The sequence below is a fragment of the Sorex fumeus genome, unplaced genomic scaffold (genome assembly GCF_029834395.1).
Source record: "Sorex fumeus unplaced genomic scaffold, SorFum_2.1 ptg000045l, whole genome shotgun sequence".
Taxonomy (NCBI): Eukaryota; Metazoa; Chordata; class Mammalia; order Eulipotyphla; family Soricidae; genus Sorex; species Sorex fumeus.
This window is the reverse complement of record NW_026606102.1, coordinates 19,093,572-19,380,010: the sequence shown is the minus strand read 5'-3', so window position 1 is coordinate 19,380,010 and position 286,439 is coordinate 19,093,572. Positions and strand designations below refer to the sequence as shown.

The window sequence follows — 286,439 nt, the reverse complement described above, 5'->3', positions numbered from 1 at the left end:
AGGGCTGAGGAAGCCCATTCGTCACTTCTGATGGAAATGCCGCCTCCCGGGAGGCTCCTGCCCCCCTGCCCCTCTCCTGCTGGTGACCTCTGGAGCACCTGAGGGAGAGCCGCTTGCCGGGAAGAGGGGTCCACCCGGGAGCTGCTTTCCAAGGAAAACAGGGCCTTGATGGACAGCGTGTTGGGAGGGAGCTGGTCCCACACACCATAAATTGCCAGCAGGACCTCCCCTGGTGGGGGCCCTTGGTCTTTAATTTGAGGTTCTCTTGCCAGGCAAAGCCAGGTCAACACAGCTGCACTTGGTGCGTGGGGTGGGGGGCTTGGATGCCACAAGAGTTTAAAGGGTGGGCACCTGGTTGCCAGGAAAGATCTTGGAGGAGGTAGTTCAGGGGGGAGTGAAGCTCAGGGCATCTCTGGAGCCTTATAACTACACAGTGGGTTCAGAGCCAACATGTTTTTTGTTGTTGTTGTTGTCAATTTTGGTGTGTGTATGTGTGTGTGTCTGTGGTGGGGGCTTGGGAGTGGGGGGAGAGGTTAACTCTAATTTAGATAATAAAATATTAGTTTTCAGAGAGGGAAACTGAGGGAAAGGGCCACACCAAATAATGGACAGAGTTGAATCTGACTTCAAACTCTAACTCTCTTGCTCTCATACCTCTTCAGATTGTCAGAGAGGATTCTGGGAGTGTGATTCATGATTCAGGTGTGTCTTCTAAAGCAAGACCCCAAGAGTAAGCAACTTTCTCCTCCTTCCCCCCGAGCCAAATGGCCCTGCTCTTCTAGGTGTTGGGAATCACAAAGGGAAAACTTCACATTTCCCATCTTCAGAAGCTCACAGTGTGAGGGTGACAGCCAGGCTGTAAGGTATGTCCGCGTGTATGTAAAGCAGTCAAAGGGAAATGGGCTGCTCTTGAGGAAAGTCGGGGATATTGGAGGAGCTCTTTGGGAGGGGTTCAGGGAGGAAAGTTACCTATGTACCACGAGTCCTGCAAGGAAGGGGGTTGTAGGCCAAAGGCGTTTTACAGGGATGAAAGCAGGATGTTCCTGAAAGGGGGGAAGTGGTGGGAAGGCCAAGTTTCTAGGAGGGGAAGGGGAGTGAGAAGCAGGAAAGGGCAGAATTGAGGATTGGAGTTGGATGGGATTGGGTGGGGTCAGAGCTGGATTTTATCCTCAAGACAAGTGCAGTACAAGAAAGGGAGCATGGCGCTGTGGGGTCAGGCTACATTTTTCAGATGAGGACCATGTGGAAGGGCCATCAGGAGGCTAGTTAGAAGGAGTCAGTGACTGGTCTCTTGATGAAGGTGCTCACAGACACGTTGACTTTTTCCTACCCGAGATTCTTGATTTTTCAAAAGAGACTCACAAGCATACCTACTTCTTGGTGCTGCCCATATGGTGGAATCTTATGGTGGATCTTCAGACTGCAGGGGTGTGTGTCTCAGTATATGATTCAGGTGTGTCTTCTAAAGCAAGACCCTGAGGGAACCTCAAAGGACTCGGTTAGTGCCCTTCTCACTGAACTGATGTGCGTGAAGCTTGGTTACCACTTGTCACTCTGCCACTTCCAAGATACAGCCCTGGGCATTCCAGGGGAGAACTCAGCCCTGGCATTGACGAACCAAGCTTGTATCTGTCGTAGCGTGCCTTACGCCTTCTAGTCTAGGGGCAAGAAAGCACCCGAGCCATGTTGCATCTACTTGCACCTCCCCACTCATCCCCCAGACACACTCTCCATGGGGCTTTCCCAAGTCCTCCCAACTTGAGAAAGTCACAGAATTTGCGCTATTCCTCTGCCCAGCTTGGGTCCACGTAGACTCCTGTGTCAGCTTAGGCTGCATAACAAAATTCTGTAGAACTTTCTCCCAGAATTGTATCATTGTATTTTGCCACAGAAGTTTACCACTGAACTTTACTTTTGAACTTCACTACTGAACTTCACCACTAAATTTCACCAAGAAACTTTACCACTGAGATTCAGCACATAACATTACCAAAAAACTTCGCCATTGTGTTTTATCACAGTACTTTACCGCTGAACTATACCTTTGAGCTTTACCACTGAACTTTATGAAACTTTACCATGGGACTTCACCATTGAACTTCACCACAGAACATTACCACAGAATTCACCGTTGTATTTTGCCACAGAACTTTACTTTTGAACTTCACCATGGAATTTCACCATTGAGCTTCACCACAAAACTTTACCACAGAACTTTACCACTGAATCTTTTGCTCTTACCATTCTGCATCCAGGAAGTCAGAGGTCAAGGTTGTCAAGGATGTTTCCCTTTGTGGTCTCTCATTTCAACTGCATTGGTATTCTTATCCCTGTGTTTTATATGTGGTCTGTGGCATCTGGGTCCTAATTGCTTCTTATAAGGACACCAGTCACTGGTTGTATGGGATGAGGTCTGTCTTGAGGACCTCATTTTTATTGAACCATGCCTTTAAGGATACCCGACCTCTACCTGTCACCTTCAGAGACACCAGATACTGTATTATGTGTCTTTGGCAGGGTGTTAGAGCATCAACACAAATTCCCAGGGGTACAACATAGTCCCTAATGCCTAACCTCTAAAAAAGGGCTCTGGACACATTGAAAGGGCTGAAGCCTGGAAAGGGAAACATGGGGTGGGGCCCATAAACCAGGCTGGTGGGAAAGGATCTGTGGAGCTCAGGTTGGCCACCCTCACTGGGCTGAAGGCCCATGGCAGGGGCCCAGCCCCACAGACTCAGCAAGTATGTTGGGTGGACATATGGGTGAGTGAATGGGAGAGTGTGGTGCTCACTCAGTGAAAGATAACCTGCTTTTGTGTGGGAAAATCAAGCAATAAAACGCCTATACTTGATTGCCTGGGTGATTGGGCAGGCCGTGGGTAACCTGGTAGGTACTCAGAGCCTGAGCCCGAGAGAAAACAGGCGGGAAAGCAAGCGGGAAGTGCTGAGGGCTGTCCTCAGTGCAGTCCTGATGTCTGCTGTGAGACTTTAGCTAAGTGCCATAACCTTTCTGAGACAGTTTCTTCACTGGTAAAAAGAGACCTGTAATGGCTGCTACCTCACAGACTTCTTCATGCTATGCCTGGCATGTAATTAGTATGCTAGAAATGTGTGCTAGCTGATGTTGCTATGACCGCTGGTTCTCCTGAAAAGCCAGCACACCCAGTCCATGAGGGTTCTTGGCTCTACTAACCACCCACCCTGTCGCTGTCCACTTCTCTATGGGTCTGCAGCGTACCCAGGTCCCACCTCCCTCACTTGGGACCAGCTCATCTGATCTCACTGGCCATCTCTTTACCCATCCCTTCAGCTTCCACTCTGGCCCTGAGGGAAACTCCCTAAAAGGCAAATTCCACTGCATGACATTGAGCTCACAGTCCTCAATTCTACTCGTAGTGAGTGGCTTTCAAAGTGTGGACTACTTCTGGGGCCCCAGTATCCCAGACACCCTCAGACTTCTGGGCCCCTGCATGCTATTCCCTCCAGCCTTTCACACGTTTTCTGTCTGGGCGGCTCTTACCTTACTGCATAAATAAGCTTAAGGGCCAGGTCTTTCTGTGACTGCAGTCAGCATCAGCACACCCCGAGCAAGGGTCCTAGGAAGAAGCTCAGTGGTACGGAGGTGCGGAGAGCACTTGACCCGGAGAACCCTTTCTCTCTTTCTCTTATTGGGCAGTACAGCAGGAAGATGGCCCCAAAGTTTGGTGCTGCTGCTGCCTGTGTAGTTTGTCTTGCTTGCTGAGTGCCCCTGATCTCTACAGAGGTCTGTCTCCCTGGTTCTCAGGACATACTCCAAATGACTGAATATAGGCCTGGCCCTGAGAGGTAGACACTGTTCTTAGTTTTGTAGACAAGTTCAAATAGGCTAAGCCATCTACCCTAGTTTCCATAACCGTAGTTTTCTCTGCTTGGTATTCCCTCCCTTCCAGTGTCTTTCTGGCTTGTTCTTCTGAGCCAGCCTATATCTCACTGCTTACAGGAAGTCATCCAGTCTTTTCTCTTCTAGGTTTCCCCAGTCCTGCTTCTCTTACCACACTGTAGTCTCTTACCAATCTCTTGTTGGATTATGAACTTAGACTCTGGGAATGTCCTAGAGGCATTCTGAAAACCACCAAATATCTCTAAGTTTATGTGCCAGCACCATTCTAGAGGTCCAGTTTCATGATGTACAAAAGAAATGTCACATCATCTAATAGATGTGACCCATGACCATTTGTGCTGAGGTCAGGATCTAGACATGGAGCTCCAGGACAAGCCCACAGAAGTGAATCCTGGAGTTGAGGGCATCTGGCTGGGTCCACACATGCAATAGAAGATAGAAAGGTCTCTGAAGGGGAGAAATTGGCCTGGACCCCATGCAGATCTTTCTGTGATCCAAGAATCCACCTGGATAAGCCTGCCAGCCCTGGGAAGTCCCAAGCATCAGAGAAGATCTTAGAATAATTTGAGGAAGGAACTCTGAATTGGAGCGATGTCTGAGGAGTGGGGGGAAAACCCTGCTAGATCAGGAGGAGGTAGCTCTACCCTATCTGTCCACCCTGTTCCCACTGGGTAGCTCAACCAAGGTGTCTTCCATATGGCTTAGGGCAGTTACACACAACCCCAACATAGGAGGAGCCTGTAGAGATGCTGAAGCGGAGGATGCCCGGACAGAACAGTCTTGGAGTCAAGGGAGACCAGTCGTGTCAATTTTATGCTCACTTGCCCATATCTAGAATGAGCTCTTCAGTGTTGTGCCCCATATTTGAAGTGGGGCGAGGCTGACGTTGGACAATATTTTGCTACTAAAGGGACCACCACATGGAGAGAAAGGCAAAATGAACACCTGGAGATACCAGAGAACCGAGTCAGGCTGGGGGAGGCAAATGGGAAGATTCCATAGAGAGTTTAGAAAATCTATTCTTATAATCCCAGCTCATCAGGAATGCATACAGAGACCAGGAAGATAGCAAGGCCTCTGGACCTAGAGATGTGCAGGCAGAGAGTGGGTGGATCCCCTGGGGTGGGGGGGTTGGGGAGAAGCTATCTGCTCTCAGAGTGGCTTAGCAGCGCACGCCCACCCCACTCTGATGATAAGCTTCCAAAATGAAATCTTTGAGATGGTCTTGTGGTGGGTCTTTGGGGATGAATGGAGTAGAGAGGTGGGTCCCCAGGACCCGGGCATGTGTCATCTTGGAAGGAGATCTTCAGGGTTAAGGATGCTGACCCCTGAGAGGGGACCAGTGAGTCTTCTGTAATGATGCTTTCAGCATGCTCTCTGTTGTGGAGGCCCTAGAAACAGGGCTGGAGGGACATAATTTTTTAATCAATTTGAGCTGCCACAGGCAGTGATTGAGTGGCACAGATGTGTGATTCCTGTTAAGGGGCATAGTACGAGAGCTCCAACTGGAAGCTCAGTGGCACGGAGGTGCGGAGAGCACTTGGCCTGGAGAACCCTTTCTCTCTTTCCCTTATTGGGCTAATACCGCAGAGAGGGAGATTCCAGGCAGCAATATTTGAAGTGCCTGGCTTCAGCTCTGAATAGGCTAGATTGCTGTGTGACTTTTGAAAAATCCCCACACCTCTCCAAACTGTCACTTTATTAACATGAAAAATCAAATTATAATAGGGCTTTAAACCAAATCAATAAATAAGGACTCCAGGGGCCTGGGACTCCTTTTATCAGGAGAGAACAGGAAGCCTTCACTCTTTCTCTGCCCCTCCCCCCTCCATTGACCTCGACCTTCCACCCCACAGACCTCGCTCAGCTCCCAGTCACCCGAAGAACTTTTGTATTTACCGCTTAGCACTTGCTGTACGGGTCTGTGACCTTCTTTAGAAACTTTTTCTTTACGAGTTTATTTTGGCTTGTGTCAAGCATTCATAAAATTCCTAGGGAACTGGAGGTTTAAAAGTCGGGCTTGTAAAAGGAGTCCGTGGGAGGGGGCGGGTAGGGGCTGGGAGGGACAGAAGAGCCCATAGCCTGGGAAGCTGCAGGGAACAGGAGGGGAAACCTTCCACTCTCCAGGCAGGGCTGGACTCCCGTGAGCTCTGCACGGGCTGGGTTAGGAGCAGGGAGTAGAGGAGGAGAGAGGGGAGTGGGGTGCATGCTGGGCGGTAAGAGTCAGAGGCCTGGCCTGGAGGCTGAGTCTATTCCTGGGTCAGCCGCACAGGCCGATTCTGATAAGGGTCCTCTGGCTGTCTCGGGTTTTCCTTGTCATTCATCTCTCCTTTGACTGGGCTGCTCCTCAGCAGGTTGGAGGCACTGGTAAATGACTCAGAAAGCACGGGGCATATGAAACAAATTAGGTCTCTGTTACAGCCACCCAGAGGCGGGTGATGGATGGGGGCCTGCGTTCACGGCAGAGCTAATTGGCAACACACAGAGACATCCAAGAAAGTATATTATTTTGCCAGACTTTGGAGTCATTGGGATTTTTTATTGTAGAACATTATACAGCCAGAGATAAAAAGCACAGTGAAAGTTTTAAATCTAATAAAAGCATTTGACTGCAGAGTAAAAATAACATACACAGAGAAGTTTGATTTGGATTCAGGTTTTATTAATGTTCTTTCATTGCAAAATGTTTCCAATTAAAAAACAATTCCAAGAACGCCACATTAATAAACTGCTTGTCCTTCGGAAGGCCAGAGATTTTGAAATGCAGTGGTGGACAATATACATACGTGGTGCAATCAGGAGGTTATCACAACAGCATCTAACCCATTCCAAAGTGGGGTTTGCATGGCTCAGACCTGCGGAGAGGTTAAAAACCTCCTAACTAGCTTGAAGAATAGTGCCTGACACTTATTCAGCATCCTTTGATCCAAGGACCACCGCCACCCCAAGTCCCCACCCAACACCAACTGGGGTCACATATACAGACACTAGCAGGAATCGGCCAACTGGAGCCGCCTGCATCTCCGTTTCACCAGTTTGTAAGAAGGAACTGTGCATGCTGTGATGTTGAGAATTTTGGGATCCCTACAGGGGAACCAAAGTGAAGTCCCCAAACACGTCTTTCTTCTTGCTTTAGGAACATGCAACTAAATCTTTGTTGCTTAGCACAGAGCTGTTCTGTCCCAGCAGGAACCGGGCCTGTTCATAAAATGGGGGCTGGAAGTCAGAGGATTATTAACAGGTGATTTTTGAGGGATCTTCATATTTGCACAGTGAATAACAAATGAATCGTTTCCTTGGTGAATTCTGACAAGTTGTTTTCAGAATAACTAGTCATTTTTAATTCAAATACCCATGTAATGTTGTGCTGTTGGTTTCTGTCCGGGCTCTGAGTCCTAACGCTGCTAAGGAAATGGAGTGGAACTCGCCTTGTTTAGCTGACTTTCCGTTTGGCTCCCGTGGCCTGGCGAGCATGGGTCAGTTGGGGGAATTAATATCTCCTTAGGAGACCTCTCTTTCATAGCTTCGTTCCTGGGGCCCCGGGACTGCTGGCCATAAGCCGAAAGATAAGCATCCTCTCTCCCAAAGGCGAGAAGTGGGGTCTTTGTTCCCAGAGTAGCACTGGGGGAGATTTGGAGACTTGCAAGTCAAATGCTTTCCTGACACCCCCAGTCCAGTCTTGAACCCTACCTTCCAGCCCACGCCCCTGAGCCAGTGCCTCACAGAGCTGGGCAGAATTCCTTGGAGTTTCTGGTCCCGACAAACGGCAGGGGCAGCTTCCAGCTTCAGTCAACTTGACCACGGCAGAGAGAAATGGACTCAATCTTTAGTGGCTTTTGTCTGTGAACCTATTTTTGAGTGCCTTTTCACACTGTGAGTGCCCCTGCTGACTTCTGGGATCCTGGAGAGAGAAACGCAGTGTCAGGGCTGGTGTTCTGAGAGAAGTCAGCCCTGTCTCCATCCATAGTATCATCCCAGAATGTGTCGAATCCGTTCATCTGCCCCCCGCACCCCTGCACCTGGATTGGCCTGGGCTAGAGGGTGACCACTGCCCCGGGGCTCTCTCTCCTTTCCACCTTCCCAGGCCCTGGATGGCCTTTGAGTAAACAGATAGTCCAGCGAGGTATGTGATCAATTAGCTTTGCTGAAAAGACAATCATTTTGTTATTCCAAGCTGATGAGAAGGTCTCTTCGGCCTGCTCTCCCAGCCTCCACATGCCAATCAGCCCGTGTCACCGATATAATTTTCCACATAAACACAACCTTTGTGCAACATGTACTCTTGTAAATAGATGTAATTCCCAAACCAAATAACGGTACTTGGAGGGAAATGGATATTATGCATGCAAAAAAGGAAAGCCTGGCGATTTTTACACTTTGCAGGCAACAAAAAGATTACCCCTAATTGCGAGCGGGGGAGGGGATGCAGCAGGCCAGCCAGCGGGGTGGTGGTGGCTGGGAAGCAGGGCCGGCTTCCAGGCGGGGTTCCCCTCCTTCCGCACATGTGTGTGAGAGCAGACCACCAGGAACTGCTTAACCCGGGATTTGTCCTGTTTAGGGAACGGGGAGAAGGTGGTGATGATTGTTGATATCGTAAAGGAAACAGCGAGTGACTTAATTATAAGGTTTGGTCTCCCTGGCCAGGAGAGACCCCCCTCCAAACCCAAAACTGTACACATCCTGTCTTGGAAGCATCCCCCTGCGTCCCAGGCTGGGAAGGGCCACCGTGGCCCCAGGAACCGCGCTGCTTTGTGCCTTTCTCAATGTTCTGCCCCTTAACTTGCTCAGAAATTAGCGCTTGAAAGCAACGGAAATTCCCGGGGAAGCCGGGAGGGAGAACAGCCACAGAACCCACTGTGTAATCCTGGCCAGGTTCTGGGCACCGCTGCCTCCTAGGCTCCCTGAATGCCAAGGAAATGAAAGCTGGGGCACCCCCTCCCATGTCTCTGATTTCCCCTGGCCTCTGGAGCTAGAAGGGAAAGGCCCAGTGGCATGACAATGGGAGCCTGTGAGGGCCCAGGCCCACAGCCAGCAGGGGCCTGTGGAGTGTGGGAAGGGGAGTGAGCGGGATTGCTGAGCTGACACTGGGGGTGGGGGTGCAGGGTAGGCCAAGGTCTTCAGCCAACATCACGCCATTCCATAGGAGCCCTTCAATGCCTCTGGCTGAACGTGGTGCCTTAGGCTGGAGACAGTCACAGAGGAATGGCTTCCAGTGGGCAGTATTTCCATCTTCATCAAAGATGCTTCTATCAGCAGGTGAACAATGACTTGGTAGCCTCAGGGAGGCCCTGTTCCTTCAGAGAATGCTCTGGGTCTTAATTTCATCCAAGTTCTGAAGAGCAAGGACGTGTTAAGAGGGATGCCGGCTACTAGGAGAGGGAGAGAGAACACGGGCCTCAAAGAGGAAGGAAAGGGCGCAGGGAGCCCGGGGCTCCCTTCCATTTTTCATCTGCAGGCCTGGCAGGGGAGGGGTGGGTGGCCCCCTAACACTTCAGCTACAAAAGCTTTTTCTTCCTGACCCCCACCCTGCTCCCTCCCCCAAGCCCACAAAGCTTGGCCTAAGAACCCTTATCCCCTTGCTTGATCCCAGGCTCCTGGAGGCCATCTGAAACTCATTAGCTGCTTGAAATGATTGTCATGGGAGCCATGGATGGAGCACAAGAAAGGGAGAGGGAGACTTTTAAAGGACAGCAATCGGACCCAAACACTGGCAGATGTTTGCAAACCTGGCTGTGGGAGGGGATTCCCTGAGGCTGGGGGACGATTCCTCCTGCCCCTTCCCTGTCCCCAACTGAAGGCCCCCCCCACCAAGCCTTTGTCTCTCAGCCACAGATGTGTTGGTTTCCTTCCTAGAGAAGGGAAGGTCCCTGGCCCTGGGACTCACTTCAGCCTGATTCCAAGGACAGCGGGACACTCACCCAACTCTGCCAGTTGTAACTCCATTCCTGAACTTTGTAGAGGATGGGACTTTTATTTGTAATAATGAAATCATAACATCAAAGAAACACTGGCTTGAGTGTCCAATTTAAAAACCATTGGAGGCTCTTAGAGTTAAAGACATTTCAATTAATTTTTTTTTTTTTTTTGCTTTTTGGGTCATACCTGGCAATGCACAGGGTTACTCCTGGCTTTGCACTCAGAAATTACTCCTGGCAGTGCTCCCGGGACCATATGGGATGCTGGGAATAGAACCCAGGTTGGCTACATGCAAGGCAAACACCCTACCCACTATATTATCACTCCAGCCTCAATTTAAATTTTTTAACTTTTTTTAAATTAAAAAATTATTGGCACTGTAGGATCTTTAGAGCCCAGGATATTAAAATAATGGACTGTTAGGATTCTTTGGGGAAAAAGATTTAGAGAATGACAGAAATGTTTTAGAGTCTTAGTAGTAAGACAGTAGAATTAGGGAATTTTACAACTATGGCAGCAGAATTTTGAGTCGCTAGTGTTGCAAAGTAAAAGAAACGTAGAAGAATAACTGTATGGAACTCCAGAACTGTGGTCTCCTCGAATCATAGAACGAGAGACTGGAGGAATGTAAGAATATTAAATTAAGGGAACATTGAATGATATAATCTTAGAATCACAGAAAATAAGCACCACGGAATGGCAGAATTAGAGAACCATAGACTTCTACAATCATAGCAGGTTATAATTATAGTCTCATTGGATTATAGACTCTTAGAATCACAGAACATTAGAATCAGAGAGTGTCTGTTTTGTTAGAGAGTATAGGATCTATGAATTACAGAATTTTGGAATTATAGGCTTTTAGACACAGCCTTGAAGCATTTCAGAGGCAAGAAGGGATTGAGAGGTCATTTGAGCTCATTCCTGGCCCAGCCTAAGCACAATCTTTACTTAAGCCTAGACACGCACACACACACATACACACACACACACACACTCATATACACAAACTTACTCTTTCACACAGATTTGTACTCACACACAAACACAAACCTACTATTTCACACACTCTCACAATCCATATTATACACTCTCACACTCATATACACACTAAATCTCACACACACATTCACTCTCACACATATACATTCACTGTCACAGTCACGCACACATTGATCTCAGTCTCACACTTGCTCTCACACACACTCTCAGAGTCACACACACTCACTCACACACACATTCATACACATTCACACTCGCATACTCACACACATTCACTATGAAACACACTCTCATAATCACACACATTCGCTCTCACTCATGCTATCCACCCCTACACATACAGACCCACACATGCACTCACACCCTGCTCCTTGGAAACCCCGTGTTGGTGTCTAGACAACACCTTCCTCTTTGATCGTTCCCTCTCTCTCCTAGGGCTGCTGACCTTCACATCTGCCCTTTGCTCTGCCTCTTTTCATCACAAATTCCTACCACCCTCTGGTTTCGAGAGACCGTTTGCTTTTCTTTCTTGCAAGTCATCTCATGTCTTAATTCCTCATGCCCGTGCCTTGCAGGACAAGACCGTTTCGATGAATAACACATCGGTGAAATGAAAACCTCTTTGCCAAGGGGCTGACTCAGTGTCACTAGATGTGTGTCTGGGGCCCTGTCCCAGAAACAGCAGCAAACAGGCCTGAGAGGCATCCACATCCATGCCATCCATTGCTTCTGGAAGGAGGTGGCACCCCGTGCCCAGGCCAGGCTGCCGGCATGTCTAGGTGAGAGGAGATTGGAAGCTATAAACCATTCCGTGCTTATTTATTTTATGATCCTCCTGGGCTGGGGTTTACACAAATTGAACAACATGTGGATTAGATAATTTGCTGGGAATTAATAGCCCCTGATGGTTATCAGCCTTGGGGGTGGCGGTGACAGAAGCCTGGGTGATGAGGAAGGTTTGGTCACCAGTGGATGATGTCATTATGTTTTCATTGAGGTTCAGAAAGACAAAGAGGCTCATCACCCCCACATGCCGCCAAGGGGACTTGCCTAGTGCAGAGGGGTGGTCAGGTATCAGCTCAAGAGTAACACTCGGGATTCTATTACAACGTTTAAGAAAAAAACAAAAGCAAAAGGGCCAGCCTGAGTCAGCTGGGTACTTAAGAAAATGTTCACTTCCCAGGGAATCCATCTGACACTCTGTAAAAGGACTGGCCAAACACAAACAATTTAAAAATGGAAACTCCCACTTTTTACTCAAGCACTGTAAAGATGCTCTATGCCATGGCCACTTAATTCTGAGACTCTTCTCCGACAGCTCAGGCAGAGAGCACGGCTGGCCGGCTGGCAATAGGTCCCAGGAAGGGTCCCAGACTCCTGGGAGAGGGGCTCAGGTTGGAAGTGGGAGGAAGCGTTAGCTTCCTGGAGAGGAGACTTCATAAGCAATTCCTTCTGCAGACGATAAAGCTTTTCTTGAAAACGGTTTGAGCTTCAAAACTATAAAGCTCCCGAGCCAGATGAAGTGCCCGACTGGTTCTAGCAAAACCATTTCAGTGGAGCTGAGATTTGAGATTCTGCCGAAAGCAAAATGCCTAGGTGAGGAGCAGAGCTCGCCGTAGGCTAGCTTGCCGTGTGCTGTGCGGCGGCTAGCCTCGGTGGGCCCACCTCCTCCCAGAGCCCTTGAAAGCCCACCTACAGATAGGAAGTTGGATTAAATAATCTAAAAGGGGGAGCAAAAATATTAGAAACAGGAAAAGAACAATTTGGCTTTGTTTCCTTTGTATGAGTTGAATTTCAAATTAGTCAGGCCCATGTTTCTATTTATTTTTGAGGCGGTTCCACTAAGAATTGCTGTTTTTATGGCTCTGGCTTTTGCCTTCAGATGCCAAACAACGACAGAACCATGACCTCAAACTTCCTAGACTACTGAGTGTAGCTCTTGTCCACAGTGTGGTACTTTGGGTGCACAACAGTGACAAATGCCACCGTCTTGGCAATGCCGAAAGAGAGTAAGAGCGGGTGGGGAGAAGGCAAACTGGATTTTTATTTCCTGACTTCGCTCCCATCTATAAAACGGGGAAGACATAGAGGCAGAGGAAAAGCTAGTATCATTTTTTGTGCATCCAGCCATGGCAGAGTTTCTGTGTCCCCAGCCCTGATTCTAAGCCTGGATGCCTGATATGCTGGGCTAGGCTCCACCCACACCCCTGCCAGCCTCCTCCCCAGCCTAGCAAGGGGTGGGGCTCAAGGAAACAAGAACCCATACAAAGACCACAGTGGCACCCCCCAATCTTTGCCTGCCCCTCTCTGTGAATTTGTGAGTCTTGGGGGTGGGCAGGCAGGTGAAGGGGGAAGAGGGGTGAGAACCCCCTTGTTCTGTCTGTATTGCAAGTGCACCAGCCATTCGGCAGTGACAGGGAATAGCTAAGGAGGACAATGAAGGGCTATTCTGGCATCTCCTGGTCCCCTATCACAGACACTGCACAGACCACTCACACAGCCAGGCAGGAGGGCTTCTGGCATTGAAGGCGGCGGGCAGCTGCAGTGGTGACCTGCTGCTCCAGCAGGCTCCTCCCTTGCTCACTTGAAACCCAATTGGAACAGGTCCACACTATGTCCCCTCAAGCTGGACCAGGGCATGGGGAGAGTGGAAGGGCTGCGATGAGGCCAGCCACTGTGGTCAGGCTCAGGGGTGAGGTTGCTGCTGCCGCTTGGAGCCCAGCCCCAGGCCAAGTCGTTACACAGCTTCCTGAGCACTGTATCAAGGAACCACTGAGCCTGCCACCAACAGTGACTCTGTCTGTCTACATGGTCCATTACCTGACAAGCAACAGTGAAGGTGGAAACGCTGCAAACTGGGTCCTGGTCCAACTGTCCCCCACTCTCCTTCCTTCCCAGGTGTCCAGCCTGCTTTCGGTGAGGGGCATTCTGGATTCTTCGAGTGAGTCAGAGGTGTGAGGGCATTTACCTGTGGCTCCACCTCCTTTCTGGGTCCATTTGTTTTCACTGCATTTAAAAAAATTGAATTCTAACCCAACTGGCTGGGGGAAATTTCCACCTCTCAACTTCTACACAATGGTTCTCAGCTAGGTAGGGAGGCAGAGAAGGCTCCATAGTATCTCTCCCTCTTAGGGCATGTAAAGAAGAAAGGAGAAAAGGGTCAGAACCTGGGATGGCAAAAGCGGGAGGCACATACCGTGCGTGCAGGGGCCCCAGGTTCTACCGCTGGCACACCACAGTCCTCCAAGAACCAACCGGTGTGCTTCCTGCCCCCAACCCCAACAACAGCAACAATGGGGGCCTAGGGAGGGTGGAGAAGAGCAGCAGCCAGAGGAGGGGTTGTATGAAGAGTCGGAGCACTGAGGCATGCAGATCGTGGAGAGGACATGGAGATGGTGGTTTGGGATCCCCATCTAGGGTCCATGCCCTTTGTACTCTGCCCAGGTAGAGGTGGAGCCACTGAGGAAGTGAGTTTGCCCAGGGAGGGTGCTCTGGGATAGAGCCCGGGTCTCTTGCCCCTGTCAGAAACCCACACTGCTGGGGCGGGGTGGGGGTGACCAATCATGCAGTGCCCCCTTTCCATAGGGGCCGGGAGGAAGCTCAGACAGAGTCTAGGTGCCCAACTGGACCCTTCCCTTGCTTTTCCTGGGCCGTAGTCCTTCCTTCTGGGTCTGGTCGCACTCTCCTTAGCTGCTGGCCCACTGCGGTGCCTTCTGGTGGTCAGGACAGGCGGGGGGAGGGTGCCAGGGGCAAGCACAAAGGGCTGCTGGCTCTGTGTTTGGTGAATAAACCTGGGAGTCAGGTTCGGCCTGTCACTCTGCAGCCTTTCAGCCAGCGAGAGGCCAGGTGGACTGGAGGGAGTCCCCCACGGGTGGGTAACATGAAAAAATCAGAGACTGGGCGTTGCCCCCGCCCCCCAATACCTGACAGCCACTAGACACAGCCTTTGCAGATCTTAGAACATCACATGTCTGACAGGTTACAGAGTGACCTGCAGGAAAAATAAACCATTCCTCCCATCCGTAGCAGCTGGACAGCCTTGGGGCCTTCCCCCCAGGCACACAGAAACCCCCCCAAAAGGTCCAGTGTTTCCTTTCCACTCCTGGAGGGAAGCGGCTGAGTGTTGGGTGGACAACTGGTGGGCCAGGGGACTCTGTCCACCCGCCCGTTCCTCTGGGCTCAGCCCCAGCTCCCCGAACCTCAGCTGCACATCTGGCAAACAGGAGGAAAAGCACCTTCCTTTGTGTTTGTTTTGTAGGAAAGGACGGGGACAGGAACACAGGCAGGACTCGGCTCACCGTCACTGTCTCTCTCCTCCTTCCAGCTGCCATTCCCCGCAGCTCCAATTCCCTCGGAGACCCTTTCCTCTCTGTGTCAAGGGGCAGGGAGGCTGCACCCACAGAACCGAGGGAAAAGGAGCCAGAAGTTTCAGCTCAACCCCCAGAATTCCCATTAGTTCCCTGCACCCTTCTATTTGTAGTGTCCACCTTCCCTGAATGGCCCTCGGGTAGCTCATCCTGCCCTGGGGGTGGGAGGTCACTCCAGTGTGGGGGTGCCGTGAGAAGCCCAGGACCACACAATCTGGGATCCCACAGTGTTGTGCAATGGTGTGGAAACAGCACAACAGCCTGAGACCTGGGTCCTTGGAACAAGACCCGCTTTGGGACCTGCTCCGGCCACACACAGTCCTGGTTCCGACAGGAACATGGTGGGCTGAGGAGAAAGGGTGGTGATGGCAGTCTGCAGGCCCCCAGAGGAGCATCCCCAACGGCCTCATCCAAAGACAGACTTTCCACCCAGGTCGACTTTTGCAGATGCTTGAGGCTCAGGTGGCTGCTGGCACCCAGCAAGTTGGGAACCCCTTCTCAGAACCCCTCGTTCTCCCACTGACCTTTGCAGAGCTGAGAGGAGGCTGAGCAGAACTCAACAGGAATGGTGGTGGGGGGCAGGGGAGGGAAGGAGGAGGAGGGGAGTCCCAGCAGGTGTCTCGCAGAAGCAGGGGGCTCTGGGATAGGCACAAAAGGGCCCTGGTCCTGGGGGTGCGGACAGGGCAAGGGGAGAATATCTCTGGCATCCGGCACCCCTGGGCTTCAGTTCTGGCTTAGCCGCCTCTGTGTGTGACCTTGGGTTAGTCTCCTAATCTTTGTAAAGTCCCGATTTCCTCTGATGGAATTGGCAGTAATTCCTACTTCAAAGAATTGTTTGGGAGTCTAAATGAGATAATGCCTATAAAACTTTCAGCACTGTGTGAAAACACGTGGGCTCCCCCTGCTGTAGCCCAGAATTTAAACTGTCAGGCCCAAATTGGTGGGGGTTTAAGACCCTCTACGAGAAGGTTAAAGCTCTAGGAGCTTGAGACTGATCGAACTGGCCACTGCTCTTTAGCACTGAGTAGGGCTGTGGGGCTTTACCAATATGTGCCCACTGATTTTCAGTCGCCTGATGGCAGAGGGACTGTAATCAGCCCCTGCAATTTTTAGATGAAGACAGAGAAGATATTAAGAAACTTGCCCACTGGGCTAGTACAGCGGGTAGGGCATTGGCCTTTCATGTAGCCAATCGGGGTTTGATCCTCAGCACCCCATAGGGTCCCCTGAACCCTGCTAGGAGTGATTGCTGAGCACTGAGCCAGGAGTAAACCCCGAGACCTCCAGGTTTGGCCCCTAAACAAACAAAAAACCAAAACAACAACAACAACAAAAATTTCCCACTAGTTACCCAGCTCTGCAGCTGAGATGGCTCCTGGGTACCTAGTCCCAGGCCTGAGAGTCCAGCGATGTCTTTTGGGGCAATAATCACAACATTTGGGATGAGAAGCATCTAGGCAAGTGGTTGGCACCTTTTCCTGTACAGGGTCAGAGAGTAGATATTTCAGACTTTGCAGGCCACTTTGTCACTGTATATAGTCGATGGAACATTGCACGAGCCTGGCTGTGTCCTAATGAAACTTTATTTGCAAAAACAGGAGGCAGGTGGCTGGGACCTGCAGGCTCCAGCTTATGGACCCCTGTTCTCAGAAGCAGCTCACGCGCCGTGCGCTTGGTGGAGCAGCTGCGTGGGGGCCCCTTCGGTTCCCGCTTTGGAGAGGGTGGGGGTGGGTGGACAAGCTAGGATAGCTCCCCGGGGTATGGGTGCCTTGGAGTGCGACTCCCCCTTTCCATCCTGGAGAGGCTGTTGAAAAGGCTCCTCTCTCCAGCCCTGGGGCCTCATCACTCAGGGCTGCAAAACAATGTTAATTTCCCCCCAGCGGGAAGCAGCCGAGCGAGCCAGGTCTCATTTTACTACATGAATATTTATGGCATGTCCCCTAATTAAGCCCAGAAATAAAAATCTAGCTGGCTCGCGGGGGCCACGCAAGACTGCAAGGCCGTGTCAGAGACCAGCCTCTCGTGAGGGTGGCAAGGAGTTGTCAACGAAGCATTTGTGTCCAGGGCCACTTGGCTGGGGCCAGTGTCTGGATGAACCTTTCCTGGAAGGCCGAGCACTCTTGTGCAGTCACAGCAGGTGCAAGGGGGACACCTGGGCCACCTCTCTGCTGGGGGAATTCGCCCCCAAGGTGCAGAGATGGCACAGAGGTTAGGGGAGGCGAGTCCTGGCATATGTGGCAGGTGACTCGGGCATCAGGTTTCCAAGGTCACTGCAGTGACCGCATCTCAGAGTGGAGTCCACAGGGAGTGGCTTTACTCCCAATTCTGATGCCAACTCGAATAGCCTGAGGTGGCCCAGCCGTTCTTCCAGCCGCAGTTTCCTCACCCTGATGAAGAGGAAGAACCCCCAGGGTCCTCCGCTCCGGGGCTGCTACTGGGCCTCAGGGGAGCAAAAGAGAAAGCGTCTGGGGAGCAGGTCACCCAAGGTCTGAGGGCCCGCTGTCCCCAGCCTCTCCCTCAGAGAGTAGGAAAGTCAGTGCTGCTCAGTCGAGGAACCTTGAGGGGTTCCGGAAACCATCGATCTTGGGCAGTGCCGTCTGCTGAGAACCCGGGCTCTCGTGTTTTCTGAGGAGCTCATAAACCAAGCAAACACCATAAAGCTCCTGCCCGGCCGGCGCCCTGCGGTCAGGGGCAGGCCCGCAGCGGAGACTGAGGCTCTGGGACCTGACTGGCGGGTCACTCCCCTTCCTGGACTTGCCCTTGGTCTCCCTCCTCTGTCCTCTTTCCAGTGTGGAAAGAAGCCCCTTGTCCAGTTCTGCCCCCTTCACCCCGGCTGCTGGGGGCAGGAGGCACCTTCCTGAGGCGGGCCCAGGTGTGTCATAGCTCACCTTGTAAAGTCCAAAGTCAACAAACCTGCAGGAGGGAAGACCTCCAGGAGGAAGCAGAGAAGTGATGGAGGGGGGTCAGGGTCAGCTACGGGGTCCTTTGCCTCTCCCCTGAACCCCTCACCTGCTGACCCCTGGAGCCCCAGGACTTCCGGAGCCCCACCTCCAGGCCCCCTGTGTTCAGAGCTGGGCTCAGTGAGGCGCCTGTTTCCCACCCTCTGGCTGTGGAAGTGTGGGGAGGCTGGGCAGGCGGCACAGGCCTGTTGGCAGGGACGGTGGACTGAGAGACCTGAGCCTGGGGTTGCCTTGGCTGTGCCTGGCGCCGGGCCACACACTGGGTCCAGCTGAAGCACAGGCTGTCACCTTCCCTCTGACCCCAGGATCCATGAGGGGTCGGGACCTTCTTTCAAGGACAGGTCTCACTCCAGCAGCACCTGATCCCTCTGACATCCAGGCCACCACCTGCACTTGTTAAGTGCTCCTGGGGGGAACTTCCCTTCTCTCGCTTATTTCCTCCTCTGTGAAATGGGTATCACTTTCCCCCTGACCTGTTTCTCCTGCTCCTTACAGAGGTCAAGGGAGAGGATTCTTCAGAGAATTCTTTGCTTGTGGGCAGGACATGAAGGACTCAGCACTGGGATGATGAACACTGTTTTTGTTGCATTTGCTACCCCTCCTGGCTGGTCAAGGAGAATCTGGTGTCTTCAAACACTTGAGACTCAGGTACAAAGTCTGTTTGGTCAAAGGGACCAAAAGTGGGTCCCAGCAGGGCCCAGAAGCTTCAGAAGGGTCTGCAGAGAAAGATATCTGGGCACCACTGGTCCTTGTTGGGGTCAGGCTTGGGGGCCAGAGTGCTTGGGGGCATTAAATGCTGTGGGGAGATGAATGACAGAATAAAGGGATGGAGAGTGATGAGGAATCAGTTATGAAGAAGCCAAGCCAGGTCTCGGGGATAATGGTCAGGCCCAGAAACCAGGGTGGCTTGAAGTCAGCCCCTCACACCTTGCTGGGAACAGAGACATCTCCCTGCGTGGGGGACTCTCTGGACCAGGAGGGTAGAACCAGGTGCATCCTGAGGTTGTGAGTGTCTCTGTACCCCCAAACCTGAGTGCCAGTCTTGGAAGGGAGGAAAGTATAAATGCCAGGACCTGCACATGGCAGGAACTCTGGGCTTTTCCATCACACCCACCATCTCCGACGGCCCCTCCACAGTGCAGGGTGAGACCCCAGAGGAGGAGGAGTTGCCGGGATTTCAGGGCTTTGGGTTGCCTCCAGGAGTGTTTGTAGGAACAAACAAGGCCCCGCGGCATCTCTAACCTTAAGCCCTGCTTCGTGTCTCACCTCCTCTCTCCTTTGGGCCTCCGTTTGCTCCCCATCTTCCTCTGTGTTCTTGGCCTGGGGTGGGCAGCCGCCTGCTCTGAGCCTTTGCACATCCTGTACCCAGGGTCTGGCCCGGGCCCCAAGACACCTGCAGGGCCGCCTTCCACAACCTCAAATCTGTTCTCTAAAGTTCTCTAGAGCCTCCTGGGGCCCCACATCTGTACTGCCCTTTCCCACGCTTCCTTCTCATCAGGTCCCTTCCCAGATGTCAGGGGTGGAGGAGCTCCAAGCTTCTCCTTCCCAGCCTAAGAGCGCCTTCCTCAAAATCAAATGGTTTGCAGGCCCAGATGCAGAAGCAGTGCCACCTGGGTCACAGTGAAGGCCAGCTGATCCACAGTAAGTCCTTCGAGCAACACTGGGCTCTCTGTCCTTGTCCCCACAGGGTCACCAACCCATAGCAAGATTGGGTGACGCTACAGGCAGACAATGGCACCTAGGATGCCGCGAGTCCTAGGTGACCAATACCTGTGGCTCTTTCTGTGCCCTGAAGACATCGCTTCCCACGTGTTTGTGGATCAAGTTGGCTCAGAGAAACCCCCCACAGCCTGGAGCCTGGAGGACTTACACTGCCAGAGCAGCAAGTTGCTGCTTTGAAGGAAGGTGCCCAGCACAGCCTGAAGTTACACCCAAGGGGCCTTCCCAAGTCGGCTTGGAAGTGAAGGAGTGAATTCATAGCACTTCTGACACATTTTCTTTGGAGGACGCCTTTTTATTTTTATTTTTTGGTATGTTTTTATTTCACACAGTCCTAGCGGGTGCCAAGTGGTGCTGAGAGGGGCCCTGGTTTTCATCCCAACACCTATTTCTAGGTGGGGGCAGGGTGGGCGTCAGCCCCAAGTGTTATTTTGAAACCTATTCTGAAGATTCTGCTGCTCCGTTTCTAGGCCACAGGCAGAGAGGACAGGCCATTTCCCAAGAGGCAGTGTGGCCCTCTAGAGCCAGAGCATGTGCATGTAGAAATGCTGCTTAGGGCTCTCAGAGATGGCCAAGTGGCCAGTCTCCCACCCAGGGGCCTCTCACGGACAGAGCTCTGGGTGCAATCCCCAGAGCAGTGCATCCAGGAAGCAGATCCAGATGAGGTGCCCCATATAGTGAAGGCCACACCATGACGCCCCTCTGAGCACAGCAACTGTCCCCCTCTGAGCCAGGCTGGGAAAGGAAATCTTGGCACTTCCCAGCAGGCTGAACTACATTTTTCTTCTGCGGGAGCCAGCCAGGGTGCTGGGCCAGAGCTGAGTGTGACATGTCTGTGGGACTGTTCCAGGCTTCTCTGTGACTCAGGGTAGATATAGATTCCAGAATATTCTCAGAATGGCTCTGGAGGGGGACGAGGGGCTGCAAAGAAAGGCAGTCCAGGTCCCAGATTCACCCTAGGCCCTGTTTACCTGTAACTGAGAACTGTTGGGGCCACATGTGCTCTTCAACACGGACAAGGTCTATTAAAAACTTGGAGCGATACAAAGCCAGGAAATGAGTGACTGTATGCTGAAGATAGAGTCGTGTTGCCCACTCTGTGCTGGGCCCAGCCTGCCTTGTAAGAAGCGGGCACTAAACCAGCTTATAGCCCTGCCTGGCCATGATAGTTATTGGGAACAAAAGTCGAGATTTATTTTTGCTGAGCCTTGGCTGCAGAAGGCTTAGGACAAAGCTGTACCCAAGTCTGGAGACTGAATTATCAGCAGTGACTGAGTCAGGCAGGACACTGGCCAGCTCCTTGTCTCCTGACTCTGGTGCTGGTCTCTAGTCATCTCACAAGCCAAGCACAAGAGTCCAGAGATCTGAGCTCTCCCCGGCTCCCACCCCGACTCTGCATCAGCAGCTGTGCCTAGCAGCGGACTCGGTCCACCTCCCCCCCCTGCTCCTCTCCGGGTGGTCCTGGACACAGCCAGGAGGTTTCTTCTCAGGGGTATCCTGGGTAGGTGCATGGCCCCCACAGGACTCTCTCTTTAGGAGACTATCAGTAGTTTTTACTGAATTGTGGATCAATAATTGCAAATGTGCGCAAGTAAAGTCCTGAGTTCATCTAGGATCCAGCTCCCGGGGCTGCTGGAATAAACACCATAGATGTAGCCTGGACTAACGACGTGAATTTTCCTCAGGGCTATGAGTCCCTGGATCAAGCACCAGCAGAAGTGGTTCATCATATTGACCCTTTCCTGGCTTTTAGACACCTTTTTGTCAAAAGAGGAGGGGAGGAGAGGGAAGGAGAGAGGGGAACACAGGAGAGGCGAGTTGAGGGAGGAGGAGAGGAGAGGAGGAGAGGAGGAAAGGAGAGGAGAGAAGAGGAAGAGAGAACAGGAGGGGGGAGGAGGGGAAGGGAAGGGGAGGAAAGGAGAGGAGGGGAGAAAATGGGGGGATAGAAGAAGAAGGAGAGGGGAGGAGGGGAAGGTGAAGAGAGAGAAGAGAGGGAAGGGGAGGGGAGGAGAGCAGAGGAGGAGGGGGCAGGAGAGGGAGAACGAAGAGGAAGTGAGGGGGAGGGGAGGAGAGGAGGGCAAGGAGGAGGGGCAGGGGAGGAGAGAAAAAAGAGGAGGAGGAGGAGGAGGGCAGAGTAGGGGAGAGGGATAGAAAAGGAGGATCTCCTTCCACACTCTGGTCTCCCTCTTAAGGGTGGGGTCACCTGTCAATGGTGGTTAGGCGGCCCTGGGGATCCTCCCAGACTTGCTCAACCCACCAGCTGGAGGCTCAGGGCGAGGGCGTGAGGATGTGGTGTTGCTTGGGGCCTGTGGTTCTGGAAATTACCAGGGCTACCCCAGCAGTGCTCAGGGAACTCCAGGACTACACCAGGGGATTATGGGGGGCTTTCCATGCCAGACTGAACCTGGGTCATGTCCCTAGACCCAGTGCCATCTCCCCTAGCCCTTACTTTCTCTTTATAAGGACACTAAGCCTGTAATGGGAACCTCACTCTCACGAACTCTCCTAAACCTACATACTTCCTCAAGATCCTTCTTCCTAACACATTGGGGCTAGGGCTTTAACGTAAGTAGTGTGGAGTCCGGAAATGTGCACCCCCCCAACAATAGCTGACATCCTATCTGCCTGTGAATCTGTGTGAAGTATCTCACTAAACGTGGATCCGAGAAAGCAGGGTTTTAGAGTCTCCTGTGTGTGCCTCTGTTTCCAGGAGAGCTTTGGACAGGTGAGTCCCAGCTCAGGCTGTAAACAGGAGGAGCTGCATGGTGTGTGCATGCTTGTACACACAGGTGGAAGGCAGGACCTGGAACACAGGAAATAGCTCCACAACCAGCTCCTGTCTCCCCCAGACCCACCACTGCAGCTGCTGAGGGACCTGGCCAGCAGAATCTTGGGGCTTGAGCTCAGGGTCTTTTGATCCCAAGCCCCCGCCATGCTGGCTCATGGGTGCTTATGCAGGAAGAGGAGCCCAGCCCCTGAGCATGTCTTGCCTGGGGAGTTGCTATGGAGGCTATCCTTGATGTCATGGGGGCATTTGTTAGCTCATCTTCATCCAGCATGGGGACCCACTTTCATTTATTCAAATGGATTATTTATCTCATTTGTAGCCTTCCGAGCTCCAGCCCAAATGACATTTGCTTAGCAATTGGCCTATTTGAAAAAGCTGATCTATTAGAACCCAACGCTGCACCATCTTTCTAACTGGGGGTGCAGGGAGACAGGCCCATGGGCGAGGGTGGGAGAGAGGTGGTGGGGGGCATTCTCTGGTCAAGGATCCACAGAAACAGGCAAACACATTATCCACTCCAACACAGGCAATTTTTTCCCCTGGGTGGTTAATTAGCAGGCAGCTGCCCAGACTCTTGACTTGCAGAATTAGAATGCTCGGCACAGAAATCGGTGTTTATGCTTAAAATTTGTCATCTCTCTTCCCCAACTGGGAGAGGAGCGCTGCCACCAGTCCGGAGTCCACAGACTGTGCAGCAGACATTTCCAGGTCCTGGATGGGGTGTGCAGACTTTATCAGAGATACTCAAAGCAGATTCACAGGGATGCGCAGATCTTATCAGAGATGCTCAAAGCAGGTTCACAGCCAGTGTCCACATATTTGTGACCCAAAGACCCACCAGAGGCATCGGCGTTGGCTCTGAGACACCCACACACCCCAACCCAGAGGCAGAAACCCTTACCTTTCTGACACGTATTCCTCTGTGCCTGCACCCAGAACCCCCAGATGTACCTAATGCAAAAAAACACAGAGCTGCAGGCAGGCACACATCACATACCCTGCCCCACCGCTGTGCAGATGGCGGGGGACAACTTCCGGGCTCCAGGAATTGGCAGATGGGAGCGTATAAGGAGTTAGAAGCTACCTGAGAAAATCTGTAGACCTGAGTGAGACACAAGATCGTCAGAACTCCCATCACTGTTTCTGAGCCAGGATCTTCTCTCAGCAAATCCAGAGGGATAGTACCGGGGGTAGGATCCTTGTCTTGCCTGTGGCTGACCACAGTTTGATCCCTGACACCCCATAAAGTCCACCGATCTCTGCCAGGAGTGATCCCTGAGCACAGAGCCAGGAACAAACCCTGAGCACCTCCAGGTGTGGCCAAATCCAAATTCCAACATGAGGCCATAGGAGACTGTGTTATGTGAGATCAGATCAGAAATCACATGCAAAATCAGAATTCTCCAGCAGAATCACCTGGGAGCTCTGTGCCCACCCCCTTACATCAGGCTCCCTTTGAGTCTGATCAGTGATTGGGGGAAGTATGGTGGAAGCCAGGTGGACATAATACAAATATTCTTGTCATTAAAAGTAAAAATTAAATGGAACAGTTGACTATGAAGAACAATTTGGGTCATTGAGAACTATTGTGTTTTGTTTTGTGGCCACATCAAGCAGTGCTCAGGGATTACTCCAACCTCTGTGCTCTAGGATTACTCTTGATGGAACCAGAGATGGACCCTGGATCAGCCTTGTTAAGATATTTTTTTAAGAGACAGATTTTTTGGTTTTGTTATTTCAAGAACATAGAAAACGCTAGAAAACGCATCTTTCCCCTGTTTGGGTTCCTTCTACGTTAGACAGGAGCAGAGACCACAAACCTTTCTATTCAACTCACTGTGTAATCTGGAAGCTCCTACCCTTTCTGCCACAGATAGGGAAACTGAGGCCTAGGTAGAGTAGACATTTACTCATTCATAGAGTCATTAGGAATGTCTGCACACTAATGGGTGGAAAGCACACAGCAGAAGCTCAATAAGTGTTCCTGAAATACATGTGTTTGTTCTAAACACTGCCCTGTTATGATAGCATAAGTCATTGTCTCTAGCAGAGAGGCTAAGAATCCATCTTCCTCCAGTTTGCTATACTGGCTCCTTCCCAGGATGGGGGCAGGGGCAGAGACGCTGAGAGGGGGCTACCCAGTTCCATCATCCCTAATTCTACCCCAGTTAGAGTCAGTCCTTCCACTTCCTTGGGGAGGAGGTGGGGGGGGCATGATGAACTTTTGGGCGATGGTACACTTCCCTGGGCGAGGTGGCTTCAAAAGGTAGCGGCTCCCTGACTCCTGTCACCCCCAGGGGCGGGCCTTGGAGACAGAGTCATCTTCGATTGGCACGGGGCACAGCCGAGCAGCTGCGGGTACCCACTGGGAGCGTTCTTGCCTTTCGAGCCGCTCGCTGGAGAGACTCTTCAGGCCAAGGAAAGCTTTTGTTCCAGCCACTTCTCGGAGCCAGGGCTGCTGGGTGGTCGGGGCAGGAGGGCAGAATGGGGGTGGGGCAGGCCAGGCCCGGTGGGTGCGGAAGGAGTGTTGGGTCAAAGACGGGGTGGGGAGAAAAGGGTGGAATTTGGGGTGGGGTGGTGGAGGGCTGCTGGGGTCAGCACAGGGAGGCTGGGAGGGGCCGGCCGGGCAGGGAGTGCCCGCGATGGCCACAAGAGCCGACAGTCCGAGAACCCAGAGCGCCCACGAAGCTGAGGGCGGGGCAGAAGACCCTCCCTGAGCCCCGGCCGGGCGTCCCAGGTGGCTGGCGGGGCGGGCACCTCCGCTAGGCCTGAGTCCGCTCCACATTGCGTCCGGGGCCCCAGAACATGTGGTGGACTCGCCCCCCCGCAGCCCCCCGACCCGCGCCGAGGGGCTGCCATTTGGAACGCATTTGCAGACACATGGATCGTTTTTAAGTTAATGGTTTTTAATTCACTCTGTTTCCCAGTTGTCGTTTTTTATTGAAAAGGCGGATTCTGCCGGTGTGTGTTCCTCTGCGGGGGCGGGCCGGGAGGGGCTGGAGGCGGGGCGGCTTCTCTGCAGAGACCCGGCGAGAGACAGAGACAAAGGCGGGCGAGACCGCGGCGCGAGCCAATAGGCGCAGGGCACAGGGAAGAAGAGGGACTGGGGCGGGGGCTGCGCCGAGCTGGGGGCTGCTGAGGACGAGCGCCCCGAAAGCGAAGAGAGACGCGCAGCTCTGTCCAGGGGCAGGCTGGCACCCCCCCGGCCTGTGCTGAGAAATTCTGCTCCGGGAAACCCGACGAATCCCCCACCTCCGAGCAGGGCGCGTCCCTCCTGCGCTCTCAGCCCGGCTCTGCATCCGCAAGGCTGAGCCCGCCTCTGGGGTGCGCCGCGGTCCGAGCACGCGGGCGAGGGACCCAGGTCTCCCAGGGGTCCGCAGGGAAGCCCGGGAGTCGAGGCGCCCCGCTCCCCACCCCTGCCGCCCGGCTTGGAGGGCGCCGGCGCAGAACGCGGCACCCAGGCCTGCCGCCCCGCCGGGCGCGCCCGCACCCCAGGCGGCCACCGGGCGTCCCCGGGCAGGCTCAGGCCACAGCTGTCGCAGGGTCGGAACCTCTGAGGACCCGGCCACACAGCTCGATCGATCGATCACACTGCGGCTTGCGAGTCACGGCAAAAATCGGGGGACTCCACCCGCCCCTCTCCCCCACCCCCTACACGCACGAGGGCCGGTGCCAGGGTGGCAGGGGGGAAGGCTGCTGTTTTATGCGAAGCCCGGGGGGCGACGGAGGGCACGGCCGGTGCTTCCTCCTCCGAGGTGGGAGCCGGGCGTGCCCCAGCCTCCAGCCTCCCGCTCGCCTCGCCCCCGCGCCTCATCTCCACCTCCACTGGTTCCAGGAACCTTCCGCAGCGGCGTCACCCAACGCGCGGGTGTAGACACAGCCGCGGGGACGTAGGGACAACCACACGCCAGCGCGTGGTGGTCGTGCACCCCCCCGCCCCCGTCGCCAGGTCCCGGGCGGCTCTCGCCGCGGAGGCGGCTGCTCCCCCACCGCGCGCACCCCGGCGCGGCGCGCGGCGCACGGGCGGGGGCGGGGAGTCGGCGAATTGAAAGCCCGGGATAATTAGAGCTAATTACAATGTGTGCAAATAGACGCGACGGGGCGCGGGCTGGGGCCCAGGAGGCCACCCCTCCCCGGCCTGACCCGGCGGGCGAGCTCGGCAGCGGGCGGCGGGGGCCCGCGTGTGCGGGCGCGGGAACGGGGCGAGCCCTGGGCCCCCAAGCCGTGCCCCGCGCGTCCCCGGCCCTCGCGGTGGCACACGGGGGCTTGCGCTGCGACCGCGGCGCCCGGGGCCCAGCGGCTTGACCACTGCCGGCGGGCGGGGGCAGGACTCCCCTGGCCGGGGCGGGGTCGTCCTGAGCGCTTAGGAGCTTTGGCCTTCTCCTCGCCTGCGGGGCATCGCGTTTCTGCAGAAGCTGCGCTCCCCCCGCGGCTCTCCAGCCTCGGTCACCCGCGGTGGCCGTCCCCAGGACGTGCCCGCCTGCAGCTGCCCCGCGGAAGGGCGCGGGGGCGTCTCTCGTTGAGTCGTGGCGGCCTGGAGCCCTCAAGACCCCAAAACGAAACAAAACGAAAACGCCTCCTCGGCCTGGAGCCTTCGATTGCGAGCCCGCGACACAGGACGCGCGGGTCGCAGGCGCCCGTCGGAGTCCGTGCGCCGGGGGCCGGCGGGGCCGTCCTCGCGGCGAGGGGCGCTCCGCAGCTTGCAGGGCCAGGCCCAGCGGCCCACCTCGGCCCGGGGTCTCAGGGGCGCTCGGAGGAGCGGCTGGGTCGGAGGTTCCGAGGGCCGGGGCGGGGGTGAAGTCACACGGCCACCGCGAGAGGAGCTCAGGCGTGCCGTCGAAGTCACGCCAGGAGGGCGACAGCTGGTCGCCGGCGTCCGCGGGCGCGCCCAGACTGCGGCTGGGCGGCGGAGGCCCTGGCCGCGCTGCGCTCGGAGCCGCGGGGCCGACGTCCAGGCTCGCGGCGGGCCGATGGCGCCCCCGTGCGCCCGCGGCCGGGGGAGCACCGGTCCTGCGGCGGGTCCTGCGGGTTAGGGTGGTGCCGGCCAGGTCCCATCGATGAGCTGGGAGAAGGGTGATAGGAAGTGACACAAGGCTGTGCCCTCGCTGTTGTGCACTTCTCCAGCTGCATCGCGCGGCTCAGGCACGAGTCCAGCGTGCGCTTCCACCTCTGTCCTTTGTCTTCCCGAGTCCACTGAGTCTCGGGAGGTGGGCAGGGCGGGCGTGGTTCTCTCCAACGCAGGCCCAGGCCCTAGCAGGGAGCAGCGCAGCGAGCAGCAGAGCCTCCTCTGATCTGCCTCTGCCTTGCTAGGGTGCGGGTCCCAGCAAGGTGACAGAAAAGAGCTCTGGAGCCACATGTGGGTCATGGTCTCACCTTCCACTGGCTGTGAGAGCTCAGGCGAACCATGAAACTTGGGGGAGGGCTCAGACATGAGTCTGTAGAACTGAATTGCTGGTATGTGTTCTTCAAGGACCGTGTGGGGAGGACTGCACAAGACTGCAGCTTTGAAAAGACTGGTCTCTGCACCGTAGGCAGGGAAGAGGGATGAGGGGGCCCGGGTGGTGGAGAACCACGCCCCTCTAGGCCACGGGTGGCAAGTAGGGCATCTCCAGGTCTGTCTGACAGGGCCGAGATAGAGCAGCTGCACTGCCTGCCTATTGCCCACACCCACAGCGCTGCAATCTAACAACCACGTCCTAGCACTGGGATGGGTTCTGGGAACCTCCCTTCTTTATAGGTGGGGACAAAAAGCCTTGAAGAAGAAGCCACTTTCCTATAGGTGCACAAGATTGATAAATAGGCCTTGAGTCTTTGGGGAAATTGGTGGTGGAGTTGTCTGGGCATGTCCACGCTCAGCAGGGTTATAAGGCCCCCAGGGTCGCAAAGCCTGCAGGCCGGAGAGGCCGTGCTGTGCTGGGAGTAGCCTCAGGGGGCTCCGGGTCTGCTAGGTGGTGGTTGCAGTGGGAGCTGGGCCAGAGCAGTGTCAGGGGCCGGCTGCCTGCCTTAGTTTCTCCATCGGAGGAATGCACGGCGTGTGCCTGCCATTTTCCTGACCTTCCCAAACTGCCAGCAGGATAATATATGGAAATTGCTTTGACCTCCTGAGAAAAGAGGGTCTCCAGGAATAGAAAGTTCAGCCACTAATCCCGTCCCCCCAGACTTCCCACTAATTCCTGCTTCCGATGTCAGCCTGGCAGGTTGAGTTTAGCAAAAGAAAGAACAACTTAGAGAGATGATGGTTTTTCTAATGACCTGGTTCTCCAAACACATCACACACAATACACACACACACACACAGCCTGGCCGTAGGCCCACCCTCCTGGGCAGCCCTGCCTCACCTCACACACGCGTGCCTCTCGTGGAGCAGTCACCGTGGTGGAGAATAATCAGAACTAACATTTGCACAGCGCCCTGCCATTGACAGAGCAGCTCCACCCTGCACTTGTGTTTAATCCTCACCATAGCCAGAGAGCAGGGATCAGTGCTAATATTAACTAGGCTCAGAGAGGTTAAATGACTTGCCCAGGGTCACTCAGAAGAGATTGAAGGTATGCCTCCATTTTCGGTCTTCTGGCTCCAAATGCTGTCCTCTTTCTGCTGTCTTGTGCTTCTACAAGCACCCATGAGTGCTCATTCATTCATCCACTCATTCATTCATTCTCCGTTCCATTCACCCAGCAGATATTGACTGGTTCAGGCAAGGCCAGCCTCTGCTCAGGACTAGCTGCTTTTCTGCATCTAATCCTCAGGACAGATAACTACCTGGACAAGCTCCCATCTCTATTTGATAGTGGAGAAAATGATGGCAGAGGGGGCTGACCACGTGGCAGAGTGGAGCCTGGCCCAGAGCTCATTCTTCTGGGCCCCGGGTTGCTCAATCTCACATATCGCCCACAGAGCCACTTGGGTATTACCACAACCACTTCCCCTCCCAACAGCCCTTCTCCTGAAGTGAGTGACCTACCCAAGCCCCAGGATCAGAATCCCCCGTCTGTCCCTGTCACCCAGGCCTTTCAACAGAACAGACCCAGAAAATCAAGGCTTTTCTCCAAAATGCCATGGGCCCCTCTGGGGACCAAGTCACATTTCCTACTGATTACACAGGCCGGCTGTAGCATTTACAATAGTCACTCCATCCGTCGATATCAGTCTGAGGCTGCCGAAATAACCCTACCCCCACCTGTGCTGTCCTGGGCAGAGAGCAGAGGCAGGAGAGACTAGAGGACAAGCCCTGCCCTCCGCAGAGCTTGGGAGGAAGGGAAGAGCACCCCCCAGGGGTGGCCCCGGGCTTACCTGTCACTGACATTAGTCTCTGATTCTCACACTTCAGTCAGAGCTAGGCTTGACGATGGGTGTGTAGTGATCCCGTGAGGTTCAGATTCTTCTCTTGGGACCCAGCCTCCTGCTGTGTAAAATGGAGACAATGGCCCCTCTGTGCAAAGGATGTTTTGCAGGCAGGAGAGTTTCCCCAAGTAGGAAGCCCCAAGGCCCCTGCCCTGCGTGGAGACACAGTCTAGGTGTCCTGCCCCGCTCTTCTGAAGCACAAGTCCCACTTCCACATGGAGTCATCGGGACCTCTTTTCTCTGACCCCACACTAGGATCTCTGCAAGATAAGGGACAGAGTGAGGTGAGACCAGATCCTCTGAAATGCTAGGCCTGTGCCAGGCTGGATGGGGGATCTGAGTCTATAGCGTCCCTCTTCTTGACACTGAATCTGGGCCGTGAATTGACAACCTGGTGCAGACAACCCAGGGTGGGATCTCAATCACAAAGGCTGCTGACAGGATCTTGTGTCACAAGGGTTGAGTGTGTGTGTGCGTGTGTGTGTGTGTGTGTGTGTGTGTGTGTGTGTGTAAAGTACATGGATTTCAGAGGCTCCAACCGAAGCTTCTTTTCTCTGTTTATTTAGTAACTGTGTATGTGTATCAGAAAAGCACACGGGACATCTACTAAATGCTGGCTCTGTCCTGCTGCTGGGTCTCTGCCCACAGGGCATAGGGGGAAATTGCAAATATTATGCATTCCGCTTTGTAATTCAGGGGGCAGAAGATGATCATGTCAGCAGAAAAATATGATCTGAGCTCTGCTGTGTGATTTTGGGCAAACTACTTGGTCTCTCTGAACACAAGTCCCTCCTGATCTAGTGTCTTCTGCTTCACACCTACACCTTACGTCTGGTGGAATGTGTATCGACCATCACGCAGAGCCGACCAGGCCCTGTTTGTCAGCGTTGCTCTCGGTGTGTGACCGTGTGGGCTTGCCAGCACCCATTTTCCATGGCTCAGGGAGCACAGCGCCTGGGGGAGTCCAGGACTGGTCCCAGGTTCCACAGAACCTGCAGCTTCTCCCCCAGGGATGTGGAAGGAAACCATTTGGCTCTGACATCCTGCCTGGGGTTTGTTTTTAACCCCAGATGATCAATCCTGCAAATTTTTCTGCTTTACGCTTATTTCCCAGGCCTCTTGATCTACCAGGTTTTATCTTATTTCTTTTTAATTTGATTTCTTTTGGAGGGCTCCCAAGCAGTGCGCAGGGAACTCAGGGACCAACTTTCAGTGATACTTAGCCAACTGGGTCTGAAGTTCAGTGCTCTGACTCAGCATTATTTGGACCCAGCAGTGCTGGGGGCCACCAGTGCTGCACCAGATGGTGCTTGGAGGGGCCATAGGATGCCTGGGACCAGACTCTAGTCCTTGCGCAGGTGAGGCTGCATGCCTGACCTCTGAACTACCTCTTCTGTCCTTAGATTTATTATTATTATCATTATTCTTATACTTCATATCTGGTTAAATTTTTAATTGTATCATTTATATTTGGTTTTTGGCCACACCTAACAGTGCTCAGGGCTTGCTCCTGTCTCTGCTCTCAGGAAGCACTCCTAGCAGTGCCCAGGGAACCATATGGGGTGCTGGAAACTGAAACCTAGGAACACATGCTTCCAAGACCGATTCATCATTAGACGGTGATCTAAGGTTTACCAATGCCATGGTCGTATGCGAGGCATTTTATTGAGCAGTGTAACAAATGGACAGGAAGACATGGAATGAGATAACCGGAGGAGTAGTTACAAGCTCAAACGCAGCAAACCCTGTGGCTTGCAAGGCAAATGCCCTACCTGCAGTACTTTATCGCTCTGACCCCTATCGGTTTCATTTTAGAGAGGGAAGAGGAAGTGGAAGCGGAAACTGGAGAAGTTGTAAGTGTGGGACAGGGCAGGCTGGGAGAAGGGAGCACCCGTCCCAGAGCGGGAAGGGAAACCCACGGAAAGTGCCCACAGAGCTGTCCTCTCAGCAGTCTGTCTCTTACCAGTGCCCCTTCAAGGAACCTGCTGCTAGAGCCTGTTCCTCTCCCTCACAGAGGCCCCCAGTACTCATCTCCATCCCTCTCCAGACCTGCAGCTCTGCCTGCACACCCGCATCCACACCCGCATCGCAGAGCTTCCTAGAATATACACAGCCAGGTCAAGCCCTCGCCTGCCTCCTTCTTTCAGAAACTTTCTCCTCTCTGCTGAGGCCAGGGGTGTGGAGACTGCGGACTGGTTTGTTCTTCCCCTGACCCCCATTCTCTGGTCCCCCTTGTCTCCCTCTTTCTAGTGTGTCTTTGCATCTTTTAGAGACAGAGCAATAGCACAGCAGGTTTGCCTTGCGCGTGGCCGACCAGGGTTCAATGACTCTGTCCCTCTCAGAGAGCCCGGCAAGCTACCAAGAGTATCCTGCTCTCAGAGCAATGCCTGGCAAACTCCCCATGGCATATTCAACATGCCAAAAACAATAACAAGTCTCACAACGGAGATGTTACTGGTGCCTGCTATAGAAAATCGATGAACAATGGGAGGATAGTGCTACTTCTACAGTGCAGAGACAGAGAAGTTAAACCATAGGCTTCTTAGACCTTTTCTAATGCCATGATCTCATGCAAGACATTTTATTGAGGAGTGTAACAAATGGACAGGAAGACATGAAGTGGAATAACCAAAAGAGTAGTTGTTGCAAGCTCAAACCCATGCAAAGCTCAAGTGTTCCCTTATATCCCCACCACCCACCTTCCACAAGTATGAATACTTTTCCACTTTGGTGTTGTTGAACTAAGGAATTTTCCCTCTTTTTTCCCCGCAGACAGAATCTGTCTATTCATGTGTTGCGGAATGCACTGAGCTGGTGTGGACATGGAGAAGAGTATGCTTCTGGAGCGAGAGGCGACGGGAAGTTTCCCCACTGGGCCAATGGCTTCCTGATGGCTGCAGGCAGAGCGGCTGCCTTGGTGGTCTGGTGATGTGGCACAACACTGGAACTTGGTCCTGAAAAGGCAGCCTCAAATCCATTTTTCCAGCTCTGCAAACATTTCTGTAAGCCATTAAGTTCTCCTTCATGCATTTATTTCTGCTTTAACTAGCCAGACTGAATTTTGCCTCTCCAGTGACTTAGCATTTCCCAGCCTAACCTAGCCTCAACTAGGTCCAACATGTCCAAACAAATCCACCCCCGAGTATTCCAATCCACTAAGCATCTTTAGTCCAGCTGGACCCCAACTGGAGTAAAGTGAAGCCCCGCTGAACCCAGCACCAACCAACCTCTACTCCTCAGCCCTCTTTCCTCCTCCACCCATCTAAACACAAGCTAGCCCAGCCTATGCTAATCTCCTAATCAAACTCCCTTCTTTCCAACTGAACCTGGGTGATTCCATCCAATTCCTCCCAGCCCAGGCTTCCCTGCCCGAATTTCAGCCTCGCTGGTAATTACAACCTGGCAGCATTCTCTACAAGGACTACACAACATGGCCTGCCACATTCCACACACTTTCACTGCTCTTTGGACAGCCTCTGGGAGAGGGAAAACCTTCTACTGTCCACTCTCAGAATGATCTTGATATTTCTCCCCGGTCAAATGGAGGGGTGAATTGTTGTAGAATGATTGGAGACTAGAGTATTGGGCACAGAGAGCCATTTGGTTCCAGTCTGGCTTTGTAACCAAGCCGTTATCCAGGTGACTTCTGCCAAGTTGTATTGAAGTTGCAACAAAGACAGTAACTTCCATGGTGTGTTAGTTTGTGAGATTAAATAGAACACACATTGGGCTGGAGCAATAGTGCAGTGGGTACGGCTTTTGTCTTGCATGAGGTTGACTGGAGTTACCTCCCTTGCACCTTATATCATTCCCCAAGCCCACCATGAGCAACCCCTGAGCACAGAGTCAGGTGTAAGCCCTGAGCATTGCTGGGTGTGCCCCCGAAATCAATCAATCAATCAATCAGACACGCATTACAAGTGATGATAGGGACACCACTTTATTGTGGTGTTTGCTGGGGCTCATGCTCATTTTTTGGTTGGGGTTCATGCTGTTGTTCATGTCCATGTGTTCATGTTCATGTTCATGCTGGTCACAGTACCTACCAGAGACCACATACTTGTGGTGCTGGGGATCCTGGACAGAAAAGCAGCTGGCACTATGCTTGGCACATGTGGGCCGCATGAGGGATTAGATGCTTGGCCCAATGCTTGCACGACAGGTCCTTTTGAGTCCCTAAGCAATATTCCCTGGTACCCCTATTGCTTTGGCTTGTTTGGGCTATCAGTCTGTTGATATTAATCCTTAGAGATCCTTGAAGAGTAAGTGAACCTTCTGCTTCTCCGTTAGTAGCCCTGACAGTAGGCTGAATATAACACAAGGTCTCCCACTTATACCAAGGACGAGCTCACAATGAGCTCACAATGGGGCACCCACGGGTGGAGAGACACTTTCAGAGATGACTTACTGTATGCCTGGTCTTGGATTAGTGCATCAGAAGCACCAGAAGGAGCCCAAGCCCTGGGAGGAGGGAAAGAAGCAGTGAGAAGAAGATGATGCTGAATAAAAACTAACTGGGTGGGGGAACAGAGGCACTCAGCCTCCTTGTCAGAGTGAGAAAGCAAGCAGTGAGCGCATAACGGCGTCATCCTGCGATGAGTTTAAGCAGGTGTTTGGAACCCAACCATGTCCCCCCATGCCCACATCTGAACTCTATAAGCCATGGAAAAGTTCCTGATGAGCATCTTTTTCTCCTAAGAAGTAGATGTATGTCGGCCAATGCCAAAATCCTGCTGTGTTTACAAAGACTCGCAGTGGTCTGAGTGGTCTCCTGGTCTCTGAGTCAGCTCTTCCTGTCTTCTTTGCCCTTCCCCTATTGTGCCACCATCTCTGTCTCTGTCTGTGCATGTGTGACAGCACCTCCAGGCGGTCAGCAGCGACCTCACGAGGGAACCGGAAGTGGGCTGGGCAAGAGTTTGTCACCATAGAAATCAGAAAAAGGCTTCCTGGCAAGCTTCGTTTGTTGTGTCTGGAGGCAGCCTCCTAGCTTTGGCACACTGGGGATGGAATTCCTGTCCCTTCCTGGACCTCAGTTTCCTCAGCCCAAGTTCAGACTGTCCCAGCTACCCATAAAGACCTTCATCCAGCTGCTCTTGTTAGAAGTACTCTGTAGACATTTCCCTGGTATTACCAGCCCAGTGGCATGAGAGATATAGATTGAGAACTCTGCCGGGACACACCTGTCCTTCATCTCAGGAGTCACCCGGGACAGCTGGGTCACCTTTCACGTCCATATCAGAACTTGGATTTTATGTTTTTAATTTAAATTATTTTTGTGACCAGATTCTGTCTGTCACTGTCCTCCCATTGTTCATCGATTTTTGCTTGAGCGGACCCAGTAACATCTCCATTTTGAGACTTGTTACTGTGTTTGGCGTATTGAATACGTCATGGGGAGCTTGCCAGGCTTTGCCGTGTGGGCGAGATACTCTTGGTAGCTTGCCGGGCTCTCCGAGAGGGGCAGAGGAATCGAACCTGGCTCGTTTAATTTATTTATTTTAAGCCTAAATGTATGTTTAAACATTTATATTAAATAATATTCTTCTCAATGAGGAATTCCCATATTTCCAATAAGATCTCACAGAACATACCTTACAATGAATTTTAGATTTGGCCTCCATTTTCTTATTTTTACTTCAGGGCCATACCTGATGGAACTTGGGGCTTACTCTTGGCTCTGTGCTCAGGGTCATTTCTAGTGGAACTCAGGGGACCTTAAGGGGTGCTGGGGACCAAACCTTGGTTGAACGCACCCTCCCCACTGTTCTATCTCTCAGGTCTGATCGCAGTTTCTGTGTCGATAATCTGGTTGTGAAAGCTGAACCACAAGCTCTGTCTCATGCGAAACTCTGCTGTTCGCCTTTCTCTTTTTGTGCAGGGTCGGGACTCTCTGGCACATGAAAGCAGAGGGATGCTCGATTCTGAGTGGGCTTGATGCAGGCAGACAAGTAGGTAGGGAACGGCCCTCATGGCAGTCGAATTCCCAGGGAGTAGCAAAAGTTCACCAATGGCCCTGAAGCTGCAAAATGTTCACCTCCGAGCACAGGAATTAGGGACTAATAAGTAAGACCTTCGCAGCACCAATAACAGACCTAGAGAAATGGACCCTACTCCAAGAGAAGCCACAGCAGAAACAAAGGCCAGAAAAGGAATTTCAAAGAAGATCATGGAACACTCCAAACTCTTTCCCCTTGGCAATAACCATAGCAATAGATTTCTACCAAGATAGAAGTCCCACCTGGGGCACCTTGGGAAAACTCCTAGAAAGCCACCTTGAACAAAGGAAATATGTACATATGCTGCCTAACCCCATGCGCTGCTTGTGCCCATGTGGCCAAGCACATGTGGTGCCTGAGCACATGTGTCACCCTCATCTCCCCTCTTGAGAGGTATAGTAGGGCTCACTTCGCCTTTGGAGGAGCCCGTGTTCTCACTTGAGCGTGTTTCTCTCACTTTCCCTCTTCCCTTCCTAATACCCTCCAAATACATTGTTTTTTCTTCATCTCCTCCTGAAATTCTTATCTGTGAGACAGGACAAAGTACCTGGCAACCCTGAGTAAGGCCTAGGACTGGCTTTCTTTTCCTTCAAAGAGCAATTCCTCACTCCAGCCTGAGTCTGTGGCTCCCCAAAAGATTGGGTGGTGGGGATCAACTCCCAAGCCAAGACGACCAAGCAGACATCAGGTGTGCTTGATGGTCACCTTGTGGGGCTGGCGCGACTTGAGGTCAGTTCGTGCCCTGGAGGGGCTTATTGCCGACTCAGTCCTAGCCTTCCCAGCTGGTCCCAGAGTGGCAGAGGCAGATGAGGAGAAAGTAACCATCTCTTTGCTCTCTGCCTCATAAGCCACCTGTGGGGGCTCACCGACTTCAGGTTGATGGTCTGATATTTTAACTGCTTCTTCCACACAAATAAAGGTGGCTGGACTGGACCACCGTGATTTCCTGAGCCCAGACCTCCTTTGTTTGTCCAATCTCAAACCTGGGGTTTTATCTGGGTGCCACCACTTCTTTGATGAAGGAACCTAAGTTCTCTGCTCCTCCTGTCCTTCAAAATGGGAATAAAAGCAAGGCTGTAAGAGTTGGTGAGAAAACCCGGGTGAGATGTGTAGGGTAGCGCTGGTCTTACAGACGTGCTAAAGCAACAGGAAATGAACACTTCAGTGTGGTCACAGCACCCTCAGTGGCCTGGCCCACGGGAGAGGCGCAATAAATGTGTCTGCAGGAAGGCAGAGAGGCTGGTGGAAAAGATTGATAATTACAGTTATTGTAACAACAATGATTCTTTCACATGTACTTGCTTCCCTCAGTCTCCCTTGCCTACATTTTACTGACTTTAAGGTAGCTGGTCCCACCTCAAAGTGGTCAATAGCTTCTTGTAAATTGACTTTAAGTAAAATTACATAAAGAAGCCAATTTTACCTAAGTCTTTACGTTTCTTAACCACCTTCCTCCCCCTTTCCTTCATTGCTGAAGCTGTCTTGTTTTGTTTTTGTTTTGAGGCCATATCCAGCAGTGCTCAGGGCTTACTCCTAGTTCTGTGGTCAGGGATCACTTCTGGTGGATCTCGGGGACCCCATGTGGTTCTGGAGACTGAACCAGGCTGAGCACAAGACAAATGCCCTGCCCGCTGTACTATCGCTCCTGCCCTCATTGCTGAGGTTATGGCAGCGATGGGGGAGCCGGGGCTGGGTGGGGTGGAGAGAGTGGCACGCACACCTGGCTGAGGTGGCTGCTGGGTCCACACTCCTCAGTTGTGGGGCTCTCGTGCATTCTGACGTCATGACTCACCCTGCTATTCACCAGGTCGCACTCTCTCACTGCTGCTTTAGCTCCCCAGCTTGAGACCTTGTTTAGTGTAGGCCTTGCACACTCCTGGCTGCGATGTGACGGGGGACTCTCTGGTGGTGCTGAGACTGCAGACCTGCCAACATCGTGTTCATTGCACTTGTCAATGCCAGGGGTTAACCTCTCCATCGGACGCCAGTAAGGCAGGGGCTCGCCTGTGCTGCTGCTTGGGGCCTGTTTCCCTCAGTCTAACTGATAAACAAAGAGTAAATTCCTACAGCAGACTTCTGGTCACAAAGCCATCTCCAAACTCGTAAAGAGGCTCCAATGCTTCAACACCAAACAGTAATTCATTCATCATTCATTAATTCCTTGCCAGCCACCTGCGCCAACTCACAGTTTCATGGGGACTGGGGCCTATCCCAAGGGCTCAGGGTAGAGCAGGGAGGCAGCCCTTCCATGGAGGGGCACGCACACACACCCACAACACTGGCACAGGAGACTGTTCTAGATGCTGCCGTGATTCTGAAAAGGCATTTCTCTGTGAGGGTGCCAATGAGCACAGTGGCGCATCTTTAGGGCTGCAGTGACTAGAAAACTTGCTATATGCCAATCCCACAGAGGTAGACTCATCCTATGAAAGGGGAATGTTGTCTCAATCTACAAGGATCTGCCAACCTCACCCTTTCACCATCAGGTGTTCCCAGGAACACTGGAGGGTCCTCACTCACAAGCTTCCGCTCATGAACGGTCCCTGGGTATTGCAGAGCGCAACTCAGGCCCTCTGGACCAAGCGTGATGCTCACTGCTCAGACTCCCAGAGCCACAAACTTGGAGCTTGTGCCTGAGGGGTGGCTTCCCTTGCAAGCCCCAGCCATAAACCCAGGTGGACAGCACTGGGTTGGAGCTCTGCCCGCCACTTCTGACCTGCGTGGCTGCTTCTGGTTCGGCTTCCCTTACGTGGAATCAAGTGGACAGTCCTCGTGTTGACTGGTGGAGACTGTATGAGGGGAGCTGGTTGCTGGCCCAGGCTACCACAACCCTCTGTCCCTTTCCTTGGGACACTGTCGGATAAGGGTAGGTGAGTGTGTACTGGGCACCTCCCTGAGGTGGCAGGGGCTCTAGTTCTCGAGAACTTGGCTCCTGCAGTGACCATCATCAGCCGCCCTGCTGCCCTCTGTGTTCAGACCAGCTGGAGCTGAGATGTGAGTCTTCGTGTGAGCAAGGCTTCTAGTTGAGGCCTAGAGCTTGTACGTGGGCCCTTGTGTAGGGCTCTGGTCCTCCTCTTGTCCAGAGGAGAGAAACTCTGAGCCCTGGGTAGGAGCTTGCCCACCAGCTGCAGGGTGCGGGCAGGCATCGGGCAGGAGGGAGTGTTGTGCTGGTGGGGCCGTCTGGGCTAGTCCCACACAAATAAACCCAGGCATGGGGCCTGAGCCTGGGGCTCCCTGGGGAAGGCTCCAGAGCAGGATTTGAGTTTCGCTTTTCAGCCCAGCTCAGATGGGGAGTGACAGGGCTGGGGGCTGCCAGAAGGTTCAAAGAGGGTCTGGGGCTCAGAGGTCGTGGTTCAGCTGACAAGTCATTCCTCAGCTGGGGAAAATGTGTTCAAGCTGTTGCCCCTCCTGGTGTGTTCTGACTCCCTCCCCCCCCGCCCCTCCCCCTCCATTGTTGGGGGGACACTCTGGCTCTAGCCCCTCCTCCTACAGGAAGTCTACCCTGAGCACTCTGTCCCCACGGAGCGCTTCAGCCTTGTCCTGCTGTTTCACTGAGCACTTACTCTCTGCCATGTCCTGGTGCTACTGCCGTGAAAGGCCTGTTGCGGGACGGGATCAGGAACAGTGTCAGAGCAGCTGGGGAGAGCTGACGCCAGAGCAGTATCCCTGTGTGAAGTGTGTGAAGCGCTTATTTGGGGTTTGAACTCCCTGAAAACATTCCATTTCCAAGGATGGTAGACTCCCCAGGGGCCAGAGAGAGAGCACAGTGATAAGAAGCTATCCAGAGTTGACCTTGGTTCAGTTCCCAGCACCCTACATGGGAAATACCCCAAACACTGCCATGAGTGGTCCCTGAGGGCAGAGCCAGAAGTGTGGTCGTGTAAAAGGCCACTTGGTGGCCAAGCATGAGGCTACTAATTCAACCCCCAATGCTGACCCACATCCCTGCATGGCGTCCCCGTCGACACCCAGGTGTGGGATTCCAAGTGTGCCAGGAGTGTGGCCAGGCCCCAAGCCTCGGGCACTTGAGCATAGCTGAGTGTGTGACCCAGCTCCCACTCATACCTGCAGAAGCAAGAGTCCCTGCACAGTAGTTAGGATTCACTCAACACCTGTAAGCTTATGGGGACAGCCTGCCCCCTCCCCCCAGCAAGAATCAGCTCATTCAGCTCCGAAGATCCGAGGTGCTCCCTTCACTTCCCAGGGCTCAGCCCGAGTCTGCAAGAGTAGGAACTGGGTCTGGTCTGGACTGGGGGCACGATAGCTGCAGGCACCCCAAACTGGCCCTTTCTGTCTTCGGGCACAGCCAGATCCTGCATTGTCATCCACTTCCAGAATCATTCTTGGTAGATACAGCATCTCGCTGGGCTTCAAATTAATCTGGGCATCCAATCTTTGGCACAGTCTAAAACTCCAAAGTTGAAGCTTCCTAGGAAAGGAGGTGGGGAGGGGGGTGGTTGTGAGAGCTCATTTACAAAAGCTTCTGGAGAGAGTTATTCTCAGGTTGTGGAAGGATGAGATTGGAGACCCATATTCTCACTGCAACATGAGGATGGACAGATACCGTCTCAATAAATCCCCCCAAACTGTTGGCACTCGCCTTGGGCATTTTCAAGATTACAGGGGCAGAGAGTGGGGCATCCTGCCAAGACTGTCCCCGATGCTCTCACACCCTTGTCACTGACTTACTAGCTGGAACCCAGGGAAGGGGCCTGGCGGGCTGATCATGGGACTGCCATTGGGACTCCCAGAGCCAGTCTCTTCTTCAAAATTGCCCTGGGAACAGCAGGGTGGAGCTGGGGGTGGGAGTGTTCTCTTAGACACTCCACTTTCCTGGCTCCTCAAAACTTTTGGCCAGGGCCTCTGGACACAGCTGATATTGGGCAGCTGGCTCTCCATATGGAGCATTACCCTTATGATAAAGTTCTCCCACGTTTCCAAAAGCCCTAAAGGGGGCTGGGATTTTCCACTTCCATGGAGCACACTTTATGGAAGACCTGTAGTCATCTCTCTCTTCACTAACTGAAAGGAGAAGAAAGAGGATTTTCTCTCACAGGATGGAAGGATTAAAAGGTTAAGAGAGGATTCCATGCTGGTTCTACATTTGTAGTGCAAGAGCTGTGCCCCAGGCAGCTGGGTAGTCGGGCACCTGTGGGGACTTTTGCTTTTTAAAAAGTCACTTCTCGGGGCTGGAGAGATAGCGCAGTGGGTAGGGCGTTTGCCTTGCACGTGGCCGACCCGGGTTCGATTCCCAGCATCCCATATGGTCCCCTGAGCACCGCCAGGAGTAACTCCTGAGTGCAGAGCCAGGAGTAACCCATGTGCATCACCAGGTGTGACCCAAAAAGCAAAAATAAATAAATAAATAAATAAATGAAAAGTCACTTCTCTTTTAACCCCGTCCTCCCCTCTCCTGTTGTGCTGTCTGGGGTCACACACTTGGTGGCAGTGTGTGATGGCACACTGGCTGGTGACAGGGACCCCATCCAGTGATGTGGGCCGGCACTGGAGACTGAACTAGCAGCCTCGTGCTCGGTCACTGAGCCACGCCCCATGTCAGTGTGGCCGAGGAATGTGTCTTGTTGGGTTACATTCACTGGCTGATTTTTTTTTTTTTTGCCTGGGAGCACTCAGAAATTGTTCATATAAACAAACGGTCATGGCTTTTTGGCTTTACATGGTTTTGGCTTACAAATGTGCCATGGCACTGCTCTAGATTTGAAAAAGGGGAGACCTACAGGATGTGGCGCTTCTGCTCACCCCATCTCCGCTTCTGCTCAGAGTTGGGGAGGACTTGGGTCTCCCCCTTGCTGGTCTCTGGGGGGTGAGCTCCGAGCTCATACAAACGTGAGCCTTGCACAAGAGGAGAGAGCAAGGGATGCATTTCCCACCAAGGAGACTGGGTCTTGTTCCCTGTGTGGGACACACACTGATGCTGCCACCCAGCACCAGTACCTCCTCCTGTCACCTGTGCTCACTGTGGGGATCTGGTTGCTAATCTGCTCGACAAGTCCAGCAAAACAACACAGTTCCCCACTTGGGCCTCAGCTGGTGAAGCGGCACCCTGGACAGCAGAGCGACCTGGAAGATAGAGCCTGACATTTTCAGTCACCTGTCCCTAGAGTGACCTGCAGGGCCTGAAGGGGGTTTGGAGCCCAGTTCCTCTGCTGGTAGACTTCTGGGCTCTGGGCAAGCGGCCGTCTCACTGTAGACCTAGCTGAGTTATGGGGACCCTGGGGCCACTGTCCCCGCTGTGAGAACTGCCAGGAGAGGCTGGTCTGAGGGAGTTGGCAGAGGCCAGCCCAGGCACCTGGGAATCCCTGGCACCTGGGGAGACCACTCTGGTGACCCTCTTCCGCGGAAACCTGTCATCCTAGCCCTATCAGTGTGCACACACAGGACCCCCCAAAGCCCAGCTCCCCTCAGAAACCTGCCCTGCCCTGCCATCCGGGACGAGGGTCCGCCCTGCTGTTCCAAGGGCAAGTTTGGGGAAGGCTCCGGGAGTTCCAAGGGCAGTGCCAAGCCCCCCGCTGCGGCCCATGTGCCCCTCAGAGGTTCTTGCAAACGCGAGGTTTTGGCGGCGGGTGCAGGCGAGGGCCCAGCGCTGTCCAGGAAGGAGCCCGGAGCCGGCAGGAGGTTCGGGCGAGGCCAGCCTCCTGGTCCCGGTCCTCCGGGGCCGGGGCCGCGGGCCGGGCCATTATGCGGGCGCATGGCCGGCCGCGCCGGGGCGCAGAGCAAACTTAACCTTCATTTGGGAGCGCGCGGCCGGAGCGCGGCGCGGCCATCGATCGGCGCTAATGGCCTCGTCTAAATGCGGAGCCGCTGCCTCCGCCCCGCGGGTCAGCCGCCCCGGCCGGCCGGCACAGCCCCGGCTGTTTCCCTAAGTCAATATTGGCCAGGCCGCCCCCGCCGGGGCACCGGGGCCGGCGCTGCCCGGCCGCCCCTGGCCGGAACCAGAAGCTGCTCCCATCCCGTGCCCACCGGGGAAGGGGGAGCAGGGCGCTGACCTCTAGGCTTGGGTCCAGGTCACCCCCCCGCCCCCCGCCAACACACGCTTGAGCAAGGCCCTTCGTCTCCCAGGACCCCCGGGACGGCACGTTTTGATGCCTGGTCCCCCAGGGTGGTGACAAGTGTCACATCGAGGTGGTGCGGGTCAGGGGCCCAGCGCGGAAACTGACCCCTAATGCAGGGAGGGAGGCGGCTGCTGCCCTCCAGGCCCGTCTTCGCCGCTGCTGCTGCCGCTGCTGGGCATCAAAGGGCCACGCGACCGGAGGACTCGGGAAGGCTCTGCCTCTGGACCGAGAGCAAACGCTGGTCTTGGGAGCCGGGGGTCCTGGGTCCAGGGCGAGCCCCTCCTGGCTGTGACCATAAAGCTGCATCACCTTTCGTCCCCGCGTTGTTCACCTTCGGCTTGATAAGACGAGCTTCGTAGCTGCGATTTCCCCTCCTCGCCTCCGTTCCCACGGAGAAGGGAGCTTTGAGGCTGGGGCGGGGGCTGAGCCGGCGCGGGTGGGTGGCAGCGGCCGCGCTGGAGCTGGTGAGAGGAGCGGTGCCCTGCGCGCCATCTGCCGGCCACGGCGTTGCTGGCCGTCCTGCTCGGGCGTCCGGTGGACAGAGCGGCTCTGACGCGCGAGACGGCGAGACTCTCTGCGTGGGAGAATTTTAGATTTTTGGAGGCATTGCACGCGTGGACTGTTAGAACAGTAATTAAAAGGACCGTTTCTTGAGGGCTTGCTCTGTGCTAGAAACTCCAGTAAGGTTTGGGATAGTCTTTCTTTGAATTCTCCCGAGCGGTGGTCCTAAACGGCCTTCTCATCCCTCTGTGTGAGTGATGAAAGGAGAAATGGGCGCGGTGCAATCTGTCCAGACTCACACTGGGGAAGAGTGTGTTGAAATGTGCAGTCCAGGTGCCCAGCCTTACTACTGGATCCAGATTCAGTCCAAAGGAAACATCCAAGTTTGTCTCAGAGACAAGTAGGATATGAGAACCTTACAATCAGAGAAAATTAAAAATTCTGAACTCATGAAGCACTGAGAAGGGGCCATCTTACACTTGCAGACTCCGGAGTCATGAGCAGCAGAAAGGAGAGAACTTTTAGGGCATCCCTCCTTCTGTACCTGAGGTCAGATGGGGAATGCACCCTCCCATCAGGGTGAGTAAAGGGTGGGGCATCTGGGCTTCTTGTCCCCTAACCCAGCACTCTTTCCTGTGTGCATTTCTCAATCAAGGGTCTCCCAATCCTGGTTTCCTTCTTTTTTTTTTTATAGTGTCTGCAATAAAGCAGTGGACTTTTGCTCCAGAACAGCACATAAAATATCCCATTATGTGCCTCTTAACTTGAGCTTCTGTTTTACATCTTAAGTCTAAAGAGTAAGCCTCATAAAAGGTAATCATCTAAGACCTGTTCAAAGCGAAGCCATAAATTGGCCATTTAACCCAATCAGTCTTTACTGCGCTCCTGCCGGTATCTCACAGAACAAGTGTGTGCCCTGCGGAGAGGATCTGGCAGCCCAAGCAGCAGCCCAGATTGTGAGCGGCTTATCACTCCTTCAAGGAAGAGTACAGAAATACTAGGTCAATCCAAGAAGTGTCAGTGTCCCTGAGGCCCATCCTCTGGCTAGCTGTAAAATGGGGTGGGCCAGTGAGGGTGTGAGAGGAGGGAAAACAGAATGGGGCCTTTATTTTTGCTGTGATATAATTTCACACTGCACTGGACACTGGGCTGTATTCAATGTGTTCAACGACCTGATCAGGCAGGACCCCACTGTCATTTTGAGGTAGATCTATGGGCAAGCAAAGTCACGCGAAGACTCAGAGGTTTATAGTCACACAACCAGTAAATTCCACAACTATGACTTTGGACTCACGTCTGTTTTAAAGCTTTCCAGCTTTCACACGGCCCCCGTGCAGCTGCATGACATTTTATGCTATTCATAACAAGCTGAATAGCTTATGCTATTCGTGACATCTTATGCTATTCATAATATACTCAAAAGAGAGTATGGGGGAGATTGTCTGCCATAGAGGCAGGGGGAGAGGTGGGACGGAGGGGATACAGGGGTTCTTGGTGGTGGAAGATGTGCACTGGTGGAGGGTTGGGTGATCAATCATTGTATGACTGAAACTCAAAGAGGAAAGCTTTGTAACTGTATCTTATGGTGATTAAAAATAATAATCAAATAAAATTAACATTCTGAATAAAAAAAGTAATGTGAAGTTCATGCCCAATTCAACTGGCTTAATCAATGGCTGAATAAATAGCTTTCCAGCCCTCTCCTCAACCCACACACTCTGCTTTTATTTATTTATTTATTTATTTATTTATTTATTTATTTAGTGTAGGAGTACTGCTATTTATTCAGTCACTGATTAGCTGATTGAATTGGGCATGAACTCCACCTTACTTTTTTTTCTTTATAGTTTTATTTATTTATTTATTTATTTATTTATTTTCTGTCTTATATTTATTTATTGAATCACTGTGGGAGAAGTTACTAAGCTTTCAGGTTTAAGTCTCGGTCATACAATGATCGAACACCTCTCCCTTCACCAGTACTCATTTTTCCCCACCAAGAACCCCAATGTACCCCCTTCCCACCCCTCCCAATGCCTGTGAGGCAGATAATTTCCACTTAACTCTTCTGTACATTGATTACATTCATTATTTTGACAAAAGATGCACCATTATTGTTTAGAATTCCCCCCCCCCCAGCAATCAGAATTGCTGAAAAGGCATTGTGAAATACTTTGATTTCTATAGCTGGTTATGAGAATCATATAATGTTGAATAGTGGCCGCGCAATTTTGAATTTCTGCAAAGAGCCAGATAATTACGAGATTGGTTTCTGTGCATCTGGTGTTATGGCTGTGCTGGAGAGCTGCTCGTGGGGGGCAACTCAGGACCTCGGTAGGGCGTGAAGGACGAGCCGGTACTGCCCCCCCTTTCCATGAGACTGCAGTTGTCCCATCACTGCCTGCTCATACCGGGCTTTCCTATAAGCTCTGAGGCAGTGGCCACATTGCTACCGGGGGCAGGGGGAGGGGGAAAGGCAGAAGGGAGCAACACCCTCTCCCTCCCGGGGAGGCATGGCGCCATAGTTTAACGCATGGTCCATTCACTTTTCTGCCACAAGCTGCCGGGCTCTGGATTAAGTCCTTTTGCCTCTGGAGACATGGCCGTGCCAGAGCTCCACTTGTGGGGGGCAACTCATGACCTTGGTAGGGCGTGAAGGACGAGCCAGTACTGCCCCCCTTCCTATGAGACTGAAGTTGCCCCAACACCGCTGGCTCATACCTGGCTTTCTAATAAGCTCTGAGGCAGCAGCCACCTTGCTGCCAGGGGGGAGAAATGCAGAAGGGAGAAACACCCTTTCCCTCACAGGGAGGCATGGCGCCATAGTTTAACGCAAGGTCCATTCAATTTTCTGCCGCAAGCTGCTGGGCTCTGGATTAAGTCCTTTTGCCTCTGGAGCCATGGCCGTGTATGCGGTCCAGATGGATTTCTGCCAAAAGCCGCTGGGTTTCAAGATTTGTTTCTGATTCTCTGGGATCATGGCTATTAATCAGCTTGATCAGGAGCCAGAGAGGCCGTTTGTAGGTGGCGACTCAAAGTCTCGCTGGGATGGGAAGGAAAGGGTCGGTTCCACCCCCATCTGGTGAGGCCCCGCATGGCTTGTTACTGCAGGCCCAAACCTGACTGTCCAGTGGCCTCTGGAGGATGATGATCACCAGGCCGCCAAGGGGAACAGGCCAAGGCACGAAACCTATTCCTACCTGGAGTGGCCCAGCCCCAGTAACCTACTGCAGGAATAGGACGCATTTCTGCCAAAAGCCTTTGGGTTCCGAGATTCGTTTCTGAGTCTCTGGGATCATGGCCATTAAGCAGTTCAATTAGGAACCAGAGAGGCCATGCCTTCAATTATACAGCTGAGCCAGAGGTGGTTTGTGGGTGTGTTTCCCACATACCTAACTTTTGGCCGTTTACTTTCTTGGTAAACTTTGCCCCAAGTTTTTGGGGTCTGGCCAAAGGCACAGCAGCAATTTTGGGGTATCTGAAAGTTTGATGGTGCCATCAGGCTGCTGATGCACTCACCTCACAGGTATAGATTGACCTGCTTGCAGCACCATAACCCCACACTCTGCTTTTAAAGCTTCAAAGCTGGGCCTTGAATGACTGCTATGGTGGAGTAAACAAGGAAGTCAGAGGGTCTGTGCATGTATGGAGCTGGCGTGAAGGAAGAAGTGACACTACTAGAGAGATTTGATGTGCCCCAATTGTCACCCTGGAAATACCCCAAGACCTCAATAAGGAGACCTGGTGAAGTTCTCTAGCCATCCCCACCAACACACATCCCCATGGCTCCAGATTATCCCTCTCGGTCTCACCAAGTATAGATTTACATCATTCAGGAGTTATTTTGAATTTTTGGAAAACATTCCATATTGTCTCTGTAGAAGTTGGCATTTGATTCTTCATTAGGCATGAGAGATTCTTATGATTTTCAGTTAACAGACTGGGTGACTCCCTCCTGTCTTCCTTTTTTAAAATCTTAATCTTCACTTGCTACATCACTAAAATTAATAAATTTAGGTCTTTCCTCAGCAGTGAATAAATCTTTCATGTTTATTGCAATCTGGCATCACCTCCCCAAAGCTGAAACATCACAAATTTCACTTGGTCAGTGTCCATCAGCCATTGCCCTGACATTGTGACATATGTCTAATCTGTGAGCATTAAGACTTCTAGACACCGTTCTTTGTCTTATCATTAGTGGGGTCAGATGTTTCATAGGAGACAGGGTGTAGGTCTTTACATCTTTCCCCTCCTAAAACACACAACTCATCCATCACTATAGGATGTGTGACCAAAGGTCCCCTCTGCTCAGATCTATATGCCTTTGGGGCTGGCTCATCAAATGGGCTAGTCTCATACCTGCTTGTTACCAAGATCATCCAATTAGATTCTCAACACTGTATCTCTCGTTTTTGGTTTATTTAGAATTTCCTGTGGGTTTTTTCTCCTTAAGGTAGTGAGGAACTAATATTGTCCATGGCATATAAAGACAAACATTTACTAGGAACAAAGTCCACATATAAGCATTTTCCATATATAAGAGAAATAATAAAAGCAAAGAGAACCTGTTCTCTTGGAAAACTTGATATTGACTATCTGGTGTGTTGTTGCCTTGTTCGTTCTTGTGTGCGACATACCTCTCTCCCTCCTCGTCTTCCTTCTTTCCTTTTCCCCATTTTAAAAAATCGGATCGCTGTGTATTAAAAAGTTGCAAAGATATTTATGATTGAATTTCAGGTATATATGTTCCAGCACCAATTCCTTTACTAGTCTCCACTACCTACCACCAGTGTCCCCAGTTTCCTTCCTGCCCACTGCCCCCTCACCTGGCCCAGCCTACCTCTGTGGCAGGCACTTTCTCCCTCCCCCATTGTCCTTGTGTTTCCTCCCCTAACTTTTCCCCTTCACCCTGCCCTAGTGCCAACTTCCCTACTTAAGAACAGTTCTCCTGCTCTTCATTTCTATTATAACTGGGCATTTGATATTCTCCTACAAAGTTTCTTTATACCCCGCATATAAGAGAGGTAACTCTGAGTGCATTCCTCCTTCTGCGACTGATTTCACTCAACATGATACTCTCCAGATCCATCCATGTTGCAAGCAATAGCATGACTTTATCCTTTCTTAAGGCTAAATAATATTCCATTATGTATATGTACCAGAGTTTTCTTTATCCAGTCATCAGTCCATGGGCATTTGAGTTGTTTCCTATTTTTGGCTATTGTGTATAGTGCTGCAGTTAACACAGAAGTGCAGATATATTTTCTGACTTTTACTTGTGGGCCCTTGTGCTATTTTCCTAGGACTGGAATTGCTGGGTCCTATGGAAGCTCAATTTCTAGTGTCTTTTTTTTTATGTAGGCCTACTGCAATTTATTCAGCCACTGATTAGCTGATTGAACTGTGCATGAACTCCACCTTACGTTTTTTCCCCACTTTTTATAATTTTATTTATTGGATCACCATGAGAGCAGTTACAAAGCTTTTGGGTTTAAGTCTTGGTCATACAATGAAACACCCGTACTTTCTTTTTTTTTCCTTAAATTTTTATTAGTGAGACACCATGAGGTACAGTTGCAGATTTACAAATTTTTGTGCTTGGGTTTCAGTTATACAATGATCAAATACCCATTCCTCCACCAGTGCCCATTCTCCACCACCACCAGTCCCAGTATCCCTCCCACCTCCCTTCCCCCCATCCCACCCTACCTCTGTGGCAGGGCATTCCCTTTTGTTATCTCTCTCCTTTTGAGTTCTGTGGTTTGCAAAAGAGACATTGAGTGGCAATCTTGTTTGGACTATAGTCTACTCTCATCACGCATTTCCCATCCTAAGAGGAAACTCCCAACACCCTTTATTTGGTGCTCCCTTCTCTGTCTGAGCTGCCTTTGCCCCTAGTGTGTGCAGCTGTCCTCAAAGCCATGGAATAATCCTCCTGGTACTGATACCGGCTATTCTTGGGTGTTAGTTTCCTATTTTGTTACCTTATGTTCCCCAGATGAATGCAATCTTTCTATGTCTATCCCTCTCTTTCTGACTCATTTAGCTTAGCATGATACTTTCCATGTAGTACCACTTGTATGTAAATTTCATGACTTCATCCTTTCTGACAGCTACATAGTATTCCATTGTGTAGATGTACCAAAGCTTCTTTAACCAGTCATCTGTTCTTGGGCACTCAGGTTTTTTCCAGATTCTAGCTATTGTAAACAGTGCTGCAATGAACAGACAACTGCAGATGTCGCTTCGACTATACTTTTTTGCCTCTCCGGGGTATATTCCCAGGAGTGGAATTGCTGGGTCAAATGGGAGCTCAATTTCTAGTTTTTTGAGGATCGTCTATACTGTTTTGCAGAAGGGCTGAACCAGTTGGCATTCCTACCAGCAGTGAAGGAGGGTCCCTTTCTCGCCACATTCGTGCCAGCACCGGTTGTTTTTGTTCTTTTGTAGTAGAGTTTGAAGTTAGGGAGGTTGATTCCTCCCATTCTCTTTTCCCCAAGAATTGCTTTAGCTATTCGTGGGGGCTTATTGTTCCTTATAAATTTCAGGAGTGTTTGCTCCAGTTCTTTGAAGAATGTCATGGGTATCCTAATAGGGATCACATTGAATTTGTACAGTGCTTTGGGAAGTATTGCCATTTTGAAAATGTTAATTCTCCCGATCCATGAACAGGGGATATTTTTCCATTTCCTTGTGTCCTCTTTTATTTCCTGAACCAGCGTTTTGTAGTTTTCTTTGTACAGGTCCTTTACTTCTTTAATTAAGCTAATTCCTAGGTAGTTGAATTTCTGGGGCACAGTTGTGAACGGGATTGATTTCTTCATGTCGTTTTCTTCTCTCTCACTATTTGCATATAGGAAAGCCATGGACTTTTGGGTATTGATTTTATAGTCTGCAACTTTACTATACAGATCTATTGAAACACCCGTACTTTCCCCAGTGCCCATTCTCCACCACCAACAACCCCAGTATACCCCCATCCCACACCCTCCGCCTACCTGTGGGGCAGATTACTCTCTCTCTACTTTGATTACATTCAATATTTTGACACCAGACCCACCATTATTATTTGAGATTTTACCCCAACACTCAGAAATGCTGAAAAGGCAACAGTAGACAATTTGTTTTCTATTGCTGGTTATGAATAACATGTGATGTCGCGTGGCTGCAGTAGTGGTCGCGCAACTTTGAAATTCCGAAATTTTAACACTTAAATCTGGAGGGATTTCTGCCAAAAGCCACTGGGTTTCGAGATTTGTTTCTGAGTCTCTGGGATCATGGCCGTTAAGCAGCTTGATCAGGAGCCAGAGAGGCCATTCATGGGCAATGACTTGGGGTCTCATTGGGGTGGGGAGGACAGGACCAGCTCCACCCCCAACCCATGAGGCCCAACATGTCTTGTCACTGCGGGCCCAAACCTGACTGTCCAATGGCGTCTGGAGGATTATGGCCACCGAGCCGCCAGGGGAAAGCAGGCTGAGGGACAGCACCCTTTCCCCTCTGGGGTGGCCTGGCAACAGTAACCTACTGCGGAGTCTGGACACATTTCTTCCAAAAGCCACTGGGTTTTGAGATTTGTTTCTGAGTCTCTGGGATCATGGCCATTAAGCAGCTGGATCAGGAGCCAGAGAGGCTGTTCATGGGCGATGACTTGCGGTCTCGTTGGGGTGGGGAGGACAGGACCGGCTCCACCCCCATCCTGTGAAGCCCTGCATGTCTCATCCATGCGGGCCCAAACCTGACTGTCCAGTGGCCTCTGGAGGATGGCAACCACCAGGCCGCCAGGGGGAACAGGCCAAGGCACAAAACCTATTCCCACCTGGGTTGGCCCAGCACCAGTAACGTACTGCAGGGACCGGATGCATTTCTGCCAAAAGCCACTGTGTTTTGAGATTTGTTTCTGAGTCTCTGGGATCATGGCCATTAAGCAGTTCAATCAGGAACCAGAGAGGCCATGCCTCCAATTATACAGCTGAGCCAGAGGTGGTTTGTGGGTGTGTTTCCTATGTACCTTACTTTACTTTCTTGATAAACTTTGCCCCAAGTTTTTGGGGTCTGGCCAAAGGCACAGCAGCAATTTTGGGGTATATGGAAGCCTGAAGGCACTATCAGGCTGCTGATGCACTCGCCTCACAGGTACAGATTGACCTGCTGGCGGCACCATACCCCCCCTAGTGTCTTTTTTTTTTAAGGAAAGTCTATATTATCTTCCAAATAGGCTGGACAAATTGACATTCCCACTATCAGTGAATGAGGGTCTTTTATCTCCCACATCCTTGCTGACACCAGTTGTTCATTTTGGTAAGTGTGAGATGTCTCTTTGGTGTGAAATGATAGCTCATTATGGTTTAGATTTGCATTTCTCTGATGATTAGTGATGTAGAGCATTTTTTCATATACTTTTTGTCCATCTGCATTTCTTCTTTGAAGAAGTTCCATTCATCTTTTCTCATTTTTTTGATAGGGTTGGAAATAATGTTGGGAAAACTGGCCAGCCACATGCAACAAAATGAACTCAGATCTCTTTTTAATGCCATGCACAAATGTCGGCAGAGTCTCCTGCCCCCGCACCTGGCTGTCCTTGCCGGGACTCCCTTGGAGGGGAGCGGGTTGAGTTTCCCTCCCCGCCCCGACCAGGGCTCCGGCAGCCTAAGACCTCCAGAACCAGCCACCATCATGCTGAGACCACTCTCCACACGCATGAAGGGACCGCCAGAGAAACAACGGCATGCGGGTCCCAGGGCTGAGATCTCCAAGCCTGCTCGGATTGGGGCTGAGCATCCTCCATCCAGATCCTCGGTATTCCAGTAGGCAGGGGTTACACCCACCAACTGGCCCCCTGGCGCCGTGTAATCCCATCAACGGCCAAGACCCAGAGATTATAAAACCCAGATTCCGGAAGCGTGCGGCCACGTGACATCTTATTATCTCATGCTTACTTTGGACAAACTGGCAGGCTACCAAATGTAACCTGTCCACACGGCAGAGTCTGGAAAACTCCCCATGGCATACCCAATATGCCAAACACCAATAACAATGATGGGTCTCATTCTCCTAACCCTAAAAGAGCCTTGAATCTCTGGGCTAGGACGAAGGAGACGTTACTGGGGCCTGCTCGAGGCAATCGACGAACAACAGGATGGTTGTGATCGTGATCGTCGCACAAAAGTCAAATAAATGGATTAAAAACTTTGATATCAGACGTGGATCCATATGTTACATAGAAGAAAATATAGGCAGAATTCTCCATGACATTGAAGCTAGAGGCATCTTTAATGATGAAATGTCACTGACCGAGCAGAAGCAATGATAAACAAATAAGACTACACTAAACTAAGAAGCTTCTGCACCTCAAAGTCAATGATGACTAGAATACAAAGACAGTCCATGGCCTGGAATAAATTATTTGACCAGCTCTCACTTGACAAAGAGTTAATATCCAAGATACACAAAGTACTGGTAGAACCTACAAGAAAAAAAAAGCACCCAACCCTATCTTTCTTCTTACCTATCTTCAAAGGTGAGTGGATTATAACTTTGCCAGTGGAAGGTGCTTCCAGCCGGCCCCTGTCTTTTTGTCCCCACTCCTTCCCCTCCCTTTGTTGATATTGTAGATTCAATGACAGTAGGCAGTGGGGTTTTGAACACATGTGTACCCACACACCCATTGTGATGCTTTCCTGGAGTCAGACACCTTGGTTGTGGGGCACATTCTGGTTGTGGTACTGACTGGGATCACTGTGGGGATTCACATATGGGTTCCCTGAGGAATGTCCTGATTTAGTTGCAGGGCTGGCACACCCCGGGCTGTGCATCTGAGATTGTACTCTCTGCTGTGGCGTTGGAGCTCCACACAGCATAGCTGCTGGATGGCACTCAGCACAGGTGGACACAGAGGGACAGCACTGGGAACTGAACTCACAGTCCCCCACTTGGAAAGTGGGTGCCTTTAGCAACAAAGCCAACCCGCAGGCCCCGGTCCTTATATTTTCAAAACTGTACCGGTATATGTTAAGGCAGCCTTATTTTACAGTAGCAGAAGATTACCAATCCTTATGTTGTCTTTTCGTCCAGGACATAGTCCCACCTGTACCTGAAGTATACTGACTGTTGAAGCATAGGAAGGTCTGAGGTGAGGATGTGAGTGCTCGGCGTGCAGATGTAGTCTTGGTGCTGTGGCCCTAGCTCTCCCGGGGGCCACATGTGAAGCTGCTGCATGGAGATCACAGTGCCCTGCAGGGCTGGGCTGTTGGTCACTGCCTTTCATAATCCTTTTCTCTCAACCTTTCCTTCATTTCTCAAGAAAAGCAGAAATGATCTAGGGCTCTTGACCGGAAGGTTCAGAGGCAGTGGAGGGGTGCTCAGTAGAGAACATTACTTCTACTATGTGTAGCCCTAACATTGAAATTCATTCTAAGATCACTTGCCTGCCTTCCCTGCCACTCTCCCTGTCTGTCTCTGCAGAGAAGAGACTAGAACATCCTCTGCCTATCCCAGTGCCTAACTGGGGATCTCATCCACCTGAAATTTTGGGTCGAAGCATGGGAAGGTCTGATGGAGTCTTTTCCTTCCTGTTCTATTTTCCTCCTTTCTCCTTATTGGATGACTCTTGTCACTAACAGAATGGCTGGTTGCCTAGATGAGGGACTGGGAATGATTTCTTCCTTATCCATATCCCTAAACATGCAATCTAGTCTTGTTCGTCTAGTGTCCATCTCATCAAAAAGTAACAACTGAGCATCGGTCAGCACATTTCTCATAGCCTGGGTCATTAGCTTCCATGGCCAGTGGGCTACTAGGGTTGTGAGCTATAGCCAGCCCAATCCAGCCCAGCTCATTGCTACCACTGGTCCTGGAGCACCAGGCCTGCACATCTTTCTAGGTGCTCACCCACATGATCTGAAGTAAGAATGCAAATGTACCCAAATACTATCACGTTTAAGTCATACAGAGGAAAGAAGTATTTGTCCCTTAATCTTTATCTTCTAAGAAAAGTTACAAAAACTTAGCACATCCACTTATGACAACTTACGTGACTTAATATCTACTTCAAGTCAGGCATTCTCCAGAAAAGAATTAGAGTATATATGCTTTATAAGTAGTTACTAAATGGTATAAAATCTTGCCAGCTGCATGCTGTGCTTTCCCAGAAAAAGTGGACATTCTGCTCCCAAAGCAGACTTAAGTCTAAACATTTTAAACATTCAGTGCAGATTTTAAACATTCAGTGCAGGGCCAGAGGGATAGTACAATGAGTTAGGTATTTGCCTTGCCTGTGACTGACCTGGTTCAATCACCAGCACCACATACAGTCCCCTTAAGCAATGCCATGCGTGATACCTGAGCACAGAGCCAGGAGTAATCTTTGATAATTAATGGGTGTAACCCCCAAACAACAACAACAACAACAAAACACAAGCAGGGGAGAGGGGAAAAATCCAAAACAACAGCAACAAAACTCCACAAACCCAAAGTGCAATGCACCGCAGGGCCTACACACCACCACCTGCTTGGGTCCTAACACTGAACCACAGGTCCCATTGGCTAGTAACACAAACAGTAGTCCCTTGGCCCCCTGAGCACTGCTTAGGAGCCCCTCACTCTCCCACTTCCCAAAGCGTGCATTATACCTGCAGTCCCAGAAAAGGAACTTGCAGTTCTCACTTCTCCAGCTTTTCGGCAGCTCTGTCCCAGGGCAGCCAGTGTCCCTGGTTTCTAGACCCCCTTTCAGTAATATTTAATGAACAAGCTGCACAGTGCTCTGCATCTCACCATCTCGCCCCAATGATTGTGCCTTATAGAGCATTCCACATCATCTCACTGAAAATTCCTTTATTCTTCCTCACTCCAGAGAATGATTTCCATGACTATTCCCCAGTTGCTTCTGATTCCTAATTATTACGAATGATTCTACAGTGACCCATTTCTGCAGCGACAACACTTTACATGAGGGTTGTTGTTTGTGCAGGATAAACACCTAGAGGTAAAATGGTTAGGACCTAGGGTGAGTGCAGATAGGAACTGGTACTGCAAACTACCGTCTAAGAGGTGAGCCCGTTTACACCCAGCCTCTGCCCCACTCCACACGAGCTTTTGCTTCCCATGTCCGGGTGGCAGAGTACACCCTCCTGAGAAATCTGGGAGGTGAAAACATATCTTAGTGGTGTGTCACATGCATTTCTTTTATAATAACTATAACCTCTCTTGATATGTTTAAGGACTATTTGCAATCACTTCCTCTGGATTGTTGGTTTCTCTGAAATTTTTTATATCCTTTGGAGGATGGATTGTTAAATTGGGTTGTTTATCAATTGATTTTCCAAGTTTAAGGGATTTTCCTTTTTTTTGAACCACGCCTGGCAATGCTTTTGGCTTATTTCTGCCTCTGCACTCAGAAATTACTCCTGGTGGTACTCAGGGGGCCCGTATGGTATGCCAAGAATTGAATCCGGGTGAGCTGTGCGCAAGGCAAATGCCCTACCACTGTACCATCTCTCCGGCCCCTAATATATGTATGTGTATATATATAAAGTAAAGTAAAAAATAAAGGCCCTCCCGTTGATCATTGATTTGCTCGAGCGGGCCCAGTAACGTCTCCATTGGAACTTTGTTGTTACTGTGTCTGGCATATCGAATACATCACGGGTAGCTTGCCAGGCTCTGCCGTGCAGGCGAGATACTCTCAGTAGCTTGCCGGGCTCTCCGAGAGGGGTGGAGGAATCGAACTCGGGTCGGCCATGTTGGCTGCGTGCAAGGCAAACGCCCCACCGCTGTGCTATCGCTCCAGCGCCATATATATAATTTAAATAATTTATATATATATAATTTGCTTTTTGGGTCACACCAGGTGATTCAGAGAGGTTACTCCTGGATATGCACTCAGGAATGACTCCTGGCAGTGCTCAGGGGACCATATGGGATGCTGGGAATTGAGCCCGGGTCGGCTGCGTGTAAGGCAAACGCCCTACCCACTGTGCTATCGCTCCAGCCCCCCTAATATATTTTAAATTACTTTTTTGGGTTATATGAGTTGTAAAAATCTCCCCAGTTCTTTATTTGCCCTTCAGATTATATCATGAACATTTTTATAAGACTGCTAGAATTTGTGGTGTTCGCCCAGATTCTGGGGTCCTTCTAGTGAGTATATCTGCATAGAAACTTTTATAGTTTTGTATAATCAAATTGATCACTACTTCATTTGTTGCTTATTTTTATCTCAGTGTTTTGGGACCATGCCTGGTTTCTGGGGCACACCTTAATCCTGCCTCCATGCCCAGTGCTCAGGGAACCATATGTGATGTCAGGGATGGACCCCTGGTTGATCACATAGAAGGTTAGCGCCTTTCTTCATGTACTATCTCTCTGACCCTCTCAGTTTTATTGTATTTAGAAAGTAAATCCTTGTTCTGAAATTATGAAATCATTGTTATTTTTTGCATCTTATAGTCTTTACTTTTTATATTTTATAAATTCAAGTCTTTTACTTTTTATATTCAAGTGTCTGCCCACTTGACCTTTGTTCTGGTTGATGGGTTTCATATAGTTTTCTCCTTCTATAGAAAACTAGAAGACTGTGGTGAGTGGACAGCAGTGGCATGGCTGAAACGTGACCACTGAGTCACTAAGATGCCACCATAGTGCTCATCCTCAACCCACCAGGAAGAGCTTTATAGACTGTCCAAGAGGATTTTTATCCACATCTATTCCATTTCCCCATTTTTCTTAGACTATTTTTGTAATTGCTGGAAAGATAGTACAATGGTTAGGGCACTTGCCTTTCGTGTGGCTGATCCAAGTGTTCATATATGTGGCTGGCACCCTATATGATCCTTCAAGTATAGCCAGGAATAATTCCTGAGTGCAGTACCAGGAGTAACACCTGAGCATCACAGGGTGTGACCCAAAAAACAAAACCAAAAAAAAGTAAAGTAAAAAGAACATGTGATCTCTCTTTTTCTTTTCCGAACTTATTTTGCTGCCTGTAAAAGAGGGACACCAAGTTCTCAAACACTGATAAAATGTGAGTGCGTACTTTTTGTCAGTTTATTTGTTTTGGGGTCACCTACATCCAGCAGTGCTCAGGGTTTACTCCTTACTCAGTGATCACTCCTGTCTGGGTTCAGGGAGCCATCGAGGTGCTGGGATGGAGCTTGGGCCTGGGTCAGCTGAGTGCAAGACAAGCATCCTATCTGAAGTATTGTTTCTCCATCCCCACACGCACTCTCGCTAGTATCCTTGCACATTTCAGGCACAGGGATGCCCCTTAGCCCATGGAACCAGTCTTCAAGCCAGCAGGTGTTTTTAGACATTTTTCCAGGACAAGTAATGTTGAATTTCGACATGTTTTCCAGTGGGCAGCGCTGCATGAGCATCCTTGGGCATAAAGCTCTGTGCAGGTGATGGAACTCCTGGCACAAGCTTGAAAGCACCCGTTTCAGACTTCCAGAAACAAGCCAGTGCTTGGAGGAGGCACGGAAGCTGAGGATGAAGACACAGCCTGTCCTCAGCAGTGGACAAATTCCTCTGGCAGAGGAACCCTCAAGGCCTTTCTGTATTATCATTGCTCAGGAACCATTTGCTGTATTGTAAGATCAATGGAAATTATAGATACCACTGAATCGAGTGACCGAACTGGAGAAAGGAAGTAAAAGAGCAAGGCTAAACACTAGAGGAGCTTATCCCCCGAACCACACCCCACAGTCTCCCCTCCATGCTGTAGTTTTCTGGGGCTCCACTAGCCATTTAGGAGGTTGGAGGAATGATGGGGTCTAAAATCCAGGAAGACAAGGAGTCAGCATCCAGGATGGTGTCCAGGACTCTGGGCAGAGTCCCCTAAGACAGAACTGGGAACTGGACTTGCAGAACATCCCACAAGAGCTCTCGGAGTGGCCCATCTCACAAACGGACCATAGGTGGCGCTGTGCGCTGTGGCTACTGAAGTTTGGGGCTGAGACCTTGGAAAACTCAGAATTCTAGGAGAGAGAATGCAAGGAGGGTAGACAGGAGAGAGAGAGAGACAGATAGACAGACAGACAGACAGACAGAGAGAAAGACAGAGACATAAAGAGAAAAAACAGAGACAGAGAGAGAGTGACAGTCAGAGACAGACAAAGGAAATCATTTTAGGGTTCACTAATTTGAGGGTTCATTAATTCTCGAGAGAGAGAGAGAGAGAGAGAGAGAGAATCATTTGAGGGTTCATTCATTATTTCCACAAGCAGTTCCGAAGTTCCACTTGGCGCCTGTTGCTGTGGTAGATTAAGCAGCTTTGTGGACAATGCTGTACCACCCGTGAAAGGTGAGAGAGTCACACAGTAACGGGCCCATGTTTGAGTGAATCCTGGCACACCTCAGGTGGCCTGAGGAAGGGAATGAGGAATCCGATGGCACATGATGCAATTGACATTCTGGTTTGGTTCTGGTACTTCCAGTGAGATTAGGAAGCCCGGAGTGAATGAGGGAAAGAGAAGATGGCGCCTCCAGGGTCAAGAGAACAACATGCACAAAGACTGTAGTCAGAGTAGTCAGGGCTTTTTGAGGATGTATAGAGAGAATCAGAGATCAACTAGAGAGGAGAGTAAGTTGGGGTGGAGGAGGGGGCCAAAGAAGGGGACCGAGAAGGTGCTCATGACACCTTACTCACGCCCGAGGTTTGGTCTTTGTTCAAAGAGTGTGGATAGAGGTCAAAGTGCATAATGCAAGGCTCAGAGTCATTAGGGGTCTCAAGTATGGAAATGAATGGAAAGGATTACAGAGGGTGAGTCGGGGTCTATATTCAGCAACCACCTGAGTGGCTTTGGCTGAATAGTGACTGTAGGAAGGGAGGGGATAGAAGAGCACAGGTACTGTGGGCAAAACTGATAAACAGAGTCCAGGGGTAAGATGACCTCCTCACTCTTGCCCTTTCTGATACTCTCCCCCACCCCCGCCGAACACACACACTGCTGGCTTCCAGATTTTGGCACCAGGATGATAGGGACCATAACTTAGAGTGAATCTTAGAAGATGACCCAGTTTGAGAAAGAAGATAATGAGTTTGATATTGGACACGTGCTTTTATTGTTCTGGGGTCTTCCATTGGCAGGGGCCAATAGTGCTCAGCGGAGCTTGGGAGACTCTGTGGTGCCATGAATGGGGCCCAGAGCCCTGTGCTTGTGTGCTGCACTCCAGACCTCTGAGCTCTCCCCAGGCCCAGGTTGAGCATCTTTGTAAGGACAAGTGTGAACTCTTCAGGGTTGCTTCCTCAGGCACTTGAACACTTTCAGAAGAGTTGGGAAGAGAAGCTCAAGGTCTGGTATCAGCCTGCCACCTGTGCTTTCCTGTCTGCTTGCAGAATTGGCGTGTTCTGCTCCGCATTCTCCTTTGGAAAGCAAAGAGGGCAGGTCCCATCTGCGTCCAGGGTCATCCAAAGGTCAGACCCCTTTTGTTCCCGTTCCTGTGAATCAGTGGGTATAAAGACGTGATTCTACAGAACTCTGTTTGCTCAGCTGACCTAGGCTCTCCCCCAGGATGGATCAACTCCATGGACTGGATTTGGGCTATATTTCAGAATGTAGGAGTAAAGCTAGCAATCCAAGCTTCATTTCCAGCCAGCTCCCCCCCCCCCCATCTTTTCATTAAGCTGCTTATTTTCATCTGCAAATTGATGACTTCAGTTGGTTCAGAACGGAAGGGAGGAGTTTGACCTAACATACATCTTAGTGCAGAGGCCAAATAGACTTAAAGCTTGGAGAAGAGGTCTGGGCCAGAGAGCAATGTGAATGAGCTATAAAAAGATCAGAGAAGAGAAAGAGGCTCTTGGAGTCAGCCTCGAGGAGCTGTAGCATTGGTTGAGGATGATCGTGTTGAGCAAACATAGCAGGAAGAACAGACGGGAAGCCAGGAGGAGTCAGTCAGTGAAACCTGCAGAAGAGGGTTTCAAAGCAAACTGTGGCAGTGAGACCAGAGGCAGTGTGCGGGTCACAGGGATTGCTGATGTCAACAGCTCCCTGGAGAATTGTGTGTGAGGTGGACAGATGCCTGTCATTCCTTTTGGTTGCCCAGTCACTGTGCCACCTCTCCATGTTTGGGGTTGCTCCCTGACTCCCTGACTCTGGATCTAACTGAGAAGCAGAGCCTGTCCCTAGCATATATGATGGCGTTTCCGGATACCCCTGCTGGCCATGAGCTGGCATGAGCACAGGAATGCTCTGGAGTCTTGCCGGTCAGAAGAGTCTCTTGAAATTAGGAATCGGGGGAAGGAAGGAGGAAGGCCCTGAAGGGATGTTTTCTGAGAGCAATGGTGACTGAGAGAGAAGGTGCCTAGGAGCATGGCCCAGTGGGGCTGTGATATGAGGTGATCAGGGCTTGTGGAGGCACCAAAGAGAGGCAGTGGTGGGGTGGTTGGAGAAGCAGTTTCAAAATCTCCCCATCGTCCCGGCAATTTTGTAAGGCAACCAAATATTTATCTGCCTACCTGTCACCTCTCCCAATCCCCCCTTCTTAGCTACCTAATTATCTACATAGTTACCTACCTATATATGTAACTTTAAACATTGGTTTTATGGGGGCTGGGGTGCTAGCATAGTGGGTAGGGTGCTTGCCTTGCATGTGACTGACTTCGGTTTGACCCCTGGCATCACATGGTCCCTGAGCCCAGCCAGGACTGATCCCTGAGCTCAGAGCCAGGAACACGTGGCTGGTGTGACTTTAAAAAATTTGCCTTAGTTTAGATCTCATGTTTTTAGTGTTGCTGAATCTGTGTTTTGGAATATAGTTATGCCATTCTCCACATCACCTGTATAACTTAAGCTCCAACCATTGGAACTTTGCAATGTGCCGTCAAGGTGACAGGCAGGATTGGAGGGAGGTTATTTATGGGTGATGGGTCAGGGGGTAGAATATGAAAACAATGGTGGAAGAAGTTGACACTGGTGGTAGGATTGGTGTTGAAATATTATATGCCTAAAACTTAACTACCAATAAGTTTGTAAATTATGGTTCTTTAGTTAAATAGAATTTTAGGAAATAAAGTTTAGAAAACAAATGAAAATGAGTCTGCTGTAGGCACAGTTTATGTACTCAAACTAAACTTGAGGGCTAATATTTTTGCCATTGAGTTGTCCCAAGCAAACCTGGTCTCTGGGCTGAGATCTCTGGAGCTTCTTTGGGATGGTGGTACGCCGAGTCCTAATCCTGCCAAGAGACTCTGCACCCCACTCACACCTGACATCCTCCAGCTTATAAACAGCCCAGCTTCACAGCTCCCCAATTAATCTTGTGAGACACCAAGCTGCTAAATTGTCCCAGTTCCACAGCTCCTGGAGCGTGAAGCCACATACTTAGCCCCAAGATACCAAATTTCGTCATATTGACAGCTTAATAGGAGCACGGTGAATTAGATGGGAAAGTTTTGAGAACACACACAAAGTACAATGAATGAAAATAATAACAAAGAAGCTCAACTAGCACCAAACAGCTCAGTAAATACTCTGATGATGACTTCAGTAACACCAATGTGAGACATATGTTGCAAGCAATACAGAGTAAATAAGGTTGTGCCTGTTAATTGGACATGCTGGTGGGGGTGGATGGGAAACTGGTGGGGGGAAGGTAACCCTGGTCATGGGAAGTTGGAGCATTGAATACCTGAAGCAACTATATTGTGAACAACTTTGTAAAGCATGGTGTTTTATACATTTTAAAAAGATGAACTTGAGGTACAGTTTAATGAGTTGTGACTTTGGAGCTACTTTTTGTTTTGACTTTTTGACTTTTTGGCCCTGGGAGCCATCAGGACTATGGAGGTCAAGCGGTGCCAGGGTCCTTGTGTATGAGAGATGTGTGCCCTGACTCTTGAGGAGTTTCTATCCAAGGAACAGAACATTTCTATCACTGCAAAATGTTCCCTTGGGTGCCTCTGTGACATTTGTTCCTCCCACCCTGGCCCAATAGAACCACTTATTGATTTCTGTCTGTGGATAAGATATACTTGTTCTAGAATCTTATGTAAATTTTTATTGGTATTTTTGTGCCTGGGAGGTCTGAAGGTGGCCAAGGGGCTAAACATACGCAGAAGTCCTGATTCAATCCCCAGCATCACAGGGCACCCTGACCACTGGGTGTGGAGCCCAAACCCATAGCCTCTCCCAAAATTCATTTATTATCCATTTGTTTAGGTTTTTGAGCCGTACTCTGCAGAGCTCAGGACTTACTTCTGGCTCTGTACTCAGAGATCACTCCTGGTAGTGCTCAGGGGACCATATGGAATGCCAGGGATCAAACCTGGGTCATTCACATGCTAGGCAATTACCCTACTCGCTATTCTATAGCTCAGATCCAAAATTCATTTTTGTGTCTGGGTTCTTCAGCCTGGTGCTTTTGGCCTTTGTTCAGGTCAGCCTGTATGAGTAGCTGGGAGTACTGTCTTTTGTGCTCTCCCTAACATGCCACCATGCTCTGCTCAGCTGTGGTGGAGATTTATGCTGTAGCCAGTTTGGGGCTCTGATGAATGAGACTGTTTTGAACACTTGTGTACTCTTTTTGGGGGGGACATATGTTTCAATGTCCTTTTAATCAATTCCATTTTTGCTTAAGTCAGTAAGAGCTGGCTTCTGTTATTTGTCGTTAAGAAATCTGATGGCAGCAGAAAGGGAGAAGGAAAATTAGCTAGCAGATGGAAGAGGGTGTTGGTTTAGAGGGAAGACTTCTTGAAGATGCAAACACTTAAGATTTTTTTAAAAGCAAAAGATTTTAAAGATGCAACACTTACACGGGCTCCAACACTGATACTCAAGAACTGATTGAGAAGGAGCAATGAAGAGGAAAGAAAGTGACTGCAAAGGTTGGGTGGGAGGGTCTGGAACTCTGGTGGCTAGAATGACTTGGATGGGGGGTGGAGCAAGGAGGACTCAGGAGAGGACGGGGGTGGGTGGGCTTTTAGGAATGGCAGTTGGAAGCTGAGGGGGGCTGTCATCTGAGGACAAGGCCACACACCAAGAGTGAAGGAGGAGACAGAACTTGTCATAGTGACTGTGACAGTTGAGGGATGTAAACCAGCCCCAGTGTGGACTCTTTCCTCTGGTGCTGAGGTGCTTTAGAAGCAGCCTGAAGAATGAATTGAGTAAATGGGAGCTTCTCTGAGAAGTTAGGTGGTGGCCAGACTAAAAGTCCTTGGCCTACCCCTGGGATCTAACACAGCACTATGTATGTGGCAAGTCAAATATTTGCTGAACGGATGACTGGTTTGAGAAGGCATGAGAAATTAGAGCTTAGTGTTGGTCTGACACGACCATTTCACTGTAGAGAGGGAAAAGAGATAGAGAGAAGGGATGTGGCCACACTTAGACAGCACACCGAGGGTAGAGATGGGATTTGATCCCATCGCATTGGGGCTATTTCATCTCAAATCCAGTGCTCTCTTTGTGCTGACTGAGGGAAAGAGGGAAAAGCCTTTGTTCCAATCCTCTCTCTGCCACTGGCTCACTCACTGTTGGACTTTGGGAAAGTCTTCAAAATTCTCAAAAGCATGATTTGCTCCACCTTCTAGATGTGTGTACTGAGTCTAGAGTTAAATGAAACTCCAAAGAATACAGTTTTGGGAGAGGCCAAAGAGGGGATTCTTGCATTCCTTTCTTCAGATGTGTGGGCAACAGGTGAGGGAAAATGTTGAACAAAGTCTTCACTCCCTCAAAATATGATCATACAACCACATTCTCTGTAATGTACTTTCAAATTGCATTTATTTACTTTTGGTTTTGTTAAATACACAGAATATAAAATGGATTTTTTTCCTTTTTAAAGTGTCCTCTTCTGTGGCATTAAGTGACTCATATTGGATACAGCCATACACCCTCCGTCTCTAGATCTGTGTCTTGCAAAACATTAGTGTTCACAAAGCAGTAACCCTTTATTCCCCCATGCCAGCCGCTGGCACTCACCAATCTGTTTTGTGTTCCCGTGAATGAAGCTACTTTATGCAGGCAGAATTGGGTATTTGTCCTCTTATAAATGATTAACTTAACATACACAACGTCCTTGAGGTTCACTCATGCTGTAGCCTGGTCCAGGACGTCCTCTCTTTTGAAGGCCTAATAACATTCCATGTGTGTCTGGGCTTCGTTGGAGGATGCTTCAGCTGGGGCAGTTCTCAATGGTGTTGCTTGGATTCAGTGTCTGGATACCCAACAAGCTTCTGGTTTCGGTTTTGGAGGTATATCACTAGAGACGGATAGCTACATACCTACAGGTGCTGGAGCATATAGTAATGTTATTTTTCTTTTTTAAATCACCTTTTTTGAGGAATAGTCACACCATTTTACATAGTGGCTGCATCATTTTTACATGCTCATCAGTAGTAGTGCAGAGTTTCAATTTCTTCACATCCTGGTAACATCTTTGTTTTGTTTTGTTTTGTGGCCACACCTTGTAGGACTCAGGATTTATTCCTGACTCTGCACTCAGGGATCACTCCTGACAGGCTCAGGGACCATATAGCGTGCTGGGGATTGAACCAGGATCAGCCATGTGCAATACAAACACCCTATCTGTTGTACTATTGCTGCAGCCCCAACACTTTTTATTTTCCATTTTTAAAAAAATTATAGCCATCCTAATGCTAATGAAGTTGTAGTCCATTGTGTCTTTCATAATGATTTGCATTTCTTGAATGATTAGTCATGCTAAGCATCATCTTTTCATGAATATCTTCTTTGGAAAATTGTCTTTTCCAGTTTTCAAGTTCTTTGTCTACTTTTAAAAATACAAATCAGGCACTGTGATTTACACAGCTGTTTAGTTTCAGGAATTCCATGTTCCAATTCCAACCTCAAAACCAGTGTCAGCATCCCTCCACCAATGAGCCAAGATTCTCTCCCACCCCCAGCTCACCTCCCTAGTTAATTCATATTTTAAAATGTTAATTTATTAAAGTTGGGGTTACATGCTTACACTGGCATTGATTCTGATAGTTTTGATGTTGCCTCATCTCTAAACTACAGAAACATCCAAGATACGTCACTGATGCCCTTGTGCTGTCACCAGTCAACCACCTCAGACCCCCTTCCTTCTGCCTAATCCAGGGAATTCTCATTTCTATTATCTAGTGTCAAAGTTTTGCCAACTCTTATTATTATTATTATTTGATTTCATTCTCTAGTCATCTTTAAACAAGTTGCTTTGTTATTAAGTTATAGAAGTTCTTTTTCTGTTTTTAATAGTAATGCCTCATTGGATATGATTTGTGAACATCTTCTATTCCCTGGGCTGCCTTTCAGTTAGTTTATTGTGTCCTTTGATGCACAGTTTAATTTTTATGCAATTCAATTTACATTTTTATGTTGCCTTTACTTTTGACATCATATTTATGAACTCATTGCCTAGTCCAATGTTAGGAAATCACTCCTTTATGTTTTCTTTTAAAAGATTTTTTTATGTGTTGTTTGTTTGGGTGGCCACACCTGCCAGTGCTCAGGGCTTGCTTCTGGCTCTGTGCTCAGGGATCACTCCTGGCAGTACTCAGGGGACCATAATGCAGTGCTGGGTATCTACTTGGAGTTGGCAATGTTCAAGGAAAATACCTTAACTGCTCTACTATCTTTCCTGCTCTCTTCTAAGAGTTTTATACTTTAGTTCTATGTTCAGGTTTTTGATTCACTTTGAGTTAGCTTTTGTACATGGTTAGTGTAGGGGTCCAACTTCACTTTTTTTGCAAAAAATAAGAAAATTTCCCAATATCATCATCAATCAAGGTAAATTTGACTTTTTACCTTAGTGTTTGTATGAAAACACAGATGTTGCTGATTTGGCATTTAAATTTTTGTTTTGATTTTGCTCAATGTATAGAGGTGATGTCTGTGAAAACATATTAGCCTGTGAAGTGCTTGAGGTAGTTTTCAACCATACATGGTTTTTTGGTGAGGCCAGAATCCACAGGGTAAATACTTGGCTGTGTGAGCAGGGACAGAGTTGGGAGGGAAGCTAGTTCATTCCAGGTCTCAACTGAGAACCCCCTCCAATGAGTTAATACAAATCTTAACATACAACTGGTGTCTTTAACCCATAAGCATCCCTTGGGGTCATATTTTATGAATTCAGAGCTGCCTCTGAAAGACAGATGCCCTTTTGCAAACTTGGAAGATGCCTGCCAGTGCTTTTGATCTTAGGATCAAGTCGATTTTTGTGAAAACCTTAATGGCTTGAAGGAAGAGCACTGTAGGTAGAAAGGTGCTACCATCTGGGGAAAGAATCAGAGAAGAGAGAGAAGCTGCATGAAGGATAGAGGGTGTAACTGAAGGCTGTGGAGGTCGGAGAGAAGGTAGGGATCTAGTGAGACTGAAGGGGCCAGACTTGAGAAGAAAGAGGGTCTCACATTAGCTGAGACAGGAAGACACTAGATGGAAACAGACCACTTGTTCGTTACGTCTATCTGGGGCAGAGCAGAAAGTTGAGGAAATTCCAATTAAAGTCCCAAAGAAGTGGCCGGCAGAAACTGTCCCTAGAAGTGAGGGCCATGGTGGAAGATGGACTGTTGTGAAATGAGAGGGTTTCCTAGGGACCAGCGTGGAGCAGGGGCGGGTAGGGTCCTGAGTGGATTTGCATCTTCCTCTTGGCCATACTGACTTTTATCTTTGAGAAATGACTAGTCTTCATGTTAAGCTCCTGCTGTGCCTCCTCCTGGAAGTCACCCGATTCCTCTGAATCAGATATTCCGTTTCTCTAGCCTGGAAGGAGTCCCTTTTGAGTATCCAGAAGCTCTTTATTATTTTCTCCTCTTTTAGGACCTTCCACAGAGCTGGTAGGTATCTCTCAGCATTTTATCTCCGGACACAGATATGGGCCTGCTCTGGGCTTTGGGAACTGGCTGGGCAGGTGCCCTTGGAACATTGCCTCTTCGTCCAGGGAGACACTGGCCAAATGACAGGCTCTGGGCATGCCTGTTTTCACTGCTGCTCACCTCCCTGGGGCCCTGTCTCTTCTCTCCTGCCTCACCTTTCCTGGGCCCCCACCCAGGGCAGCCCTGACCTCTTCTAGCTCCTGCCAGTTTCTCTGGGTTTTTCCTTTCTTTTTTTGGTCTGTAGGACACACCAGGCAGTGCTCACAGCTTACTCCTGGCTCTGCATCAAGGGATAACTCTGAGCCACTGCAGGCCAGAGGTGTGAACAGGTGCTCTGTGGCATGAACATGCAAAGTGCTATGTGGCAGGACCAGGCTTCACGCTCTACTCAGTGTCGCTGCAAGTAACCAGGAGGCACAATGGAGGGTTCTCCAGGGGAAAAGAGAACCTGGAAAAGAGAATGTTCTGGGCCTATGTATTTGCTCACAGCATCATAGGGTTTCCTGTCTCTGAACTTCTACCCCAGAGAACAGAGCTGGGCCAGGAACCAGAAGCCATGGTCCTGGCCAGCAACCTTCGTAGTGATGGAGCCCCTGGCAGGCTGGGCCTTAAGCTGAGAGCTCCACTCGTGGTGACTCTGTGCAGGCCAGCACAGGCCTGCCTCTGAGGGCCAGCTTGGGGCGAAGGGTGGTGAGAGCTGGGCAAAAACCTGAGGCCCATAGAGGCAGGGGAGGATGGGAAGGGGGTACTGGGGACATTGGTGGTGGAAAATGTGCACTGGTGGAGGGATGGGTGTTTGATCATTGTGTGACTGAAACTCAAACATGGAAGCTTTGTAACTGTATCTCAGGGTGATTCCATAATGAAAGAAAGAAAGAAAGAAAGAAAGAAAGAAAGAAAGAAAGAAAAGAAAAGAAAACCTGAGGCCCACTAGAGAGGGAGTTTTGAGTACATTCCTGTTGAAGCCTGAGAGTGGAGCCTCGGTGTGGGGGTGAGGGTGGTTTAGGGGCCCCGACTCTGTGCTCTGCTTGTAGCATCACAGTGTGGTCTCCCCCAGAGCCCCAGTCGCAGGCCTCCTTATCAATTATCTTATCTTATCAATCACACCCAGGGACCTAAGTCCCAGGGGCTCAGCAGGCCTTAGAACTAGGACAAGAGTCTGGTAGTATGAAAAGGGGAGAATTTCAGGCCCCAAACAGTTGGGGCTTAACCTCTGGTTAAGGGTAATTGAGAAAAAAAAAGATTTGGCATCTTTGGGCCTAATTTTCAACTTGCAGAGGCCTGAGGAAGATCCCTCAATCTCTCCGAATGCCCAAGCTAGTTCCACAAAATTGTGCTGGCCGGCTGCGCAGACAGTGGATCCCTGCACCTGCATAGGACATAGGAAAACCAGGGCCCACGAGAAGCCCATGGATATTTGATGTTGGCCTTTTCAAGAATCAAATATCCATGAGATTAGCCTGAGTGCCAAGTTTATGGAGCAAGATTTTGCTTTGTGCCAAAGAGAAGCTGTTTACAAGGTCTTGTCTGGAGAGTCTTTGATCAAATGTCTCTCTTGGTAGTGGGGCCTGCGAAGTGTTTTGAGCCCTGAGACCTGAATTCTCATGGTCTATGCAGCCCATATATAGCCACATGATAGTAGGTGTAGAGTTCTAGGAAAGAGGAATAATGTCGACTCTCGTTTGAGAACATCTGAGCCCTCATCCAGAATGAAACTTGCACAAAGCGTAGACTTGAGTAACGTCATCATACTCAGATTTAAGGGTTCTGAGGCACCTTGATGAGTGAATTCAAAGATGGGCCTCTTAAGCGCTTTCCTGACTGTGGGGAAGTATGATTTCCAGGGAAGCCAAGGACAGAAGCTTCGTGAAGGTCTGGTTTGGATTCTTTTCCACCTTGTCCTGCCTGATGTTGTTCGTGTCGCCAAGTCCACTGGCCTAGTTTTCAAATAAAGCCCGCAGAACAGTCCAGTTGGATTCAGTGGTCTATGAAAAGGAAATAACTTTAATATTTTCCCCAGTCACTCCTTTCAACGGTTTCTCTGCTCTCTCTGCATCCCCAGATGACCTCTTGAATACCTTCAACTGCTTTCCACCACCATCAGGTATTAGCAGTCTCCATTTTGTGTATTAAAGACTTTTATCTGGGACAGAGAGATAGCTCAATGGGCTGGCTATGCTTTGTATTCAGGGGCTCCAGGTTCAAGCCCTGGCACCACCAGAAGTGAGCCTTCCCTCCCCGCAGCTGGATGCTGCTTTTGGTTTCTGTAAGGTGGGGAAGATCAATAAAGGAAAAGAGAATCTCCGTGTCCTTTGTGTGACAAATACCTCAAAGTTCATTCTTTCTTTGGCCGGCGGCTCTTTCCAATCCCAAGTCCCCTGAAAAATCCTGCTCTGAGAGCCCCCTCATCACTGCCTATCCTGGGGCCTCAGTCTTACGCCCAGGTTGGCTGGTTGGAGAAGGGTGGGATCTGGGGTGCTGAGCCAGTTCATCACTCAGCCCTGCAGTGCGGTTTTGGCTTCTTCCTTCTGAATTGTTTTTACCTTTAGCTTTGACATCTCAGCAAACATTAGGAAGCGTTCCAAGCAACATCCTGTTACACAAGATGTGAGGTCCTTTGTTTCAAATGCCCAGCTTTCATTCTAGGTACACATAGTGTGCAGTTTCTGGAATTTAACATTGGCTAGATAGCCTTACACATGCAGAACCTCAGTTTCCAGATCTATAAGGCAGGAACAATGACCTTCACTCTCAAGGATATTATAAAGACTGTGCAGCTCTTTCCACACAGCATACAGCAAGTTGTCAAGAAATAGAAGCAACTCTCTGGGAACATGGAGGCATCTCTGCTTCCTCTGACTCAGCAGAGGGTATGAAGGTTCTCCTTCTCCTGCTCTGGCAAGGACGGCTTCCTTCTGCCATAGGCTTGGCCCTTGTGGCTTTCTCACTGATGGTAATGTTTAGTATACATTGAGTATCTGGATCTTCCCTAAGCCTCATAATAATCCCACATGATAGATAATATTATCATTCCCATGTTAACGGGCAACAAAAGGCTTTGAGGCCCAGAGATTCTGAGTATCTTGCGCAGAGTCAGATGATTTGTAAATACTAAAACTAGGATTTCACCCAGCTCCATCCGATTTCAAACCCACTGCAAGATCTTACTGGTCATTTGCTACCCCACCACTCCACCCTTGCCCCCAGCTGCTCTTTATTCTATCTCTTTGCTCCCTCTGCCCAGAACTCTTGAACACAGCTGGCTATCTCTTTGAGCGAAGTTACTTCCTGTTTGGAGTGCACCCTGAAAAAAGATCCCCCAGTCGTCAGTGGGTCGAGGCTTCCTGTGTTCCACAATAACAAATCCCTGTAGCTGCAACTTAGAGGTGATAGTGACCCCACGCACTTCCTGCCTGCTTGTATTTAAGTTACTTTAAAGCAGCAGTTCCCTGAAAAATGGCATCCAGTTAGCACTGATTCAGCATCTACCTGGTGTTTACTGATCTCAAGTCTAGAATCTGTTTTGAAAAATAAGACGTAAACAGATTACCAAGAGTATATGGAAGACACTGAGAAAGGAACCAGGGGCTTAGAACAGCAAGAAGTCAAAGGTGGGAAGAGTCTGATGGCTGAGTGGACAAGGAGTGGCGTCAGTGTCAGCATCCCCAGGAAATTCTGCAACTGGTGCTGGGCCTTGAAGACCAGGTACAATTTGGATCAGTGGAGATGACGGAGACGCGTGTGGGATGTATGCAAGAAAGAGCAAGAAGGGGCAGGGGCCCAGGCTGGAGGCTGCAAAGTCTCTTGTTCAGAAGCCTCTCTTTTACAGCCCAGAGCCTCTTGCAGCCTGCTTGGGAGATTTTTATGACCTGCCTGTCTCTCTGCTTGCAGTCAGCCTGGCCTTCGCTTTGAAATGCAAAGGAGACAAAGCTGAAAGGGAAGCGCTACTTTGGAGGGCTGGGTGGACACAGTGAGCCGCCTCCTGGAGCATAAACCCACAGCAGGCAAAGCACCTCTTGGCCTTGGTCTATGTCCCTGTGAGGCCAGGGCCCCAGTGCTTGACGGGGTGGTGGGTGATTCGTGGGAACTTCTATCATGGGTCTGAGCTGGGTCCCTGTGCGCCCACCAGCAGGTAGCCCCTGAGGTTGGCCTGGCCTGGCCTGGCCTGGAGACTCGCACCCTTTTGACGGACTTTCATGCCTGGTCCAGGTCTGGTCAGCCTGTGTTTGTTTCTTTCCTGCTCTGGCAGGCGGGCCCGGGCTGGCTACGGATGCTGGCTCTGAGGCTCGGCCACTGGCCTGGCCCTACTACCGCCTCTGCATTCTTCAGGAGCCTCCGGAGCCCGCAAAGACCAGGTTTTTTTCCATCTTCTCCAGTGAAAGACTTATAGTCACAGTCATTGATTCTATCCAAAATACAGACTGAACTCCTGAGTCAGGCTCCAGACCCCCCACCTTCAGCCCCTCATCCCCCAAAACCCCCTTCGAGTTAGCTCACGTTCCCTGGCACACACTTTCCCTAACGTGTGTTTGAGCCTTCCTTGCTGTCAGCCACACCCCACCACGGGGTCAGACCCCCTCTCTGTGGGAAGTAAGCTCCCGCTGACCCACCCTGCTCGCACCCCACTCTTCCCTTGTGTTTTCTCTGCCTCCTCCCCCTGAGCCCGTCCTGTGTGGTGCCATGCAGGCTAGGGGCCTGGGCTCTGCCCAATGCTGTTGGAGAGCTGTGAACAAGTTGCTGGGGCTGCTCCCTGGGACCCTGGGGAAGTCCAAATCCCTGGATCAGGCCCCGAACCTGACCTCAGGGGGTCGAGGCAGGTGGGGAAAGGCAGCAGTGAGCAGGGAGCTTTAGAACTGAACCCAAAGCAAATTAACTTTCTACAGAGTGAGCTTTGTGGGGGCTGAAGTAAGAGGTGGGGGCTGTGTTGTGGAAACTGGCTCGTCTGGGTACTGTTATCGCCTGGAAAGTAGAAGCTCGGGTCCTCATTCCCCAGCCAGGCAGAGACATGACTCGTGACTCCTATAGAGTGGGACGCAGCAGGGCCTGTGTGCAGACCTGGGTGCCAGCCTGCTGCTCTTGATGGGTGACGCCGCAGCTCTCGACCCTGGCTGGGAAAACCATGCAGAAATAATCAGGGCACAGATGAGCTTCTGGGGTCTCAGTGGCAACCTTGGGGCTGGGACCCATGCGGGGCCATCTCGGTTCTCAAACACCATGGGTCACAGCAGCGCCCCTGCCTCGCCCCACTCCATCCCAAACCACAAGCGTTTACAGTGCCCCTTTCTTTAGTGAAGGGAAAGTCCTGTATAGCACCCAGGCGTGTGATTAAAAATCGATTTCATGCCTGAAGGGACACGGTTTCTAACGAGTCACTGTGTCATGTGGGGCGCCTGTGCTGCTGCCCACCTCTGGCTCCTCTCCGAGAGACCCCCATTAAGCATGAGCCCGAGACCACAGAGGGGCCCTGGCGCCTCAGACTCACAAGCAGATGGATTCAGGGAGGGGCAGGAACTGCAGAGTTTGGCATGAAACCAAGTCCCTTCTCTTGGATGGATGTGAACGCGGCATGCCTGGGAGATGCAGGAATGAAAGACATGCGCACTTGGACCTTTGCGTCTGCGTAGATGGTTCCAGGCTGGGGTGAGTGCACGGGCTTTTCTCCCCTGTGAATGTTCGTCAAGACAGGCACACCGACAACAGGGGGAAAGTCTCCTTTCATTTATTTATTTTTGTTTTCATGTTTGCTTTTGGTCCACCCCTTGTGATACTCAGGATTTACTCCTCTCTCTGAGCTCAGGGATCACTTTTGGATGGCTCAGGAGACCAAAGAGGATGTCGGGACCAAACTAGGGTCGGATGCATGGAAGGCAAGTTCCTTACCCACTCTACTATCTCTCCAGCTCCAGTCCATTTAGTTTCTAAGGGTGGAAGAAAATGAGAGCCCTGGGGCTCCTGAAGAGGGTAACGTGGTCGGGAGGAAGGTATCCACGTGGCTTCTACAGGAAGGTGGGGTTGAACAATGTCTGGGAGAAGAGGAAGAACAATCTCAGGTGAAAATGCAGAGGCTGTGGAGGGGCCGATGGCAGGAACAGTGGAAGCTACTACTAGAGTCAGGAAATGGGGTGCCTTCAGGGAAGTATGATGCAGGACAGGACACAGGCTACTGAAGAGACTGGCTGGGAGCTAGGACGAAGGACAGGAGTAAGGGAGAAGGGCAGGAAGGGAGAGGTGATGAAAGTACATCTTATATGCCTGAGTTTAGGGAAACTGTCACTGGCACTGCTAAGACTCAGTGCTCGTCTGCTCACCCATCCGCCCCTATGGCTTCCAGGCCCCGGGGAGCGGAGAAGACTGAGCTTCCTAGCTGGGTGCTCAGAGCTCAGCCTGGTATAGATGCTCAACTGTTACTGGTTGAACTAAATAAACTTTTAATCACTTATTCATTTATTTAGTTGGGTTTTGGTCACACAGGGCATTGCCAGAAGTGTGTACTCAGAGGTCTCTACTCAGGGATCACTTCTGGCAGCGGGGAGGGGAAGGGAGGGAAGCCTATCTGGTGCAGGGAATTGAAGCGGGTTGGCTGTGAGGAAGGCAAGAATTATTGCCACTGTATGGTCTCTCCAGCCCCATGAATGAACTTTATTCGTTTTCTTTTTGGGCCACACCTAGCAATGTTCAGGGGTTACTCCTGGCTCTGCACTCAGGAATTACTCCTGGCAGTGCTGGGGGGACCATATGGGATGCCGGGGATCGAACCCAGGTCAGCCACATGCAAAGCAAATGCACTACCCGCTGTATTGTTACTCCAGCCCACGAGTGAACTTTTTTTCCCACTTTCTTTGCAGCTTTACTTTTTTGAATTTTTATTAGAGAAACACCATGAGGTAAAGTTGTAGACTTACAAATTTTTTGTGCTTGGGTTTCAGTTATACAATGACCGAGTACCCATCCCTCCACCAGGACTTTTTAAAGACAAACCTACACATGCTGAGAGACTCATCTCCTGCAGGACCTGGTTGGGGGAGAAGGTTTCTGAGGTGAAGAGGATTCTGGCCCCACACTCCGTATTCAGGTGAGCTGCCCTGAGCTGAGGGCAGAAGAGGCACCTGGGAGTTCGAGTACTGAGACTTGGTTCCTCTTGGTGGTCCCCTCATCTGCTCCAGGAGGTTTCTGGGTGTTAAAGGGAGGGAGTTTCTCTTCGCTTCTACCTTTAAGCCACCTGTTTGGAACCCGGGTCACTGCCCAAGCAGCACTGCCCCCTGGTGGCAGCTTCCAGATGGCAGGAGCACCCTCCCAAGTCCAAACTTCCTTTGGGGACAGCATTGGAGTCTGGCCTTGGGGTGTGGCTTGGGTGGGCCGTCCCAGAGGGGTAGGGGGGCGGAGAATTCTGCATCCCAGTGCTGTCAGGCACTCCCAGTCATGTCTCTGCCTTGCAGGCTCCTCCCCACCCCCCAAGTGAGGGGTCTTCTTGCTGCTGGGCGCAGGCACAGAACTGGGGAGAGGCAGGTACATTTCTCCCTTCATCACATTCATTGCCACTACTGCCACAAAAGACCCCGAGGGTTCAGGTCTACAAACAATGGAGCTCCCCCACCCTCACAGTCTGCTGAGGGGGAAACCGAGGCCGAGCAGGAGGCAAAATGTGGGCATCAGGTGGGGTTGGCAGACACTCTGACACTTGCGTTCCTGTGCTGCCACCAAGAGCAGTGGCAGGGTCCAAAGGGGGTCCAGTAGCCCCCCAGTCACCGATTCGGATGTGTCACTATCTGGAAACTGTTCCGGGGCAGCTTCTGTCCAGAGATCCCTGCATGGAGGAGCAGGTCCCCCGAGGAAGGACGATGGCTCCTCTCCTGCTGGGTTCCAGGACGGCAGGAGCCTCCTTTCCTGAGAGAAGCTGGTGTGTGTGGAGCTGGGGACCCAGGGTCACGGCTGCAGGTGTTCACTCCACACATGGTGAGTGAGGGGACAAAGTCTTCAGAGTCCTGAGCATGGGAAAAGCTCGCTGCTTCGGGTCTTGGATGGGTCCTGCCCTCACCCTCCCAGCTTATGAGCTGGGGTGTGGACACCTCCCTGTCCGGCTCACAGGACACAGCTCAAGGGATGGCGTGGCTGGGCTGAGCCGAAGTTAAGGGCAGAGACTTGGAGTTTGGTGACTTGGCTTTCAATCCTGACTCCAGCACTTGCAGGCTGTGATTGTGACCAGGCTCCTTTAGCATCTCTGTGTCTCAGTTCTGTCATCAGTGAGAGGGTGGTTGTGCGAATCAAGTCTGAATACTTGGGAATGCTCACTGTCTCGTCTGATGCGTGACAAGAAGCCCAACAGCTGCTCCTGTGCAGCCACTCCAACTGCATCGTCACGTCACGTGGAGTGGGTCCCTGGCATGCAGTCCTCAATGCCCATCCTGAAATCTCTCAGCAGGAGCCTCCAGCACCTGCTGACCACTGCCAAGAGTCACCTCTGGAGAGTGCTCAGGCTTCAGAATACTGGAGGAGGATTGGGACAGGCTCCAGTGGGAATGGGCTGTGTGGGATGCATAGGAGTTCAACAGAGCAATGTGTGAGCAGGACGGAGGAGAAAAGGCAGATGTGAAGGAAGGAGGAAGGGAGGAACCCGGAGGCAGGTAGAAACTGGGTGCCTTGCATGCTGGGAGAAGGCTCGGCCCTCTGGCAAGTTCATACTGGAGAAGTGAGCAGGGCCAGAGAGCGCCCAAGACCCTGACCTTTGTCCTGGGAACAGGGGCAACTCGGAGGAGGTTTAGAAGCAGTGGAGGCATGGGGGCATGCTTGCAGTTTTTTTTTCTTTTTTGTTTTTTTGGGTCACACCCGGCGATGCACAGGGGTTCCTCCTGGCTCTGCACTCAGAAATGACTCCTGGTGTTGCTCAGGGGACCATATGGGAATCGAACCCGGGTTGACTGCAAGGCGTATATACACCCTACCCACTGTAATATCGATCCAGCCCGTGCTTATGGTTTCAAACTCACTTAGGCTGCAGAGTGGAGAGTGGGCACTGAGCTGTAGAGACGCTGTGGTTCTGACCAAGGTGAGGCTAGCCTGGACTGGGAGGCACCCGGGCAGGGGAGGGAGAAGGATCAATAAGGAAAATCCCATTGGCCCAGGCAAGTGAGGGAGACAGAGGCAGAGTGTCCTGAGTGGGATCCCTAGGTTCCTGCCCTCCAGCTCAGGGGAGCAACTCCTTCTCTGCAGCAGTGGAACGCCTGTCTGGCTGGGACGGCCGCTTCAGGCCCGGCCACTGAACCCGCCTGCAGCTCCTTTCAACCACCTGCCCCAGCGTTGCACGCAAGCAGTGCCCCCTCTGGTTCCTGTGCCTCTGACTCTATCCCCAGAGGTTCCCTGTGGGAAAGGGCAGGTGGGGGGCGGTGACCAGCACAGAGACACAGTTCTGTTGAATTCATAATGTCTTTATTAATATATTATGCTACAAAAATATTTTTTGGCAAAATAACATTAATAGCATCTTTCTTTGTCTTCCATTATATTCTTAGAGAACTCTTCACGGGCATTCACAGAGATGGGGGAGGGGTGCCAACAGCAACTCGGCCCCGACCCTCAAACCCTCCAGGATCTGCAGCCGTGCCAGACAGAGTGTGCAGGCGGCTAGGGGCCAACGGGGCAGGGGCTCTGGCTGCCCCCTTTCTGGGCTAGTGTCCCTTAGCCAAGAGCCAGCCCCTGTCACCCCCGTCCCCAGGGGCCCGAACACTGACAGCCCCCCTAGAACCACCTTGGACATGGCCCGCTGAAAACCTACTTCCCTAGCAGGGGGGCCTGAGGGAGCTGTAGGCAGCGATGGGTGAGTAGCCCTTTCCTGCCACAGTTCCCAATCCCACTGCAGTGTGCGGGCTGGGCAGTAAAGCCAGCTCTGGGTCTTTGGTGGGGGCACCTCTGACATCACCCCCAGGACAACCCAGGCAGGAAGCCAGGGGCCCATTTCACAGATGAGGAAGGAAAGCTCAGAGGAAGGTGGAACTGCCCGGACTGCCCAGCAAGGTGAAGGGGTACCAAGAGCCTCTCCAGGAAGGAAAAGTCCACATGGGGGCAAGGGACGGGGGGATCCTGAGAGGCCTGGGCTTGACAGCATCCCACGGATTCTTTCCTCTCTTTCCTGGCCTGAGGCCAGGACACTGGGGTCCAGCCCAGCCCTCCCCACTGCCCAGGAGTCACTCTGGCTCCAGACAGCAAGGTACTTGCCCGCTCATGTCAGGCCTGGCTGGGCTGTGAGAGAAGGGTGGGAGGAGGCAGGGGACACAGCTGGACAGATTCCACAACTCTACCGGTTTAGACACCCAGTGCGTGACACTTTTTGGCTGCTTAGAAATTTTGGAGAAAGAACAATGTTCAAGCATTGTAGAGGCAGGAGGGACCCTTGGTGTCTTCTACTCCAGACCTGGCCAAAATTCCAGCTCTCCTGATACGTCTCTAGCCAGCAGCTTCCTGCCTCTGCTCACAACCTCCGCTGCAGGCCAGCTTACCACCTGCAGGCACCTGCCCATTCTCTGCCTGGTTTTGCAAGATGGTTCCACAGAGCAATAGAACTAAAATCTTCCTTCCTTCCTTCCTTCCTTCCTTCCTTCCTTCCTTCCTTCCTTCCTCCCTCCCTCCCTCCCTCCCTCCCTCCCTCCCTTCTTCTGCTTCCCCCCTTTCCACACATCTCTGAGCACAATTTGCATAGATAAGTATGTAAAGATGCATTCCCGTAACCCCAGCTAGGGAGCACTAGGTCCCCTGGGGGACCAAGGAAGCACAGGAGGCTACCTGGAGCAGATGTTATCTGGATTGATGTTCAGAGGATGAAATCCTGGGGGAAAAGATGGGAATTTCTAGACTGGGCATGTGTCAAAGAGCCTGTTCTGGAAAGAGCTGGCCTGATTCAGTATACAACAGGCTCAAAGTGGGAGAGCTGAGAAAGGTGATTCTTACCCCATGTCATGGAAACTCTATCACTGGCCCTGGTTCTCAGCCACGGAATTCCACAGATGCTGCGATCGATCCCCCAGGGAATGGCTTCTGGCCTTCAGGGCATTTTCCACAAACTTTCCTTTGGGAGGAGGATTTGCCTCTTGGGCCTGTTTGCAGAGATACAGGGCTGGAGACTGGGCAGTGCCCCCGGCCAGCTGAGGCAGGAAGTAGACAGCAGAGCTCTGGGGGGAGGAAAGTTACTCACAGCGTCCCAGTATGAAGGCAAGGTCCGCCAGTTCAACTTCTGTGTTTCCTCCACTCTGGACTTGTGGCTCAGGCTGTTGCACCCCACCCCCTGCCACCGGCAGCTGGGCACGTGGTCGCCCCTGACCCGGCTTTACCTGGCTGGCTAACTGGTCCAGAAAGCACTTGAACATTCTGTCTGTGTTCCTGAGAGTTGGGGACCCAGGGCCACCATGAACCACTGCCTAGGCAGGGCAGGTCATTGAGCCTGTTGGCGCTCATCCTGCGTCCTCCTGCTGGCCTCTGGGCCAAATGTGAAAGCCCGATTCTCTAGAACAACAGGAGCGGGGCGGGGGGGGGGGGGGGGAGTATTTTGTGAGGCTAAGCACAAAGCACATGCTGGGAAACATCAGCAGTGCAGGCAGATCACTCCCCAGGGCGTGAGGGGCTGCTGATGGAAGGGGGGCTCTCTGCCCAGGACAGGAGCTATGCGCCTCTTCCGTGCAGATGTGCCACGTGTGTTCGTGCCCTGGGCTCCTGGTGAACCAACACTAGCTCAGTTCTCTGCAACTCTGGCTGACGGGTGGGCCCAGTGGTCGATGCACTCGGGCTGCTCCTGTCCGATTTCCCTGGGCCTTAGCTGCTCCATATGCACTTGAACGCATGGTGGGGAGAGTTAGGATTTCCCCCAGTGAATCCAGGGACAGGATTCCAGGAAGATGAGGGCCTTGGACAAGAATACCATCCCCGTTCCTTCTGGGCATCTAGCATAGGGCTGCTTGTTCTCGCTCGATGATGAGTTCGTTCCTCTAGGCCAGGAAAGGCAGCTAGCTCCAGCCCCAACAGAGCCTGGCATGGTCTGGGCTCCATAATCACACACTGAGTTAATTTACCTCCTTGGCGCAGAGCCTGGCACAGATCTGGGCACGCGGTCAGGTGCCCGGGCTGTTTACCCAAACGCTTCATCTTTAATTAACCTCAAGCTGCATCTCAATACATCTCATGCCACACTCGGCCCCAAACAGAGGGAAATCTGGCCCGTGTGCTTCTAATTCCTTTACACTTATCTCATCCCAATAAGGCTCTATACCAGCTGCCTGATGGCCAGCAGGCCCTCACAGCCCGCTTTCAAGTCAAGCTAAGCCCCTTCCCGCTCGGAAAGAGGAAGTCACTTTTCTGCCAAGGGTAAATGGACGCCAGACTTGACCGGGGTCAAGTTCAGTTTACTGCCTGGTGCCCACAGGGCTGGCTGGACCCTCTGAAGCAGAATTCAGGGCTCTTGCCAGGCCTCAAGCTCAAACCCATCCATCTCGAGTTGAACTAAAGAGAACTCAGCTGCCCGCCGAGATGCCCCTAGGTCTTCTGACCATCAAGTGAACAGCCCAGATTCTACCATCTCAACTCGGAAACAGTCACCATGCTAGGCTCAATGGCACCGGGGTCCAGTCAGTCACCACCAGGCTTGCCAGGGAAACCTAGGAAAGAATGAACTAGGAATTCTGGCACCCCAGGGGGCCAGCAGACTTGACCAGCTGTGCTGCCTTGGAGAAGCACTTTCCCTCTCCAAGGCCTTATTGTTGCCTTTACTGCTATTAACTGTCAAGTGTTGGCTCCTTTCTGCTCAGGCTTTATGATGAGTCACCAGACCTGTACAGGGTTTAGCCGGGGCGGGGGGGGGGGGGGGGGGGGGCGGGGAGGACCAACCTGGTTCTCCACCTGCTCGGCCTGGGCCTTGGGGGTAGAGGAGTTTGTTACTCCAGGTTTCTACTTGGCTGCCACCTCTCTCACTTGCTCCCAGCTCATCCCCTGCTCAAGCCTCTGATTTGGCAGGGGTATAAGAAGTTGAGGGGTGGGACATAGGGCGCCTCCCATTGCCAAGCCCTGTGCTACATAAGCCTCTGGCAAATGGGCTCTCAGCGGGAGAAGCAGCTGTGTCCCCCCTCGGCTGAACAATTTGGCATATGGGGGACAGGTGTGGTCTAAATCATGCTAATAGGGCTGTTTCCTGGCGGGGTGACCCTGGGCCAGTCTCTTTCCCAGGGGCTCTGATTCTTCATCTGTGAAACGGGGACACACTGTGGCAGAGAGGGCAGCTCTGAGGCGACATATCATCAGCAAGGCCCTGACCTGAGCTGGCCCTTCTCCTTCCATTCCCGCCCTGCCCAGCTCACCGGGACCTCAACAGCCTCTTCTGGAAAACAAGATGGACCCTTGGCCAGGACAGACATTCTGACTTGCGTCCAGATTCCTCACCTCCCACCATGACTTTGGGCCACCTCCTTCCTCTTTTTTGGATCCCAGTTCACTCATCTGACATGTGAGATTGGGGAACTCCTTCCCTCCCTCAGCGTTTCCCCCACCCCAGGCATTTGGTTGAAGCCCTTCCTGATTGCTCTGGACACCCAGGGATGCTCAGGGCTTCAGTAGCAGCATTCTCATCCCCAAAGTATCTCCCCAGCCCCAGGATGCACGCAGCGAGGGAAGGACCAGAGCATTCCTATCTCTGGCTCCCATGTCCAGCTTCACGGAAGTGAAGCCTCCCTCTGAGCGCCCCGCCATGGGGAGAAGTCAAACCTGGATTCCAGAAGTTTCTGCTGACCCAGGAGCAAACTCACTCCCAGCCAGTCTATACGAGGCCTTGGACGTCCTGACAACCTGGGTTCATCCCCTGGGGTGGCACTGGGACTCATTTAAGGAGTTAATCACATAGGCCACATGAAAATAGCTTTATCGGTAGAATAAATACATTTTTCTCTTTTAATATGGACATATTTTACAAAAGAGCCCCATAGCACTATGGGAAATAAAGATCCTTCTACAAAAAAGAAGATGTATCTCAGGTACATAAAGCTCTAGTGTTCTAACGGACCCGTCTGGACTGCCGTGAGGTGTCAGGTCCCCCTGGAGGTGGCAGCAGGAGCAGTGGGGGGTGGCTGCAGACCCCCCAGTTTCTCTGGCTTCTCTGCCCACCCGAGGCCTTGGTCACGAGGGCCCGAGAGTGCGCAGCAGAAGGCTGGCGGCGCAGGCGTGGACGAGGCCCAGGGCAGGCTGGGAGCGCTGTGCGGAGCTGTTGGTGGGCCCCCGCCCTTCCTGCTGGGGGAGCTGGTCCGGGAGCTGTAAGGGGGGCTCGGCAGTCTCAGGGCTGTGCGTGGGCTGCAGTGGCAGAGGGGGCAGCGAGCCGGTGGTGCTGGCAGGAGAAAACACAGGAAATTTGGAGTGACCACTCCGGAGCGAGGACACTTGGGGTGACCACTCTGGAGTGAGGACCCTTGGGGTGAGCACTCCGGACTGAAGATACTTGGGGTGAGCACTCCGGAGTGAAGACACTTGAAATGACCACTCTGGAGTGAGGGCACCTGGGGTGAGCACTCCAGAGTGAGGGCGCTTGGGACGTGCACTCTGGAGTGAGAGCGCTTGGGGTGAGCACTCTGTGGTGTCGTCCTGGACCAGGCTTCCCGGTGCCCACAACTTCCTTGTAGCTTGTGTTTCATATCAAGTGAAGGAAACAGACTCAGACCAGGAACCGGGAGCCCAAGTCACATAGGCACATCTGGATTACTGACCCTTAGAAGGAAAAGGACGAGCTCCTGGGGGGAAGAGGGAGGCCTGGGAGTCCCAGGGGTAAGTAGCCCCATCACTGAGGTAGGTGGGTGCATGTTCCAGACCCGGCGGAGGCGCGCAGGATGCTCAGTGGAACACACCAGGCCCTGTCTGCCACTGCATCCATGGGGCACACCCGGGCCCTAGGACAAACCTTCAGATGGGGCCACACACACTCACCCTTTCCTGCCAGACAAGCAAACAGGCTGAGAGAAGCTCAAGTTGGCCAGAGGACATTGGGGGCCAGTCCCTCAGGTCTTCCTTCGCAAAGCCCCAGGAATTTCAGGAACTCTGGCCTCTGTCATGAGCCCGTGAAAAGGAACCCAGCTTGGGCACCACGGACTGGCATTGCTGGTGCAAGAAGGCTGGAGAGAAAGTGGGGCACGAGGGCGACAGAGAGGTCAACCCAAGAGGCCAAGCACAGAGCAGACAACGACAAGCAAAGGCCAGTTCTGGGGCATGGTGAGGGTGGGTATGTGGGTTGGGGGGAGATGGCCAATGACTAGGGAGGAAGGGCAAGACAAGGGCCTGGTCAAGAGAGGGACACAGGTCAAAGAGAGGCCAAAGGAGCACGACGGGGGACACACTCCAGGGTGAAGAAGGGGCTGCCCACCCTCTGCACCCCAAATTCTGTGGCCTGCATGGCTCCTTGCACCCTGGGGCACAGGAGACACAGTGAGGTCAGACAAGCCCTGCCACACTCCAGGGCAAGGAGGGGAGGGGAAGCAGTGGGGTAGGGAACACAGAGGAACCCCACTCAGTGCAGGGCCAGGAAGCAGTGGGAAGAGGGGGTCACACCTGCAGCCAGCCTTGATGCCGGAGGTCTAGCACCTTCAGACTCAAGGGCTCGCTCCGGAGCTCAGGTCTTCGCCAAGAACCCAGTGCACATGAACTTCTAAATCTCACATTAACACCATGTGGGAAAGACCTCTGAAGAAACTGAGGCACAGAGGGGCTCAGATGGGCTCAGACAATCACCTCCCCCATGGCCCAGAGCGTCTCTCTTGCAGCCTGGATCAGCCCCACCCGGGCAGTGGGCTGGAGGGGCCTGGGTCTCCGCGCTCACCACCCCTTCTACTGGTCTGGGACTAGCATTCAAAGACTCTCCCTTACCAGAAAGGGTCCTGCCTCCCTGCCCTGGCCCCTTGCTCCTTTGCTGCTGATCCGGGTGGGCCGTAATCATCCCTCCTTGTCATGGTTCTCTCTCCCTCTGCCCCTCGCCACCCCATCTCCAGAGACTTCCCCTGGAAGCTGTTTTAGGTGGGTGGGAAGACATGGGGAGGGATGTGGAGGGGACAGGTGCCCCTTCTGCCTCCAATGTCCCTCCTGCCCATGAAGTATCGCCACGTGCTTCCCCAGCCCGTCTTTCCCCAGCTTGGATCGGCAGCAGCTGCCCTCCCCGTCCTGCCCGCTCCCTACCCCGCCCCACATAACATCACTGCCTGCTGCTTGCTCACCACACAGCTGTCTCTAAGCTGCCCTTGCCCAGAGGACTCAGACGTGTCCTCCGTGCCCCGGTGCCCCCCAGGAGAGGTGAGGCTCCCGACAAACCATGTCCATGTCCCGCTGATGATGGCTACTTGTCCCAGGTCCCTCTCCGTTAGTGGAGGCAGGGGCAAGTTTCTGCTGCTCACCCTCTGAAGGTGAGACGTGGCACTATTTTTCACAGCAGTTATGCCCATCTTTCCCCACTACTAACAGAGTCCATCTCTAGCACGCGCCCCTGTGCCGCAGACACAGTGCCAGACGCTCAGCTGTGATGGGCGTCAGATTATTATTCCTGTTTCCGAGCCAAGGAAACAGAGCTGGCGGGAGGGCAGGACGTGCTTGGGGCAGTCTGGCCTCTGTATCCCTGGATAGTGGAGGGGGCACAGTGGGAGGAAGCACCAGGAGGAAGACTGGCGCCCTGCTGAGGTCCCCGGCGGGGGGGGGGGTGCCTGCACTCAGTGGGGTCACAGACTCAGCCCTTCTGCTACTCTTTTTTTTTTTTGGCTAATGAAAGGAAAGGCTTCACATCTACAATCACACACACACACACACACACACACACACACACACACACACACACACACACACAACACATACACAACACCAAACGTTCGTGCAAGTTGCTTCCAGCTGCTGTTGGATGCTTTCAGGCCGAGTGCCGGGGAGCCTGGTGGTGCACAGACCCAGGGCAGGAGGCCGGCCTGCCACTCCTCTGCCCCAGCTGGGGTCAGGCTGGCAGCCAGCCCTGGCGCCGCCTCTGAAGGGAGACCAAGCGGGAGTTCGGAAAGCGACTCGAAAGGCGCCCGAAGGCGTTTGCTTTCGCACTTTGAAAACCAAAGAAGGAAAGTCTCTGTTGGAGCCTGGGAGGGTTTTTTATTGCTTGGAAGGAGTCCCAGGGAAATGAAGTGAGGCTGGGGGGTGAGGAGGGAAAGCCCCTCCAAATCACCCCCGTTGCCCCCCTGCCCTGGGCCCACAGCTCAAAAAGCTCAGTTCCCAGCCCAGTCCCCCACCCCTGCCCCAGGCCCATGCTGGGGAAAGTGTCTCGTGGCAAAAGGGCTTCGAAGCCAAAGCAAACACTTGCGTGTTCCCAGGCTCTGCAGACGGCTGGCACCCAGGGCCCGGCTGCCCTGTGCGCACAGGGCCCTGAGTGGGGAAAGGCCTCTCTGCCCAAGGGGAAGGAGGGAGCTGTTCTAGTTGCCCGGTCACTTCCTTGAGACTTTGCACAAGTCTGGCCCTGAAGTTCCCTTATTCGTTCCAAGAAGGACCAGGCTCAGGAAGGATGCCGAATTTCCGAGCAGTGGAAGCCAGGAGTGAGATCTTGAGCAGAAGCCCCAGGTAGAAACCTCAAGAAGTAGGGCAGGTGACTGAGGCAGGGCTGCCCGAAGCCCTGCAGGGCCCCAGGGACTTGGCAGAGCTGAGGATGGGTCTGCAGGGTCTGGCCCCAAGAGCCTTCCATGTGGTCCTGCTGGAGGAGACCTCCCTGGCCTCAGTGGCAGCCTCTCTAGGTCACGTGCCAGCAGAGCCCTAAGATGACATGTGCCCCGTCCCAGCATCTCAGCCATAACAGCCTCCGGGCCTTCTGCCACAGTCTCCTATGCGGGGGACGCTGCCCTCCCCTCAGCCTTGCTGGGTCCTGTCACTGGGGGTCTCTGGCCTTCGGGGCTCCTCGCCCCCAGACAGGGCCAGGGTCCTTTTGCTGCCCTATTCTGGGGCACCGTTCCTGTGCCACCCAGGGGCTCACTGATTTTCTCAGCCTCAGACGGGTGTGGACCCACAAGCAGCTTCCTGCTTTAGAGAAGGGGATTGGGGCAGAGACTGTTCTCTGGGGTCCAGTGCCGATGCCGAGGCAATTTGCGGAGTCATCAGGTCTGAGGCTGGCTGACCACCTCATCGTTGCAAAGCTAGGCTTGGCAGTCAGGGTGAAATGCCCTGGATGTGCTGGTTTATTTTTTTTTGGGGGGGGGGGGGGAGGACACCTGGTGACACTCAGGGCTTACTCCTAGCTCTATGCTAAGGGCAGGGATCACTTCTGCTGAACCTCAGGGGCCATATGTGGTGCCAGGAATTGAAGTGGGGTTGGCTAGATGCAAGGCAAAGTGCCCTACTCTCTGTAATATTTCTCTGAGATGCTTTCATCCTGCTCGACCTCTTACCAGACACAAACGCTTAGTCGGCTTTGCCATCCTCCCATCCACACTCCCAGCCTGGAAGGGAGAAGGCCGGAGAACTGCTGTGCCAGGAAATGGAGTTGGTAAAGCCAGGCATGAGGCGGGAAAGGGCTACCCGGCAGGGAGTGGGCCCAAGGCTGAAGCACCACATCACCCCCCCCCCCCCTTCATGGGCTTCCAGGCAACTGCTCAAGCCTTGGAGAATGAGGCCCGGAAGGGCAGTGACCACCCCAACCTCTCCACAGAAGCACTGACACGGCTCTGGGTCTCCAACACACTGATGTCCCCTCTGTGACTTGCTTCCCTGTGCCCAGCCCTTGGGAGTGCCTGTTCTTAGCACCTGCCCCACAACTACTGTCTTGCCAATCCTGGTGGTCCAGCACCACACGTGCAGACACGCAGGCATGTACACAGGCAAAACTGACACCCCAGCCGTGCCCTGGGAGGACAGTGCTGGGTGGACTTTCAGTGACCGGTCAACACCTGATCTGCATAAGCTCCCATGCTGCGTTGGGGTGCAGCCCAGCACACCATCTGCAGGGACTCTGCCCTGCCCTCCCTGTCACAGTCCTGCTGTCTCCTCCTGGTTCTCAGATTTGGGGCTTCCTGAGAGGCCTCTGTCACTGTTGCACAGCCATCTGCGGACACACGCTTGGCCCTTTCCACGGGTCCCCATAAATCATCCCGCCACGGGCTGTTGCTTCTCTAAACTTCCTCCGTGTGTTTACATCTCGGGGAGTGAGGGGCGAGGGGAGGCCCGCATGCTCCAGGTGGTGTCCTGGCTGGGCGCTTGCGGCCCCGGATCCCTGCTCTCGCTCCTCTCACTCATGCATGCAGCCAACAAGCTGGTGACCCAGAGAGGCCCAAGTGCCAGCAGGTTTCCAGGGCTCTTGGCCAGGATAACCAACCAGGGAGCTGCAGTTTGTGCGCCCTGTGTGGACGTGGGGGCCAGGGGCCTCTAGTGGGGGTCCCCAGATGGATAGTGAGCAGCGGAGAGTTGAGAGAGGAGTGGAGGGTTTGGGGGGGAGAAGAAGAGACAGAATGGAACTGAAGCTCCAAGGAAAAGGGGAATGACAAGAGCCGCATCCTGAACTCTGACCTCTCTGGGGAGTCCTGCACCCACTTCTTTTTGGGTGTTTTGTTGGAAGTTTTAAGGAACTTCCAACAAACAGGCTGGTGGAAATTCCCTGCTGCAGCCCTACCAGATGGGAGAGAGCACTCTACCAGCTCACCCGCTGAGCCTGGGAAGCGAGAGGAGGCAGGAAGGGAACAGTGGGGACCCATCTGTTCAACTGCACCGTTCGGAGGGGCTGGGGTCCAGGGCGCCTGTGGATTGGACAGTCTAGCTTCTCATACCCCACAGGCTGGACACGCCTTTGGTGGGGACTCTGAAACCTCTGGGATTCAGGGTGCTGAAGCTCCTTATGATCCAGCAACAGGCACCCAGCACCCCTGTAGCCTGCTCCCCTCCCCAGGTTGAAGGTTGTGGTCCCCAGGAACTCTGTGCTCACACCCAGTTTTCAGGGTGCACAAGCTCAGCGTGTCCCTTCAATGCAGCCTCTGCAGTGCCCCTGCTCGGGCAGCCACAGCCAGGGCTGAGCGGAAGTACATTGCACTGGAACCTGAGCCAGGCGTTTGAAGCCAGCGCCCAGCAGCCAGAGCGCTTGGCATTTATTCGCTCGAAGTATTTTTGTTTTTAATTAAAAATAATTTTCCTTTTGTTTCTGGGCTACACCCTGCGGCACTCAGGACTCACTCCTGGCTCTGCGCTTAGGAATCACTCCTGGAGGTGCTCAGGGGACATTCTGGGGAGCCGGGGATTGGACCTGGGTTAGTCCTGTATGCCAGCCAAGTGTCCTACCTGCTGTACTATTGCTACAGCCCTAATCTTTTTAAGACAGTGCACACCACATGTGGTGAGGTCGTGGGCTGAATTTGTCAGCCCTGGGCAGATGACTCAGAGACCTGGCAGAAGGAGGGCAGGAAGTGACAGGCACAGGAGGCAGCCCTGATTGTCTGTGTGGCCTTGGACAAGCCCCCACTCCCTTCCCTGGCCATGGTGCCCCCGGGAGCACAGAGCTGGGCTGGCTGTGCAGATACAGCTTAGGAGGGCGCGTGCAGGTTGGGCACTCGGCTCCCCAGGCCCTGCTCTGATCTGTGTGGTCCAGGATGGACTCTGCATAGGGGATTCTGCCCATCACACCAGCCACGCCCCGGGTGCCTGCTGACTTAGTTCACAAGTTGATTCCCTGACAAAGCAGACCTGTAGGCAACCAGGGCAAGGTGGAGGGTGACAGACAGATGTCATGGATAGCAGGAGACTGGTGACAGGCAGGCAGACTGTCGTAGACAAGGGCCGTCCAAGCAGAGTCAGCAGAGGACAGGATGGGCTGATGCGCACGCGCATGTGTATGTGTGTGTGATGTCAGTGAGGATCACAGAAATCCCCCGTTGTGACACAGAGCTGAGCGGAGTGGTGGGCAGTGGCCTCCCTGCACAGTGGGGTCCCTTCCGCAAGGCCCCCAGAGAGGTTCTCTGTGCACGCCCAGGTCCAGGGCCCCCAACAGCCTGCTCCATGGTCTTCTAGTGTCATGGTCGGGCCCAGGGGACAGTCAGAGCCCCGGGAGACCCAGTGTGTCCAGAAGGAAGAGGGTAAAGTCCACTTTCCTGGCCTGGAGGAGCAGGGGAGGAAGCCTGCAAGGGCCATGTCCTCCATGCATGGCCACAGCCTCCTTAGAGCAATCTGGCAGGAAACTGAGTGCCGGCCCAGGTACAGGGGTCTGCGCTGGGGCCTCCCAGCATCCCTGCCCATAGACCTTACTGTCCTCAGGGGACAGAGGAAATGGCCTCACCTGTCCTCCAGACGGACCCAGAGGTCATTGAACTGGCGCGGCCGTGAGTGCTTGTTCTGTCTCTTGTGCCACTTCTTCTGCCGCCCGAACTCCTCCAGCTGGCTGAGGCTGTCGGGGAGCAGGAGGTGGGCGGACAGGCCGGGGTCCTCCTCCTCAGGCGGGGCGGTGGGGGTCGCTGAGGGCACTGCTGGTAAGGCAGCAGTGGGGGTCACTGGGGCCGGGCTCGCTGAGGTCCCCTCGGGAGCGGGTGCTGGGCTCTGGGCAGCAGGGCTGGAAGGGACAACAGCACAGGTGACGTGGGAAGGAGCGGGAAAGCAGGAGCCCAGCCAATGGCAGGCGGGAGAGGTCCCTGCCCTCCTGGCGCGAGCCCCGCCGCAGGTAGGAGGGGAGGTGCTGCCCGCTACAGGGGCAGTCAAGCCCCAAGGACTGTAGGACGGTCACAGCAGCAGCTTCTCTCCACCACGTGTGGCGGAGTCACTTGAGGAGTTACTTAACTGCTGTGTTTCAGTCTCCTGGAAAATGGGTGTGTGACGCCTCCACCCCCAGTCCCAGCAAGGTCGACCCCCTAAGTGAGCAGGTTGGCAAGGCCCTGAAAAACTGCGTTGGTACCAGGCTAGCGGCTGAAGCCTTTCTCTGAGGATTGCTAGTGACCACAGAGAAATGTCATCTGCTCCTAGTCACGGGGCCACATGTCCTCATGCGTCCAACTCCGACTTACTGGAGCACCTTTCTGGGGGGGTGGCAAGACATGGCAAGTGGGTTCACACTAAAACTGGAGGTCTGGGGACACAGGTGTGGCCTGGCCTTACCCTCGAAGGCAGTGACAGGGCATGTGTGCTGTGGTGCTGAGCTCGGGGGCGCAGAGGCAGGAGGATGGGTGTGTCTAACCCTGTGCCAGGTCAGAGGCATCAGGTGTCACTTAACTGCTGTGTCTCAGTCTCCTGGGAAATGAGTGTGTGACACCCCCCACCCCAGCCTCAGCAAGGTGGACCCCCCTAAGTGAGCAGTTGGCAAGGCCCTGAACAACTGCGTTGGCACCAGATTAGCAGCTGAAGCCTTTCCCTGGGGATCACTAGTGACTGCAGAGGAATATCATGACACACAGGAGTGAGTGTGCGTCCCTAGGAGGCAGATGAGACAGCCCAGCCTGGGAGCTCATTCCCTCATTCCCTTTGCTCTGCAGGCACAAGCTGTCCCCCTGGGGATGCCTCCAGCTTCCTGTCCGTGTCAGGTGGGGGCTGAGACCGGGTTGGGTCAGCATTCTGGAGCTGACAGAGAAGATGGGCCCAAGGCAGCCAGCTCCCTTCCCTCCAGGCTCATGGAGTCAGGGATTTCTCCTCCCTTGAATGAGCTGGGCTGGGTTTCCCAGACCCCACAGCCTGAACTGAGGCTCTGAGGGTCCTGGAGCTGCTGCAGGAGCTGGGTAGATGATGACTCAAAGCAGGCAGACAAAGGGGGCCCCCAAGAAGCATCTGCAGCTCTTGATGACTCTCACTGTCAGGGCCCCTGGCCTTGCAGGATTTCAGGTTATACTCAAGACTGGCTGAGAGCCCTTGGAGCAAGCATTAGTGGGGGGAGGTGTGGGGGACCCCTCTAGGGTCCAGTTTTGAGATTAATAGGACACACACAATGAGCTTTAAGGTGAAGGTCCTCAGGGTCAGGAGGTGGAGGAAGGCCTTGGCCCTGGGGTTGCAGGATCCCCCTCCCTGCCTTCTTAGGGAGCCAAACAAGTACCTCAGATGGGACAGGGGGGCCCATGAGGCCATTTGGGGGACCCATGAGGCCATTTATTTGTAGATGCCTCTCATGGGCCCCTCGGTTGGGAGACTAGAGGCTCCAGGCTTCAGGGAGCTCCAGGCATCTTTTTGTACAAGAGGGAGTCAGGGCTATTAGGTCTGAGTTGCTCCTTCCCCTAGCCCCGCTGTGGAATGAGAAGTGATTAGAACTCAGAAAGGCCTTATGACCAGCCTGCACCCTGGACGAGGGCTGTGTGTCCTCCTGCATGTGACTGCTCCTCTCTGGACCTCCAGCATTGCAGTGTGTGGATGGGGACACTGCCAGCCCCCCAGCTGTGAATGCTGAGTACCCGGCCCATGCAGGAGGGTGAGAATGGTCGGGGTGCCTGTCCCCCTCTGCGTCCTGGAAACTGGGAGTGGAAACCGAGGTCACAATGGGGTCACCCTCAGGGATGGGTGGAATGGTGGAAGCATGGGCCGCGTGGATGCCCCCACACCCAGTTTGGAATCCCATCACTGGAGCTGACACCTGGGGCCAGCAAGGGAAACCCCCAGTGCAAGAGGGGGCTCTAGGCACCCCATGAGACTCTGCATGGAGTGGGTGGCCCTGGACTGGAGCGTCGCTGATGGGCCCCCCCGCTGATGGGTAAGAGGCAGCAGTAGAGAACCATGGTCAGAGGATGGTCAGCACAGGAGTGGGCAGAGAGCATCCACCAAAACCCCTAGAAAGCAACCCAGGGGTCCAGTAGGGTCCTGCCTCGCACCCGACACCCATCTAAATCCCAAACATCTCCGCCCCAAAGCCTGTCTCCCACCCTCTGGCTGTAGACAGTCTCCCGGGGAACCTTTGGCAGGGGCTTCTACACAGTGCCCCCTGCAGGCACTAATGGGGACAGACTGTGTCCTGGCACCTCTTACCTGTGGACTGTCTGCCCCGCAGGCGTATGCTCCACCTCCAGCCCCCCTTGGCGGAGGACGTCAATGACTGTGTTGTTCCCCAGAAAGTGACCTGAAATGGAAGCAGAAGGGATGGGCTTGCTCAGGGCGGCAGCGGCTAAGATAGAGGGCAGCCTCAGGCCAGTCTCAGCAGGCCCAGGACTGTCTCAGAGGGCCACAGAATGGGAGGAGTCCTGGTCCTGCTGCTCACTGGGTGTGCTGGGCCGTGCCTCAGTTTCCCCATCTGCAAAGCAGGGCCATCATGAAGAGGAGGAGATAGTGTCGGCATAAGAAGCGAGGGGCTCCTGGGTTTCCTGGTGTGTCACTGTGACCCATGCTGTTAAAGGTACCTGGCCCTGGGTTGTCTGGGCAGGAACCGCCTCCAAGTCCAGCTCTGTGAAACCTCCGTCAGGAGGCCCACCAGCACCCACCAGGTCTATGGCTCATCTTGGCAAGTTGCATCAGCAGCTCGGAGCTCTGTCCCTCGTCATGGACTGGGCTCCTGTGTCCACATCTCCACACCAGGACCGTGAGTTTTCAAAGATGTGTTTGTTTACCATCTCCCAACACTGAGGGACAGACACAGGCCCAGGATGGCTCTGGAGGACTTAGGAAGGAGTAAAGTTGGGGGGAGGGAGAGAGAGGAAGCCATGTGGTCACAGGGGCCCAGCAGACAGGGATGTGGCAGAGGCACAGCTCTGAGGTGCCTATGTGAAGGCGGCCCTAATCATGGGTCATGGGTCCCCCAAACATGGCGCTGCCCTTGCTTGGGGCAGACACAGAGGACACGGGGTTGTGCAATGTGGTCCCGGTCCCGGGGGAGGGCGGACATCCTGCCTGGCAGATGTGGGGCTCAGGCCTGAGTGTGGACCCACCGGCTCCCAGCTCTGTGGGGTCTTACAGGCTGCCAGGTGGTGGGGAGGGGTCAGTAGAGCTGGGAGCCAGGACCTGACCACGCCACTCCTTCCCCTGGCACCCAGGGGAGTGGGAAGGTACTTGTCCAGAGCCCTGGGACCCCCCCTGGCCATGTGGTTGCCTGGCCCCACACTCAGGGCTGTGTTCTCCCCTCCTGCTGCCCTGTCAGCCCTGAAGCAAGAGAATCTGCTCTGTGACTCTAATTGCCCGTGACGGGCGGTGACAGGTGGGAAGCGGGAAGGTCAGCGTGCTGACAGCCTTGGGGAGGTCTGAGGCTATGGACAAGCTGCTGGAGAGCAGAGACCCCTGGGAGTGTGGTGGCCAGGCCAGAGAAAGGGTGCTCAGCAGATCCGGTGGCACAGGGCACCAGACCCAGAAAAATCAGGCCATAGCACCCGTTTAAACTAGGGCACAGGATCTGTAGAACCAGGGCACAGGACCTATATAAATCAGGATGTGAGACTTGGATAAACCAGGACATGAGACCTGCATAAACCAGGGCATGGGACCTGTATAAACCAGGGCACGGGACCCAGATAAACCAGGGCATGGGATCCAGTTAGTGTAAACCAGGATATAAGACCCAGTGTAGACCAGGATATAGGGACTGGTATAAACCAGGACATGAGAATGAGACTCGCACAAACCAGGGCATGGGGCCTGCAGAGTCCCTGTGTGGCGTGGCACTCCAAGACTGGCTCCATGGCTCCCCAGCCTCTCTCTACCCACCTTTCCTTGCCACAGTTCCTTGAGACCCATCTTCTACCTTCAAGCTCTAGAAGTGAGACAGCTTACTCATTCAGGGCCTGGCCAACCCACCACGCAGGGCAGCCCCCAGCTCTGAGCACAGGGCAGGGCAGGGGCCGCACCCCCACTCTATCTCTCTGGTTGTGTGGGAGGTGCTCAGTCCTCTCCGTCTCTCCATGTTGAGCTGACAAATGCAGTCCAAGTGCCCACCCAGAGGCAGAACAGCGGGGGCAACACCTTCCATTCCAGCCTCTCAGTTCTTTGACTCTAAGCACTAAGTTCAGGAAAGCACCCGAGGTTTTGAGGCCCCCCTGGAAGCACTGGATCCAACCTTGGGCCCAGGAAGACGGAGGCATTGCTAACTGAAGGATGGGAGAAGGGTGAGAGAGATTGGTAGCACCGGAAAGGGGTATCTCTGGTAGGGAAGGGCATGCAGAGACTAAGGAGGTAAGTGCCGCTGGTCTGCGGCCACTGGCAGAAGATACAAGGACAACAAAGGTGTGAACCGGCCCTGCAGGGCCTGACCCAGTGCCTGTGAAGACAGGAACCTGTGTAGGCTGCGAGTCTCCAGGATGTGATCCTGAGCAAGTGGCTTTCCTGTTCCAACCTCAGTTTTCCTGTGCATCAAATAGGCACATACCCTTTGGCCGACTCCTTGGTTGGGGGTTCTAATGCCTAATGAGGTAGGAGGAGCAAATGTCTTTGGACAAAGCCGAGTGCACTCCTGGGTGACGGACTAGCCAGTCCTGGCAGGGGGGTGCTGGAAGGGAGTTGGCTGGAAGAGAGAGGCTTGGAAGGGATGGAAGGAAGCGAGCTGGGAGAGAGCCGGAAGGGAAAGAGCTGGAAGGAAGCAGACTGGGAGAGAGGACGAAGGGAAACAGGCAGTTGGCTGGCAGGGAGTGAGCGGGAGTGGGGCTCCAGAGCACTGGAGCAAAGTTCCTGCCATCAGCCCTTGAAGCACACACCTGAGGAGCCAAGGCACTTCCTTCTCTGCCTGCTGGACAACTACAGAAGGGGGCCAGCGGGGCTCTTCTCAGAGATACTCCAGAGGTCTCCCCCGCCCCTCCAAGCTGCCTAGGAGTAGCAGCATCTGCACTGAGGTGTGAGATCTGCCGGGGGGCTTGAAAAGTGAGCCCCCCTAGATGGGTCCCTGCCCCTCTCCCACGCTGGCCCACACTCTCAGAACTGCATCTGAACCCCACCCAGAGAGCTCTAGGGGCTTTGGGATGTCGGAGGCAAGGAGTGATGATTCTTCCAGATTTCTACGCCCACACACCTATACCCGCTTCCATCCAGGAGGAGAAACCTTGTTCCCCCCTTTGCTTGGTCTCAGAGATGCAGTTCCATGTATCCAGGCTCCCGGACCTGGTGCAAATGCTCCCTCTTGAGCCCAGCACGCCCCACCAGCTCGGGGGGTCTGGCCGCACGGGACCCCATTGCGGAGCTGCCTCCTCAGATACCAGGGCACTGTTTCGTGTGTCTTGCTTCTGCCTATCTGTCTCTCACTCTCATTCGCTGCCCACTGCCTGTCCTGCAGCTGGGACCCTCCCTCACCGGCCTGTCTGCAACCCCCTTTCCCGCTCAGTCCACTCAGCTGGAGGACAGTGATCCACCCCATGGTCTTGGCGTCCATGCAGAGTTGACGGCGCATGAAAGGTACCTTTACCCAGTCCCTTTGTATATGCTGAACAACCCACTTGTCCCCCCCAAGACTTCCCAACTAGTCCTTCTCTCCTCTGATATGTTGCAACAGTGCTCTCCTGTCACATCAGGGGGTCCTCCTCCCCCACCTCCTTTTCTCCCCACCAGTCACCAGGTCTCCTGGTCCCCGGATGTTTCCGCTCAGCTGCCTGCTGGACAGTTTCAGAAGGGGGCTAGCGGGGATCTGCTCAGAGGTACTCCAGAGGTCCTCAGTGTCTGCCTGAGTCACTGTGGACAGCTTAGGAATGGGGTCCCCTACCCTAAGCCCACTCTGTCACATGTGGGCCCACAGCCACGTGGGGGAGGTCCTGAGCTTTCCGAGGGCAGGGCCTGTGCCTGATTCATCCCTGTCCTCAAGCCCCAGTCAGGCAGTCAGTGGCTCCAGGAATGTTTGTTGAATGAATGAGTGACAAAACCCATGGCACCATCTCCGTTCCATGATCTCATCGTATCCCCAGGAGACCTGAGCTCACCGATCTCCCACTTCCCTGCACAGCCCGAGCCGGGCCCCTGGGTGAGGCCCCTTCAGATCCCACCAATCCAGAAGCTTGGCTTCTGGAGCCTCTCCTGAGTCAGGGCCCAGCACATGCTGTCCCTGGGGCCCGGCAGACGGCTGCGGCAGGCCTCCAGGGTCAGAGTCCTGAGGCAGGCACCACGCCCCGGCAGGAGCTGAGGGAAGGTCGGGGCACTTTTCCAAAGGGGCCCACAGCGCTGAGCCCATGTGGCTCGCCCAGGTCCCTGGGGTCTCCTGGCTACCGCTCAGCAGAGCCTTCCAGCACTGCCAGCTCTCTGCAGGAAGGAACGTTCCATCTCATCTGCCGGGGTTGTGGGAAGAGAAGAGGAAATAGGGAGTCAAAGAGGAGGAGGAGAGCCCCGAGACAGGCCAAAAGAGACACAGAGACAATAGGAGGAAGCCAAGGAGACATGCCAAGACAAAAAGGGACAGAAAGAGACAAGGCCAAAAGAGAGAGAGACAGAGAGAGAGACAGAGAGAGAGAGAGAGAGAGAGAGAGAGAGAGAGAGACAGAGAGACAGAGAGACAGAGACAGAGACAGAGATGGAAAGCTGAAGGAAGTGGAGAAAGGAGAAAGAACCCAGCATAAACCAGGGCACGGGACCCAGTTAGTGTAAATCAGGACATAAAATCCAGTGTGGGCCAGGATGTAAGACCACTATGAACCAGGACAGGAGAATGAGACTTGTACAAACAGGGCAGCGGCCCATATAAACCAGGGCACGGTGGAGTAGAGCCTAGTGACCGATAATAGAGGGGACAGCTCCGCCCTTGCTGGTGGGGGAGTGCAGGTTTCAGAGACCCCAGATGGGTGGGACTCAGATGAACCTGGATTGGGCACAGGCCAGGGGAGGGGAGCAAGGGTCTAGAGGTCTGTCTGGAAAGCGTGGGCTGACTGCAGCCACCTCACCACGGCAGGGTCCTGCATAGCCCCAGAGCCCCACAAGGGGGAATGGCTGCCCTTCTTCCTGCTCCTGCTCTGGGAATGGGGAATGAGTTGGGTTTGGTACCTGCCTGAGAGCCCCCCTAGACAGAGGCAGAGTTGGTTAGAGGGCAGAGCCCTCTTCTAGGGAGTCAGACCAGAAAAATGGCTCAGCAGCCAACTGGCTGGATGACCCCAAAGCACATCCTTCTCCTCATTGTGCCTTGGCTGCCTGCCTGGTGGCCAGAGTCCTCCCACCTGGACGAATGCCCCCTTGGTGAGCCATCTGGGCCCCAAATTATCCTTTTCGTCTTCTGTGTGATCCCCAGTTTTCAGAGGAGGAGTCGGCTGCTCAGGGACACCTGGGCCAGGTCATACAGCTGGCCAAAGGCTGAGCAGGAACTTGTATGCTGAACCCCACTCTCTGTGGGGGGCAGGAAACTGTCAAAAATATGTAGTCCTTCCTGGGCCTAGCAGACCAGAGGCAAGAGTCTGAGGGCTCCCAGCAACAATGCTCCAATTAAGCAGGTAATTACAAAACAGTGTTGGGGGCTGAGTGGAGGGGAGAACCAGATGTCCCCACAAAGGCTCCAGAGTAACAGGGGCCCCCAGACAACACATGTTTTCTTGCCAGTGAGGGCGCTGCATTTCCAGCTTTCTCCTCCAGGAAGGGGGCTCCTGGGCCCATATTTATGTTCCGTCTGAAATTAATGCAAAGGAAACTTTCGAATGCTAATGTCACTGCCACCGGATGGCTGGCCACAAGGGTATTTGTTTTCCTGAGGAAGTGGGACCGGAGGGGCTGCCGGCCAGACCAGATAAAGGGGACCCTTCAGGGCTCCTGGTCCCTCAATGAGGGGTGCGTACATCCCTGGCAGAACAACACTTCCTCTCCTCTGCTCTGTGAGCCAGACTGGGGCAAAGCTGAGACATTTGCTCAGTCAGAACTGAGACCCCAGCACCCAGTCCATGCTAGAGGAGAGACCCCTGGCGTCACTGGAGGAAGTCCCAAGTAGAGAGATACCGGTGACTGTGACAGCCATGAGGAAGGGGCCCAAAATATGATTCCCAAGAAGGGCGGTCGGGAAAGTCGAAAGAGGAGAGAAGGGCCCCGACAGTGGTTCCAGCACCCCAGGACCCCCAGATGGAGGGGGTGGGCAACAGTGGGTCATCAGCAGAGGCGCTGACTGGTCAGAGTATGAATGACAGCGGGATGGCTGTGGATGGGGTGGGAAGGAGGTGGTTGTTCTTACTCAGAATGAGACTCAGAGAAGTTTCAGCTGTACCAAAGGTCCCTGGTTCTGCCAGGGAGTGAGAGCTTGCTCCCAGGGATGTGGGCAAAGGACAGGGGCTGCTTGAGGGAGGGGGGCTCACACACCCTCGGAGGAGCTGTGCATGTCCAGGTAGAACCTGGTTCTGCCTCCCTCCAAGGCAGCCTTTGCTGCCCTGTCCTCTTGGGAGACAGCCGGAGCAGGAATCCGGCTGCCTGGAGCCCTACGACGTCCATCAGCTGACCAGCTCGACAGTGATGGAGCAGGCAGACTCATGGAGAGCCAGAGCCCCCGTCCCTTTCCTCAGTGTGTCGGTGGAACCCAATACTCCACTCCATTTGCTCACGCATCCTCCTGGCGCTCCGGCTGATGCCAGAGAACCCACGCGTGGAGCCTCATGGCAGGGAGTGGCAGGAAGAAGTTCACTTGGGCCCTGTGGCCAATATGTGCCAGATTCAAGGTGCTTTGTAGAGCGAGGGGCTCCCAGAACACAGCACAGCCTCCCTCAGGGGGTCCAAGCTGCTTTGGGTCTTGGACACCTGTGTGACCTCTGACAGTTATTCAGTTTGGGAGAACCCTTCTGGACTTCCCCAGCTGTGTATTTCCACATAGAAGGCTCCCCCAGACCCCACGAGGCCTGCTGTGAGGCAACCTTAGTGAGTATCACACCTTGGACCACGGTTTTGTTCAAGTGGAGAAGCCAGGAGGCCCTTCTGTGTGGCCCTCTGGGTCCCTGGGGACAGTGAGGCCCTGTGAGCTTGGACCAGCCTGTGCCCTGGGGGCCTGGAGTAGAGGCTTCCTGTCAGGTATGTTCTAGGCCTCAGAACCCTAAGAGGGTCAGACGCATCCCCCTATTCCCTGAAGTCAAGATTGTTGCACGAATACACATCTGACAAGGGGTTGATATCCAGGATATACAAAATACTGGTTAAACTCCACAAGAAGAAAACGTCCAACCCCATCCAAAAATGGGGCAATGAAATGAACAGAAACTTTCTCAAAGAAGAAATACGAATGGCAAAAAAGCACATGAGAAAATGCTCTACATCATTAATCATCAGAGAGATGCAGATCAAAACCACAATGAGATACCATCTCACACCTCAGAGACTGGCCCACATTCAAAAGAACAAAAGCAACCAATGCTGGCGTGGATGTGGCGAGAAAGGGACACTCCTTCACTGTTGGTGGGAATGTCCACTGGTTCAGCCCTTCTGGACAACAGTATGGACGATTCTCAAAAAATTAGAAATTGAGCTCCCATTTGACCCAGCAATACCACTCCTGGGAATATATCCCAGAGAGGCAAAAATGTATAGTCGAAGTGACATCTGCACTTGTTTGTTCATTGCAGCACTCTTTACAATAGCCAGAAACTGGAAGAAACCTGAATGCCCAAGAACAGATGACTGGTTAAAGAAACTTTGGTACATCTACACAATGGAGTACTATGTAGCTGTTAGAAAAGATGAAGTCATGAAATTTACATACAAGTGGTACAATATGGAAAGTATCATGCTAAGCGAAATGAGTCAGAAAGAGAGGGATAGACATAGAAAGATTGCATTCATCTGGGGAATATAAAGTAGCAAAGTATGAGATTAATACCCAAGAATAGCTGAGATCAGCACCAGGAGGATTACTCCATAGCTTAGAGGCCAGCCGGGTATCCTGGAGGAAAGGGCAGTTCAGATAGAGAAGGGAGCACCAAATAAAGGATGTTTGGAGGATCCTCCCATGAGGGGAGATGCATGTCAAAAGTAGACTATGGACTGAACATGTTTGCCACTCAATGCCTCTTTTGCAGACCACAACACCCAAACGGAGAGAGAGAACACAGGGGATTGTCCTGCCACAGAGGCAGGGGGGATGGGGGGATGGGGGTGGGAGGGATATTATCCATGGTGGTGAAAAACGGGCACTGGTGGAGGGATGGGTATCTGATCATTGTATAATTGAAACCCAAGCACAAAAAAAAATTGTAAATCTACAACTGTAAAAAAAATAAATAAAAAAAAAAAAGATTGTTGCAGACTCCAGCAATGGCTGCAGATTCCGAGTCAGCATGGACAGTGGGGGGCTGTACGGAGCCACCCCACTCCAGGATAGCCTGTGGATGGTTCTGTGAAACTGGGGCCACTTTTCAGTTCCCCACAGATATGGCTCTTTTCGGCTTCCAGAAGCTTCCTTTCTGGGATGGCAGTCCTAGCTGCAAGGACGTGGCCCACCTACTCCTGAACCTCCTTCTCACTTTGGACCTGGCTCTTGGGGTGACCCTGCTGGGTTCCCAGAGGCCACCGAGCACAGGAACCCTTGGTGTGGAGGCCTTGCTGGCCTGTGTGTCCCGTCCTTGGAGGGACTGGGAACCCTGAAATCACAACACGAGCTCACACACGCTATGGCGCCGGGCCTGTCTCTCGGACATAAGGTCTCTGACCATTCTGTGCCCAGGTGACTTCTGCTCAAGAGAAGTACAGGGTTTCCAGCTCAGGGGGGCTCTGCTGCCAGAACATGAGTGCGGGCACTTTCCCCTCCTCTTGCCTTGCCCATGTTGCCCACAGCAGAGCCCAGCCTGTGCTTGTCCCTCCCCATAGAGGCCTTGGAGGGCATGCCTGGCCCAGGGCTCTGGAGTGCCCCCCGCCTGTGCCAGAGAACGAGTGGCTCTGGGGGGACGCGTTAGCAGATGCGCAGTTCTGCTGCTGGCACAGCACTCTGAAACAGGAACGGCGACTCCGGCCAAGGACTGTAGCCCGAGCAGCCTGCCAGCTGCCAGATGTGCGCGTGGTGGGGCCGCTGAGCCCTTTGAAGAACCGTCGGAAACTCTGAACCATGTCCGGCGTGGGCGGGTGGCAGGCTGTGGTGTGTGCTCGGGAGATGAGAGAGTGGCCAGCCCGTGCTGCCCACTCACTAGGCTCCTTGTTTCACGGGCCTGCTTTCCCGGGAGCGGGGTGGGGGCTAGCAGGTGGGGTGAGGTCTTCTAATCCTGCGGCCCCCCCAGTTGGAGCATGAAGGCAAGAAAGAGGTGGGTATGGGTCCTGACTTAAGGGCTATGGGGAAGAGAAGAGGAATAGGAAGGCAGCTGGACCTGCAACAAGGAAATCTCCACAGGCTTCTCCTCCAGGAAGCCTTCTCCACCCCTGCCACCTTTCAGTGCCTTTCTTCATGAAGACACACGCATAAAACAGATGCGTTTGAGGGCTAGCAGGGACCTCAGTCCTTCCCCAATCCAGACCGCTTGCCTCGCAGCTGAGGAGGGGAGGGACAGAGGACTGGGGATCAAGGCTTCCTCACAGCACCCTTTCCCTTTCTGCTCTCTGGTTGTGAATTAGCTGTCCTGGCCCCACTTCCTGTCTCTTCTTGCTGACTCCTTCTAACCACCTTGCATCACAATCACCATGTACTCTAGCTTACCACTTAGGGTCCTTCTTCACCTGAGCACAGGGCTGGGCCAAGCACAGCACCTGGGACTCAATATTCACTGGCCATTTCGCCCAGAAGTACAGCACTCCCTGCCAAAGAGCAGCTGTGGGCCTGCTGAATCCCTGGGGCTTCTGCCTGGGAGCAGAACTGTGGATGTTCAGCCTGAGCCTGGTGTGGGGCCAGCAGGAGTGTGTGCATTTATCATGGGCCCTGAGAATTCCTTCATTTGTTCCCTCACTCACTCATGGATTGGAGAGTCCCCCAGTGCTCAGAGTCGACATCCTGCCTGGGACAGAGCGGAAGTACTCAGCATACTCAGGCCTATGATGGGGGAATCCTGTGGGTCTGGGGGACACCGAAGAAGAGAATGTCACAGGGCACAAGAGGGAAAGGGACATGATAGAACAGGGGGCCCACGAGGCAGCAGCAGGGAGGGAGGATGGCCCAGTAAGTGCTGGCCTTGATTACAAAGATTCTCTCATTTCCCACTTGCATCATCTGTTTGTTCATCTGCCAAATGGAACAATAAGTGCCCTCCTGCATCCCTCCAAGAACAACTGTGGGGCGATGGATGTGGCTCAATGGTAGCCTTTCCACAGGGGTAAAAGAGGCTGGCAGGTGCCCGGAGGCTGTGGATGCTGGAGTGAGGCCAGACAGGGAGAAGCTGTGGCAGCTGTAGAGGAAGGCGTCCGCAGTGTGGGAACGTCTTCAGCTCCACACGGAGTGCAGTGGCCTACGCTAGGGTGTTGGGTGTTGAGAACTATGGTAGGGGGTTGGAATATCAGTCTCACACCTTAGAAAATAGGAGACAGGACCAAGGATCTCAGAAGTTGGATCGATGATGTGACTCAGGGTTCTGGAATATGGGTGAGCACTGGCTCTCGGAGTTGGACATAAATGGGCGCTGAGTTCGTGCTGCCAACCTAGTTCTGCCAGGTCCTACATTACTCATCCTCTTCTAGATCCTTCTTCACGATTCTGGGAAGGCTTAACAAGTAAAAACAGGCAGAGCCGCCCAGGTTCCCTGGAGCTATGGGCAAAGAGTCATTTTCTTCTGGAGTCTGAGGCCCAGCAGACACTACGTTACTGAACAGAAGGAGTTGATTCTGAGTGCTCTGGCAGAACATTTTCTAGGCACTGGCTATTCTGAAGCAGGGCGAGCCCTCCCTGGCTATAGTTCACACCCAGGGGGTGCTCACCAACAGGGCCTGGAAGCACAGAGTCTAGAGAAGGCCTAGGGACAGCACCCACATCTATGCCCAGGTACTCAGTGTTGCTCTCAGACACCTCCAAATCTGGGCCACTGCAGGCCTCAGACCTTTGGGGCAGCCCAGGCTGTCTGCATCCTTCAGGTCAGAGAAGATACTGGCATGTGCCCTGTTCCCGGTCCTCTGTGGACATTTCTCACCAGCCTCTGCTGAGCACTGACTGCCCTGACCACCTTTCACACCACTGAACCCCAGGTAGCCTTGCCAGATCCATTACAGCGGTCCCCCAATGTCAGAGCCATCACTTCCTGTTTATGTCAGTTCTCTGGTCAGAGCCTCCTGCATTCACGCCTAATGCTCTCCTCACTTCAAACCAATAACCTCCCACCTCCTGCTTCTGCAAAAGACTTCATCTTGTACTTTCTCATTTATTTATTTATTTATTTATTTTTTTATGCATCAAGACTCCTATTTTCTGAATAAGGGAGAACAATCCCTTCAACTGTCATGCACTTAGTGGTTCCTTCTCTATATTAACTGCCTTCTTCCCCAGCACATGAGGAAGGCTTTCAACCATGGACCAATTCTCCTGACCCTTGGATAATATCCCTTTAATGGGGATAGTGGGCTGGAGCGATAGCACGATGGGTAGGGCATTTGCCTTGCACGCGGCTGACCCAGGTTCGATTCCTCCACCCCTCTCGGAGAGCCCGGCAAGCTACCAAGAGTATCTCACCCACACGGCAAAGCCTGGCAAGTTACCTGTGACATATTTGATATGCCAAACACAGTAACAAGTGTCCCAATGGAGACGTTACTGGGCCCGCTTGAGAAAATCAATGAACAACAGGAGGACAGTGCCAGTGCCAGTGCCAGTGATTTATTTGTGCTATGAGGGAGATTTTATTTATGCTATGAGGCCTCCTCCACCCAGATCCCCCATCTTCCAGTAGCTAGACAGTTACACCCACCAACTTCCCCAGCACCCTGTAATTCCATCAATGGCCAAGATCCAGAGACTATAAAACCAAGCTCCTGGAAGAGAACAATGCAGAATCTCCTGCACCTGCACCTGGTTGTCCTCACTGGGGCCCCTTGGAGGGGGGCAGGTTGGTTTTCCCTCCCTGCCCCGAGCAGAGCCCTGGGAGCTGAAGACCTCTAAAACCCAGCCACAGCCATGCTTAAGACCACTCTCCACATGCTCGGATGAGCCTCACGCATGAAGAAATCAGCAGAGGAACCCGGGTATGCAGGACCTGGACTGAGATCTCCAAGCCTGCTCACATTGGAGCTGGACCTCCTCCACCCAGATCCCCCATCTTCCAGTAGCTAGACAGTTACACCCACTGAATGCCTGGGCGCCATGTAATCCTAAAAACATCCAAGATCCAGAGACTATAAAACCAAGACCTCTTATTATCTAGTTCTCACTTTCGGAGAACCCGGCAAGCTACTGAGAGTATCCTGCCCACACGGCAGAGTCTGGAAAGCTCCCCATAGTGTATTCGATATGCCAAAACCCAGTAACAATGATGGGTCTCATTCCTCTGACCCTGGAAGAGCTTCCAATGTGGCACTTGCTAAAATCTCAGGGCTAGGATGAATGGAGACATTACTGGTGCCTGCTCAAGGAAATTGATGAACAACGGGATTACAGTGATACAGTGATGAGGGAGACGGAACCCAGATTTTCCACATCAAGGCACATACTCTGGCCCAGAGACACCTCCCCAGCCCCTCCACTGGCACACAGCTCTGATGAGAAGTCATCAGGCCACCTGTCCACCATCAAACCACCTGCCTGCTAGCTTCCTTCCTCTGTCTCTGGACTATAGGTGAGTCTTTATGGCTGGGGAAGCAGGCCTTACACTGGGGGGTAGGAGGGGCAGCCCCATCATGGTGATACCCAGCGATCCACAGGACCCTTCTGGATCAGACTGCTTGGCCCTCATCCTGCTGGGCCTGGCTTGGGCAGGCAGCAAGTGTGTAGTGGCTGGGGGAAGAACAGGATAAAGCAGAGGCCATGAGCACATGCACAGGCTGAGGTGTCTGGTTCAGGCACGCACCTGGAGGAATGAGGTCAGTGCAGATTGCAGGTAACACAGCAGTGAACATGCTGCAGTGCTGGGGGAAAGCTGGAGATGAGAGGAGGCCAGGCCACTGGCTGGTCCCCTGGCAACCACGGCTGCTAGCAACAGAGACAGTGGGCAAGGCAAGCCCCTGGGCAGCCCTACTTCCTTTGGCATGAATGACCAGAGCCCCCAGAACCCGCATCAGGTTCATGGTGTTCATGGAATGCTAACATCTGTGCGCATGTTATGGTGACGGTGATACTGGCTACAGACATCCCTTCTCACTCCTAAAATGGCAGGTGCGTGAAGTGTCATCTTGAACTGTTGCCCTCTTCCTCAACACGTAAAAGTTATTTCTAACTTGGCCTATTTAAGAAGAGGATAAGGAGCTTATGAGAAGATTCTAGGCTGGGGCCATGCAGTCCGGAGCGGGTGGGGCCAGTGTGGGAGCAGCTGAGCCCACCCTCTGTGCACCCCTAGGCGCTGCACTGCCTCTGCTGAGCTGACAGAGGCGGGGCCGGGCAGTGGGATCTGGCTTCATCCTGGGCTTCCAGCATGAGCTCTGGGGCATGAAGGTCACAGATGCTGTCCTGACTGGGCAGAGGCCACTTTCCCACAACTGGCACTCTTTGACGACTCCAAAGAACCACTTTTGTCTGGTTCTGAGCAGTGGATGGATTTCCTGGCCAGCTTTTGGCCCTCGGCTTTCCCTTTCAGAAGCATCGGTCAGGAGAGGGGACCCCAGGACCTCTGGCACCCCGAGACTCTCCACAATTCCCACCCCAGTCAGGTGCATACCTGCTCCAAAGGCAAAGAAGCAGATCTTGTCCTGGTTCTCCTGCAGCAGTGCCAGGACCCTCCTGCCCATGCGCTCGTTCCTCTTGTAGATGAGCTCCTGGCGGAAGTAGCTGTCAATTTCCTGGGCTGTCACCTGCTCGTGTGGTGGGAGGGTGGTGTTGATGAAGTTGGGCAGCTGGAAAGGCAAGACAGAGGGGTCTTCGGTTCCTTCTGGAGCAGGGGTCCTGCATTCCACTGGCCTGAGCCACCCCCATCCTGGGCCCCGCTGTGAAAATTGCCCGGAACTCCCCAAGGCAATTCACTGCCCACTTGGAGCTCACCTCTAGTCATGAGCAAAGCCAAGAAGTAACCACTCCCCCCGTCCAGAAGTGCAGATGTCCAGGTGTGTGTGAAGACAGGTAAGGCGGAGCACGTGAAGGTGGGGTTTGGGGTCTGCTGTGAATGGCTCAGGTAGACCAGGCAGAGACTCTCTGGGCTAAGTCTTAAAGGTGAGGCAGGGTGTCTGGGCAGGAGGGGAAGGTGCCAGGTAGGCCTATGGGAGAGCCAGGAGGCCTGTGCAGTAGGACTGGCATGTGCAAGGGGTGGCAGAAGGATGTGAGGATTGGGGGACTGAGATGCTAGGGCCACACAGTCCCCTGCAGAGATGCTACGTGGAACAAGTGGGGTTAACTGTGGGATGCTGTCCTGGCTAGTTATGGCTATTTGAGCACCCGTGAAGAAAGTCTAGGGGGCTTGGAGGTACCTAGAAGAACCCTGCTTGCACCCAGGGGGCTGGGGAGGGTTTCCCAGACCAGGGCGGAGGAGCAGGAGGGAGGGGGCTGGAGCTGCACAGTGGGACCTCAGGGGAGTAGAAGGAGGTATATGAGTACGAAGACCTGGGTGGGACTCAGGTAGTAAAGACCATCCACTGACCACTGTGCTGGCCCACAGACCCCATCTCCAGGAACTGGTCCTGAGGACAAAGGGGAAGCTTGGGGAAGTCCAGCTGGATGGATTGTCCTTTCTGGCAGAAATGGGGTCAAGGAAGAACCCCAGGGTTGGTGCCCTGGCTCTGAGGAAGTGCCAGTATCTCTTTCCTGATGCAGCACTGTACCCCTCAGAAACCTTGTTCTTGTCAGCTACTCCACTTGAGGCTGAGCTCCAGAACCACACGGGCTCAGAGCTTATGATCCCCACCTGGGTAACAGCTTCTCAACTGTCTGTACTGTTTCTTCTCTGCTCTCAGCCTCAGTTTCCTCCTCCGTTAAGTGTGTGTGTGGGGGGGTGCTAGCAGTTCCTGCTCCCCCTGGGTGGAGGGAAGGAGGCCGGTGGGTTCCTTGGGGCCCGCCTTTCCCACTGGTGGTGGGCAGAGGCTGCTCACCTGGGACGTGTCATGGTTGAAGATGACGGCATTGAGGTCCCCGCAATTGTAGTGTTTGATGAGGTCCTCGGTGGTATAGGGCGCCTGCAGACTCCCAGCCCGCACACTCTCATGCTGTAACAGCGTCTGGTTCAGCGCAAACAGCACCTGGAGACACAGAGAGGAATAAGTGCGGGGCTGGCACCCTCTTCTGAACAAAGGAGGTGTGAGGGAGCTGGGACCCTTCCTCCAACAGAGGAGGTGTGTGGGACTGGGCCTGGCTGGCTTAGCCATGTTTTCCCTTGCTGTTCACTCAGGTCCCGAGCCCCTGCAGCAACCCAGCCTCCATCCCAGTACTTTGCCCCACAGGTCAACAGGTCAACAGCCCAATGTTAGAGGCAGTGATGCAGCGAGAAGTTAACCCCAGCCATGTCCAGGCTGTGAAATCAAGCCAGTTAGCCAGTCTCTCTCTCTTTCTCTCTCTCTCTCTCTCGTTTTTTTGCTTTTTGGGTCACACTCAGCGATGCACAGGGGCTACTCCTGGCTCATGCACTCAGGAATTACTTCTGGCAGCGCTTGGGGTACCATATGGGATGCTGAGAATCGAACCCGGGTCGGCTGCATGCAAGGCAAATGCCCTACCCACTGTGCTATCGCTCCAGCCCCCCTCCCCCCAGTTCCTCTCTTAACGCTTTTTCTTTTCTGTGCTTTAGAAAAATGTTCCGGTGAGAACACAGACTTGTTAGATAATTAAGCACACTCTTGAACAAAACTAAGTAACAAAGCAAACAGCCCTTAGATGTGAGGGCCAACCTAAAGGACATTTCTGGAAGCTGTCCTCCTGCCAGACATAGGCTAGGGAGCTGCAGTTCTCCACCACAATCCAGCTGGCCTGTGGCACAGTTCTGCGAGCAAATCTGCTCATGGGTCTCAGTAGGGCCAGGCCTGCAGGCACTGTGAGCACTGGGGAGGTTGGGGGCTGCAGGTGCAGCCCCTGAGGGGAATCTCGGAGGAAGAGCCTGGCTCCTGGGCACTGCATATAGTCTGCTACTACACTACACGTGCATCCACTATTGGGGGCTGCGGCTCTGAGGGAACACGGCCCCAGAAAGCCTCCTAGGATGCTCTGTGTATAGGGGAGACTGAGGCCCATGAGGGGAAGTAATTTGCACAATTTCATATAACTGGCTTTGTTATCCAGACAAGAAAAAAAGAGAATCCTGCCTGTGATTCCGATCTGAACACAGATGGGGGAGACACTTAGGGCAGTCCCCGTCCTGAAGCGGGGCTGGTCCCCCATCCTGCTGACTCCTGCTGGTTCTCAGACCCTGTTTCCCCTGAGGGAACACTGGCTTGTCGGACAGACCCTGTGTCTAAGGCCTGAGCAAGGCTTTCTGGGTCCACTGTGAGAACCCTTCACCCCCACAGGCCACTGACCTCTCTCTCGCCTGTGCTCCTCTGCCTTGGGCACCTTTAAAGAGCACATAGGGAAGGCAACTCCTTCTCTGTTTTTTTTTTTTTAATTTAGAAGAATACACCTGGCAGTGCTCATGCGTTTACTCCTGACTCTGTGCTCAGGGATCACTTCTGGCAGTGCTCGGGGGAACACTTGTAGTGTCAGATCAACCCCGCCCATTCCTGTGTAAGGCAAATACCCTGCCCTCTGTACTATTGCCCCAGCCCTTTTCCCTCCGGTTGTTCAGACGTGGAGGGTCCCTCTGGCCCTGTTTCCAAAGGCTTAGCCCCCTGGCTTCCAGCCCTGCCGGAGTCCCTCTGTGATCTTCGTCTCCACCCTGTACATGCTGTTCCCTGAGCACATGCTGTTCCCCAGCTCCACTCATAGATCCCACCTGGAGATTCTATCGAATGCTACTTTGGGAAGCTTCTCTAACCCCTACAGGCCAGTGGGCCAGGACAGCTGGGGTACAGCAGCTCAGGCCACTCCTCCTAACGAGATGAATGAAGATGCGGTCAGAGCCCACCACCTCCCATTCTGACACCACCCCTGAAACGTGATCTGCTATCAGTAAGGGATGCCCAGAGCAGCAGGGGGGTCCTGGTGCTTCTGAGATGGCCACAGAGAAGGGAGTATCCCTTCACAGCACAGACCGAGGATGCAGGTGGCCACAACTGCACACGCCTATCCTGGGTTGCCACCCCCCTGGCCTGTGTGAGGTCATGGAGCCAGTGCCTAAGGTGCTCGACTAGAGGGGAAAAGGCTTCCTGGCCTGTTCTCGGCACATGGACCTCCCACTGTCTAGCTCCCCAGGAGGTGTGAGTGTGGTAGCATGGTATTCTTCAGCCTTCTAAGGCCTGCAAACTGGCACAGGCTTGTGGTGTGCTCTGGTCTGTGGTCTACTCTGGCCTGTGGTCTGTTCTGTGCCCTGCGGTCTATAGTGGCCTGTGGTCTACAATGATTTGCGATCTATACTGACCTGTGGTCTGCACTGACCTGAGGTCTACACTGACCTGTGCGCTACACTGGCCTGTGGTCTGCTCTGGCCAGTGGATGGTGCTGATCTATGCACCAGGGGCTGAAGCCCTCCTTTCTAGTGAGTTAAGCCCGGTATCTTCTGCAGTACTGGCATGTAGCCAGTACCAGAGAGATGTGCGGTAAAGAAAACACGGAGGAAAATCAACCTGAGCATTCCCGATGGGCGCCAGTGGCCCTGGAGGTCATTAGGTCTCATGCCTCTGTGAACCAATTTTAGTAATGGAATGCTTTTTGGTGTTACTACTTTCCAAAGGAATCTTTACTTGGAACTCCAAATGTGGAGCTGCTAAATTTGGAAAGTCCCGAGGTGAGGGAAGCAGGCTGGAAGCCTGCAGGGGTTCCTACATGTTCCTACATGTCTCCATGGGACCCACAGATGGCCCTAAGCCCCACTGGAGAATCGCATGCTCTCTGCTCTTGCCATTAGTCAGTGGAGGAGTTGGCCTCAGCAGATGGGGGACTAGTTCAAGGCTGCAAGGTGGGGGGCGACAGGTCAGAGCAGGTTTTGTCCTGTAGAGCAGTTTCCTGCAGAATGGGCACCATGGGGACAATGTATTCCTACACTTGCAATCTCGGACCCAGACCCAGGGACCATCCACTCACGCACACAACTACCCACAAACCCAGGCCCTCCGTAAATCATACATGCATTCCCTCACACATGTACTCATGTACACACTTCCTCAAACATGCACTCATGCACACACTCCCTCACTCACACAGGCACTCATGCACACACTCCCTCACTCACACAGGTACTTTTGCATGTACTCCCTCACTCATACTCATGCGCACACTCACACATGCATGCATGCACTCCCTCACAGAAGCACTCATGCACATGTTCCTTCACTCACACAAGAGCATGCACACACACACACACACACACACACACACACACACACACACCCTCACAGAATCACACTTACATGCACTCCCTCTCTTCCTCACAAATTTTCTCACTCATTCAGGGCACATCTACAGTTGCTTCTCTACAAGGACTGGGGGTTGGTGATTGCCTGAGTTTGGTTCTCTCCCATATGGATCTCATTTAGAAGCAGAAATGCCAATAGGCCATCCCAGTGGAGCATCCCAGTGGAGGTTGCTAAGTTGGGCCATCAGGCCCATGCAGGGCAGAGAGCAGTGCAGCCTGACTGCTGCCTCCTTCATTCTGAGCTCCCCAGCCTGATGCTGCTCCTGGGGCCCCCAGGCCTATGCTCCCGGCCACTCTGGAATAACAAACCATCCCTGCCTGTAGCCTCGGTGGCTCACTCTGGGATAATGTTTATGATAAGGCTTTGACATAGAATAATAAACACGGGACACAGTGATAGCTGCCTCACTCCCGAATGGCTGGGATGGAGCCTCGGCCACCAAAAGCCTGGAGAACCTCAGCGTCCCCCTTGCCAGGGCTCACTGGCCAGGAGGTGGCCCGCGGCATCTGCGAAGTGCAGGTCTGGAGTTTAAACACATCTCTAGACATGCGCCCAAGATGGAGCGGCAGGCGCCAGGAGGGTGGGGACTAGTTTATTGTTCCAGATTAGTGTAGTAAACAGTCGGGCAGTGGGGACCAGGGACAAAGGGTCTTTGCATTCAGTCATGGCCCACAGGTTCAGTGGAGGAGAGGCTGAACACTCCTTGTTAAGAATGCTGGGATCCCGGGATCCAAGGCCCAGGCCCAGGAAACTACAACCAAGGCCACACCCCACTGGGCAGTGTGTTCTTGTGTCCTGACCCCCACATGTCACACACTTTTCCAGGAGACCAGGGACTCATCAGGGACAGAATTCACATCCTGTTCCCACTGCACTTCTCTGCATGTGCAGGTGGGTATGAGGGCTGTGAGACTCGTGGGGACGGAACTTCCCTGGACAGCCACTGAAGACACAGCCACGCTTTTCTCAGGTCTGCTACTCTGGGCCTCTCGTGCCTCTAACTCATCCCAGAAGGGAGCGAGCACACTGGCTGGGTGAGATATCCCGATCTGGGAAGTGGGATAGGGAAGGCTGAGATACTGCATACGCTACATCCCGGATAGTCAGGATGTATCAGATCTTTATTTCTGAGAGGTCTGGGCCATTCCTGGGCCTGTCTGTGTAATGGGATTCTTACCATTTCCATTGAGCTTAGCTGATCATTGGGTATAGTAACCCCAAGAGATGGCCGAAGGGTGTTCTGAGAGCAAAGACACCCAATCATTCACGATAAAACGGTCTCTGTTTTATTTTGGAGACGCGGTTCATTTATCCTTCATTTGTAGAAACCCTAGGAAGCATGACAAGTCCACTTTCCCAAGAGGAAAACTGAGGTTCAGAGAAATGAGGGTCCTCTTCTCCACAGTCAGGGCCACGATCTGGTACCTTTGCTCTGCCCAGTCTTAGTGGAACAAATCCTTCCTGCCACCAAGGTTCTGCGCTCTGCGTGAATCTTCTTTTGCCCCCAGAAGTCACCTCCGAAATGGAAACCCCCCGTGTGGTGCAAAACGAGCACCATGGAGCAGAACTTCGCAGAGAACCAGCTAGAGCCACCTTATCTCAGTCACAGAGCTTTTACGAAAGGCAAGGGAGAGAAGACGGAAAGAAAACCCTAGCATTAAATTGTTCAACACAGAAGGAAGAAATCGGGGCCGCATTGAAGACTCTCAAAATGGTCAGTGAAGAAACCGGTATGAGGGGAAGCGCGTTAGAGGCGGAGGGCGAGGAAGTGGGGGATGTGCTTATTATGGATTTCTTTTAGATTTGGGGCCACTCTTGGTGGTACTGAAGGAGTACCCCCAGTTCCATGCCTAGGGGTCCTTCCTGATGGTGCTCAAGAGGCAAAGTGAGGCCAGGGATTGAACGCAGACTATATGGAAGCTTTGCATGAGCTCAACTGGTCAAGTTGTCTCTGTGCATGAGAGAAGAGTTGGGAATGAGGCCTGGAAGGGCCCATATGGCCAAAAGCCTTCAACGTCAGGCCCTGGGCTCTGCTCAGTATTCCACCTCCACACACGCGTGCGCCCTCTCAGTCTGATCTTTAGGAGGGTACGAGTTATCCTGAAAGACTGGGGAACCCGTGGATGAGCACATGGAGACCCACAGAGGGACAGTTCCCATGTCAGACCATGGGGCTGCCATCAGAGACTGTGAAGTGACTGCATTGTGGATCTGAAGCACGGACTGAATCCTTTTAATTTTTCCTTCTGTCACAAACCCGCCTTCTGGCACGGCCATCCAGAGTTCTTCAAAAGGCAAATCTCCATTTTCATTTGCAAAATCAGTATGAAATTCCCAGAGGACCCGTCTAACTCCTGTTCTGACCACAGAGCAATTATCCACTGGCAGGGAGGGGGGGCTTAGTTGTTGGGAGGGAGGTGAGGTTCTTGAAAGCCCTCCTCGAGGATGTCGGGGTGGGAGATTGGGGCTGGCTCTGTGAGCACTCAGTGCTGATGGGGGAAATCTTCTCTCAGTCCCAGGCTGCTAAGGGTTAAATACACAAGTATGCAGAGCAGCACCAAAGGCCAGGCTCCTAGTGAGGATGCTGCCGCACACAGGCTGTGTCACGGTCTGATTCTGCTTGCTGAGAAGGTGGCACAGGTCTTCCACCTCGCTGGGCCTCGGTTTTCACACCTGCTAAATGGGCAGAATATCCTTATATAAAGCATCATTGCTCTTCTACAGGGCTTTTATTTTTCCCATCCAAGCAGAGCAGAGGGGACCCAGGGGCCTCTCCTGGCAATTCTCTGCCAACCAGGCCAGCCACCTCAATGCTACGCCTGCGGACTGGGTGCTACTTTCCCTCTCTCTCTCTCTCTCTCTCTCTCCTCTCTCTCTCTCTCTCTCTCTCTGCAGCAGTGCCAGGGACCAGGGCTTCCCTGACTATTCTCGGAAGCCTCCAGCTGGAGATGCTCGGGGGACCATGTGGAGCTGAGCAGGGAACAGGTTCAGGTCAGGCAACCCTGCACTTTAACCCCTGTACTATGTCTCTGGCCTTTCTTTAGGGAACAGCAAGAAACTTCTTATCCCTACTCAGGAGTGGGGTGGCTGGGGGTGGGGCTCAGGAGCCAGTCCTGTGGATCCTCATTCCCCGTGTTTAGTTTCTTAGTGCCCCGCTGTTGCAGACAGACAGACCTTAGAGCCTGATCAGTTCCATTTCTCCCACTAAGAAGCACATGGTCAGGGCCAGGGTGGAGGGACGCACCAGGGAGGAGACCCCCAAAGAAGACACGCATGGAATCTGACCTCACTCAGGAGAGTGGGGCACTGAGAGGGGGGTGGGGCAACCTGGGACCAGCAGAGAACTTGGTCCAGAGTTGATTCTGCAGCCCTGTCTGTGGGAACTGACACAGGCCAGACTTAGGGCAGCACTGCTGGGAAGAGTGTGTCTGGCCAGACTGGGTGATGAGGCTGACTCCAAGGGCCAGGGAAGAGCCCTGAAGCGTGCCGCAGGGACCAGAGACATGGCCACTGCCATGTGTTTGCTGTGTGGAGCAAGTGTCAAAGGGGACAGGCTGTAGGTGAAGTTGGCTCCCTCCCCACAGAGGATGAGTGGGTCCCCTCTGGGTCTGGCAGCTCTGTGGGTGCCTGGAGAAGGGCAGGCCTGAATCCCAGTTGGCTGGAATGTTCCCGAAGCCTCCAACCCCAGGGCCCAGCGCCTCTCCCTTCTTTGCTGCCATTCCTTCTCCCAGCCTATAAATTTCAGGGCTGACTCCCTGTCCCCCTTCACGAAATCTTGAGGTTCCTGCAGGGACAGCTGGACAGAGGGGTGGACCAGAGCAGCGGGAAGGAAAGAGGACTGTGTGGGCTGGCCTGGGCTGGGGCCTTGGCAGCCCAGGGCATGGACAGTCTTGCTAGGATCCTGGAAGGAGATGGCGCCCAGCATTTGACCTCACTGAAGACACTACTCCTCTAGCTCCTCGCCTGTCTCCAGCTGCAAGAGACACACGCTGGGAGAGGAGGGGAAAATCGGGGTCTTTGGGCTTTATGTCAAGGGATCAACAGCCAATAAAGTCTTGCATGGGACTCCTAGTGGAGAGAGGTGACAGAGGCCCAGAGAGGGGAGGCAGTTGCCTGATGCCACACAGCAGAGTGGGGAAGGCAGACCCAGGGAGCACAAGGCATCCGAGAGCTTTACCCAGCAGCTTGGGTCTCCAGTTCCCCCTCATGCTTCCGTCCCCCACCACAGAAAGAGAAAACGTTTGGACATCTGGAGACAAAGAATGTGAAAGAGAAGCTGAGTCTCTGGTCTTGGGGAAAGAAGCCTGAGATGTCACCCACGTTCTGGATGAGCACAGATCTATTTTCACTGCAGGCGGGACTTCCTTGTGCTATTCGGGGCCTTCTTGCTGCATGTCTGGCTCAGCAGGCCAGTCTGAATGGAGTTGATGGAGGAAGTTCAATGGGTTAGTGCAAGGGTCCATCTGCTTCCAGGATCCACCATGGTTGCAGCCTTCTTAAGAGGTCAAAGGTCCTGCTGCATCTGCTACCCACAGGACTTGGTGGCTCTGTGAATGCCTGCCCGTCCCTGGACCTAGCTGCTCCCCGTCTATAAGCTTCTGCTACTGGGATGGGCAGCTTCAGGCCAGAGTGTCTGCCCTGGGATGTTGGTTCTAAGTGACCAGGGTGGAGGAACAATGTGTGTGCACGTGTACATGTACGTGTGTGTGTGTGTGTGTGTGTGTGTGGTGTATAACAGAGAGAAGATGAGGATAAACAAAAAGAAATAATGGTAATAGAAAGTAAGTAAGAACATGAGGAAGACAGGATTGAAAAGGAAAAGAGGAAGATGGCTTCAGAACAAGAGCTTGGGCAGTAGAGGCCTAAGCATAGATGTACATTCGAGCACGGGACAAACAGCCCACTGCAAGTCCTGAGGAGACCAAGCTCAAGGTGACCCAGTTTCCTTCTTCCAGACACCAAGACCCATGGATCATTTCCCATGGTCCAGATTTACTCGGCCCAACCAATCTGGGCTATGTTCATGCCTGCAGCCTCTCTCTCCCTTTCACCCTCTGTTTTCTTTCATTTCTACTTGCTCATGGAGAGCACTGCCCGGGGGGCCTGAGGCTCAGCTTGAGTCTTACACCCTGAGCATCCCTAACCTAATGCAGATCCCACAGGGGATGGCTGAACAGAGACAGGTTTCATATGTGTGCCTGTGTGTGCTCAGGTCCCGCAGTTTAAATCCTCACAGCTCTACTCTACAGAGGAAACACCTCTGGCATGCCTGGAGACCTTACCTACCTCCCCAGACTGCCAGTTTTGTTCTGTATTCCTAACATCATCCTTCTTTTGTATTCCTAACCATCTGCCTTTACAGATGTTTATAATGCCTTAGTTCCCTCCCACCTCAGGGCCTTTGCATGAACTGGTCCTTCTGCTGGATAGAGCATGCCCAGTACCCCTACCTCCCCCTCATTTATTCCTATTCACATTCAGCGGTCCCAGTTACGTCTCTATTGTGAGACTTGTTGTTACTGTTTTTGGCATATCGAATACGTCATGGGCAGCTTGCCAGGCTCTGCCGTGTGGGAAAGATACTCTCGGTAGCTTGCCTGGCTCTCTGAGAGGGGCGGAGGAATCGAACTCGGGTCGGTCATGGTGGCTGCGTGCAAGGGGCTGGAGCGATAGCACAGTGGTAGGGCGTTTGCCTTGCACGCAGCCAGCCCGGCGAGCCGGGTTCAATTCCTCCACCCCTCTCGGAGAGCCCGGCAAGCTACTGAGAGTATCGCACCCGCACGCAATATGCCAAACACAGTAACAACAAATCTCAAAAATGGAGACGTCACTGGGCCTGCTCGAGCACAATCAGCGGAGTCAACACCACCTTCTAAACTGACCTTTGGGAGCCTCCAGATCAGCACAGGAACCCCCATTTTCAAGGTTCCCCCCACAGCCTGGACCCTTCTTTCAGTGCTTATAGTTTTCACTGTGAGACCATATGTCTTCGAGTGTGATCATTTCTTTCATGTCTGCTCAACCCAATAATAAATGCAAGCGGACTGGCAGCTTTTCTATGCCAGACATGGCACTAAGCCCTGTACAGATATCACACTCAAGCCCCCGACAATGCTGTGAAGTAGATCCTATTTTCACCCATGGTTTTAGATGAGCCATGGAGCGGTCAGGCAAGTGGTTTAAGGTCGTACAGCCACGGAGGAGACATGGAGGGAACCCGGCCACTCAGCCACATGCCCAGCGGTCGACACTGCATGGGGTGGGGGTGGGGGGCGGGTATCACAGCTGCTTCCTTCGTCCTGACATCCCGGCCCTTAATCCAGGAAAGCAAGGCCAAAGGGGCTGGTTCCAGGCCTCGGGAGCCCCGTCTGGAGCCAGCGCTCCCAAGCGGTAGGCGTGCTTCTCCAGGAGCAGGAAGGAGCTGCAGCAGCCCAGCCGCAGAGCAGAAGGCCGGGGAGGAGGGGCAGGCCCGGCTTCTCAGGGACAGTCCTGCTTCCCAGGGCCCCGGCCACTCCGGGCGCTGCCCAGGCCTCCCGCCTGGTGCTGGGGCTGCCGTGGGGTGCGAGGAGGCTCCTCTGCTGCCTGTGCCACAGCCTCTCAGGGCACCGATGTGGCCACATCGGCGGGCTCGGGCGTCCTGCGGCAGTCCCGGGGCTGCGTGCGTGAGGAGCCCAGCGCCATCCTGCACCAGACCTGCAGAGACCTCGCTGTCCTCCCTCCTGGCGGCGGCACCCGGGCCCCAGCAGCCTGCCCGGGAGGTCATCAAGCCTGGGAGGCTTCCTCCACCTCCCTGGCCCCCCTTTGAAGGGGATCAGTTTCCCCCACAAACATAATTGAACAAAAATATGAGAGAGAAAAGGTCTTTGTTCTCCCATTTACAGCGTCAGAAAATATGTAACAAATTAGCCGTTTATGAGGTAAGAGAACAGGGCTGAGCGCTGGGAGCGACAACGGGGCCTTTCAGCACCGAGCGTGGGGGGCAGCCGCGCCGGCGGGCGCCCAGTGCGGAAGGAGGCTCGCTCTGCCCAGGGCCTGCCCGCCTGCAGCAAGCTGGCACCCACAGACTGAGGGAGGCCCCTGCCGACCCTGAGGCTTGGATGGGGTGAGGCTGGCCAACGGCAGCAGGGGCCAAACGGTCGAGGATGAGCACAGTGCCAGGGAATGTCAGGGGTCCACAAGAGTGAATGGGATGGCAGGGGGTCTCGCTCCCCCACCTGCCTCCTAAAGCGAGAGGCTCTGCAAAGGCCCAGGGCTTGGCTGCCCATCCCACTGACCTCACAGGATGGGGGCGGGTAGAGGTGTCTGGCCCAGGATGTGTCTCTCAAACACCTCTGGTTTTTCTTCCAGGGTTTGAGCAAACATTCCAGCGGCAGCTTCAAACACAGGCTGTTGTTAGGGCCAAGGACAGGGATGTGTGTTTCCCGTACCAGGGGTGGCTGGCGAAGCAGGGAGCTGGCGCTCGGCAGATGGGGGCGGGGAGCACATCTCCCTAATCTCCCTCCATTCCTGGACCCTCTGGCTGGTCCAGGGCAGCTGTGAGGGGTGGGGAAAAGTGTTTCCAAGAGCCCCTCTGGGCTCTCCAGCGTGGTGAGTTTGAGATTCCCCAGCCTGACAATGCTGTGCTGACGCCCCCGGCTGCCCAACACGTCCACCCTGGCAGTCTGCGGCTGGCGCCTCTTGACCTGGGGAGTTGCCGGTGGTATGTGTTGCCCAGGTGATTCCAGGCTGGTGCCTCCCTGGTCCCTGTGCTGCCACGGGGTGAGGCCCCGCGGACGTCCTGCAGGTATGGGGGGTATGGCTTGCCTTGCTGCAGCCTGGCCTCCCTTCCACGCCATGCTGCCATGGTCAGGCCGCGGCCTGGTCTTTGCTTTTCCTCTCCGGTCACATAGAGGCAGGAGGCGCCCAGTAGCACCGGGCCTGGGAGAGCAGAGGCTGGCGACTCATGGGTTCCTGCCAGTCCAGAGTCAGGCATCCCCGCGAAGAGCGGGTGCTGGGCTCCGGCATGAATATCCTGAGTGTTTGGTCTGCAGTCACAAACACATCGCTTTCCTGGATCTGATTTTATTTATTTGGATTGGATCTTAACAGTTCTTTACAAGGCTGAAACCGAAGCTGCCTGGGGTCCCCGGGAGACTTGCTAAAACTTCAACTGCACCCAGTTTAGCAGAGCAACTTGAAAGTCAATCAGCGGCAAGGGACAATTTGCCTCATTATTTCCAGCCCTGGAATTTGGCAGCAGATGGAATGCTGGGCCTGGTGTGGACGTGGCACTGGGCGATGAACACAGCTGGGTCTGTCGCTCTGGCTCCAGAGCTCAGGGTCTGGGGCTGCAAGGGCTGATATTCTCTCTGGGGGTGGATTTCCTGCAGGGGGTCAGAGTGGGGGTCAAAGGCAACACCCTCCTCCCCCAGGTGTAAGGCCGCTCCTCCAGATCCTTGTGAACCAATCCTTTAGGGAAAGGACTTGGTGTGGGATGAGTCCCTGCCTACTGCAGGCAAAGCCGGGTGGAAATGGGCTTGGTTGCTTCCCTCTCAGCACCCTGAAGAGACAAAGGGTCAAGTCTTGGGCCGGAGAGATAGGACAGCATGTAGAGTGCCTGCCTGGTCTGTGGCCAACCTGGTTGTGTCCCCGGCACCCCATACAGTTCCCCTTGCACCACCAAAAGTGATTTTTGAGTTTGAGCCAGGAATAGGCCCTGAGCACCAGCAGGCGCACCCCCCGCCATGCTTTCTCTGTGTGGTCCAGCCAGATCCCCTGCTTGAAACAGAGGCTGCCTCCTCAGACTCTCCCATCCCCAGTTATCTGCTGGACCATTCTCCTCTTTCCAGCTCATTCGCTTCATTACTCGCTCTCTCCCCACATGTTCCCCACCAGAAGGCAGGCAAGTCCTTCCTCTGGGCAGGGGTATTGGAGAGGTCTGCCCATTCTTCTCCATCCCCAGCAAAGAAACTACACGACGCAGCTTTCAGGCACACAGACGAAGCTGGTGGCATTAGAATGCCAACTCCCGGCCTGGTGCATCAGACCCTGTAGGGCTGGACTGGAAGCTATTAGCACAGAGGTGGCAACAGTGGGCAAGCCTGGCAACTGGGTTCTCCTTCCCATCTTGCTTCCTGCCCCACTTGACGCCCCCCCCCCCCCCGCTCCCGATCCCCACACCCTACGGAAGAGCAAAACTATGAAGATTTTGCCTGCACACACACATTCTCACTTAGTACCCCTACCCTTTGATCATTTCCCTGGAAAGCAGCAGAAGCAGGGCTGGGCGGGGCGGGGGGGGGGGGTCGTGGATTGGGAAGGGGCACAAACCACCTACCAGGGGCACATGAGGTGGGAAGAAAGTTGACCTCAGTGTTCTTTCCTGGCTCCAGGTGTTTGCCATGAGTGCACTCCGCCTGGCACTCCTCCTCTGCTGCCCACCTTGGGCATAGATTCTCTGCCTGGAGCTGGTGTGAGGGGACCACTCTTATACCCAGAGAGACCTGCAGGTGGAGCCAGCACTTGCTGCTGTGATGGAGACTCTGTGCCAGGGACTCATGGGTCTAAGAAATCACAGGGGGGCTGAGGAGTGGAGGACCTGGATGCTGCTCTGGGCCATGGCCTCAGAAGCCCGGATCACAGGTCTAGATCATAAGACAGGAAGGACACCCAGATGACTCGATGGCAGCATGCCCCTGAGCCATGCTGTGACCCTTTCTTGTGCCCTCTCTGTGATAGCCAGCGGCATCCTCCACACCTGGCATCTCTCCAATTCTGGAAATTGCTTTCACAACCAGGACCTTCCTGCTCATCTCAGACCAGCTTTGGGACTCGTGGAACTCGTCTGTGCTATGATCCCAGACAGGCCCCAGAGGCTGGGTGGTATCTGCTCCCAAGGGGGTCAGGTCATCTCCAGAGGATGGCAGGCTGGAGCAGCACTCCTGGGGCCCACCTGCAGCCCCCACCTGCCATCACTCCCCCATACACCTTCAGGCTGTCACCATTCCTCTTCACAAGCAGATACCGGCATTTGAGGGAGAAAATATTCTACAGGGGCTGGAACAATGAGGCGCCACTGATTAACTCTCAGCCAACCAGAAAATGTAATTAACCTCACGGCCTGTCCTGAGTGACAGTGCTTCCTGTGTCTCTCCACACACACACACACACACAAGGTCACACACCACTGCAAACCCACACCGAGTCTCACAGACACACCTAGAGGGATACTGCCTGCCCCCAGTCAAACACACTAACACGCTCGACATACACACACACTAACACAAAGTCACACACACACTAACACACAGACGCACACTAAAACAGACATACACTAACACGCAGACATACACACTAACACACACTAACATACAGACACTTACACACAGATACACACTAACACAAACAGACATACACACTAACATGCAGACACTAACACACACACTACATACAGATACACATTAATACACACAGACATACACCATCACATTGTACATGCACAGGTGTTGTCACACACAGACATAATGATACAATCACATGGGTATACACAGCTCCATACACATACAGTGATTTAAAAACCTACACACACTGACTTACACCGACACACAGGTGTGCACAACACCCCAGGCACACGGTCACATGCACACAGTCACATACACACATATTCCCAACACATGAATCACACACATATACTGGTAGGCATACACTCAGCCACACAGACACAGCTATCCATCAACACCCTGACATAAAGTCACACAAGCACACACAAAGACAATTGTACATTCACTAGTCAGACACAGATACAAAATCACACACATGCATTCACACAGACACTGGAATACATAGGCATTCAGTCACACACAGTTATACCCAGACCACTGCCCTCATAGGCATACACAGTGACACCCGAACACAAAGAGAGCCACACTCAGACCACTGTACACCCATAAAGGCATACACAGACGCATACACAGTCAGACTATTGTGCACTCGTACACAGTCACAGGCACATACTCAGCCACATCCAGACCACTACACACTCACCAGGCACACAGAGTGGCACAGACACACTGACCCACATATCACAGCTGGGCACACACACATACAGAGGCCAACAGGCACATGCTGACATCAGACACACGGACACAGTCACACCCCCCGACTCGACTCATCCCTAGTCTGACCCACTGCTGCCCTTTTCTCTGTCACACGCATGGGCCCCTCCGGGGAGAGCTCCAGTTCCATGGGGACGCCAGGCACAGGCTGCTGCTCAGCTAGGTCCTGGTGTGACGTGCAGATTCAGGAGCCCAGGGACCTCCTCTCCCCCACAGGCTGGGCGCCTTTCCCACACCATTCTAGGAGGGAAATACCGAGGCCCGGAGACCTGTGCTGCGGGGCAGCTGGGCCTGGGGGCGCCTGTGGCTGCAGAGCCTGCGACTGGGGCTTTGGCTCTTCAGGGCCCCGCCTGGCCTAGGCCTCCCCTCCCAGGGCACAGTGAAGAAGGACACGAGGCTCGTGAAGACTCCAGGGACTTGGGGGTGAGAGCAGCTGACCCACAGCTTGCGGTGGCTCTCACATCCCCCAGGGAGATCCTGCGGTGGGCGCAGTGCCAGGCCGTTCTTGGAGCAAATGCCACAGAGCCCGACCTCTGACTTCACTTCCAAGTCGGAGTGAGGGCCAAGCTGCCTGGCAGAGTGGTGTGGAGGTCACTGCTTGGAGGCGGAAGCACCTTCCAGCCCTGCAGCCTCTGCTGGCCTACCATGCTTTCTGGGGGCTCATGATGGCACCGAGTTTGGGGGAAGCAGCGGTCTGGGGCAGCCAGGGCTTGCACTGGGAGAGTCTGAGCAGAGAGAAGAGCCCTGAGCCCCTCAGCAAGCTGCATTGCCTGCTTCTTTCTTCACCTTCTCTCCGGCTGGGCCGGTGGACAACAGCCAAGGCCTGGAAATCCAAACCCAGCAACTCTGGGGAAGTCTGGGGAGGGGTCTGGGGACCCCTCCAGCAGTGGGGCCTTGGGCATCCCCTAGATATCCTGCAGTCAGCCCTGAACTCCTGAGACCTTTTGACACAATAAACAGAACATACTCTCACTGGTCATCCCCCAGTGATATCCGGACAGACAGACCCCCAGGCCCTATGCTGCTGAGGGCACAGCCAGGCAAGGGCTGTGGGAGACGCTACAAGACCTCACAGGTGCAAGCAACAGGACAGAATGGTGGCCCGGTGACCGCATGACCGCATGACCAAGTGACCTAGGCTGTGCTCGAGGTGAGGCCATTAATAGGCTCTTTCCCTCCACGGTCCCATTGTTCCCAGGCCTGGAGCGGCCTGTGAGCTGCTAATCACAGGCAGTTACCGCAGTGGCACATCATAAACAGTCTGTAAAAAGGCCCAGGGAGCGAGTGCTCGCCACACAGAGCCAGTCAGCACCCCAACACACACACACACACACACACACACACACACACACACACACACACACAGAGTCCCTGAACAACCAGCATAAACTTTCTCTCTGGGGGCTTGGGTTCAGAGAAAGGGGAGCTTTCCGAAGGTCACAGAGCAGATTGGACTGGGTAAGGAATAGTCTTTGTTTCAAAAACAGCATGGGTAGGAACAGAGGCAGGACCCCACTGCCCCCGCCAGCAGTTTCCAAGCACTCCTCACCCATGTTCTTATGAATGTACCACCAGCTGTCTTGGAAAGGAAGCCTGCGAAAGCCAGAGAATCAGTTCACTGGCGTCCTGCAGCTGGTGTCCTCTTTCCACAGTGACTTCACCTGGACCACCTCGCTTCCAGCCCACGGGCTTCCCACGGGCCTTCCCTTCCTCCTGATGCTGCCACCTGCAGCGGCCTCTCCTGTTCACCCCAGATTGCGCTGGAAAGTCAGATGAGCATCTCTCAGCACCCCCGACATGCTCATTCCTCGCCCTGCTCTGCTAAAGCCTGCTGCCGCCCCTCCTGGGCTGGTGCCTACCTCCTGCTGCCTCCATTCTCTAGGGATGGTTCAGTGGGAGAATTCTCGGGCCTCTGAGCTCCCGAGGGCAGAAATCCTGGGGGCCAGCCTGGTTTGGAGTGTGTCCTCAGACTCACTTGGGGTCACACTGATCTTTTGGAGGCACTGGTGGCTCCAGCCTGAGTTGAGGCATCCCTATGGGCTCCCGCCCGCCTGGTAGACAGTGTGGGAGAAGGAACAAGATTACCAGCATCTCTACTTGTCCCCTTAAGGCCCAGCTGGCTCTCCAGGGGCTATCACAGAGGGTGCTAGTGTCTGGGTGGGGCTGGGGCGGTCATAGGGTGGTGGGGTGTGCTAGGGTCCCTTAGCCTGTGAGGGTACCTTTGGTCTCAGATCACAGAACCTGGGGAAAGAACTTGGGGTGGCTGTGCCCATTTTATGGTCTGGTGGCCAGAGGGCAGTGCTGTTCCATCAGCTTGGGCTGGAAGAGGGCCCCTCCGTCCTTGGTCTGAGTCTCTCTGGCTCTAGAAGGGATTGGATCTAACCCACTGGCAAGGTGAACCACAGATTTAGTGACCTATAGGCTTTAAGGAGTGTGTGTGTGTGTGTGTGTGTGTGTGTGTGTGTGTGTATGTGTGTGTGTGTGTTGCGGGGCGGGGGGGAGAGGGGGGAGCCCTCAATAGCCCCTTCGGTGAGAAGGAAGCCGAGAATGGCTGCATGTGAAAACAGCAGGGTCTCGGGTCCCTCAGCTACAGCAGGCTGTGTTCGCCCATCTGTCTGTCTGTCTGTCTGTCTGTCTGTGTCTGTCTGTCCCATTCATGCCAACTCCTGTGTACTGGGGGACATGCTATGGAGGTGACAATGCTGCTGGTCGATCTGTGAGTGGCTCTTGTCTGATGCCTGTCCCTCCCCCCACCCCAGCATGTGATAAGAGTGGACATGAGGGGGTGCAAAAGGGTCCTTATAACTGGGAAAACACAGGCTCAGACTGGCCCAGGGTCACCCAGAGAAGCCTGTCTACACACTTCAGACAGCAGGACAAGTTCTTGCATTTCAAATCCTTGTAAGCAGCTGATCTGAAGGCTCTCGGGCCAGACTCAAGGCGTTGACAGAGCCTGAACTGGCCTGTCAGAGAAGCCCTAAGGGACCTCCAGGCACTCGGTGCTCCCAAGAGGGGCTGCTGAGGCTGGCGGGAGGCAGTAGGAAGTGAAGCTCAGCTTCTGCATGGCTGCAGAGGCCTTGCTCCGGGTTCAGTCTGGACATGGCCCTCCTCGCCACGGCACTCTAACCGAATCGCCTAGTTCACCTGACTCAGGCCCCAGAGCCAGGCCACTTTTCTAGCCCTCCCTCCCTGTCTCTGTCACCATCATGTCATTCTCCATCAGGTCTGAGACCCCATCCAGCACGTGCATTTCATGAGGCAGTTGCTCCAGGAATAAATTCACACTCCAGGGGACATTACTCCAGGAGTAAACTCACACTTGTAACACACTTAAACACGCTTAAAACATTAACCCCCAAAAGGTTCTTTGGTGCCACCAACATTAGGAACAATGTGAAGCTTCCACAGGTGTGAGGCCTCTATGTCCCATCACTGCCTCCTCACGGCTGACCTCTCCAGCCTCTGGGTCCTGAGCCGGCTGCCCGCATCTTCCTGCCCTCCGAAGTCTGTCTATCCTTAGAAATGGAGCTCGATATCCATCCTGAGGCCCTGGGGGTCTGGTCAGGGTTCTTCTGTGCCCTGGCAATGATTTCATCTTTCCGGGACCTTGCTGTCCTCCCTGGCTCTTGTCTCACAGACTGGGACCTCCCAGAAGGTGGCAACATGCGTGGCCTCCTGGACCCCTGGTCTCGTGCCCAGTGCCAAGAACACCCTAACACCTATCAGTGCATGCGGGAGGGCCGGGAAGTCTGCAGGGCAGAGACTGGGCCCCATGGGCTCTCCAGGACACTTGTGTGGGGGCTTGGCCTCCCAGCCATTAAGCCACCAAGTGGGTGGCTGCCCTCTGCTGGCTTCTCGCCGCTCTACACTGGGGGGCCCTCAGTTTCCCTCCTCATCTCAGCTCCAGGACCCCACTTTGCAGGCCTCTGAGAAGCAGACAAATGACAGCACCAGGAGGGCCTGGGGCTGGACAAGCACGAGGCTCTGTGCACTGACAGCAGGCCGGTTCGCCGTCAGGCAGGGATCCGTTATCTTTTCTCTTATTTTCTTTCCAGTTAACGGCTGGTCCGGCCCGCCTGCATTATTGTTGGCACCGTGAGCAACGGGAGAGGGAGAAGGAATCTTTAAGGGAGACTCTCTGGGGGACACTAGTATTTTTAAAGGTTTTGTGGGTTATGAAGCAAATCTCTGTTCTCTGTATTATATATCTCAACTGAGTCTGAAGAATGTTTGCAGAGTCTTTGGTGACATTGAAGCAGTAACTAGGAGAGAGAGAGAGAGAGAGAGAGAGAGAGAGAGAGAGAGAGAGAGAGAGAGAGAGAGAGAGACTGATTTACAAAGATGTTTGTTCAGAAAGGCAGGGGACCAGCCACCTTCCCGAGCCATGGGGCCTAACATTGCTCTGGTCACTCCAGTCCACCTGTCCTGGTCTCTGAAGAGCAGGGGTGGAGGAGACGAGGAGCTGGGGGGGGTGCAGTGTTCCCCACTCACTGAGTTTTCCAGCAGTGGCTCGTGAGAGCCTCAGCCTAGTGGGAGAGCAGAATTATTCATGGAGCTGACCCAGGCCTCGGGAAAAATGCAGGGCTGCCTGGAGTTGAAAAGGTCAGTGTGAATCATGAAAACAGACTTTCTGGGGAGCCGGCCTGGCTTGAAAATACACGCAGTGCAGTGCAGTGGCGGTTTGTGTGTTCTGGGGGGTGTACATGCAGCTTGGGGCTGGAGATGGCTGCCAGCAGCCGAGTGCTGGCCGTCGGACTCATCATCACAGGGGGGTGCTGGGGTGACTTCTGAGCACACTCGCGTTGTCTCTCAGCTTGCTCCTACCATGAGTGGGTGCCAGTGGGTCCTTGGCACTTCCACTGCTGGAAGGTGGCCAGCACTGCAGGGACCCAGGCCTGGACCCACAGTGGGCCAGGAGCATGAGATGAATTCAGGCAACAGGGGTCTATTCTTCTGTTTGTGGGTTGTTCCCAGGAGACAAGGTGGAGAACCTGCTGGCACATCTAGGTGTTTAAGACATCAGGCTCTCCTCATGCTGGGGCCTCTTCCTCAGGGCTCATCATCATCTGTCCACTGCCTGCATCCCGGAGCACTGTTCAGGGACACTAAGACTCACTGCCCACCCTCCACAGACACAGGGCCACAGTCAAACATGCCTATTGCTGGAGTTCACATTCTACAGGGAGCCACAGCTAACCAATTCGGGCAGGGAGTCAGAGTCTCAGGAAGGGATGAAGCGGGGCTGGAACCCAAGTCCTGGGTCCAGCTCGGTGGACAGTGACTGTGGCTGTGGAGGAGACACTTCACTTCTCAGGACACTGCCTACAAGGTGGGGGCCTTTCTGTTTGGAATGGGTGGAGGGATTTGGAGGAAGCTATCGGCATGCCCAGAAGGGCTCTGGGTCTACATCTAGTTCTGTGCTCAGGGGTCATTCCTGTCAGTACTTGGAGGGTCATGTGAGGCCAGGCTGGAACTGGGGTGCGCTGCATGCAAGGCAGCCCACAGCTCTCTGGCCCCAATCTGTCTGCAGATGCTCCAGTGATTGTGTGCGAGACAATGACCAGCAGGTACAAGGACCTGTGGGAACTGAAATGGACCATGGTCCTCCCTCCCGACTCCCCTTCGCAGCTTGCTGCATGGACACTGAGCCTTTATGTGGCAAGTTGGAGCAAGACAGAGGAAGCCCCAGGAACTCCCCAGAAATGGGATGACTTAACTAAGATGATAGGGACACCTGTCACGTGGCAGTCCTGCCAGGGTCGGGATAACCTGGGGTGCCCTGTCTTTGTTATGCCCAGCGTGGTGGGGAGCCACGATCTGGGGATGTCTGTGAGGAACAGAGGGTTGTGAGGAAGCATCTCAGCCTGCTTGGAGAAGATGGGGAAACTTTAGGATTCCTTGAGACAAAGGCCCAGCTGTCTTAGTCCGCAGTGAGGGGTCCTGTCAGCCCTCTCTTCTGGCTTTGCAGCTCTTGACTTTAGGGCCACATAAACTCGGCTCTCATGGCAAGTTATAGTAAGCAGCAGAATTCAGCAGGCATGGCTTTCTAGAGAAGAGTTATGCAGATGTCTTATGTGAAGTAGGGAGGAGAAGTAGTACGGTGGTCTTCTCGAGAGGGTTGGGGAGTGCTGCCCTTCTGCACCCCCCTTGGCAACCTGGGGAACTGATTCAGAGGATCAGGATTAACAAAGACCGATAAGAAGCACCCAGCTGGTGTGGATACTTGTATTCCCCATCTCAACCTGGGTTCCACTTGATCTACAGTTGAACTTCTCAGGTTGCTATTGAATCTAGACACTTCATGTGTGGGGCGGGGGTGGGGCGTGGGGGAGGTCACATCCGGTGGTGCTCAGGGATCAGTCCTATCAGTGCTTGGAGGACCATATGGGATGGCTGGCATCAAACCCGGGTTGGTCATGTGCAAGGCAAATGCCTTATTCTGTCCCCAGACACTGAGTTTTAAATCTACATTGTCTCCCCTGTCTGCCTATGGCAGAAATCTGAGTTGATATAAACACAGATGCCTATAAGAGGGATGACTGAGGAAGCAGCCATAGGAATTGACATGGGAGAGAGTCTGGGACGGGAGCCTCGCTCCTAGTCCAGCTTCCCTTGGCCTGAGCTCAGGTCAGCAGGGCAAAGGGTCTCTCATACATGAGTTGATCATACTAGGTTTACTCAGGACAAAGTCTCAGCTTCCTACCCGGCTGAGAGGTCAAAAGACAGAGCCCAGAAAAGAGACTGGAAATTAAAAACTGGAAGCAACTGCCTTAGATGGAGCAGTGGCATGTGAGCCAAACCCCTGGGCAGAGGCAGTCCAGCACCCGAGCTGTGGTGGACATCAATTCCAGACCACTCAGCAAAGGGGCTGACAGATGGTAGGAGAGGCAGGGACGGGAGTTGGCTCCTTTGCTCTTAGCAGTCCCAACCCAACAACGCATGTTCTCACTGTCCCCAGTAACATTTACCCGAGTTTTTGCTGCCTTTGATCCGATCCTATGACCCATAGCCAATGGGTACCCAGATCTTCTGGAACCAAGTTGACCTTCAGGACATTACCTTCATTATTCTCCTGTGCTCCACCTTCCCCTCTATGCCCCTGTGCCCTGCCTCTAGATGACAGTGGCAAGGGACAGGGAATCAGCGCTTGTTTGTGGTGTAAGGACTACCCCCAAATTGTCTCCATAGAAGCAGTGTGTACACTGGAAAAAATAGTCAGAACCAACATTTCAGAAGTCTGAATATTAAGCAAAGGGTTTTAGCAATCCAGGAACTTTTGTCCAAGAAAAACAGTAAGGACTGCAGTAAGAATTCAGTAAGTAAATCCAGTAAAAATTGCAAAATTTGTGGCATTTTAAGGTACCCTATTCTCTCTACCAACACCCCAGCCCCTTGGCAGTAGGTTTTAAAACCAACACCTACAACCACAGTCCAAGTCAGTAGTCTGGCAGCCCTTAAGGTGCCATTTGGAGCCTTTTAAAGGCTCATTTCTCAAAAAAACATCCTCTGACCTGCCTGGGCTTGGGGGCAGGGTCAACTCCTGAGGCTGTCTATATTTGAGGAAACTAGGAGTTAGTCTGGTGCTAATTGTTTCTTCCCCAGGAGTGTTTGCTGGAAAACAATAAGAGGCAATTGTTTGACATCAAAGCAGCAGAAGGCTGTGGCTAACGGTTAGGGCAAACAATAGATCATTAACTGACCACTAAGCAAACTGAGAAGAGATTTCTTTGGTCATAGCCTAAAGAACACACACAGGACTGGTTACTGAACTGGTGAGAATCATTAAGCACTGGAACAATACCACACAGCATCAATATACCCGGGACAAAAGGAAATTCTGATTTCCGGAGTTGCTGCACTACAGTATTTTAAATATCTGATTTTCAACAAAAATTTGTGATACATGCAAAGGAAGGACCCATAACGAGGAAAAACTCTCAATTAAATGTCCCTAAGGAAGTCCAGAGTATCACTTACTAGTGGATAAAAGGCTTTAAGCTTCACTGTTGCTCTTGTCATTCTTGACTAGCTGACCTAGGCCATGCCTGGCCATACTGTTGAAGGCAGAGTGACACCCAGTCTTGTTCAAGAGTGACAGGGTGCAGGGGATGGAACCTGGGGCATCACACCTATAAGGTGTATGTTCTATCAAATTGTGCAGCTGGAAATCACAGAGGAAAGGACAAATTTGCTGGGTGGCCCAACAGCAGACCTGAGCAGGCAGAGGAAAGAAGCAGCAGTCTGGAAGGCAAGTCAAGAGATATGATGCAGCTTGAGGGACAGGGAAAAAAAGAAAAGATGAAGCGACCTGAGGATACCATCAAGTATATCACTTTATGCAGAGAGGCCGAGGAGTGAAAGTAGAGAAGGAAGCATACATGATGTTGAAGAAATAATAACTGGCAACTTAGCAAATTTGACCCGCACATCCAAAGAGCGTGATGAACTCTATGTAAGATGGATGCTAAGAGATTTATACCTACACATGTTGTAATCAAAGAGGTGAGGTCAACTCAAAGACAGAAGTTAAAAACTCATCAAGGGAGAAAAGATTCATCGTATTTCTCAAAAAAAAATAGTGATAGCTAATTTCTCATCAGAAATCAGGAATGCCAGAATATCCAAGACATAGTCAACATACTAAAAGGAAAATAAGATCAATGAAGAGTTCTATATACAACAAAACGATCCTCCAAAACAAGAAGGAGAAATGAACATATTCTTAGATAAACCAAAGCTAAGAGAAGTTGTTTCCTCTAGACTTTCCCAATACAAAACAAGAAACGGAGTATTTCAGGTGAAAATAAAAGACATGGAGAGTGAACTTGAATCCACTAGCAGAAACAGAGCAATGGCAAAGGGATATGTGAACATAAAAGATAACATGAAAGATAAGTTTGCAACTCTGCTTTCCTACTTTATGATTTAAAAACAATGACAAAAAGCAATAATAATCTGTGTTGACTTTTTAAATATATAAGGGTATATTTTGTAATAATAATATCCAAAGGAGGAAGAATGTTTAAAGGAACAAAGTCACCTACACTAGTATGATTAACTTGATATTATTTTTTATTTAAAAATAAATTGAGAAAATAAAAAATAAATAGTACTAATAAACAAATATATGTTAAGTTAAAAAATAAATAAATTGGGGCTACCTAAGTATTGCTTTGGGGGCCTGGGGGGCCCTTCCCAATGATACTCAGCTGACTGGACCAGTGGGTCAATGCTAAGGATGAAGAATATGGTCTTTTTGTGCCCTGCACTGACACCAGGGCCACCACCGGTGATGCTCAGGGATGGCACTTCGTGATGCTTGGGAGGCCATGAAGCACTGAGATCACATCCTAACTGCAGTCCCATTTCCAAACCCTTTAAACTGACATTAATCTGTCTAATTGTGAGCCATGAAGGTGTTAATTATAATTTCCAGCAAATCACTAATAAGTTTTAATGCAAGTGACCACTGAGCGGGCTTGAGTGGCAGCTATCATTTCCTTGTCATTGGGAGACCTGGACAGCTACTTCTTATTCGTTGAGTCTTGGTCAGCTCATCAGTCAGATGGTGGTACCACACACGTGGGAGAAGAGGCCAGGCCCTCCTGGTGGCCTCGCCGTGCACCCTGATCCTCAGCCTTTCTTAGCTGTGCATCTGGGCTGAGCGACATGGACCCTAGAGCTCTATGTCTTCTCCTTCTGGTGGGGAGCAGTGGAGTTAAACCAGGCGGGGGCGCTGTCCTTACTCAGCACAGCACCCTGCATATGGCAGGTGTCCGAGAACCCTGGGTGTTGAACCCTAGGGTAGGGATGCCCCCTTACCATCTCTGGGTTCCTGGAAGATGGGGAGTTCCCGACACTGAACAGAAATGTGCTGTTCCCTCTGTCTTCCTGATACAGATGAAGTAGAAGCTCGCTCCCTGGACGAACGCTGGGCACAGACACAGTCAATCCTGGGCTCCATCTCACTCCCTACTGGGCTGGGAGTGTGCAGCCAGTATGCTGCACTGGGGGCCTCTTAGCAGGAGAAGTCATAACCTCGCGCTCAGAGGGGGCAGACATGCGTTTTTCCCACATGACCACATCTTGCTGGGAATGAATTCCTGGCCCTGAAAGATATGTGGGATTCAAGGGTGAACAGGCCTGTTTAAACCCTCTTAAAGCGGCCACAACACCCTCCCATAACTCTGAATCACCCTCCCCTCCTCCGCAGCTGGCTTTTCTCCCTTCGCTTCCCATATGCACCCCCAATCCCTGCTCCATCGTCCTTCTTGTCACTACTCTCCGAGAGCCTCTCCAACGGCACCCAAACCCAGAGGCCCCTGGCGTTACACAGCATATGGAGGTGGGGTGGAGAGGCTGGTGTTGAAAGCAACCCCAGAGGACGACAATGTTTAAGGCTGGCCCAGGGCCAATGGGTAGAATTTGAGCCACTCTACTGCCCGCTTCTTCCAGGCCCTTCCTGAGTCTTCCTCACTTAGTCTTCACAGCAGCCCTACAAGCTGACCCTCTGTTCTTAAAAGGACAGTGAGGTCCAGAGAGCCTAGATGCATGCACAAAACCCTGAAGGAGGGATGGAGGTGGGCCAGGTCCTGAGCAGTTGAAGGACAAAGGGCACACTCCTGGCAGGAGACCCTTTGCCTCTCAAGGCAGGGCTGTGCCCAGGGCAGGTTTGGAGGGCAGCAGGGCCCTCGATTTCGCCTAACGGGGGACTGGATTCCATCGTGGGGCTGAGTTTGGGGAAGACCTTGAGCCCAGTGAGTATGTCAGCAAGAGCAGTGTGGGTGCAGGTGCAGCCTGCACTCAGCTTGGCCCTTCAGCTACCTCTAGGGATGCTGGTGCCCTGGGCAGTCTCCCTGCTGCGTCTGAACCGGGCTCATCTTTCCAGAAGATACACACCCAGGGACCCTGGAACATCTCAGAAAGCAAGTGTGTACACATTGGCCTGTTTGGACAGAGGGACTCTGGAGCCTCCAATCACCCAACAAGGGGATTTCTTTCCAAGGAAGGAGGGAGCGAGCACCCCACCTCTAGGGGGCCAGTGGAGAAGTCTGCACCCCTCAGAAAGGGCAGGCAGCTTATCTCTGAGACCCTTGCTGCCCATCCCAGGCTCCTTGTGCCTGTAGCTTGCTGAGGTTCTTCGGAACTGTGTGGATCTGTCTCCTCTTCCTAACCTGGTGACCTGTGGGTGGTGAGTGGTGCTTTCTAGGCCTGCAGCAGCAAGTGCGTTTAGATAGATTCCCCACGGCTAAGAAAGACCTAGTTTTGGTCTTCGGTGGAACTTTCAAAGAGATGCCGGTAAGTCACAAACTGTCAGCACTTGATGGAACACAACCATCACCTGGGTCAGCCCCACGAATGCCAGAGGTGAAGAAGCCTCGAGTGCAGGGAAACCACAGGGTCATGCGAGGATCTGGGATGCCCTCACCAGCCCTGCCCTGACAAGAGTGAGGGGAGGGGATGAAGAAATGAGGAGCAGGAATGAGTTGCTCAGTCAGAAGATCCAGCCCTGGGAACTCCCAACAGAAATGGGAGGTGTCTACAGTTGGACGTGCACTGCCAAGGCTTCTCTGAGTCCCTAGGAGCCGCTCTGGATGGAGCTGCTGGTCTGGGCATGGCGACTGTCAGCCAACTCTGACAGTGCTCTGCTGGCAGTGGGCTGCTCAGCGTGGGCTGGATGAGAAGCCCCGCCTACAGGATGGAGCCGAGGCAGGTGAGATTAGGGCTGCAAAGCACTCGAATGACAGGTGGGCTTCGCAGCTGGGCAGGTGTCCCCTAGAGGCCTCCACCTCACAGAATCTACTCGCAAAGAGCCTACTGTGCAAGGACAGGTACTGAGCAGTGGTCAGCCAAGTGCTGGGGACAGAAACACGTGACACTGGAGGATCTTCCACCCTCCTCTCAGGGTGCCAGAAGCCTGGTTTCTCTGATCTTACCCTTGAGATCCCCCTACACTCACATGCATGTACCCCCACACACAAACACACTCACACCCATGTACACATGTCACATGCACATGCACACACTCACACCTGTTTACGTGTTCGCACACGCATGTGTTCATGTTCATGCACACATGTGCAGTCACAACACAGGCACACACATCCTCATTCACGCCTAACCAGCTTTGGGTCAACTGTGTTGGCCTCTTAAATGTCCCAGGCCATCTTCTCTTTCCCAAGGTGACCTGGCTGCAAGTCCTTCTCACCCTCCATCTGGAAGAGCACCTCCTGGCTGGATCCTGAGGATTCAGCTTCTGCCTGCAGTCTGAAAGAGTTCTGTGAAATGCAAATCACAGCCTGGGAGTGACAGCTAACAGGCTGACTGCCTCTGAGGAGAGCACACTGGAAGGGCATGTGCTGACCATCTGTGGCTCCTCCATCCCACTCAGTGGGCGCCGTGGAACTGGTGGAGTGAAGGTGAGCTACAGAGCTGCCTGGGGGACGGCACTGGGCACAGCGCCTACCGCTCTGTGCAGGGCTGAATCTGCAGCTGTCACTGCGGCCCTAGGGCGCAGCTGCAGAACTGTCCTGGGGTTCTCAGTCCCAGAACTGAGGATCTTGTCTATGCCTCAGTCAGGTCACACAGGTCAAGGGACAAGAAGCGAGAGAAGAGCATGTGGGCAAGTCTACTTCAGAGATGTGCAAAGTGAGACAGATATTTCAGGGACTGGCTACTTTCCTCCGAGTATTTCCTTAGAGCAAGCGGCTGCCTGCTTCCATGATGAGCCTGAGAAGGTGGGAAGTTACTGAGCCCTGATTTGGCTGCGCTGTATGTCACCATGTGACAGGTGCCAGACACTGAGCCCTTTCACTTCCATTTTACTCGGCTGGTCCTGGACGGGGCCTGCTGGGGAGGTGAGGGTCATTCCCTCCATTTTTCAGAAGCAGAGACTGAGGCCCTGAATTTCGGTATCATATTCAAGGCCACGTCAGTGATGTTATAAATAGTCAGGCCGGGAGTCAAACCACATCCCCTGAGTCTAACCCTCTTTCCTTTGCTCAGACACCCCACAGGCCCACTCCTTAGGCCTCCCTGAAGCAAGAAGGGGTCTGAAGCAGAAATCAGCCGCGGTCCCCAGCTTCCCCCAGCTCTGGTTTGGAACAAAACTTGGCAGACCCACTGGGATTAATTAATTACAGGCCTATCTCCAGGGTGGCCCCGCCAGCTATCACGGCAGCCGCGTACCTGTTGATTGCATAATCCATAAATACATTTGACATCTTTAATTGGAATCAGGTCCCCCCCCCCAGCCCTGCCCACAAGCCCACGAGTTGAGTTACGAGCTCCAAACTCTCTGTTGGCAGCCCCACGCTTCTGCCTGAACCGGGGCCCAAGGAGGAGGAATCAACTTGGGGCTCCATGACATTTCTCAGGGATTATGAAGAAGAGACAAGCATCCTTGCTGGAGGATAAGGAAGGGGAGCTTTGTCAGGCTCTTTCCCCACCCGCAGTCTCCCCGCCTCAAACCCAGAAAGTCTGTTTGTGCTGCCCCGCCTCTAATGGAGCAGCCCCGCTGGGTGGGAGCTGGGGCTCCAGGCCTCCTGCTGGAGCCCACCCAGGCCGCCTGACCACCTCATCTCCCAAGGTGGATCCGCTCCTCCCCTGCCCTCCACATCACTCAGACCCTGCAGCCACCCTCTTAGAAGGCCCGCTTGCCCAGACACTGTAGGGGCATCCAAACTAGAGTGTGGGTCCTGGAGCTGCCACCTACTTGGTGACCACACTGAGGCCCACCCACGTCTCCAGCATGTCTATTCCCAGCTTACTCACTTCACTGAGCCCAGCTCCTCCCTGGCTCTCTGAAGGCTGCAGGCTGCAGGGATGGGGGGAGCTGGGCCTGTTTGCCAACGGGGCCCATGGCACAGAGTGGAGCACATGGGCAGGGGGTGGCGAGGCACAGGCAGGGGATTAGGAAGTAGAGGCACCGCCCCAATGTGGAGATAGTGAGGAAGAGGGAAGGGAGGTCCCCCGAGCTGGTCTTCCAGGACAGACCCTACAGGACCCACTTCATCTTTCATACTCAGCTAGAAGCTGGGATCCCGACCAAGAAGATGTGTGACAGGGGCATGAGTGCTGTCTTGGGACAGTGGTGGTCGGAGCATCCCTCTCCAAGCCTTTCCTGTGCTTTACCCGGAGCCTCAATGTCCTCTTCTCTACCTGGCTGTCCCACAGTGGCAGAAATGACAGGGGCTGGAACTGGGGCAGCCAACAAACTCACTCCAGGGAGCACCGTGAGAGGAGACAGGAAGGAAGCATGTGTGGACCACTGGCTGCGAGATCCCTCTTGTGGAGGCTGCACTTTCCCGAGAGGGGGGCTCTGAGTTGCAGTCTGAAGGGAGCGTGAGGGCCATTCTGGGCAGACCTGAGGAACAGTCTAGATCGGAGTCCCCAGTGTGGTGCAGGGGTGAGGCTGCATGTCTGCGGAATAGCCAGGAGGACAGGAAGGCTGAAGCTCAGAGAAAGAGGTGAGAGGAGTGGAGAGTGGTGGCTGAGCTCTTCAGGGGACCTCAGGCCTCTAGGAGGACATTGGATCGAGAGCTGCTGCCATTCTGGAAGCTTGGAAGGGAGGCGGGCCAGGCTGAACTAGAAGCCAGGACAGGGCTCCTGCAAGAGCGGCGAGGGGTGCTGGGGGCCAGGGAAGTGGAGGAGGGACAGGGATCAGCCCAAGTCCTGAGCTGTAGGTATGAGGGGCACCAGGGACCCTTTTCTGGAGAAGATGGTGGGGGAACGTGCAGGGGGGAACGGCTGTCTGGTGAGGTTGCTGAGACCGAAGATGGCAGCAAGGAGATACGAGGTGGTGAGACACGGTGAGAAGGAAGAAGAGGGTGGTATGGGGAGCCACAGCCCTTTGGGGCCACGAGCGGGAGGGCTGTGCTTCCAGTAGGAGCAGGGTGAGGGGGGAGCCCTGCCCGAGGGCAGACAGAGCCCAGCACCTGCCCCAGAAGTGCTGACTCTGAAGGACTTAGCTGGGACACCAAGGTGGCCACCTCTTTCCTCATGGCCCAACCCCTGGTCTAGAGCCTCAGAGAAAAGTCCTGCTGGAAGCCAATGCAGCCCTAAAGTCTCTGCGAGTGTCTCTGAGCCGCATCGGGAGAAGCAGGAGCTCGGGGGCAGGTCATTTCAGCGGCGTGCTCTGTTTGCTCGAAGTGTGGGTGCAGCGAGCAGCTAGCGGTGCAAGTAAATCATGTCACCATCTTCGCGGCTGCAGAGACCAACAGCGGGCTGACCACAGTCGGAAGGGTGGCAGGAGCCTCTGAGTGCCTGTTAAGAGGCTTTGCAGGCCACCCTTGAATGGGGCTCTTTCTCCAAGAGCCCACACCCACCCGCCCAGTGGTGGAGTAGGAGGGGGGCTCTTGGGGCCCCTTCTGAGACAAGACCCAGAAGACAGGGGCCTGTCTAGGCGGGCCCAGTGGGAGGTGGGAGAAGACCATTCTCCACGTCCTTTGCTCTGCCGCCGGGTGGTGGTGCTCCTACTGCCCTGATGCTGCCTAGTCCCCTACCCCCAAGTCCAAGCCATTCAGCAAAGGTCCAGCATGGTGCTGCCCGCTCAGAATTCAGAGGCTCAGTCCTCACTCTGCAGAACGAGCCAAGGCTTTGCAAGAGGCCCACGCACAAGTGATGTGAGGCCTGAGGAGGGGCTGCTGGATTCTGGAACATCTGTTCCCACGGCCCTGCTCGGATAAGATTTCCAGGGCAGGGTTCGCTTGTGAAGGAATTTCAGGCGGGGAAGCCACACGAGCAAAGGCGCAGACACTTGGGTGAATTCCACAGTCAGACCCTGGCAAAAACTTAGACTCCTTGATTCAGACCCCCAGAATCAAAAGTTCTTGGGATGCTACATCACAGACAGATGGGACGTTCAGAACACAAGTATTCAACTCTGAGCAGGACAGAGGTAGCCCTCTGTCTCTCCCCCCCCCACCCCAGAGGGCCGGGCTTTCTGCCCATCACCAACAGGTGACACCTTACAAGACAGGGGTGTGGGGTGGGAGGGTGGAGGCGGGGCCCATCATGCACAGGCATCTGCTCAGCCTCTTTGTCCCCATCCATCAATCTCCAGACACTGACCAGGTGCGGCCGGTGGCCAGCTTTGGCCCTGTGAACACCTCTGCCCCACCCCTTCCTCCCGGAAGCGCCCTGCTGCAGCCTCTGAGTGATTGATAGCAGTCCAGGAATTCCTGGGGAAGGTTCTGAATGGGGTCTCTGGTCGAAATCAGAGTTTCTCAACCAGTGAGCCCCAGGAGAATCCACATAGCCAAGATACTCCAAATTTCCAAATAGCCATGATTTCCATTTGTGGAATTAATGTAAATAGGGGGCCATGGCTCAAGACAAGGGGGGGGGGGGGCGGCAATCAGTAGGATGCAGGGAAGGGCCTGGTCAGAAAAGGGTTGAGAAACACTGCTCTGATCTCCCCTGACAAATTTTACTGCCCTATACCCAGTTTCCTCTTCTTTCCCATGCAGGTGATAACAGTAACGCCAGTGAATGAGTATGATACACTGACAAAGTGCCTGGATGTGATTAAGATCTTGGCAGCCATGGTCTCTCCAAGAAGGTACCATCACTCTCCTCTTCCATCCCAGGAGATCAGACTCAGAGAAGGGAAGTCACTGGTCGTTGATCACCCATCAGAAAAGAGTGGGCTGGAATATGGACCAAGGAATGCTGATGATTGGGTAGATGAGCAGAATAGCTATGCAATCCTTTCCAGGGAGTAAGTGTGGCTGATGTATTGTTTGAATCTGAATTTCTGAACTCTGTCTCAGAGATGTTGGTTAGTAAGTATAGAGAGTTGACTTCTATATTTAGAGTAACTTCATCTTAATAGGTACAGACCCCATTACTGTACAAGAAATGAATGTGCTTTATCCGACTTGAATCCCACAGAAAGAAATCTAGCACACAGTAGGCACTTTACGGCTGCTTCTGAGGAGGTAGAGCCCTCTCCCAGAGTCCCTGCTGCAGGATGGAAACCCGCATGAGGGCTGTCAGGAGTGGTGGGAACACATGTGCCCCTGTGCATTGGCACAAGAGCCTGGGGGGAGTGGCTGGGCACGAGAACCTCCTATGTCTGGCTTTATGGCAAGACTTTCACAGCTGCTGTGCAAAGACTCCTAAAGCCTTTCAATGCAGAAGCTTAAAAAAACCCCAACTCCAATATGTAGCTAAGATGTGGTTAATACATTCAGCATGCCTCCCTCTCCAGTTAATTAGAAACTTTATTACAGGAAAGTTGAAGTGGCTTTTCTTTCCAAGGGAAACGGACCAACTTCTGAGAGTGGGAAAGAGATGCCCGGAGCTGCCCCGTCATCATTTCCACCCCGCTCTCCCGTGGGCCTGCCGAAGCCCGCCTGCCCGCCCGCCCCTTTGGCCCTGCAGTCCCATCCCTGACGCGCGTGTGGGGAGCAGGAGGCAGCAGGCGAGCCTGGAGGGGTGCTGAGCCTGGAGGAATGAGGCTGTGCCTGTCTCACCACCAGGAGCCAGAGTTCTGATTCCTTCTCTCCTGCGTGTGGCAGAATCCCAGTGGCTCTGGGCTCAGAGACCAACGGCTCTGGGCTCAGCTTCCCCCCAGCTGCTGGAACTGAAAATGAGCCAGGGATGGGAACGGTGACAGGGGTGAGGGGGGTGAACTCTGCAGCCGGGGTCTTAAGGCGATGGGGGAGGGATACCTGCAATTCTGGGAGCAATCGCCAGCAGGGGCTCCATATGTCCTGCAGAGCGAGCAGTGGGAGGGGGCTAGCCGTGAGAGGATCCTGAGCAGGGACAGGGAGAGCATCTGGGGCCGCCACGCCCACCTAGCCAGGGACTCTGTCCCGTCCTGCACAAACTCCCAGCTTAACATAACACAGGCCAGGGTGGGCCCGAGCACACGCTCCCTCAGAAACGACGGCTGGCTGCCCTCTGACCTCGGCTCAGTAGCTACCTCCTGGCCGCGATCCGAGGGAAAGAGGAGAGTCCACATCAAAAGGCTGGAGGGGCAGATTTATGGATGTGCAGGGGCTTCTCCCAGGTGTTTCGGCACCCGCCCCACCTTGTGGGAGCATTTGGAGAGGAGGGGTAGCCTTGGGAAGGGAGAGGCGGAAGGGCCTTTCTGGGAATCTGTCTCTTGCCAGAGTGTCTCGGAGACCATGGAGGGGCCTGCGGCTCACGTGGCTGCCAGACTTGAGAGCTCGTCACTACCCGTGACCGGGTCTGACATAGGTCCTTCTGGCCAGATGCAAGGATGCGACTTTCCTGGGGCTCTGGGTGGGCACCTCATCTTGAGCAGCCCCTGGCTCCCTCAGAAGGGGCTGAGCTTCCAGCTCCTCACACCAGGCCTGGTCTCTCTCTCTCAGCTCCTCTTGAAGAAGGATGCACTGACTTCCTATGACAGGGGCCCGGACCAGCCCTAGACCACTTGCAGGCTGCCGTGCGGGGTTTGCCTCTGTGCTGCTCTGCAGACCCCTTCTGTGTAGGGCCCTTGCACTGGCAAGGCAGAAGTGAGGGCTGGAGTGTGGCCGCTCACTGGCTCCAGGGAGCCGAGTACAGCACCCACCCCACTCCTCCCTCTGGTCGGCCTCAGGCTGCTCCCACTCACTGATCTGGCTTCCAGAACCTTCTCCCTGCCTGCCCTGCCTGCCTTCACCCACCCGGTGAGGCTGTGCACAGCTCAGCCAGGAGGAGGAAATGTCCACATTACAAAAATCATACGAAAGAAATTATGGATGGAAAAATCATTACCTTATAAATCGGCCGAGCTGTTCAGAACTTGTAGGAAACAGGGCATATAAAATTCATATGGCACGTTGGGGCTTTGATAGCGCCTCATTACAGCCTTCAGACTCCAGTGAAAAATGTCCTCACCCAGAGAGGCCTAATTTTCCTTTATTAATGACATGGGGTGGGGCTGACACCATAAATCCCAGCTACCTGAGGGCACTGGGTTACAGAGCCAGCTTCTGAATGACACAGTTCCCAAGCTTCAGTCCCCGCCCCCCCATCCACTGATGAACCCAGAGGAAGTACAGCTAGAAGAGTTGGGCGTACCCCCCACTCTTGCCCCCGGCTCTTGGCCTTCAGATCCCCGAAATACAACAGAAAGAGGGGGCGGACTGGGGACAAGCCTTTCCCTGGTGCTTGTCTGCCCTGATACGTACCATAAATCACCCCCTTCAATAGGCACAGGGGACTTGGAGGGGAAACTCACATCCCCCCAGGGTTTCTATTTGGGGGGGATATTTCTATTATGGGAATGGGGGACACAATCCTCAGAGTCCCTGTGTGACCGGATCAGCTGGTGACTGGGGTTCAAGGTCAGCGTGGCCAAGGTCAGGGCTCAGGTTAGGGCTGAGACCAGAGCTCTCTCCCTAAGACTAGGAACTAGTCTTTGCCTGGGGCCTTTGCTCAAGGCCGAGGTCAGAACACAGACACTGATGGGAGTCAGGCCTTCCCCTACCAGGTGGGACTGGCCACTATGGTCAATCGAGGCCCACAGGAGAGTCAAAGGTACAGAGCCATTGTGGTACTATTTGAAGGTTGTCAGGCAAGCCTGTCCCCTATGGGCAAACCTAGTTCCCTCTCTATGGTTCTGCCTTTGTTACAGCCACAGTGAGTATCTGGTATTACACACCTTAGACATCTTCTAAGCTACACCCCGCCTTGACTGCCATGCAAATCCATCTACCACCTTGGTCCAGAGACTCCTAAATAAATCTTGAAAGATACCACATAGCCACAAAAGTTTCTCGCACATCCTTTCCTGGATGAGATCTCCGGCGCTATCTTGGAGAGAAACCGTCTCAACAAAGCCCTGGCCGCCGCTCTCTTACCCCAAAGCTGCCACGGTGCCCCTGGCCAGGCTGCCCAGTTAAACAGACTGGGTTTTCTGGAGCGTGCAAACTCCAAGCTCTACAACACTTACATCCCAGCAGTGGTCCAGATTACATGAGATGTAACACAGAAGCCAAACAATCTCAAATGACAAAAACATTAATGCAGAAGGCTTAACTTGCAACAACAGCCAAACAAACCCTCAGGCAAGGACTTAGTCTCCCCATGGTGAGATATTGCAATTTTCATAAATTTTCTTTTATGGAAATATTTTTTGATCATTCCATTAACCACTTAGTGGTAACAAGCAATATAAAATAAATTATTGTGGGCTGGAGCGATAGCACAGCGGGTAGAATGTTCGCCTTACAAGCGGCCAACATGGCCGACCCGAGTTCGATTCCTCCGCCCCTCTCGGAGAGCCCGGCAAGCTACCGAGAGTATTCGATATGCCAGACACAGTAACAACAAAGTCTCCAATGGAGACGTTACTGGGCCCGCTCGAGCAAATCGACGATCAACGGGAGGGCCTTTACCTTTTTACCTATTGTGGGCCTGCTATAGGGGCAGGCTTGAAGGGTGGCTGGGAAAATGGAGACAATGGTGGAGGAAATGTGACAGTGGTGGAGGGACTGGTGTTGAAGTACTAAATGCTTGTAACAAATCATTGTAAATCACTGTGTTTAAATAAAGTGGAGTGAAAATGTAGCACTGTCCTCCACTGTTCATCAATTTGCTTGAGTGGGCACCAGTAACATCTTCATTGTGAGACTTGTTACTGCTTTTGGCATATTGAATAGGTCACAGGGAACTTGCCAGGCTCTGCTGTGCAGGCGAGATACCCTCAGTACCCTTGGTAGCTTTCTGGGCTATCCGAGAGGGATGGAGGAATCGAACCCAGGTCAGCTGTGTGCAAGGCAAACACCCTACCCACAGTAAAAAGAGGAAATTTAAAAAATCCTTCTAAGCTGCCTCCACCCTCACTTTTGCATGAGGAACCTAAAACCTCACATATATTCCCCTGCCTCCACAAACCCACCCCAGCCAGCATGATTTCCCGCCATTCCCTCTGCTGTGAGGAGGGGGTGCCTGGCACCTGTCACAGCCTGGCTTCTGCATCTAGCTCTGATGAAGCACATGCCTTTGGGAGAAGAGGTTGGGGTGACAGTAAGAGGTCCCGAGTCACCTCCAGAATGACCATGGCTTCATACAATGTCCCGGGCTCCTCTTTCTCTGCGAGTCACACCTGTGCCTGTCCCACCTGAATGAGGTGGTTACGGGTTGTCATGTTGCCTCATCTGAGCTCCCCAGCAGCCTCCGTGTCCTACAGATGAGCCATCTAAGGAGGAGAGAAGTTGGGTGACTGTTACGGATCAAAGCGGGATCCTCACATTCTACATGGAAGCCCCAACCCGAGTGCCTCCAAATGTGACTGCACTGGGAGCTGGGTTCTCACAGGAGCTGCTCAGATGAGGTCTGCGGTGTCCCTGACCCGGGAGGCAGGTGAGAATGGAAGACTAGGAGGCACAGCTCCATGGGACGCAAAGAAACTCGGCTCCAGAGTCTACAAGAGGGCAGCCGACTACAAGCCAAGGGGAGGGGCCTGGGAGGAAGCCCAGTGTGTGTGCTGCACCCCCATGCTGCTTGCAGACCCTCAGCCTCCAGAACCATGTGAAAAGAAAAGTCTGCGTGAAGTCCCAGGTCAGAGTGTGTGTTATGGAAGTTCCAGCGGATAGAGGCAGATGGGTGGGGTGGTGGGGGAGTGGGGGAGAGACAGCACTGAGTCTTCTTGCCCCTGTTCTGGCCCCCCCTTCTTTTTTGGGGGGTTTGGGGCCACATCTGGGGGTAGTTGGGGGTTACTTCTGGCTCTGTGCTTAGGATCATTCCTGGCATAATCAGGGGTCCACATGGGGTGCTGGGGATCGAACCCAGGTTTGGTCGCATGCAAGGCCCACAGTCCTCCCAGCTGTACTATTGCTCCAGAACCCTCCTCCCCTTCTGATCCCAGCAGACATCTCAGATGTCCTGCAGGGGGAGAATGCAAATCCTGCAGTGGCTCAAGTTGCATCTTTGCCTCAAGGGCTGTTAGGCGGGTTATGCTGGGTGTCTCCTATTTGGGTTTTGTTTTGTTTGTTTTGGGGACACAACTGGTGATGTTCAGGGTTTATTCCTGGCTTTTGGCTCAGGTGTCACTCCTGGAGGGCTCCAGGGACTATATGCGGTGTTGGGGATCACAACTGGGTTGGCTACATGCAAGGCAAACACCGAATCTGCGAATCTGCTGTGCTATCTCACCAGCCCCATCTGCTGCTTGATTAAGTCACACACAAGTTTATGAGGTTGGTGCTCTGAAGGAGGAAGCCTAGGGCGGGCCTGTCCTCTGAAGCATCACTTGGCCCCACCCTGGGCTTTGCCCTTGCTGCAGCTGTAGCTGCAGTTGGCATCCAGGTTACACAACTGCCTTTGCGCCCAGCTTGCCCCCCCCCCCGCCCCCCAACACACACACACACTGCATCGAAAGGAGTATCATGTTTGGCACAACCTCGAGTTTTCCAGGCCAGTTCCCCCCAGAAGCAGGTGCAGACTGGCCAGGCCGGCCTACAGACTCAGGGGAATTGAGAAACTGAGGTGCGTCCCACCCCAGATCAAATTTCCCTGACTTGGATCTTTAAGCTTCTTTCTGATACAGAGGAAAATCTATTTCCCACCCCTGGGGACAGGTGGCTGGACAGATAACGGTGCCACAGGGCCTGGCCTCAGGAGTATGGCATCTGGCAGGAGACAGGTCCTCAAAGGGCACTGAGACACCTCCTAGGAGGGGCCTACACACGAGGTACACAGAGTCCGAGGACAGGGCCAGTGACATGGCAACTCCACCCAGACAAGCTAGGAGTTGCTGCTGGTGAGGCTTTTGATAGAAATTTTCCTCAGGGTAAAACCACCCCAAGCATCTGCTGGCCATAAGGTGGTCAGGGCACAGTGGGGCTCCCAAGAATCTAGGGGGCTCCAAGCAGTGGTCCCGCATGGGGAAGGGAAAGGGGCTAGGACAGAGCTGCATGCTGAGGTTCAAGAGAATCTCTGCCTCAAGGTGACCCCATAAGGACTCTGAGGCCACTGACCTTTGTTGCTATCGGAGATGAATCCTAGTGGCTGTGAATGAACTGCGTTCTCTTACCCCAGCTTGACTACTAGAGGATTCATTGCTCCCACATCAGCCCTCTGAAAGGCACAGTTGCCCACAGGACTCCTGTGGCCCACCTGCCACCTCTCCCTGGGGTGAGAGGTGCCTATCGGGCCTCCAGCAGCATCTGTGTTTGGACAAGTCTCCAGCACCGTCTCCAGGAACAGCCATTGCCAAACCCCAGCCACGAACCAGCCCCAGTTCTTGCTCCTCCCTTTCCTGCAGGAGTAGGTGGGTAACAAGGCGGGTAACAAGGTTTTCCACCATTTCCCCAAAAGTCTTTGACTCAAATACTCTGAACCACCCTAAGACCTGCCCCAGCGCTGAGGGACCCCAAGTGACCCCTGGTCACCACAGCATCAGGGCGGCTGAATTTGATGTTGAGAGTTCACTTCCGTGGCCGCCCCCAGGCAGCTGGAACCCAAGGAGCAGGTGGGGGGGTGGGAAAACCCCTCGCATTCTGTGTGTCCCTCGCAGAGAAAAGCCTTTTCTAATGAGGTTGGCTCAGTAGTGCAGCCCGTGAGCAAACACCCTGAGTGGGGTGCTTGGCTTGTGCTGGGCTCAGGGCCACTTTCTGTGAGGTGGTGGAGGTGCGGAATGTCAAGCTCTAGGGGCTGAGCAAACAGATTCTTGCAGAGTCCACATTCCTCTGCCTGCAGCCTAGGGCCCAGACCCACCCAGACGCCCTGGAATTGTGTGGTGTGGCCCACTTTGGCAAATGGGGCAGGATCAATATTTGCTGGTGCCTATCGGGCCTCCAGCAGCATCTGTGTTTGGACAAGTGCTGTCTCACCGCCCTGCCTCTTCTTCCGATGCACCCAGTGGGCTCATCCCAGAATGTTGATCCCTGGGGCTGGGGTAAACTCTGGGGTCATTTCCTAGCATGTCTGGCCGCTAACTTTCCCACTGTCTCACAACCAGGAAAGGCGAGCAAGGAAGTGACTAAAAGGACATTGGGGAGCCAAGCTCAGCACTTATTCACAGATTATTGTAGTTAACATAGACTCCTGGGGGAATATCTTCGCTTCCTTTCCAAGCTTACCATCTGACTCTCCATCCATCCATCCATCCATCCATCCATCCATCCATCCATCCATCCGTCCATTCTCTATCCATCCATTTTTCACTCACTGAAATTTTCAAAGCCTCTAATTAGGTCTGGAAGTTTGTTTAATCGGTTGTCACTAGCCCTCCTCTGCTTGGTTTGCTGGAACAGTTCCTCCCACCTTCTCCCTTGAAATATATTCCCCAGGATGCAGCAAGAGTGAACTTTTTAAACCATGAAAATGATCTTGTCTCTCTGGAGCTCAACCTTGCTAGTAAGACTCAATCCAGCTCCACAGATGGCTTGCAGAGACCTTCCTAATTTCATTACTGCTTGCTTCCTTTCCCCACTGGCCTCATCAAGACCTCCACGATTGTATGACCTAATGGTAATGAGAAGAATTTAGTCATCAGAAGATGTGACTGAGAGCTGTCACTTTTGAGCCTTGTCCTTTTGGACAAGGGGCTTAGACATTGGAGCCTCTGTAAAACGGGGAGATTCTCTTGGATATGAATCTAGGAAAAATGCACTGTCAAATCTCAACCTTCCGCATAGGGAGTTCTCAGGATTAGTCACACTAGAACTGAGAGAGTCTGGGAAGGGGCCACACGCAGATGTCTGAATGCCTTGGGTGTCTGAACGAAGATTTTCTCCCTTTGAGATCATACAGTCACGACACAGCAAGAGCAGAAATGTGGAGCCCAGCCACTGAGATGCAAATGCCGTGCTCGCTGCCTAGAATAAGCGAGGTCCTGTATACTTGGAGGCAGGATGCTCAGCCGTGTGGGGGGCTGCCACCATACTTAGTCAAGTCAAGCAGCATGCAAGTGGGAACCTGAGCCCAGTTGGGAAGCCAGAGCATGACCTGCACTTGTAGGGAGGCCCACTGAAGCCCAGAATGGCAGCTAATCCACCCACAGTCACAGCTGGTGGGTAACAAGGTAAGTCTCTAAAATATTTTTTTCCCTTCTGGTGTCAGACCACATTTGGTAGTGCTCAGGGTTTACTCCTGTCTCTATGCTCAGAGATCACTCCTTGCAGTATTCAGGGAACCATATACAGTGCTGGAGGACCAGGACTGGTTACAAGGCAGGTACCTTCAACCATGCTCTATCTATCCAGCTCCTAATGTCAGGCTCTGAGCTCCACCCCTCCCCCCGCAAATCCCCACCCCAACACCAACTCCTGCTGGGTTTCCTTTGTTTGGTATTTGATATTGGATTCATGTGCTTTATATTACACTAGTTTATCAGTACAGGTGTTGAGAGATAGAGGAGGAGCACAGTTTTGGGGTGGCCAACACCAGAGTCAGATTGCCTACCACATCTGATGCTTAATGGAGTGCTTGACACTTTGGAGCCTGCATTCTCATTTTCCAGAGTAGGTCATCTTGGAAGGAGGAGATGGTGAACTGGAGGAGCTGAGGGCATCTCCTGCACAGGATGGGCACCACAGCGGCCTCAAGACTCGTACTGCCTGTGGGGTTCTGAGTCAGACTGTCTGCACTTTGTTTAAACATCTTTACTCAACATGCAACATTTCAAACCAAAGGAAAGGCAGAGGGAGGCCCTCACAAGTACCTATGCATCTTCTATGGAGATCACACACTGGGCTCTCCCTCCACGTTATCTTTTGAAAGAAGAAAGAGGTGACCAACCATCTCCAAATTTCCTGCCTCCTTATCCCTCTGCAGGCCCCCACTTCTAAGGTGGTGACGACTCCTCTTTGTCCATGTCTCATGACACCCATGTGTGTCCAGACAACAGTGGTGATTGCTCTAATATTGTTCTGTGTCTGCCTAAGTTGCAGGTCTGCATCTACTGCTCCCTGATTGGCCTTTGGAACCTGACATCCTGGAGGTGGTCCTGGCAGGGACCTGAACAATTCCTCTGACCCTGGCCAAGGCCATTTTCATCCTGCCATTAAGGGGCAAGAGAGACGACAACTGCTTACCCTGGAGGCTGGACCTGCAGCTTTCTGAGGGTGAGCTGGACTGAGAAAAGCACCTGATGCTCCTCTGCCTGGGGGTGTGGTCATGGCTGTCCAATTGCTCCTCCCTCTCTGCTGGGGGAGACCTGCTGTGCCCTGGTTCTGCTGAGCTTAGCTGTGGAGCAGAGCTTCTTGTCTGCTTCTGGGGACGCACAGTTAGAGCTCAGAGAAATACAGGAAAGAACCTGAGAGCCTGGTGGCAATGGACGTGTGTCCGGGCTAGAACGAGCCAGGCTTCAGAACCCCTCCCTGCACCACGGGGAGGCTGTCTGAGTGGGCGAGCTGGGACTGCCGTCCTTGGTTCTGGTCCCAGCTGCACCGCTGAGAGCTGCCTGCCGCCTCCCTCCCCCATCTCTCCCTACCCTCCCCTCCCACCCCCCCCCCCCCCCCCCCGCATCTGTGTGTGCACTGTCCTCACGCCGCCTCTCATTTTTCAAGAGCACGGTCTGGGATGAATTCTTTGCTCACCGCCTATGGTAAAGGAGATTTATGACCCCCGCAAACCCTTTTTATCCTCCTCCTTCCTTGAGACTTGGAGGGTTTTTATCTTGATAAATGGTGAGGCCTGGGCTCTGCAACGGAGGGGGGCGGGGAGCCATGGGCCAGGGAAGAAAAAGCCAGCAGACCCCAAGACGTTCTGTCTCTGATGTGCAGGCCGGGCGGCCCCTCTGCCTCCCCAAATAGATTTTGGTATTTGGGGAGGATTACGGATAGATGAGGAGGAATTCTCACAACTTGCTAGGTACGGGGGTTCTGCCTCTGCGTCTGGGTCCCTCATGCTCAATGCCCAACCTCAAATTCCCTTCTGTATCCAAGTGTTCATCTCGTATACCACAAGAACGTTCCAGAACTGGTGCCCATGGTTTATCCCTGGGGGTGGGGGGGTGGGGTTTGGCAGGTGCTCCCCAGTCAGGACTCATAGTGCTGGGACAAGTCCTGTGGGGGTTCTCTGAGTGTGCTGCAGTGACCCGGCTGTTGCAGGCTGAGCAGACACCCCGTTCAGGTGCGAGCATTTGGTTCATGGTCCCAGCTCTGGCCATCCATGCCCTGGACCTGCCCGGTGACCTCTCCCTGCAGGCACAGGTCACAGGACCATGGGCCTCTCCTTGTGGAGGGAGGCCACACCCTTTCTGCAGTTTGTCCTGAGGATCCCTCCATATTCCTCCTCACTTGACCACTATGCCTGACTGGCGACCTGCCCATTCCTTCTGGTCTAGGGGCACTTAACCTGCCCCCTTCAGTGATGGGCTGGCAGAAAGACCTTCAAGTAACCAGGGTAAGAGCTCTTAGAGGCTCAACGTCCTGGCCATGGGCTACACCCACTTCTCTCGTGGGGTGCTGCTACCCACTCATCAGACCCGTGCAGTCTGTGTGGCAGACTCTTGAGAGTTCACGTAACAGACCCTGCCTGCCCCATGGGTGCCTCTGGGCCAGCAGAGCGGGAAGCCCCTTCAGGAGGCTCTTTCTGAATCCTGGTGCAAACGCAGAGGCAGATCCCAACACAACTGCCCAGCAAGCCTTGAAGGGTCCAGAGGTCTTCTATCTCTTGAAATAGGGAAAGAAAGTGCCACCACACCCTCTTCCAAAAGCCTGTCCAGCAGCCAGGGTCGGCCTGGGTCCTCTTGGACTGACCAAGCCTACAGATGCCCCAGCAAAGGGGAGCAGCTGGCACCCAGTTTGGGACTAGAATGAGTATGAATGGAACTGGAGGCTCCGGCCTCGGTGGAGCCCTCACTGCTCAGCAAACTAAAGCAGCTGTCCCTCCTCCCCCTACAGGCATCCCCCGCCCTCACATGACCTTCAAGTAACCAGGGTAAGAGCCTGGTGCAGGAGTCCTTGATGCTATGGGCTCTGGCAGCATGCTGAACAGAGAGAGGCTTCAGCTGGGAGTTCTCCCCAGATCTGGAGCTGTCTGCCCCATGCCGGCACACTGCTTCCTGCCCACAGACCCCTGCTCCTTACACTTTGTCCCTGAACCCTAGTGGAGCTCAGGCTGTGGCCACCACGCGCAGTAGACCGCCCTGAGCGTGGGGAGCGCAGCCATCCTGCTCCTGAAGGGCAGGACGCCAGTCGATCTAGTACCTACAGGACGCGGCTCCCCCTTTAGCTTTCCTCTACAGAGAATCTTCTACAGGTTCCCTGAGGTGCCTGCTCTGGGTCAGCGCAGGAACACCGCTGTGCACATGAGCAGGGGGTCTGGGTCATGCTGCCCCTTCTTCGGTCTTTTACCCAGCTCCCTGCATGGGGCTGGGTACCCAGAAAGATGCCGAGGGCCTAGCCAGGGGCCCCCATCACCTGAGAAAAGGTCACAGACACCAAATCTATTACAACAGGCTCAGATGATGACCCCAGGGAGCATCCAGTCAGCTCCCCTGCAGCCCCTGGAGGAGAGGCAGCTCCGTGAGGTTCTCTGGCCCCCACAGACCAGGCACAGTGCCCTCCAGCACAGTTCTGCTTTTGTCCCTCCACATCAACAGCTGTACTTCTTATTCCGGGGGCAGTTTTCTGCTCCTCAAGATATATTTGACAAAATATCTGGAGTCATTTCTGCTTGTTCTAAGAAGGGGTACTATTGGCATGGATTGGGGAAAAGCTAGAGAAGCAGTAACATCCGCTTGGACCTAAGATGTTCCCACAGTCAAGAACAAACCAGTCTGGGAGTGGGTGCCCCACTTGAAGCCTGTCTACACTGAGGGTCCTGTGACTTTCCCAAACCCTGGTGTTGGGGTGTCTACAACCTGGGGTGTCTGAAGCAGCTGTGTTTGTTTCAGGACTGATGGGGCCTCTGTGGGGTCTACTCCCGCCTCAGCTCCCCCCCCCCCCAACATCGGAACCTCCTTCCGGCCCATATGGCAATATCTGGGGGTTCTCTTAGCGACACATGGATGGGTCCCAGTTCTGGGGAGGGTCCTGCAGCCTGAGAGCCAGATGTACCCTCCACTAGGCTCAGGGTCCCACCTGGGGGCCCATAGGCCAGAGGTGCCGGTGGGGGAACTTTGCTGGCAGAGAAGAGCCCTGGGCCCATATTGAAATCTTAGCCTTCCCGTGCTGCTCTGTTCCTGGGGCAAATCATCAACCTCTCTGAACTTTCGTCTCTATCATCTATAAATGGGGATGTGATCACCTGCCACATGGAGTGACTGCAAAGGTGATGAGAGCACTGGCCTGGGGAACAGCTGGCACAGGGGATGCTCATAAAAGTCCCCCACCTTTAAGTCCTCACTCTCCTATCCTCATTCACACTCACTTTTCTGGGGTGGCCACTTCAGTCTGGGCTTCTGCTTTAGCTGCTGCAGCAGGGGCTGAGTGCAGAACCTACCAAGGGTAAACCTCCTGTCCATGCCCTTCTGTCCCTATAGGCATCCTGAGAGGGTCACTGGTGCTGAAACTACTCCCAGGGGAAGAGGTTGGTGGGCACCAGATCTGGTATCTAACAGGAGCTGCTCGGGGAGCTGGGTCCTCAGAGCCAGGCTGCCTCCATCCACAGAAGCGTCTTGGAAGAGCTGGCATTGTCTCCTTCCAGACAAGAAAGGGAGGTTCTGGGCAGGGAAGAAGTGGAGTGAGGCAATGGGTAGAGGAGGGGCCAGGGCATCTGCCCTCCACTCACCTCCTGAATTTAGAGTGGTGGGCGCCGAAACCTGGCAGAGGCCCACTTCCGAGGTGGCACCTGCTCAATAGGGCATGAGCAGAGGAGGAATGCGTCCATGCCATCACCCCTGCCCCCCCATCTCTCTGTATAGCTGGGCAGACGTGGGCAAATCAGACACTCCAGTAGGCCAATTGCCCTTGGCTCTGGGTAGCGTCATTAGTCTGGATGTGCGTTTGGCCCTCTGCTGTTCTCTAGCCATTGAGTTGGGGGTACGGCAGACTGGGGTGCCCAGAAGGCCTCACTGATGGAACTAGAGGTTGCCAGGAGGGGCCCAAGAACTAGGCATGAGGCCCCGCCCTCTGCTCCTTCCCAAGAAGCACTCGACTGTGAGGTCCTGGTTGCCTCCTGCATTTATGCACCCCCTTTTCTCCTTTTTCCTCTCCCCTGTCTTCTGTGTGTTCAGCACTGAGCTGGCAAGCCTGGAAGGGGAAACATGCTTCTTCTTGCTGGGGTGAGGGGGGTCTCAGGCAGCCAGGCCTGTTGCTTTGACTCACTTGCCTTCTCTCTAGAAACTGGTTGGAAGGCCACGTTCCCCAAAGAACAGATTTATAGAGGCAGAACCTCCACTCAACACTGGCATTCAGGGACTACTGGACCCTCCCGACCAGGCCACCCATGCATAAGGCAGGATCTCACCACCGGTCTAACGAGAAGTGGGGTTTGAGACATGGGATGGCTCCCCTTTCTGAAAAATCATACCATTTCTCGGCATGGCAGTATCCCGGGAACCGCAGCATTCCTGTGGCCATTCCAAGGCCAAGCCAAGACAAGAACGCTCAGTCCAACTCTGCTTCCTGGCACCTCCGAGTCTCATGCCTTGGTCCCCAAGGAAGTGATCTGGGCAGTTGGCCTCGAAAGGTCTTGTAGCCTGGCACAGGACACCTGCTACTTCCTTTGGGTTGTGGTAATAACCGTGGCCTAAGCAGTGTCCTACTCAGACATGCAGACTGCTGGGAGAGGCTGTGGTTGGGGGATGGGGGGACCCACATGCGAATCTCTAGCCCCCACCTCTTTCCGAGCCCTCAGTGGGTCTTTCTGTGCCCTGGTGCAGTGGGAGGTCAGCAGTGGGGTCCGGACAGAAGGGGGCCTATGTTCTTACAACTAAGAACAAGGGCTGGGACAAGGGCTCTCTGCTCAGGCCCTGTGTGTGGGGGGGGGGGTGGGGTGGGGGACACCAGCGGAGCACAGGTGTTTCCCCATTACCCCATCCCACCTGTGTCCATGGACTCTGTCCTTTGGAAGTCCCAGTCCATGGCACTTCTGCCCTCTCAGGACTGGCTAAGCTAAGAACGTCATCAGTACAGAGAAGACATTTCTGTAGGAGCCCCCCGTGGGCAATCTATAATTCCTAGGAGATCAGAACTGGCTGAGAGAGATCAGTCGACTTCAGGAGTCTGGATGGCTTCCCAATACCCTCCCTTTTCCAGGGGCTGTCTGAGGCAAAGCGGAGAGCCCTGCCTGCCTGTTCCCCAAAGAGAGAGCTTGGAGGCAGCCAGAGGGACATTGGCTCCGTCTCCCTGAGACTTCCGAACCTACAGGGGAGTGGCCCCACCACTCAGCGCTCCCTGTGTGCCAAGCCCTCGTCCACAGCATGGACCTCTCCAACCCGTCCTAGTTCCAGAGAGTCCTGGCAAATCACCCAGGCACGTGATGGGATGAGGGTGAAGGATAAGCCAGGAGGCCCCTTGGCTCAGTGCCTCCTGTGTTTTCAAACTTGGCTGTGCCTGTGATGCAATTCAGTGGTTGAGCTCTCCCCACACCCCCCCCACCCCAGCCCTTGCCCGACCCCTCTCCACTCCACTCTTCCCATCCAAGCCTGTTATTCCCTGACTTTCTAACAAGTGCCCAAATGAAGGCAGGCTGAAAGGCCTGGAGGTCTCTGCATCCACAAAGGTGCTATTAGTGGATCTCAAAAGCCCAGGTTGACTACAGCGCTGCCCCCAGCTAGACTATTTGCAGGCCCTGTCACAGCCAATCCACCCGTTCCCAGCGGGCACAAGATTTCCTCCCTCCCTCCAATCCCCTGCACTTTGTGCCAGGCTGACTTCAGAGCCACCTGCCCTTCTCCTGCAAGGAAGTGAAATGTGGAACGACGTCTGCATGGAGTGAGCTGGAGCTGCCCTGGGTGGTGGACCCAGATGCTCAGCAATCACTCCTGGCTGCAGCCACACATGCGCTTACAAATGGGAACACAAGGGCTGGAGTGCAAGGCAAGGGAGAAGTGTCAGGCTTCTTCTGGCTCACATAGGTATTCAAGCTTCTGGATCTTCATCTCCCCGTTATCCCCAAGTGGGGTGGAAGGAATGGTGTGGCACCGGGCTGGGACAGCCAGGGAGCACGTTGATGGGGAGGGAGTAATACAGCCTCAAGAGGGGAAGACTGAGCCCGGCTCTTCTCTGCTGGGTGACCTGGGTTAAGTTCGTCAGCGGGTCTAAGCTTCAGAAGGAACGGTGGGAGGATTAAATAAGATAATGTTTGTAAAGAGCTGAGAATTACAGACTCTGGCTTCCTTCCATCTTTCTGGAAGGAAGGAGGGAAGGACAGAGGGAGTGAAGAAAGAAACTGGGGGTCTGGTCCAAGGACAGGCAGCCTTGCCCGTGGACATGAGAAGTGTAAAATTGTGTTGCTGCAGGCTCCAGAATAGCTTTCCTCTGACATTTGGGCTTTTAATGGATTCCAGAAACCTTACAATTTCTCTACAGTCAGAACAGGATGTTTAACTTTCGCCCTTCATGAAGAAAAAAAAACACACAAAAAAAACGATGCACTCACTAATCTCTTTATTCACTGGAAGAATGTGGGAAACAAGAAAGGGACTGAAAAAGAAACAGCAAATGCAAAAATGTTCTGCTTTTAGACTGGAACAACCAATAAGAGTGTTGCAAAATGCGGGTGAAATCAATAGTGCAGCTTTGGGAGTTGAGCCATTGAGAGGGCTGCTTTATCAGGGAAGAGGTCTGCCGGAGGCCGTCTGTCCAACCATCGGTTCATTTGCGGGGCTTGGCCATCCTCGAGCACCTCCAGGGCAGGAAGAGAAAATGCCCTTATCAGAGGTAGGAGGAAGGGGACCAGGAGTACAGGGCAAACCCCATCTCCTGCTCTTCTCCTGACTTCTGCCTGGTATGAAAGGTCTGTATTCTAGAAATCAGAGGAGAAACCATGGACATTGGGTGTGTAGAGGGCTAGACTATATTCGAGTTTAAAACAACACAAATTCCTGCACTGGAGTCTTGATGAAGCTAAGTCTGTGGATTGTGCACAACACTACAGCCTAACAGTTCCTTGTATATGGTGATGCTCAGTAAACACACAGGAGGGAAGAAAGGAAAGAAGGGAAGAAGGAAGGAAAGGCAGGCACACCAATGGACGGACATGGCTTTGCAAACTCAAAAGCAGTCTCCAATGGGGAGCATCGCCTGCTCGGCTGAAGTCAGCCTGGAAACAGATGAGGATGCTGAGCTGTGGGGCCTCACCTCTCCAGCTCGGCAGCTGGCCTCGGTCATTGTGTTCCAGCAGAGACACCCCTCCTGGTTTGTGGGTAACTCTGGGACTCTGCATCACAACCATCCCTTCTCCTGGGCTTTACTCTGGACACTGCCCATGAGCACTGGCAGAAGCCAGAGAGAGGTGAGAGGTCTTCTGCAGTCTGCTCCGTTTTCCTCCATTTTCCTACCACCAAGTGAGTAAGGTTTATACCTTCTCTCAGCTCTCCCAAAGAGCTCCCATCATGGAAATGTCTTGCAAAGTGTGTCTCTCTCCCATCTGCAGGCAGGGGCATGCCTTATACATATTTATGTCTTGGGTATCTAGAACTCGCTGGGCTCTCACTGGGGTTTACTATGGGAATGGGAAGATGTTGCTACAGTAAGCAGGAGAAAGGAAAGAAAAATCTTTTAGACTTCTTGAACATAAAACACCTCCAAATCTTCCCTGATTTTGAGGCCTTGGTCTGCCATGTGCTGCAAGGTAAATTCGTCATAACCACCAGGACAGCTGCCAAAACAGGTCTGCTCCTCTGCTTAGGAGATGTCAGCACTGTGGTCCCCACGGCAGTGCAGCTGCCAGGGAGCACAGGGAGCATTGTGGTCTCCGTCCCGGAGGCCCACCACTTCCGAGGCTCAGAGATCCGGCAAGGGGAGGCAAGGACCATTTTGCCAAGTCTCAGGGCTGTGGACTTGACCAATTCTTGGCTACGGCTGCTTCCTCTTTGTCAACAGAGAAGGCAGGGGAGGGCAGGAAAAGAAGGTTTGGAGAACATTTCTGAGGCTCAAAGGCCATCAGATATCGCTCAAAATCACATTGCCTTTGAATCAGAAACACATGGCACGCATTCCCTCCCAGTCACACACGGTTTGAGAAATCAAGGCAAATCACAACCAAAGTGCACTCTGGAGAAATGGTGGTGACCAGGACTGGGTCCAGGGTCTGATTGAGGGAAGGTGGGTCGGTGTGTTTCTCTGCACCCTAACCTACCAGACAAGAACTCTTCAACAAGGAATGAAAGCCCGGGTGCCCCAGGTTGGGCCCAATCAGAAGATAGACCATATGGAGATGCAATGTCTGTGGCCAATTCTTCAGTTGAAACTCAATGCTCAAAGTGACAAACTTTGGGAGACAGTTAGGCTATGAGGGTAGGGCCCTCATGGATGGAATTCATGCCCTAATCAATAGGAGCTTCTCTTGGCACACAGATACCTTGAATTGACAGCGAAAAGAACCAGGAAGCGAGTTCCCCAGGAGGACGGCTGGCCAGAGCCTTGATCTTGGACTTGACAACCTTGAGAATGGAGGGAAATGAATGTCTGCCGTTTTCAAGCCACCCTGTCTTGATTAGATATAGCAGCCCATGTGGGCTAAGACAGGAAGCACTCAGTAATGTGAGCAGCTGGTCACAATCTGTAGGTCCCCTGCCCACCTCCCCCCGCCTCCAGCAATGGTACCTGCAGAACCACTGACACCTGCAAAACCCTTCCGTGAGCAGCAGAGAGCCCATGAGCTCATCTACCTGCCTGTTGTCCCAAGAACAACCCCTTCCCAACAGAACTCCCCATGTCCTCATATCTGTCCCTCCATGGTGGCCCTCCCCATATATTAGAGTCTCTCCTCCAGCCAGGCCCTGCCGATAGGAGGGAATCTACATTCTGGGCATCCCCACTCTCAGCCTTGAGTGGCCTCTGAGACTGGAGCAAGGAGAAACCTTGTGGCTCCTGCCATTCAGCAGCTGGTGAGGGTGTGAGGGAGAAAGATGGGTGAGGAAACACACACAGATGGGGAGGCAGCACCATCACAGGGCACAGGAACCCTCCCAGTAACCAATGGCACAACCCTCTCCTAGTTCCAATCTGGTTTTCTGCAGGATAACAAGTGTGAGACTTGGGTGACTGCTTTATGCAAACAAGTCCATGAGGAACTCACCAGCAGGCAGGGGCTGAGCGTTCCAGGGGGTGAAGCCAGAGAGGTGGGGAAGGGTAGGGGGTGAACTCAAGAAGCCCCACTTCCCTCCCCCTGCACACCTGCCATCAGGGGGCCTTTCCCTGTTTCTCCTCTGCCTGTTCTTCCTGCTCTAACTGGGACCAGACCTGGGTGAGGGTTTGAAATCTGATAAGGGCAAGCCTGCTCAGAGTCAGCAAGGAAAAATATTCTCTTCCAAGGAAGAAGGATTGCCCCCACCCCCATCACTGACATGGGCTGAGAGAGGGACCCAGAGCCTGAATGAACCCACTAGCCTCCACAGTGGATGGGGGCTTCGCCCCAAATCTTGTGGCTCAGACACCAGGGATCGGGGTACCTGAGAACTGAGTAGGGCAGGGAAGATGCATTAAGGGTGCTCGAGGTCCCCAGGGGCTGGAGCAAGTTCATATTGGAGGTCCCAGTCCCCTATCTCTTGTCCCCAGGCCCTTTCCTCACTGGCCCAGGACCTGTCCCTAGGGGGTTGCCAGCTCTCAGCAACTGTAAGTCCTGGCTTTTGGAACAACTGCAAAACAGCCACACAGAGCAGGGCATGGCTGAGGATGGTGTGGGGCAGAACCCCAGTGCTCCTCTGCCCTAACCGAGAGTATATGGGGTGCAAGTCATCTGGCACCTGTGCTGTGATGATGATCAGCTCCACTCATCAGCCCACCGGGACAAGACAGGCCGTGGGTGTTTAGGGGCTCCTCAGCCCTGCAGCCCTCTGAGGCATTGCTTGAGGTACCTGAGGCTGTGATCTGCAGGTCAAGCCCGACCTGGCCCATCTTGGCCCACAGCCAGTAGCCCAACTTCAGTGGAGAGACCTGGTCTGAGAGCTGAGAGCTGTGAGGTAGGTTCGGGGTTGGAGGTGAGGGAGGCTTCTGGGGCGGGGGGGAGGCAGAACAGCTGTGGGGTATGTGAGAAATGCAGATGCTGAGGAGAACAAAGAAGCCCAGGGCGCTGGAAATGACCATGTCATTCAGGGACTTGACTTCTGTCATTCTATGCAACTTCGAAAAATTCTACGCAAATTCTCAGGAAGAGATGGAGGGGGTCAGTGAGAGCTGCCCAGAGAGCTGGCACCTGACTGGGCTGTACCAGGGTTCCCATTTCTGGGGCACTTGGGCACTCACTCAAAGGACCAGCATCTTGGGCAAGGCAAATGAAGCAGTGTGTGTGTGTGTGGGGGGGGGGGGGTGGTAGAAAATGCTGGACTCTGGAATTCAGGCCTCTTCAGAGCATGAAGCCTCTGGCCTCTTTTCCAGAACTCCAGCTGCACCCATGAAGGCCCCCTAGCCCATCAGGAACCCCCAAATCCAGCAAGGCTGGGGCAGGTCCTGGGGATAGGTGAAGACCCCCACCTACAGGGTCCCTCCTCAGCCTCCTTCCTGTGCCTGCCTGCCAATGCCCACATGTGGGCCAGCCACAAAGCTGAGCCCTGGGAGCTAGTCGAGGTTCAATTACACGTGGTCCCTGCTCACAGGAACTCAGTTTGGTGGCGTAGGGAGACACAGAAACATGCCAGGATCAGGGATTACTGTTACCACAGGATTGAGCTAGGAACAGAGAGGCTTGTTGGCCAGAGCACCAGAAAGGAAGTCTGGAGGTGTTAGCCATGCCCAAGCCCCGAGACCCAGCACACTCAGCTCCATGCAGATGCTGCTGGGGACTGTTTTGAGTAGGGGACAATGCAGGCCAGGATCACAGGGATAACAGAACTTAGAGTGTGGAAACCAGGATGGCCAAAACAGTTAGGAGGAACAAAGGGCAGAGAAAGGGGCCCCCGCTCTCGGGCTGAACATACCAAGCTGGTCTCTAGCTACAAATGACCAAACCTTGGGGCACTTTGAAAGATGAGGATACATTTGTGACTCCCCACTCCCACCCCACCCTCAATCGCTTCTGATAAATGAGGCTACCCAGGCAGGTGGTATGAAAAACAGGGATTCCTGGGAACTTTCCCGGGAGCACTCTGCCAGCCCTATCAGAAACTTCTGTGGGCTTCTGAACCAGCACCAGCCCCTTCTGCAGCTCCCTAAGGGAACTTGTGGGGAGGAGGCTACACTGAGCTGAAGGGCTGTGTGGGGCAGCACTGCTGATAATATAAGACCTGATCCACTAGTCAGGAGTAGAGATGGAAGGGCGAAAGGCCCAGTCTTCTGGGAGGAAAGTGCTGCAGCTCCCAAGACACCATCTGGAGCATGTGTAAAGGGAGGGTTAGTCTGGGGTGGAGTACCAGGGACCATGTCCTGACAACCTGTAGAAGGCAGCGTCCCCACTGCCACCTAGCTGAGCCATGACACAAGGGACCTGCCACGACATGCTATTGAGTGACTAAGCACGTCTGAGCAGTCCAGGTTAGAATTCGGGGTCCCTCATATCCCAAACCAAAAAATGCCTGAAAGAGGGAGGGCAGGGGGAGGCAGCCACTGGACGGACAGAGAGATTTTAGAGCACAGATAGCAGGAATCAGTTCAGGCTGGGCTTCCCGCAGAGGGTAGGTCCAGGAGCAGCCTGTGATTCGGTGATTCTGAAGCCACTTCCTAAAGGGCCCTTGGAGGAGGGTGTGGCTGGGAGCCCTGCTGTGATGCTGAATGCATAAGGACCAGGAACTGAGCCAGGGCGCAGGCGCGGGCTGTCTGGTGGGTATCTGTGTGCTCCTGGCGCCTGCCTTTCTGCCCTTCTGTCCCTGGGCTTCCGTGTGTGCGTTCTGTGTGTGTCTCACTGCCTGCACGTGTCCGTGTATCCGCACGCACCATGGGATCCGGCAGTGCTCAGACTGCCTGGTGCTCTGACACGCAGCCTGTGGGGAGAGGAGATGAGGCGGGGGATGGCACTGATCCTGCCGTGGGGCAACAGCCATCCTTCTAGCTCGCCGCAGGGGCACAGCAGGCACGAGGGAGTGTGCGCTGCTGGAGGCCTGGCTAGGTTTATTTTCAGCCACCAAGGGGGCCCTGTGGCACTTAATGAGTTCCACTCCACATGCAAACACCGGATGGAAAACACAGGCCTCCCGAGGCAGAAGCCTGTCCTGCCTCAAGGCTTTTGTGGCCACTACTGCTGGGGTCTGCTCTAGGGGGACAGCCTGGGGGCCCACAAAGACCATCCCTTTCATTCCACCATTGCAACCCCAGGGTCTGATCCCCCAGCTTATCTCCTCGCCCTCTCTCCTCTCCCTCCTCCACCTCTACCCTGACTCACGTCTCCCCTCACTTGGATCCCTGTGAATTTTTTTGGTATGGGGGAGGTTGGGGGCTCTCTGTTCCAAGCTCCTAAAAATGACCCACCCAGCTCCTTGGGCCCAGGAGGAGAAGGTACTGAGAGCAGGAGTTGAGGTGACAGGTGTCTCAGCTGGAGCTGGCTGCCACCTGGTTGTCCAAAGGGAGAGTCAATGGGAATACTGAGAACTTTGTAGCCCTGGGGACAAAGCTAGTTTGACTCCCTAGTAGTTCTAGTGTGCACCAAAACCTTCAACTCAGTCAGCCCAGGAGGAAACGGCCAGAGGGATGGTGTATGGGGAAACTTCCTTTGGAGGAAGGCGGGAAGCAGAGTGAAAAGCGGACTGTGGGGTGTAAGACAGCAGCGGTGTCAGGAAAAAGGGAGAGGTCTGGGAGTGAGCTAGGGATGGAGGGACATGCAGTGAGGATGCAGCAGCTCCTGCCCGCCACCCCCCCTCCCCCCCCGCCGGCTGACAGGATGATGACAGGGGGCTGTCACCATCTCCCTAAACATGGGCATGCCTTTACCAGGTCCTGGTGCAATTATTCCTTGAGCTGCTCTCACTTTGGGGTGCGGGGTGGGGGTTTGGGCATGCCTTGAATACTACTCCGGATACTGCTCAGGGACCATAGGCTGTGCTGGTGATCAAACTGGGTCGCAGCACTCAAGGCAAGCACCTTATCACAGACCTGCTCTCTCTCCCTTCCCATGATATAAAGCACCAGCACTTCCTCTTGCCTATTCCCCTCCCTCCTCACGATACCTTTGAGGCAGGTGAAGAACCGGAAGTGGAGAGCTGTGAGTTATCTTGTCAGAGATGGTGGGCAGCAGAACCAGGACCTGCTTCCCACATAAGAAGCAGACCTTGATGTCCTGTTCATTCACAGGCAGGGGAGGATTTTTCATTCCATTCCATTACAGGCCTCTTGACTACAAGATGAGATACGCAGGGACAGTGGGCAGCAGAGAAAGTTAGAGAAGGCGGCTTGGAGAGTCAGGAGTGGAAGTCAGTGATTCCTTGAATCTGGAAGCTCAGAGAAAGCTCAGATCACTCTCAGATCCTGGAGGGACTGGTCAGGCCTTGGGGTTGGTTACCAGGCCCAGAGTCAATGCAGTGCTCGGGGGGCTTCCATGTTTATGACAAAGAAAAACTCATCTTGTGCCTAGTCAGTTCTTTTGTTCCAACTACAGGAGTGGCTGTTCTCCCCACCTCAGACCCAGAATCAGCAAGTCTGTGCTCAGACCCCCTGACTTCTCACATAAAAATGCCATCAGCTTTATTTCTCTCTTACCAAGCTGCCTTTATTGCTCACTTTACTGGAATAAGAAAATATGAAACCAGCGTTTAGGAGATCCCCAACCACCCCAACTTTCCTGAGAGCTCTGAGATCCTTGAACCCATTCTTCACTCTCTGTGGAGACCTTAAGAAGCTGAGCCTGGGACTTGGAAGGGCTGTCCGAGTCTATCCCGATACCCGGCCCCTTGCTCTGCTTGGGCCAATGAATGTGATGAGACATGAAAGACAATTTGTAAAGTGTGTGTGTGTGTGTGTGTGTGTGTGTGTGTGTGTGTGTGTGGTGGGAGGGGGTGGGGGGTATTTGTGACGTTTCTGGAAACAGCCTCTGGCCTTTGTGCCATGGTGACCCCTTCCCCAACCCCACCCATGCTGGACATCAGGGGAGCCCAGACCAGTTGGCTCCTGGGTTCCCAAAGCCTGAGGGCAGTTCTTTCCCATGTTGTAATGCAGAAGTGGCCACTGATTGGGTAGAGGGTTGAGGGTGTCAACTCTGGGAGCCACTTCAGAATCAGGGGTTACTTTCCTGATCTCACTTTCTCTCCATATCAGGAGTGGCAGCTCCAAGTCCCCACTGATATGACAGTCACACTGTGCCAGCAAGACACAGGCCCTTGTCTGGAGTGACCCTGTAGCTCAGGCATGCTCATACCAGCAGCAAATCCTCACTTTCATGATTATTGGCCCCAAGGTCTACTGCCACTGGCCATCCCCAGAGCACAGGGTGAAAAACACGGGGTTTACTTCAGCCCTCATGGGGTCCCCTCTCAATCCCTGGGCTGGGCACTCAACTGCCAGCCCCATCCTAAGTCCCAAACTGGGTCATTGGAGGGCCCTCCTGCCTTTTCTTGGGAAGACTCAAAACTCTGCAGGATAATCAGCTTTGAGCCCATGATGGCCTGCTCAGTCTCAGTTCCATCGCTCTGGTGTCACATTGGAACACCAGCATTTCAGTCCTGCAAAGTCACATTTCCCCTCCGGAACTTCACCTGATTGCTCCCTGCAAGCATTCTTCTCTGCCCCACCTCACTAAACAACTTACGCAGAGCTTAGCTCCTGCCTTCTCCAGGAATCCCCCTGATCCCCTGGGCAGGCACTGCACTCTGCCAAGGCATAGTACTCTAGGAATCTCCCTGACCTCCAGGCAGGCACTGCACTCTGCCAAAGCATAGCACAATGTTCTACCTTTCCAGCTGTGGGCACAGTGAAAGCTTGGACTGTGTTTGTGAAGATACCCCCGGAATCCCCCGAACCCATCCCAGAGCTGACCACATTGTGGCCGTGAATCTCAGACTGTGCGAGGGGCAGGGGCATAGGAAGCAGGGGAGCCACCCCACCCCTCAAAGGGAAAGGCAAAAATTCATAGAACTCAATGTAGGTGTTGCACATTGTGGCCTAGGCACTTGGGAAGACAGCAGCCTGGGGTCATTAACAATTTTGGGGGGCAGCTTGAAAAGGAGCCATACAAATAGCTGAAATAAGCCTGACCCTCCAGGGCTCTCTCTGCCTGGGGTTGCTTTCAGAAGGTGCTCAAAGGGACTTAATGAATCATTACGTCTGCATTTCTCCCTGATAAATGACAGTCTCATGCTCCATTACCAAATCCTGGTTGTAATATTTAATCAAAGTCTAGTTTCATGCATCAGTTGGTTTGGGAAATAATATTTATGGGTCTGGAATGCCTTCTACCTTCAGGCATATGGCCGAAGAGAGTCACTGTTTTGTAGCTACCGGTCAGGAAGAAAGCGAGGTGAAGAAATGCAGAGTTTGGGTGCTGTTTGCTCAGTGTCTGTTCTCTCCTGTGCATCACGGAGGCCAGGATGGACACAATCGATGTCCTCCTGGCCCAACACCTGCCCTCCCCTAAGCCACACCTATGTCCAGGGCGCCTCCACCACCTCCCAAAACCAAGACCTCAACAAACCCATTAGTTCAGGTCCTGCCCTCTGGAGAACTCCCCAAGCCAGCGGGGCTCCTCCTCAGTCCTGTTTGTTCTCTACCCACTACCTGGGCACATGCCCATTGGCACCATGGACAATTGGAACCCCACAGTTCCTGGCCATCCAGACTGTCTGGGCAAAGAGCAGACTTCTCGGACACTCATTGTTGGACATCAAGCTGGCATCAGTCACAGTCACTAGACCAAAGTCACTAGACCAAAGTGGCTTTAGAGCCCCTGGACCCTGCACATAGGAGGTTCCCATGATAACTCCCTCCCTCAGTAGTACTCTTTTCCCCACGCCCCTTGTGCTAGTGACTGTGCCAAAGCCAGTCAACTCAAAGTCACGTGCAAATCCGCCCTCAACCTCTTTAATTAGTCATTCATTCATCCACTCATTCCCTCTTTCCTTCCGTCAACGATTAAGGCAGGGTCTGCTTCCTTGCTGCCAGCACACCACATGCTGGGACAGAGACAAACTATAACTGAGTCAGAAAAGGTCTCGGGGGGATTTTACCTTCGAAACTAGAGGCTCCCAGATGTATTTGGCCCACTGCCCCCTTTTCAGGAAATAAAGTCACTTGGAGTGTCCTGGAAATCTACCTCCTTTAAGCGAACAAACAGAGAACATTCTCAAGTACACTCGAGGCTCTTACTGACCCCCTGGATCATTCCAGCACCCCCAGAAGTGTCCCTTTTGGGAAACATTATTCTAAACTGCTTTCTTCTACCACCTGTCCATGGTCTGGTGCCAGCCTGCAGGCAAAGAAAGGCTGAAAACCACAGGTCTACCTTCTTGTTATAGCCTGTGGTCTTTGGACCAGTGTGAAGGCCAGGGGCTGGTCTGCAGGTGTTACAGGTTGAAGAAGTCTAGTCTGCACAGTTGCTCAAACTGTTTTCTTCCTCCCTGCCACGGTACGGGCCTTCTAGATTCTAACTGGCCTCTGACCTCAACCTCCTCTTACACTTCTATCTCCTACCATCACACCTGGTCCACAGAGCTGAGAACTGGGAGTGGAGTTGGTGGAGAAGGTCCTGAGAGTGGGCTCGGGAGGCCTGGCCTCTTTAGTTCCATGGAAACTCAGTTAAATTTTTTCTTCTCTAAACTTGAGTTTCTTACAAGGTAAGGTGGACCAGGGGGTGATGTTTTAGTGTGGCTCTATCTGGGAAGAAGTTTGGGAAGAAATAACAGAAACAAGGCACTCAGCAGGCCATGCATGTTACACATCCGTGTTCATTCGATTCTGCCAACAAGGGGGCTGGGGGGGGGGGGCTGCAGTGGTGTCTCTTACTGCTGTTCCTACTGGGTTTCATAGACACTAAGGCTCGGAAAGGTTAAGTGGCTTGCCACAGCCCCACAGCTTTAAGTGGCAGAAGAGGGAACTCATGTACTGAACTGGTAGAGCCCAGAACCCCTGACTTTTTTTTTTTTTGCTTTTTTGGGTTACACCTGATGACACTGGCTCTACACTCAGGAATCACTTCTGGTGGTGCTCAGGGGACCATATGGGATGCCAGGGATAAAATCTGGCTTGGCTGCATGCAAGGCAAACACCCTACCTGCTGTGCTATCATCTCTCCAGTTCCCAGAAGCCCTGACTTTAGTCTTTTTTCTTGAGGGAATGGGGGCAGAACTGGTGGTGCTTGGAGAAGCAAGTTGGTACTGGATTGTGAAACTTGGGGTTCCCACCTGGAAAGCATGTGCTCCAGTGCTTTGAACCTTTTCCTGGGTCCTGATCTTCATCTTGAGATTTTTACCCAGGCACAGTCTGTAAAGGGGCACTTGTGGCTTCCAGCTTTATCTGTGGCAGTGAGTGGGGGAGAATGCCTGGGAATCCAGGACTCAGTTTCCCCCAGAAAATAAGCATTCCCCCCCCCCCGATATAGTATGGATACGAGACCCCCACACCAAACCACAACCCATAGAGCTGGAGCGATAGCACAGCGGTAGGGTATTTGCCTTGCACGCAGCCGGCTTGGCTGACCCAGGTTCGATTCCTCCGCCCCTCTCAGAGAGCCCGGCAAGCTACCGAGAGTATCTCACCCACATGGCAAAGCCTGGCAAGCTACCCATGACATATTTGATATGCCAAACACGGTAACAAGTGTCACAATGGAGACGTAACTGGGCCCACTCGAGCAAATTGATGAACCATGAGAGAACAGTGACAGTGACAGTGATAGTATGGATCCATGCAGATCTCTGACTTATCAAAGCATTTTGTGAAATATGGCTTGTTGTTGTTGTTGGTGGTGGTGGTGGGGTGGGCTTGATTCACTAGAGTTGGTCATGCAGCCTCAACCTGAGCCCAACACGTGGGCCTTGTCAGGGATACAGACAGTTGTCAGTACAGCGGGCCCTGGGCTGCCCCGGGCAGCCTCCTTTCCAGGCTGCACAACGGGTCAGTTGGGAGTGAGGGGCAGGTTGCAGGCTGCAGCATAACGCCTTCAGACTCCTCCCCGAAGCCGTCCCGGGTGCCCCCTCCCCGCAGCTTCCTCTCTCATTAGGATTTCTCTGACAACCCCCAGGATTTACAATGTGAAATGTTTCCATTTCTCTGACATGATGTCTCCGCTTCAAAGCGCCCGCGCCTGCCCTCCGGAGCCCGGAATGGAGGTGATTTGGAGAGGGAGACAAATGAATCAAGGGGCTGACACCCATCCCTTTCTTTCCCCCCTAATACATCTGTTTATTATTGAACAGGGGCTTGCCGGTTCCGTGATGAATTGTCTTCTTCTCCGTAGCTGTCCCCAGACAGAGGGCTAGGCCCAAGTGTCTTCCCCAAGCATCTGCTTTTGATCTCTGGCCCTTTTTAAATCTTGGGTGAAAATCTTAAGCCTGGCGGGTCTGAAAGGCACTGGAGCAGCACAGCACCGGCCGCTTTAAACCCCGCTGAGCGGATCATCTGTGTTTCCTCTGGAGAGCACCCCGGGGCCCCCTCGGGAAGGCTAAGGCTGAGCCCAGGCCCTTTTGGCAGCCTCCACTTTGCGCCTGGACATGTAGCTGTCCTGAGCAGGCGTGGACCTGGTACCGTGGGTCCCAGACCTGCCGCTGTCTGGAATGAGAGGACTCCTGGCCCATCTTCAGGGAAAGTCACCTTCCTAGGGAAACCGTCCAGGCTCCCTGTTCCCCAGCTGGGATGGCAGACCCTGCTGCCTGTCCCCTACTTCTGGCTCACAGGTGAACAACTTTTTCCAAGTGGGAAGGCCACAAGACACACGTGTGTGTGTGTGGGGGGGGGGGGGTGGTGCAGAGTCCATTTATAGGTCTCATCCTGAGTCCTCCTGCCACAGTATTCCTTTGCCACAGTGTTGTCTGGGTGGCCCTGCCCGGGCACAGTCCCTGCCCGAGTCTCCCCTGGACCACCTGGGACTTTGGACCCCCTGGAGTTTGGGCTTTGCTATGATCCTGGGTTTAGCCCCATTGTACCCTGGCCCACCAAATGCCATCTCACTCTCTGGAGCACTGTCTCTCACCCAGCACGCACCTGCCCCTTCAGGGGGCCGGAGAACAACTACATGGGTGCTAGATGGTGGAGTGCTGGAATCTTTCCTCCAGCCACCTGGACCCTGCGCAGAGGGACCCAGAGAAGCCGCCTGGAGTGTGCAGCGCAGTGCCAGGCCTGAACAGCAGCCAAGGCCTGGGCCAGCTCCCCCTGCTTCTCCAGCCTCCCATCCTCCTCCCCTTCACTGGGACCAGAGGACAGCCTCATCTCTGGAGGTCTATGACGGACAGAAGGGTGGCACAGCAAGTGGCTTGTGGGTACGATAGCCACAGTAGCAGGAGGTCCCTGAGTCCCTGAATCTCAGGTGAACGGGGCACTTGGGGTTGCACCAGAAGTTCTGGTTTTGATGGATGAAAGTGGCACAGGAGCTAGGAAGGCATACAGCGGGGAGCCCCAGAAAGGTAGAACAGCAGGCGGGCAGAAGGGACAGTGTCCATGGGGTAGTTACAGCTGTGGGGATACCTGAGGTGACCCCTGTGCTGGGGTCTCTTTTCTGCTCCAGGGCCCCTTGGGTCCAGCTTCCCCCACTCTCCAGGTGGATGATCTGGGAGGGGAGAACCCTTCAGGCCTCTGCTGCTCTGCCCCCCAGCCAGCAATCTCTGAGCTCCAGAGAATCCCCCAAGCCCACTTAGGGGCTCTCTCCTCCACTTAACACTCATGGATTCATTCGACATATATTCAGTGGGGTCCGAGGTGGGCCCTGGATTAGAGCAGAGGGCCAGAGGCAGCTCCACAGGTCCACAGGCCCTACAGCCGCAGTGAATCTCCGGGGGGCCCTCCCAGGAAGGGGACTGCCGCCCACGGGCTGCCCTCGTGTGTTCTCAACTCAGTGCTCATGGTGGCCTTACAGTCTGATTCACAACAGCCATACATGGCCACATCCCCTCACCCTGCAGACCTTTCTGAAGCTGCTTCCATGGAGGGGCTTGAGGTTATGGGTAAGAGCATGTCCTGCCTCTGTGCTCCAGCTTTCCTCAAAATGGGATCATCTGGGGAGGAAAGAGAGTACAGGGTTGGATGCTCTACTCCTTACCCCGTTAGGTCCAGGGTTAATTCCCAGCACTGCATACGGGCCCCTGAGCCCCTCCAGGAGTAAGTCCTCAGCACTGCCAGTGTGGGCATCTCTAAAACTAAACCAAAACAACAACGACAAGATTATTACAGAACCTATTTTGCAGGTTTGTTTGGGAACTTAGGTACTTTTTTTAAAAATCATGAATAAAGTATTTACAACCATGCCTGGTAAGCCCATAATGCCTCAGAAGTACAACCTATAAAAAATGTGCCAGGGACCATGCCAGGCACGGATCACAGAGAAATTAGCAGTGCCCGGTTCTGACTCTTGGGCTTTGTTTTTGCTGGGGACCCAATTATCAATAAATATTTATATTAGAAATGGAAGGTGCTAGGAGCAAAATGGTCAGGAGCAGAGAAAGGGGGATTGGGCAGGGGTTTGGGTGGGCAGGAGTTCAGCAGTGAAGCTGGTGGGGTTACGTTATCCCGAAACTTTCGGTAAGGACCTGATTTTGACTAGGAGTTAAACGAAGTCAGTGAAGAGTTTTGAATCAAGCAGTGTGAACTGATCAGACTTCATGTTCCATCTGGTTGTGGTGTGACCCCACAGTGTGATCCCAGCATACTGGAATGGAGAGCTAAAAGAATCTAGCGCTTACTGGTATGGATAGCCAGGATGAGAGAAAGGTGATTTTCAAGGCTGACTCTGAAGACCCGAGGCCCGGACAACTGGCAGGAAAAAGAAACCTTCTCCGAGTGTGAAAGTTTGGCTGAGACTCAGGACAAGGAGGCAGGGAAGGGGAATCCAGGGCTTTAAGGTGCTTACATGGGAGCATGCACTGGCCATGCACGTGGAGAGACCAGCTGGCTGCTGGCTCCCGGAACCCAGAATCCAGATGGAGAAAAAATCTGGGTTGAGGATATCCACGCAGATGTCATCCACACAGAAATAAGAGTAGCCCCAAGTAGACAAAGGAGAGCTGAGAGCTGAGCCCAGAGGCCCTTCCAGATGGAGACTGGGGGTGAGCGGGACCCCGCTGAGAAGACTGAGGCAACGTCCATGGCACTAGGAGAGAAGCAACGAGAGGGCGGTGTTGTGGGAAGCAAGTGAGGAAGCGCGCTGAGTGGCTAAGGAGAGAAGGCGCAGGAACCACTGGGATCGATCACTGAGGAGGATGGTGAGGAGTGATAACAGCTGACGGAGGCATCTTGGCCTCGGGAGGAAACAGGAGCCATCATCGGAATGCAGCCAGCTCTGGCTCCTGGACGGCAGCGCGTGGCAGCAGCGGGCAGGAGCCCAGACTCGGGTCTGAGCAGTCCGGGACGTGCAGGGTGACATGCAAAGATGAGAAGCTGACGAGGGCATCCAGAGGCTGAGGAGGGGAGGCAGGGGAGCATGAGGGCTGCCCTCTGCTCCTGTGGGACCACACGGAAGGCACCACTGAGCCTGGGCGCTAGTATCAGCCAGGCAAGGTCAGGGATGGACCCTTCTCCTGCGTCCCCCAGAAGGCCGTCTGCCCAGATGACTTCTTTGTTAGGGATACCTGCTGGCCCCCAGGCTCCCCAGGAGTGAGAGAGCCACTGAATTCTTATTCCTGTGGCTCATCTCATTCAGTGGTTACCCACTCTACTCTCCAACACCTAGCACATGATTTTTTTTCCTATTAAGTATCCTCTCCATCCCAGCTCCTGCTTTACCTGAGACCGAGCCTTCCAGGGTCTTCTGGGGCTGGGCAGAGGGGTGGTCAGCAGGTGAATCATAGACTCGAGGACACACCTCATGCATCTCCAGCTGGGTGATGCTGGTTGAGTACCGGGGCCCCACAGAACTCCGTTTCCTCCCAGAAAGTGTAGGCCCTCATATTGCCTGGCTTCCCCCAAAAGGAGTCTGAGAGCAAGACACAGGCTCAGGAGCCAATTTTTAATCTAATCCCAGTGGAGAGGCAGAAAAGCGAGGACTCAAGACAGCAGAAAGGAGCAGCAAGCACCGGGCGCAGAGCAAGCAGGTCCCGTGTGTGGGTTGGGTTTGCTCCTAGTAGTTCCTGGCACCCTTGAGAGAGGGAGGCCTGAGGTTCTCTCCCTCTCTGGGAAGCAGGGAGCAGACGGCACACTCCTCAGGATCCCCCTTACTCACTTGAAGGAGCTCCCCAGGGTCTCCACTTCTCTGTACTATCAGACTAGAGCTAGACCGCCACGCAGATTCCAGCAGCAGAAACAGGACTGAACAAAGCAGCACAGGTGAAGCTGATGGCAGGTGAGGATGCACTGATGAGTCAGGGCAGGGCACACACAGCTTAGCAGCCCGCCCAAGAGAGCAGAGACAGGCCCCCAGCCAGGAAAGCCCCAGATGCAGACTACAAGCTTCTCCTACTATGTGGAAGAAGAATACTTCTTTTTTGGGGGGAGGGGTCACACCCGATGATGCACAGGGGTTACTCCTGGCTCTGCACTCAGGAATTACTCCTGGCGGTGCTCAGGGGACCATATGGGATGATTGGAATAGAACCCAGGTCGACCGTGTGCAAGGCAAATGCCCTACCTGCTATGTTACTGCTCCAGCCTTGAGAATACTTCTTTTGAAGATGATTTGGTAGGTTGCTTTGAGGGTCTGGAAATGCTCCTGCCATTCTATCAAATCATACCCAACAGGACCAGTCTACTTCCCGATGTGGGGTGGCGGCGGGGGGGACACATACTGGAACCCAGTACCGTTCAGAGTAAGGGAAACTCAGATTCCATTTATTATTTGCGGTTTCTCTCTCAAATCTCCTATTTTTAAAACCGTTTTTGACATAGAGCATACATAAGAAATATGCAAAAATCCTGCATTACAGCTGGATACAGCAACATGAAGCTGGTACCCACATCAAGAGACAAAACATTATTAGTCCTCCAGAAGCAAGTTTCCCCAAGCGTAACCACTATCCTGGCTCCTAAAGCCATTGATTAATTTTGCCTCTTTTAAAAACCTTTATATGAATGGAATTGTACAGTGTGTCTTCTTTTGCATTCGGAGATTTAAAAAAAAAAACCAAACCAAACAAAACAACCCTCCTTGTTATGTGTGGGATCATCCACAGGATTGCGAGTTGCTGCAGATGGTCTCACGATTTTACCAGTCCTGTGAGAATAGACCTAACCACTCTCTGCTACTATTGATGAGCGCCGGGGCAGCTTCATTCTCTGCGAATGAACAACAACAGTGGCATCAACCTTCTTGTTTGTGCCTGGGGTAAGTCTATGAAAGGCTTTTCCAGCCAGGAACGGAATCCTTGGGGTCAAAAATACACTTAGGCTTGGCTTCAGTGGCTCCTTCCTGGTCTCCCCAGCTGTGTCCCCTTGCAGAGTGGGGAGCTCCAGGTAGGAAAGAACATTTCCCAAAGGAGAATCAGTCAGGCAGCAGTGAAGTATGTGGATAGAGGGGAGTGCCCAACACCACTGCAAAGACTCTGGGGGTGGGGCAGTCACCTTGATGCCCTGTCACTGGTACCAAGGACACAGGCATGACCACAACAAGCCAGAATATCAGGCAAGAAGTGCTTCAGGAAACAGAAGGAATGAAGCTTGGGGGCTCTCACCATCTCTTCCAAAACCCCACCTCGCCAAGGTTCTTCTGGCTATCCAAGGTGTCTATAATTGTATCCCAAAGGGTTTGGCAGAGACTCAGAAGAGCTTTCCGGACACAGTGAGCTCTGGGTAGCTTCTTTCACCTCCAGGATAGAAACCAGACACTGTTTAGGGGATTCCCAACAGAAAGACTTGAGTTTCAGCAAGCATTCTTCATCACAGCTGGACCTGCCGCCCAAACCCTAACTCAGGGGCTGAGAGGACGAGTGGACGGTCTCATTCATTTGGAGGCCGGGCCCTGAAGCTGCTCGAGTAAGGCCCGCCTCATCCTCTGTGTGAATGCCGCAGTGAGCTGTGGAGCAGGGGAAGCGCACACGTTTCCAAGTTCAACAAGCCTGATGCCTGGTCCTGGTGCTCCGAGATCCCCTCCCACCCCAGTCAGAGAAAGGCTCCTTGTTCGGTGGGAGCTTGGAAGCAGCCTCCGCATGCCACTCCCCTGTGCCCAGCTGTTTTTCTCGGCAGCAAATGAGCCATTCCAGATGCCACCTTGTTTAGGCTCGACTTCCCTGTCCATCATGCGGGCCAGGGAGCCCATCACAGTGGGAGACAGTGCATGCCCGCTCCCCACTTATTGTCCACATTCCCCACTGAAAGCTGTAGTTTGTATGTCTTTGGGTGACAAGGCCAGGAAGCCCTTGGATAATCCTTGTGCTGATGGAGACCCAGAAGGTAGGATGGAGGTAGGAAGCGACTCTGCCCTCCTTTTCCCCACCCTCTTCCAGTATCTGCCTTTCTTCTGGACAGCCCATACTCCCCATCCCGTGACTTGCTCCAGCAACCGAGAGGCAGAGAGCCCTGGGGCCTTGGCCTTAGATGCTCTGACAAACTTGGGACAGGCACTGGGTGCCGGCTCTGGGCCAGAGGTACACTCTGATCTCCAGCCCCAAACCACAGGCCGTCCCTGCACCTGTCAATGCGACTCTCGCGGCCTGACCAACACCTCCGAACAAGCTATCTTTATGAAATGCCATGACGGCTCTTCGTGTATAAAATCACACCTCCCCAGGAAGGAGCTGGCTCAGGGCTGCTGCACAAAAGGACATTCACAGACTGGCCAAGGGCAGCCGGGGGAAGCTTGGCCCCGGGCCCGGAGGGGAGAGAGGATGGGGTGCTTTGGGGGCTCTGGGGTTACAGACAGAAGGGTAGGTAACAGGAGGCAGGAAAGGGGGTTATGGAGGCTCAAAGCGAACAAATAAATTCTGTATTCAGCCAAAGATTGTATCCAATTCCAAGTCCCCAAGGCCCAGTGCCACAGTGGCACGGCCTAAATTCCCCCCATGATGTAGGCATCAACTGGTGGGGAAGTGGGCGGTAAAAAAAAGCCTGTTTCCCCCAAAATGTGTGGTAAACCCAGACAGAGGGACAGCCTGTGGGTCCACAGACATCCAGGTCCCTGGTGGCCCGTCTGTTGTCTGGTCTGTGTTGTCTGCTAGCTGAATTGGCCCTCTCGAGGCGCTACCACCCTGGTCTGTGGAGGGCAGCTCTGTGGCCAGATCACTGGCTTCTGAGCCTGGGAGTGCCTCTTCTTGAGCAATAAATTCCATCTCCCTGGCAATCAGTTTTCTCATCTGGAAAGCAGGGAGCCTGGCAACTCACTCAAAGGCTTGGTGACGCAGGATGGGCAGGGGAGTCCAGGAAAGAGGCGCGAGCCATAGCCGCGCCCAGGGGCCTTCTTTCTTCCCACATCTGGGGTTCAAGGTAAGGCAATATCTACTGCATTCCCAATCTCCCTAGCTAGAGAAGGCTAAAAGTCTCTCTCTCCCTTACTCTCTCTCTCTCTCTCTCTCTCTCTCTCTCTCTCTCTCTCTCTCATACACAACACACACACACAGAGCGTGGCAGAGAGGAGGAAGGTGTGAGGTTTCTAGTGCCTGGACTTTGGGAGAAGTAATGAAGAGTGACTCAACAAGCACATGGGGTTGGAGAGACAGGACAGGGATTAAGGCATTTGCCTTGCATGTGGTTGATTCCAGTTAGATCCCCAGTGTGGGGAGCCAGAGGTCTCCATCTTGGCTTTGTAGGCCTGTACATTCCTCACAAGCATGGCATCCCACCAGGCGGCCCTTGGATGATGCAATCTGGCTAGCCCCTCTGTAACTCTCCATTCCTTATACGGCTATCTTGACTGTCCATCCTGACTGTCCATCCACTGTCCATTGAGCATTAGCTACAACAGAGGTCAGCCCATTCTGTTTCGCGCGTGCACCACCTTAAGGTATATAAGTTCCTTGCAGACAATAAAGCTCATTGCACACTTTCCGTCCAAGATGTGCATCCATTCCTTCTCATTCAGGAGCCCCCTTGCCCAGGATATCCCTCACAGGTGGAGTCTTGCAGTTGGGACCCCACAGCACCCCACAGCACCCCATATCACCCCACCCCCCAGTATCTTATGGTCTTTGGACATGGTCAAATACAGCCTGGAAGGTCCCTGAGCACCCTCTGAGTATGATGCTAGAGACCCTCAGTTCCACTAAGAGTCCCAGGCAATCCCAGGCACTGCAGGGCCTGAGCAGTACTGCATCATCCAACCTTGCATTAAGCCCCTACCCTGGTTAGTTAAGTATCACTAGGCAGGACTCCCAGGACTCCTGAGCACCACTCCACCTCCAAAAAAAGAACCAAATAAATAAATAAATAAAAAACCAGAAGCATACACGAAGTCCCTGCTACATGGCTTTAAATTGGATATTCAGAGATAGTACAGTGGGTAAGGTGCTTGCCTTACACATGACTGACCTAAGATTGATACTTGGCACCATGTATAGTCCCCCAAGCCCACTGCAAGTGATCTCTTAGCAAAGAACCAGAAGTAAGCCCTTGGAGCAAGAGTACAGAAGGTAAGGACTTGCCCTGCACACAAGTGCCTTACCTGAGATTGACCTGGTTCAATCTCCAGCATCCCTGAGCACTGCTAGGAGTGATTACTGAGTGCAGGGCAAGGAGTAATCCCTGAGCATTGATGAAGATGGTCCATCCCCTACCCCCCACAAGAGTTGAGGTATTCACATATGATGCTTAATCCAGCCCCCCTGGACCTTACAGCGTCTCATGTGTAAGGAGTGAGACAGAGCAGCTGACATGAGTTAGGTCTGCCACACGTTCCCGGCATTTAACTGCACAAAGGGCCTAGTGGAACTGACATAGCTGAGCTACCATTGTCAACATGGTGTCCTGGAGAAGGTTTGGACAGACCTGTGGGAAGGAGATGAGAATTGGCTGTGCCTCTTACACAGGATGGTACATGTCAGGTTAAGGTGCCAATCTGAGTCATAAGACTCAAGGGTCCAGTAGGAAGGAGACACAAGGAAGCTGCTGCAGGGGTCCAGAGGGGAGGCAGATCTGATAAGAGATCAGTTGGGGAGGCTGAGCAGGTAGGCCCACAGGCCCAGGAACCTGAGTTCTGGGGTCATTGTGGAGAAGGCAGCAGCGAATGGTTCTCATGGGGGAGATCTCCAAGCCTGGAAGCATGACACTCAGAGTTGGGTCCAGAACAAAGACTTATCTTGAAATCCCTCTGGAGCGGGGTTGGAGAGCTTGTAGGCTTATAAAGAGCACAGTACCTGAGAGGGAAAACCAGCTCTTCAGTGAAAACCCATGGAGTGGAGTATCATACCTCAAAGCCGCTGTCCACTACTTCCCCCACCCGCACTCCTGTCCTCCCCTTCTTCGTGTGGTTGCTGGTAAGGATTCAAGTAACACTGCTGGCTGGAGAGCGTTCAATGGCTGAGCACACACTTTGCACACAGGAGGCCTGAGTTAGATCCCCAGCACCACATGGTGGTCCCCCAAGTACCACAGAGTGATCCCAAGCACAGATCCAGGCATACTCCCTAAACACAGCTTGCTGTGACCCAAAACAAGACAGTGAAATACCACTTGCAACAGTTCCTCACAAGTCATAGAGCTCTATACAAACCCGGGTGCCAGGTGCTGGCTTGCTAAAGACAGTTCCTTGGGCCACCGCCTTCCTGAAGAACAGCTCCTGCCTGTCCACACCACCCGGGCCACGGAGTATGCTCCATCAACCAGTCACACTGGCACATACATGCTCAGAGTGTCTTCGCTGATGTCTTCGCTGAATGAACTCACAAATCAAGGAAAAGAAGAGAACCAGGCATGAAGCATGCAGCCTCCTGTCTGCGATGGTGGGTCTGGTGAGGACTGCAGAGAAGAGCTTTGCATGTTCAAGACCAAGACCTACTGGAGCCCAAGAATTCCTATACTGGAGATGCTGGCTCTGACTGCCCTTCAATCCCCATTGTGACTGGGGAGCCCCTCCTGTGGCTCCCATGGATAGCGGAGATGGTCTTGAGGTGCCATGAGCAGGCGGATGCTGGGGCATGAGAGCTTAGGGCAGAGAAAGAAAGCCCTGGAAGGGAGGCCCAGCTGGGGCCTGAGGAGTGGCGACAGAGGCAGTGTCTGTCTCCCCCTTCACAGGGCCTCACCCACTTCTTCAAGGTACGTACCCCTTGAGCCAGCAGGTCTTGAGACCCTTATTGGGCTCCAGAGGGGCTCTGCTTGTTCATCAATCATGCTGGACCTGTCCAGCAACTGTCCTCTGGTCCTACCTGAGCACCACTCAGACTTCAGGGCCCAGAACTGAATCTTCTCCACCCCATCAGAGCTGGGTCTGGGCGCCTGGAACACCCTCAGAAGCAGTGCGCCCCCACACAGCAGACCCCTGAGTGCTGGAAAATAGCCTGCCAGCGAGATAAGAAGGACCTGCCAGGCTTCTCATTCAGCCTACACACAGTCATTCACACGACCCACACACAGTCACCAGGATGCAATAAAGATCCAGTCTCTTGCCCACAGTGTGAGTCAGGTGGTCTGGTGAGAGAACAATGCCTTCCTGGTACTCTTCCCGGGAACCTCAGGAGAAGCCAGAGATACAGTTGGTTCCAATGCAATGAAGAGAACCAAGGCAGACTTTCTGGAAGAGGTGACAAAGAGAATTCTGAAGAAAGCACAGGATTTGGATACGGTGTGTGTGTGTGTGTGTGTGTGTGTGTGTGTGTGTGTGTGTGTGTGTGTGTGTGTGAAGCTGGGGGCGGTGCTGCTGAGGGTACTGTGTGTTAAGGGTGTAAGAACATTCCAGAGGAAGCCCCTATGGGTGCAGCTGTGATGGGGAAAGGGCTACTACAGTGTGGGTCTACTGGACAGCAGGCTTTCCAGGAGAGCCCCTCGTCCCATGAGGGACCAAGCAGGGAACCTAGAGTCCCCCACTCACTAGCTGAGATCCAAGCTTCCAGCAGAAAGGCATTGAGACCTCTTGTCAAGTGCTCCTTTTAATTTCCCCAGGATCACAAGCCTTGATCTGGGCCCAAGTCCTATAAATGCCTGCGTCTCTAAATAGGTGATAGCAGCGTTCAAAAACTCAAATTTTCACATTTGGTGGCAGCTCCACACTCAGACTGGTGAGAGTCTGGGCTGGGACAGGTTAGAGCTAATGTCCGAGCCAGGACTGAGAGCCGGTGTGTGTGTAGGGTTTAGCCCGAGACTCTGCAGCATTTTCATCTTTGCAGACTTGATTAACCATCACTCACGGGAGTCACCCGCTCTCTCGGGCCACGGGCACGCCATATTGTCTTCTAAGAGAAAAAGAAAGCAGAAAGCGTGGGAGTGGGCCCCCATGAGTCAGGGAGAGACTCGAGGGGTTCTATTCAACCTTTTATCCAGCATCAAACCCGCCATCGCTCCGATGGCCCTGCCTGCCTGTTCCATAACATTTACGGACAATCATAAAAGGGAGGCTAATGACTGCAATTACAACGGAAGGGCTGGTTTAATGAATATTAAACAGCTTTGAACATCAAAGTATTGACTGAAGTGGAAACCTAATCTCTCTCCTCCCAGCCCCTTCCATCCTGCAAAAGGACAAGGCAGATGGCCTGGCCCTCTGCAGGGCTGTCGCCAACGATTTGCAGGAGTCGCCAAGTGGCACTTTGAACCAGCCTTTCTACCTGAGGCCGGCCCCAGAGATCAAGGGAGCTGCCCCTAGTTCTCCATGCAGCCACCAGAAGGGGTGGGGGTGGGGGGAGCCTGGCACCCACAATGAGCAGACGGAGTGCCCCTCCTAGGGACGTGTGCTTCAGGGGGCTCCACAGGAGAAGCTCGGCTCTCCAGGAGCAGGCAGCCCGCCCCTCTCCAGCCTCTTCTGCCCCCAGCCCTTCCAAGCCCCGCCTGGGGTCTGCTGCAAGTCCCCTGTCTCCAGGAGCCACCCCCAGGACTCCATTCCCCTGCCCAGATATTTGGGAACCCCCAGTCAATCAGCTCTGTATGAAGGAGTTAACAGTGGCGGAGAGAGGGAAGGGAAAGGGCAATGCTGAGGCAGAGTGGGTCAGGGAGAGTGCTGCTAACAAGGCAGGGCTGGGTTCTTGAAGAGCCCGGGGGCCAGTTGGGAGAGGAGGGCCGGGTGAAAACTCCTGGGTCAATCAGGAAGGCTTCGTGGAGGTGGAGTTTCTAGAGCTGGCCACAGAAGAGAGACCACTGGGCTGCAGGTGCAGGGCACTCGGGAATAAGCAGCCATTCTCCCATGCCCCCAACACCTCGGTCACTTCACCAGGTGCCCACACGCATGCTGGCGTTTGTAAGACTGACAGGCGAGCACCCAGCCTCCCACTGGTGGTGCAAGAGGGACGAGAAGAGAGACAAGGGGTGACATGGGAAGGGTTTGGGGATGGAGAAATGAAGGGATGTGGAGAGGCAGGGAGGGAGGAATGAGGTGGGTGTGGGAGGGGTGAGGAGGGAGGGGAGGGCGAGCAGGTAGGTGTGGGAGGGAAGGGAGAGGGGAGGCGATGAGCATGGGAGGGGAGGAAGGGCACAGGTAAAAATGGAGGGGGGAGGAGGAGGTGGCTATGAGGGGGAGGGAGAGGAGGGGTGAGAAGGACGGTGACAGTGAGGAGGGAGGGAAGGGAGGGGTGAGGAGAGAGGGGAGAGGTGAAAGGGGAGGGTGATGCAGTGGGTGGGAGAGGAGGGATGGGGGATGGGGAGGGGGAGGGGCGGTGAGGAGGTAGGCGGGCAGGTGCTGGGCTGGAGCGTTCTCAGGGAGCCTTGTGAGTTTGGCCATGAGCGAGGAAGTGCCGGCTCTCGGTCTCGGCTGTGTGTGTCTTGGAGGCAGGCACAGGGCATTGCGTCGGAGTTCCCACGGTGGCAGAATGAACATGCAGGTCCACTCCGTGTTCGAGCTAAGGGGGGTCCAGGGAGATCCAGGGAAGAGCCGAATCTCCCGCCCCAGAGTCCTTGCAGGTCATACCAGACCCTTTGCAGCCTGACCCCAGTGACCCCAGCTTTCCCCAGATGTCACATCAGAAGCTCCCAACTTACTTGGCCCCCTTTCAGGAAAAGAACCACACTGTGTCCCCTTGGAAATCTCCCTTGGGCAAGCCAGCAGCAAGTACCCACAGCTGTACCTCTGAGGCTGCTATCGCCCCTGTCCCCGCATGGTTCCAGGCCCCCTGGGGCTGGTATCACCCCTGTGGGAAACACTGCGTTATGCCCCCGGCCTGTGTAGGACACCCGTTCCCCCCCCACCCCCCGCCCACGCCGTGCCCCACGTGGCTAGCACGCCGAGGTTTGATTTGTAATCTTTGTCTTATTTTAATTAATTTGAATTTAAGTAACCACCTGCGGCTGGTGGCTACCATGCAGGCTGGCACAGTTCCAGCTATAAATTCATCATGGCTTTCACACGGGCCAGGATTTTCCATGCCTCTGGGTCTTGGCACCCGTGGCTGCCTTTGCCGACTACGCCACTCCTCTGGTTTCAGAGCGGCTGGCGATTCTGCACCCTGGAAAGTGCCCCTAGACCAGTGAGACACCCTCTGTGCCCCCTGCCCAGGCCTCCCCTGCCATGCACCCCCCCGGGCAGTGCTGTTGCCTTCCAGCTGCTGGTACTTGTGGGGACTCACTCGGAAGGTGCACCCCATTGACTGGGGCTTCTGCACCCACTCCTGGGCTTGTGTGCAGCTCTGTTCCTGGGGCTTCTGCACCCCTAGACCTGATCCTGCGCACACCTGCCTGGGGCCGTGCGCCCCCATATGCTAAGCCCTTCCCCCCCATCAGGCTGTGCTCCGCCCCCCTGCCACACGCCTCAAGGCCCCTCTGCGCCAGAGTGAAATGCTGAGGAAGAAGCCAGGGTTGGTTTCTGGGGAAGAGAGAAAGAGGAGCTCCGTGGAGGGAAGATGCTGTCTGGCTGCTTCCCTCCGTGTCCCAGTCCAGCAAGGAGCTGGCCCAAGAGGGATGGCCTTCTGTGGGACAGGAGGGAGGCTGCTGGGCACTGAAGACCACAGTCTGCAGCCAAAGCCTGGCCTGCAGTTAGTCTGTGCCTGCCTGGGGAACGGTGACTCTCAGCCGAAGACAGGTGAGGTGCTACCGCCCCAAATCCCCCCACCCTAACCAACTAACCACACACACACACACACACACACACACACACACACACGCACGCACGCACGCCTCCACCATCATAAATGAGGACGGCTGCTAAGTCCTGTGCGAGGCTGAAAATTTCACACCCAGTAAATATTTATTGATTGCTTTACCTCTGGTTAACCCCTGCTATACCAGACTCCAGCCTCTGCCTGTCTGCCACGTGTCTCTCACACCCTCTGACCCTCTCCAAGTTCCCCATGAGTGCTGGACCCTGAACTTCCCCCAGAAGCTCACGCTGGGGAAGGAGAACCATGGTTGCCATTCTCCCAAACTCAACGTGAACGCGAAATAGCAAGAGGCACCTGGGAGAAGCTGTGACAGGACAACTGAAGAGAGGCTGAAGTTTGCAGCAGGGAAATGAGGAAGGCTTCCTGGAGGAAGAGAGATCTGAAGCACACCTGGAAAGATGGGAAGGAGGTGGTCTGGGTCGGGGTCAGAAAGGCCAAGGAGAGAAATGAAAATGGGGTGACCAAAGAGTGGGAAGGGGACGCTTGGGGTGGGGGCCGAGTAGGGACAAGAGGAATTGGGCAAGGGTTAGCAAGGATCCCAGGCAAAGACACCTGTATCAGACACTGCAGGGAAGACCCCTCTGTGATATTTGAAGACTCCTGGGCTCAGCCTCTCTCTTGGATCTCTTTCTGGCTGCAGTTCACTGGGGAGTAGATGCATGCTCCTTCCCATCACAGGCAGCAGAAATGAAGCACCCCCCACATCTTCATGGTTCCCCCACGTTCACAGGCTGTACCTCCACTTCCCACGCGTGAGCACCCTTTCACCCCAAGGACTGCCCAGGATGCGGTGTCCTCTGTATGTAAGCCTGCACCCATCATCCTTTCCTGCCTCTCCTGTCCCCTTCCCTTCTCTTCACCTGCCCCTTCCCCTCTATGTGGTCTGTGCCCACTCTCCAACATAAGTGCCAGAGCAATGTAGAGAGTCACCTCAAATGTCTCCAACAAGCACTCTGTTTCAGAGGGAAAATGGGGGTGCAAGGACAGGTTTAAATTTGGGGGAAGACGGGCTGGAGCAATAGTACAGCGGGTAGGGCGTTTGCCTTGCATGTAGCCGACCCTGGTTCGATTCTCAGCGTCCCATATGGTACCCCGAGCACCACCAGGAGTAATTCCTGACTGCATGAGCCAGAAGTAACCTCTGAGCATTTTCGGGTGAGACTCAAAAAGCAAATGAATAGATAAATAAATAAATAAATAAATAATTGGGGGGGAAGGTCTCTTTCCTTCCTAGAACTTTGCTAGCTTAAAAAAAAATTTTTTTAATTGAACCACTGTGGGATAGTCCCTTACAAAAATGTTCATGATTAGGTTTCAGTCATACGGTGTTCCAACACTCATCCCTCCACCAGTGCACGTTTCCCAGCACCAATATCCCCAGTTTCCCTCCCATCACCTCCCACCTTCCCTGCCCCAGTCTGCCTCTATGGCAGATGGCAGGCACTTTGCTTCTCTCTCTGTCTCTCTCTCTGTCTCTCTGTCTCTCTCTCTCTCATTTCGGGCAGTGTGGTTTACAATACAGATACTGAGAGGTTATCACATATATCCCTTTACCTACTTTGAACACTCAAGAAGTTTGATAGCTTCCCCCCACCCTGACCCGCTCCCCAGATCCCTCACTCCAAGCACTGAGTCAACCACTAGCAGCCCTTCCTGGGGTCGGGGCCACTTCTTCCTTTCCACACTTAGCAGCAGGGCCAGATCTGGCTCACAGGCCTTGGTAGCCCTTGCCCCTGTCCCTTTCCTAGCCCAGCACAGTCCAGACCTCAAAGGCCTGTGGCAGAGTGGGGGCCAAGTTATCTGCCTCCTGCAATGGCCCCTGCTGCCCCAACGCCCAGGTCCTGGGAAGAGCCTCATCTGTGAGGTGCCTTTCTGCCAGGGCCCGGGGCTTCATGTGGCCTATCAAGACACTCCCAACTAGTGTCCCTTGGATGCCCTCCCTGGGAGGTAAACATAGGCCCCCACTTTATAAAGGAGGCTCATCGAGGCACAGGGATGCTGTGGCCATCAGCCAACTGTCAAGCACCCATCCGGGACAGTGGGATTTCTCCAGAGCTGTCCCAAGTTCAGTGGAACAGCAGTCCAACTCGGAGGTCATATGACAGCTCTGAAACTCAAGCAGCCACAGACCACATCATCTTGCACACAGAGAAGCACAGACCCTACCTGACTCTGGTGGGTGGCCAGCAGCTGGGCTGGGGAGCCACCGGGCCAATACATTGCACCCTCTATCAATTCTTCTATGGCAACAGGCATGAGGGACTCTAGGGAGCACTGTCCATCCAGCCTCTTCTGCCTGCAGAGGTGGCCTGGTCCTGCCTTGGGCTCAGAATCCCTGTCTATGCCTGAGTGGCACAGGTGAGGGCACCCAAGTGTGGTTCTCAGAACACACAGGTTCCAGACACAGAAAGGGGCTCTCCAGGTGGCAATGCTGATCAGCAGCAGGGACTCGAGGACCCAGGTCACCTTGGCCAACACACGCTCGTGCTCACTGGAAATACTTGGTTTCACATCGGGAGGCTGCGTCCTGCTGCCCACCCCACGGCTGTTCCCAGGGCTGCACACCGTGGCCAAATTCTGATGCCTCGTGTACCTCAACCATGTAACCAAGAACTGAGGAGCCCACTTCTCTCAGAGAAAATTCTCTGAGCAGCGAAAACAACTTCAAAACCTGTTGTGTTCTATTCAATTCTATACTGAGTAAGAAATAAGCTTAGGGGTCCATCCAGCCAAACAAAAGTCAATGCAAGTTTCCTCAGAGACAGAACATCTTAGAACCAACCTGCAGGTGACACCCGGGCGAATGGCTCTGGGACAGGGTAGGACATACTGGGGTGTCTGGGCTTCCTCTCCTTCCTCCTACAAAGTCACCTTGAGGAGCTGGGGAGAGGGCTTAAGAGGCTCCACACACATCTAGCATGTGTGAGTCCCTGAGTTCGATCCCTTGTTCCTCATGATTTCTGAATATCCTTTGGCCTGGTCCTATATGAATACATGAAAGTCCTCTTCCAAGTGTCCTCTTGGAGGGGCTGTAGAAGCTGGGGGATCTCCGTGTGCTCTGTGGTCCTCAGGAATAATGTCACGGGCCAGCCTTCACTGCCGTGGGGAGCGGCTCAGGCTCCATAATGAGCTGAACAAGGGCATGCACAGCACTGAGCATCTTCAAAAGTATGGATTTAGATTAAAAATGGATTTGTCCACATGTGCATCGGGAGACAGAGTTTTGCTTGCAGAAATGTCTGGAAGGATCTTTGTCAAAGGAGAACAGCAGTTACTCCCTAGATGAATCCTGTAATTTGGAGTTTATGTCTCTTCTAAGATTACTCACTCTACCTTCAGGCACAGCAGCACAATTCTTTTTCAGAGGAGGAAAAGAGAACAGGAGAGCACTCAGGAATCTGATCACTCTCTGGGCGAACTCAGGCAGATCACAATTTCTTCAGAGCATCAATTTCCCCACCCATCAGGGGCTCATGTCTCTCCCATGTGTGCGCATGCCCCACCCCCACCCCACACATACCTGTACCAGGTTTGCTGCTGTGAGACAGTCAAAGAGAGACTGTGAGGGCTGGCTCCAACTCTTGTCCCCTGGCTGCCCCTTCTCTTCCATTTTCCATGTTCTGCCACCTGCTCTGCCTTGCTCTGACCCTTTCCCTACCTGCTCTACAAGGAAGCCAGGCCTTGGACAAGGGTTCTGTCAACTGCAATTTCTTCATGGGGCACGAACTTGCAGGACAGAGATGGAAATGGGCCAGAGTGAGGGAGGGTGTCTTGACCCCTCTCCCCCATCCTGAGACCTCATCCCATCCTTCAGTCTACCTTTGTTCCTGACATTCTTTGTGCTGGGCAGGTGCTGAGTAATCACGGAGACGTGCCAAGTACTCCTGAAACATTCCAGTAGGAGACAGGTACAGTCACTATCCCCCCATGACAGGTGAGAAAATTGAGGTTCGGAGGGTTAAAACACCAATCCACTGTCAAAGGACTCGAAGATGATTCTGTTCATGTTGCCAAATGGACTTCCCAGAACTTGAAGTTCCTCCAACGCCATTTCTGACAGCCTGGATAAGGGACCCCACCTTCCAGCCCTTGAGACTGCTGTCTTCTTACTACGGCCTACACCAAAACAGGACTGATTTGCCAACTGGGCACCAGGATGGTCCTGGGAAGTTGAGAGCGTCCAATCACGGAGATGTGAAGGATGAACGTGTGAGAACTTCTCAGTCACAGAGTCTCATGCAGCCACTGTCCCCTTGCCTGGGGAGTGCAGAGCCTTCTTTCAGAAGCCCAGCTGTGAAGCAGCAGTGTGGGACTGACCCTGAGGCTGACATTCCAGAGCTTTTCTGGAAGTAGCTGTGGTTTCCCCTCCTTTTTGCCTGGGTCCTGGGCTCTGCCATCACAACAGGCCCATATTCACTCCCTGTGCCCATAATTCTGCTCACAATTGGTTGTAGTTGAACTGAGACAGTGTTGTTCATTGTACCTCACACTGCACATGCTTATGCTTCCTGCTCCTGGGCAAACAATGGCAGGGAAGGAACGAGTGATACCCAGCCGCATCCTCCAGAGACTCCCGATGGGGCAACTGCAAAGATTCACCCTCAGATCACAACAGACACAGTGTAGAATGCACATAGAAGCCCACCAGACCCAAGGAGTAAAAATAATAGCAAGAACGCTCTACCAGTACCAACCAACTCTGGAATCTCTTATGAAAAGACTCTACAGACACTGTGATGAGGACGTATTGTGAGCTCCATGAAATGAAGGACAGTCGTCAGTCAAGTAAGAGACAGAATAAGAAACCACAATCAGAAGTGATAGAACAGAAGAGTATGGTAGGTGATACAAAAGTTCAATAAGAGGCCTGAGCAGCATAAGAACAGCAGCCGAAGAAAATACCAGTGAGATTCATATACAAGATGGAAAATATTTGAAAAGGGATAAATAGCACACCAGGGAACTATGGGATGAGTTCAAGAGGAACAGCATAAGAATCACTGGAGCCTCTGAGGAGCATGAAGGCGAACGTGATGAAGAACCACGAGTTAAAGAAATCATAGATAAGAATTTCCCAGAGTTGAAGAGTGCAGGCATCCAGATCCAAGAGGTCTGAAGGGTCTCAGCAAAAACAGATCCAAGTAGAAAACCTCCAAGAGTTTTTGTTTATACTCTTATAATCAGAATGACAAAAGCCAAAGACAGAGCAGAACAGCGAAAGCAACAAGATCAAAGAAGGAACTCACACACAAAGGAACGCCCATAGGACTCACGGCCAATACGAGCATCAAATGAGACTCCACGAGTCGGAAGAGGAAGGTGAACAAAGTAAAATCAAGCACACCAAAACTCAGTGAAAGAACACCTCAGCAAGAATACTCTAGCCAACTAGGTTACCATTCAGAGCTGAAGGAATGGTGCAAAGTTTCTTGGACAAGCAACACTTAGGGAATTCACGGCCTTGAAACCAGCCTTGCAAGAGGCATTAAAGGAGCTTCCTTACAAGACTAGACAAACTCTTCACTGCTTCAGCCACTAAGTATGGCATTTGCTCATGGTACTTACACTTGTCCTTTACTAGATTAAGAAAGGGTTGTTTATTCCTAGCTAGCTAAAGTTTTTATACTTTTAAAAGTAAACTAATGTTTCATTTATTTTGAACGTTCTTTGTCTATTTGGGTCATCTTTTATCACATCTATAGGGATTTTTCCCCTTTTACTTAATTAACAGGGCTGGAGCGATAGCACAGCAGGTAGGGCATTTGCCTTGCGCGCAGACAACCCGGGTTCGATTCCTCTGTCCTTCTTGGACAGCCTGGCAAGCTACCAAGAGTATCCCACCCTGACGGCAGAGCCTGGCAAGTTACCCATGACGTATATGATATGCCAAAAACAGTAACAACAAGTTTCACAATGGAGATGTTACTGGTGCCCACTGGAGCAAATTGATGAACAATGGGAGGACAGTGCTACAGACAGACAGTGCTACTTATTAACACAGATACTCAAGCAGTGTCTATAATATAGTATCTTCTAACATGAAAGCAACATGACCTTTAGAGGATAGAATACCTTCATAGTTTTATAGGTCTATTCACATTTTCTATTACCTTTAATTCTCTCCTCTTACTAAATTGTACGTCTGTAAGATTTATCTACTAGCACAGCGGGTAGGGCGTTCGCCTTACACGCGGCCAACATGGCCGACCCGAGTTCGATTCCTCCGCCCCTCTCGGAGAGCCCGGCAAGCTACCGAGAGTATCCGATATGCCAGACACAGTAACAACAAAGTCTCCAATGGAGACGTTACTGGGCCCGCTGAAGCAAATCGACGATCAATGGGAGGGCCTTTACCTTTACCTTTTACAATCTATTAGTATAGAATTATCCATACTATTCATTTTTCAATGTATATACCTATCACTGTCACTGTCCTCCCATTGTTCATCGATTTGCTCGAGCGGGCCAAGTAACATCTCCATTGTTTGGCACATCGTCACGGGTAGCTTGCCAGGCTTTGCCGTGCATGTGAGATACTCTTGGTAGCTTGCCGGGCTCTCCGAGAGGGGCGGAGGAATCGAACTCGGGCCGGTCATGTTGGCTTCATGCAAGGCAAATGCCCTGCCCGCTGTGCTATTGCTCCAGCCCAATGCATACTTATAAAACTATATATATATATACAAAGTTTTAAAAATACTTTTTTAACTTAATAATTTACAATTTTGTGGAATTTCAGAACTTTAACTTAATTCATTTAAATGAATTAATTCATCTTAATCCATCATGTAAGTAGTTTTCACAATCTCCACAATTTAAAAAAAATCTCATATGTGGGATACAAAACAACATAGTAAGAGAATCTCAAATGGCCAAAGGCATGGGAACTGGAGATTTTTTCCTACATAATTGAGCTTACCTGTGGGGTGGGAGGGGTGCTTGGGGATATCCGAGGAGAGAAGGGGGCACGGTGGGTGTGGGTGTTGGAATCATGTATGCATGAAAAGTACAATGGAGGGTATTGTAAGTCATGATACCTCAATCAAAATAGTAAAGAAAACCCGAAATGTCAGACCTGCAAGTGCCCCACCCATATACTTCTCTGAGTTGCTGCCTCCTCCCCAAGACGGGGAAACCCTTCTCTCCTACTGCAGATGGCTTTTTCACGCCCAAGATCCATCTCATTTTTTCCAAGGGCCAAAAGCTTCCTGACTCTGAGCAGTGACAGCAGAGCACTGAACCCAGACGGAGAGCCTGTGGGAGCCGGTGAAACTCCGGGGCCGGCCTGCCCCACTCTGCCCCGCCCCCGGCTCTGCACAGAGCAGGCAGTGAGCACGCAAGCGCTGGTGGAAGTGGGGAATAATCCATGCAACCCCAGGCGGTCGGCCTCCTTGCAGCAGTCACGGGGCGAGACGCGGCTTTGTTTTGTTTGCTGGGATCCGTCCCTTGCATCTCCTAGAGGAGGGGGCAAGAGAGGCAAGGGGTCCCGGGCGAGAGGTCACACCGAAAACAAACCCCTGATGAGTGAGCTCAGAGCACCGGGCAGTGGGCCTTTTGAGCCTTTCTCCTTGTTTCTTGCCACAAGATATAAACTAATCTATTTAGTTAGAAAAACATGGTTTATTGCAATCTAAGTAATTTGTATTTCTTTTTCTACCACAAGATGTAAACTAATCTAGTTAGCTAGAGCAAGTTGGTTTAACTGAATTCAGAGTAATTACCCTCCAAAGCAAAGCGATGTGTGTGTTTCTTTGGTTTGCCTGGCATTTTTTTTTCTTCTTTCCTTTCCAGCAGGCAAAGGTTGAGATGTATAAGCACTTATGATTAAATAAAACCCAGCCGGCTTTGGGTTTGCGGGGGCCTTAGCCTTTGGAGAGGGTCTCAGCCCCCAACTCCACCACCACCTGGGATTTCCCGGAACTGTGCTGGAGGTGGCATGGAAAATCCAGCATGCACGCTGGTGGAAAAACAATTTGTAGCAACATTTCCTGTCACAGAGCACACCGGATGGGGGTAACCAGCGGCTGGGAGGCCACAGAGGGCACCCTAGGGGTAACCGGCAGTCAGGAGTTCCACAGAAGGCCAGCCCCTGGGGTAGCCAGTGACTGGGGGATCACAGAGGGCCAGTCCCCCAGGTAAGCAGCAGCTGGGGAGCACAGAGGACAGATCTGGGTTACAACGTGGACCCTGGGCCTTGTCTAGGCCATCTCATTTGGGGTACGGAGACCCCAGGGAGCCCCCCACTATGGGTACCCCAGACCAGCACCACTGTCTTCTATTGCCACCGTGGCTGCGAGGGCTGGCAAGGACACTGGTCTTCCCCAGGGGCCATGGGAGGAGAGAGAGGTGGAAGTGGGGGCATGACCTACCTGCGGTCACAAAGCTGGGCAGGGCACAGGCAGGCTGGGAGGCCTCGTTCCTGGCAGAGGCAGGCGTCCCCATCTGGGACGGGCTGCTGCTGCGCGCACAGGGGCCGCTCAGCTCTCGAACTCAAGGCATTCTCCCTCCCTTCGGCTCTGCTCCCCCACAACCGTTTTGAGGCAGGGCAGCCCCAGCTTCAAAGGGAGAACGACTGGGCTCTCACTAAGCCCTAGAGCTTTCGGCACCTCTCCTGCCCTGGCTTCCTTCCCTCTCCACTGCAGACACCCCTCCTGCACTCTGCTTCGTCTTCTATGCACTGGGGGGGGGGGGTGTGGGGAGGGGGGTGGGGGGAGGAGGGCACGGTCTGCTCCTACCACCCAGGGCCTGGAAGTAGGGCTGGGCTGATAGGAGCTGATAGACATGAGAGTGTCTTTGCTACTGAACAGGGACTCCGGGTAAGTTCAACGACACTTCGAAGGACAGAGACCTAGTGAGAAGCTCTCGACTCTGGAAGATTCACGGCAGTTTCCCTGGAGTCTATGCCACGCTTCACCCTTGAGTCAGATGCCCACCGCACCACGCAATTCCAGACCACAGTCCGTGAGACCACAGCACAGATCCAGGTACAGATCCAGGCTAGGAACACACAGGTGACAAGCACTGTGAGGATGAGCCCCCATACAAAGGAGTCTGGTGGAGTGCAGGTTCCTCCACCCTACCAGCCCTGCTGCCCTGTCACCTGACCCCAGAAAGTTTTCAGCTGGTCCCTAAAGAGCCCCACTTTGTGCCTGTGGGCCCATGGTCACCTAGGGGCTTTCAGGAGGAATACCGTGGTTGGTGATTTGTAGGGGAGGAAGTCAGCAGGCAGCTGGTCAGTTTGTCTGAGTTCTGCTGGTCCCGCCTGCCTCTGTGTCTCGGGTCACCTGTCTTCCTGCCTTGGGAAGGTGCTGAAACTCCTATCTCCCAAACCTAGCTTTAGGGAACTGAAAACAAGGCGTAATCATCCACCTTCCCAGGGCTGGCGGTGACTGAGCCCAAGTCAGTACTGTCCCTGAAGGCAAATCAAAGGTCAGCAGGCCACAGTCCCTTTCTGCCCGCCCCACCAAGGTCAGACGCTGGACCTTCAGGAAAAGGAGGCTCTGACCGCAACCTCGGCGCAGTGCAAATATTTTTTTAAGGTCATTTCCTCTGCTCCTCACTCTCTCCTGGGGTGTTGCCCAGGATACCCGACAGAGGCCTTAGAGCCTATGTGTATCAGGGGTGGGGGGTTGGGGTGGGGCAGGCAGAGCTTCCCAGGAAGGTCACGCTGCTGGGTACACTGAAATTGACCATTGGATTAGTGAAGGAAGGGGCTCCAGTCAGCCCTGGCCCAAGGGCAATTTAAGCAGCAGGGTGCAATTGGGTAATTGGAATCAGGGCTGAGGCTGGGATAGAAGGAGCCACGTCCAATGCAAATACAAATCGCTCCAGCACCCACTGGGCCTGTTCTCTCCCTCCAGAACCTTCAAGTATCTGGGTCCTCATGGAGGCAAAGGGGCCTTGTACTGGCACCGCGGAAGAGGCATTGAAACAGGTTGATGGCACCCCAGGAGCCCAGCAGCCTTCACCCCTGATCCATCCGAGGTCCATGGGTAGCCAGACAGAATGCGTCTCTGTGCCTCGTGCTGTGGGGACAGGCCTGGCGAGCCACGACTCCTGCCCTCCAGCTCAGTCCAGGGGAAGACAGACACGCACCAGGAGAGTGACTGTGCAGATGCGGGAAACAGGGACATAGGAGGCAGGGTGCGGGGTGGGGCAAACTCACCCCATCTTCTGAGCACTTCACCATGGTGCACAAAGGGACCTCAGGAAGCCTGTCTCATGGGGAAGGGGGGCGACTTTTGCGGCCAGGCCAGGATGGACAGACAGACTGATGCAGCTCTCTGGGGCTGGATCTCAGGAAACACGGGGAGGAGGGGGCAGTGGTAGCTTCTCCCCAAAGGCTCTGGAAGCTGCAAGCACCAGTGTGGGAGTGTGTCTGCCAAATCCACACACGCTCCCTCCCTGAGAGGGAGCTTCACTTGGTGGGGCTTGGCTTTGCCCTTTACCCAAGGGGTGTCCCTTTACAATGTAGAGTGTCTCTGTACATGGACACCAAGCACTGTCTTTCCCAGGGGTGACCATGGAGGCAATCTTGACAGGTTCATTTTCCAGATGGGTAAGACTCCTAGAGGAAGAACAAAGGGCCTGGGCTCTGACTGTGAATGGAGAAGTGGAATTCGTATCCCTGGAGGAGCTAAGAGGGGGAGGGGCCCAGCAAGGAGCAAGCCCCTCTGGAGCCCCCTGACTTCTGGCAGCTTTACCCTGGGCTGAGCTCAAAAGCTGTGGTGCCACCCCCCCACCCCCAGCGCGCCCCCCCCCCCCCCAGGTTAGTGCCTCTGAGCTGCTACTTGGCCCCAGCCTTGGCTGACAGGTCTCTGGAGACACCTGTTTCTCATTGCAAGTCCCTGTGGCACTCAGGCAGCCGCTGTATTTGTTTTGGGGGATGCAGGGTGGGAGGAAGAGCTTCATATGCAGGTTTGCAAGGACAAGAGTGTGCTGAGGAGGCTGCAGACAGCCCTGGGGGACAGAAGAGGGAAGGCTCACTGCAGGTGCTGATGGGTGCAGCCAGCAAGAGGGAGCTGGAAGCTGCTAAGGGCAGGCTTGGAAGAAGCCTCCTCTCACGGGTCCTTCCTTCCTTCCTTCCTTCCTTCCTTCCTTCCTTCCTTCCTTCCTTCCTCCGTTCCGTCCTTCTTTCCTTCTCTCCCTTCCTTCCTTATTCCTCCCTCCCTCCCTCCTTTCCTCCCTCTCTCCCTCCCTCCCTTCTTGCCTCACTCCTTCCCTCCCTTCTTTTTTTCCTCCAACATATGAAGAGTCACTGAGTACTGGATCACAAAGAATTCACACATGGCCCATCCTGTGAAGTGAGCTGGGCAGAGGGCAGCAGCAGAGGGACTGGGAAAGGTTCACTCCCAGAGACAGGGTCAGTCAAGGAGGGATTTTTGGAGAAGGGGCAGATCACAGTCTCAAAAGTCAAAGCAAAAAAAAAAAAAAATCAGAGCATAGATGAAAGCAGAGGGAAAGGGTGTTTTCAAAAGCAATAGGCAAGGTCGAATGTCTAGGGGGAAATGCGGCAGATAGCAAAAAGTCCACATGGCTGGAGAGGAGGCTCTGGGGGAACTGGCAGAACTTGGGACAAGAGGAGGAGGGAGTCAGGTTCTGGCTTTTCGTGCCTCCATTAGAGTCCTCCCATCATCTTCCTCTCTTCCCTGTGAGCTCTAGCACCAGCAGAGGGGGCACAGACTCCCCTGCAAGCCAGAGCCATGGGGGGAGGAGAGCACAGTTCTTGCTCAGAGCCGAATCCGCAAGGAGCACAAAGAGGGACCCAGCATCACTGCATCCCAACACGGCCCAGGAACAGGAAACAGTGAGGAGTGGCACTGGCCAGCCAGGCTGGAGCTCTGAGGAGGTGTGGGGGGATGTTAGACGGTTCCTCCGAGGCCCCAGCCTGTGTCCGGAGCCCACAAGCACATTTCTGGGAACCTGGGGGTAGGCAGGTGGGATGGAGTACTAGAAGCCGCTGCCTCTATCGTGCACTGTAGCACTGTCCTCCCGTTGTTCACTGATTTGCTCAAGTGGGTACCAGTAACATCTCACAAGTTGTGAGACTTGTTAGATTTTTGGCATATCAAATATGTAATGGGTAGCTTGCCAGGCTTTGCTGTGCGGGCGAGATACTCTCAGTAGCTTGCCGGGCTCTCCGAGAGGGGTGGAGGAATCGAATCCTGATCAGCCACGTGCAATGCAAACGCCCTACCCGCTGTGCTATCGCTCCATGAAACATTCTTCCCAAGCTCAAATGAGTTAGGAAGCACGTGGCTGACTCCCTCTTGGGCAAACCCTCCTGGATTCCTGTTAGGATTCGTAACATGCATGTTGGCTTGTACATGCGCGTTGCAGGGAAGCCCTTTTGCATCCAACCAACACCTGGGTTAGGTTTGTTTGTTCAGTGCAGAGAAGAGCTCTTCCCATTACCAAGCCCACTGACATGCGTTGTCCTGCCTCATGCTCACCCCAGTTATTAGTATTTCCATGCTGTAGCTGGAAGAACTGAGAGTGAACAGCGGACGGTGACTTCACGGCCAAAGGCTCCGCTTGGACTTGGAGAAGAACCTCCTCTCAATCCAGCTTCCAAGCAAGGCCAGGTGAAACAATCCCTTCCATGGAGAGCCTCCGCAGCAGAGAGACCCTAGGCCTGGCACAGGGCACAGTCTGGCCAGAACAGCATTAACCCACTCTCCCGAGGTTAACCTGTGGTCGTGCCCTCTCCTGCCACTCACCAGCGCCCTTTAGATGCTTGCTGCGATTCTAGACAGAGCTGGGCTGCCCAAGTGCTGAGCAAGTGGGCATAACGAAAAACAGCCTCCAGACTTCAGAGAACCTGTAGGATACCAAGCCAGGCCACAAAGATGTGCTGAGCCCAGACAGAGGGACATGGGCCTAGAGACAGGAAGTAGAGAGTCCAGCAGAATCTGAATGCAGGTTTGTCTAATTCCAAAACTGGCTTTCACTGCTCTCCCAACAGGTACATTTTCTCTGGTCTGCTGGCTTTGTCTGGGTCACACCCAGCGGCACTTGGGGGCCACTTATAGCTCAGTGCTTGAGTCTTTCCTGGCAGTGTTCAGGTGACCATAAAGAACAGAATAGAACCTAGGTGTCCAGCATGAAATGCACCAATGCCAGCCGTGCAGCTCCATCTCCTAAGCCCCAGACTCAGAATGTTACCAACTTTTCCCTCCCGCTCTCCTGTAGCTCCTTCCCCTGAGTGTACAAGCACTGGCAGAGGAAGCAGGCACCCCAGATAATCATCAGGAACTCTGGCCAAGATGGGTGGGGAGGAAAGACAGGCAAGCAAGCTCTTCACGCCTAAACAGACTGGCCACCATTCACCCTGAGAACAAGTGGAACCCAGGCCCTTAGCCAGAGGCCAGAGGGGAACAGACCCCGGGCGCTGGAGATCCTGCCCAGGCTGAAGGGGTGCAGAGGGTTGGGCAGGACCAGAAAATCTCACTGGTCTCAGGGCAGACCTGCCTCCAGGGGGTGCCCTCAGGGGCACTATCTCCCTGGCTCCCCCAGGCTGTCTGTTGTCCACAGGACCCTTTCATGTAGCAGGGGTCTGCTGGGTCACCGCAAGTGAGATGAGCCAATAAGCAAGTCAGGGAATGAACAGCTGGACCAGGATGCCACGGGATGAAATGAAGTGAGAGTCACCCCCCATCTCTGCATCCACCCTGGGAAGGGCTCACTTCACCCTCCCAGCCTCTTTATTCACCGCAAACAGCAGGCTACCATGTGATCAGCTCTGCCCCACGGGCCAAGGGGAATCCTGTTGGCCTTGCTGTTTGGGATCTCTGGTGCCATCTCCAGCCCACTGTGATCAAGTGCACTGACCTCTGTCACCGCATAAAAAATGGTGACAAAACATAACATAGGGAAATCTCTGCCTTCAGGAGCCTGGGAAGTCTGGTGGGCACCAAGGTCCAGGGGCTGCAAGAGTTGGGAAGCCGCTCCTCAAATCTCCTCCACTCCTGGAAGGTGCTGGGAAGCACCCGGGCAGCACGGCCTTCACCCTCACCTGCCAGGGGACCTTTGGGACATCAGTGCCTCTTTCCTGTCTGTAAATAGTAGGGATTGTACCTGGCACCTCAGCTCTGAAAGGAGTTCACACACACAGCAGTAGCATCACCCAAGAGGGAGCAAAGTCCCTTCCATTCCAGGCAGCTGGGACTGAGACAGGGCTGGGCCAGAAGCTCTCACACATGCTCAGCCCTCAACCACAAGGTAAGTGACAATCCCGCATCAGAATTCTCCTCCTAACCTCCCAGATCCCAGAGTGATGGTCCAGCAACTCGGTTCAAAGCTCTCCTCCTCCTGCGCTTGGTCACTCCATTCTTCCTTGGTCATTTCATTCTCTCCCAGTTCTCCCCACACCAACATTCATTCCCTCTAGTCCCATCTCTGCAATCCACTGCATTTGCTTTGAAAAGGACCCAACAGCTCATGTAACTCCTTGCTTCAGGAGCCCGCAGACCATTTGGCTTTAAGATCCCGAACTGGTGTGGAAAGTGCCGAGTCTGGCCGCTGGTCTCCCCTCCCATGCCAGTAGGCCTCTCTTCCTGGCTCAGGGCCAAGCCCAGGCCCACCAAAAGGCCCCACTCACACGCTTCTGGGCCCAAACCCTGCCTCCACTCTCTCTCACCTCTTGGGTCTCAGCTTGAAGATCACCTCCTTGACAGAGTCCCTCTGACTGTGAGGGCCAAGTCCCACATCCTGTCCTCCTCCCGCCAGGCCCACCATGAACCACATGGCAGGTGGGACAGTCGGTTGACCAGAGCCTGTATCTCGACTGGACTCTCACAGGAAAGGCCAGGGAGCCTTGCTGGCACTACTCTAGGGCCCTGGGCAGTGCATATGAGGACTGTCCACCCTGGCCATTTCTGGCTCTTCCACAGGTGGGCACAGAATCATAAGACAGGAAGGCTGAGTAAGGGAAGTTTTGATTATCATGGAGCCAGTGAAAGTGACTTTTATGTGTTCACTGTAGCTGGGTCTCCACATGTTTAGTCAAACATTAGGTCTTTGGGCAAAGGTGTTTATTTATTTATTTGAATATTTGTTTTATTGAATCACTGTGAGATAGACCCTTACAAAGCTGTTCATGATTAAGTTTCAGTTACACAGTGTTCCAACACCCATCCCTCCACCAATGTACATTTCCCAGCACCGGTGTCCCCAGTTTCCCTCCCAGCACTCACCACCCCCCAACCTCCAGCCAGCCTCGATGGCAGACACTTTTCTCCCCACCCCCACCACCCCTCCCCCCATCTCCTCTCTCCCTCTCTCTTCCTTTTGGGCATTGTGGTTTGCAATACAGATACTGAAAGATTATCATAATATCCCTGAAGGTGTTTTTTAGATGACATTAACAATGAAAACGATGAACTTTGGGTTTGGGGGTCACACCCAGTACTGCTCAGGGCTTAGCCCTGGCTCTGTGTGCAAGGATCACTCCTAGTGGTGTCAGGGAACCATATGTGGTATCGGGGATTCGAATCGGGGTCGGCCTTTATTATCCTTCTGGCCTATGGTGCAGTTTGAGCACAGCAGGTCACCCTCTGTCAGAGACGAGGAGTCAAGGCAGTCAGCTGAAGGCCCGATGAGACAAAACTGGAGGAAGAATGCACAGCAGACGGCAATCAACCCGTCACCCCCACCCTCCCGCCCCATGTCCCCTGCTTGCTGCCCACCTGCGATGCATGAACTGGCACCATCCGATCATTGGAGCTAAGGCTTCAGAACCAGCCTCACCAGAGACACACATGTGTGTCTGTGTTTCTCCAGAGGACAGCCCAATTGGTCGCTGCTCTCTGGGGAACACTGACTAATGCAAGTGGTGTCTGGAATTCAGGGTTGAGAATGTTCCTGAGTATTCCCAGCTTCTCTGCTTTTCCAGAAAGGCAGCTGCTGAATGAAAGTGTGAGTATTTGGGGCAAGTTATGGATCTCTTGAGTCTGTGAGTGGCCTCCCCAATACCAAGTTCTCAAAGGTGACGGTGAACCGGGACACCCACCCTTCTTACTCATGTTCAGGGACCGTGACACAGAACCAGAGCTGAAGACCACCCAGCAGCACTTAGGCAGCTAAGACTTCTTCACCCCACCTACCCCCAGTGTTCAAAATGGAAGTTCTTTCCTAGAAGACTCCTCCAACCCTTCAAACTATGTCCACCATCCAGGCTTGCCTGAGAACAAGACAGACAGCAAGCTCAGGGTGTAAGTCACCCCATCCTCTAGGACAGCAATCTCAAGCCTTCTCTCCTCTGCCTAGTCCCCTGAATCCCCAACTGGAGTGGGTGCTCCCAGAGCCCCAAGTGCACTGCAAATACTGTAGGATGTTTTCAAAGTGGTGTCTGGTCTACCTCTTGCCAGACTCCTCCAGGACCAAGCACCTCTCTTCCAAGGCTCTGCCTGCCTTTGGCAGCACCCTGGACTCCTCCACTAAAGAAGGTTCTGCCAGGCCTGACAGAGGCACAGGGTGGGGGTCAGGAAGAAGCAAGCCCACCCCAAGGCCAGGCTCCCTTAGATATTGGGCCACTGTGACTAAGAAACAGCTGTAGATAGGACAAGGCTGTCCTCATGCAAAGGAGGGCTCTGGGACAGGGTCAGAGGCCGGCTTCTGGACATGGATGGCTTTGATTCTGATGGGGGAAGGGTCATTTCCTAATCTACCCGCGACATCAATTCCATAGAAGTCATCTGGTCTCTAGAGACCCAGTCCCGACCATTCAGCTTTCCTGCCTCATAAGAGTAGGCCGGAAGCTCTCAAGACTTCTGCCTCTCAGCAGTCTTTCCTTCCCTTCTCTCTCCCTTGACTTCCCCTATGCCAGTGTCAGCTCTCCTTACACACTTCATATTTCAGGAGTATGGCATTGAGAACAGATTCCAGAGATGATTAATTGGCACTGCACATGGGCTATTTTTCCTTTTAAAACTACCGCACGTCTGGTGCGATATGCAATGCAGGTGGGAGTCAGCGGCTCAATCCCAACTCAGCAGGATCTCCCAGGCACTTGGAGAGTGGCCCCAGCCCTGCTGGATGTGACCCAATGCCTCCACCTCACCCCCATGCAAATAATTAAAACTAAAAAGAACACAAAAAATTAGGGCATTAAATTTTAAAAATAGGGAAAAAAGACTTGAAAGATGAATTTATATAATTCACATTGAGAATAATTCTGATTAATATTCTATTTTATATAGTTCAAGAACAAATGTCCAAGCAAATGAAGGAAATACCTTTACTGCAGTGACAGAAACAGCACCAGATGGTGACTGACGGCCAGTACCTGACCCAGCTGTTTGGCACGCACTCTGGCCTGAGTGCTCAAACTCACAGCCCTACACGTAGCTCCTGTGGGTGGGAGTGGGCAGGAGCCGTGGGGCCTGCTCTGCTCGAGATCCCTTTATAGGGACCACAGGTAGCTCTGAGGCACTCCACTGGCTCTGGTAGTGCAAAGGAAGGCATCACTCTTGCACTGAGCACTTACTACATGCCAAGTTCATGCTAAGTTGCCGCAAGTATTGTTTTCTCGAACTCCTGGATCACATTCAGTTACCATTGACCTTTCTTACCGAGAGGAGAAGCAGGTGCCCCCAAAGTCAGGATGCATCCCTGTGCAGAAGGGAAAGCTGGGCCACTGCTCCAGAAGTGCCTTGGCACATTACAGGTGGTGTGTACCAGGCCTGGGAGGAGGCTGGCATGTGACACCCTGTACCGTGTGCGGTGCAGACCCCGGGCTTCAAGTCCTCTCTGTGATCTGGTCCCGGTCATGTCGTGGCCTGCCAGCCCTGGGGAGGTACTACTGAGAGCAACAAGTGCTTCCCCCACTTCGGGCTGCCCACTTCTGCTGCACATGCCAGGCTCCCCGCGGGCAGCCTGCAGCCAGTCTGCCCATCTCTTACACGCCCTAGCAGAGCCCTGCTGCTATGGGGCTGCCACAAGGCTGCAGTGGAGCTACACGCAGATCCTTTTCCGGTTGACTCCGCAGGGCTACCCAAGGTCTGTGTGTACCCAGGGATGGGGGTGGTGGTGGTGGTGTGGTGGGGAAGGGATGTTACAGCTTCCAAAGTGCTTTTGAAGAAAGGGGTCAAGGAGAATGCCCTGGTCACAGCAGAAGGCTCAGCCTCTCTCAGACCTACCCCTTCTTCCTCTACCTCCCCCTCCTCTCCCAGCCTCCACTCCCCTTCCCTGCTTTGGGGAAATGCACATGCTGCTGGGCATTTGGCTGGGAGATATCAATGTCGTACAAATCCCAGCTCCTTGGTCCAACAAATGGATGGAAATCGAGATCCACTCATGAATGTACCTGCGCAGCCTGCATCTACCCCAGCCCATGGAGCCGATGGACCCATGCAGGCTCGGGTCTCAGCAAGGAGAGCGGGAGGTGGGAGAGGAAGCCCCATCAAGGCTCTCTGGAGGGTCTGGAAGGGCCAAGACTGAGAGCAGCAGCAGAGACAGCATACTGGGAAGGGGACCCATGCGTGGGGGACGAGCACAGAGCCTGAGCTTCCTGAGTGCCTTGCACAGTGGCCCCCAGGCTGGGTGGGCTCAGACCACCCCCGGTGCCAGGTGCAGCCTTCCTTGCTCCGGGTGACTCAGTCCCTCAGCTCCGTTTCCCTGACAATGCTGGCAAATACAAGGCCTGTAAATCTGTTCGCAAACATCCACTCTTCCGGCACCTTCTCCCTTCCAAGTCAACAAACCCCAAACCATCCTGGAGGCGGGAACTGCTGCAGGCAGGGGAGGGAACACGCTTTCCTGGAGGAGCACCACCCTGCTCCCACCCAGTACCCCTCTCTGGAGCAGCTTGGCCCTTCCTGGGCTGAACAGCCTGCTACTGATGGGGCCGATGATGCTCCAGACGCCCCCAAACTGTGGGTCCTGTTAGAAGGAAGCTTTTCACAGGAGAAATATGGGCCTCCCACTGTGGGGGTGCCAGAGGAAAGAGAGGGAAGGAGGGAGGGAGGGAGGGGAGAGAAAGAGAAAGGGAGAGAGAAAGGGAGGGAGAGAGGGAGAGAGGAGAGAGAGAGAGAGAGAGAGAGAGAGAGAGAGAGAGAGAGAGAGAGAGCTAGTGCATACAGGGAGGAAGATGGGCCAGAGTTGGGAGGGTAAGCCCCACACCTGCTGGAGCATCTTCGAGAAAGGGGAGCTAAGATCTCTTTTGAGCTTTACTTAGATGCCATATGGGAGACTCAGGGAGCCCGAGAATGACCCAGGTTAGAGGGATGCCTCCACTCCACTCCCCAGCTTGTTGGGCCCTGGGAATGGGTCCAGCCCTTGGTACTCAGAGCGGGGGTCTGTGGACTTGAGGAATCAGCACAGCCAGAGTCCAAGAGGCTGACACTGGACACTGAACCTCACCTTGGGTCTTCTGACTCGCACCCGCACTTAAGATCCCTCACTGTGCCCTTGGATCTGAGAAGGTTCACCTGGACCAATGCCCCATGTGGGTGAAGACTCCCTACTTGGCACCTTGCAGAAGTCTTGCTAGCTTCTCTAAGCCTGAGCGTCACCAGAAGCCTGGGACCACAGCAATGATCTTGGAGGTGAGGCTGACAGACAGGTGCCAGGCACAGCAGAGAGTCACCCTCTGGACTCCCCAGTGCTTCTCAGTGGGGCTCGAAGGTCTGTGAACAGCCCACTCTGAACCTGCAGCAATGCAGATACTGAGCTCAGAGCACCTGCCCAGCGAGAAGAGGAGGAAGGATGGGAGGCAGCAGTAAGGCTCTGATAGTTGACATCATTTTACCTGCTGAATTATGCTAAGGTCCCAATCAAATCCTCTCTCCTCCTGTGCCCCCTCCTAGGCCCACCCACATACACTGGAGGCCACCATCTCCCCAGGCTAACCTTCACTGCATTAACACAGCTTACAAGGCTCTGTTACCTCCAAGCCTCGCAGTTTCCCCTCCTAGGTGAGTGCCAACTTCCTTGCCTTTTCCCACTTGTGACTCCTCTATGGGGAGAAACTCGTATGTGATGGGTACGTAAGCATAGAACATAAGAACACAAATCAAACACTGACAACAAATTATAAATACATTTATTTTAGTTTTCTATGGGGGAGGCCATTTGGGTCACTCCCAGAAGTTATCAGGGGCTACTCCCGGCTCTGTGCTGGGTGGGGGCAGGAGAGTGGGGAGGTGTCACTCCCAGAGACACTGGGGTCAAGCAGGGCCAGGGATCAAACCCGGGCCTCCTGCATGCAAATTATGTGTTCAGCGCCTTGCTCTGGCTCTCTAGCCCAAGAAACCTTATTTTAAAATGATGTTTTAAAACATTATATGAGCTCACATGGCGCTATGACCCATGGTGTATTAGTTGTTAGACCAGACCCTTGTGGTTCTCAGAGGCACACACCTCTACTGTGGGGCTCGACATAGGCCGTCCTCTCTCTCTCTCTGCAAACATTCTTCCCACCAACACCTTCTCCTACCAATTCCCAAGCAAACTCCATGTCCATCCAGACATCTGGGCTGGGCTCTTGAATAAAGAAAATCCCAGGGCCCTGCTCTTAGGTGTGGATACTGAGAAGGTAAATGTCCTGGAGTTGTGAGTGTGGCTGGCCTTGGTTTCATCCCCACCACCACACCAGGCCTGATGTCAATCGTAGAGTCAGGAGTAAGTCCTGAGCACTGTGGGGGTGGCCCAGTGCCACCCTTTCAGTACTCTAGCTGCCATGCCCTCTCCCAGGCCTCCCTCCGGACTCCAGGGGCCTTCTATGCCTTTTTTTTCCCCTCTGGGATTCTGTTCCCTGCGCATGATACCTCTTCCGGCTATTTCTCTGCCACCCGAATGCTCTGCACCCCCAGCTTTCTTGAGCCAGTACCCTCTCACAGGACTGCACCCACTCACTGGAGAGCTGCTGCCCTGTCCCCACACAGACAAGATTGCTCTATGGTGGGGCTTCCGGGTGGCACTTCCATCAGCATTGTCTTGTGACAATGTTGATGGAAAATCAATGAACCTGGCCAATGTAGAACATACCACACTGCCAAGGAGCCGCCATTATGCTAAGTCTGATGTTCCCAGGAACTGTAGACAGTGAAATGCTAGGATGGTATTTGACTCAGTGAGACCCCACCCTCCTGTGTCCCCGGCTCCCCACACCCAGCCAGGTAAGATCCCGGGTGAGGCCCTCCTGGCACCCTGCGAACCACACCACACTCCTCCCCTCCTTCCTCCCAGGAGATAGAGCCTGTGCCGCCCCCTCCCTGCCCCCCTTCAGTCAAGGTTTAGCGTTCAATTTCCTGAATGCCTTCTAGTGTCTGCCAGAAGACACCAAAGAAGAGAAAGAGCAGGAGGCCGGTGATTTACGAGGGAAGTGTTGGCTCTGACAGAGTCTGAGCCCCAAGATTAGGGCAGGCAGGAGCCAAGTGCGCGGCCCTCCCCAGGGGCTGTGGGATTCTCTGCCTATCTGTACCTTGATCCCTTTGGATCAACACTTAGCTCCTGACTGGGTGCATCCTGAGACAGGACGAGGCCACCTGAAAGTGGGGAGGTGGGGAGAGGAGGACGTGTGTCTGGGGCTGCCACACAGGCCTGCTCTGTCCTGAGCTGCCCAGAGGCTTCGGGTGGCTGGAGGAGAAGCCAAACTAGTCATGCAGCAGAAGATACAAGACATCTCTGTTTGGAAGCTGGACGCGCAGATGAAGACTAAGGTCCTGTGTCTCCCCTGTGTCCCCTCCCACAGTTCCCTGGGTCAAACCAACCATCTGGAGGCCCCCTAATATCCTGTCCCCCCAATCTCCCGCCTCTCACCATGGTCTCATCTCCAGGGCCATGTTATCCCTCACAGATAGGAACACTGAAGCACAGAGAGGGAAGGGGGATGAGCCAGGGTCCTCTCAGCAGCTTGGGAGTGAGCTGGGACCCCAACCCACATCTGCTGACTCAGAGGCCCCCAAGTCCACATCTCAGGCCTGTCCGATGGAGAAAACGTAGGTGGGGTAGGCTGCAGGTAAGGGACGGGGGTCTGGCCATACTCACAGGGCTGAGTTTAGGGGTCTCTAACATTGTCCCTGCTTGAGACCCCTTTATGTTGGGAAATGCTTTTCGCATGACCCAGGGTATATAGGGTATACAAATCAGCATTGGAGCGATAGCACAGCGGTAGGGCATTCGCCTTACAAGGGGCCAACATGGCCAACGCAAGTTCGATTCCTCCGCCCCTCTCGGAGAGCCCGGCAAGCTACCGAGAGTATTCGATATGCCAAACACAGTAACAGTAACTGTGAAATAGTTTTGAAATATTTTTGTGGTCTCCACAATCAGTCAGGTGGCCCCACAGTTTCAGAAACAAGGCTCTAGAATATTCTGCCTCTTTATGCCTATACGCCATCACTGTCTCGCCACAGATGGCAGAAAGAAGCAAGGTGGAGTACGGTGCTTTTCAACCTCTCCACATGGCCCGGTAGGTACCACTCCGTAGACTGGTAGTTGAAGAATGTTGCAATTCCACAGGAGGAAGGCAAGGTCAGACTCACTCCCTCCATTTCTTTAGACAAGGAAGAAAACCCCAGAAAGCTAATTGGCCCATTCTTGCATGGCAGTGCATGACTCAACTGTCCCTTTCTCTGCGCATCACTGCTGAATTCCCCATACTCTGATGACTCCCTATGGTGCTGCAGACAAGGACTGTGATGGTGCTGACAGGGCCCTCGGCTCTCACGGAGGCTTTGTTCTAGGAAAAGACAGCAGATGTGAAAACCGAGAGGAAGCACACAGGATTTCATTTCCAGGATTAAGACTGGCCCCCAATCTGCCATTCTTCCCACAGTTGTGCGACCTTGGTCCCACTTCTGGAACCTGGGTGGCTTCTGGGAGTTCTGATGAAGACAGACCATGGCTGTGGAATCCCCAGGGTGCTCACAGCGAGCCATGTGAGCAGGACATCCTGAACAGAGGGCAGGAGCACAACCAGGGGCTCCTAAGCCATCCAGTCTGGTTCTTCGGCCACGGAGGCCCCAGTAGCCAAGTCATCACCCATCTCAGGCAGAAAAATAAAGTAGAGGGCAGAGGCATGGGGTGTCTTCTATGAAAACCCTCCTCTCTGGGAATGACATCCCTGGAGGAAGGGAGCTGGCCATGGACTGATTCTCCAGAAAGCATGCCAGGCCTGGAGCATGCAATCAGGACAGGAGCCTACCGAGGGAAGGAAGGGACCAGGGAAGTGGCACCTGCTCCCAGGACGCCTTGGCATGTCCGTGTGTAAAGGGAAGACGCTTTACAGGGTGCGGAGTTTGTGGGGATCTGGACATGGAAGAGGCCTGTTGGTGTCTGCCAGAGGCAAGACACCAACGTGGGGGGGGGGGGGACCTGCCTCAAAGTTGCGTCTCCAGTGGAAGCAGTTTCTAGAGGAGAGCTGGGCACGAGCAGCGGCCACACGGGAGGGGGCAATAGAAAAAGAGAGATTCAGAATGCAGAGTTAGGTGGCACAGCCAGAGATTTCTCACTCTTTGGGTGTGAGGGTGCCACAAAGGAGAGGAACCAAGACCCCATCTCAGGCCTCGGTCACTCCCTAGGTTTCACCTTGGTGAACAGGATGGGAAGGGCAGTGTGGGAAGGGCAGGGGCTGGGCTGGGCAGCAAGAACTCTTTGATGGACTCGAGTGTCCCAATTCTAAGAAGCCCACAGACACATGGGAAGGACTTCTGGGAAACCCTCAGACAGCCTGAGGTTCTGGAGATGGTCTAGAGGCTAGAGGTGCTGCCGGACAGCACAAGGTTGTGAGTTCAAAGGCCCATTACCACCAGCAAGTACTGAAGCAGCCCTGCCAGCCGTGCAAGGGGGTATCCCCGGTGAGAAAGGACCTGGGCAATGCCTCCATGACTTTGCGAGCACCCAAGGTAGATGTGAGAGTCTGAGCTTCAGCCTTGGTGTCGCCCAGACACAGACACGCACTGACCGTCCCACAATCTGGCATCTCATTGAGGAGGGGACCAGCTGGAAAGCCTTTGAACTAGACGTATAAGCTCTATGTCCTTGCTAGCATGTACACACTGAATCCTGGCCCCAGTTCTAAGACTTCTCCCTGCATCTGTGATGTTAAAAGACCGCTAAATAGCGAGCACACATGTGTTCATGCATGTAGAGTCAGACGGGATGGTCTGCAGCAATGACAAAGAAAGTCCACCAAAGACAAGACTGAATGACGCATCATTAGATCTGGCAGACCAAGCAGGGACTCTGATCACCTGCTGACAGCGGATGAACGAGTGGGGCTGGCAGAGGAAGGGGAGTGAGGACAAACAAGTCACCAAGGAGAGAGGACTGAGAAATGGGGCAGGGGCTGCCGAGGCGAGGCACTGCAGTGGTTTCTAGCTGGGACATACCACACTGGGTGGAAACATCAGTAGAGAGGGTAAATCGAGGCAGAGGAGAGGATAAGTCCAGGGCCTTACCCACTGTTTGGGAACAAGCAGCCCAGCAAGCAGGCGGGGAGAGATTATCCCTGGAACCACCCACCCAGCGAGGCTGCTGTGCTCAGAGGCCCACTGGCCCTCCCCCATACCGGGGTTAATCGCCCCCTCTCTTGGGGCTGCAGGAGGCCCATGCAGCTATCAGCTGCCAACTGACAAGCTCAGCGGATGCTGGCGCCAACAGTTGGAGCCTGAGTCATGCAACCACCTCTCTAGGTGTGAGCTCTGGGGGTGCAGGGTGGAGCTCTGAACAGCCCAAAGGATTGAAGCTTGTTACCAACCTCCTGGGCATGCAGAACCCTTTGTCCCCTGTGCTGTCACTTGCACGTCGCCTGGCATACTTTGGCAGTGATGAGGGAATGTAGGTCCCTGCAGGCACTTGACAGCCCGGGAAGTGCTGTCCCTCTCTGGCACTCTCCTTACTCTCGGGCTCCCCTTTGTGTCCTCTGCTTCCCAACCAGGATGTCCTGCCATAAAACCTTCTCTCACTAGCTTCAGACTGATGCAGGTGTCTTTCCCCTTGGCCCACGCTCCGGATTGCTGCCACGAGTATCTGGTCTCGGTGAGCTGTCCTATTTTCCTAGGGAGCTGGAAGAGAGTTTCCGTCACCTTTGAAATGTTAGAGCCTTGCCTCTGAGTGCCCGCTGGAGCAAACATCTCCCTGGTAACTGATGAATGGGAATGATCTGGGCTCGCTGTCCACCCTGCAGTGACCACGCAGCACCTGTGCTGGGCTGTGGAGCAGTAACATGTGCCGGTGCAATGGAGAAACTCAACTTTTCATTTAATTGAGTTCACATTTGATGTAAATAGTCCCAGATGGCTCATGACAGCCAGTAGGGACAGCGTAGAGAGAGAAGGTAGTAAGGGGGAGGTCAGGTCGTGGGGGACAGAGGCTGCCCCAGGCCCTGACCACATGATACAGTCACCTTCACAATGACCTTGAGAGATGAGAAACAGGGCTCCCCATTTTACAGAGCAGGAAGTTGAGCCTTGGTGACAGGCAGGGACTTGCCACAATGGTCCCTCGGCCATTGTATAGCAGTACTGATTCCAAGACACAGCCCCCCCACCCCCCGGTCCAACACACACACAGGCTGACCCCACACCTCTCCAGGGCTGGCCCTCTAGGGGATTTCACAGAAGATGCCCCCACCGCCGGCTGCCTCCTCCTCACGGTGCACATGCAGGCAGACGTCTGGGGACCCAGCCTGAGGGCGGTGGGGCAGTGGGGCGCCAAGCCTGCTGGTAATCTGCTCCTTGGATCCCTGCTCGCGTGAGCAGCTTTGGGGAGTTCTCTTGGTGCTGTTGTAATTTATTGTTTCTGCTCTAATGATTGCTCCATGTCTGATTATAAATGCCTGCTGGCTGGGGGCCCAGATTCAGAAAATTCCCATGATCTGCTTCCAAAGTCGATGGAGCCACAATCGGGACTCATGTCTCAATTTCGTCATCAACCCCCTCTCCAGGGTGGGTGGGGGTCGGGGAGGGGGGGATGAGGGGCAGACTCGGGGCGGGGAGGGGGCTGCATGAGGAGGAATCTGGGGATCTGGATTTCCAAGAGAGTCTCGGTGAGGCACTTCCTGGATCCCGCTGCACATTCCACATGGCCCTGGGAGGAGCCGGCAACTCTCCTTGGAAATCCGGGGTGAGGCTGAGTCAGAAGCAGTGGGCGCTCGGCTCAGGGTGCTGATGTTTCCCGCTCCCTGACAAAGCCCCCATCTCCGTGAAAGAGGCAGCTTCAGTGCCGCCACCTGCACAAGGTCCTCCAGACACCATGCAGGCAGCTGGTCGCTGCTCTGCAAGGGCCTCTAGCTCTCCACACAACAGTTATTCCTACCCCTGTGGTGATTCTTCTTTACCTGTGCGCTGTGAACCCTGGGATCTGGTCCTACCTGGGTGCCCCGTGCAGGAAGCGATACCTTCGTTACTTTAAGGGAGACGGACACAAAGCCCAGAGAGGTTAAATGACTTGCCAAAGGTCGAACAGCACTCTAATAGTGGAGCTGGACTCGGATTCAAAAGATTCCAGCTCAAACTTTTGGCCTCACAATATGTTATTTCCTGCCTGTTGCCCCTGCAAAGCCTGATTTAGTCTCTCACTCGACAGAACAGGGTGAGTGCTGCCCCTATACAGGTTGGGTGCGCAGAAACAGGCCACTGAGGGAAGGCCATGCAAAGGGTATTGAATGCTCACAGGAGGTGACCACAGCAAGGCAGTCGCCAAAGTCATACCAATTCCAGAAGAACTCCAAAAAGCAGATGCAATGCTACATCTCAACAGGGAGTGGAAGACAGGAAGACTGGTTTTCTAGGTTAGTGCTTATTTCCAATATCACAGCTCACCAGCTACTGACATTGCTGGAATGAACTGGAAAACCCACTGTTATCATCCTTATTATCATCACCATCACAACCATTCACATTATCCTCATACCAACATCAGTACCAGAATAACCACTACCATCATTACCACCACCATCACCACCCTCATCATCCCCACCATCATTATCATGCTATCACCATCACTAGCACCACTAACCATTGTTCCATCATCATCACCATTGTTACCAATATCCAATCTTTACTGCCATCCTCACCATCATCACTACCACCACAAAAATTTACCATTATCACCATAATCACCACCACCTTTATCATCTTCATCATCATCACCATCACCACTATACTACCATCATCATCTTCATCATCATCATCATTGCTACTAGCACTATTACAGATGAGGGAACCGAGGTGCAGAAGAGGGAAGATATTTGTCCAAGTGACTCAGAAAGTTCAAGGCAGGCATCCAAACTTTTAACTTTTCTAACCGAGAAGGTATTTTCAAAACCAAGTTTCCAGAGACCAGTCCTCTTTCCCTACTCCATCTCATTGTCCATCAGACAGGCTCTCGGCAAGGGTAGAGGAACGAGCTCAATCCAGGCTTCAGGAGGAGGTGTCCAATGCCCAGACATAGCTGAGGGGAGAGGCGGGGAGTGTCACACATCTGTCATGACTTCCTTACTGAAGAGGAAACAGGACACTCCCCAGCTCCTGACCCCAATCCCACAGCGGTCTCCAACAACACCATCATTCTCCAGTTGGACCACTCATTATATACTTTCTCAGCCACAAACAGGACTTAAATTATATATCACAGCCACCAAACTTTGGGCACAGGCCCACAGAGCAAGACTTGAGGGCAATTAGTCGAGTCCAAGAGCTCTGGCCCAGACGAGACTAAAAATCCATCAGGAGATACACAGCCAACTCACAGGAACGTTCTCTCTTTGGGGTGTTAAACATATGAGCTGGGGTAGAAGGTTGCAAGCCTCCATGTGGAGGGCAGAGCAGGTACAGGGCAGAACTGAGGGGTCAAGGAGAGAGAACTCAGGACAAGGAGTCACCAAGCCTCTGGACTCATCTAATCCACTGCTGTATCTCTGGCAAATGGCCTGCCACAAGCTCCTCTTTCCTTACTTGGCTATCCAAAGACTGGGGCTGCGCTGTCTCACGTACAGGGCTCCACAGAAATGCAGGGGCCAGAGGATGGCAGATATCAAACACTTCTGTCTCGTTCCATCTTCTTTCTGGAACCACTGGCAAAAGACCTTTCTCTCTCCTGCCTGCTCACTACTGTGTGTTCTGTTTGACTTTCTAACCATCTTTGGGTCCCAGAAGAATTCTTCTCTTTGGGACTGGGTGGAGGATGGAGTCTCCCACTCCTTTCCTTGGACCTGTGACTATCTGCTGCAGGCCTGCATGCAGTCCCCTCCAGCACGAAGCACAGGGCCCCGGAGACATGGGATGGAGGCATTGCTCACAGCCACAGAACAGGTCCTGACTCCCCTCTGCACTACCCCTTACAAGTCCATTAAGCTCTGCAGAGAGCCAGGGACATGGCCTGCTCCTCTGGGAGCAGAGGTGAGGCCTGACAAGGTTTCTAGAAGAAATGACCTAAGAGGTTAACCTAGCAGGATGGAGTCTCCTGGGTTGAAATGGAAGAGCGTGTGTGTGTGTGTGTGTGTGTGTGTGTGTGTGTGTGTGTGTGTTGTGTGCATGTGTGTGTGTGTTCAGGAATGTGAGCAAGATAGAGAGAATCAGGCAGACAGACACAGGGTGTCTGGAAGGAAGCCCTTTGGGAAAGACATGGCTAAAGGTAAGAACTTTCAAGGCTTCAGGGCTGGGGTGATAGCCCTGATAGAGAGAACGAGGGCCGAAGCATCTAATACACCAGTGTGAGAGCTTGGACCACCTCCTGAACCCCAGGATCTTCTAAGGGTTGTCAGTAAATCTATTCCACTTTGGATAGGGTTTAGGGTAGGAAACCAGAAAGATCTGAAGTTGAACATTTGATGAGTCCCAGTCCCACCAAAGCCATAGGAGCAGGATGAGGAGATACCTTACGGGCAGTTAAAGCCCAGGGGCGGGTCCTGGGGACCTGGGGTGTAACTCTGGTTGTGCTGAGGCATCTATCCTCTGGATGGTGGCAGGAGACTGTCAACTGTCACTTTAACTGGGGACAGTGGCAAGAAACAGCAAGAACAGAAAGCAGGGTCACATGTCACCTGCAGCCCGGGGTCTCTTATCCCTGCTGTCTCTCTTCTGGTATCTCAACAGCCCCTTGATCAGGGAGCAACTGTCCTGTTCCCCTTCCAAGGTCAGCCACCTGGTAAGAAATCAGGCTCACACCTCGCTGCACCATCACTGTCACTGCTGCGAGTTTCTCCTTTTTCAGCCATTCCTCCAAACATCTATTCCAGACTTCCCAGGCAGCAGAGCCCCCCCCTGCCCGGCCTTTGGCTATCTTATGCACCCCATCCCAGACTCCTCTGGCCTCCCTGTCTCCCACTGGCCTCCCAGCCTCCTCTGGCTCTTCCTACCTCCAATCTCTCTTCTCTGGGCTAGCCAAGCCAAAACCCATGCTGGGTTTCCATGGCATAGAATGAACTCTCTCACTGCAGTCCCATGCATGCCAACAAAACCAGCTCGTCGCTGGGCCCGATCTTCATGCACTTTGCTGCAGAGACTGTTCATGCTCCCACACCTATTTACAAAGCCCTACACCTCTTCTTGGCCCTCAACCCTCAACCTTAGCTTTCCAAGCAGCCTTCCAAGCCCCATGCTCCCTGGAGCACTGCCCCGGCAACACCCTGTCAGCACCATCTGACCATCAGCATCTCCAAGGCAGACCAGAGACAGATATGATCATTGTCTCTTTCCTCATTCAGGAGAAAATGGGGCCCTAGAGGGTGGCGGGGAGCCTGTCCAGGTTTCACACCCTGAGCACGGCTCTGCCCATCTGACCACCTGATTCAGAGGTCATGAGCCAAGAGCTGTGCCACCTCTGTCTCGGGGGCACCCCCATGGGTTCCTCTGAGAATTGGGAGCACAAGGATGCCAGCCTGTGCCATGCTCTGGTTCCCTTGCCAGCCCAGTTTCATCACCTGGGCCAGAACCAAGTCCATCTCCCCGTCACATGTCCCCAGTGTGGACAACAGCGAGCCACACTCCTCTGTGTGCAATCAAGGGACAGAGGTGGCATGCAAGAATAAAAATAGACAGGCTTGGTCAGAGAACATAAAGTGAGCAGTGTGGGAGGGGAGCTTGGGGGGCATGGCAGGCCAGGAATTTGGAGGGGGAAAAATGCCCATAATGGCATATTTTCCAGCAGTGAAAAACATTAAGACCCACTTTAGAAATGTACTTCTCACCACAGCTATTCCTGGACTGTAGCCCAGAAGAGCAGTCGGGGCGCATGAATGATACTCCCCGCCCACACTTACCCACTCGGGCCTGTCTGTCTCAGTCCCAAGCAGAGTGCTCTCTGCACACCTCCTCTGTGCAGCCTGCCAGGCCTGGCCCTCCACCACTGGGACCCGTCAGCAGCAGAGAGCAGTGGGCCAGGCTTGCACCTCACCCGTTCTCCTAGCCCACCCCTCAGCCTAACTCAGAGGTCAAAGATGGGGGCTCACAGTAGAGCCAAGTAATGTTCTCAGGTCCTTGGGTTCCTCAGAGCCTCCACCAGCCACATTGGTCCTGTGGTCCTCCCTCAGCTCTACCCAAGTCCATCCTCACTTTCAGATACAGGTGGGCACACACCTGTACACACAGGTGCTCGTGGCCATGCAGACACATGGACGCAGAAACACATGCTTTTAAGCGCACAGAAAACAGACACATATGTACACTTGAGAACACAGGTAAGTACACACATGCTTGAACCAAAACACAGGTACACGTGCACATGCTCTCATGTGAAGAAAATAAAACCAACATCAAAGGCTGATAAAGGGGAGTTCCCATCTCATCTTACCTTGTCACTCTGCACCCCTGGCTTCCCCCAACCCCCATTAAGTCATGCTCCTTGTTCTCCACCTCTCAGGACCATCAGGAGATAGAGGAGTGGCAGGAGAAGGGCTCGGCTTGCAAGGACTTGCATGCATCCCTTCCTGCCACACACTATCTATGCTATCCTGGGCAAGTTCCCTCACCTCTCGGCCTCCCTCGGACTTTTCATCCACAGGACTGGAACAACCACAGAGGTTACCCGCTGGGCTTTAGCGTGAGGGCTACTGAAGACAGTGCGATGTTCTCAGTCCTGTCTGGGGCAGCAGGAGTGGCTGAGCCACGTTCGGCCATGGCATCCCACTGGTCTGACAAGGACACGAGGAAATGTCTGTCCAGGGAGGTGTGGTCAACATCCGGAACTGGACACTGGCTTGGGAGACCTCCTTCTGATCCTTTCATGCTCGGGTTCTCTAGGAAGCCCTGGGCCAGGAATAGGCCCTTCAGGTTGTCTCCACCCTGGGGAGCCCAGCAGGAGAATAAGCAGGTGATTCCGGCCCGTCGGGGGAGCACTTAAACACTTAAGAGCAGAGCAGGCCTGGGGCTGGGAGTGAGTTGTGGGTAGAGCGGCTGGGGCGGGGGGGTAGAGTCATTTTTACACATTTTCAGGGTCTTGCTCCAGCAACCAACTCCGGGAAATGACTGTCCCAGGCCAAGCAGGGCTTAGGCGCCACAGCGTCCCCTCTCTGGGAGTCCAATGGGTGGGCTCAGCCACACAGCTACCCGACACTCCCTGGAAAGACATCCCTCACCACCCACCGTGTGCCTCTAGGACAGAAAATCCAGCCGAAACCCGCCCAACTCCAGATTTGGGTCAAAATAGTGATGACTACGGCAGCAATCATGATAATCATTCCAACACAGATCATATATGATGGGGCTCTGGGCAGCACTGCTCTGGGCCCTCCATGCTTATTAGCGTATTTGATGCTCAGCACAACCTCGGAGGTGGTTCCTACTATGATTTCCATTTTGCAGATGTGCCCGAGGCTGCAAGGCTGACTTCCTGAGAGTGCCTGCTTCCTGCTGTTCAGGTTCCAACACTTACTGCCTTGGAGCTCCTAACTAATTCAGGCTTTTGGTTGTTGTAGTTGTTGTTGCTTTTCAAATCCAGTCTCTGTTTTCTTCTGTAAAGGCCTACACGCACAGGTCAGGTGGGCAGTGACTTTACCCAGACGATGTGGTTGGGAAAAATCTCTTGGGATTTTTCTTCCCCTCATAGAGTCTTGGTTTCTCTGTCATCATCAGGACGTTGACTTCCGCTACCATAGCGTTTGAAAGGTTCAGCGAGAACATGCACAGGGCATCTCTGCACCGGGTCCCAGCGTACAACAGGCTGTGAGTAAATGTTAGTTTTCTTCTCCTATGTTTGGCAAGAATTTTCAGGCCTGGGTGAAAGGCTCCTGTGATGTCCCAGTAGTCAATTATGAAACAGAATCAATGTCAAATTACAAAGTATTTACTGAACATCTACCCTGAGTTATCCCAAATCAACAAGACAAATTCTCAGCCTTGGTGAAGAAAGGAAGTGGGATGAGGGAAATGCACAAATAATCTCAAGTGAAAAACAAATTCCAATTCAACAATTCCTATTATTCCTGGGATCGTGCAGAATTTTCCATATAAGGGTTGTAGAACTCAGGCAGGGAAACTGAGGCCCAGAGGAGACCAGAATCATACATAATGCTATCAGAGGAGACTCTCAGGTTGGCTGGTCCTTATGTCTCCTAAAATGTTATTTTCCCATATGTCATGCAAACTTTGGGTCCTACATATCAGGCAAGATGGAACACAATCACATCTCTCTTCTTTTCCCAGCTACAGATGAAGTACATTGAGGATCACACACACACACACACACACACACACACACATACACACATACACATGCATACACGCATTGTAGTAGAAGAAACATCAGACCCACAGCACCATATAGTAGAGATAGTTAGACATTTATAGCCAAGTCCCTTGCTTGCTGCCTTACAAAATCTCTTCTAGTCCTGGAAGGAAGTCGTGTGAAATTTAACCACTCAGCTCATCATTTTTGCACCTTAATGTATGTCACACTGTCATCAACAGCTACCAGGGCCAGCTGCTATCACTGAGACTTGGGAAAGGCCTGAAAGAAGGAAGCTACCTGGAGAATGAAAGAAGGCACTTCCAGCCCAGGAAGGCATGAGCCCTTGAAGGAAAGGGCTGCAGGACATGGAGTTCTTGGGTAGAATTAAGGTAATAAGGATTTAAGACAGATAAGGTAAATCCAGATAGGTGCAGAAAAAGAGAGTCTGGACATTGCCCTAAGAATGGTGGGCATTGAATGGTGTGGGAAGGACTATGGACTGAATGAATAATGCAGGGATTAAGAACCAGAGGAAGGCCAAGTAGGACCAATGGGAGAAAAAGAAACAACCAGTGAGAACTAGCAAAGGTGAAGTTAGAGATGAAGAAATCCACTAGGGCCAGGCATTGCTGGGGAAAGTCAAGAGGAGAGGCAGCAATGAGGGAAGACCAAACCTGGATGCAGGTCACACCTGGAGAAGAGAGAGAATGGTTAAAGGAGGGAGAGTTAGCAAGCAAGAGCTGTTGACTGAAGCCCTTTATGGAAGTCTGGAATCTAAGGTGGGTTCCCCAGGAGTTGGAGCTGCAATGGTGGGTTCTCAGGCTCTAGTGTCAGCTCACAGGCTCTAGAACAGGCTATGCTCAGCCATTGGAGCCCAGTCTCAATTCGAAAGGGCGGACCCCACCACTGTTCTGGGCTCCTTGACAGTAGCTGACCTTAGGTACGCCCACCCATGGCCACCACACTAAGACATGAAAAAAGGCAGACTCTGGGACGCCAGGGTGGGTGAATTTGCAGCTCCAACCTGGGGAGGCATCTCAGGAGCAACTCTCAGGGGAAACCTGGATGAAAAGACAGAAAAAAATGAGTGCTGGGTTCTGAGACTGAGGAACAGCACCCCCTCACCCCCACCCCACACCATGAAGGCTCCAAAATGGAGCTGAGTCTGACTTGAGCAGCAAATGCAAGGCAGGTGGGACTTCACTGAAGCAGGGAAGCCTGGGAGGCCAGGATGGGAGGAGCTGCTGGCCGTGGGTCTTGTGGTCATGGGCAGTGGACTCAGTCCTTCCGGTATGTGGGCGGGCCGGGTGGATCATGAGAGGAGGCAGGTGTCCAGGCACAGACCTCAGGATCACAGATGTGGGGAGAGTGAGGAAGAGCTGTTGGCCTGTCCAGGGTGAGGGCGGCCTCAGTCCAGGCCATCTGGGGTGGGCCAGGGACACAGCAGCCACTTTGGAGCTGGCCTGAGAGCAACAACAATCACGGGCCGGGTGGACAAGAAGTGACTAAGGACAGTGGTGGAGGGTCTTTGGCACTTTGGTGATCGTAAAAGTGCAGTAAATTTGTCTGCCAAAAGTATAAACATTAACACTATTGTCAACCATGTTACTTCAATATTAATAAAAGATTACAAGAAAGAAAGAAAAAGGAAAGAATGTTAATCCTCAGGAGGACTGAAGTCTCGCATATGTTAGCAATTAAATGGACTTCTGAATGAGAATATTTTTGAAGCTTCTTTTTAAAATATTTCATGTATGTATTTATTATGATGATACTATGAGTTTCTTATCTGATTCTGCATTTTAATTGATCTAACGTAGCATGAAATATTTTTATCGAATGATCAGGAAGGGGTGGGGAAGAACTAGAGCTCGGCCACAAGGATTTCATCAGCTCCATCGGCTCTCTGCAAATCATCAGCCTACTCACCTTCTTCTGGAACTTTTACAGCTTTCCCTAGTAAGAAAAACCTTACATATGCTAAACTCGACTTCTTAGTGTAGGGTTCTGTGGGCCTGACAAAGGCACAGTTACACAGCCACCCCAACAAATACAAGACAGTTCCAACACTCCTTGAAATTTCTTTGAGTCCCTGGAAGTAAATCCTCCACCCTTCTGGCAGTCACTGATATTTTCTCTGTGTTCCTTTTCCAGAATGTCATAAAAATGAATCATCCAGTATGTGGGCTTTTGAACCTGACCTTTTTGACTAGCACACGGCACGGCTGTGATCCATCTGTGCTGCTAACTGTATCCACAGTCTTGTGGGTCTCTGCCGGGCTGTTTCCTCGTATGGATGTACTACCTTGTGCTGGTCAATCCCAGTTCAGGAGCCTTGAATCGTTTCCATTTGGGGTAACTGCCAATGAAGCCACTGTAAACACTCTTGTGTTCAGTTTCTGTGTGAGCACAGGCTTTGGGTTCTCTTATTTAAATGCCTAGGAGCAGGCGTTCCTGGAGTGGTGACTGTACGTTTCACCTTAGAGGAAGCTTCAAACTATTCTGCCGTGTAGTTATACCATTTTGGATTCTCAGCAGTAATGCCTGGGAGCTGGAGTAGCTCTATTATCACATGGACACTTAGTTTTGTCAACCTGAGTTACAGTCCTTCTATGTAGTATCTCACTAGTTTTAATGTGCTTTTTCGTAATGAGTAAAGCTCTTAAGCATTTTTCATGTGCTTATAGCTTCATTTAAGAAGTGTTCAAATCATTTTCTCATTTTAAAGCTGTATTTGTTTTCTTATTGTATTTTAAGAGTTGGTAACAAGGTCTTTATGAGCTATGTGATTTACCTTGTTCCGAATTTTAAGGGAAATGTGCTCCATTTCCACCATTATGGCATGTGTGTGTGGGGTGGTGGTGGTGGTGGTGGTGGTGGTGGTAGTGACTACTGGGGCCACCTGTGGAAGTGCTCTGGAGTGGGACCATGCCGAGGAGTTGAACCCAGAGCCTCATACATGCTATGCATATGTTCCACCACCGAGCCACATTCCCAGTCCCACTATTTGATATTGTAGTTTTTAAGTTTAAATATCATGGTTTACAAAGCTGTTCACAATACAGTTGTTTCTGGCATTCAGTGTTCTAATACCAATCTCACAAACAGTGACTTTTCTTCCACCACTGTCCCCTGTTCCCCACCCATCCCATCCCTTCCCCCTTAACTGGAACAAAATAATGTATTTTATATTGCTTGTTATAATAAAATGGAAATGGAATTATCAAAATAGTTCAATAAAGGAAAATTCATGGAAATTGTTACATCTCACAGTGGTATTACTAAGGTTATCGTCTGGGGATTTACTGAGTTTTGTTGTTGTTGTTGCTAGTTGAGCCTTCTGTGTTATACTTTTTGCTTTGTGAGCTCAGCAGGCTTCTATGAAACTTTCCCATCTAATCTGCTGTGCTCCTACTGGGCTGCCAGTATTGTGAAACTTGGATGTGTCATGAAGACACATACGTGGCCACATGCTCTAGAGGCTGTAGAACTGGGGTGATTCAGCAATCTAGTTTCTTTGAGATTAGTGTGATGCTGTAAAGATGGGTGTGGGTGGGACTGCTGGCCTGTTGGCAGGGTGGGGACTCAGCCCACTCCCATCCCAAGAAGGGCCCAGAGTTCTCAGTCTGAAGACCTGTTTATCTGAAGTTTCATTGGCTTGGTGTCTCGTCCAAGAGTAGTTGTGAAGCTGGGCTGTTTATATGCGAGAGGCTGTGGGTGTGGGTGGGGCTGCCGGGCCTCCAGCAGAACAGGATGGAGGGTGGGAGAAGACCGCCTGCACCACTCCAAGAAGGTTCCAGAGTTTTCAGTCTGGAGACCAGTATTTTTGGGATTTTTATCAGCTTGGCATCTCTTTCAAGAATTGTCTCATACTGCAGTTTTTTGTAGATACTGCTTTTGGCTTTCTGGGGTTTTTAGATCAAGAAAGTTCTACCCTAATTCTAGTGAACAGAGCTTTTATCATGAGCAGCGTTAAATGTTTACAATCACTTTGTCTCACAGAAATGCTCATGTGGAGTTTTCCTCTTTAGTTTGTCGATACAATAAATAAATGATTAATTTTTCAATTTTAAAGAAGTCTTTTATTTCCAGGAGATATTATCCTTTACACACACACACACACACACACACACACACACACACACACACCTGGATTTGATGGTTTAAGACCACTGTGAGCATTTCTGTGCCCAGTCATGTTCATGACACAGAAGTCATAGTCTGCCTAGCAATGTAAAGTCTTTGGTCTCTGAGATGTGCCTTAGGGTCATGCTGGCCTCATGGAGTTGGGCAGTAAGTTGGAAATGAGGCTCTCTCTAGCCTCTCAAGTTGTTAGTGTCCCCTTTCTTGCCTTGTCTATCTAAGTTACAGGTTTTGCTGATTTAGTTCACCCCAGAGAGCAGAGAACCATCGCCTGACTGAATATTGCTCAGGGATGGGAAGATGATGGCAAAGAGACAAAATAACAAGGTATCCTGCTTCCTGACTTCCACGCTTCTCTGTGCATTTTAGCAGGACCAGCACAAACATCCCACCTGGCTGCAATCCTCAGAGCCCAGTTTTTAAGGACTAGGAAGAGGAAGCCTAGGAGAGGTGAGTGGCCTGCCCAAAGTCCCCTGGTGCACACACGGCAGAGTGTGTGGTTCCAACTCACCTTCAAAGCTCTACCTCCCTCTTGGTTTTGTCCTTTGGTCCAGTGTGTGTAAGCACTTGTCGAGTGCAGCTAGTTCACAGGCTTCAAGGCCAGGCATCTGCTCATTGCCAGTCACTGTGACTGTAAGGTATGCTACCTTCTCCTGGTGCGGGAGGTCATTAAAATTCAGAAAAGCCAGAGGCCTCACCCAAGAGCCATCAGTGCTGGCAGACACCAACACCCCACAAGTGACAGGGGGCAGGAGGTAATTAGCATAATGACATGATTAACAGGAGCACATATAGCATGTATACAAAGCAGCTCTGTAGAGCCCCAGAACAGGGGTATGAACAGAGGAGCTGAAAGTAGGGGCCTTCTTGGAAAATGTATAGGGAAGTGGGGAGACAGTAAAACCAGACGAGAAGGCCACAGAAGCCCCCGGTGGATTGAGTCAAAAAGCTAGGTAAACAGCAGAGGAGGGGGCAGGGGCAGGGGGCAAGCGAAAGCCAAGACAAGCAGGGCAGGAGCTGTATTTTCCAGCGTCACGGTGCTGACACTGAGTAGGGTGGACAGGCCTCACACAGGAACCGCTCACAGCTGCACAGCCCTCTCCTTTCCAGCACGTTCTCTCCTCCTTCCTCCCAGCACCCTCTGTGCTGGCTTACTCTCTACCCTTTATTGCTAAGGATAGGTTGGCACAGCCGGGTAAAAGGTTTGTTGGTGATTCTGTGCAATCTCCTGGAACCCCCCAGGTTAACCTGAATCTGGGCCTAGGATTCTGTCAGGCACAGAGAAGCAGAGACAGAGCGGGCCTGAGAGAAAGCATCAGAAGTTAGGGAACAACCTTACAAAGCTCTGAGGCTCCAGTGATGATGCAGATCATAAAAACTGTAACCACCAGAAGGCTACCATCTGGGGGCCCTGGGTTTTGGACTCGCGAAGCTGAGCATGTGGAAAGAAACCCTGATGATACAGGCACCACAATCTCAGGGGCCAGGCCTATGAAACAGTGGGCATGGGCTCCAAAGAAGGGGACAGATGCTTCAGCACAGGGGTAAAGGTGCTGTCAATCTAGAGGAGAACCCTGGGCAAAGGTTGCCAGGGATAGGCTTTAGGGGAGCGACAAGCTGGCTAAAGACCCTTAAGCAAAGTGGCTTGGCAAAGTTGAAGGGAGTTAAAGGTTAAACTAAACATCACACTTCTGAATCTGTCACCCCAGCCAAGATCATCATCTAGTTGATCCGCAGTACCTGGGACAACCAGTGGTGTAAAATTACCCCAATCTGGGTCATTCATGCCTTATCCCAATGCCCCACTGCCCATCACCGAGAAGATGGGAATTGGATGTAGACACTGTGACCTTCAGCTTTAAAGCCCCATGTCATGTACTGCTCTGCTCTTCCGGTCTGAGAGGCACACAGAGATAGGAAGATGAAACATCTTAAAAAACAGGTTCATACTTGGATTTTTAGGAGGCAGTAAAGAGGAAGTCCAGATCGATGACCTTACCCCCAAATCTCACCTTATATTTCTTTTCCGATACAGGGCTTGTTGTGAAGAAAAATACAAAATCTTTACTGTGGTTTGAGACCTTCCTGAGAAGTAGTAAAACAGTCATTGTCCCTCCTTCCTTCAGGGCCCCTTAATCTAAGTATTCTTCCTTGAAACACCAAGATTTTATTTTCCTCAAAGTTACTTGCACTCCCCATTTCTCTGCCTCTTAAATCTCCTTCCTTTCTTTTTCTTAAAATTTTGTTTTTGAGCCAACCCTGAGATCCTCAGGAGATTCTCCTGTCTCTGTACTCAATGGCAGGCTTAGGGGCCCATATGGGATCCCATGGATCAAACCCATCTTGGCCATGAGCAAGGCAAGTGCTCTACCTTCTTTACTATCACTCTGACCCTCTAAATCTATTTTCATAGGCCCCACCCTGGCTTTAGCCCAGACCCACTCTACTCTCTCCCCTTAGTCTCTTTCCTTCCAATCCATCTCAAGTTCTATGTCTCAGCTAAGTTCCTGATGTCTATTTGTTCAGTATGTGTTCGTGTCCCCAAGCCCCCCAAAAGTTACTAGGAATACTCTAAGAAAATAGAATAGAATTCTAAGAAAAAAGCTGCTGAAATTCAAGATTTGGATTTCACTTGCTCATGGTTTCATTCTTTGCTTCCGAAAGTAAATACATGTACCAAGTTTTTAGAATGGGTAAGGATCAAAGCTTACATCTTCCTGGGATATGAAAGACAAGAGAAAAGTAGAGTGATTTCAGGAAGTCACAGATGATGAAACTAAAAGGAGAGGAAGTTGAGAAGGACCATGGGCATTAGGGGACCCACTTAAAATGAGTACCCCACAACTTCTATCAAGGACCAGCCACATTAGCATCAAGAGAACTCCAAGGACTAGAGCAATAGTGCAGCAGGGTAGGGTGGTTGCCTTGCACACAGCTGACCCAGGGTGTACCCCCCAGCATCCCATGTGGTCCCTGACCCCACTAAGAATGAAACTTGAGCACTGCTGAATATGGCCCAAACTCTCCAAGCCCCCACCCCCACCCCCATAAAAACGAACTCCAGACAGATGAATTGCCAGTACAAAGGCTTTGACAGAGAGGGGTGAGCTGAAGACAGAGTCAAAGGCTTAAAACCAGAGAGGAAAAAGCAAAGAAGGAAAACTTGGTGAGGCCAAGTGGGGCAAATCACAAGGGGCCAGCGCCCGCCTCTGGTCTGTGTGTGCAAGGAGGCTTGGCTGGTCCCCAGGGAGAGGTTTGCCAGGAAGTGGCCACCTGGAAAGAACCCTGGTCATCCCCAGTCTCTGTGGACCGCAGATCTTTGACCGGGGTGGTATGCCCCATGTCTCAGCCCCCAGCATCAGGCTGTGAGCCCTGAGGACTCTCTGTTTCGCCATGCGCAAAATGATAATGACAAGGTGCTGGCAGTGATGTGAGGGCACAGAGCCCACCTGAGACCTGAGCCCTGCTTTGGGAGGAGGGCTTCATTCTGCAGACACAGGGCCTGTCTGCATGAGGCCAGGAGGACAAAACAGAGCTCCAGAGGTCAGCAGGTCATGGCAAGCCCAGAAGGCCTAGTGGGAAGGCTCAGCCTAGGCCTCAGGCAACTCCCTTCTTCCCTTCCCAGCAGCCAAGTCCAACGGGCAACAGCAGGCCCACTGGACTGAGGGCAGACAGGCGGGCAGGCAGGCGGGGGCGAGCCGTCGGGCACAGGGAGAAAGGAGGGCATTGTCTGCTGAAAGCCAACCAAGGGGCCAGGGCCACAATGCGCGGGATTCTTTCGGGAGAAACAGACATGTCTTTCTTCCACTAACTGCTGCTAAAACAGCCCACTGGACTCGATTCTCTCCCATTTCACCCCAAACAAATGATAAATAAATAAACCTCGGTGAGCTCAGAGTGCCGGAGCCAGGCCTCTGGCCCAGAGCAGGCTGGACATGGTCCTCCAGGGCCAGCCGGGTGCCAGGTGGGACTGCTGGCATTCTTGCTGCTGGGCATGAGGGCGTGGCTTGGGAGAAGGAAGTCCCTCCAGCTGTGGGTGGGGCTGGCCGGCCACCGCTATCCTGGATATCGGCATGGAGAGACCCACGGGTGGAGGACATGGGGCCTGGCTGCAGGGAACAGACACAGAGGTCAGCTGCCTACACGACCCCCTGAATGCTGACCGTTGACAGCAGTGCTCACCCACTGAGCATGAGGTGGCTGAGCCCTGTAAGCAGAGAACAGGGCTCAAGGTGACAAGGCACAGATCACAGAAGGCCAGGGGTGCCCTATCCATGTCCTTGTTTCCCAGGTTGTCAGGTGGGCCTAGAGCAGAAAGACCCCGCCTGGTAACATAGAAGCCCCATCTTCCAACAACCTGGAAGTGACCCACCCCGGGAGCGGATCTCTGGACCTCTTTCTGGCACACCCCACTGCCTCTCTAAGCAGTCAGCTGCCACCTCCACCAAAAACACCATGTCTCAGCAAGGTACCCCCCTCCCCTTACCATGGCATGTTTCCACCCAGCCCTCGGGTGTGGGCACCAGCTAGGCTCCACCCTGTTCCCCTCCTTCTTACGCAAATCTTCTCCCTCATCACCACTTCGGGTTTTCCTTCTCCTCCAGAAAGACTTCCCAGCTCACTCTCATCCTCTAAGAGTTTCTGTGGCCCATCCTGACAGCAGGCTCCATGGAGAATCCTGGCAAAAACATCTGGAACCTTTAGGTTGAGGGCAGGGGGTAGACATCCCTTGTCACTCTGCAGGGAGTCAGCATGCCAGGTGCTTCAGCCTCTTCTCCTGTGTCAAACTCTTCTCCCAGGGCTCCTTCCTTGACCCTTAAAGCCTGGAACACAGACTTCGAAGGTGGAACGTCTGCCTCACTGCAGGGCGCATGCAGCAGACAGGTCCCCCTTGGTACGATGAGCACCTCCAGGGCACAATGCACAGTGCAGGACTAAGAGCACCCCAGGGTGCCTGGGGGTTTCTGAGTCTTCCTTGATGCTGTTTCACATACCTGCCCTCCCTCTTGCCGGGGCGACACTATGACACCCCACAGCAGGACTGGTCTTTCTCCTCTGAGCCTTTTCCACAGCTCTGAGCCCCCATGACACAGGCAGATCATCCCTTGTCCTGATGTGACCAAAGAGGTCCCCCTGCACCCTGTCCCCCAGCTTCCAACTCAACCTATAACCTCCTGTTATGTCTCAGGCTTGGGAGGACTTTGATTGGTTTGACTTCCTTAGCTCCTGACAGTGCGTGATATGAGAACACCAGAGAGGACAATCCAGGCAGACAGAAAAGTGGGACAGGAGGCAGTGGCACGCAGGCATCTGTGCAGATGAAGCCGTAAGGCCTGGACCGACTCTGAGGAAGAACTGGCGACTCTGAGAAATTAGGACAACCGGAAATTGAACACATACGTACGTGCAAATGCTTAATTCCTTCCTTGGCGCTTTGGAAGCTTTTCATGACATCATGTCAGATGCTTCCAAACATTCAAGGCAGAGTCTGGCCCTAAGCACTATGTATTCAGGTCCTTTACTCTGAGAAGCACAGGACAGGCAGGACCCAGGAGGGACGCTCCCTGCTGGGTGGCTGGGGTGCCAGGCAGTCCTGCAGTTAGGAAGGACTCGTCTTAGTAACATGCAGGAAACATCCCACCAGCTCTGTGACCTTGAGTCCACCTTAAATAAAACTAATTGGGGGTAGGATTCAGTGTCCTGGGGCTACACTATGAAAGAATGAAATAAAATGCTAGCCATGCTAAGCTCCAGATTTGGTTTCAGGAAAGACGCGGAAGACTTGGTTCTGCCTCCCTTACCAACCCAGGGGTGCTGGCCGAGCAGAGGCTAAGGCCCCACCCAGGGTTTCTGCCCTCACTGGAGCACTTCATGCAGTAAATTGTTCAGCCTTCCTCTTCGGTATTTAAATGACTTCAAAGCTCTCTTACTAAAGGCCCAGGCCAGCCTGTTGAGGTGGGACAGCCACAGGGCTTGCATCCATTCCAATGTGGCTTTTCAGAGGGCCACTGTGTGCCCAGGTAGAGGGCAACCACAGTCTAAGAGGAAGTGCAAGCATTTTAAGCAAGGCTCGAGGAAGGGAGGGTGAGGATCTCAGTGGATCAAAGTGGCCCAAGTGACGGGCAACTTGGAGGGAAGTGAGTGTGGCCGTGGGAACCAAGGTGGGGTGGGGGGCTCTCTTCCCATCTGCTTCCTCCTCACAGCTTCCATTTGGGCAACAGCCTCAGAGCTCATCCCTGAACAAGCCCCGCTGTGTGGTCCCTCAAGCAGCTGAGGATGGAGGGATGGGACCCGCAGAGTGCAGGCTTCCAGGAAGGGTCCTGGACACTGCACATAACTTCCAGTGTCACCTGGTGGGGGCGAGGGGTTGCCAAAGGGACAATAGTGTGGGGACGCAAAGGTCTAATAAGAAGGGAACTGGGGGTAGGAGCAAAGGGGATTTTTCAGAGATGACGCTTAGGCTGGCATTTGACTATGATCATGGGTTGTGTATGTGCATGGCACGAATGTGCTTGTGTGTGTGTGTGTGTGTGTGTGTGTGTGTGTGTGTGGTCGAGGCTGGATTTCAGCAGAGTAGCCAGTTTGGGGCCACTATAGGAGTCGTGCAGGGCTGGGCACAGCAGAAAGCTGTCATTCCTGGCTGCCTTCTGTGGCTCTGGGCCCACCTCCTGAGGTGCCACCACTCGCCCCTGCTGTGACTGGAGCATGGTGGCTGGCGTGGCTCCTGTCTCCTCTCCTGCTCTCAAGTGCCATCCTTTCTGCATCCATGGCTTCCACTTTTCCCCAAACCATCTGACATCCTTTCCTCCAGCCAAACCCCACCCTCAGGGTCCCCAGTGCCCGACTGCCTGTCCATGAGGCCTCTGATTACTCCCCAGAGTCCTGTCAGAGGGAAGAGCACCCTTCCAAGGAGCCCTCCCCCCCACACACACACAGATATCTTGTGTATCTCATCAGCCTCGAGACCTTTTCTTTCCAGATATTTCTCCATCTCTCCTTTCCTTAACATTTCTTCTACTCTATGCATCTATGGTCTATACTCATGCATCTATACTCATCAGCTATTGATTATAATGATTAAGTTCAGAACTCAGAACCAGCTCCATGGCCTCTAGCAGTCTCTACCCCACCTCCACGCTGGCTCCCTCCACTGCCTGCCCGTCTGGCCCCTCCTCTGAGCCGACTACAGTCCAGATAAGACAGCAGTAGCTTCCCACCACCATTCACCACTTGTTCATGTTCACCATCAGTTCAGTCACCAGCTCATGACCCCAGGGTGCTTCCCCAGAGCCCCTGCTCATCTGCATCTCCAATGCTGGGTCCAAGGTATCTGCTCTCTTCCAGGGACACACCTTCACACTCATTTCTGGATCTTACTCTGCAGAGTTCTCCCTTGTTCTTCCCATTCACTCTCTCCTCTGCCAAAAGCTGAAGTTCTGGCCATCGAGTCTGACACCCTCCAATTCCTCCTCTACTCACCTGCATAGCCCTTACACCCTGGCCCATGAGCCTCTCTGGTCCACAGGCCCCTCACCACCTCCCTCCCACTCAAGGTGTCCGTCACCACAGACTCTCCCACAGACCTGGGCCAGGGCTCTGCCAACCAGCAGGTCTCAGCACGGGTTTGGGGTCTGGCTGCTACAGACCTGATGCCTATTAGGAACTCTAAGTTACATATACTAGTCTTGTGCCTCAGTCTCCCTACTAAATACTTAGGTAAACCCCTAAATCCTGGCCCACCTATTAGGCTCTGGCCTTACCAGATATTGTTCGTTTCTTGGCCACATTTTCCTAAACTCTGCACCATGCAATACAAATGCATGTGTGTATGTGTGAGGGTGTGTGCACATGTGTGTGCAACATGTGCTGGGAAGGAAAGCTACTGTTGTTCCGAACCAGGAGGAAGTCACAGACCATGCCACTTCTCCTATAACCACCCACCTCTGCACCCACCCACCTGAGGGCCATAGAGTCACAGCTTCGAGAATTCAGCTCCAACTGATCACAGCCCATGAAACACTCTGCAGCTGCACCCCCTGCTGCAATGCCATCACCCGCCTAGAAACTGAGCAGTCCTCTAACATCCTTCCATCATCAGATCCTGCTCAAGCAACAAGAGCATGGAAAGAACGCAAACTTATCACTTAGAATATGCCAAGCACCACTTCCCACCTTAACCTATATGGATTCCCCTAGGTCTGATTGTGAGCCTTTGAGGCAGGTGTGTATAATGGGGATAGGAACCAGGCTTAAGAGGTGAATGAACACAGGAAGCCCACTCCTCAGCCCTTTGTTCTCTATCCCCCCTGCCACACACACACACACACACACACACACACACACACACACATCTCACACGCACAGAAAGGCACAGTCTGACCTGGCCCACCGGCTCACAGTCAGCATGCACATCTCAGGGCACTGTGCTGGGGCCCTGCTGCCCAGCCATGGAAGGCACTTGGCCTGGCTGCGTGTTTACCCTGGAACTGGAAGTGAATTTCTGGGACTGTAGTTAACTAGTAATTCATTGGCTAACTAGTGATTATCGGCCTGCCATGCTTGGTGCTAGCTGCGTCCGTCTGCAGGGAGCGAACTGAGACCTGAGTAAATGCCTGCCTTAACTGATGTACTTGCTCCCAGACAGAACAAGCAGGCTTCCACACAGACAGACAGACAGACAGACAGACAGACAGACAGTATGCTGTGGATGCTTAGTCAACAGTGAAGACTGGACAACAGACCCGCTCCGAGGAGGCTAGCACATCCTCTGCCACCTCTCTCACAGGTGAAGGAGAAGGAACCCGTCCCTCTTCGTCTTCCCCCACCTCCAGCTGGGGCTCCCTCCTAAGAAAGACATTTCCATCTCCTCCCCTCCACCATGGGTAAAGAGGAGGTGTAGGGGCTGCTTCGTCGCATCCCGAAGGCCGAATTCTGAAGGTCAGGGGACCTGGAAAGGTGAGTGAAGCAGAAAGCTGGCATTTAGCAGTGGAGATAAACTGAGCCGATAAGCAGCCTCCGAACACGTGGGTTATTTATTTGCTTCCAGTTTGGGGGTGGTTGTTCCTGCCAGCTAAAAGCCCCTGCCACGAGTTGGTGCTATTTATGCCCCTCTTGCAGCGAGACAGGCACCACCCCGCACCCATTCTCGGTATGACACACACAGCCACGTCCGTGATCTGCAGCAGCACAAGACACGTGTCCTGGAGCCAGGACACTCCAGGACACGGGCACTGGCCACTTGCACGCTCACTCGCTTGCTTACGGGGAGCAGCGGCCTGGGAGGAGGAAGCAAGCAAGGCTGGCGCAGTTGGACGTCCGTGCGGAGCTGCAGGAGCAGCTGCATGGCTGGGCCTTCGCCACAGAGGGTCCTTCCCAAGATGAAGAGAATTTGTTCTGGAGATTTTTTTTTCACATTCTCTCTGCTTAAACAAACCCTGCTGAAAAGAACTCTGCTCTGATTGTCCATGGAAAGGTTCCCTGGAATGTTGGACGGCGACTCAGGAATGTATGGATTTAACGAGCCAATTTGGAAATTAACGAAGATGAAAAGGGAGTGTTTGGGGAGCTTTACACACAATCACTACCTGACTCAGTGTAGGGGGCTGCAGGAACCCCAGGGCTTCCGGGGAGTGGCTTTAGTAATGATCAGACCCCAGACATCATTAATAGTAGACAGAGGGGCAAAGGGCATCCGGAGTCTTATGGAGAGAGGACCCCTGCCTCTAATAAGAGTTCAGAAAGTGGCACTGGGGAGATAGTTCAGGGGTTAGGGGCACATGCCTTGATGTACAATTCCCCCAAGTCTGATCCTGGTAACATGTGGTGTCCCAGAACCACTGGGTACAGCCCTGGAGAGCCTCGGTGCCACTGGTCCCCGGTTTGGAATGGTCCTGTCTGGCTAATCAAGTGTTGCTGGGAGAGGGTCTTGAGCCCCCTGTGCACTGCCTGGGAAGACCCTGGAAATAAACAGACGAAATAATGAAAAGAATTCTGAGGTGTTGGATATACAGTGTTCAAACTTTTCACCAAGCAAAGATCTTGTCACCCAGCCCTGTTGAGAGCCTTGAAAAATTTCTCCTACTTAGCAGAGGACATCCAGGACCTAAGTGATATGGAGAAACTGCCAGTCTAGCCTTCCGCTCAGGAAAGAGAGAAGAAAGTCTGAGGCCTGGATATGAATATATTTAGGGGGAAACGATACTGGCATTATCTAGACAGCTGGGCTTTCACGAAATAGATGACACGTTTAGTTGCCTGCTTACTATTGGTGAGAGGGTTGAGCCACATCCGGCGGTGCTCAAGGATTCTGCCTGCCTCAGGAATCACCACTGATGAGGCTGGGGGGGACCGTGTGTGGTGCCTGGGACAGAAGCCAGGTTGGCTGTGTGCAAGGCCTTCTTTGCTGTCCTATATCTCTGCCCCCATTTGTTTGCTCTTAGTCAGCCTTAAGTCTTGGGTTATTCCATGAGGAGGGCCAGAAGTGAGCACTCACCCCCCAGCTTCCCCATGGTGGCAGATGAGGCCCCCAGGGTAGGTCTTGTATCCCCATCGGAAAGGGAAGACGCCATTCCTCCTTCTCCTGGGCTCCTAGCTCTCTAGAGCTGCATTCCATCACCCTTGCCCCCTCCAATTCACCATCCTAAGTCAGCTGGCTGGGTCCTCAAAGCACAAGTCTGAAAGGTTTGGCAGTGGGTACGGGCTCGAGGCCTGCATGGCACTCTTACTTGCAGCCTCTGCTTCCATCCAGTGGCTCAAGGCCAGGCAGCAGTTTCAGCCCAAAGTCTCTGGGAAGGGGGATACCACTGTCTGTTGGGAGGGGGGGAAAGCGTTTCTCAGAAGGGACACAGCCTACCTTTCTGGGAACTGGGGGTGCTGTACTCAGCATTACAGAGTGAGGGGTGATGTGGCAGGACCCAGGACCAAGTTACAGATTAGGAACTACACTTTAGCATCACCCTCCCACCTCCCCATCCCCCACCCCCAGGAAGCACTACCCTGGGAGGCTGGAGACTTGAGCAAACTCAGAGGAAGATGGAAGTCGTGGAGGATGGAGATGCCCTCATTAGAGTCGGAAGCTGTGACAGCTGACGGTCCCCACCTGGCTGTGTCCTTGAGGCTGCTGCAGGGGCTATCTCGAATCTGCAGCGAAACTGCCAGGTTCTGTGTGTGTGTGTGGGGGGGGGGGGGGGATCTATTCTACAGGGCTCTCTAACACTGAGTCCTCCATGGTAAAGGGTCTTCCCAGCCCTGCCCACTTCAGTCCATGGGAAATGGGTATTCCCTGCCCCTGGGCCTGATGTGGGGCCAGGGTGTGTCAGCACGAGTCCCTCCCACTTCCCACTGCCCAGGAGTCAGCTCACAGAGAGTCGGGGGTACCCAAATATCAAGCTTAGCAGAGCAGTCTCTGTGCCGAGAAATCTACAACAGGAAAGGAAGTATTCTCTCCCTCCCTTCCCCATCACCCCCAGCCCCCAAGAAGATGTTTCTGCGGACAGACATCCCTCACTGTTTATAAAGGGAAGAAGAACCCAAACAAACAGTCTCAGCAGCACTCGGAGCAACCACGCAAAGGACTACTTGGCACTGGATCGACCCCTCTGCGCAGTTTACAAGGAGCCGTTAAATCCTCTGGAGTGTCAGCATGGGCCAGGCTGTGTCTCACCCAGAGACCTGGCCAGAGCAGCAAGAAGGGGGCAGCAGAGCTGAGCTACAGCATCTGGAAGCACAGGGTGGGCCGTGGGAACCAGGTGGTGTTCCCCACCTGACCACCCCACCCTATCCATGCAGTTAGAGCTCTGCGCAAGCTTGTCAGTGCTTGGGTCTGATAGCTGGCTCCTGACTGTCTAGCTGTCACAGGATACCAGAGCAAGTGTCATCCACATCTAGCTGTTCAAGACAAAGTTGTTTCAGGCGCCTTTAGAGCCAGGGAGAGACACATCAGCTTCCAATGCACAGATAAAAAAGAGGTGTTCATGGATGGGGTAGGTCAAGCATGATACCCTGGACCTCTTAAGCCCCTGGGAAGAGGCCCTGCTCCATCAGCTTCCTGCCCAGCCCCACAGTGTCAGCTTCAATAGCAGTTGTCTTTGCAGTCCTGGAGGCTGGGCCCTGAGGTTAGGAGCCAACACAGTGGATGCTGGGACAGACTCCCTCCTTCTTGACTATGGCCACCTGCTTGCTGTGTCTCTACAACATGGAGAGAAGACAATCAAGCTCTCTGGGTTCCCTTCCCTTCCAGAGGGCTCCCCACTCATGGTCTCATTTATGTGCCTTTCTGTCACAATGAGGGTGTTTCGGCATAAAGTGGGGGGGGGTAGGGGTGTAGAGCTGCAAATATCCGTGGTTCATAGTGGCCACTTGCCTGGATGGCAGGTTCAAGAGGCCGTGCACTGGGGTATGGTGCTGCCAGCAGGTCAATCTGTACCTGTGAGGTGAGTGCATTGGCAGCCTGATGGTACCTTCAGACTTCGTGATACCCCAAAATTGCTGTTGTGCCTTTGGTGAGACCCCAACAACTTGGGGCCAACTTTACCAAGAAAGCAAATGGCCAAAAGTTAGGTATGTGAGAGACACACCCACAAACCACCACCAGCTCAGGTATATAATTGGAAGCAAGGCCTGTCTGGTTCCTGATCAAACTGCTTAACGGCCATGATCCCAGAGACTCAGAAACAAATCTCAGAACCCAGTGGTTTTTGGCAGAAATGCGTCTGATCACCGCAGTAGGTTACCGTCGCCGGGCCACTCTAGGGGGGAAAGGGTGCTGTCCCTCTGCCTACTCCCCCTTGGCGGCTTGGTGGCCACCATCCTCTAGAAGCCATTGGACAGTCAGGTTTGGGCCCACAGTGACAAAACACACAGGGCCTCATGGGATGGGGGTGGAGCCAGCCCTTTCCTCCCCATCCCAATGAGACCCCGATTTGCCGCCCACAAACGGCCTCTCTGGCTCCAGGTCAAGCTGCTTAATGGCCATGATCCCAGAAACTCAGGAACAATTTCAGAACCCAGCAGGTTTTTGCAGAAATCCCTCCAGATTTAATTGTTAAAATTTTGGAATTCCAAAATCGTGCAGCCACTACTGCAGCCTTGTGACATCATATGTTATTCATAATCAGCAATAGAAAACAAATTGTCTACTGTTGCCTTTTCGGCATATCTGAGTGTTTGGGTAAAATCCCAAATAATAACGGTGGGTCTGGTGTCGAAATATTGAATGTAATCAAGGTAGAGAGAGAGTAATGTGGAAATCATCTGCCCCACAGGTAGGGGAAGGGTGTAAGATGGGGGGTATACTGGGGTTTTTGGTGGTGGAAAACAGGCACTGGTGAAGGGATAAGTGTTTCATCATTGTATGACCAAGACTTAAACCTGAAAGCTTTGTAACTGCACTCATGGTGATTCAATAAATAAATTTATAAAAAAGGGGGGGAAAGTAAGGTGGAGTTCATGCTCAATTCAATCAAACTAATCAATGGCTGAATAAATAGCAATACTCCTACATTAAAAAAAAAGAGGCCATGCACATCACTGTTCGAATACCACATATTTGTTCCATCTTAAAAACACATTTCAAAAATCAGCAAGGGGCTAGCGCGATACTACAATGGGTAGGGCTTTTGCCCTGCACACAGCCGACCTGGGTACAATTCCCAGTATCCCATATGGTCCCCCGAGCACCACCAGGAGTAATTCCTGAGTGCAAAGCCAGGAGTAACCCCTGTGCATCATTGGGTGTGGACTGAAAAAGCAAAAATCAATCAATCAATCAATCAATCAATTCAGCCAGATCAATGCTTCAAATGTGCATCAATTTGATGTGCATCCATTATACTTAAATAGAGTTAGAATATATTTTTAAGGAGTTTCTTTAGGGCCACTCACTTGTCAGGTGTTTAAAACCCTTAATATGCGCTTGGAGGTATAGCTGCCTTGCCCGTGTCAGAGCAGCCCCTGCACTAGGCGTCTACTGTCCGCGAGTGGATCCACAGACCCCAGCACAGTTCTTCCTCACTCCCTAGACATTCTCCTCCTGCAGGCTCTGCTCCACTTATCAGAGTCATGAAGAACACACGAGGGGGGTGGTGCTGAGCTGAGAGACCCCTTCAGAAACTGAGTTAGCTGATGTGTGGGTGGTGAGCTTCTGTGAAGACACACACACACGGCATGCACATGCTCACACAGAGAAACACTCCATGTATCCAGAAGTTGCAGACCTAGAGGGACATCTCTCCCTGGAGGGACATCTCCCTAGAACATGTGCTTAGATGACAAAACTCCACGATTACCCGGGTGTCCCTGGCTCCTGGAGGAAATCCCATGAGCGCGCCAAGGCTTTGCCTGGGGGGTCTCGTCCAGCTTTTGACTCTGGTTTCCTTGGGTCCAAAAGAAGAAAATAATACATGTTGCCATGAGTGCTAGCTCTAGTACGAGGTCAGAAGGCCCCCCTAAATTTGAAGGGGGAGACTCTTCTGGGGAAGCAAGACTCGCAGAAATCAGAGAATGATGAAAATGTGGGTCATCCAGAGACAGGCGAGCCCCAGTTCGTGGAGCCTGGGCCAGGGGGTGATCCTGGGTCTCCTGGGAAAGTTGTCTGTTGGGAGCTACAAACCACTTCTGATCCAGGGAGTGACACAGCTTCTAGCGTGAGACCTATGGGTCATGAGTTTATTGTCAAAAGAATTCATTTTTGGTAGAAGATCTTGTTTTAAACCAAGGCGTCCTAATTAATAACCCTGTTTGGTTATCTTCCAATGTGCAATGCGGTTTGAAAGGACAGGAGGAGAGAGAAAAATACTGCACGGTACAGTGTGCCTGCTGGCTGAGGGGGTCTCCTGGTAAGTGCATCTAGGCTAGAAAGGATGACCTGAGAGAAACATAGACCTCACCTGCTTCCACAGAGATAATAAACATTCAAATTAGCATATTCTTATTTGACACAAAACAAATAAACTCCCTATTTTATGTTCAGAATCCAGATCCACATTTCCTCAGAAATATTTGTTCTCTATTAGAATTTGCCCACTAAATCATTTGCTTTGGGTGCTCAAGAGCACTTCCTAAACTGTGAGAGGCTCTTGTGCCAATAATTGTGATTTCACATCTTCACCACATGAGTCTCCAAGCTCTCTAGCCCTAAGCCATGCAAAAAGTGTGAGGCCTTAAAAGCACCCTTAGCTGCCAAGGTAGCTGAAGGAAGTAGAAGCAACCAATGCTTGATCCAAAGTGAGTCAGCCTGTGTTCAGGAACACAGAACATGCCTGGTTTACAAAGAGCGTGTGCGTGCGCGCACGCACACACACACACACACACACACACACACACACACACACACTCCAGACAACAATTCCTAAACACAGCAGACAGTTAGATCATAGACAGGGGGCTGCAGGCAATAAGTTTCTTAGAAGTTCAAGAGAAAATGCCAGTCATCAGCTCTAAAGTTTCCCAAAGACATAAAAGTCAGGCTCCCTTTCCAGATGCAGCAGCTGAGACCTGATAAGACCCTTCACTGTCAGGGGTGCCAATAAGAAAAGGGTAGAACCCAACAGGAAAGGGGAAACTTCAAGAGGAACAAAGAGCCATGATAAGAACTTGAGAGAAAACCAACCACAATTCAAACTTTTCCATTGATGATACCCTAGCAAAGACTTACATGTATAGACATACTAGTAGAAGGGGACAGTTTAGAAAAAAAACCTATAAACCAATTTTGCAAAGGTAAGTGGCATGCATCCCCATCCTGGGGTCACACACACCTCAACTTGGGATGCTGAATTCCTTTCTTCTACTTTTATGGGGAGTCCTTGGCTCTCCTCCCTCGGGAGAAGCCAGTGTTCTCTCCCGAATGAGCTACTCTCCCCTCTTCCTAAGGTATTTGATTTTACTTCACTATTTGTGTCCGCTGGAAATTCTTTTCTGTGACCGTAGGCAATGCACCTGCCAAGTGTGGGCGAAGGTCAGGGCCAACTTTCCTTCTCCTGCAAAAATCAATCCCTCCAGTCTGAGGCTCTGGGTCCCCAGAACTTGGGGGATGGGGATCAGCTCCTGTTCTGTCCAGCTCAAGAACCTCAAAGTGCAGCTTGATGGCTGCCTCGTGGGGCTGATGGGGTCTGGTGTCCACACTGTTTCTTGAAGCCAACTTCACAGGTCCAAGCCCCCCGGCACTTCCCTGGGAGACCAGGTGGGCCTGACAGCAGGATACTGCTCTTGACTGGGATACGATTTCCCTGGCTCCCATCTTTCCCCCTTCTATCTCCCCCACATCATCTGGAGAAACACCCAAGAGACCCACATTTCTTGGGGATCCATTTGGGTCATGGACAACACATGGAATCCCCTCAATCACCAGGCCTGTGTGAGTCCCGCACATAGGAGCCTGGCCACAGTTAGGGTCCTATGCTGCCCTGACAGTCTCGGGCATGGAGTTCAGACCCTCTCTCCTCTGCCTTTTTCCATGTTCGCGCATATAGTGCCTTCCTTCCTCTAAATTCACCTTCTACATTTACTGTTTGCTGCCTGATTCCAGCCCACCAGCGTGTAAGAGGCACAAAGGTCCCGAGCACTGTTTGGCTTTGGGGTTGCCATCCTTAAAGCAACCAGGAAATTCCTGGCACAGAGCAGGAGCTCAGAGAGAACTTGCTGAATGAAAGAGAAGTCTCTGGGTGACTGATCCTATAACCCAAAGGGAGCTATCAGCCTGGCCAGCACTCAGCACATCTGCCACCTGTGACCATCACTGACTTATCACAGTCCGGTAGCTGGCAAGTTCTACAGAGTCTCTGAAGGGGTCTCAGCCCAAAGTTTCTGCTGCTGCCATTGAAACCTCACTTGGGACCCTTCCCAGATTGGACTCTTCACACTTAAATCTGGAAGTCTCCATGGCTGTGTTCTTCTGTTCCTGAGAGCACCACAGAAAGGGCTGATGACCACTGATTGCTGCCTGGAGCAAGGGCAAACAAGTGCCTGGCATTCAAGAATGACAGCCCACAGTTCACCACAGTCTCAGGCACATTTTCTAAAAGGTAACTGCTTTTTGGGGCAGGGAGGGATGGGAGAGGGGGGACATTCAGCTGTGTTCATGGCTTACTCATGACTGTGCTCAGGAATCACTCCTGGTGGGACTTGGGGGAACATAAATGATGCTGGGGACCAAACCTGCGTGGACAAGCACCCTACTCACTGGACTCCCTCCAGCTCCTAAAAGCTGACATGTTTAGGAAGGGAAAAGACAACTGAAGGATGATTTGACAGGAAAGGATGAACAAGAGAAACAAAACAGAAGTCCACAGGCCAGTGGTCATGGATCCTAGCACTAAGGTCATCCAAGGAGAAGAGGGTGGGGGGAGGGTAGTGGTGAAGAAGCATGGAATAAGACAGTGCAGAGGAGGCATGGAGTGAGCAACCAGCAGACACCCAGCTACCACCGCCTGCAGGATCTTAACCCTCCACCCCCGCCTTTTTAAATTTTTAAAAATTTTTAAAATTTTATTTGTCTTTATTTTATTAGTGAAACACCATGAGGTACAGTTGTAGACTTACAAACTTCTGTGCTTGGGTTTCAGTTATACTATGATGGAGTACCCATCCCTTCACCAGTGCCCATTCTCCACCACCAATGATCCCAGTAGCCCTCCCCACCCCCCCACCCCCGCCTCTGTAGCAGGGCATTCCCTTTTGTTCACTCTTAACTTTAGGGTATTATAGTTTGCAATAGAGGTATTGAGTGGCCATCGTGTTTGGTTTATAGTCTACTTTTAGCATGCATCTCATCTCGCATCCAGAGGGAGTCCTCCAAACATCCTTTACTTGGTGTTCCCTTCTCTATCTGAGCTGCCTTTTCACACAGCATGTACTGCCAGCTTCCAAACCATGGAGCAGATGTCCTGGTACTTATCTCAACTATTCTTGGGTGTTTGACTCCCATTCGGTTACTTTATATTCCCCAGATGAGTGCGGTCTTTCTATGTCTGTCCCTCTCTCTGGCTCATTTCACTTAGCATGATATTTTCCATGTAGAACCACTTGTATGTAAATTTCATGACTTCATCTTTTCTAACAATTGCATAATATTCCATTGTGCAGATGTACAAAAGTTTCTTTAACCAGTCATCTGTTCTCGGGCACTCGATTTTCCCCCCAAATTTTGGCTATTGTGAACAGCGCAGCAATGAACATAGAAGTGCAGATGTCATTTCGACTGTACTTTTTTGCCTCTCCGGGATATATTCCCAGGAGCGGTCAAAGGGTCAAAGGGGAGCTCAATTTCTAATTTTTTGAGAATTGTCCATACTGTTTTCCAAAAGGGCTGAACCAGTTGGCATTCCCGCCAGCAGTGAAGGAGGGTCCCTTTCTCGCCACATCCGCGCCAGCACCGGTTGCTTTTGTTCTTGTGGATGTGGGCCAGTCTCACTGTTCTTTTGATCTGCATCTCCCTGATGATTAGTGATATATAGCATTTTCTCATGTGCCTTTTTGCCATTCGGATTTCTTCTTTGAGAAAGTTTCTGTTCATTTCGTCACCCCATTTTTTGATGGGGTTGGATGTTTTCTTCTTGTGGAGTTCAACCAGTGCTATGTATATCCTTGATATCAACCCCTTGTTGGATGGGTATTGGGCGAGTATCTTTTCCCATTCTGTAGACTGTCTTTGTATTTTGGTCACTGTTTCTTTTGAGGTGAAGTAGCTTCTTAGTTTAAGATAGTCCCATTTATCTATCTCTGTTTTCACTTGCTTGGCCAGTGGTGTATCATCTTTGAAGATACCATTCACTTCAATGTCATGTAAGGTTTTGCCAACCTTGTCTTCAATGTACCTTATGGATTCTGGTATGATGTTGAGGTATTTAATCCATTTTGATATGACTTTTGTACATGGTGTTAGGTAGAGATGTGAGCCCATTTTTTTGCATGTAGCTGTCCAGTTTTGCCAGCACAATTCATTAAAGAGGTTTTCCTTGTCCCACTTCGCATTTCTTGCTCCTTTATCAAAGATTAGATGTTCATATGTTTGAGGGGAGATGCCAGTATATTCAACCCTGTTCCATAGGTCTGCAGCTCTGCCTTTGTTCCAGTACCATGCTTTTTAAATTATTACTGCTTTGTAGTAGAGTATGAAGTTAAGGAGGTTGATCCCTCCCATTTTCTTTTTCCCAAGAATTACTTTAGCTATTTGTGGGTGCTTATTGTTCCATATGAATTTCAGGAGTGTTTGCTCCATTTCTTTGAAGAATGTCATGGGTATTATTATAGGGATCACACTGAATTTGTACAATGCTTCGGGGAGTATTGCCATTTTGACAATGTTGATTCTCCCCATCCATGAACAGGGGATATTTTCCCATTTTCTCATGTCCTCTTTTATTTCCTGAAGTAGCATTTTGTAGTTTTCTTTGTACAGGTCTCTTTTTTAAAAAAAATTATTTTTTTATTGTACAGGTCTTTTACATCCTTAGTTAAGCTGATTCCTAGGTACTTGATTTTCTGGGGCACAATTGTGAACAAGATTTTTTTTATGTCACTTTCTTCTCTCTCACTATTTGTCTATAGGAAAGCCATGGACTTTTGGGTACTGACTTTATAGCCTGCAACTTTACTATACAAGTCTATTGTTTCTAGGAGTTTCTTGGTAGAGGTTTCAGGGTTCTGTAAGTATAGTATCATATTTCTGTGAATAGTGAGAGCTTGATTTCTTCCTTTCCTACCTGAATGCCCTTAATATCTTTTTCTTGCCTAACCACTATTGCAGGTACTTCCAGTACTATGTTGAACAGCAGTGGAGAGAGTAGGCATCCTTGTCTCATCCCTGATCTTAGAGGGAAGGCTCTTATTTTTTTCCCCATTGAGGATGATGCTTGATATAGACCTTTGGTAGATGGCTTTAACTATATTGAGGAAAGTCTCTTCTATCCCCATTTTGGCGAGGGTTTTCATCATAAATGGGTGCTGTATCTTGACAAATGCTTTCTCTGAATCTGTTGATATGATCATATGGTTTTATTTTTTTGTTAATATGATGGATTATGTTGATTGATTTCCAAATGTTAAACCATCCTTGCATCCCCGGGATGAATCCCACTTGGTCTTGTGTATGATCTTTTTGATGAGTTGTTGAATTCTATTTGCTAGTATTTTGTTGAGAATCTTTGCATCTGTGTTCATCAGCGATATCGACCTGTAGTTTTTTTTTTTCTTGTGGTGTCTTTGTTTCCTTTTGGTATTAGAGAGATATGAGCTTCATAGAAACTGGGAGAGTTTCTGTTTCTTCAATTTCCTGGAAAAGCTTGAGAAGAACTGGCAGTAGGTCCTCTTTAAATGTTTGGAAAAATTCGCTAGTGAATCCATCTGGACCTGGGATTTTGTTTTGGGGAAGACTTTTGATTACAGTTTCAATTTCCTTGATATTAATAGGACTAATCAGGTATTCTAGATCTTCTTGATTCAGCCTTGGGAGATTATAGGAATCCAGGAATTTATTCATTTCTTCTAGGTTCGCTTGTTTCGTGGCATACAGACTTTCAAAGTAGTCTCTGATGATCTTTTGAATTTCTTTGGTTTCTGTTGTGATATCCCCCTTCTCATTTCTGATTTGATTTATTAGGGTTCTCTCTTTCTTTGTGAGTATTGCTAGTAGTTTATCTATCTTGTTTATTTTCTCGAAGAACCAGCTCTTGGTTTCATTGATCTTTTGGATTGTTTTTCAGGTTTCCAAATCGTTGATTTCTGCTCTAAGTTTTATGATCTCTTTCCTTCTGCCTGGTTTGGGCTCCTTCTGTTGGTCCATTTCTAAGATCTTGAGCTGGGATCTTCACCCCTTGTAAGGGAGGGAGTGAACGAGCCCAGCTTGGAGAGGCTCCGTCAACAACAACTTGTGCAAGATCACCCAGCCAGCTAAAGGTGCTGGAGATTGGCACCTGGGCACCTCTGCAGCCATTTCACATGGGAGAGAAGGAACTTGAGAAGCCCTGAACCCTGTGCTCCAGCCTCGCAGCCAGCAATGTCTCCCTGTCGGCTCAGGGCAGGTGAATAAAGGACAGCAGCACGCTGCCAGAGGCACGCAGGCAGCCTGGCTGCAAAGGAGAGCAGAATTCAATGGGGCCCAGCACAGGGTAGGCTCTGCAGAGCCAATTTTGATCTCAGCAGTGGGACAGGTGCCACTAAGAGAGGGGAGGCTGATTGAGATTGCACCCCTCCGCCCCATCGGGAATCAGGGTTGAGGAAGGCGAGCATGCTCTCCTAGTGGGTGCCCAACTGCCACACTCCCACCCTACCTCATTCTCACCCTAATCCTTCCTCCTGATATCAGCCTGACGCTCCTGCAAAGGTACACAGTAGAACGTGGATCTCTCCCCAGGCTCTGTCCAGTCCCAGCAAAGACATCACGACACATCTGTTTCCAGAGCTCAACATTATGGAACAGGCAAGAAGGGGAGTTAGCAGAGACTTGCAGTGTCTAAAACAGTTAGTCAGGAGAGAAGTATTGATAGCCTGAAAGGAAGTCAAGGATTGATGCTTCAGGTTCAGAAGAAATCATAAAAAAGAAATGGGTGAATTCTTTGGAACTTATGATATAGGACAACTGTTTTGCACAGAGCTAACCTGGGTTTGATCCCTAGCACCACCTCAAGCCCCGCCAGGAATGATCCCTAGGTGTAGAGCTAGGAGCAAACCCTAAGTCTGGTCCCAAAACGGAAACAAACAAAACAAACAATGAGCAGCAGCTTCACCAGGACTTCCAAAAAATCAGGGCCTGAGGTTCGGTGACAGGGCACACCTTGGCAGGGATTCTGGTCTTGGGCCCTGGGTTTAGGATACGCTGAAGATTTCTGAAAGAAGACACGATGCTTGCCCAGTGTGCTCATTTGTGTTCACAGTGTAAGCATTATACAGAAAAGCCTCTGGATTTTCCTTGATCATACAGCCTAATGAAGAGGCAAAGAAATCCAATCAATGATGAGGACTGGCAACAAGTTGCCTTCTTCAGGAATCTTATTTGGCTGCTCTTGGAATATCAAAATTGAAAAACCCTGTTCTTATTGGTAAGGAGATAGAGAGCCTTGTATCTTACAGGTTGCCTGAGAAATTTGGGATCCTCCAGCCATCCAAACACTAGAGGGCAAACAGCTTTTGGACGTCATTCAGAGAAAAACCATTGACAGAACCACCAGGAGCAAGTTGCAAGAGGCAGAAAGAAAAAGAGAGAAAATTTTGTGAATCAACTTGATGCATCAATGGACATGCGTAATCAGGTTTTTCAACTTTGCTCTGTTAGGTGCAGTGAAGAACAGGACTCTAGGAGAGAACAGTGGCATGGCCAGGACTTACCTGGACAGAACACTATCCAGAGATGCTCACAGCTCTGCTGCTTCCGAGTGCTGGGCTTAGACTTGAGACTGGGTCGAGATATCCCAGAACAAAGGCCTAATGCCTCGAGTGGGACTAGACATTACTGGGGGAAAGTTATAAAAACCAAGGGTGTTGTCTGTCCTGAAACTGTCCACTCCCTGTGTGACCCACGGGAGCACCTGGCTGCAAAGTGGCCTTCAACTGAACCAATGCAACAGGGAAGTGACACTGAGGTTGGGCCTTATCTCCAAGCTGTTCAAGATTCTGTGGGGCCAAGACCCCCACCATGCCTACATCTCCTTCTCCAGGAAGAAGAAGGGGTGACTCTCAAGCAGAAGGTTCTCTCCCTCCTTTTTGAATGAGGGAAAAGATGCTGCCATTCAAACCAGAGCAGAACAGTGCCTTGTACATCCTTCGTCAGATGATGCCCCAATGGCTGAGTTAATGCAGACAGGCATGGAGTGACCTTCTCCACAGTCTGAGTAGTTCTCTGCAGGGACTCCGCACACATCTTTTTAGACCAGGGGCTAGAGGTACGTGTTCACCAATGAAGCTGGCTCTTTGGAATAGCCACATACAACAGAATAGTTTCTGCTGATGCAACAAGTTATGATTGCTCCTGATGTCAACCAGAACATCAATTTCAATATAAGAAGTCAGCATTTAGGGTGTTAGCTCAAAATGTTTGGCATGAATATCCTGGAAGTGAGGAACCTTATCCCAGAACCTCTAGATTAATAATCCCTTCAACGAAGATGTCAATTCCTGTGTACTTAAACCCCAGGAAAAAGAAAACCTGACAGAGTTGCCTTCTGATGCCACTCTGTCTCTAAACATAAAATGCATCCACCCGGCATGTGATGCTTGCTCGAAGAATGTCTGTCTATTCATTACAGAGCTATTAAACTGCTAGTCATAACAGCAGCAACTGTGAAATTGCTGGTCATAACGTCAGCTACTGTGAACATGCGACAGACTCTGCAGTCCCGTCAGTGATGAGAGCCAAACAGAAGCGGACAGAGCACAGAGCAGCGTCATGTCTGAGTCAGCTCCCCAGCCACGGAGATGTTAATTTCCAGACAAAGAGCCGCACCTCCACACTAGCAGTCCCCAGACTGAGCACGACTTTTCCAAAGGCTCAGGATGCTTAATTATTAGCATTTTTGTTCACTGTTCAGTTTCCAGTTACTTTATTCCTATGTTCCACAGTGACAATGTGAAATCACGGTAAATCACGGTCACGGTCCTCCCGTTGTTCATCGATTTGCTCGAGCGGGCCCAGTAACCTCTCCATCAAGAGACTTGTTGTTACTGTGTTTGGCATATCGAGTACGTTATGGGTAGCTTGCCAGGCTCTGCCGTGCAGGCGAGATACTCTCGGTAGCTTGCCGGGCTCTCCGAGAGGGGCAGAGGAATTGAACTCGAGTCGGCCATGTTGGCTGTGTGCAAGGCAAATGCCCTACCACTGTGCTATTGCTCCTTTAGCCCAGTTACTTTAAATCAGCACAAATCTTTCAGTTCTATAATATTGTTTCTAAATACACAATATTATGCATATTTTTTATTTCTGCCTTAATAGTCCATAAACTTTTTCCCCACAGGTATAAGAAGGTTGAAAATATCTGACTTAAGTTCTCATGATCAAACCCTGGACAATCATGTTGCAATGTGTTTATTTGTTCTATTAAGAACCTGCCATTCTGGGGCACAGAGCAAGGCTCTGGGACAAACTGAGGCCAAGCAGAGCAACTTCCCAAGAGAACCTCTGTCCTCGCCACCTATCCATATGAATCTCTCCCATTTTCACCTGACCCCTTCAGGCTCAAGTCTATTGGAGCAGGTGAGGTGGGGGGCAGCTGGGCCACAACCTGCAGAGTTCAGGGTTTTGTCCTTATAGTTAACGCCTGACAGTGCTCAGGGAACCATATGAGTTGCCAGGAATTCAAACCAGGGTCTGCTGCATGCAAGGCAAATGCTTCATCTCTTTTACTATCTTTCTAATCCCGCACTCAACTCTTACTGCCTCCACTGCTTATTGGAAAATGACTCAGTTCCTGACATCTCTATTTAAGACCTGAGAGAGACCTGAAAGCTATTCTACATTCAGTCTCCTCTCCTGCCCCTCCCTCTCTCTTTCATCCATGACATGTGATGAACAGTTGTGCCTCAGAGGCTGTTCTCATCCATACCAGTCAGCTCCTGCTGTGTTACCAGCCAGCCCAATGCTTTGTGGCCAAAGCAATAATTGTTGATTTTCACCATGGGTGAGCTGGGGATTGGCTGATGCAGGATGGATGAGGCTGAACTCAAGCTGTGTATCCCTCTGTGCTGGGTCAGGTCGACTGTGTACATCTGGGATCAGGGCAGCAGCTGGGGTGGGGAGATGGTAATGTGGAAGTCGGGGAGAGGGAAGAATCTCTTCTCATGTGGCAGAGGCAGGAGTGAGGAAACCCCACTAAGCAAGCACATGAAGATTCAGTTCACTTCACATCCATGATGGCAGGGTGCAAGTGAAGGAGCAGAGAAGAGTGTTTTGTGCAGCATGAACCCAGAGCAAGCCCAATGGCCATGCCTTCCATCACTGAAGACTAAGAAAAACGGGTGGTAAGGAGGAAATATTTCCAATCAGCAGGCTACTCTGATATGCCATCTCAGCCTAATGAAATGAGGTGCTAGTAGCACGAGGGTCAAGATAACCAGGCTGTAAAGATGGGAGTCTGGGTTTGTGCTAGACCTCACATCCTCTTCCAAGAGTCTACTGCACATGCTCTCCCCAGTGCTTCTCATTCCCTGCACAGAGTCTTGTGGGGAGCTGACGCGAAGGATAAGGAACAAGGGCCTTTGCCTGCATTCCAACAGGGGAAATACAGCGTCAAACTCTGAGCATCAGCACCCTCATCTGTGGGGTGGAGAGAAATGCCCAACTCATGAGAAAGTCCCTGGGTACAGTCCTCTGGGAGAAAGATCCGGATCCAACACTCTTGCTCCCAAAGTTTCCCTGGACGTGTGAATCATGGGAAGTGATTGATCACCCATCTGAGTCCCTGTAACCATTCATTAGGAGGTTAAAAGCTCATCCAATCAGTGAGAATTTATGCTGGTCTGCCTGCTGCCAGGAGATATGCCTAGCCCCAGTGACCGTGGACTCACTGGACACTGCACAAGGCTCTCTGCCTGCATGTCCTGAGGACATCCACCTGCCACTGGCAGTGCTCCATCCCCATTGTGGACCAAGATGTGAGAACCTCCTCCATCACTTTTCTCACTCTTTCCTGGAAACAGCCACAAAGACAGAGATTTCCACCAAAGTCTTCCCATTCACCCAGAAAGAAAAATGCAGTTAATCAAAGCAATCTGGATTTTTCTTTCCATTCCCACCACCCCCTACCCCCACCCCCGAGTAAAACCTCCCTAAGTGATTAAATGGTATAATAAGGATTTGGCATATTTACCTTGTCAGAGATTGTACTTTTGTGGTATCTCGTGAAACACAAACAGATCACAGAGCCAGCAGGGAGATGGACTATCAGTGGGGACCAAGGAGAAATGAAACCAACAAAACCTCAAGATGAAAAAGCCCCTCGTTGTCTCTGTCAATAACCTTTAATCACACACAGACGGGGCCGAGCATGCAACTCACTGTGCCTTTCCGGCAAAATAATGCTAATTAAGTAGTTATAAAAATTATTGTTATTATTAGCAGTATCATTATTATTACAATAAATTAAATACTGGCTAGAAATGCAAAAGTCTTTAGGATCTGGTTCCTTCCAGTTTTCTGAGACACTGGTTGCATCCGGCAGTGACTTCCCAAGGCCCACAGGAACCCGAAACCCCTCCTCCAGGCCAGGGAAGTCTACAGTCCATGACATCCACCTCAGCTTCCAGCCAACACTCTTACCCAATAGTTCCTGAGCACAGAATCACCCCAATGCTGGTGATGAGCCTAGGATCTACCCCCTCACTCTTTCTCCCATTAATTTCCTAATGGAATCCCTGGCCACAAGGCCCAGTCTCTTCAGTGCCCTATAAATTATAGCTCTTTCCACCTCCGCCAGGGCATCCTCTCTCAGCCTCCAGGTGCCCTGGGATATGTACTTCCTCTCTCTGTGACTGATTGTGTGGTGGCATACTTTTGCTGGATATGCTACTCTCATTCTTAGGTATCCCCTAACCACATTTAGAACTTGCCACCCACCAAGACAGGGCCATGGTCCATGCCTGAGACAACAATGTCCAGTAGAGGGTGTTCCATAAACACTTGTTATCTGACATCCCTGGGGAAGAATGTACCAAGAGCTAGAGTATGCTTACACAGAGGTAGCTAGAACAGAAAGCATGACTTCATAGGGTTTGGGATACTCAGTAGGTAGCCAGACCCTGTGGTATGTCCTCCATCTGCATTGCAATGGCACCTGCTGCCAACACATCTCACATCTGATCAGAGTGGTCAGCTCAGACGGGGGCATTGGGATCAAGAATGTCTGTGCTGTGTCTCCCAGGGTTCAGGGTTGTAGCACAACTCCGTAAGGGTGCTGCAAAATAAGATTCTGGGAAACACCTTTAACCCACAGCACTGGTGCTTCACTGCCAAAATTGACTCCCTAGCAGTCTCACCATCATGGACCAAAAGTTGCAGGTGCACACCAACTTCTAGATCTCCACCCAAGCAATCTGTGGCATGCACTGTCCACTCTACCTCTGAATTCAGCCAAATCTACTTCTCCCTGATCTCTATAGGACCAAGAAACCATCATCCCTCACCTATAACATTCCAGCAGCTTCCACACCAGTCTCCCATCATCCTGCATTCTGGCACCCAGGAGAGCCCATGTAGCATACCACCAGCTATAATCAAAGCCACCTTCAATATTTAAAAAAGCAGAGCTCTCCAACTCCAAACTCACTGCTTTCAATGAAAAAATGCAACCCAGATGCCTCCTTGTGATGCATTGGCCCTACAGCATGGCACCGCCTCTTCTCAGCTCTGTGTCCTCCCACTGGTCCAGGCACCTGGACTCCAGATGTGACATCCATTCTGCTCCTTCCATGGACCACAGGGCCTTTGTACCTACTGTTCCTTCTACCCAGAGATACTTCCCCAGGTCCTCATGCTGTCTCCTTCTTCATCCCTCTGGGTTCTGCTGCAAACACACCCTCTCATTCCAATCCAAGGAATTTATGAAAGAGTACTCCCTCTCTCTTCCCTACCCCAGTATCCTGGTCCCTCTCCAGACTATCTCCTTTTCTTTCTACACTTTATTTCTTTATTCATTGTCAAGCCTTTGTCAAATAGAAGTTCCACCCAGGAAAAGTACCTTTTGTGTTTTGCTCTCTATTGTTCTGTTGGCATCCATATGTGTACCCAGCACACAGTGAGTATTTAAAACACGTGGGTGGAGGGTTGCTGACCCGTGTTTTGATCCCCAGCACCCTATAGTTCCTTAAGCTCCCATCAGGAGTGATCCTTAGGTGCAGAGGCAGAAGTGAGTGCCGAGCACTGCCAGGTATAGCACACACACACACACACACACACACACACACAAATAAATAAAAACAGAAAACCTATGTGGGTGGAAAGGGAGTGAAATTCACATCCCAGGTTTGAGCAGCTCAAGTTCCAAAGTGAAGAGTCTGGGGAGATGGGGAAGGGGCTTTATAAAGGAGACCTGACACATACTGTCTCAGCCAGACACCGCAGGTTAACAGCCACCAGCCTAACTCCTGGGCCAGGCAGTGCCCTCTCCACGCTCAGACACCTATGGCCCTTATCTCTGGTCCCCCTCCTGGTGCAGTCTCAGTCTGTCTTAGGAGAACATCAAACAAGTCCCAGCTGAGAGCCAAGCTGACACAACTAACTCCAAACTGTCTCATTCACCCAAAAAGGGAAGTCCAAGAAACTCTTCCCAGGAGTGGGGAGAGAGGAGGGAGGATACAGAAAATGAGGCTCTGTAGGAGATCCTGCAGCAGAAAGGGGGGCTGGGGGAGATCCTGCAGCAGAAAGGGGGGAAATCTGAGAAAATCAGTAACAAGAAGACATCAGCTAATAGAAACCAATCAGCAATGTCTTGTTCATTGTGACAGATTTACTGTATTAATTTAAAGATGTCAACAGGGAGCTAGGTGAGTTAGGTGTGGATCCCCTCCCGTTGATCGTCGATTTGCTCGAGCAGGCCCAGTAACATCTCCATTGGAGACTTTGTTGTTACTATGTCTGGCATATCGAATACTCCCGGTAGCTTGCCGGGCTCTCCGAGAGGGGCGGAGGAATCAAACTCGGGTCGGCCATGTTGGCCGCGTGCAAGGCAAACGCCCTACCCGCTGTGCTATCGCTCCAGCCCAAAGGTAAAGGCCCTCCCGTTGATCGTCGATTTGCTCGAGCGGGCCCAGTAACGTCTCCATTGGAGACTTTGTTGTTACTATGTCTGGCATATCGAATACTCCCGGTAGCTTGCCGGGCTCTCCGAGAGGGGCGGAGGAATCAAACTCGGGTCGGCCATGTTGGCCACGTGTAAGGCGAACGCCCTACCCGCTGTGCGATCAAATCTTTTATAATAAAAAATTATTTTAAAAACACATTTGTTAGTCAAGTGAATGTGTGGCTGTATGTCTTTCCATAGAATGTACGAAGCACAGACTCGGGCAGGACCCAGGAAAGAATTCCTAATCTGTCCCACACGGCCAGGTCGCCAATTTGCAGCAGGACCCTGGAACACTTTACAGGCAGACTTCAGCCCCCCACACCTACCCTTGCTAAGTTTCCAGTAGTTAAAAAAGGAGAAGACCTGGGGGGGGGGTGGTCAATGATCAAAACGGCAATTTCTACCTTCTGAGGCTGAACCACATTTTCCCACTGCATTCCCATCCACACAGCCACAAGCACCACCAAGGACCAGCCCACTGTGCATGGCACACATATTAAGGAAAGACTGAACATGGGAGCTGGAACAATGAAGGAAGCCTTCCCGCAAGAAGAGTCAAGCGTAATCTAGAGCAGGAAACTGATCTAGAGCCAAGAAGAAAGAGAATGGGTCACCGGGGCCAAGGTCACAGCAGCAGAACCAAGTGTGGTGTGCAGTCTGGTGAGAGGTGGGGGGATTTGTTGGAGGAGGCAGAGAGAAAGCTGAGCTGAGCAGGGCGAAGACCTTTCCGGCCGACCATTCACACCGTGTGGGAGGTGGAGTCCTCCCTCCTCCCCATCAGACCCCAGCACTCCTCTGGCGACTTTTCTCCTATTTCTCTGCATTCCTGTCCCACCCTCACACCATCTTTGAGCCTCCTGGGGCTCAGCGCCTTCTCGGCCTCGTAACTGTGAGCTCCAGGGAGCATGACAGAGGAGCAGCTCAGAGAACCACAATGAATTCTTCTACTTCCCCAAGAGTAGGAGAGAAGCCCACAAGGATTACAGAACAATCCGGCATCCCACAGCAGCACCGCCCCTCTCACCAGCACCTGCTTTGCTGGGGGTCACTCAGCACCTCCCCCTGCTGACTTGATGCTTCTTCCTCACTTCCTGGTCATTCACAGCACGAGTGGAGGATCAGGGACACAGGAGAGGCCAAGGATATAGATGACAGCCAAATCTCTGCTCTGCTGCCTGTGACATTCTAGGGCTAAGGAAGGAGAGAAGCAAATACCTGGAAAGGCAATTGGTGGTGGGTGCAGTGGAGAACAGACCACGAAGGAATAGGCAGACCAGGTGTGTTTGTAACTCTGAAGGGGGAGGTCATGAAAGACCACTTTGGAGCAAAGACCTACCAGAAACAGGGCAGGAAATTCTCCATTTGTGTTTCCTGATACAAGTGCAATATCTAGAGTGTCACTCGTGGAAGACTCAGAAGAACCAGCACAGAAGTAGAGGGAAAGAGTGTGCTGAGAAGCGAATTTTTTCCTCTTTTTAAAATTCTGAGATCACCGTAGAGGCACATGCAGTTAGAAGAAGTGCTCCCTTTCCCTTGGCTTCCCGCTACCTCTCCCCCGCCCCCCACCCCCATGACTTCTTTCCTTACTACTGCCTGATACCAAAGCCAGAGCGCGGAGACAAGACAGTCCACTGATGGGAGCCCAGTGCTTCTGCTTTTAGAGCTGTTCATTTGTGGGCTCGTGCATGGTCTATCTAACTTTCTCCAAGTTCAAGGATCAATGCGTTTTTCACATGCAAGTTTGGAGGCCACCAGAAGAATCAAAAGTCAAAGGAAATTGTGGTGGCGGGAACCCAGGGTCAGTGGAACTGAGGGGACATGCTTGCACATGTGAGTGCCTTTCTTTTCACACATCCTCAGAAAAAAGGCTGAGCCCTACCCACAGACTTAAAAACAAAAGGCCCCCAAAAGCAACTTGTTGGAAGTCACACAGATGACAGAGAAAATAGAACCCCAAATGCATGACTCTGGGGATCCTTCCCCTGACTCTTCCTGAACACAGAAGCAGCAGGGAGGATGGAAGCATTTCTCTAGGAGGGGAGAACTAAGGGATCACTGTGGGATTCCCAGTAGGGAAAACAGGTGTGCTGGTCAGAGTACTGGGGACAAGGAGCTGGAGGTGCTGTCGGAGGAGAGGAAGGAACTGGCCCAGCCCTGCCAGGACAGGCTGTGTGAACTCAGGCAGGTCCACTGACGTCTCTGGGCATCATGTTCCTGGCCAGGCCTGGGTCGAGCATGGCCACTCCACCCTTTTGCTTTGAGGCCAGAGAGGGATGAAATGGTAGCCCTCTGCGAAACCAAAGGGCCGAGTCAGATGCCAAAACCAGCAAAGAAACAGCCCAGCCTCATAGCCCAGACTGCCCGCGGTCTCCCCACGCCAGTAGCTGTCTGGCTCCTCTCAGAAGAAAATGCAGCACCGAGGCCAGCCCCGGACAGGCTCCCGGCGTTTATGGAGCAGGCGCCTCAGAGATGCCCATGAGCGCCTATGAATCCTGTGACGAGCCACCCCAGGCTGTTTACTGCACAACGTATCTATTTCTCTCATCCACAAATCAGCGCCGTCAGCGCCGACACCACTGCATGCTGCGGCCCTCTGACGCCCTGCTCCTCCTTCCCTGGTGCCCACACATGGTTTGAATTTATTGGTTTTAGCAGCTTTCATTTATATTGTGTGAGGATCATGGAATGACCAGCAAACAGAAGCTCTGATCCGTGGCCTGGAAAAAAAACACTCAAGTGTGAGAAAGATGTGCCATCCCTGGAGGTGTGTGGAGAAATCTGTCCCCCACGGGGGGCTGAGGAAGGGAGGGCCCACATAGGAGCGAGCAGGGGTAGGGCAGAGGGGCTGGAGAGTCAAATGGGACACGCATGGGATGCCAAGAGGCCTGACCCCAGGACCCGGCAACTAGGAATCAGGAGCCCTGGGGGCTGCAGCCCAGTACTTTGTGTTTTCCACCCAGATACTCAGCTGGTGTGCAGAGCATGCGCGGGTGACTCTACAGCTACCCATAGTGGCCCTGAGTGTCTTTGCAGCTAGATCTCCTGGATCCCCAGATTCCTGAGAGCAGAATCTGCGGAGGAGATGGACATGCACACGCTGAGGCCTCAGACGCCCTTTCCAGGGAGGCCCCAGTCCAGCTTCACAGGAGCATCTCTGCTGCAGTGAGGCTGCGGTGAGGGGTCACCAAGCTTTCCCCTGCCCACTCCTCAGGGGCTCAGCCAGGGGAGGGGGTTGCCATTAGGCTCCTGGAACCCCAGTCTATTTCCACCTGGGCAGCATTCAGAAACAACCTGCCTTCCCTGCCCCACTTTGATTAGGTGGCGCCCCCACATCAGCCATCCCGGCCCCCAGAACAGCTATCCCAGCAACCCCCATATCCACCCTAACTCCAAATCGATCATCCCAGCAATCCCAGATCATCCATCCCATCCCTAAATCATCCATCCCTATGGTCCCCAGATCAGCCATCATGGAGATCACATAGTCACAGGGACAGCAATTACTTCAGAATTAAGGACGAGGCCTTGGGGCCCTCGCCCAAGCTGGACTATCAAACGAAGCTTCATTCTGCAGCACCAGACCTCACTGACAAACTAATGTCAAGTCCTGTTCCTGAAGCTGAGAGCCTCCTGCTCCAGCACCCAGACAAGTCTGCAATTCAGCTGTGGTAACAGGAGGCTGCTTCTCCACGCCAAGGGACAAGCCTGGGAAATGCACTACTTTGAGAGATGACAAATGAATGAATGGAAGAGCACAGAAGTGGGAGCAATGAATCCTGTACACCCAGGCTCAGCCAAACTACTTCTTGTTGTTGTTGTTGCTGTTGCTGTTGCTGTTTTACCACAACAAGCGATGCTAAGAGGGTTAATCCTGGCTCTGCACTCAGGAATTGCTCTGGTGGTGTTCGGAGGATCACGTGGGATGCCAGGGGTTAAACCTCAGTCAGCTGCATACAAGGCAATCACCCTACCTGCTAAACTACCACCCTGGTCTCTCAGCCCAAACTTTTATTTTCTTCCATATCTTCTTTTTGCATATATGTATTTTGCATATATATATATATCCCTGAACCTGGCAAAACCCCCGCCACGACAGGCAAAGGCTCAGTCAGTGCTCCACTGTGACAGGACAGATGTGCTGTCCCACTTCTACAGTCACCGAACCAAGAATTCCTCAAGTGGGGATTAAAGGTGACCTGACTGTCACATTTCTCACTCCTGGGCACACACCACACAGATATATTTCAGCCCTGTCGATTGATACAGTTACAATATCATAGCTACCACCTGTTTTTCTCTGTCTTCTTTACGTTTTTCCGGTTTTGTGGGAGATGTTATTTTTCCCTATTTCTTAATGATCTATAATTAACAAACAGCACACCAAGTAAGTTGAAGGAATCCAGAGTAACGCCTTGCGGACACTGTGTAAAGATCACCACAATAAATTCAGTTAGCACTCCTCATCCCAGAGAGACAAAAAGCAGATTTTCTTGGATTATCCTTAGAAGAATTCCCAGGATGAGAACTCTTGGGATTGACTCTCCAGGACATTCAAGTACATGGTCCAGCCACAGTGACCGCAGCCACGGGTGGGGCTTACCCTGCAGCCGACTGTTCATCTTCCAACAACACGTCTGCGCCTTCTCACCGGCTTCTTTCCTTTCTCTGTCCTCTCTGTTAACCATATGTCTGATCGACTATGGGTTTTGGTGTTTCACTTGTTTGTTTTTAACCATTCACATATAAGCGAGATCAGAACAGAGAGATAACTCAAAAGGCGGAGTGCATGCTTTGCATGTGGGAAGCCTGGTTTTAATTCCTCGCACTGCCTGGTTTCCCCCCAAAAGCAAAACAAGACCCCCCAAAACTACAAACACCATATATATATAAGTGAGAGCATATCTTGGTCTGATATTTTTTGCCTAGCATAATGCCCTCAAGATTGGTCAGATTATCGCAAATGGCAGGATCTCATTTTTAGAGAGAGGTTATTAAGCATAGGCTTTGCAGCCAGACTCCCTGGTTCAAACTCCAAACACTCCACCCCGGGCTGTGTGGCCTCAAGTAAGCAAGTTGACTTCTCGGAGGTCAATAGGTGAAGTCATGCTCTCACCTATGAAATGAACTGAGAGACTGAGTTAGGATCAAGTGGGCATGCATATAAAGAGCTAGGAAGCCTCTCAGTTCTCTGCTGATGCCCCTACCCTGCCAGCGCCGCCCTCATCTATGAACCCCCAGACTCCAGACCTGAGACTGGCACAGTGCCATTCCCAGCAGAGTTTGTTAGTCAAGTGAAGGCAAGAAGGAATAAATAAACAACAGTCTTATCTGGGACCAAAGAGATGGTACAGTGGGTAAAACACTTGTAGATTTAATCCCTATCACTGAATATGATCCCCTGAGGTCCACCAGGAGTGATCCCTGAGAGCAGAGCCAGGATTAAACTCCGAGAATTGCCCAGTGAGACGCCAAACCCTTCCCCCCCCCACCCCCAAAACCCTAATCCAATTGGTATGGTATTTACAGACCTTTACTCTTTGGAGGGAAAGTAGAGTAAACTCCAGCTCAGACCCAGTAAGAGAGGACATTCCTGGGTTCTTAAAGTCCCCCAAGACTCTCCAGAGACCCCTCTGCATGACGTGGAGGAGCCTGAGAGAAGGACTTGCCCAGGTCAGGAAGTGAAACAGCAGCTAGAGTCTCGAGCTGGCTGTTCAGCCTAGAATTCCAATCCTTTGGATATGTTCACAGCCCCAAGAGCACCAGAAGTCAGACCAGAGCATGTGCAGACATTAGACCTCAGGACAGTCAGAAGAAAATGTTCCTTTCTGCTCTCTGAGATAACCCCAGAGGGGGACTCAAAGCTGTCTTCTCTCTCCACCCTACATGTTTCCTGAAGGGCCTCTTCTGTCCAGCTGGGCCCTTCCCATAGAGGTGGAAGGGACCCAACCTGCAAGATCTCCATAAAATTCCACATTACTGGCTCCCCACAATAGTGTCCCCAAAACTGCAGTCACAATACCACCAGTCACTGTGCCCTGAGGTAGAGCTGGGTCAAGGCCAAAGTCCAGACAGTTCCCGCCCCCCCACCCCGCCCCAGTCACCACTCATCCACCCCATGACTCATCATAGCTCTTCAAGCTGCTTCTCAGACTTCTAGAGAATTGGGCTCAAAAGGATCCATTAAGCCAATGATGCCAGAGCCCCCACCTGGGGAACAGAGTGGGAGTCCAGAACACTGGGACTCTTTGTGTGACCAGATGTAAACTGTCACCTCTCGGAGTTCAAAAACCACAGTGACAGCAGCTGGGGCAGAAACTAGCCCTGCCGCACTGCTTGTTGTCCTCCTGGAGCCAGAAGTGGGAAGCAAGAACTGTGGAAATGGCAAACCTGTCTGGATGCAAATGTCTGGAGTCATCACTGCCAACGAGGCTCTTTCATTTCCCGAACTGGGCTGGGAAGCTAGGAAAGGAAATCTTATGAACTAAGGTTAAGAGAAGAGCTGGCGATTTCCAAGAGCTTCTCCAACCCCATCTTCCTCCCTAAAAAGGGCTTTTCCCTGGGATCCTGCCTGATGTACTCCTGCAGCCCAGGAGAGTAAACTGGCTGAGAAACTTGAAACCAGAACTCTTACCAGGGAGGAAGCAGGTAAGTCCTTAATAGAAGGGAAAGGTGCAAACAACCTGTCTTTAATCTGGCACTTGGCTTTAGGGGCAGACCTGGCCACCTGTATGGAAGCTCAACCTGGCCATCAAGACACGTGCTGGGGATCAGGGGTCCCCCCAACAGAGCGATACCTTCTAGGCTCCCTTAGGACGTGTACACCTGTAATCTAGAAATCCGTCCACTCTCAACATGTGGTTGAGTGGTGCCAGCAGAGGGAAGGGCGCCAGGCGCACTCCTGGCTGGTCCATGCTGGGACAGGGGCAGACAGAGGCAGCTGGAGGCTGGCACCTAGCAGGAGGGGGCCATTCATTCTCCCCTTGCCATAGTCTAGGCACTCGGGGGCCAAGCTTGCGCCAGACAGTTCCAGACACATCAGGCAAGACCCCCCACCCCATCTATCCCCTAAGCTTAGAATCTCACAGCATTTGCCTGAATGAACTTTGCCTCCCTCATCTTCCTCCCCAGTCTCCCGAGGACTGTGTCTTCGCTCCCACAACGTACCTTCTGCCTTCCCTTCCCCACCCAGAAAGCAAACACGAAGGGAACAGAGCTTGAACCCTGTTTGCTCTCATCTCCGACATGTAGGCCAATGTTAGGCACGTCCAGGGGGGCGGGGGCTGGAAAGCACGTCTTGAATACCTCTATCCTGTCACTGATTTAAAATACAATAGTAGGGGCCAAAGAGATAGGAAGGGGCTAAGGGGCACATGCTGCACACTGCCGACACCAACAGGCATCAAGGATGCGACCCCAGAGGTACCCAGCACCGCTGGGATGGCCTGCGTGATCCCCGGCAATGCAGGCCAGAGTAACAGCACATCCTTCGGCTCCTGCATTGAACCACTGGCCCAGCTGGCCGAGAATAGCTGAGAGGTGCTCCTGGGCTTCTGAAGCATCGTGTGGGAGCTCCCCCCACCCTGCAACCCCCAAAATACATAGCAACTAAGTGTGTATTCACTGGGAGCCTGTGCATGGCTTTACAGAAATCACTTCATTCTGCAGCAACTGGCAGAAGTTGACAGACGAGGAGAAGGGCACGGAAACATTATGTAACTAGTGGAAAGTTACTTACTTATACCTGCTCAAAGCGCAAGGATTCTGGGCACTGGAGGAGTCTGGGCTGACCTGGGCCAATGCTGGAGAGCGGTGTGTGTGTGTGTGTGTGTGTGTGTGTGTGTGTGTGTGTGTACTGGAGGGTGGCTCCAGATCCAGAGCTAAGTACATTAGCTTGTTGAATAAAGGCAGATTTGTGGTTGGAGATGCAGAATCCCAGCAGGATGTTCCCCTGAATGAGGGTGGCAGGGAGGGAGCTTTAAGGCAGGAACAGAGGCTCACACAGAGGAGGAAATGAGAAGTTGGAGGACTTAATCTTCCTCCTGCCCTTCCTGACCCAGAGGACATGGTTCTTGGTTCAGCTCCGGGCAGAGAACCAGGGGCGATGATTTGGGATCCTCCAAGGAGAGTCCTGGCTGCATCAAGGGTAGCAGAGACTGCAGCAGAGCCCCCAGCCTCATAGCGGGGTACAGAGACACCAGCCTCATCGGGAGCAGAGATGGCCTGGAGATCACAGTGCCCGAGGCCCCAGACACACCTGCCGTTGCCACCAGCTCTCAACTGCCTGATGACCTCTTGGCTCCTGACAAGGATGGTGGGGCCTGGGGGGTAGCCCAGAAATACGCCTGCTACCATAATGGCCCCCACTATACTCTTCTACCGGCTCCTGGGAAAGGCCGGTTCCTTCACACCAGGGCACATGGAGATGGAGATGGAAGAAACTCAGCCTAGAAGAGTAAAGGCAGATGTGGCCCCCCGGAAGAGATGCTAGAAACTCCCTTCTCCCCACCCCCCGCAGCCCCCTTGCTCCTCCATCTCTCCTCTGCCCTTCCCCTCCCTCCTCCCACTTCCTCCCCCTACTCCTCCTTGTCCCTCTTCTACTCTTCCCCCCTCCTCTGCTCTTCCCCTCCCTCCCCTGTTCTTCCCCTTGCTCCTCCTGCTCCTCCCTCTCTCTCCCTTGCTTCTCCCCTCCCTCCCCTGATCTTCCCTCTCCCTTCCCCTGCTCCTCCCTCTCTTCCCCCTTCCCCGCCTTTCCTCCCCCCCACAACACACGTACACACACACACACACACACACACACACACACACACACACACACACCTTCCCTGACCAGTTGAGGGCACGGTGAGAAATGCTGTCCGGAAGCCAGCATCCCTCTCACCGGGACCCCCCATGTTGGCACCCATCTCAGGCTTCAGGCCTCCAGATATCTGAGAAAGAAACTGAGTTCTCTTGGTTAAGCCACTAAGTCTTCTGCGGTATTTAGTTACGGCAGCCAAGCTGCCAGGACACCCACACAGCACTGAGAGCCCCCCCACCCCCCGCCCGACTCCATCACAGCACCTGCACGCAAAAGCTTTAGGCCCAGCCAGCGTCAGCCGCTGGGGGCAGGCCACCTGGTGACCCCGGATCACTAGGGGCACAAGAAGGGCCCAGGCATTACAGACGCCTCTGGATGGCCCTCGGGAGCCCTTGAGAAGAGCAGCCTGGGCTAAAGCAAGGACAGGAGGCAGAGGGCTAGACTAGCACACATCAGCATTCCCACAGCCCAGAACCAAGCAGCAGGTAAAGACCCAAGAGAAAATGATAAAATGTCCCAGGACAAAGGGACAGACAGCAGGAAAGGGATTGGAAGCCAGAGGTGCTCCAGGTGAGCTGCCTGAGTCTCGGGGGACAGCCAGCAAGGGAGGCCTCGTGAGCACCCAGAGCTGCCCACCCAGCCCAATCTCAGAACACACTCGACAGCCCCACTTCACAACTGGGGCCCATCTGTCCAAGTTCATGATCACGTATGCTCGCAATGGGAGCTAAGTTGGGAATCCAGATCTCTTAGGAAAGAAAGAAAAGACTGTCTGGAACAATTGTGGAATTAAAAATAGATGGATGCTTAAAGACTATCATAAAAAACGCCATAAACGCATTCCACAGAGAGAGAATAGATGTGGCTGGGCCATCAAAGGAAAGAAGGCTTTCCAGACCAAGACTCTGTGAACATCTCAGATTTAGGAGCACTCTGGGAAGACTTCCTGGAGGAGGCAGAACTTTGAGCCAATTCCTGGACATCTCCTAAGATTCAGAAGTCGAAAAGAAGGAAGTTCCTGGAGTGGGAAGGGGCTCAGCACAAGCAAGAGTGTTTCCAAGCTTTGTGTTCCAGCGGATATACTGCGCAGATTTAAAAGCCTGCGGATCCTGAGGAGCAGCCCGGCGAGACAGCTTGGCAGCCACTGAGCAGAGCTGAAGGCTGGGCCACCGGCTGCCTGTGGATTAAGTGGGCGGACAGAGAGCCAGTGATGGGAGATAAAAGGGAGTGAAGTGGATAATATTTAGAAGCAAACTCAAGGGGGAAAGAACGTCGGCAGCCCGGCTGGCAGGCGCTCGGTGCATTCTTCAGTTTCCTCCCTTGGAACACGGCATCACCAGGCGACCTGGGCCTGGCTTTGAGAGACATCCAAATGGGAACTATTAACCAAGGCACGCTCCCATTCTTATCCCGTCACAAACTGCTTCTCCCTCGGCCGGCCCTGCTCCCTCCCGTCCTGGGATTGGCTGGAGAGCAGTAGAGGGGTTGGTGGGGGTGTGGGGGCGGGCTGTGGGAAGGAGATCTATGTGTTTGCAGATGATGCTTCTTGGAATTCTTGTGAATCGGTCCCTTCCAACTCTCACATTTTAGAAGTCTGTGTCTATGAGCTGAAAACTCTTCAAAGCAAAAAGTCTAGGATTTCACGACGTGAAGATTCTTCGAGTCCAAAAAATGCCTCTGAGCCCAATGCTCTAAGATTTCACCATTCTTCGATTCCCTACAAGACCTAACATATGATGTGGGGATTCTAGATGTCTGGAAGTCTTCATGTTGCTGGCTTCTGATTGGGAGATAGAAAAGTTCAGGACATCCTGGTCTCCTCCAGCTTTCTGGCCTCACTGCATTCCCTGGAATGTGTAAGACATCCATGGACTTTGCGTGTGCTTCCACCCCCTCCCCAGGTGGGGTCCTCTCTTCATGCGAAGACTGAATTGGCCAGCCCATGCAGCAGGCCCTGCCCATAGGCATCTTTGCAAACAACGCTCTCTCTGAAAATTAAGAATCCAAGCATCCACATGTGTAGGGGTCAAAACCAGACGGTCCCCAGGGGGCTGCTACCGTGTGACAGATGTTTGCTAAACAGCTCCAGTCCAGTGCTCCCTGAGGCTGATATCCACCGGGGAAGGTGAGTCAGCAGCGGCAGGGCAGAGCAGAGGGTGGAGGGGCATAAAGAAGCCCACTGGCAGCCCTGCATATTGAGAACCCTTCATGCAGTGTAGACAAGATATTTTGACCCAATGCTGATGGAGGAGCTGTCACTTTGTGGTGGACTTCTGGGAGCAGAAGGCTCAGCATGGCGGGAAGGCCTTGGGGAAGGTGTCTGAGGCCGGCACTCCAATGGAGGCCACAGTGAGGGTGGGGTCTGTGTGCCCTAGGGTGTGTGGGTGCTGCTGGGGCTGCCCTGGAGGCTCCAGCTGCGGCAAGGGGGTGTGCTCAGGAACAGCCATTCTTGGAGGAAGGGAGGTGAGAGGTGGGTTCCCAAACAAGGGAGGTGTCATGGGAAGAGACAAGAAGAACAGAGTCTGGGCACTGCATAGAGAAGCAGGGGCCTGGGGAGGTGCACCTGCCCTGGTTTCTCTGCTGCTAACAGGACCCCACCTTTGGTTCACTCCCCAGGTCGGTTGGGGACAAACAAGGCCATGAGGCTCTGCAGCCAGCATGGCATTGCTCATAGCTACACAGTGCCTGGAGGACGAGAGAGAGAGAGAGGAGCGTCAGGAGAGGAAGCAGCAGCTGGGCAGGGCTCCAGCGGACTGTGCTGTGACAGGCAGGCTCTCTCCGCTCTGCACACTGGCAGCGAAGCAGCAGGATCACCCGCCGGAACCAACCGGCTCTGCTGCCACTGCCAAAGATAGGTCTGCCAGCCCCTCCCAGCACGGATCCCTCAGGCTGCAAACCTCAGGTGGGTGGGCCCATGCCTCCAAGATAGGGCCTAGAAAGGGAGATGGGGCCAGCCCTGCAAACTGCCCAGCTCTCTGCTGTCTTGAAGGCCAGAGACACCAAGGCTGAGAATGGGAAAAGCACCAGCCCCTTCATGGGCAAGATAGTGATGGTCTCAGGGGGAGAGTTTGCTTTGTCCCTCAACAACCCACTTAGTGGCTCCAAACTTTGTGCCATTGTTGGAAGGGGTGGGAAGGTGAGGGTCTGGCTGGCTCTTCTGTATCCATCAACCTTACACCCACCCACCCACTTACCCACTTATTCACCTACCCACCTATCCACCCACTCACCTATCCACCCACCCACCCACCCACCTATACACCCACCTAACCCTCCACCCACCCATTCACCTACCCACCCATCCACCTATATATCCACCCACCCACCCACCCACTCATCCAACTACCTACCTACCCACCCATCCACCTATCCACCCACTCATACATACACACCTACACACCCACCCATCCATCCATCCACTCACCCATCCATCCATCCACTCACCCATCCATCCATCCATCTATCCATCCATCCATCCATCAAGAGGAGGAAGGGAAGCATGATGACCATGTCATGGTTACTGACCACACTCATTCATTCAATTCATTCATTCTCCAAATACTTGTGGAGAACCTAGAGCTACGTGCTGGCCCCGCAGGACACAGGGAGGATCTGAATTTCCAACTCTTCACAGTGTAGTTTCAAATCAAGGGGACCCTATTTTACTTCACAGAGCCTGCTTGGCATGTGTTAGGGGTGCTCCCTACACAATGGCAATGGATCACAGAACTCTGGGGACAGCCCCAAGGAGACCTCTGCTGTGCAGAATGTCTTTGTGAAATCCTATTTTAGCCTCACCGAGAGATACAATTTATAGGCCAAGGAGAAAACTACATTTCAGCACTTTCCAATGAGTTCTCTATTTAATTTTTTTTCCAGCAAGAAATGATGACACGAATCAGCAGACAACACCTTCTGACTACTAAAACCAGAAATCAGTTCGTCTCTCAGCTGCCTGTGGGGCCCAGGCATGGCCATGGGCACACCTGGGTTGGAACTCTGATCTTCTCTGCTTGGTTGCAGATCTCAGCTAGATGCAGACCAGGAGAGACAGCAGCATTCGTGGCCTCATCTGCCCTGGGATGACCCGAAAGGAGACACTCACAAGGCTGGGGCAGTGACTGGTGCAGACAACTGGGTGGGTGCAGGGAGGGGGCTGCTGCAGTCAACAAACATCCTGGACAGCCTGGAGAGCCCTGGCCTGTGTCTGCACACTACACACATGGGACAGGCAATCAATGCCAGTAAGTTTATTAAAACACGCAGAGTGCATGAACAGGAGGCCCCACCTTCTCGGATTAGGCCTGAGTGAGCCAGGGCACTTGAGGTCTTTCTTTTCTGGGTCCCTCTCCCCCTCGTGCAGGAGGGCCAAGGCCCCTGGAAGGAGGAGCAGCAGGGCTCCCAAGCAGCCTGGCCAGCTCGTGGCGGTCAGTACCAGTCCCTGCAGGCAGCCCAGGGAGCTGATTGAAATCTACAGGTGCCACCCAAGGTTGTCACAAGATCTGGACTCGAGACTTGGCACCCTCAGGCTGCGAATGGCAGGAGCGGCTACCTCCCCTTATTAGTCCAGCTTCGCTTTGTGCCACAGAGGAGGAGAGTGAGTGTGGCCGTGGGAAGGGCCACCCCAAGGGGACTCCTCATCTCCTCCTGGAGCAGGTGCAGATCCGTTTTCTCCCAGAAGGATCGCCTCTTTCTCCATAGTTGCCTTACCATGTTCTCCTCAAGATGGCTCAATTATGAAAAGCTGGTGCCCACCACGGCCCCACCAGATAGAAGGGAGCTGGCCCTGGGACCGAGAAGCAAGGCTCACTGCTCCCTCCCCCCCCCCCCCCCCCCCGCCGCCCCATGCTGTGCTGAGACCTCCTGGATACAGCACATCAGCATGGAGCAAGGTGAATATTTCTCTCCAGGCATAAACTCCCAAGGATTAAAGCCTTCCAGTGCCCAAGAGAAGGTGGGAAAGAAAATTCTGTAGGAAGGACAAGAAATGCCTGCCATGCAGATTGTAGCACACACACACACACACACACACACACACACACACACACTCACACACCATGGAGCATCAGACTGCCCTTCTGATCCTCCTCAGCGATGTACCCAAGTCCTCCAACGTTCCCAAGCATCCATCCACCTATGAAACCCAGGTTGCAAGAACCCAACAAAATGGAAAAGTGCCTGGAGCCTTCTGTAGGGGGCCTGGCGCGTGGAATTGATTAGATGCATCCGGGGAATGTCGGGGCTGGAAAGGGCTCGAAAGATGACCTCATGCTGGTCTCTCATCTCGTAGACAAGAAAAACAAGGCCCCGAGAGGAGCATAGACTGGCCCAAGGTCACCTAACACATTTGCCACATGCTGGAGTGGGTGCCCACACCCCTGCTTGATAGCAGGGCCTGGGCCAAGGAGTCCAACTCACAAGCTAGGCGAGGGTGGGAGAAGCGTGTTCGGCAGCTCCTCTCAGCCCCTGGCGTCCCCAAATGTAAGCTTTCTTTCTCCACTTAACAAGGAAAAATGTGGTGTTTCTGCCCAGAAAAAAAAAATACAGAAATCTGAGAAATACTAAAATGAAAACGAAAATCCCAGGTCTGAACAAAAAGGCCCTCTTTTAAAGATTCTTTTTCCCGCCTTCCTCTCTCGTGGCTCTCCAACCCCCCCTCCCCGCCCCAAAATATTTTGCAATAACAGTAATGCTGAGAGGAAAGAAAAAATAAAAATCTGATGCACTTAACAGATATTTCGGTACAATAATGCATCACAGATGTTCATATCAAACTGTGCACGCCTGCATACAGTTTCACCAAGAAAGGCTGTTGCATTTCTGACTTTGGGGTGGGGATCCCTAACCACCCCTCCGCCCAGACTCTACAATCCCACCCTTCGCAGCAAGCCCTGGCTGCCCAATGGAAGAGGGGGATATTTCATCACCTTGCTCCAGCCCGATAAGAGGACAAATTGGCAGAGTTGGCGGTACTGGCAGGTGGTGAAGCCTGTGCAGATTAGGGGACCAAGACAAGCCCGACAAGCCCTGTTTCCTTTGGTTCTGGGCTCACTTCCTGTCATCCTCTGGGGCAGCTGAGCCCAAGGCAGGGTTCGGGTGAGTCCAGGCTGGGGACCAGGCAGGCGCCTTTCTGAAACCAGAGATCCGCGTCTGTTTGATCTTCAAACATGGCTTTGGAGACTGTCAGCGGGCTCCTGGTTGGCCGAGGCATCACTCCCTAACGCGGATCCCACACGCTTCCCAGCAAACGTTTGCAACCTACCAAAGCCGTCATCTGCCTCAACAGCAGTGTTTCCAGACCTCGCAGAAAGATAGTTTTGTTGTTTTAAGAGCAACAGATTAAAGGCAGGGGGTGTTTAACCAGAGGGCCTGCCTGCTCCCTAAGGGCCTTGTCAGATTCCTCTGTGGTCGGTACAAAGAGGGTGTTGAGAGTGATGGCGGAACCCCACCTCCCCAAAATCAAAAGATACGGAGGCCAGAGCGAGAGCGAGGCCTCTGAACAGAGAGGCCTCCCACAAACCTGCCTTCAAAGTGAGCTGGGTGTCACGCCCCAGGGAGCTCAGCACAGACAGCATCAGCTCCCAGGGCCGGCAGGAGAAAGGCCCAGCACAAGGCAGGTTAGCTCAGAGCAGCCAGGCTGCAGGAGAATGCACAGGATTTTCCTCCCCGTGGAGAAGGAGTCAGGCGTAGTCAGAACCCCGCGGGGCGTGACTAACTGCCCCAGTATTCCTGCCACCAGGGCCCTCTGGGTAAGGGCTCCGCAATTACAGGAGAGCCAGCAGGAGAACCGACAAACCAGCCTTTCTTTTGGCTGGCAAATCAATCTGGCTTCTTACCTCCCCAGGGACAAGACTGCATTTCCCCTGGAAAAACAAAGGCCAGAGATCTCCGGAGAGGGATCAGTTTCTGCCGCGGTTTCCCTGGTGAAGCGCCTGCAACATCCCGAGGCCAGCCGCAAACAGGTCTGGTCCCCGAGGTAGTTTCCAGCCCAGTCCATTCCTGGGGCTGCCTCCTCCATGGAGAAGCACATCGCTAGGAGAGAGGGGGAGGGGTGGGGTGGCGGGGGGGGGATCACCCCTCCCTCAAGGCAGGGGGCCAAGACCCATCCGGGGGCCTCCTCGCATGAGCCCCCAGTCCTGACTCAGAGACCCCCACTCCCCCATTCCAGAACTGACAGCCTGGTCTCCAGGCACAGATGTGAACTCATTGTTCCCAGAGCCTCAGAGTGGAGTTTGGGGCCAGTGAGTTGCGAGTGACCTCTGCCCATGGAGACGGGCTTTTAATGACATTTGGCTGGACTGGGCCTCTGGCAGCCAGAGACTTTAAACCCCCTCAGTGCCTCCCTTCTCCCTGCCCCCAACGCTGAGGTTCAGAAATCACAACTGTCAACCTTTAAGCGAACACATTTCTCTGAAATTATTAACCCCCGGGCTGTCCTTGCTGATTCTCTCCTGGCCTCGGGAGAGGCAGAGAACGCTGCAAAGGCCTAAGAAAACCACTGCCGAGAACGCTGCCGAGAATGGTGCAAAGGCCTAAGAAACTCGGCGGAGCTCAAACAGCAAGAGGGGTAAACGAGGCGCCCTATGGCCCCTGGCCTAGGACCACACTGCCCTCTGGGCTTCCTCCTGCGCACAGGGCTGTGAGGCGCACCCCTCACCGGGCAGCCTCAAGAGGGCCTTCTGCCCCAGTCACAGCTCCTCAGGAGAGCCGGGGCTCAAACTCGCCAACTCCCTCTTTCCTTTTGCATCGCTGGAGCCTCCCAGGCAAATTCTTCCTACTCAGGCAAGCACAGCAGGTGGGGGTGTCTCTCCTCCACAGGAAACAATCGCCTGAACGCTTCGCCCCTTTCTAGAACTCATCTCCCTCATATCACCACAAAAGCAAGCATGCCGCCCCCTCCCACTTCCGGGCCCCTCAGACTCTTCCCCTTGGGGGCCAGGCAAGGTTCTGGCTGCCCCCAGGGAGGCGGATACACAGAACAGGGTCATGTGGTGGCGGTGCCGGCAGCCAGACCTACCTGGGAGAAGTTGAGGCCATTGAGCGGATGGCACTGCTCCTCCACCCGCTCCACGGCGCCCGTGCTCTTCCTCATCTTCTCGGCCTGCTGGGCCAGGTAGAGGTCCAGCACGGGTACCCCTCGGGAGCGCACGTCAGTCTCAGTGAGCGAGTTGACCATGAGCATCACCCACACGGGCCTCTTGCGCTCCCAGTTGCCCGCGATGGCATTGAACAAGTAGTCGGCGTAGAGCCCCTTGCCACGCTGGGCTGGCGTCATCCACGAGGGCATCATCAGCTTCACGTAGTCCAGGTGGCGCTTCAGCCGCCAGTAGAGCTCCCGGGGCAGCACGTCCTGCAGGTTCTCGCCATGCGGCAGCAGTTGGCAGCTGGCTAGTGCCGAGATGGTGTAGGGGTCGGTGAGGTCCAGCTCAAAGTAGACGCGGGCGCTGGCCTGGAAGGCTGCCTTGGAGTTGTCGGGGATGAAGTCCCAGACGCGGGTGTAGGGCACGTGGATGGTGCCAAACAGGTAGGCTGGGGGGTCACGCCGGATCGTCCACAGGAAAGAGTTGAGGTCCCTCTGCTGTGGGAAATGGGAGGAGAGGGCACACGGGACAGATGAGGCCCAGGACAGGGTCAGCCAGGGTCAGTAGGGGAGGCGAAGAGCAAGGGGACGGGGGGGAGGCCCAAGACCTGCACACAAATCCTGCTCTGCCTCAGCCAGAGCGTCTTGGGTCCTCATTTCACATCCTTCAGACTCAGCGAAATGGAATGGGGCGGGGGCTATGAAGGGGATCCTGGGCACGGCTGAGATGCAACCACAGGCATAAGCTTCCCCTGAGCTCAGGCATGGGGAGCCACACAGGCCCATCCCTGAGGATCAGCTTGAGAAGATTCACATGTGGCTACATCTTCCCAGGCCGGGCTTCAAGTGGAGTAGAGCTCTGACAGAGGCCCCGGAATCCTGCTCTGGTCAAAGGGAGGGAGTCACAGAACTTCCACCTCACCCTGTGGAGGGCAGTGCTCAGAGTGCCAGCAGAACATCTATTAACAGCAGTGCATCTATTAAAACACCCACCCTCCCATTCACTGGGGGACAAGTTTTCTTTGGCGAGGTCAGGGGATAGGGACCAGTCACTGTCTCCCACCAGCTGAAACCACAGAGGAGAAAGTGCTTTAAACCCACAGGCTAAAGGGAAGTTTCAACGCCCTGGTTTGGGAGGGGAAGATTCCACAGAATTAGTCCCCCAATTGCACATATTTTGGGCGTTTTCCAGACTCCTCCTAGAGAAAGATGTGCTTGGTCTCTAACCCTAATTTTCTGTCATCTTCTGTGACTAAGCTCAGAGACTTGGGGAGGGCCAGTAAGGGTGGATGTTACAGACAAAGAGGAGGAAGCAGAGCAGGGGTTCTTTCTACCTAAACTGGGTAGTTTAGGGCTGAGAGTTGCGTGGGAAAAAAGGACTTCTACAAGTCTCATGACAACGCCGTTTTCCATCCAGGAAAGTCCCAAAAGTCCTCCTGCCCACCTGTAAGTCTTAGGTCAACTGACACGATTTTCCTGCCTGATTCGAGTGTGATGAAAAGTACGTCACAGTGGGTAGAGGGAACAGTGCCTCAACTTACTAACCACCATGGGCTGCGAACCTCAGACTCACGCAAGCCAGAATAGCTGTCCAGGGCTGGCCAGCGCCGCTGTGCACTGGGCAGGCCTGCAGGCGCACCTTGCCCAAGGTCACCTAACTGCCAGGAACAGGACAGGAGGGGAGGGTCCGACCCCCATCTGGGATGCCTGCCTCCAACTCGACTGTGTTTCCCCGCACAGCGGTGGCGGTGACACAGGGAAGTCAAGGGATTCCTTGGTTTGGAAGGAGAATTAGGAGAACCTGTAATTACGGGACCCTCCAGAAAGTATTAGGCCGGCGCGCCGGCACTTCCTTCCTCTCCTCTGGAATCACCCTGGCTGTCGGTGGAATGGGGGCGCCTGGGAGAGCGGTACGGGCACCTGGGCTGGAGAGGGGAGAAGCGAGTTCTAGGCAAGTCCACTCTAGGTCGGAGAGGGAGGGCAGCGCGGAGGGCGAGAAAGGCAGGGGCCAGAGAGGGAGGGGAGCGAGAGCCGGGCGCAGAGGCGGGTGGCGACGGTGGGTGCAAGCGCGGGGCGCTGAGCCGCGCCGGCGAAACGCGGGTCCGAGGCGCGGACAGCGGGCGCCCCGCGGGACGCAAGGTCCGGCGGGTGGGTGCCGCGGGGGCGGGAGGGGCGCCCCTTGGGGCTCCCGGCGAGGGGCCGGAGCCCGCGGGCAGGAGCGGGACGCGCGCGCGCGCCGGCGCCCCGCGGGCGGAGGCGGCGCGCGGGGCCAAGGTGGGCGCGGAAGGCAGGACCGAGCCCGCGCCCCCGGGTGCTCGAGTGCCCGGGCGCCGGGAGCAGGGAGGCTGGGCAGGCGCTCGCTCACCGATCCGGGCGGCCGGCACTGTCCTCCGTCCGGCGGCTGCGGGCGGGCGCGGGCGGTGGCCAGGAGGACGGCGAGCAGCGGCCCCGCCAGGGCGGCGTGCATCCTGCCGGGGCCCGCGGGGCGCGGGGGACCCTCCGGGCGGCGCCCCCTCCGCGGGGCGGGGAGCCCCCGGCGGGCACGGAGGCTCTCCTGGAGCGCGGGGCTGCGGCCGCGGGATGCGGGAGCCCTCTGGGGCGTGGCTGGATGTCCCCGCCGGACCCGGGGGTCCCTCTGGGGCGGGGCTCCGGCGCCGGGCGGGGGGGCCCGCTGGGGCGGAGCCCCCTCCCCGGGGAGCGCCGCCGCGCTGGGCGCGCCGCGGGCTGGTGCGAGCGCGGGGTCCGGGGGCGCGGGGTCCGGGGGCGCGGGGTCCGGGGGCGCGGGGTCCCGGGGTGATGCTGGGCACGGGGGCGCGCGAGGGCCCGGGGGCGCGGCGCGGCGCTCCGGGGGCGCGCGGGGCACAAGTGCGCGGCGGGCGCGGCGGGCGCGGGCCGGGCGGCGGCGCCCGGCGGCCCGGGCCGGCTCAGAGGGGCGGCGGGCGGCCGCGCGGCCGCTGCCCGGGCTCCGCCATGCTGCTCGGCGGCCGGGAGGGAGGGCGGGAGGAGGGCGGGAGAGCGGCGCGGAGCCGGGCCGGGCGGGGGGCTGGGGCCGCCGGGGCGGGGGGCGGGGAGGACCGGCGCGGGGGGCGGGGGCCGGCCGGCCGCGGGGCGTCGCGGCGAGCTCGGCGCCCGGGCGCGGCCAGGCGGGCTCCGCCGGGCATGGCAGGCGCCCGCGCGCTCGCTCCGCGCGGCTCCTGCGCCCGGCGCCACTTCCCAACTCGCCGAACTTCGGCGCAACTTTCCCTGCCGGCCCGCGGCCGCCTCCCGCCCTCCCGCCTCGCCCGCTCCGGCGGCCGCCAGGGGGCGCCGGGCCGAGGCCCCCTCCGCCGCGGTGCCGGCCGACGCTTCCCGGGAGGACCGGCTCGCCGCTGCCGCTCGCCCCGCGCCGCGCGCGCAGGTCCCGGAGCGAGTCAGCGGGCCGGCGCGGCGCTCGGGGAGGCCCCGGCAGCGGCTGCTCCCGACCGGAGCACTTTGCCGAGAGGGGCGTGCGCGAGCTTGAGCGGCGAGGGGAAGCCGAGTGACGTGCGCGAGCTCCGCGAACGGCGACGAACGGAGGCGCGCCAACAGCGGGCTGGTCCTCCTCGAAGGTCCCCGAGCCCCCCGGGTGCGCAGTTCTCGGACCCTCACGCGTTTCCTCGGAGCGGCCGGAATTTCTGTCCCAGCCCTTCAGGCCCCAGGGAAGAGCCCCGACACCCTACCTCACCCCCCCCCCCAAACTGAGTCAAATCAAGCTTAGAGACGGCGAAGACCCAAGCCCGGGGACCACGTCCAGCACATGGGGAAACTGAGTCGCTTAGCAATCTGTTCTTGGGAGCTCCTTTCTCCCTGTCCTGCAAACAGAGCCCAGACGTGAACGAGGCGAAACGGTCAGGAGCCCCGAGAGCCGGAGAGCCAGGCGCAGACGTGCGAAGAGGGGACTGAAACGGACAGTGGGTGTCACGAGCGACAGAAACCAGGTGCCCAGAGCCGGATCGAAGGAGCTGAAGCTGGGGAAGAGGGCCGGGAGCAGACCTGGAGGGCACACCCCAGGGCCCGAGGCACCCAGATGCAGGGCATCCCGGCAGGAGCCGAGGTGCGGAGGCAGGGGGACAGGGGACCTTGCTGACTATGGGGGGCCACAAGCCCTGAGGCTCAGCTGGAGGTGGAGCTGTGTCATCCTCCGCACCGCCCCTTCTTGGCTGGAGGCTCCTGCTAGGAGTGGGAGGCCACAGGGGCTGAGTAGGGAGAGGCTGGAGCCCAAGTTTTGGGGAGGCCGGACTGGGACAGGTAGAGGGCCCCACCATCCAGGAGGTGGGTAGAAAGAGGAGAGGTTTCCTGACTCCCTACCCAGTGCTCTCCTTCTATGACTACTCTTATCTTTAAGCACCAGGTGAGCGGCTGAGGGAGGATCTTTGTCCCTTCTCAGGGTGAGGAAGGATCACTAGCTGGACGGGCACAAGATATGGATCGTGGGAGGATTAGGGAGACAGATGGGACCCCTAGAGACTGACAGGCTAAACCGCCTGAGAGACCATCTTCGTGGGCCAAAGCAATGCGTGGTGGCCATTTCTTGTGGTTCACCCTTGGGGCCAGCTCTATCTCTCACACTGCGCACACTTAGGAACAGAGGTGCAACAACCAGAGTGCGGGGACCTGGTGACAGATCAGAGTGCCCGGTGTGTTCCACACCCAGAGCTCCAAGAACTGCAGCTGATAAGAACTGTCCTTTCAAGGGCTTTCACTGCTGAGGCGCAGAGGCTACCTGCCAAGCCGCCCATCCTTGGGCGAGGAGAACAGAGCGGGAAAGGGTGAGGAGAAAGGGTGAGAAAGGAAGACTTGTCCTACCCAGGAGGGTGCGTGATGGTCTTCATGGAGAACTGGAAGCGGCACACAGAGGGGATTTCAGATAGAGTCCGAGCAAGTTGAAAAGGCATCCGGATAATGAAGGCCTGTGCACATGAATAGGTCGGTGTAGTTCTTATTTATTTTAAGTATTTAAGGATAAAACCTTTTCCTTGTATTCGTATTTTCTTTCTATGGTGTGTGTGTGTGTGTGTGTGTTTGTGTGTGTGTGTGGTTTTTAAAGTGCACCAGTGCATTTTTTCTAAACCAGTAGAGATTTCATGGTTGACTGTCATGAGAGCCAGCTCAGGCTTCCTTCTCCCTGATCCTGTCCTCTGCCTGCGTGACCAGAGCTAGAACAATGACCTTCTCTGCATCTCCCTCCACTCAGCTCCCTGTCTGCATTCTTTCTCTGAATCAAGGTTTGCAGTAACACTTTTGTCACTGAGGTTGTTAGTGAGACGCAAGAACAGACAGGTTTCCACTTCTAGGTACCCGCCCAGGAGAATTAAAACATATGTCTACACTGAATCTTGTGCACAAATATTGACAGTAGCATTATTTAAGATAGATAAAGGTGTCTTAGTGGTTTAGCGGTGAGCATAGCAGCCTTCCAAGGTAGTTAAGGGGGTTGAGGAGATAGCACATAGGTCCAACGCCCATGCTGTGCACCTGCCCGATCTGGCTTGATCCCCAGGATTGCGTGGCTCCCAAGGACCCATGGTGTGGCCATAGTGGTCCCTGGAAGTGCTGTGCCTGAGAGCACCACATTCTCGGATCCTCACATTGAATTGCCTGAACTGATAGTCTGAGTATCACTGGGAATGGTGCCGATGGCCGTCTGAACACTGCCTGGAAGCCCCGACCCCAAACGTGGAGGTTAAAAAAGAGAAAAATAAAATAGCTAAAAGAGTGAAATAACCCAATATCCATTAGCCAATGAAGGCAAATAAAAAATAATAGAGTCACGTGAGGGTAGTTTCGGTCACAAAAAGTAATGGAGTAGGGATACAACAGGGGTCAGTCTCACATCTATTATGCTAGCGCGAGGGCTAGCTCAGGGGTCAAGGACCATGGCATGGATGCAAAGAACCCAAGTTTGGCTGCCAGCACGTGAGTTTGCGTGCCCTCCAGTACCACCAAGTGCAGCTCAGAGGACATTGAACCCAAGTCTAACTTGGTGAAGCTGGCTTGCTCGGGGTTAGGAGGAATTGGGTAGTTAGGGGACCATGACTCTGGCACTAGACTTCTGTTGGAAGGGATGAAAATATTCCAAAATTGATGGTTTGCCCAACTGGGGGTATATTGAACAATCATTGAATTGTACAACTTAAATGAGTCATCTCCATGGCATAAGAATTAAATGTTCATAAAACTGTTACAGAGAAAGGAGGGGGACAGGGAGAGAGAAAGAGAGAGAGAGAGAGAGAGAGAGAGAGAGAGAGAGAGAGAGAGAGGGAGACAGAGACAGAGACAGAGACAGGCAAACAGACGGAGAACATTTTGGACCCTAAGATCAAATGCTCTGGAGAACAAGATCTTAGCACTTCTTCACTGCCTTCTCCCCACGTGTCTAGAAGCTGGGGTGGGTGGTCCTGTTGTCTGGGGCTCTGTCCCACTGTCCCACTTTGTTAACTTCTCACCCAGCAGGTCAGAGGTCTCTGGACCTCAGTTACACTGCCATGAAGGAGATGGCAGAGCAGGTAACCTTAAGGGTGATCTGCTCTAGACACTGGGATTCAGGTCCCAGTACCCCTTACCTCCAGCCCACCACCCACCCCCAAACACACACACCTCTTGCCCAAGCCTTTGGGCAGGATGGAAAGGGGTGGAGGACTCTGGAGCACAGAAGCTTACCTCTGGTAATGGGGCACAGCTGCACTTTCCTTTTATTGCCTTTTAATTGAGTTGTTCAATCAGATGGGTACTGGGAAGCTGTAGGCTGTAACAGCAGGGCAGGAACAGAAGCTGTGTAGCGGAACTAAACCAACAAAGTTGGCCTCTTGAGCAGATTCAGGCGCCTGGTCCTGCCTGTGGGCATTTCTCAGGAAGGGAGATGAGGGGATCCCCTGCTCTGCTGGTCCCATGGAGGAACTCCCCTCTGGCCCACGGACTGCCCTCGCTTCTGGCTGTGGCTTGGCCATTCTGGTGTTTTTAGTTGAACTGACCTGGTGTAACTTCCAGATCCAATCCCCTTTTAGTGTTCCCTGCCTACCCTGCCCAAGGCTCTGTGCTCTCCACCCTGCCACCCCCTTCTGTGGCTGGGAGTTAATCTGGGTGACCAAAAATCTTGGGGATGGGAAGAGGAGGATTCCAGGACCATGTAGAGATGTTAGCAGTACTTCTGACAGCTGACAGTGAAAGAACGAGGAAAGAGATACACTTGTGGGTGATTTGGAAGAGGGCATTTCTGGAAAGAGTGGGGTGGTGGACACATACTGAGGCTGACAAGGACTTAGCATTGCCTCACTAGGTCAGGAGCTAAGAAAGGAGGCTACTATCTGGGAAGAGACAGCCAGGTAGCAGCCCGGGGTCGGGGGTCCTCAGGGAGCTGCAGTCCAGAGAGGAAGACTGAGGTGTGACAACGAGGATGCTTTACAAAGAAAGGGGGCAAAGAGGTAAATGTGAGGCATGTACTTAGGAGAGAAAAATCAGGTTTGGGACATGAGCCAATCAAGGTCTTTGCCAAGAAGCTGATGTCTGTATTGACCTTCAAGTGTGAACAGGATTTGCCTGGGTAGGAGGCAGAAAGAAAGATCATTTTAGAGTGGGGAGCAGTGTGGGTTCAAGTGTGGAAGCTAGAGTGTTTAGCATATTGGGAAGACCATGAATGATGTCAGGGGGAGCTGGGACATAGGAGCGACGGGGAGGAAGGATCATGTGTGATCTTGGGAAGACATTCAGAGGACTTGGCTTGCTCTGTGTCGACTGGGGCTACAGGCTAATGGATCTGCTCCAGAGGCCTCTCTCCAGTGCAGTGTGAGTAGTCGCAGTGATGGAGTGGCATATAATTTCACAAGGATGTAAGGGCTCCCCACGTGGGCTGCACTGGGTCAGCATGAAGGGATAGTCTTGACCTCCAGATGCTTTCAACTTTTGAACAAGACAGAAAAAAATCAAGGCCATGTTAAAAGTATTGAGCATCTGGCAAGTGACTCGGTGTTACAAAAGCCTCAGAGGAGTTGGGGAGCGTTGACTTGTCAAGGACAACTTCCTAGAGGCCTGGGAATTTGCAGTGGGCCATGAAGAAAGAGCAGGATTGAAATAGTGGGAAAGAGTCTTTCCTGCATCTGGGCAAGGAGAATGATGGACGGCAGGGGAGTAGGGGTGGGGGCATGTAGTGCAGGGAAGAGAAACTTCTGGCTAGAGATGAGGGGGGGCATCAAGAGTAGGTTGGGGTTGGGTGAGGGTCAGGGTGCAAGCAAGTGGAAGATGAAAAGGAGCTGGGTAAGTTGTAGAGCAGTTCTGTCCCAGACCCTTATCAAAGAATCACAGAAACGAGGCAAAGTTGGGAACCCTCTCCCCACTTTAAACTTGGGGGTTCTGGGTCTCCGGGGAGTCACATGACATAGTCAAGCCATACAGCTGATCATTAGAAAAGCTCTAGTTCCTCCTACAACCCCCATTTTGCTTCAAGACACAATTAGAGAGGTAGGACAGGTCATGGGCCAGCTGAGCGTGGTCCGTGAACACACACACACACACACACACACACAATCATAGCGGGCACATTTTCACACCACATGTGGCACATTCTGAGCTGTATCTCCCACTCTAATTAGGACAGCAGGACATTTGTCATTTAGAAGACCTTTGCCTTTCACCTTAGCCCAAGCTGTGCGTAGCTCCGCTCCTCTCTTTAGGATTCAGTGAAGGTATGGAAAGGCAGAAAAGAAATGGAATGCTTGAAACAAAATACCCCATCGAGCTGACCACTAAATAGCACTTAGACCCCAAGTATACACACAGCTGCTTTATGTAATGAAGGCTGTGGACCATGTTCCTGGGTATAGAATAACAAACCACATATAAGGTTTTACATTGCTGTGTAATTAGCACGGATCTGTGAGTGTGCGAGCCGACCAGGGTGAGGGAGGGGGGCTGGAGCCTGGGGCACAGGGAGTGTGGAGGGGAGCATGTGCTGCGGGGCCCAGAGGCAGACTTTGGAATCCTTGTACCAATTCCAATCCATGGGGTCATTTTTGGCACCCCAGGACCTTGGGCAAGTGATTTAAACTCGATGAATTTCCGATTTTATATTGGTCTGATGGTAACAAGGCACATGCCTTAGAACCAATAGTTTTGTCTCTCTTGGCCCTGCAGCCTTGGCATGAACTCAGGACATTTTTTGGTTCTCATAATGAAGACCTGAAATCTAGAGGTAAGAGACCAGGATGTTGTCCATTGTTCTCTGCACGGGACAGATTCCTGCCACCAAGAATCACCCCACTGCATCATACACCGAGGAAGCACATCTAACAGAGTTGCTTTTCAAGGATGTGATTGTTACTAATTTCTGCTGAGCAGTGCTGTGTGCAGGGCACCATCCATCTCTTCATTGAGATGTGTTCATAGTTATGTGATGGATGAAGAACTATTCTTTTGTTTTGTTTTGTTTTTTTAGGTCACACCTGGCGATGCACAGGGGTTGCTCCTGACTCTGCACTCAGGAATTACCCCTGGCGGTACTCAGGGGACCATATGGGATGCTGGGAATCAAACCCAGGTCTGCGCACGCAAGGCAAATGCCCTACCTGCTGTGCTATTGCTCCAGCCCCTGAAGAACTATTCTTATCCTCATTTTATAGATAGGGAAAGTGAGGTCCAGACACTTGCCCCGAGCCAGTGATGGAGTCAGGGTTGTTCAAAGATGATGAGTCCAGAGTCTGCTTCAAGTTCATGCTGAGCAAATTCTTGCCCCATGGTGGTGATGGCCTGGTCTTGACTTCTGTAAAGAGGGTAAGGGAAATCAGATTGTTTACTCAGTGACACAGCATGTAAGTCTGTAACCAAGGCTGGGTGCTAAGGAATTGGTAGAATCCCCATCACCTGTGTCTTTCTTTGTAGTTCCTGAAAAAAATGTTGAAGAATGAACCCAGGGATGGAAATAATGGATGTGACAGAAGGTGAGGGGGAGGGAAGAGGGGGAAGAAGAGAATAAGTCTTGTAGAGAGATGGGAGAGAGGTCACATTTTGCTGGCTAGTGCCAGGAGGGGGCGCTTTGTGGTGGAGATGGGGACAGGGGCTGAGAGGAATCAAGGATGGCTTGGAGGTTTTTCCTTTTGTAGAGTGAAACTTCCAAGCAGTGCTCGGGAGTTGGGGCTCCCCTCCTGGTGATACTGGGACAGCTGGACTGGCAACTCAATGCCAGAACCCAAGGAGGTGACAGTAGTTGGGCCCTGCAGAGCCAGGGATTATCTAGGTCATACTCATTGGTGCTCAGGAGCTCCAGGACTCTCCTCAGAGATATCCAGGGGGTTGTGTAGTGCAGGGAATCAGGTAAACACGGTAGACACGGTCCTCCCGTTGTTCATCGATTTGCTCGAGCAGGCCCAGTAACGTCTCCATCATGAGACTTGTTGTTACTGTGTTTGGCATATCGAATACGTCACGGGGAGCTTGCCAGGCTCTGTCGTGCGGGCGAGATACTCTCGGTTGCTTGCCGGGCTCTTCGAGAGGGGTGGAGGAATCGAACTGGGGTCGGCCATGTTGGCCGCTTGTAAGGCAAATGCCCTACCACTGTGCTATCGCTCCAGCCCAGGGAATCAGGTATGTGCCTTATTCTCTCTCTCTCTCTCTCTCTCGCTCACTCTTGCTCTCGCTCTCTCTCTGGCCCAGATTGAAGGCTTTTGTCTCAAACACCTGGCTCCTTTCACTGAAATGGGGAAACTGAGAAAGAAGCGAGCTTTATAGGAGGGGAGGGCAAGCATCCAGCCTAAGTTTTTGTCATGTTCAGTATGAGCTGCTCACTAGGGACCACAGGGAGTTTAAGGAAATCCCTTACAATGAGCCTGGGGAGCAGGCAGAGCTGAATGGATTAATTTAGACTTTATTCCCTAGAGGGTATTTAAAACTAAGGGCATGAGAGAGAGAGAGAGAGAGAGAGAGAGAGAGAGAGAGAGAGAGAGAGAGAGAGAGAGAGAGAGAGATGAGAGGAAGAACTAGGTGTAAGCTCGGGCACTCAATCATTTAAAGTTTGAGAGCACAGCATCCATCAAAAGAGACAGAAGTAGAAGCTGCCAGAGAGACAGGAGACAAAACATCTAGAACTATAAAGCAGAGATGTGATCGTTAGACTTGACCACAGGGAACACAACAGGAGCAGCCGTGGTGTTGGTGGGTTGGGAATGGAGGCTCAGATGTGGTGAACTAGGAACAGAGAGGAAGGAGAGGAAGTGCTAACAGCTCATTGGTGGGATTCTTTCTGAAGCTTTCGTTGCTGGGCATAATGAAATGGCGTGGGCCAAGTACAAGGGGGGCTTTTAAAAACATGGTACATTTGTACTTTTGTATACTGATGCTGAGGAGGTGAATAGTAAAACCTAGGCAGCACCCCACTTTATCAGGCCCTGCAGTCCCATAAGGCAAGTAGGGGCTCTGGCGGGGAGGGGTCCCCCCCTAGCTCAGCACCCTTCCTTAAATAATGAGTTTCCAAGTTTGCCCTTAAGCCAATCCAGGGCAGAGGAACCAACTGAATTTCAGTCCAGCTCTTCTCTGATGAATTTCTGATCTGAACTCCCAGCTAATCTCTATTTGAGTGGCCCGTCATATACAAGGCCATTTTCCTCCACTCAGAATTTGAGCTGATGCTTTAATTCTCTCATTTTATGTTTGAAACCCCTTCCCACCCATCTTATCTGGGGGCTGCCTGTGACATTTCGTGATGAGAAGTTCTCTACCTTTGGAAGTAGCTGACTTTTCAGTCAAATCTTAACATTTAGAAGTTTCTTTCAACTGAGTCAGCCTCTGACTACCTGATACCCACACATTTCTGGTTCCAACCATTAGGACCATAGGGAACAAGTCTCCATTCCCTTCATGACAGGTCTCCAGGGACCTTTCAGTTTTATCCTTTAATTCCCTTTATTAAGAGTTTTGCTTCTGTTTGAATTGGAGCAATAACACAGTGGGTAGGGCATTTGCCTTGCACGCAGCCGACTTGGCCAACCCAGGTTTGATTCCTCCGCCCCTCTTGGAGAGCCTGGCAAGCTACCGAGAGTATCTCACCCGCACAGCAAAGCCTGGCAAGCTACCCGTGACGTATTCGATATGCCAAACACAGTAACAAATGTGACAGTGGAGATGTTACAATGGAGTCCACTTGCGTAAATCTATGAACGGTAGGACACTGACAATGACAGTTGCTTCTGTCCACTCTCTTTCTTATTTATCCTTTTAAAAAGTCTTGGGTCTTGGGCCAGAGAGATAGTACAGACATGAAGGTGTTTGCTTTGCACGTGACCCGGCCCTCTTTCCATCTCTGTCACCTTATGGTCCCTCTGAGCACCAATGGACACAACTTCCAAACACTGAGCTGAGAATAGACCCCAATAACCTCCAGGTATCGCCTAAACCCTGCTTTCCCCCCAAATCTGGAAATGCTACCAACATTCTACACTTTTCCATCTAGTGGTTTTACTATCATGAATCCACCAACCACATGCCTGGGGATTGGAAGCTGAGAGATAAAGTGATTTGTCCAGGATCTGCCAGATACCTGCCTCTAACTCCTGTTCTTTCATGAAACCATGGTGACCTCTACACAGAGGCAGTAGCCTTGGAATCCAGTCACGCAAGTGACAGAAGCTCCCAACTTAGCAGGATCTTTGGCCTCTGTGTGTTTTCTTCATCTGGGTAGTGTTTGACGAGCCCATCTCTGTCTTCCCTTTGTGTATCAGCACTTCACACTCAGTCTAACCTACTTGATGTCAACCATTTCCTCACAGATTAGATCCTTGGGTCCTCAACACTTTCCAGAAATCCTGCAGCTGGACGAATCAGTCTCTGTGTGGGTGGTGTAAAACTTTAGGTCAGAACGAGGGAAACATGAGTTCTTCCGAGAGTGAGTGAGAGGAATTGTCCCAAGTACAGGAAAGGGGAATGATCAGATAGGAACTGAAGGTAAGAGAGCGTGCTAGTGCTTCATTAACTGCATTTGTTCCTCTCCTCAGTTTAATAGTAGTGATTACTAGCTGCCACAACTCACTGAGAATGTGCTGGAGTATTTCCTGTTTGTCAGGCATTTAGCGAGGTGAGAGCCTTGATAGTTCCCATGGTCCCCCTGTTCACCAGCGCTTGACCTTGTGGTATGGTAATTATATCCATCCTTTGGGTGTGAATGGAAGCTCACCAGGAATTAAACTTGCATTTCTCTAGTAACTAATAACATTGGACATCTTTTCCTATACTTATTTGCCATCCTTTAATTTTTATTTGTGCTGGAGCGATAGCACAGCGGGTAGGGCATTTGCCTTGCACGCGGCCAACCTGGCCAACCTGAGTTCAATTCCGCCGCCCTTCTTGGAGAGCCCGGCAAGCTACCGAGAATATCTCACTCGCACGGCAAAGCCTGGCAAGCTACCCATGATGTATTCGATATGCCAAACACAGTAACTAATCTCACAATGTTACTGGGCCCACTCGAGCAAATTGATGAACAATGGGAGGACAGTGATACAATGATTTTTTATTTATTTATATTCATTTATTTATTTAGCACTGCCGGTAGGGTGTTTGCCTTGCACACGGCAGACCTGGATTCGATTTCTGCATCCCTCTCAGAGAGTGTCCTGCCCGCACAACAGAGCCTAGCGAGCTCCCCGTGGCGTATTTGATATGCCAGACACAGTGACAAGTCTCACAATGGAGACGTTACTGGTGCTCGAGCAAATCGATGAACAATGGGAGGATAGGACAGTGCTATTTATTTATTTATTTATTTTAAGCAGATTCCTTGTTCAGTTTCCCTTTTCATCTGAACTGGGCTGTTGGCTTTTTAGAATGGTAATAGTTATTTGAATTTTCTATTTACAAGTCTTTTTGTCAAACCTAAATTTTGAAAATGCTTTCTCTCAGTCCATTGCTTGCATCTATATTTTCTCAACAGTATCCTTTGCAGAAAAAAATGTTTTAATTTTGAATAAATCTAATTTACCGGTATGTTGTTGTATATTTCATACTGTTTTTACATCCTGTTTAAGAAACCTTGGTCTAATCAACATCACTGAAGTTTTTCTCTAGTTTTCTTCCCAAAATGTTAGAGTTTTAGGTCTTTCACTTAAATTTGTGGTGATCCATTCACTGAATTTTGTTTGTTGTTGTTTTACTTTTTTTTCTTTTCTTTCTTTTTCTTCTTTTAAAATTTTTTTCCAGTAGAAGATTTTACTTAGGAAAAGGCCAAGGAGGGGAATGGAAGGCAGGGAAACTCCCAGATTACGGGCGGGAGTCTTCCCAGCAGGATATCCCACAGCTGAATTTTGTTTTCAGGATACTTTGATCTCCCCCTTCCCCCCCTCTTTTTCCCCTTTCTCTTCTCTTCACTTCCCTCCTCATCCCTCCTCCTAGTTCCTCCCCCACCTTCTTGTTTGTTTATTTTAAATTTTTATTAGTGAAACACCATGAGGTACAGTTGTAGACTTACAAATTTTTGTGCTTGGGTTTCAATTATACCAGTGCCCATTTTCCACCACCACTGATCCCAGTATCCCTCCCACCCTCCTTCCCCTCCATCCCACCCTGCCTCTGTGGCAGGGCATTCCCTTTTGTTCTATTTTGTTTGTTTGTTTTTCAGAAACCCTTTGTCCTGACACCCTTCATTGAAAAGCTTATCCTTTCTCTATTGAACTGCCTGAGCACCTATATAAACAATCAATCATATGTGATCCTACTTGCAGACTCTCCATACAATTCTATTGGTAAAGTTATCTACATTTTCAAGATCAGCACACTAGTTTTATCACTATACATTTAGAATTAGTCATGCAATGAATCAGAGAAAATCTTCCAAGCTTGATCTTTCTTCTAAATTTGTTCAGCTTCTTTAAGCCATTTGCATTTTAATATACAGATTCTAGAATCGTTTTTGTCAATCCTTCTGTACAATATCCTGCTGAGATTGCAGTAAGCCTTTAGATCAATTGAAGAGAATTTCCATATTAACAATATTACCTTCTAATCCATGAACTTGATTTATCTCTTTTTAGAACTTTTTTTAACCTTTTAGCCATATTTTAAGTGTGTTTAGTTGCGTAGTTTAAAATAATTTTATAATTGTGATGCTTTTATAAATAGCATGTAATTTTTTAAATTTATGACCACACTTTGCAAGTACATCAGATACAGTTAAATTTTGTGTTATTCTTGTTTCTCCACAACCTTGCATTATCCTTAAACTATGGAAATAACTGTATGGATCTTTAATGACATTCCCTTGTTCATTCTTGTTATCAGTTATTTTAGTCTTTAGTTATTCCTGGTCACAGGGTTGGAACAATAGTACAGTGGTGGGACACTTGTCTTGCATGCAGCCAGCTTCAATTTCTGCCACCATATCTGGTCCTCCAGCCACTGGAGTGATCCCTGAATGCAGATCCAGTAGTAGCCCTGAGCAGTGCCAGGCATGGCTAAAAACAAAACAAAACAAAAACAAAAACAAAGCAAAAAGACTTTTCTAGTTATTCCCCATCAGTCCAAAGTCCTATCAGTTTTATTGTTCTCCAATAACCAACTTTGAATCTCACTAATATTCTCCATAATTTCACTGTTTTCTGTTTCTTCTTTTCTGTTCTTATTTTTGTAATTATCTCACTTTCTACTTACTTTGGTATAGTTGTACCTTGTTCTTATTGCTTATGATATAAGCTTGACTAGGCGAGGGGCAGCAGGTGCCATGTCTGGCTGAGAAGGTGGCAAGAAGAAGCCCCTGAAGCAGCCCAAGAAACAGGCCAAGGAAATGGACTAGGAAGATAAGGCATCCAAGCAGAAACAGCAGGTGGAGCAGAAGAAACTTGAGGAATTAAAAGCCGATGCAAGATTTACACCCAAAATAGTAGAGATGTGTACCAGAAGGATTGCTCCACGGCTTGGAAGCCGGCCTCACATGCTGGGGGGAAAGGCAGCTGAAATAGAGAAGGGACCATCAAGTAAAGGGTGCTTGGAAGGCAGCTCGGGATGGCAGATGTGAGCTGAAAGTAGACTATAGACCAAACATGATGGCCACTCGATACCGATATTGCAAACCACAACACCCAAAAGGGGAGAGAGAGCAAAAGGGAATGCCCTGCCACAGAGGCAAGTTGGGGTGGGGGGTTGGGGTGGGGATGGTGGGAGGGCTACTGGGATCATTGGTGTTGGAGAGTGGGCACTGGTGGAGGGATGGGTACTCGATCATTGTATGACTGAAACACAAGCACGAAAGTTTGTGAGTCTGTAACTCTTCCTCACGGTGATTCATTTAAAAATAAAAAACAATTAAAAAATTTAAAAAACATAATTTTTTTCAACTTTCCAGAATATCCTACTTGAGGAGACCCCATATATCAGATTCCCATCTTCCCTTCCTTTCCTCAAATAAACCTACTAAATTCATAGTTAAAAAAAAAGCCAAGGCCGCGGGGAAGGGCCCCCTGGCCACTGGTGGAATTATGAAATCTGGCAAAAAGTAATCTGTTCCTTGTTCTGGAGATAATGGTGATCTTTAATTCTGTTACTGGTTAAACATCTGGATTCCCTGCGTAAACTCTGTTGCCAGCTGTTTTGGAACCTGTTACCTGTTGTACACTTAAGAATAAACTTCTGTAAAAAAAAAGAATAAGAAGGAGGAGGAGGAGGAGGAGGAGGAGGAAGAAGAAGAAGAAGAACAAGAACAACAAGAGGAGGAGGAGGAGGAGGAGGAGGAGGAAGAAGAAGAAGAACAAGAACAACAAGAGGAGGAGGAGGAGGAGGAGGAGGAGGAGGAAGAAGAAGAAGAAGAAGAAGAAGAAGAAGAAGAAGAAGAAGAAGAAGAAGAAGAAGAAGAAGAAGAAGAAGAAGAAGAAAAAGAAGAAGAAGAAATAAGATTGCTCATTCTCTGGTTCTCAGCTATTTTTTACTGTAGCTGTGAGGTCAGTAAACCTAGGCCAGAACCCTGCCGAAGTGTACTTTTCTCAAGTGTTTACTCTATCTTTATTCTGTACCATCTGAAATTAAACCAACTCATTATATATATATATATACATATATATATAAAAGCTTGAGTCATTGATTTTTAATCTTATCCCCCAAATAAGTATTCAATTATCTCCATAATTTTTTAGCTACATCTCACAAATTTTGATATGCTGTGATTTTACAACAAATGTGTGTACTCCTCTCTCATCTATCTTCTATTTATCTTTCTATATCTTCTTTTTATTTCCATAGCATTCTCCTTCCCACACCATAGACAATAATTGCAAAATGTTTTATGTGTCTTTTTTGTTTGTGTATGTTTTACTAATCTCTATTTCTGTTCCATGTGCTTGTATTTTCAAATTAGATAAATCTCACTGTGTTGTTACTTTTTGCACCAAGGAGTATGCTCTTATAATAAATTTAATTTCTTCTGGATGCTGCATAATGTCAATATCCACTGGTTTTGCTCTCTGAGTGATGACCTTCCAGGTTGCCTTCAATAACCTGACCTCACAAAAGTGCTGCAGGGAACATCCTTGTACACATCCTCCTATGTATTTGGAATGCACACTCACATACAGTTGAATTCTAAAATGTGTATACATTTAATTTGATGAGGTGGGGAATGTTCTCTGAAGATAGCCCCACTATATTCTCTGAAGATATCCTGACAGCTGAAGAAATATAGAGTATCTTGTATCTCTGCCAACCCTGCCATCCTCCAGCTTTAAATCCGTTCTTGGTATAAGTTATATAAGGGGCATCTCTTTGTGGTGATTACTGAGGATTTTGAGCTGCCTTCTTTACTTTTTATCTCAGAGGATTTCCTTTTCTGAGAGTTTCCTATGTGTAGTCTCTACTCATATTTCTCTCGTCTTTCTCCTTTTTTGTGATAATCTTTCAGGAGTTTCTTCTGTCACCTAGATGTTGACCTTTGTTCACTGGACATCGTAAATATCTGCCTTCCTGTTGCTTATTTATTTCTCCAGAGGTAGTACCCTTAACTAAACAGAAATTGTTCCCCCCCACCTATAAAGGAATAGAATCAATCTGTTTTTCTTATTGTTTTATGTGAGAAACTTTTTTCCACACTGTTAATGTTATATAGTTTTGTGTTCTTGTATTAATTTTATTGTTATGCAAATAACTTCAGAGTTTTCTTCTTCACATGTGTTTTTTTTTTCCATTCTCCTATGCCACCTGCCACCTCTGAATGTTGTTTTTAGTGAAGAGCCAGTTTTGTCCTTTTCATGAAATGAATTACTTTTTGCTCAAAATGACTTCCATAACAATCTGTATTGATCTCATTGTTGTGTAGCTTCTATTGTGTATTAAGTTCTCCTATCTTTTATCTACCTATTGACTAGGACCTGTTATCTGTCATCTATGTATTTTTTGACTATGCATCTAGCAGTCAGGAGGTTCTAGAAGGAAATGAAATGCAAGCCCAAGTGCTGTAACTGAGGAAAGCTTAAGGAAGGACGACAAGGTTTAGGAACCCAGCAATAGGAAAAGCAAGTGAGTCATAGCAGTTAGGAAGTTCTATCCCTTCACCCAAACTTTCACTTCCAGATTTAAGGGGCAAAAGAAGAAGGTAACTATCAACTCAGTGAAAATGTCAGCTAAGAGGAATGCAGTCCGGGTCTAGCTGGAGCTTGGCTGAGAAAGAGCTCAGGCAGAACTGTGCTCTGTCTCCTTTTTCCTCTAGCTGCTCTCCAATTACTCTCAATGTCCAAAGTCAACTGCAAAATGCAGGATGAGGGAGTATGTTTAATGTAATGAGAGAGGCCTTCTCTGGAAGAACAAACTGCATGCCCAGCACAGCCTGTGTCTGTGTGAGGGAATGTGCCGCTGAATGCTCCCCTGGTCACTGGCGTATCTGTCGTTCAGATCTTTTGTCAGTACTTCAGTGTGTTTAGTTTTGTGTCAGTATCTGGAAAGGTGAGTTCTCTTCTGTTTTTCTTTTTATAAGGTTTAAAGTTTTGAGGTTAGATGAATTTGTACATCTCCACGTACATTATAGAATTTGTGTATTGAGTTCTTAAAACACAAACTGGAATTTCATTGACCATGTGTTAAATATTTATGTTGATTGCAGAGGAGATTTTTATATTAAGTCAATCTTTCTATGAGCAGGAAGGGCTCCCTATTTATTAAGATCCTCTTCTATATCCTATACCAATGTTATCACAATCACACGATCATGATCATCCTCATGTTCATCGATTGCCTAGAGCAGGCACCAGTAACGTCTCCTTCTTTCTAGCCCTGAGATTTTAAAAGAGCCATATTCAATGCTCTTTCAGGATTAGGAGAATGAGACCCGTCGTTGTTACTGGTATTTGGCATATTGAGTATGACACGGGAAGTTTGCCAGACTCTGCCGTGTGGGCAGAGTACTTTCGGTAGCCTGCCAGGTTCTCCAAAGTAAGAACAAAATAATAAGATGTTGCGCGGCTGAAAATGTGGCCACGTGCTTCTGGGAGCTGGGTTTTATAGTCTCTGGGTCTTGGCTGTTGATGGGACCACCTGGTGCTGGCGGCAGCTGGTGGGTGTGACGCCTACCTAGTGGAAGATGGGGGATCTGGGTGGAGAAGGCCCAGTCCCGATCTGAGCAGGCTTGGAGATCTCAGCTCCGGGACCCGCATGCCTGGGTTTCTTTGTTGGTTCCTTCATGCATGAGGCTTGTTCGGACATGTGGAGAGTGGTCTCAGCATGGCTGTGGCTGGTTCTGGAGGTCTTTGGCTACCGGGGCTCTGCACGGGGCGGGAAGGGAAACTAAACCTGCCCCCCTCCAAGGGGCCCCAGTGAGGACAGCCAGGCACGGGGGCAGGAGACTCTGTTATACTCACCAATGTTATACTGTTTACATATAGGTTTACTCTTTTTTGATGGACTACTTAAATACTTTCTGTGTTGTTGCTGCTTTGGCACTTGTACTTAAAGAGTGCCTTCTGTGGGCAGACTATTGGGAACTAGGGTTACATTAGTGAACATGGCATGCTCTCATAAGGTCCTTCCTTCCTTCCTTCCTTCCTTCCTCTTTTCTCCCTCCCTCCCTCCCTCCCTCCCTCCCTCCCTCCTTCCCTCCCTCCCTCCCTCCTTCCCTCCCTCCCTCCTTCCCTCCCTCCTTCCTTTCTCTCTCTCTCCCTCTCTCTCCCTCTTTCTTAAAACTGCCATGTTTTCAGTGCCATAGGGACACTAGACCAAATGTCCACAGTGCAACATGAAAATGTGGCTTTTAGGCAAATAAACTGCAATAGAGATGGAAACTAAAATCATGAGAATACTTGAGTTCACAAAACAAGAGAGGACTAAGCTCAAAGCCCAAGGATTGGGCTTTCTAAAGTAAAATTAGAGAGAGGAAAATGACTTTCAGAGAAAAGTTACCACAGGTTAATTTTATAAAGCTTTTCTTTCCTCAGAAGGCACTTTGGAAGGAAGTTTATTTAGTCATTTATAGTCTATCTTGCAAATCATTGTTCTGTTCTGTTTTATTTCAATCCTTGTTCTGAAATAAAGCTGATTAATTATGATTTCAGAAGTTACTTGTTTTGTTTTGTTTTAAGACCACACCCGAATGTGCTCAGAACTTCCTCCTGGCTTTGTGCTTAGGGATAATTCCTGTCAGGGCTCCAGAGCCCATTTATGGTGCCCAGGGTGGGAACTGGGTTTGCCACATGCAAGGCAAGCGCCCGACTTGCTGTACTCTCCCTCTGGCTCCTGACTTAAAAAAAAATTTAACAACAGAATGAAGTCAGTTATCTTATTTATATCTGCCTCAATCTCTCCATTTATAAAATGGGCGTAATGAGACTTATTTGATGAAACCATGATAAAGGTGAACTTTAATTCTAGAAAAGTAGGACATTTCTATAGAATCAAGAACACTTGGTGATCATTCTTTGCAAACCCAGGATCTAACTTTGCCTTGTGTCTTTGCCCTTTTCTTTTCCCTGCCAGTGACTAATTCCTTGTGAACTGCTGCTCATTCTGTCCTCACTCGTCTCTTTCTTCTGGCACAGCTCCTCGGGGCTCCCAACACCAGCAGTTGGGAGATGAGAAGGACACCATCTGCTGATTCATAAACAGACAAGCACTGTTTCTTAGTTGGTTGGATCAGGGAGTCTCCGTGTCCTGGATCTGAATGTTCATCCTCTCCACTGCACGCTCACTTATCAAAGGCCACACCCAGCGGCTTTGTGGCAATGATGACTCATGCCTGATTGACTGTCCTTCCTGGAATCCAGAGGCTACAGTGTATATGAGTTTAGCCAAAGTGGACACCTGCCACCTCTACAGAATAGGACTGTCTGAGCGAGCACAGCCTTAAAGGATCCACTTGGGGCCTGGATCAGTGAGGGTGAAGATGCATGAACAAACACTTGCTGCATGCTTGAGGCTGCCGGAGGGGCCTGGGATGGTGGGTTTGGACTAAATGGCTTCCATCTTCTGGGATGGAACGAAGTGGTGGCAGATTGGGGATCAGAACCTCAGGCATTTCATTGGCAGCTTTTTATTTATCCAGGTTATAAGCTGCTAGGTTATACCTCTCTCAAATGAGTTAGACTCTTCCCCAAAGATCCAGATTCTCCCTGGTCCCTTTGAGCTTCGGACTTCTGTTGACTCCCTCTCACGCGAAAGCATGTTTATTTTCTGGGCGTTGCAGGCTCTTGAGTTCACAGGGCTTGGCGAGTGCCTGGTTCTGTCCTCCTCCAAGTGCGGATGAAGAGCTACAGATTTATCTGGTCTTCTTATCCATCCTCTCGAATTCTTGCTGCTCCTCCACACCCTGTTGGCGTGTCCCAGAGACATTAATAGATGAAAGGGAGATTGTTTGCTTTAAAAGAAAATAATAAAGTTGAAGAAACAGAATAGAGTACAAAGTCAAGTGAGATCAGTTCTCCCATCTCACACAAAATTTCTGGAGCAAAAAGAAAATCTCTGGTGATAAGCGTACCCACACCCATTAGTTTATATGGCATTTTCTATAAGGGACTACACAGGGCCCAGGATTTACAAGTGCTTGTCCAAAGTCTTATAGAAAAATCACTGACAGTGTTGAGACTGAAATTCAGGCATTGTTTCCCTGGTGTGAGCCTCTACCCTGCAGGGAGGACTTAGAACAGCATAGAAGGGATGAATGAAGGGGCTGGAGGGCTAGGCCTGTGGTCACCTCGCCAGCTTCACAGGACAGTACTTCCTTGATTTCTGCTTCAGATTCTTCTCTGGAAGGCTAGCCTATTCAGAAGTGCTGCCATCCTCATAGCTGACCCCTGGGAAGGGATGGGGTCTGTGTCTGGGAGTCTGTCTGCAGGCCAGCTGCATGTCCACTCCTAAAAGATGGTGGTGATGGGGGTATGGTACCACCAGCAGGTCAAACTGAACCTACGTGGTAAGTGCATCAGCAGCCTGATGGTGCCTTCAGGCAACCTGATATCCCCAAATTGCTGCTGTGCCTTTGGTCTGACCCCAACAACTTGGGGCCAAGTTCACTAAGAAATTAAACAGCCAAAAGTTAGGTATGTGGGAGCCATACCCACAAACCACCTCCCGCTCAACTATACAAGCTCATTTATTGGCTTTATTTCAGAGACCCATAAATAAATCTTGAAAGATATCAAAAGCCACAATAAATCTCGGACCTGCGCATGGCTGAACAATTGGGGTAAAGTGGAGGGGGCTGGTTAGTCTGGTGCCTGCCAAAGCAGAGCCCTCAGCAGCTTCTTGCTTCCACAATCCAAAATTGTCACCATACTCCCAGCCTTACTCCCCAGTCTCAGGAGAGACCTCACCAAAGTATAATCTGCTGAAAATTCTGGTATGCGGGTTTTGTGACTGAAATCTCCAGGCTTTCTTGGAGTTGAGGTAAGCCACACTTCCCAATATTTCTGAAAGCACTGGCAGTTACCCCCACGAACCAACTCCAGTGCCACCATGTAAACTCCATCCTTGCTTCAGAGACCCATAAATAAATCTTGAAAGAGATCAAAAGCCACAGTTAATCTCAGACCTGTGCGTGGCTGAACAGACTGGGGTAAATGGAGGGGGCTGGTTAGTCTGGTGCCCGCCCAAGCAGAGCCTCCAGCAATTGCTTTCTCCCACAATCCAAAATCGCCATCATGCCCTTGACCTAACTTCACCGTCTCAGGATGGATTTCACTGAGAGATAATCTGCTGAAAATTCTGGTATGCAGTTTTTGTGACTGAAATCTCCAGGCCTTCTCGGGTTGGGATGGGCTACCTTCCCCCACCTTCCTGTACTTCTGGAAGCCCCAGCAAGGACATCCACACCCTACAGTGGCCACCCAATTAAAAAGCTACTGCGGCCTCACTGTCCTGATAAAAATACTGAATGCCCTCTTAGCACCTGTATTTCAAACAATAATGCACAAAAGGAAAAGGAGAGAGAGAGCGCAAGAAGGAAAGTGCCTCCCGTAGAGGGAGGCTGGAGGTGGGGAATGAAGGGTTGGGGAACAGTGGTAGGGAAACAGGGGACATTGGTGATGGACAATGTACACTGGTGAAGGGATGGGTGCGGGATCATTGTATGACTGAAACCCAATTACAAATAGCTTTGTAATAGTCTATCTCATGGCTATTCAATTAAAAAAATAGTAATGTGGAGTTCATGCCCAATTTAACAAGCTTAATTAATGGCTGAATAAATAGCAGTACTCTTACATTAAAAATAAATAAATAAATAAAAAGAGATGGTGGTGAGTTGCTACCAGCCTCTAGAGGGACCTGAGACATCGGTCACACAAACTGAGTTCCAAGTCCAGATCAACTCTCAGCTGTATCCACACCCGTCCCAATCTGAGCCTCTGCTTCTGAATGGTTTTATGCCAACCCAAGGGAAGAAGCAGATGAGAAAAGCGAGAAGGGGAGGTGTTGGCTGCCCCAACCAGCACTGCCCAAGTGAGGTGGCAGCTGACAGATGTTGCCCTCCAGAATTCTGGCCCAGGCATGGAGATGACCCTCAGTTCCCACTACCCTGGCAGGGTGGCGCCTGACTGTCCTGTTTTGTGGCAAGGAAACTGAGGCTTTAGAAAGCAGCAGGCCCTTAATTGTCTTTTTTTTTTTTTACATTTGTTCCATGTGTTTCTGGGTCAAGCAAGGAAATTCTTTCCACTTTAGGGGGGAGCAGGGAAGGCTCAAGGAAGATAAATAGGGTGCTGGAGGGGTCACCCAGAAATGACTTGGCGGAGCAAGCTGGAGCTGAGTCCAGCTGAGGCATCTCTCATTGCCTGCACTTGCCGGAGCCACCCAGCCTCAGGGAGGGCATCCCGCCCTGGACGGGTGCTGGACAGGCCAGCCTCCCCTTTTGCCTGGGAAGCATTGCCCAGCCACCCCGCCAGAGAGCATGTTGCCCAACCCGTGGGCAGGCGCCAACCTGGCATCAGTGAGGAGCTGCTCTTTCCTGCGTTGAGCTGAGCACGAATCATGGCCTCATCATTCAAATATGTCCTGCCAGACAGACCTCAGCTGCTGGCTGCTGGGGCACTTGCAGGCGCGTGAGAGCTGGGCGCTAATTGGGCCCAGCCGATGTAAATCAGGGCTCTCATTAGGGGAAGTCCAGCCGCTCCCTGCAGGAGGGGGTGAAAGAAGGGCCAGGGTGGCCGGTAAACCCCCCTCTCCCAGAACTGGTTGAACTCTGGATGGGTTCAGGGATGCCCCAGGCACCCACTTCTCACTGGTCTTCTCTGGGCATCTGCAGAGTTCAATGCAGCCCCCAAGGCTCTCTGATAGTTCCTGCCAAACTTCAGCACAGGTCCTATCGCTTTGTGGGTGTGAGCTGAGCTTGTTCCTGCTGCCTGGGATGCCGTAGGGATAAATCTGAAAGCCTGGGGTTCGCTGGGCTGAGTGACTGTCTCTGGACTGGGAGGAAGGAGAGAAAATTCTTTCTGGAAACAAAAGATCTCCTGAAGGGCGGCTTGGAGGCCTCGAGGCTGGAGAGCAGCAGCATGGATCCCCTTGAAACAGGGAGGTCCTCGGGCGGGGGTGGGGTGCATCCAGGCACTAGCTGTGCCCAGGCAGGTGTGCCCAGGCAGGAGGTTGCTGGTCAGGGTCTGTCCTGCAAGATGAGACCTCAGCTGTGAACATGGCCAGTTTGGAGGCCAAGGCCATGGTCCTTACAGAAACTGGTCTTGCCTAGCACCCGTGCTCTGACTGCCAGGA

General features: G+C 52.6%; 1 protein-coding gene across 1 annotated transcript; it reads right to left on the bottom strand.

The window, feature by feature from the left end:
- Positions 1-81,234: 81,234 nt before the first annotated feature.
- Positions 81,235-263,754, bottom strand: TRABD2B (TraB domain containing 2B). Its single transcript, XM_056122369.1, has 7 exons — positions 263,653-263,754; positions 261,225-261,785; positions 106,226-106,372; positions 104,866-105,040; positions 91,280-91,370; positions 88,626-88,895; positions 81,235-81,704 (listed from the first exon to the last, which is right to left on the bottom strand). The coding sequence occupies exons 1-7, from the start codon at positions 263,752-263,754 to the stop codon at positions 81,500-81,502; spliced, it is 1,551 nt and encodes a 516-aa protein (XP_055978344.1). The 3' UTR covers positions 81,235-81,499.
- Between the last annotated feature and the right edge of the window lie 22,685 nt (positions 263,755-286,439).

Coding starts and splice junctions, on each gene's coding strand:
- TRABD2B (XM_056122369.1), bottom strand. CDS start 263,754: ATGCACGCCGCCCTGGCGGGGCCGCTGCTCGCCGTCCTCCTGGCCACC. Junction 261,786..263,652: donor AGTGCCGGCCGCCCGGATCG/GTGAGCGAGCGC, acceptor CATTTCCCACAG/CAGAGGGACCTCAACTCTTT. Junction 91,371..104,865: donor CTTCTTTGCCTTTGGAGCAG/GTATGCACCTGA, acceptor CTTCCATTTCAG/GTCACTTTCTGGGGAACAAC.